The sequence below is a fragment of the Gambusia affinis genome, linkage group LG11, assembly GCF_019740435.1.
Source record: "Gambusia affinis linkage group LG11, SWU_Gaff_1.0, whole genome shotgun sequence".
Classification (NCBI taxonomy): domain Eukaryota; kingdom Metazoa; phylum Chordata; class Actinopteri; order Cyprinodontiformes; family Poeciliidae; genus Gambusia; species Gambusia affinis.
Window position 1 is genome coordinate 887961 of NC_057878.1, and position 257040 is coordinate 1145000.

At 38.0% G+C, this 257040-nt stretch overlaps 2 protein-coding genes across 4 annotated transcripts; one reads left to right on the forward strand and one right to left on the reverse strand.

Moving 5' to 3' along the window:
• Positions 1–28772: 28772 nt before the first annotated feature.
• LOC122840201 lies at positions 28773–31300 on the reverse strand. Of its 3 annotated transcripts, XM_044132440.1 has the most exons (3): positions 31132–31300; positions 30989–31054; positions 28773–30529 (listed from the first exon to the last, which is right to left on the reverse strand). In XM_044132440.1, exon 3 carries the CDS (start codon positions 30151–30153, stop codon positions 28786–28788), a length of 1368 nt encoding a protein of 455 aa, XP_043988375.1. In that variant the 5' UTR covers positions 30154–30529; positions 30989–31054; positions 31132–31300; the 3' UTR covers positions 28773–28785. The 3 variants fall into 3 exon arrangements, with proteins under 3 accessions (XP_043988375.1, XP_043988374.1, XP_043988373.1); XM_044132439.1 differs by having other exon boundaries at positions 28773–30581; positions 31041–31300; XM_044132438.1 differs by having other exon boundaries at positions 30989–31300.
• Positions 31301–65612: 34312 nt separating this feature from the next.
• LOC122840202 (contactin-associated protein-like 5) lies at positions 65613–243416 on the forward strand. The gene is made up of 24 exons (XM_044132441.1): positions 65613–65827; positions 103844–103954; positions 107554–107747; positions 131172–131319; positions 141775–141978; positions 143822–144006; positions 145395–145538; positions 155606–155873; positions 164789–164932; positions 165055–165214; positions 176335–176441; positions 179864–179983; positions 184638–184838; positions 194180–194336; positions 197845–197972; positions 200337–200507; positions 201209–201427; positions 210446–210685; positions 214852–215073; positions 222721–222854; positions 229525–229612; positions 229802–230002; positions 233981–234049; positions 239775–243416. Exons 1-24 carry the CDS (start codon positions 65755–65757, stop codon positions 239966–239968), a joined length of 3882 nt encoding a protein of 1293 aa, XP_043988376.1. The 5' UTR covers positions 65613–65754; the 3' UTR covers positions 239969–243416.
• The last annotated feature ends 13624 nt before the right edge of the window (positions 243417–257040 follow it).

The following is a 257040-nucleotide window of genomic DNA, read 5'->3' on the forward strand; positions in this document are numbered from 1 at the left end:
TGACAGAAAGCCTGTAATTATGAGGACTAAATCCAACAGGTTGGATAAGATTGGCCACAGTATCAGCTGTGCGGAAGATTACAGGGCAGATGACAAGTACCAGATGATTTAAAGGCTCCAGTTGAAGCATTTCATATTGATGAGGCTGAAAATAGACAATTTGACAACTCCACATTTGGCTGTGTATTATTTCCAATTTGGTATTCAGATTTAATTATATTAGCATAAGTGGCATGGAGCCAGAGAACAGCTTGTATTTGTATTCACAGCACAGTGGCCAAAATGCAAAACACAGTCTGTCAGGGTGAGTATGACAACTGGGTCGAACTTTCAAAAACATTTCCTGAAAATGTGACAGGAGTATTCAACAGAGTTCACGACAAAAGCATGGTAATACAATAAATTATAGATTACTCAAAGCTGACTCTTTAACTGGGCTAAGCATCTAAAGAATTCAGAGCAGAGACAATGCTGACAGCTTTGCATTATTCAGTCCTCTCTCTATCTCTCTCCAGAGCGCACATGGACACACACATTTACGCATTTCTTTGAATCATCAGCAACATAGTTGAAAGAGATGGATGAAAAGTTTTTTTGTTTTTTTTTAATCACTAAAGACCAGCTGATGAGCTTAAAGAATTATTTATTGAGATAAGAGCCACAGCATCACCTCCAAGTCAACCACACTTTTACTGCACTGTCTGGAAGGCTTTGAAGCACAAAACTCAGTATGAAATTAGAGAGACAATAATTAGTTTCTGTTTTTCACTCTGCTTTAGAAGGAAAAGCCATCTTCAGAGACAAAATGAAGTTTGCACATAATTTAAGAAATGACCACTTGTTATTGCACAATAGCCAGCCCCACCCTAAACCTCACAACTCCCATGGACTGACCAGCTCTCCATCTAACGGGTCTGGAAAATCTCTAAAACCCTTGAGTCTTACCCTGAGACAGGTCTAAGAGAGATAATCTGTCTAAGCTGGTGTCAAGAGAGACTCATCTAACCTTTAACTACCTACATTCCAAAAGTTTTGACCTTTTCCAGTTAAGAAGCAATCAGCTGAGTAGCCCTCGCAACTGCATAACTTCAATAATCACTCTTGTTAATGGTAGCTCTCTCCCTAACAACAACATACACTTGTTACAGACTAGATCATTTTTAGTGGCTCAACATAAGCTCCAAGGTCATTATTTTACCAACACTAAAGGAATTTCTGAAGCAACCACATTTCTACAAACAAGTTCCTAGATTTCACACTAATTAGAAGAACCAAAAAATAATAGATGACTCAATTAATTTCACTGTCCACAAGTCTCATTAGAATTTTAATACATCTTTATTAAGTAAGCTTTTTGCAGGGGTAAGTGACAGACAGGTTAATTATCAATGATAACAAAGAGAAACATGCAACAGATCACGGCCTATGAGGATATAGAGCTACCCGTATTCCAACACAGAAACTATCATCAGCAAGATATTGAAACTGACATTGATCCTGATAACAACTTCTATAATGTCAGCAATGATAGTTGTCACTATTACAGCGATGATCAGTTCAACAACAGCATTAAAATGGAACAAAAGCTGTCAATAATTCACTTTAATAGCAGAAGCCTTTATGCAAATTTTGACAGCATCAAACAATACCTCCAACAACTTTCACAGACATTCAATGTTATTGCCTTATCAGAAACTTGGCTCAATAGTGATAAGGGCATAGACTTTGAAATCAATGGTTATGAAATGGTTTGTAAGAACAGAGAAAACAAAAATGGAGGGGGAGTAGCTTTATATGTTGACAAGAAGATTAATTATAAGTTGATCGAAACAATGTCAACTGTGATGGACAACATGTTTGAATGTGTGACTATAGAAATACTCGTGGAAAAAAGGAAAAATGTCTTAGTGAGTTGCATTTATAGAGCCCCTGGATCAAACATTGAAGTATTCAACAACTGGATAGAAGAAAAATTTATAACAATTAATCAAAAAATAATATTTTTCTGTGGGGATTTCAATATTGACCTTCTCAATCCAAATAAACATAGAATGACTGAAGAATTTATTAACACCATGTTCAGTTTAAGCCTGTATCCTAAAATCACCAGGCCCAGTCGCATTACATTGCACTGCGCTACCTTAATTGATAATATTTTTACAAATGTGCTGGAAAATAATTTAACTAGTGGAATATTAATGAACGACATAACCGATCACTTACCAGTGTTCATAGTCTACGACTGTAAGTGCAAAACAGACGATCAAAAATAGAGACGCATTACAGACGGGTTACGTCTGAAGAGACACTAAAAGCTCTAGAAGCTGAGTTGTTGGCCTATGATTGGAGATTAATATATAAAATGAATGATGTGAATTCAGCATATGAAGAATTTCTAAAAATATTTAAAATATTATATAACAAGCACTGCCCAATCAAACAATATAACAGGAAAAGCAAGCAAAAAAATGAACAGTGGATCACAAAAGGAATACAAAAGGCATGTAAAAGAAAAACAAACTTTATAGAGAATTTCTAAAACATAGAACGTCTGAATCAGAAAACAAATATAAGAAATATAAAAATAAGTTAACTAATATTATAAAAACATGTAAAAAGGACTATTATCATAAATTACTGGATAGGAATAAAAACAACATTAAGGAAACATGGAATATTTTAAATAGAGTTATTAGAAAAGCTAACAATAACAAATATCCAGACTATTTTATAGATAATGAACAGAATATTACTGATTTGAAAAGTGTCGTCAATAAATTCAATAGATTTTTTGTTAATATAGGACCTCAATTAGCAGAAAAAATACCGACTACAAAAACTGCAACTCAGCAATATCTAATTGAGAATAATCCCAGCTCCTTATATCTCAACCCTGTACTAGAAGAAGAAATCATAAACATTGTGAATACCTGTAAAAATAAGACTTCCACTGACTGTGATGATCTGGACATGAAAACTATTAAAATAGTAATTAAAGGAATCTCTAAACCACTAACTTATATTTGCAATTTATCATTTCAAACAGGATCATTTCCCAACAAAATGAAAATAGCGAAGGTCAAACCAATGTATAAAACTGGCAACAAACACCTCTTCACTAACTACAGGCCTGTTTCTCTTCTCCCACAATTTTCTAAAATCCTGGAAAAACTCTTTAAGAAAAGACTGGAACAATTCATAGAAAAACATTCGCTACTTATCAGCAGTCAATATGGATTCAGAGCAAACCGGTCAACATCGCTGGCCGTAACTGACTTAATAGAAGAAATAACCAACGCAACAGATAGTAAGAAACTGGCAGTAGGGATATTTATAGATTTAAAGAAAGCTTTTGATACAATAAATCATGAAATCCTACTTAAAAAATTAGAAACGCTATGGAATTATGGGAGTAGTTTCTGACTGGATGAGGAGTTATTTAAAGAGCCGGAAACAATTTGTGAAATTGGGAGATGTGGAATCTGATTGGCAGGAGACTGTCTGTGGAGTACCACAAGGATCAGTATTGGGACCAGTTTTATTTAATCTTTATATAAATGATATCAGTAAAGTGTCCAATGTATTAAAATTTATCTTATTCGCTGATGACACAAATATTCTAGCCTCAGGAGACAATTTAGAGCATCTTCTCTCAACAGTCACTTCAGAGATTAGTAAGTTAAAGATATGGTTTGACCATAACAAATTATCCCTAAATTTGGACAAGACGAAATTCATGGTCTTTGGGAACTGTTATAAAAATACTGAAATCCAAGTTCAAATAGAGGACGGAACTCTAGAAAGGGTTTTGCTAATAAGTTCCTCGGTTTAATAATAGATGACAAAATCAGTTGGAAACCTCATATTCAACATTTACAGAGTAAACTCAGTAGAAGTATATCCATATTGGCTAGAGCTAGACATGTATTGAATGCTAAATCACTTTATATTCTATATAACTCTCTGATTTTACCATATCTATCATATTGCTGTGAAGTGTGGGGAGTTAATTACAAGAGCTCTTTACATCCGGTAACCGTCCCCACAGAAAACGAGCCATTAGAATCATCCATAATGTCGGTTATTATGAGCATACAAACCCGCTCTTCATAATATCCAGAATTCTCAAATTTGACGAGCTTGTAGAATTTAAAATGGCTCAATTTATGTTCAAGGTATCTAAAAAGTTGTTACCTGAGCACATACAGAGCACGTTTTCTGAAAGAGAAGGGGGGTATAACTTAAGGTCACTCAAACTTCAAGATCCGCAATTTTAGAACAACAAGAAAAAGCTTCTGTATTTCAATTAAAGGTGGAAAGTTATGGAATAAGTTACATGAAGATTTAAAACAAAGCAATAGTTTAACACAATTCAAAAGAAAGTACAAAGAGGTCATTTTCAATAGATACACACATGGGGACAGAAAGCAATAAGGTGTGTATTGAAGATAACAACTTGGTGTAAGGGTTTAGAAAGATAAACCAGCATAAAATGGGAAAATGTATAGGTAAATATTAGTAACTGTTACTTCTGACTGCCACTTTGATTTTGATTTTTTTAATGACAGTAGGACTCTAAAGTCTCAAGTGTTTAGGGGTAGGAGTTTATAAGTTCTCACTTCTTCCTACCCCATTTTGAGCATGATATGTTAACTGAAACAAAAAATCTGTATTTTCTCTTCTTTCTTATGCACTTCTTGTTACTGTGCACTATTTTATTTTTATATTTGTATCATGTTCGAATAAATTTCATTTCATTTCAAAAAAATTAAGAATAAAATATAAAAATGATAAAAATCCACTTCATCCTTCCCTAACCTTTTTCCCTACAATGTGTCACTAATTGACTGAGCAAGGCTTTTGGGTGCAGTTCAACTCATACCCAGATGATGGATGATCTCGGCAACAGAAGGCTACAATGTCCTTGGTTAGAGTCTTGCCTTTGTATGGCAAAATCCTCTTCTGAATAGGAGCAAAGCAGAACTGGTTGTTGTCTTCTAAACACTGAGATCTTCATCACTCAGTGACCTTTGTCCATTCACCAAGTCTATTGCAGCAGCCTTGAGATCTTTGGGTTGAGCGCAGAGCAGCGGTCGAATCAGGAACCAGGGTTGAGGGTTGATGGGTCTTGTCCCCTTCTAGCAGTGCAGAGTCTTCCCCTTGGTTCCAGGCTGCGGCCCTCTGCTGATCTTCTATCTCAGTCTTCTTGGCTTGACTTCAGCACCAGAGACTACCCTTACAAACAAATCCCATGAAAATCACATGTGACTTTCACATGTGATCACATGTGTTTTACATGTGAATGATGTGAATCACATGTGAAAGCACATGAATATGTGTGATTTTGGAACGTTTTGTGGTAAAATCACATGTGATCACATGTGATTTTCATGGGATTTGTTTGTAAGGGTAAGAACACTTGTTCCTCTTTTCATGGGTTTTTATACTTCTTCATCCCTTAGTTGTGTACGAGGTGATGGTTTACATGACTTCTTGAACATTCGATGGCTTTGCAGAAAGTACCAAATCTTTCCACATCGGTCAATGCCTTGTTCTCCTTTTTTGTTTGTTCACTGACAATCGAGATTCACTTCCTTAATCTGGTTCAGAGAAAACTTTCCAGTTCCTTTTTGGAGTTCTCCTGCCTTCCTGCTCAGCCCAGACCCTTTACTGGCCCTGACCTCTGCTCTAATTATAACACAGTCTGAGAAGTCAATATACTTCACCCAAAGTATGATTACTTCAATTACAATTGCTGTATGATCATTATAAATATTAAACACTATCATCTTTTTAATTTATTCTTCAAACATAACTTCTTTTAATAGTCATCTGAGTTTAATTCTACTCACCATTTTATTAATTTCTAGATCTGCTTTTTATTACATCAAACTCTTTGTATGATCATCAATAAATCAAAATACAAGATTACTTATATCTTTCGGGGTTTTATGATCTGTTTTCTGTGTTAACCTGGAAAGGTTTGACCACTTTATGCCAGTTTATACAACACACTTAATTACTAATGTAAACCTCTCAGTAGTAGTGTCCCAACAAAGTGACTACTGGGAAGAAATCTCTTATCTTGTGACAGTGAATTTATTTGTAATTGAAAATAAAAATGTTGTGGTTTGATTAATGAAAACATTTCACTGCATGTGCCTTAAACAATTCCAACATTATTAATAGTTGTTAATATACCGTGAGGGTGCTTCTTTTTTCTCTCTTTCTAAAAATGGAAAATGTGAAAATAACACACACGCACACACATATTTTTTTTTTTTTAATTACCGGTAAATGAACAATTTTATACATTATAGAACATTCTCAAAACATGAGAGAAATTATCAAGAGAGCATAAAAACCTCTAGAGCTATCTGTCCTTTTAAATACCAAAAAATTCCTGTTTGATGTGAAAATTTATTTAGCGTATTTTCTTTCACTTTTGGTGATTTTGCTCATTAATTTTTTGACGCTTCCTTTATTTTTGTTGGGCTTGGTTTTGATTTTTCTCCTCAACACTGCAATAGTCTGGCCTTTCTGTAAAATTAGAACAGCAGTCTTCAGAAACACAATCGAACAGTAACAGAGTCCACATGGATCATTGTAAAATTAATAATAGCATTTTCTACCATTATAGCTTTATAATAATACTTGTACTTGAGTGACAATCAAAATGAATTACTGTATTTTTAATGCAGGTTGATAAAACAGACAGAAACCGATAACAAAACGGAATCATGGATAAAACTCATTGTTTTCTGATCAGTGTGAGCGCTGACTGAACAGATGAGGCTGCAGGCTTAACTAAGCCTGGCTGCTAACCTTGTCTGGACCAAGTTAGTTTATTCCAGTCATTGTGGTGAATTGTGAGACAGCACACTTGTGCCCTCTATTGATTAGTTCCCATGTCCATGCAAGAGGAAGTCTTGGAATCTTCCCATAATTCACTCCAAAACCTTGGAGTGTGTGAGCTATCAGTGTTTCAGCTGGGGTGCCCACACTGTACTACATGCAAGACCGCATGACAGATGACAAAAGCAAAACTGCAAATTTAACATGTTTGAGCACTCCTGGACAGTTTACATATTGATATTATTGGGACATTCCTAGTGTTCAGCACTGGGAGCAAATACATTCTCGTTATTATTGATCAGTTCACAAAATTGGTTGGAGTTTTTCTGTCCCTGACCAAAGAGCCAAAATGACTGCAAAGAAGCAGGTCTATTCTATTGCCATGTTTGAAGCCCACCATGAACCTCTGCTCACAGTAACTTACTGGAGCTAATGGCACTGCAGTGACAGGGCTCACAATCAACAGGCTTATGCTTGGCATGGAAGTCTATCAGCCACAAGATTTTTCAGTCTGGTCCTTCAAAACTGAAGGATGATGCACTGGTTGCTGCAGATTTCCTCTACAATTTGGAAGATAGCCTAAAAGAAGTACATTACCTGGCAAGAGATTATACTCACACTGGACCAAAGTGTCAGAAAAAGGTGCATGACCTTCAGGGCAAAGAACACAACTACGATGTAGGAAACCTGGTGTTTGTGAAAGATGATGCAAAGAAGAAAAGGCTAAGACTTAAGTTTCAGATACAATGCAGAGGGTCTCTAAGCACTGCAGCACGCCAAGGTCCTATACTGTACAAACCTAGAGTCCAAGCACAGGACAGTGATGCACCATTACTGGCTTAAACCATTTGAAAGTGATGTGATACTAGCCTGAGTTTTACACCACAGAAGTAAACTCTTGCAGCAGTGTCAAGACCCAGAATTACAGTCAAATAAAGAGGACATTCTCCGGGATTTAAGTAATTTAGTGAAATAAATCATTTTCGTGTTGTGTGTCTTCCCACCTCCATTGCACTAGAAGGCAAAAGCATAGCAAAACTACAAAACAAAACATTTTTGGGAGTGAAGGCCTAACTATAAACTGTTAAACAGAAGAGACATTGCTTGTGACCGCATTCAGGTGACACTTTCCTTACTCCTTAACTAATATGTTTTTGAAACAAAGGTTTGTGCTCATGTGTTTCCTCATTGAGAGTTTTATAAGACAATCAATGGCACTCTTATATGTGCCAGATAAACAGCTTGTTAATTTAGCTTTGCTAATAGGTAATTGGGGAAACAGCTTGCCTGTGCAAAGAGAAGCCCGTCCGCCCACTGGCCCTCTGAAGCTCACTAATCACCATATTGCTTTCCTTCCTTCTATCCACACAAACCCAGAGCGTAAAACAACATCTTACCAGTTGATAGAGGTTATGTATCCAAAGATTTCTTACTCAGAACTAGTTGCTAGGCAACTAGTTCTATTGCTTTAATCAATGGTTGGGCATTGTTTACCATTCATAAAGTTTTGACTCACAGCATTGAGATCTGAACACCCACAGCTCAGCCAACCTGGAGCATGTCACTGGTGACTTCTCTGTCTGATGGCTCCTACCAAGATGGACTGAACAGGTTATTGGAAAAACTTTCTGCAGCCAATTTATTCTTCCAGGCATCTGCTCAGTGGAGCAGCAGTGCCAGTGTCTTCCAAGACATTTCGCACATGAGCAGAGCAGCTTGGATTCAGTCTGCCATCACTGGCATATGTGGGTCAGGAAGGACAGAGGAAAGTAGAGCGGTGCTGAGGACATGGGAAAGATAAGATGTATGAAATTAACCTTCTACACATTGTTCCTATGAAATAAAAAAATGGGGAAAAAAATCTTTATGACAGCCTCAGCAGTAAGATAAAGAAATTACCCCATTTCTTATAAATAATGTGAGTAAATGATGATTTAATTTATATAGAGTAAACACATTCCTAACCAACTTGGCCTTCAGTGATAGAGTAATTAGAAGAACTCTAAGCCTAAAAACTGGTTCTGCCAACCTGGATGGTATCAGCTGCCAATAAGAGTTTGAGGTAACTGGCAACTAGTGTTTTATGTTGCATTGTAAATTTTAGTCCTCTTTTTATCTGGAGAAATGTTTTAAATTGAGCCATATTAAAAGATCTCTGAGCATTATCTACTTGTTTAAGATAATTCCACACATCATTTCAATTGATTTTAAGTCCAGACTTTGACTAAGCCACAACAGTATCCTCATTGAGATGTCTTTATATTTTTTGTTGAGCCATTCACACATGAACTTGATGGTCTTGCTGTAGGAAGGTCCATAACGCTGCTGCTGGTGTTCTCACTAAAACCACTATTTGTCTTGTAAAAGTAATTCTTGCATCCAACTGTAGTCACCAAGTGGAAGGTTATTTTGTGTGGCCAGCATCCAGTGTCAGCTCAGGGGTCTCCGTTAGGGAAGCTTAGTGGTTACAGTAACTAGATGAATAAGAAGTATTTGGGAGGTGGCTGTCCTTTGCGTGTTCACATGCACTCAATATCATAGATGGTAAGATGAAGGTCTATTGACATACTGAAGCAAGTCGCCATGAGACACTTTCAGCTGATGTGAGCAGGGAGAGCTACACTTAACTGCTATAGCTCTACTTGAACAGTGGAGGTGCTGATCTATGCAACAAAGCCTCATTTTAACACATCATGGAATCAAACATTATTTTGATTCCATTTTATAATGTATTTGGAAAAATGTATATGTCTGTAAATTGAATTCTTCACTTTATTATACATGAGTGTGTCAGCAAATGATGCTTCCTCATTTTGAGAAGAGCCAACTGTTACTAACACTGATTCACACTAATCAAGTTTACAAGAAAAGCAATACTTTAGGAGCAGATTTATTAACATTACTGGAGCACTCTTAGTCAATTTAGAAATTTTTCTAGTAGAAGGTTAATAATTCCGGTAGATATCGAATTAAAACATTTACTTACACTTAGTTTCTGAGCCTTGACCTCTGCACAGTACTAATAAAACTAATTATGAGGAGAAATAAATTAAAAGTTGAAAATGTCATAACTAAAATGAAACATGTAGATTAAATGCATATACAATAGAAAAAAAATTACTCAAACAGATACTTATAAAGAGTAAAATCAGAGAAACTTAAATTTTTTCCAAAGGTGTATAAACTCAGTTTGAGACAGAATCTCAAGACCACATCATACCTCCCAACATCTGCTAACATTAATGAGACACAAGCAACTGTGGAGCGACACAGTCCTAGTGTGGTCTGCTCCCTGTCATGAGTTGGTGTGGTGTGAGGTGAGGTAGACGCGGCAGACCCAGAAAAGATGTAGAATAATGAATTTAATCCAGACAAAAAAACACAATAAGTCCAAAACTCCTGGCGGCACAGCTGAGCGGAATCCAAAGGCTCAACACTGGTAGCAAAACAGGATAAACGAATGGACAAACTGACACGTGCAGAACTGAAGCCAAAATGAGACGAGGACCCAACAAAGACACGGAGACACAGGTGACACTAAATACACATGAGGTAATCAGGGGACAAGACACACCTGGGAGTTCCCAGGTGATTAGTTAATCAAGGGGATAGACAGGACAACACAGAGACTCAGGCACACAGGAAACTAGAAATAAATACACAGAAAAACATGGAACCCAACAGTACCCCCCCCTTAAAGGGCGGCTCCAAGACGCCCAAAAACAGTCCAAAACTCAAAAACACAACAAGGGTGGGTGGAGGGGCTCTGGAAGGAGGGCCAGAGTCCAAAACAACAAAAAACACACCCAACCGAGTGGGCAGAGGCCAAGAGTCCAAAACACACATAAAAAAAAAAAACTACCCACAGGGTGGGTGGAGGCGCAGGAGGCGGAAACCACGGAGGAGGTCCGGGGGGCGTCCGCGGCGCAGGAGGCGGAAACCACGGAGGAGGTCCGGGGGGCGTCCGCGGCGCAGGAGGCGGAAACCACGGAGGAGGTCCGGGGGGCGTCCGCGGCGCAGGAGGCGGAAACCACGGAGGAGGTCCGGGGGGCGTCCGTGACGCAGGAGGCGGGAACCACGGAGGCGGTCCGGTTGCCGTCCGCAGAGCGGTGGCCGGACACCTGGAGGCGGGTCCGGCGGACGTCGATAACGCCAAGGGAGGCGGCGACGAGGAGTCTCTGGTGCCACCCGGAGGCGGCGACGAGGAGTCTCTGGTGCCACCCGGAGGCGGCGACGAGGAGTCTCTGGTGCCACCCGGAGGCGGCGACGAGGAGTCTCTGGTGCCACCCGGAGGCGGCGACGAGGAGTCTCTGGTGCCGCCCGGCGGCGAGTCTCTGGTACCGCCAGGCGGCGGAGTCTCTGGTGCCGCCCGGAGGCGGCGACGAGGAGTCTCTGGTGCCGCCCGGAGGCGGCGACGAGGAGTCTCTGGTGCCGCCCGGAGGCGGCGACGAGGAGTCTCTGGTGCCGCCCGGAGGCGGCGACGAGGAGTCTCTGGTGCCGCCCGGAGGTGGCGACGAAGGGACATGGGAGGAGCACTATGAGGCTGGGGCTCAAGAGGAACACAAAGAGCTGGAGTCTCGGGAGGAGCTCTAGGGAGGTTGGGTGGAACACAAGGGGGCGACAAGAGGTCACTAGAGGGCAACGGGGAGCCACTGGAAACACTAGGGACTGAGGAAGGAGCACATGGAAACTCAGAGTGGAAACTAGGAGACAATGAGAAAACACTAGGTAGACACTCGGAGGGGGCACTAGGGGGCGGAGACCCAGGACGAGCAATAAGGGGAGGAGACTCAGAAAGATCACTAGGGGGCAACGAGGGGACACCAGAAACACTAGGAGGCTCGGAGGGGACACTAGGAGGTGACGGAGGAACACTAGAACCCCTAAGGGAAGGAGACTCGGGATTACTAAGGGGTAGCATCGAGGAAACTACGGGAACTCCGAGATGCTGGGTCTTGGGAAGAATACTAAGAAGTTTGGAGGGAACACTAGAAGGCGGAGGTGACTCAGAGGGACAACTAGAGGGAGACAAAGAAACACAGGAACCACTAAGGGAAGGAAACTCAGATGAAACACTAGGGGGCAACAAAGGGACACTAGGGTTCTCGGAAGGAGCACTGGGGTTCTCGGAAGGAGCACTGGGGTTCTCGGAAGGAGCACTGGGGTTCTCGGAAGGAGCACTGGGGTTCTCGGAAGGAGCACTGGGGTTCTCGGAAGGAGCACTGGGGTTCTCGGAAGGAGCACTGGGGTTCTCGGAAGGAGCACTGGGGTTCTCGGAAGGAGCACTGGGGTTCAACGAGGGAACAAAAAATCCACTAACTGGGGCAGGATGCGCAGAGACTGCAGTGGCTGCGGGAGGCACAGAGACAGGAACAGAGGCTGCAGCAGCCGCTGCAGCGTGCTCTGAACGAGGAGGAGAAACTGCCGTCGGCTCTGGTCGCGGAAGTGCTGCAGCGGAGGCTGCGGCGGCGAGAGGCCGAGAGACGGCTGCGGCGGAGACTGAAGGCAGCGCCGGCCCGGAAAACGCAGGAACTGCAGGAGCAGCAGCAGTTCTTGGAGCAGGTGTGGCAGACACTGGAGATGACGGAACTGGGGCCGGAGGAGTGGCTGGGACGGATTGTCTTCTCCGAAGAAACTCGTCATAGAGGTCGAAAACTATCTCGACCTCTATGAGAAACCGGACACACGGAGTCTCTCTTAAACTGCTCAAAAAGGTAAGAAAAATCCTCCTCGGATTCTATTAGAGGAATGTTTGAAGGGAGTGTCGGGGAAGCATTGGAGGTGGCTATCGGGGTGCGAGTCTGGTTCTTCAGCAGGTCGTAGTCCGACTCTAAGCCCATCTCCTCCAGCAGCAGCGGAGAAGGCAGGATCTCTACGTCCTCGTAGAGATCCCTTTGTGCCAACTCCAACTGCTGCTGGATCCATCCCTCACGGTTATTCTGGGCCATGAAAGCAGCAACCTCACCTCGTTGTTCTTGGTTGGGTCCTTCTGTCATGAGTTGGTGTGGTGTGAGGTGAGGTAGACGCGGCAGACCCAGAAAAGATGTAGAATAATGAATTTAATCCAGACAAAAAAACACAATAAGTCCAAAACTCCTGGCGGCACAGCTGAGCGGAATCCAAAGGCTCAACACTGGTAGCAAAACAGGATAAACGAATGGACAAACTGATGCAGAACTGAAGCCAAAATGAGACGAGGACCCAACAAAGACATGGAGACACAGGTGACACTAAATACACATGAGGTAATCAGGGGACAAGACACACCTGGGAACTAATCAAGGGGATAGACAGGACAACACAGAGACTCAGACACACAGGAAACTAGAAATAAATACACAGAAAAACATGGAACCCAACACTCCCCTGGCAATTAAAATGAAATCTACTCAAAACTTTGCATTTCCAGTCATTTGAAGAACATTTTACTAAATGCATAGGATTAATAAACCTAAAACCAGTTTATTATCAAGGTAGACGTTCAGGTTAATGACTAGTGAAAACTAGTCTTTAACCTGAACTTTATTTGAAAATCCTACTTAGAAATTGCATTACCCTTATTTTTATTTGAACTTTATGCAGCTGTTGGCCTTTTTTAAATGAGAACGGATGTCCATCTATGGAACTATATAATTTTACTATATCAGTTCACAGTTCATGAAGTGGGCCTATCATAGTTTAAGTACCAAACACCTTTCTGTTCACACAGAAACAGCCTGACATTCTGCACTGTTCTTTAGTTTTACCTTATTTACGTGACTCCAGATATATTTGGGTAATTCATTACAAAACAACACAACATTCACTAATCAAACTTCAAAAAACACCATTAAGAGTAATTAACAAGGCTAAAGACCGGGATCAGACTAACCCATTATTTATCCAAATATTTTGCACATATACAACATTTTGTACAGAACTACAAAATGCTCTTCAAATAAATAAAGCCAATGAGATACACAATTTTATTGATAAATATAAAAATAATTCAAAATTAATTAAGAACTGCATTGCCCACTGCAAAAAATTACTAAGCATAATATTTTGCATTACAAATTGTCATCTGAATAAAGGGGCTGATGATACAAGTCTGGTCCTTTATAGCTGGTTAAAAAAATATATAATTGTTGTAACGCTTGGGTTGTGTTCAAGGGAGGAGAGGAGGCGGCAGACTCGTCAGGACGAGACTGCTATTGGGAATTCCACAGTATTGTCTTTAATAAACGCACTCTTCACCAACCTTGCAAAGCTTATAATGCACGTCTTTTCACTCACGTCAGTATTTTTAAAAGCGTTTTTGTTTCTAAGGACATGGAATCTGCCCAGCTTCCCCCCTTCTCCCCAGCCTTCATGTTCTGCGTTACGGACCCGCGTTTGGTGTCACAGCGCTGCGCACAGAGCTCCTCCTGCAGCTCCACAACTCAGATGGCTGCACAGATTTGTGACACTTATCTTAATATTAATAATTATAATGGCGTTAAGTTGCCATTATAATTATTGCAAACTACGGACACGTTTATTCGTGGCTGTTTTCACGTTTATTGCGCTGTTCAAATTAGTCTCGATGTTTCTGGAGCGCAACGCGAAACTTGACGTCATTCAGAGGTAATATATTAACTTGACATTAACAAAGACACAGTGGGATGGATTGTCCGGGAAATAATGGACAAGGAGAGACTGAGTAAGACTACCTTAATGACGGATAAATTCTGGGATTTATTATGAGTCTCTGCATATTTCCAAGCCTAAATGAGTAACTTCACGCCCGAAAACTAGCCGAAAAAGGCACAACCTGCCGCTCATTAAATTTGCAAGCGACTTAAGAAAAAAAGTCGGACATGGCGACAGAAACTCAAAATAGTTCCTGTTTTTCTACCAGCAAAATGCGCATCTCCCTCCATTGTTTACATGAGATACTTCGGTCACTTGACAAGACGCGTAGAGGAAACACGATTAAATAACAAAAGAAGATAGTAACGCACAGTAACGCAAAGTGATTTTGATAAGTAACTGTAGTCTGACTACTGGATTTGAAATAGCAAGGCGTTAGATTATTCGTTACTGAAAAAGGTTACTTTGTAACGCGTTACTGACAGCACTGCCTACCAGTTATGTGTACGTTTAGTATAGGACGCACATTTAACGGCCAAATATGGGACGACTCCGTATTTTACGGGAAGGGTGGCAACCTTATTCAGGGGTGCTGAGATACAGTTTTAGGGTTGCTAAACAGGCCTAGATAGGCCACTGTGTCCCTCTACTCTATTGTTGGAGACTGATCCTATTCCTATTAGCCAGCTCCTTTTAGCCCTCTGTAATGCACTTTCAATCACTTTTAAAGTCATGTGTGACCCTGACAGTTGGTTTAAAATGTATTCACTGAAAAGTTTAGAGGTTGTACACCAAAGTAATAAAACATTTTTGGAAATTTTGACATTTTTACTCACAAAACTAACATTACCTAAGTCCATGACTAAGGCACATTTTTATTACATTTTATCTGGAATTCTTGGTAATTACCAACAGGAGTTTAAAAACTTAACTTTATTTTAATCAGGACTTTGCCATTGTTTACCCAATTTTGTTGACCCAAAGGTGAAAAACTCTTTGAGAAGGAAAGTATTCAAATGACAAGGTTTAGTCTACAATTATGCATTTGACTGTGTGAAGGAGCCAAACATCTAATTAGAAGTCTGGGAAGAAAGCTTGGGACAGGAGAATTCAATTCAGTTCAACCCAATGCTACCTTATTAATCAATGAAGTAAATTAAATGTTGTAACTCATTTAGCTTTCTTCATAGTTATTGCAGATAGTGATGGCAGTTGGCAGGAAGAATCTCTTGTATCAGAATCAGACAAATTCAACTTTAATTGAAATTGCCATTAAAGAAGTTCACAGGCCAGGAATAAAATATGACTGTGAAAAAGAAAAAGAAATATATATATATATATATATATATATATATATATATATATATATATATATATATATATATATATGCACGTGCAGTGTAGCAGGTGGATAAAGAGGTTGTGTTATGCCAGAGTCAAATAACAATTGTTCATCAGTCTAATGGCTGACGGAAAGAAACTGCTCTGGTGGAGGAAAGTTCTTGTCCAGATGGATGATAGTGTGCCTGAGGGTCGAGCAAAAGTGTTTTTTTTTCCAGCCACATATACTGCCTCCTGTCTGTCAGGAAGTTGGTAATCCACCAATATCAGTCAATATGACAGCATATCTGAAGAAGCCTCTGATTGAAGACACTCAGTTTTTCTATAACAGTGCTAAGAAAAAGATGCTCATGATTGTCCATAATTTCTTGATTTTATGAACAATCCTTCTTTGCATCATTATCTCCAGAGGTTCCACAGTCGTTCCCAGAACAGAACCAGCCTTTTTTATCAGGTTATTGAACCTTTTTAAATCCCTTTCTCTAATGCTGATGAACCAGCAGATGACAGCAGAAAGAAAGTGCTATAGTGGAGGAAATCTTCCATAAGTTTCTCCTCTGCAGGGTCTTGCTTGCAAACTTTGAAGGATCTTAACTTCCTCAACAAGTCCAGTCTGTTCTGTTTCCTTGTTATAGATTTTTCACTGTTGCTTCTCTAGTCCAGTCTGTTGTCCAGATGAACACCGAGGTATTTATTTTCCTCAGCCACTTGCACTTCTTTTCCCATGATGAAAATGGTGTTTGAAATCTACAGTCATCTCCTTTGTTTTGTTCACATTCAAGATGACATGATTGTTCCCACACCATGACACAAAGCAGTCCACCAGTCCACCACTCTGTACTCAGCCTCTTACCCATCTCTGGTAAACCCAACAACTGGGAAGTCATCTGAGTATTTCTGTAAATGACAGAAGTCAGACTTGTGCTGGAAGTCTGAAGTGTAGAGAGTGAAAAGGAGTCGTTAGCGTACAGAGCTCTTTGGTGGTCAAGTGCTGCAGACAACCTGGTTAGACACATCACTCTTCAGTCTGAATTTCAAAATGTGTTAGGGAAAATAATGGCTTGTTCTCAGAAAGAAGTAAATGTTCAAAAATGCTGTTTAAAGTGAACAGATCCTGTAGATAGGGTTCTTTTCAGAGTCACAAAATTAGATTCTTATAGTGATCCGTCGCTCATAGAGCGACCATTATTTGGCAATTATTTTTAATGAGTCAGAACTCTCAAACTGCAGTCTTCAAGGCCTGGTCTTCTTCAGCTTTTAGTTTTTTCCCTGCTTCAGCACACCAGGAAGAGGAATGAGTCCAGAATGGATATGGAAAGGTCTGTTAATGAGCTAATACTAATTCATTAGCAGAACTCTGTATAGAACTACACTGCATGCTGGTGAGGTATTTTAGCCATTTAACTCAGGTGTGTAGGACAAGGGACATGTCGAAAAGTTGCTGGACTCTGCCCCTCGAGGAATGCAGTTTGACACTACAGATTTAGAACATGTATGATGATCAAGTAAATTGTTATTCTTCAGCGCAAAGTTATTTTCATCATTAATGAGGACCTTCAATCCTGAAGAATGCCAGTTGAACCTACCAGATCATGATAGAGTCTTCTTTACAGGGCAGTGTAGAAAATTCCTGCAGTGGAATTTCCTTTGTGATGTTGAGCCATCAGGACCATCAATTTTAAACTTTTGCATCCATCCATCCATTTTATGTACATCCTTGTCCTTAGTGCGGTCAGGAGGGGTGTTGGTGCCTATCTCCAGCAAACGTTTCGGGTGAGAGGCGGGGTCACCCTTTACAGGTCACCAGTTTGTCACAGGGCAACACAGAGACATACAGGACAAACAACCAAGCACACACTCACACCAAGGGAGAATTTAGAGAGACCAATTAACCTGACAGTAATGTTTCTTGGACTGTGGGAGGAAGCCGGAGAACCCAGAGAGAACCCACGCATGCACAGGGAGAACATGCAAACTCCATGCAGAAAGACCCCTGACCGGGAATCGAACAAATTACCTTCTTGCTGCAAGGCAACAGTGCTGCCTACAGCCTAAAGTCTAAAATCTCAGACTTTTCCTGCCTTTCTTATCTTATTTGATTAGACTAGTTTAACATTAAATAAGGGACATGTTGCTGCAACATGGTTTAATATTATTGGTAATTCAGCAGTTTTGACTGTCTTCCTTTTGATGGAAACATCTTTTTATGTGTGTCACCACAGAGAGATAAGATGATATAACCTGGCACAACCCACTGTCTGTGCCAAATTGTGTGTGTAATTTGAACACTTACGGTGGAGATTTTTCATTCATGTCAACTTTAATATTCACTTTAACCGTTCAGAGACATGCTCCAAATGGTTTATGATGCTTTTTGTAACAGAAAAAGATCTCAAGAAGCCAAAAGAAAAACTCCACTTGGTCCAATGCAAAAAATCAGTAACAAAAAAAGAAAATGTGCTGTGCTCAGGCCCTCTGCACAAATAACAGTGTGGGAGGCAGTCTGCGTGATAGAGCATCTAGCTGGGGAGAAGCTCCAACATGCTAATTTAATGAGCTTGTTGGGAGAGCAAGTTCTAAGGTCTTTTGGCTGCACTTCAAATATAAAATGTAATTGCCTTGCGGTCAAAGAGTCTTGGCATTTTGTTTAGCGATGATTAGTGAAAGGTCCACAACAAAACACAGTTTTGGAGACAAATTTATTCAAGTTGATGAGTCTTAGTAAATGTAACAGGAGTACCCCTCCTCCAAGCACACAAAGATGCACACACCTTCCCCACTGCAGTAATCTGGAGGCTAAATCTGTCTCCAAGGTTGACTCAAAGATGGACAAATCTGTGTGAGCCTTTTCTTCTTGGATTTTGAAGCAGCCTGGTTATGATCCATGAAATATGCCTGTGTCATTTCTTACTTGGACTTTAGATTTTGAACAACAAACTGTGCTCCATCTGCACTGTTACAATCAAATGAGTTGCAGTAATGGCAGGTTGATATTAGATTTAGCTTGTTAGCAGTAAAAAACAGTTTTAGGGAATAAAATTAACTACTGCTCATTTCTACAGATGATTACACTACTGTACCTTAGGTCACTAGGTTAGTGTTTTAATTTTCGAGGATAAAAATAAATATTTAGAAAAAAATGCTAAAACATTAATATGAGCTGAAGTGGTAAATGGCCTGCATTTTACACTACAGTCAGTGATTCACTTATTCATACATACATTCATACACAGATGGTGGTAAGCTACTGTACACCGTGGTCACATTTGCCTTGGGGCAGAATGACAAAAGCGAGGCTGCCACCGGCCCTTCTGACCAGGGGTGGTCCTAGCCTGTTTGGTGCCCTGGGTGAGCGTCCTCTCTCATCTCAAACCCCACCCACCTTTTCAAGGCTTTTCAACCAACCATACCACATAATTTAAATTTTCACCGAAAACTTTGAAAAATATGGAAGTTGTGATGTGGACAGATTTATGGGGTGTTAAACTGAAGCAGAAAATGAAGACCCTGTGGTTGCTTCTACACAGTGTTGAAAGTTTAAGGAAATATTTTAAATCTATGTGACATTGACGAATATCAGCTTTCGACCCAGAAACCACATTTTCATATCAGTGCATTCATATTTAACACTTTAATCCCTTAACTTCAAACCTCCGCCTGGATATTTTTGCTTATTTTTATTGTATGCAGTTCTTTAAGTGTCCTGTGAGTAAATATATTTGCCTATTTATCCATAACAACAGGAACTTTCAATATCTAGCTAGTTATTTTCATAATTTACTGTCTATCAAAAGTGCCCCTCAGATTAGTTTCACTTCCTGCTGCAGTGGGTTGAAATTACCGTAATAACCCCATATTTGCTGGAAAGCACGTCTCCCTTTCCCAAATCCTTGTAATTTTTCAGAAGTGTAAAATAAGGTACTGCAAATTTGGCTGGATTGGCCTTTTTCCTAGATATTTGTAACATTTCAAGTAATCTGCATCTTTAATTGACTTTATATAGCTATATAATTATAAGACACCTATACATGTCCACTTTCCTCAGATTGTTTCTGTTTCTGGGAGTGGTCACAAATAGGTTTTGCAGAAATTGCTTTTTTTTTGAATGACACTTTTTTTTTACATCAGTTTCTTGATGTGGTTCATCAGCACCTTCCTGATCACACCTGGCTCCTTGTTCCTGAGTTAACAAGTCTTAATGCAGAGTGTGTGCAAACTGAAATGTCTCAGAGTTTAGTGCAGCCATGCATGTTTAATTGTAGTTATACTGGTTTTGTCTACATGTGCCTGCATGGCCCGGTGTGCTCATACAGGGCAGCTAAGTTTCCCTCTGTGACGCAGCTCTGTAGCAACGACCCAGAGACCCACAGCTTCACATAGCTTTACACACTCCAGGAAGCAGCTTTCTTACTGACGCAGTGTCTCTCCATGTGTTTGGTTGTGTTACACAGAGATTAAATTTTTTATTGTTCAAAGAGAACTAGTATTGCCATCAGGGTTTCTGTCTCATCAGAGAAAGGTACAGTATCAAAGGGAAAAAATGCTTCTTACTTCTGGAGGACACCAGCAATGTCTCTTGGGCCACTTCGAGAAAATTTTCTTGATTTTGTTTTCACAGGTCTTGTGTGTGGTTGAGCTTATGTGTGTTTTTGGGTGGGTGTGGGCACATGCCTGGAGTTGTGTACTACAAAAATAACTGTACAAACAAATTACCAATTCCCATACAGAAGCTGTGATGGGATCAGTCTTTCAACAGAATTCTGTTGATTCCAGGAAACACCATTTTCTAGGTGTTTCTGGAATTATACTAAGGAAAAAAACAGCTGTGTTGGAGCAGGGACATCTAAAACATGATGGCCCATCACTAGCTACAGGGGACATGAGTTGGATACCTCTGTTCCACAGAAACAATTTTTTGCATTTAATTTCCAAGAAATCTCAGGTGTAGCTTTGCTAATTCCAATGACTGTAACCAAATGTTCAATGCAGCACCAGACCAAAGACTGATAATCATTTTCAGAAGCTTCTCATGAAGCATTCCATGAAAATGAACCACAATTTTCCACAAATCATGAGGTTTATAACTCTTTCTCTTACTGCAAAACATAATATCATTGAATTTATCAACTTTATTTTTACAACACATTTAAGCAACAAGACAGTTCAAAGTGCTTTACACTAGTGGTCCCCAACCACCGGGCCGTGGACCAGTACCGGTCCGTGGACCAATTGGTACCGGGCCATGCAAGAAATAATTAAATATGTCCGTTCTATGTATTGAGTCTGGAGGAGCTTTTGAAAATCCTAAACCGGATACTGTCAGTTACGTCTTGCACATGCAGCCAGTGATGGGATTTTCGGCTCCTTTTCGAGATGCGGCTCTAATGGCTCTTCTTACTGTGGAACCGGCTCCCAAAGGGCTCCCCATATATATTTTTGATATTATCTAATTAATAGCTTAAACGAAATTTTATAATAGCCTATTTTGTTTCATTATTGACATTGTTAAGCACTTATGATGAGTAAATATGCCGCATAACAATGCTTTATAAATAAACCTTTTATTATAACCAATTAAATTATCACAAAATAGCAAAGATAACTTAAAATAAATTAAACAGTTAAATATAAATACAAACACCCACCACAATACGAAAAAGTATCAAACAGCTTCATAACAGAAAAGGTGCCAAATTAAAGTATAAAACTATGAAAGATAAAAAAAAACATGTGAACAAAAGTTTTGAACCACTAGAGATGAAGAACTCACCGTATTAAATCACTTGACCGCTGAGTGAGTGTCTGTACATAAATACCTCCCGACGAACGCTATACAGCTTGGCCAATTGCCTGCCGTTTCCACAAAAAAAGTGTAGATAAACTTTTTTTTCAGTGTTTTCCCACCACATTATTAATTGAAACTATGTGTGATTGGTCAGATGTGTGGAGCACACGCTTGACATGAGAGCAGAAAAACTCTCCGCTCTAGCACTGGCAGAAGAGCAAAACACGCAAGGAGAAGGAGAAGGGGGAGGAGAAGGGGTGGGGGGCACAGCGAGGCACCGCAGGACAAAAAAAACTTGCAGAGCACAAGCACAACGACAGGGAGGCGGAGAGAAAGCGATATACTGTAGAAAAAAACCTGGCTCTCAAATAGGATCCTAAAACGGCTCCCATTGTGGAGCCAGTTCCAATCGTTCACTTCAAAGAGCCGGCTCTTAGAGCCGGATCGTTTGCGACCGACACATCACTACATGCAGCAGAATGAGTAAGACAACGGCATTGGTCTCAGTCCTGACAACACTGCAACAGTGTCTTCGCAGTAGACACTGTTGCAGTAGTCAATGCAACTAACAATAAACGCATGGAAGAGTTTCTCTAGATCTGGCTGAGACATTATTCCTAAAATCCTGGAAATGTTCTTCAGGTGATAGAACGTTCACTTTGTAACTTTCTTTATGTGGCTCTGAATGTTCAGAGCAGAGTTCAACCTGATCTGTAGTTTCCAGTTGTAATAACTGAAGCTGTGCATTGTTTCTTGATCTGTAACTCTAGATTTTTCCTTGTTAGGTCTAAAGATCACTTCAGTTTTGTTTCTATTCAGCTGGAGAAAGTTTTGGCACATCCACACATGGATCTGTTCTAAGCACGTGTTCTGTGCATGTATGTGTTCAGTCACCTGGTATTGCAATGTAGAGATGGCTATCATTATCATAGTTATGGTAATCAATCTTATTTTCTGAGCTAGTGGGAGGATATAGTTATTGAATAAGAGGGTTCCTAAAAGTTGCAAAGATATTATTTCTGATAAATCCTGCTTCTGAAGGATTAGGACATCTGGAAAACCATTTATGTTGAGGCAAAAGATGAGAGCCATGAGTCATGTATTATGAACAGTAAAGCTCCTGATACAATCGGTGTGTGGGATTGTTCCCAATCCAAAGAACTGGATGTATTCCCAATTATGTCCAAGAACACTGTTGTGAATAAAGAGTGAGATTAAAATGTCTTCTGTCTCTTCTTTTACAAACCAAGAGCATTTGATGATTAGCTGTGTTTTCCAGGATATTTGGGTCCCACGTCTCAGGACAAAAAGCACGAGGGTCAAGGATCACAATATTGAGAACCTGTGTAACAGCTTCCTTTTTACCGGTCCTGTCATACAGACTGTGGACAGTGGGTTGGATTGTAAGTGGTTTATTTTACAACCTGCAATGAGTGGTCGACAAAACATCCCGTCAGCCTCCCCTACTAGTCCACCTGTTCTCTGTGCACACATAAGAGTGCAAAACCGTCTGTGACAAATGATTATTACAATGAAGTTTATCAACATATTTTCTCTATAACATGCGATCGTATAGTGATTATACTTAATAATACATCTTTAATATAAATCCCATACAATTTCATCTTTCTTCTATAAACAAAACAATCTAGAAAAACAAACACAGATAGCAATCAAAATTAATCATTAAATTACTAAATAGCACCCTCTAGTGCTTAACAGAAAATAACGGCCATGTTGTCATGAAAACAGCTAATAAACAAACTAACAAATAGGCAAACATAACTGACAAACAGGCTAATACAACTGACAAACTGACAAACATAACTGACACATCAAATTATTTACACTTTTACCTGCAATGAGTGGTCGACAAAAACATCCCGTCAGCCTCCCCTACTAGTCCACCTGTTCTCTGTGCACTGCAACAACACTCCAATTTAGTCCCCGAACAAAATCACAAAAACAAGTCAGAGGAGAACCAGACCTGATGACTTACCACATAAGAGTGCAAAACCGTCTGTGTGGAATTTCCGGTTTCCCCTCTTATTTATAGGCAACCAGTAGGGGGCGCCAAACACCACTCATCCCAAGGCAGTTATAAAATATATACAAAGATGTTTACCAAACACATTTTAGCAAGAATTTCAACTTTTGTATCTAATATCCGTTACATACACCCCCCTGAAATTCTGCTAAATATGAAAAGTAATATTTCGGATCGAACAAAACAAAAACAAACAAACAAATTAAAAAATGTGTGTACCAAGGGGAAAGCAAAAAGAAAGTGTGCAACACTAGGAACAAAACTGTGTATACTTGTCAGTGTAAAAACTCTCCCAAAAAGGAGTATGTAAAGAAAGGAGGCGATCAAACTCCTAGCTAAACACAGACTCAAAGGTGCCCATTACGCCTCTGAAATGTAAACAATGTTCCTGTGATCCTAAAAGTACTACTCAAGCACTTCAATGCTTAATACTGTCCTAACTCTGTTACTTAAATTGAAAATGCATTTGAAAAAAACTGAATCAGGGAACTAACAGATACGGCAGATAAAGAAGTCTCATCTACTGTTTGATTGTTCATCTCACAAATAAGACGTCTGGGGGCCTAATGGAACCACGGTCCCTAAGAATACGGTCAAGCTGTGTGGAAACAGTCTGGGTTAAGGAGTCTGGAAGGGCAGTGTCTGAACAGTCACCGTCTGGAGCAGCTGTCACAGGGGTGTCAATGTCTATGAGGAGTTTATCAGGAGAGGGCACGTCTGGATGGACAGAGTTGGTAGGGGTTATTACCATGTCTGGGCAATGTTTTGGATCTTTTATATCATCGACTGTTGAGTGGCCAATATTGTGGACAGGAATCGGGTGACTGGTTGGACTGGATGTAACAACTGAGAGAGAGTCAGACTGGATGGCACAGGATTCCCGGTCAAGTGAGTCGTCATCATCTGAATGGGTTCCATCATCCGGACTGCATCAGCCAATTGACTGTGCGGACATCACTGTCCTCCATTACATCAGGTACATCTGGACATAGACCACTTCCATGCATAGCAGCAGTACTGTCAGATTCATGGTCTCCAGCACTCTCACATGGCAAGAAGCTAACAGAGAGTAGCAGATTTCTGTGGACAACTCTCTCTCTGCCCGTTAGGACATCCTTAACTTTGTAGACGTTGATATCAGGCTTGACTGATATGACCTCATAAGGGGTAGATTCCCACTTGTCTGCAATCTTGCGTTTTCCTGGCACTCCTCTGTTGGCGATCAGTACTCTGTCTCCAATGACGAGAGGTGATCCCTTGAACTTGCGGTTGTATAGATTGGCATGGCGAGTCTGTTCCTTGAGACTGTTTTTCTGCACAATCTGAGCAGCCTCATGTAGATCTTTCTTTAGGTGAGAAACAAAGTCTGAGTAGTTGACAACAATATCATTGTTGAGGGCATGTTGAAACATCACATCAACAGGTAGACGAGGATCCTTCCAAACACCAGGTAGAATGGTGCAACCCTGTAGTCTCATGCTCTGTGCAGTTATAGCAGAAGGTTAGTAGCTGCAGTATTTGTGGCCACTTTGCTTTTGGCTGAGGGGGAAGGGATCTGATCATGTCTCCCAGAGTCCTGTTGAATCTCTCTGCGATACCATTCCCCATGGGGTGATAAGGGGTTGTATGGGATTTCTGTATCCCAGCCATCTCTAGAAGCTCTTTGATTAGCTTGCTCTCAAAGTTGGCCCCTTGGTCAGAATGTATACGGCGAGGAAACCCATAAATGAGAAAGAAGTTGTTCCAGAGACGACGAGCAACTTCCTTGGCAGTCTGATTCTTGCAGGGAAAGGCGTGTGCCATCTTGGAGAAATGATCAGTCACAACTAGAACATCCACAGACTTGTTCCCTTGCTCAGCAGTCCAAAAGTCTATGCAGACTAATTCCATAGGCTCAGTAGTGACTATGTTTTGAAGTAGCGCACGGCTGTGTGGTTCCGGTGTCTTCCCTACAATGCAGCGCTGGCAGGACCGAACATAGTTCATTATATCATGGCCCATGCCACTCCAGAAAAATCTCTGCCTCGCCAGGGACAAGGTACGGTGCTGGCCTTGGTGACCCGCTGCATCATGGAGACCATGGAGAACTTTCTGCTTCATTGAGTCAGGTACTATGAACTGGAGGATTTTCTTATTCATGTGAGGATCTTTCCTTGCCTTGTACAGCATGCCATTCTGTATGGTGAGTCTGGTCCAGTGTTTCAGTAGCTTAATCACGCTTCGTGATTCATTAGCCCTTTCACGTTTGGTAGGTCTTCTATGTCTCTGTACATAGTACATGGCTCTGCTGATTGTGTTGTCAGACTCCTGCCAATTGATAAGCTGGCTCTGTGGGAATGAAGATGACTGGTTTTCATCCAGCAGAAAATTGGGGTCAACACCAGTTCCCATCATATGACTCACACCTCCGCTGGACTGAACATTGAGGATGGCAGCAACTTCATCTGCCTTTTTTGTTTGGTGGAACTGTATCTTGAACTGTCTCATTTGGCATCTCACTACTATCATCTACAACAGCTTGACAGTTGTTGGACACTCTGAAGACATCCTGTACGAGTCTGTCATTCACACTGTTGACCTGGTCCAACAGCGAGGTATATGGCTCATTTATGAGGCGATGACCCACACATGATTGGACAAATGGCTCACGGCTCAAGGCGTCTGCAACAATGTTCTTTGGGCCAGGGATGTATTTTAGGTCAAAATCATATGCAGCAAGCTTTGCCACCCACCGCTGTTCACACGCGTCAAGTCTGGGTTTGGTCAGAATATATGTCAATGGATTATTGTCAGTCCATATGGTGAAGTGTCTGCCCTTCAACCAATGGCTGAATTTGTCACATACTGCCCATTTCAAGGCAAGAAATTCAAGGCGGTGTGCAGGGTAGTTCAGTTGAGAGGATGAAAGAGTTTTACTTGCAAAGGCAACTGGCCTGGCCACTGTTCCACCAGGTGGTAGTTGTGACAGGACAGCTCCAATCCCATCAAAGGATGCGACAGCCAGAATGAATGGGGCCTTGAAATCTGGGTGTGCTAGAGTGACTCTTGTCATGAGGTCATGTTTCAGTGTTTCAAAAGCAGTCTGGCATGCATCTGTCCAATCAGCAGGTGTCAACTTCACATGACCTTTCCTTTTGACAGGTTTGCGACCTCTTTTGTGTTTGTTTTGAGCATCCAGTCCAGCTGTTAGTTTAAACAGTGGTTTTGCCTTTGCAGAACATGCCTCAATGAAGCTTTGATAATACATCACCATGCCTAGATAAGATCTGATTTTGCTAGGGCAAGGTGTTTTTCCATCAGGCTGCATGAGGTCAGTGACTTGGATGTCATTTATGGCCTTCACTTTCTCAGGGTCTGTTTGGACACCATTGTCACTGATGACATGCCCAAGAAACTTCACAGTCCGCCTTAGGAAGAAGCACTTCTTGGGTGCGAGTTTAAGATTGTGTTCTTTAAGGCGGGAGAAAACCATGTGTAGGCGATGGAGTGCGGTTTCCTCTGTAGGTGCAAAAACCATCAGATCATCGAGGTAGCACAATAGGCTTGTGAAGTTCTCATCACCGAATATGGACATCATCATCCTCATGAATGTAGCTGGACTATTGCACAGACCTTGAGGAAGGCGGTTATATTCATGTAATCCAAATGGGGATGAGAATGCTGTATATTTTTTGTCATCAGGGTGAAGAGGGATATTATAAAAGCCTGATGTCAGGTCCATCGTTGAGAAGAACGCCACCAAGGGCAGCCAAAGCATCAGCTTGATGTGGAAGTGGGTAAGCATCCTTCACAGTTCTCGCATTGAGCCATCTGAAGTCAGTGCAGACTCTGAGGTCACCATTTGGTTTCCATACCAGAACGAGTGCAGATGCATACTCACTGTTTGACTTCTGGATAATGCCTCTCTCTTCCATTTCATTCAGAGTCATTCTCAGTTTCTCATACTGGCTTGGTGGTATGCGTCTGTAAGGTAAACGGAATGGCTTGTCATCGACAAGATGGATGCGGTGAACGAACCCCTTAGCTTCTCCACAATCCATCTTGTGACGGGAGAAGATCGACTCATGCTGCACAATGAGGTCAAGGAGCTTGTCTTTCCACTGCAGTGGCACTTCACATGATTTCAGGTCAATGTCTTGCAGACCCAGAGTCTTCAGTGTATGCATCATGTCCTCCTCTGACCTTGGCTGCACAACTTCACTCTGTATATGCTGCATATTACACTCAATCTTGTCAGCTTTTGGTAGGTCTTCAACTGCAATACATGGAGACACATCTGCTAATTTGGCATTTCTTCTCAGTACTACAACTCTGTCTGTAGGATTGATGACTCTAACAGGCACCCATCGATCTCCCCAAAGAGGAGTGACAACTCTGCCAACAAGGATGTCTCTTGGCCTAGCTTTAGACCGTGTTGGTTCAACAATCACTGTACTGCCTGCCGACATCACTGCTGACTCAGGTAACTTGCTCCAGACAAGGTGTTCACTCCGTGGTTTCAGGGTCACACAACTCTTGACTTTCACTGTCCCTACTTTATCTGGAATGCAATCACCCCTCCAACGTTCTGTATTGGATAGTAGTGACAGAAATTGGCAGTGGTCAGGTGTCTGGCCATTGTTGGGTGCATAAACTAGTCTCCAGTAGCTGTCAGTGTTCTTTAGTTGGGTTAGAATGTGTTTTATGGCATTGCTGCCAAGAATCATCTGTTCTGTCTGGCCTGGAACAACCATTGTTGGAATTATCATCCTGCATCCATAAACCATGACATCAAGGTCATACATGTCTTTGGGGAAAACCTGTTGTCCACCACAGCCTATAATGACATAATCTTCAGCTGTGCTTTTCGTTATGTCAGGACACTGCTGTAAAAGGGACTGAACAGAGGACTCATTTATTGTACAAGCCATTGAACCACTGTCTAACAGTGCTTTGAGGGTGAGGCCATTCTGTACAGACACAGGTGTGTAGAACAGGCTGTTAGTTTCTGCTATTCTTTGGGATCCCTGGAATATCAGTTTCTTGGATGGGATTAATGTACTACTGTACAACTCATAGAGGGATGCATTATCTTGGATTTCTGGAGACTCATTACTGATGGGAGGCTTATTGAGTTCATCTGCACTGTCCCTTGTGTGCAGACCAGTCAGTTTTCCTGATGCTCTGGGGCAGCTCTTTTAGTTGGGCAGTTGTGGCGTGAATGGCCTGGAGCATAACACTTGAAACAGAGCCTGTTTTCTCGGCAATGTGACAAGGCACTGTGGTTGTCAGCTTTGCAAATAATGCATGGTTTAATTGTGAAACCATCAATTTTGTCTGTATTGTCTACAGGTCGCCTGGGTGGAGTTCGCCTTCTTACATGTGATTGATCAGAGGCTCCATGCAGCAGAACCTTCTCTAACATGAACATTACATCTGTCAGGGAGACACACTGAGGGCTGTGTGTCTGGGAGTACTCCTGACTGTTGTGTGTAGGGACCAAGCCATGGCCTACCTCTGCTTTGTGCACTTTAATGTCCACTGTCTTCTCGTGGTGCACTGGGGAAGTTTCTTTACAGCTCACCTCAGCATGGTACTCATTCAGCACCTCCAGGACTTCACACGCTGACCACTTATCAATAGTTTTGGACCTGAAAGTGAGAGTCAGGTCTTTACAGGGACAATTTCTAATAAACATACGTGTCACCTCCATCTCAGGGTTTTCAAATAATTTGCCCTGTTCTCTCAGGCAGTCAGAGGCGAAGTCAGCTGCTCTGTTTAGTCTCAGCCAGTAGTCATATGGGTCTTCGTGGTCTTTGGGAAGGGTCGAATAAAAGTCAGCTAAGGGGACAGCAGAGTACTTAGTAGAGCTGAAGTGTTTTCTGAGGAGACTAAAAATCATGTCAGGGTGAGCAGTAATGTTAATGTTACTATTTCTAATCCCAAACTTAACTACGTCCTTAGCCTTTCCCCTCAGATGCATAAGAATTTCATCAGCCTGCTCTTCAATCTTAACATTACTTTTCCTAATGAATGTTCTCATCTGATCTTCCCAGTCATGCACTGTAATGGAGTCTGAGCCATTACCTGCAAAACATGGAGGTTCTTTGACTTTTCTCTGCATGACAACCTGAACCTGCGATACATCAGATACACAACCGGACTGACCCATAATGCTCGCTACAGTTTGTGTGGCTGTAGAACTGGGAGCAACTGTGTTATGTGGCTGTATGCGTGAAATGATGCTGTCAGCAAGCTGATGTCCTATCTCTTGGATAACAGATTTCATCTGGGCAGTTACACACTCAGAACTGTCACTAGTAGGGTTCGGTGTTGGTGTGATATTAGGCATAGGTGTTCTGGTATAACAGTCAACAGGATTATGGACTCTAGCACTAGGAATTTCATCTAATGAGGCCATAAGACCACTAGGAGCAGGACTATCAACAGAAAAAGGAATGGGAGCAAGCACACCTCTTCCTCTACCAATACTAATGGGTGTGCTATACCAACAGTGGTTACTTTGATTAGACATTGTTCAGGAGTTTAACAAATGAAAAAAAATTTTCAGAATCTAAAACACAATAGGAAATAAAATCACCAACTTGGAATAAACGAATAATAAACAAAACAAATCAAAATATTACTCTAATGGCACATAAAGATTCTCAGTGTATAGAAATATCTTTACACTGCACTATAATGCTACTGTGTCAGCTGTGAACATGAACCCATACACAATGTGAACTGATGTCTTCAAAAACCGATGTAGCAGACAGGACGGTCACAGGTTCGATGAGCTTGATTGAAATCCGGGTCACGGCACCAATGTAACAGCTTCCTTTTTACCGGTCCTGTCATACAGACTCGCGTGGACAGTGGGTTGGATTGTAAGTGGTTTATTTTACAACCTGCAATGAGTGGTCGACAAAAACATCCCGTCAGCCTCCCCTACTAGTCCACCTGTTCTCTGTGCACACATAAGAGTGCAAAACCGTCTGTGACAAATGATTATTACAATGAAGTTTATCAACATATTTTCTCTATAACATGCGATCGTATAGTGATTATACTTAATAATACATCTTTAATATAAATCCCATACAATTTCATCTTTCTTCTATAAACAAAACAATCTAGAAAAACAAACACAGATAGCAATCAAAATTAATCATTAAATTACTAAATAGCACCCTCTAGTGCTTAACAGAAAATAACGGCCATGTTGTCATGAAAACAGCTAATAAACAAACTAACAAATAGGCAAACATAACTGACAAACAGGCTAATACAACTGACAAACATAACTGACAAACATAACTGACAAACTGACAAACATAACTGACACATCAAATTATTTACACTTTTACCTGCAATGAGTAGTCGACAAAAACATCCCGTCAGCCTCCCCTACTAGTCCACCTGTTCTCTGTGCACTGCAACAACACTCCAATTTAGTCCCCGAACAAAATCACAAAAACAAGTCAGAGGAGAACCAGACCTGATGACTTACCACATAAGAGTGCAAAACCGTCTGTGTGGAATTTCCGGTTTCCCCTCTTATTTATAGGCAACCAGTAGGGGGCGCCAAACACCACTCATCCCAAGGCAGTTATAAAATATATACAAAGATGTTTACCAAACACATTTTAGCAAGAATTTCAACTTTTGTATCTAATATCCGTTACACCTGGACTGACAAACTATAGTCAGTCGTCTAAAAGCAGATGTAGAAAAATGTTAGCAAACAATGATCAACTCTGAGCATCAAGAAAGAACTATGCATACCTGTTTGAGCCCAGATTAACAGCCTTATGACACTTATGACATTCAAAGCAAGTTTCTGCTGTCTTGCATCTTCTATGCCAACAACAAGCTACAGTAAAATTTGCCTGGTGCAGCACATCACATAGAATAAAACGGAGTCCAAAATGTTTTCACTATCCAACAACTTTGAGCAGTGTGAGAATGAGTCTGACAGCAGATCTTAGTTTTTAAGCAGATTAAAAAATGCACTGATCAGATCAATCAAAAAATCAATCACCTGCTTTGTGTGGCACCCGAGTGGAGTACCCAATATAAAACTAGCAGGGATTGTGAACAGAGTTCCAACGACCAATAAAAGTTCCAATAATTTATTTAAAAACAAGAAATCGAAAGAGGGAAGAGGCGCGGGCAGTCCTTGACAAATAAGTCAAAACGAGTCTATAAGATAGATGCTTAGCTCCAGTCTCTGATGAACCTCGGCCGCGCTCCAGTCACCACCGCTCCTCCAGCCGGCCACACGCTCCTTGACGGCGACCAGTCGGTGGACTCGCTGCCTCCAACAGCAACCAGACGGATGGCACTTCTCGGCAATCCGTCCTCTCGTCGCTAGTTCCTGAGCCTGCCCGTGCCGTCCTCCAAAAAAAACCAGCCCAAGTCCGTCTGCCTCTTCTCTCAGAATGTCTCACCGTCGATGATTTATCCCAGTCCAGTCTGCACGCTGCTTAATCAGAATGCGGAACACCTGTGCTGATGCAGTGGGGCGTCTCCGGGTGTGCGTGGCACGTGACCTCAAAAACATGCAACACAACAACCCAACTGAATCTAAGAAAGATAAATACTTCAAAATATAACAACAATCCTAAACAACAAATATAAGGAACATAACTTTAACTCAAAAGGAAAAACGAGGCCACATTACCACATTTGTGCATGAAATAGATTAAACATATGTATGTGAATTAAGCTCATTGGTTATTGTCATGACATAAAAAGCATTTCAACACCTGACAATTTCTTGCATCAGTTCTTTCAGTCCGAATTGTGACAAAGGTTTTTGCTCCTCTATAATAACAAATACAACCTGCTTTCCTATGAATGATCAATGTTTCTTTTTTTAAGTATTTGTATTTTTATTTAATTTCTTATTTTAAAACTAATGTAAACTATAGAAGCATCAAATGACATGTGAGACATCCTGTACCTTGATGTGAATGCAGAGCCTGGCTACACAGGAATGATACCTGCTGTGATATAGCTGTTATCTCCAGGTGGAGTTTGTGTTCTAGTAAGTCAGTCTATCCAAATAACCATTCTTTGCAATATATCACTCTGGAGAAACAAATCAAGGATGCTCGACTAGAACAGTATTTGCTCACCTTCATTCTCTTAATGTGCAAACAGCCACTGAATTCACCAAAAAGAAATAAAAGAACTAAAAGACAGAGTGTATTTAAGAGATTCCAGGCCCAAATCAAAAATGGGGCTTCTGCACAGGAGACACTTGGAAACTTTCACTATGAACAAAAACATCTATCCTAAGTGTCAAATTACTGTCGTTATGTGTAATAAGTTCACATGTGCCATTGTGCTTTATTACATATGACCTATTTTATGGACTGTGGTTTAATCTGTTTGCACATGTGGATTTCTTGGACCCTGTTTTCATCTGTTGCTGTTCTTTTCAATTTTAACTCCTCGGTGCATATGACTACAAACAAGTCCAGGTTTTTCTTCTTTGTTTATTTCTTTTTATGCCAGAGATGATCAAACCTGTTTGTGTAGTTCCCACACAGTTTCACACTTGCCTTTGATTTGTTTTGTGCTTTTGGTGTGTAGGGTTAAATTGTAGCTGACGGTCCTCTCTGTGAAGGTGTAAACACCAGAGAAAAGCAAACATGCTTGTGAATAAGAACAGTAGCATTAAGGCTGTATAAAGAAAAGTATCTGATTCAGACCTGCAGATAGATGTCAGAAATGCATCATGAGTGACAAAACAGAGATTTGATGCTCTGACATTTTTACCAACAGCCGTGTTAATCTGTGCTGCTCAAAGCAAACCGCTGGTGGTAAATTCAATTAAGCCTCATCTTGAGCAAAAGCTGCTTTGCAAAAAACCTGTGCTTGACTCATTGAATGTTTCATTGTCTTACTGCTGACTGTGTGATGATTTTCTATAGCAAAGGTGCATTAGCTGCAATGAAGACAGGCATCTATTTAGCCTGTCTTCATTGCTATAATTTTAACAATATTGAGATGCACCAGTGTGTAGGCATCACTGATGATTTGGTAGTAGATAATCACACTCAGGTTAAAGCCATTTGTCTGCACATAGCTTTTATTGGCAAAATCACACTTTCAGACATTTGCAGTCACAACCACGCCTTGTGGGAATAAGATTTTGCTTTCTGCAGCATTAACAGATTGTAGGTGGTGATATATCAGATTAGAGATGTCCTCAGGCAGCCAGAACACACATTAATCCTGTAATGACCCCGTGCTAAGCTGAACATCATTATTTTTCACATGACATGGAGCAAAAGTTGGCACGGTGTCAGATTTTTCTATCAGGTGTTCACATCTAAAGTGTTATGCCTCAGTATGGCGGCTTGGAACACTGAGATCTGAGGGGGGTTTTGTAGTTGCATAATGTCAAAGTCACGACTTTAAAAATATTTCACACAAAGTGGACAACAGGGCAGAGAAAAGAAGCCAGATTATAATTTTCACTTTTAAACATTAGAATTTAGAGTAAATCTTATGTTAAATAAAAAATCTAAACATATTGTTTAGATTTTTAATTATAATTACTGATGAACAGTAATTATATTCTTAAAAGTAAAGTCATTTAATTAGCAAGGGAAAGAATGATGAAAGCACAGCAAAAGGTTTTAACTGACATCACAAAATCTTGTGCCAGATAAATCCATCCATCTTCCATACCTACTTAATCTTTTCAGTGCCATAGAGGGGCTGCTATCAGTTTTCTGCAGTAAGAGGCTGAGGTGGAACACAGGGCCACTGCAAAAACACAGCCATGCATCCACACCAAGCATAAAATGCTTCAAATGTAAAAGAAAATCAAAGTCAATTCAATCTAATCACATACATGTCAACTGATCCCAGTTATCAAACAAAGAAGTCAAGTTCAGTTTATTGTTAAAAGTGATAAAGCAGCTTTCTATCCCAAGGGAAGGAAACAATTATAGTAAAATCTAGACTTATTTCATGTGACTGAGGTCAAACTGTTGTTTCACAGCTAAACAGACTTTAAAAAGAAATTGGAAGAAGAGTTAAAATGAAATAAACAATGCTGCAGCAATCTCTCATACCGAGCATGCATGTGGCAACAATGGGGAGAGAAATTTCCCTTTTAACAAGTAAAACCTCCAACAGAATCAGAACCTGGCTCAGAATAATCAACCATCTGTTACAACCGACTGAACGTTAGAGAAGACAGAAACAGAAACACTGATCCAGTACATAGTACTGTCTATGTTTGAGAAACGGAAGAAGTTAATGGCTGGAGTCGCTCCTTTAGTAGCAATGTCTGGGAGAAAAACACATCTTCAGAGATAAACTAGGATGTAGGATGAAAGAGAGCAAATACTGTACAATTAGTTAAAGAAAAGGCTCAGCTAATATGTATCTATGTGAGAGACAGGTTTAGCTCTGTAAGAAAACGCCAAGTGGATCACCTATAGACGGACAATATTAAGTCAATAGCACCAGTAGTTCAGCTGATACCTCTCCCCAGGAAGGTGTCACAGCTAGATAGAACACCAGAGCAGATAAAAATACATACTTCAAAGATGTGACACATAATTCTCATGCTTAGACCCACAGATTGTGTGTTTGTTTTTGAATGGCACCATTCAAGGCAACGTAGGCTTAAGATTTGAGTACTGCGGCCAAAATCAGAGAGGGCAGGAAGGAAGGCAGAAAGGAAAATAATAAGGTTTCAAATGTATATTTACTGACATCTCTTTTAATAAACAAATAAAAAAACTCATTCTGCAATTTTATTATTATATAAGTATAATTTCATTGTTCGGAATTCAACTTCTTTATGTAAGACATGCAACGCAGGTAAAGCATAGCTGACAACTATTTTTCTACCCCCCCCCACACCCCTATCCCCCCCAAAAAATAATAAAAAAATATTGCAATGTTATTACAGAAAGCTGATTATGTGACTTGGTTGTAAATATCATGTATGAAAATGCAGTAGATTTTTTTTTAATCAATCCTTGTAAAAAAGTCTTGGAGGATTATGCAACAAGAGAAAATCTATGAATTCTTCAAAGGTGGTTTGGAAATTGCATATTTTCATATTTCCATATGTTTACTTCTGCATAATGCCATCATATCAGTCAAGGAATCTGCAAGAATTTCAATGTGCAAAGAGCAAGAGAGGCAGACACACTCTCTAATCCTGACACAACTTCATGTCCCATTCAACAGTGTTTGATGTATTTGTAGGAAGAACTCATCAAAATAACATCTGGAACATTCTCATCCATAATCATAAGTTATGACGAGTGACTAAAACAATAAAATGCCATGATACCACAATAGGCTTCTCTGACTGGTGGCAAGAATATAAAACTATGAATGCAGAAAATAAATCTGAGAATCTTCAATTTCACAACATGTTGACACTATCTTGATTCTTGTCTGACTTGGGTTATAAAAACTACTTCCACACAGCCAGCAAATATTACAGAGCTGGTTTATTTATGCTGCTTCACTGCATTTTAATGAGAGTTCACTCCTCATCTTGTCTGCACAGTTTTACAGGCGTTGACATGTCTGATAGGTGGAGCTACTGACAGGAGCTTTTGCCAGGGGCAGCTGTACAGGATCATTACACTGAGTGAAGTCTCAAGAAATATCTTTCATGGTTGCTGGATTGTTGTAGAACTCTGAACACTGCCGATGCCTGTGGTAAATCTGCTCCCAAAAACCATAATGGGAAATGGTGAAGGTCACTCATAAACACTTTGCAAGCCTTTCTTGATGAAAGTGACAGACTTTGGATAAAAAAAAAAAAAAGATCTTTGTCAGGGGAAAATCTCAAGCTGTTGGAGGAGGAAAATGATGAAACAAGAGCATCTTGAGAGATGTGTGAAATGAAACTCCATGGCTACTTCCATGAATCATTTTTTAACAGTTGCCGATCCGACCTGTGTGCTTGAGGAACCACCACTTTCACAGCTTTCATTTCCCTGTTGAATCTATCTGTGGCATTTACAATAAGAAATTGTTTAATTTTAAGTTTAAATTAATTTGATTAAATGTTGTTATTCACAGTAAATTAAACAAATTAATAAATAAAGTCATGAAGGAATCATTTTCTAATTGATTTGTCTTTTTAATTTATTTATCTGCCTGCTAACATGGGAACCGCTGGCAGCTAGCAACAAGATTTTATTAATTTTATGTCCTGCGATGGACTGCTGACCTGTCCATGGTCTACCTCACTTCTCACCCAATCAATCCTTGACATAGGATAGGACATAGGATAGTTATGAGGGTCCTCCACGACCCTCATAACTAAATCTAAGAAACCTGGGAGACGAGGGATTGATGGATGAATCATTTTTTGATTTGAAAAAAAGAAATCAATAACAATATTTTCATAACAGATGTAGACTATGAAACTGACATGGACCCAAATGTTTGCTGAAACTAATCACCACAATCTATCAGTTCTGAGAGTTAGGCCTTGAGCATTAAGATTATATTGAGTTTAAGTTTAAGTTTAAAGTGAAGACATCTGGGGACAGATAGTTAATAATAGTGTCTGACAGCCTGAATTGTGCCAATGCACACCCACCCGAACAGTGCATTGAACAAGCTCTTGCCTTTAGTCAGAGTTACAACTGAGAGGTCCAAAACTGCTTTTTAATAGAGAAGTCCAAAAAGTAGAACATGAGGATTTTCAAGTCTCTTTATTATATGTTCAATCTTATTTACTATCTAACACCCCAGAATGCTGAAGATGAACAGCTCTAGTGGTTTGAAACAAGAACCAAGTGTAAATATTGTATATTGTATATAATAAATCAAAACTTATATAAGTATTTAAGGGGAAATGTTGTACATCTTTGCTGCAGAAGTGTCTTCAGTTCTTTTTCATCGTATAAATCAGAATTACTGTTTGAGTGCCAAGGACAAGTTGAAAGATTTGCATTAACAAGTGAACCAGAGTTAGCTTAAATGCACCACATGAGTTATTGTTAGTGTTTATCTCAAGTGCAATATAGAGGGACATGACCCTCCAGAGTCAGCCTTCTATTCTATGCTCCCTTTGTCCTGTTTTCAGTTCAGGTGGAGAGAAATGCTTACAAAGTTTATAGTTCTGCTCTTTTCATATTTATATGATGAATTGAAATGAATTTTGTGAGAAGTTCAAAAGTTTAAACATTGTTCCATAACCTATTTTTTTGTGTCTGTGTGTGGTTTGGGAGGGTGTGCATGTCTTCTCAAAAGGCTTATACAAAAGTTAGATAACACACAGTTCAGGTCTACATACAATGAAGCCTGTGGCTGAATTGGATTTTATTTAGGGGAAACAGAGTAAAAATAATATTCATGTATTAATCATGAGATTTTATTAGTAAATCATTTTAAATAGATTGCTTTATTTACTTCATCTCAACCTATCAAATACATTATTAATTAAATACACTGACACACTAGCGGAACAAGTGAGCTTTGGGCCGGGGGCCGGGCTAATGACAGGGCCCTTTATACCCAAATAATAAAGCTTATGGTAATATAACTTTACAACATAGACATGCCTGCAACAGCAGAGCTGACAAGCTTCACCACCACAGAGAGCGACTATGTCATTGTGAAGTCCATCAAACAGACATGAAGTATAACAAACCAAGACAGCAACAGAAACATCAGGCTACTCGTCACTAATCATGAAACAACACAAATTCAAAGCAGTTCAACACCATGGATAGTAATCGGATCATTTTGACACTTTCAATTAACTGATTGCTTTTTAGGTTGGTCAATTACCCTCTGTCAGATTTCACTAAATCTAATAGAGAAGCTGTTAGAGGTGCTGATGTTTTTAGCAGAAAGACGGGCCCCTAAGTCAAATTCTGTTCAAAGCATTTCATAAGGTTTGCTGCATCTTGTACCAGAAAAATAATACTAAAGAAATTATAAAATAATATAAAACCAGCGTGAAGCGTGACCACGAGGAGAGGCTGAAAGCTCCTCACCAGGCTGAACCTGCATTCTGAGTCGCAGTCAGCACTGGTTCGTTAACCACCAACGCACCGCACCGGCCAACATGTAACTTTACAGGGATGTCAGAGCCACACACTGGGCAGCGTGTTGACATGTAAACACCCCACATAATTCTTTGTTCACAAAGATAAATCATTCTCACTACTCCCTCAACACAACTCTGAAAGGGCGACTACAAGTTATTCCTGCGGTTCAGATAGAGCTGCGCAACCAGAGCTAATGTGGTAGGTTTTAAACGCTTACCTTGGTATCTCCAAAGAAACATAATTTCCCACAGGAAATTGATGTAAATATCTATACAGGTGAGCCTGTGTCCAGTTTAAGTGAAAGGAAGCGAGCGCGATTGTGAATACCTTTGCAATAAACTAAATGATTTAATTTGCAAGGAGGTTAAAAATCTAGGTGTTGCAGTATTTGACATGTTCTAAGGAGTTATGTAATTTTCACAATAAAGCATACAGACAGCTTCTTGATAATGAGACCACTGGGCATGTCAGCTCATGGAACTTTGAGATTGTGGCTCTGAGGACAGCCTGTATGCTGAGGAGATGCATGCTGAGGAACAGCTTTGTAAAACCACAACCTGACTTCTGCTTTAAAATAGATGGTAACTAAAATATAATAGTGTTCATATGAACCATTAAAACAGTTTAGTTAACTGATATAAAGGAAACAAAATAGCCCACTGTAGTATTCACATGTGACTCCATAGAAGAGCAGTTTGTAGGTTGAAGAAGTTTCTCATTCTGAGGCATTCAGTAGGGCATAATTACAGTGGGGATGATAGTTAGAATGTAATTGTAAGGAAAGAGCTTTTGTTTTGTCTCAGCAGAAAGAGAGCTTTGGTTATGAGGAGCATGTTTGATATGCCAGTGTCAGCTGGCTGTGGTGAAGAATCCCCAGTTGGGAGCTTAGCTCTCAATTAAATCCACAGCCGAGCACTTTGATGGTGGAGGGCTGCACTGTGAATTAGCCTCTGTGTGAAACTTATGTAGCTCTGCCACTGGCTAAGTGCACTTCCAATGACCTCCCTCCTGTCCTTAAACAGAGACGGAGAAAATTAGAATGAAAAGCAGCAGTGTCAGTATTTTAAACTATCATAGAAGTCTGCAAAAATACAGAAAATTATAGGATCCTTCGGCCCTTTATCAAGTCTTAATACCGTACATCTGAAAAATTGTTTCATTTTAAAAAAAAGAGGAGTCAGCCTGATGGACCATTTCCTGCTTTGATGAGACTGAGACTCTCTCCCTGTAAAGCCATGGCAACAGAACATAGCCTCCTCGTCACAGTCACACATTCTCTGTGTGTGTACTGTATTTTTACTTTCAGAGCCAATCCTTTACCTCTGTGGGAGTAAACATCGCCATACATGACCTTTGTAGTCCTTGATAGAAATATATTCTATCTCAGCCAAGCTTTTGAAAACAGCATAACACAATAATAGCTGCTATCGAAGCAATAAATGCTTTATTAAGACACTGCTATTGATTTGTGCAAGACTTTGATTGTGTGTTGGTTCTTAATTGTTGGCCTTTGCTGGGGATCTGAGTTGGTTTTCAAATTACTTTTCAGCAGGAAGAGCCCACCTCTCCTTCTCCCTCCTTATGAAAAGACATGCCAAATGTTTCCAGCCTTAAATTACACCTGTTTGAACCTGGTTTGAGGCAGACTAAAACACAAATACTTTTCACAATTCTTGTATTTGGTTGAGCTGCCTTTGTGTCAGGCCCAGTGTGACTTTCAAAACATAAATTTCTCAGCAGTCAATGTGCTGAATGAAAAATGATTCTTAACATTAAAAAGATATTGGGAAAGTATCTCTCATTGCTTTTCCTAATTAATATGTCTTCAAACTATGCAGAACAAAGTAGGCGAGAGTAAAATCTAAACTAGAGGAGTTTGTACCATTTGATTTTTTGCCATTAAAAGGTGGGTTGTCTTTGTAATGCTTTTGAACTTGTTTTGTAGCTTCATATTGTACATTACTGTACAATATCAACCTAACATTACTGTCATGTGAGGTTGTTGTTTGTTTTTTTTTTAACATAAAAAAACAGATAAATTGTTTCTGTAATCACATAAAAATAAACTTATAGGTTCTTAGATCTTGTTCATATAAAAATAAAATAAAGAATAAAAGTCATTTCTACCTTGACTTTTCTGGAACACTTCCAACAGTCTTCTTGAGAAACAGAACATTGTTTTTTGAAATATCTTGATTTATACAAAGAAAAGAACCCAAAACTATTATGTACCAATATCTGGTCTGTATGTCGTGGTATAAAGCAATCACTAAAATACATCAAAAACAACAAAGGAGTCATGAAGCTTGCCATTCAGAGTGAATTCACACCTACTAATACCACTCAACCATGAAGGCAAACCATGTTTGTTTCAATGTCCACTTTAGGGTTGATTTTCATTATGTTCTTGTTGTCGTAAGTCCAGAACTTTTGATTTTACAGACAAATAAATAGTTTCTTTTTTGTTAAAAAAAAAAAGAGGAATCTATGTAGGCCATAGACATAATATCACCATAGTTAAGTCAGAAAAACACCAGAACAATTCTTTTTTCCTTTTTTTAATCAAATATCAATATTTGACACATTATGCACAGTTAAAAAAAAACTCTGGATTAATTATAATATGAGCAAATGAGCATTATTGATTCAAATTCTAATGATGTACAGCAATTTCTGCCTTGACTTAGAGAGAATCAGAATGTTGGACTTTTAGATACCACAGAAGTGAAATATTAGTAAATATTAGTTGCTGTTGTTCCCAAACACTTCCATTGTCTTATAATAGCTCTAGTCATGAGATCATTTACTCTAAATGTAATACTACATAAGTTTTTTTTCTCCAAAATCTCTATTCTCTCAATATTACCTGCACATTTACTGAAATTTTAATCAGTAAACTTTTGGAATCTTTTAAAGTAAATTTCATGGTCACTATTGTGACCAGGGAGTGAAATGGAATGGATTTCACTTGATAATCTTCACAAAGCTGCGGATCTCCCAGTTGCTGGTGCACCTTTTCCTACCATACTTCTTTTCATTCAGTTTTCTGTTAATTTCCTTGGATGCAGAAGTCTGTGAACAACCACCATCTTCAGCAATGACCTTTTGTGGTTTCCCATCCTCGTGAAGGGTGACAATGATTGTCTTCGGATGGCAGTCTTTCCCTGATTGTGTAGCCGACTGACCCGGAGTCAGGACGGTTTAAAGGTGCAAAATACTTTGCAGCTGTTTTGAGTTCAATATCTGATGAGGGGGGGACTCCAAGAAGTTTCATTAATGACCTTTTTCACAGTATTAAAATTTTCCAAGGCTTAATTTGGGGGTTTGATTGTCTGTAATCAAAAGTACCTTTGCCTTTTGCGGCTGGATTTAGAGTAGAGATGAAGTCGAGGCAGAGTAAGGCGGAAACAGCAAACGTTTATTCTTCACACACAGCATGAAGAACAAAAAACCACAAGTGAAACTGCAGCCTTAAATTTTCCCAGCTGTGAAGGACCAAACCTCCTTTTAAATCACAGGGGATCTCAATTTACCAAATTCCAGATACATAGATAAATAAAAATACATAGAAATGTGTTTCTATTTACTTTTTATAAATATTTTATAAAACACCATAAGCACCATTATGAAACACCAGAAAAACCCACAAATAATTCCCCCCCACACTTTTCAGTGGTCCCCTACCTTTTTATTACCACGGACTGGTCAAGACTTGGCAATTTTACTGTGGCCTGGGGAAAATACAGGCCAATTTTTTTTTTCTTATTTCTAGCAACAAAAAATGAATAAATAACTAAATTATGAAAAAAATTTCCCCCCAACACGGCACTCCTACTTGCAATAATTGTAGCCAATCGTCCTGCAGTGTGTGGAGTGTTAAGTAGAACGTCGGACCGCTGCAATCTAAAATTGGGCATATTCAAGATGTTGGATTGTCTTGACCCTTTTATCGCAGCTTGTGGGGTTTTTCCTAACAACCTACTGAATTTACAGGTAGTCAATCAGACAGCGTGGTGATGTAAGCATGGAAGGGAATCCCAAACAGCTGACATCGCAATAAACAGAATAAACAGCATGAATGTTGCATCAGCATTTCTTACAAGGAATATCATTAGAAATGATAATGAGAGGAACTGGAGCGAAACTGATACCACAGTTCATAAACCCGGTAACTTTTCATCATCAAGGTGAGATAAATAGGTTATAAAGATGAGGCTATTTGTTCAGTCAGGGATTGATGCTGACACAAGCTTGCTTAAAATGAGTCCACAAACTGTCACTATTGCTTCTACATCATCATCTGAGTTTGTTTATTCTAAATTTATGTATGGTACGTTGGGAGTTTACAGGATTTTCTCCTGGAATCACAATGTTTGTGAATGAAATTAGTTCATGTCTGTGGTGTGTTGCTCTTGCCGTGTGGCTGGACACATGAACCGATCAAACCTGTTGTACTTTTATTGCCTCATGTCATATGTGGTTACAGTGGTTTGGAAAATCGGCCATCAATTCTAAAATTGTGCCGTGTGAACCAGACCTAAGACTCACAAGCTCTACTCCTCTTGACTCGACCACTGCTCTAATGCTCTCTGACTCTGGTCGCTATGGTAAAGTTTATACCTTCAAAATAAGATACAGATGCGCAACAAAAAAAAAACATTTTACTTTCATGAACATTTGAACTCACAATAATGACAAATTAATGGGAGCCCCAAGCTTGTTTCTCTTCAACGAGACAGTCCCATCTGGGAGTGATGGGAGGCAATGACACTCAAAGTGTTGCTTATGCACAATGTGTTTGGTCTCTACGTGGCGAAGCAGTTTGAAGCTTCATTGATTCATTATCAAGCCGGTCACTGAGCATCCTGCAGAGCGGGTCTGGAATATGGGATTAACCTACCAGGATAAGTCCATTCTCTTGACTCTTCTGTGGGCCTTTTCCCCTTCGCAAGGAAACCTTCCAAAGACATCTGATCCGTTTTTTAGTCAGTCTGCTACTTGTGGGCTCAATGTTGGCGTGCAAGACATAGTCAATAGAATCAGGTTAAAGGACGTTCAAAATAAAAGATCCTCCAGACTCAGATAATACATAACGGAAATATTTAATTATTTATTGTGCGGCCCACCGGTACCAGTCCGTAGCCCAGGGATTCGGGACAACTGCTATAAATGGTGTCTGGACCCCCATGGTAGCATTTGTCCTACACTGAAAAAATGAACTTAGGGGGTTATCACTTTAACAAAAGAATATCATGTACTTTTAACTAAATAATTTCATGTTTCAAACAAAATGTGATACAATTATGTTGGATAAACAAGAAATTCAAAAACTTCCCGTTTATGAAATTTAATCATGTTGATAACATGATTCATTATAGTCAGACTGATCTTGTGATGAAGACAACGAGTTATACAGGACACACAACCATTCACACACACAGTCACACCTAGGGAGAATTTGGAGAGACCAATTAACCTGACAGTCATGTTTTTGGACTGTGGGAGGAAGCCGGAGAGAATCCACACATGCACAGGGAGAACATGCAAACTCCAAGCAGAAAGACCCCGGGCCGGGAATCGAACCCAAGACCTTCTTGCTGCAAGGCAACAGCTCGACCAATTGCACCACTGTGCAGCCCTGATTTTTTTTATGTTCATACAAAGAGTTACTTTTTTCAGTGTAACACCCTGGAGAGGACACAAAAGACAGGCGAGTCACTTCATCTCAGCACTTAACATATTATACACAAGCATTTGCTCAAATTTTACAAACCAGTAGCTCATTGCTCTGAGTAATAATTCTCCTCCCTTTATAGGCAACCAACCTCATTTCTCAATGAGGAGCAGCTGTGCAGAGCCCAGAGCAAAAGGCTACATGATAATCACTAAAAATACTCAATAAATATAGTTAAAATTTCTTGTGTGCAAATTGTTATTGATGTGCAAATCTATGCTTAAAGTGCAGTGCTAAAAAAGTGCAAAAAAAGCAAAAGGTGCCCTTAACGTGCAATGCAGTTACTTAAGTAAAAGTAGTAATGAAGATGTTTTCATTACAGCACTACATATGATTCTATATAATACATGAGTTTCACTTTCTGAAATGACTGGAAAGAAATATTCCCCTTTCACAGAATATCATTTTTTATATAATGATAATGATGATAGTACATAAAATTTTAATAATGCTTATTAGGGCCCTCGAAGCCTTTTACTGTAGCATAGTGTAAATAAAACTGATTAAAAAAGCGACAATGGGCAGCTCAAACAAAAATATCACCATTTAATGCACTTTACCGCATTATAGAAAAAAATTATTTACAACTGCAGTCCCTTGACAAGTTACTAAAATTACTATACAATAATAAAATAATACAGAAAATGTGTTTTATGTTCCCTCCAATATATTCAATTTAGACTTGAAAATTTTCAGAGAGCTGCACATTAATAAATTACAGCAATATAGCAATATTATAAAGCACATTATATAATTTACTTTGTACTTGGATGCTTGGCAGTTGCCCACATAGGTTCTTGCTAAAGCCTTGATTCCATACATCAGCAACACAAATGTATCCAAGGAAAGAAACATTACTATTTTCTCTCAGTTTTGCATTTGTAAGGGGCTCTTTACACTTTCATTTTCCAAACTCATGCATTTTAGTGTAGTTACTGAATCAAACCTGGCTTTATGCTAGAATAGTTGTTTGTGTTAGCACTGCTCTACTGGCTATCTGTCCTGCTTGCACACCACCTCTCCCTCTGTGACTTCTGGGACATGCTCCCGTTCTCCTCTGATCATGAACAGAACAAAGTGGGTATGGAAAATGGATGGAAGGATGAATTACCTGACATAAAAGCTGACATTTTACAATATTGTGTTTTCTATTTTATTACTAGCTTTGAGAATCTCACACATGGCTGTTGTTTGATTCACTGCTGCCATACAGACTGCTTTTAAGCTGTGCTTTTTTCATCATGTTGAAAGCTCTCAACATTTTCCAGTAAAAAGCCCATTCACACAGTCTCACCTACATTTTTTTATGCCTTGAGTGCATTTTTTGTGGTACACACACTGATTCCAATTATCCTGTTCAGCATGTAGGCCAAGGTCACTTTTACATGTGAACTGAAAAGCTGAGAATTTAAACAGTAAGCTTCTGATAGGTGGATAGCTTTCATACCCTATAACCTCCAGCCGCTCATACAAAAATCCAATCTCTACATGACTGTAGACTCCTGACATGTAGGAGTAGGAATGTCTGTCCAGATGTGTCCTTAAAATTGTCCAATCTTAATTCAATAAATGTTTGTAACAGTCCTGATTGTTTGATTTTACTCCTGTGCAATTCTACAAATGTTTGTTCTCAGAGTTAGTTAAGGGACAGTTAGAAATTATTTACATATGATGCATTTTCTTCCTGATGGGAAGTAGATATGAGAAAAAATGTAAGTGGAAGGTCAAGTTCAAATGAGGAAGAAAATTTAAGCTTTTGTGAAAAAGTCTACTCCCAAGCTGGCACCTTTTTGAAAGTGTAATTGATCTCTTCCTCATTCCAAGGGCTGCAGAAAGTACTTTCAAATTCTCTGGTGCCTCTGAGATGAGAAATGTGTCCTTTGACCCCAAAACGCCAAACATTTCAGCAATCATAATAAAAAATGATTAGATAACTTGCTTGAAATGTCACATAATGAACCTTTTTCACCAATACTCGGCTTGTAAAAAAGACAAAATAATCCGTACTATATAGTAATCATTTCAGTTATGTCAAAAGTTTTTACTGATGAGATGCTACAAGACAAAAATATGTATCTGCTTTTAAAAAAACCTGCGCTTCTCTTAACAAAATATTGTTTTGTAAACACTACTAACTCAAATATTCTACCTTGACCTGGATACTGATTTAAAACCAGATATTTTCATCCACTTCTTAATAGGCTTTGTTTTTTCTGAGATGAAAAGTTTCCAGTCTTAGGTCAGTTAGGACAAACAGAATTATTTTTACTGCCAAAGAGACAGACATGTCTTAACGTTTCTTTTACTCATTTTTATTCAGAAGTTAACATACAATATTTTAGTATTTGGAAAATTCATTCCAAAACTTTTCAAATGTTTTGGGTTTCCTTTGATTTTTACCAAAACTTTACCAGGCTGAAAAGCTCTGTTCCTATTATTTTAGGGCTTCAGTTATTTCAAGTAGAAACTAGATATAACTACACAAAACTAGGTGTGGTGAGGGTTTTCTTTTTTTCTGTGAAGCAGTTAGTGTGGGAAACCCTTTGGCCAAACAACACAAGTATTAATAAAAATAAAGGAGGACATAATTTTCTAAATTTTCATAATTTTCAGACCTGAACCTTCAGAGCCACATAATGCCATAAGCCTGGATTAAGAACTAATGTTTCAGTTTATCTTTATCTTTAATCACATTGATTACTGCAGCAGTGTCTTTACAGGTCTTCCTAAAAAAAATCAATCGTCCAGCTGCAGCTGATCGAGAACGCTGCTGCTGGTGTTCTGACTAAAACCAGAAAGTTCTGAAGTCCGTCCACTGGCTCCCTGAAATTCAGAGAATATACTTTAAAATACTTATGTCATAAAAGGAAATACTTATCAATAAAGTTAATGTATCTTTGTTGATAATTATTCTTGATGATTTTGACAATATAATATGTATTGCATGTTTCGTAATTGATTGGTGTATTCTTTAAAGGCGTAAAGCACTTTGTTGTTATTAAGCCCATTTGCTGAAGTATCCTATGTAAATCAGCAACCCGACAAGCTTCTCAGAGCTGTTTGTGTTGAGCGCCTCTGCTATTACCCGCTAGTTCCTCCGCTCCGCCCTATGTCCTCAGAGAACGGAATGGATCTGAGCCTCCTCGATCCTCCCCTGCACACCTGTAAGCTGTTTCCGCTCATCAGCTGTAGCATAAGAAGAGCTGGCGTTACAACGTTAGAGTGTCCGCTTATGTGGTAACTCCTGCCTCTTGGAGTGCAGGTCTCGTCTGTAGCTCGTTCAGTTTTCTGCTTATTGATATTTGTGTCCTGCCTTCCTATGTATTCTCCAACGCCGGATTCCTGTCCGATCGTGTGGTCCGTTCTCTGGTTCGGAGCGTCCCCTGGCAGATCCCAGTCCCGCTGGCTCCGCTCTCTATGCTGTCGCTCCCTAGCCGACGGCTCCCCGGCTGCTGATTCCTATCGTCCCCTGGTGCCTTTCTCCTCCTACTGCGAGCATCCAGACTTTCGCAGAATTACACCCGTTGTAAATAAAAGAAAGCACTGCTTCTAACTCCTGATGGTGTTTCTGCATGGTTAGACGAATTCCAAAAACATGACAGTTTGGAGAAACTTCCTGGGGAACTGATTACATTTGGAGTTGGTTATTCTGGAAATGTAACTGGTTTCAATCACAACATTTAAAATATAAAACTATGACATGGTTACCATTTGACTTTGGAATATCTCTTTAATGACTTTATCAATGTAAAGCATTGCTAAACATATTTCTATACATATTCCTATATATACATATTTCTATATAATACATATTTCTATATAGTTATTCTTTTAAAATTTTTCCAGCAACGTGGCTCTTACAGAATTGTAGGACTTGTAGGCTAAGTGAATTAACAGGCAACAGGGTGGCATGGTCAAATGTTGTTGCAATGTGATTGGCAGATGACAGGTAGAGATGTGATTTTCAGGGCTTGTAAATTAATCTCAAAGGGTTGTTCAAAAGCCTAGCTTATATATTTGTTTTAAAGAAGTCAGCCTGCAGTAAATCATTTTATTTTTGAACATGTTTTTATTGCATTGTGAGTTTTCCAAACATCCATACAATTCAAGTTTAAAACAAAACAGTTATAGAACAAATTTACGAACCAAAAATAATACATATGACTCATCAAACTTGATACATCTTGCAAAGATAACAGCTAAGAACTATCTTAGAATTCCTTCCACAATAAAACCAAATATTTAGATGTTTAGAGAAACTGTTGTATTTTTGTTGATTATTACTTTCTGCTAATAGCAAATGGAAACACAACATTTAAGATTAGAATAGTATGTCAGACCAATAAAAACATTTTTAATACAGAAAGACTGGTTTAAGGGAAAGTGTGTTTAACACTTTCTTGTATAGAATATGACTACTCTGTGTGTTGAAATGATTTTAACGTGTATCACAATTTAAAATGTGTGAGGTCTAGGGCAATAAACAGAGCAGGGATATAATGCTTTCAAAGTATGAAATTATTAGTTCTTTTGTCTATATCTTACAGCTAGCCACTATTGTTTAGATAAATATTGAGACATGGTGGCAAACATGTCTCAATGTTGACATTGAGTGTTGTAGCTAGACAAATGTAATCATGCTGCAATAATGGACATTTTCTTTCAATACAGTGTATTGATCTTAATTTTTTACTTGTGTTGAGTGTGAATAAAGCTTTGAACTCAGCACTGTTCCACAGTCTTCATTATATTTGCTTTCTTTAGATTTCATTTTAAAAGAAGACTGTGGTTTTGTGTGAGCAAACACTGCCATCCGCTCAGCCACACACAGTTAATTGCAGCAGATGAACCTCAGCACTAGCTTGTTCAGCTTCGTGATTTTCAGCCAAGGTCGTTCCATTTCCTCTCTCTCTCTTAGTAATCTAAGATGGTGAGAGCCCAAGTATGACACACTGTGCATTTCTCTGTGTTTGACAGGATGACCCAGTGGGCAAGGAAAAGCTTCTATGACTGGGGGAAGGATGTGACCAACGTGATATTATGACAAATCTCCTTAAAAATCGGAGCATGCTTGCAATATATTACACTGCCAGGATGAAGCCTTGTGGCCCTAAATGGTTGCAGCACCTGCGTCCCCCTACCATCTCCATTATCTGCCTCAGGAGCTGACTTGTTCTTCAACAAATACTTGTGAATATGATACTTTATGAGTAACAAAACCGCTATCATTATCTTTAGTTTAAAGATGACAGACAGGGTAGAAACAGTTCAGATATTCTAATTATGAAATATTAACAAGAATTATTTTGTCCTACTTTATTTCAAATATTTATTTAGTCAATTTTCTCATAGTTGTTCTTTTCATCAGTTGCAAACTTCATATCAGTATTGCCTACAATTTACATAAAGCCAATCAGAAGTATGATATTAATTTAGAGATTAATTAATTACCAGGTTGGTAAAAAGATAATAAAAGGGGATATTTTACATCCATGTTGGTTAGTAGCGGGTAATCATATGAAGTGTATTCTTTTCAATATTAGGATATATTACAACCAGGTGACTCAGTCAAGGATTACCTTTTTCATTTTCGCTCTTTAATATTTCCAGTAACTGATTTCTTCTGTTCCAAATGAAAGTAGAGATGATGGTGGTTTCCAGAGAAATGACCAAATTATCTCCAGAGTCCTGCTAATGATCTGATTATTTGACTCAGATGTTCAAGCAGAGACACATCTGAAACTCGGCAGGACATCAGCCCTCAGGTCTGGATCTGAGAACCCCTGCTCTACAGCAAACATTCAGGTCTAGAGAAAGCATCATCAGGGTGACCATCCCTCCATTCAGGACATGCACAGAACTAGACTCAGGAAAGGAGTAGCTAACGTCTCTGCAGATCCCAAACATCCTGGACACAGCTTGTTGGGATTTTTAGTTTGAGGTTGGTGCCTCTGAGCACTATTTGCAAACACCAGCTGCAGTGGAGGAGGTTCCTTCCACCATGCCGTCTCTCTGATGAACACTTACAATAACAGTCAGAATGTCCACAGTCTCGTGTATGAAAGAGAGAGCAGCTCTAATGCTAAAAACTAATGCATGGACAAATTTAGAAAAGTGCAATGCACAAAAAAGTTCAAATGTATAAAACTATGCACATGTACGTACCTGCACACTTTTCCTTTATTTGTGGGAAATAGAGCACAGCAGCCGGTCTATGGGGGAACCCCCATACTGGTTGGCCCTGTCACCACCCAAATATACATCTTTATGTAAATTAATATAAATACTAAGAAGGCTGCCAATCACCATGAGAATGATCCTTGCTTGTTTCACCAGCTGCAGTGGAGGAGGTTTCATTCACCTTACAAAAAATAAAAATAATAAATTTTACCGAAAAAATCCAAATAGAAAAAAAAAAAAAGAAAATAAAGAGATCCAAGTGCAAATGCCTGTTTGAGCAGCCTTTGCAGTTGAAAATGCACGCTGTCTGTGTGCCTGAGAGTCCTTTGCAGAGAAGACTCTCACTGCAAAGTGAATAGTGTGCATAAGTTGCACATTTACAGAATGGCGATGCTTTCTATTCATGAAGGCGCAGTCACAAAGCTTGTCTTGACTGAAGGATAAATGTCTGATCTGTCAGCAGCTCCAGTTCAAATGGTAATGTATGATCATTTTTTGAGTTCCGCACAGAGCTAAGCGTTAATAAATCATCATCAACATGTGCCAGCAGATCAATATGGTCTCTGATCAAATGCTCCCTCAGAATCCTTCAATTGGTGATGTTCTCCATCAGTTCCAAAATGTTACACAGTTACACACCTTTGCTCAGCTATTTATATACATGTGTGATTGTCTGCACACCTTGACCATATTAACAATAATAAAACCTGACCTGTTCGGATTTAGTCTGCTGATATGACCCTGTTGTATTTCTTGCTCTTCAGTGCAATTACATTTTTGTTTGTGAAAAACTCAGGAAATGTACCACTTACATTTGTGTGACGTTTTTCCATCCATTTATTTTTGAGATTTGCCACTTTGTTGTAAGTTATTGTCCACAAAAAAGTTTGAGTGCCTGCCACACATTTTCATTGCAGGTAAAAAGTTTGCGTATATTTATGCAAACTTTCACGTCACATTTATTTAGACTGCAATTTTGCGCACATATTTTGTGCTCCCGCATGCTTTAGACATGAGTCCCCAGATATGAGCACCAATTTAAACTTAACTTCCTCTTTTGTAAAAACACCTTTAATTTATAAGGGGAAAAAAAACAACATAAAAAATAAAACTAAGTGAAATTGTTTATGAATGTGATAAATAAAGCTGACTGATAAAGCTGAGAAGAGTTGAATTACTAGTTCATAATAGGGTAAACACAAAAGCACACTAAACACACACACATCTGGTCACCAGTAATGCTCTGGACCAGAAAATTTCAGTCCATTTTTAAAACCCATGGAGGAACAGATATGAAGGTCAGCTAGGATAAACAAAAGACCGATTAAAACAAAGCCGCCCTCCCTCCTCACTGACTGGTGGGGAAGTCACATAAAAGTCCAATCACAACATAGAACATAAGTTTTCATTTCATAGTCCTCAGCAGAGGGAGCCAATCCTGTGTGAGAAGCTGAGCCTGCTAATCAGCAGCTTATGGTGGCCCAGTCCTCCACCTGCAGCTGACAGCAGCATGGAGCAAAAGCAAAAACCCTCAGAACGGCTTCACTCATCCCTTAAATGAACCAATGCTGCTGATTCTCACTGACAGGCCTGATACACATGTGGGCTTGCCATCACAATTTTAATAGTGCTATTTACTTTATAAATTAGATCCTGAGAATGTGTAAATATAAGGAAAATTATGGGGGTTTTTTTAAAAAAAGGAAAAAGGATAAAAAACCTTGTCTTTTGGGGCGTGCCGTGTTGGCGTGGGGGATGGCGCGACCCACATTTGGAGGCCTTGATTCCTCAACGCGGCCATCGCGGGTTCGATTCTCGGACCCGGCAGCATTTGCCGCATGTCCTCCTCCCTCTCCTTCTACTACAAAGAGATGGTAATCATTATAAGAATATCACAAAACACTATTAACCACTAATGGCTCTGCAGTTAAAATCTACTCTGAAGCTCCGTATTGGTACTAAAGGACTACTTCAGTTTATGAATTTGTACAGTGCTCAGAACTTCAAATAATTACATAAAATTTAAACTAGATAACTATGCTCCACGTGGGATGTATGTGACAGCGCAAAAAGAGCACTTTTTAGCGCAAAGTTACCTTTGCACAATATAAATGTGCTGATCAACCATGGAAAGGGAAGTTCTACACTGCCTACAAGTCTTCTGAAGCATGGTCAAATTTCAATTCACATTTGTGAAAAAAAAAAGTCTTATTAAAATATAATTTTATTCTCAAAATCACAATATCAGGTACTGCTTTAGTCCCCTTTAAATGTACTAAACCAATAAAGCTTAAAGCTAAGAATGAGTTTAGCTGTAGGTCCATTTAATAGCTGTTCTGTAAGTTAACTGCTGTTCTGTGCTTTAGACTGCACTCTATGAGACTCAAATAAGCTGATTCCATTTTTACTGAACATGACTTCTTTTAAAAGTTCTGTGTGAAAAGTGGAAGTCAATACAGAAAGAGATGAGGAATGAAACGGAAAGAATAACTGCAGTCAGTTCATCTATTATTAAATATGTCAAATGAAACTATGGGATTGTGATTAGGTTTGAGTGCACAGTGTGTTAGGAAAGCCCTCACACTTTGTGAGCCTGTGAGATGAAAGAGTAGAGCAGGCATCAAGTGGAGGTGTAATGGTTTTAATGTTTGTTTTATGGCACAGAAGAAAAGTGAGCTGACAGCTCCACACTGTGCTCTCAGCAGAGGAGGCCATGAAGATGCTGATCCACTCGCTCGTGTCTAATTCAGCTGCTCCAACCTGGAGAGCCCGATTGCTGTCGAGGAGCTGTGCAGATGTGACATAATTACTGAGATCTAAAAGAGCAAACAGTTGATGCTGCTGAAGAAAATTGTTGTTTTTTTTGTTTTGTCTTTGGAAATAATTGGATAGCTGGAGAGCGCTTTGTGCCTGCAACAATATTTAGACTCATGTAGGAAGTGAAAATCCACCCCAGGTTTAACATATGCAGCTTGTTATAAGGTGTTGCTGTGATTTATGAGGTCACAGTCCAGAGAAATGTAGAAACACTCACCCATTACAGGAATAGCTGACTGATGTAGTATTTTATTCTTGCCTATTTTCTTAAGTTGAACAGAACGACAGACCTCTGGATGTTTCCCTGCTGTGGGTTAAATTTTTGAAAGACAGTATCTTGCTTCCTTCTATGTGTTCAATTGTTTTATTAGTTGATTTTCCCTTGAGTTGATTTCACAACGGTAGAGCAAGTCTGAACTTTTCCAAAGGCTCTGTTGGAACCTAGTGGCCATTGTCTGCCAGAGAATGAAGTGAAAAGATTAATCAGGTCACAGCAGAAAAGGAGGAAACTTTTGTGAATACATGATCTTTATTTTTCTAAAGTAATGTCATCTTGGCTTTTGAGAGGATAAAAGAGTGTTCTGACTGCCTCGGTGGATTCCACTCTGTAATGACTACCACTTTCTTGTTCCCCATGAGGACATATTTCTTGAGCGAACTGAAATAGCCACATGATTAGAATAAAAGCATGAAAGAACTGAATTATATTTTCAGGAGAACAATAAAGCAGAGAAGAACAGGATCAGCAGAGAAAGAAGAAACATTGGCTTTGGAAATGATCTCATAATCCATGCAATTAAAATGAAGTGGCTAAAATGAATGTTTTCTTTTCCTATTGTGAGCTTTCTGGTGTGCAGCTTCTTGCAGTGTGAGCTGCTTTGATCCTTTCATGACTTTCAGCTCAAATGAAAAGAACATTTAGGAACACTTGTTCCAATGACGACAGCTGTAGATAATTTGAAAAGTCAATTTGCATATTATCTTAGTAGCATAAAAATATTAAAGCACATTTAAGCTAAATCAAATTTCTTTTGTGGCATTGGAATTCTGAGGCTGTTGCCCACCCCACACTTTTTAAACGTCCCATTGGACAAAGTCTGTGCTTCTGTTTTCAAATCACCTGAATCTGTGACAACTTCCTGATGACAGTTCTTCTGGAATCCTTTCTCTTCTATCAAACTACAGAGCGAATCGTCCTCTGATGCAGACACTGTGGAGAATTTAATTTGGGAAACACAGGCCCAGCTGAGAGTTTCTTTCTTGCAGATGATGGATGAGCAGGACTTTTCCAATGCAAAGATCTCTCACATTTAGGCCTGAGCACCTCTGCTGATAACGTCCTTGAGGGAAAAGTTCTCCTTCACAATCAGTGTCCAACTAGGCAGAAAGCAGATGGAAGTAAGTAAAAGTTCCATTTCCTGGCTGTAAAGAGATCTCACCCTGAATTCAAGCATGGATGCAGTCATTAGAAAGCTGTCTGAGGGACCATCTTGTTGCAAATATTTATGCAGCCTTCATTATTCTGGTTAAATCATGAAATATCTTTCTGCGAGAAACACAAGAGGCAAATTAAAACAACTTTTTGAAATCTCCAACCGGTATTATTGTGATGTCCTTCAGCAGACTGTTAATCTCTGTGCTACAGAGGACAAATGATGTTTTATTCCCTGCTTCATGTAAGAATATTAAACCAATTTAAAGGTGCAGTGTGTCAGAGGATGCTGCCTGACACTTCAAAGAAACAACACACAGGGAGATACTTTTTAAATCAGCTTATACAATACTTTCTATTTTTAAAATGTTTGCAGTGAATTGTTTTGCACCCTTTAATACTTGCAGTGTTGAACATCACACTTTTATATCAGCTTTCTTCATTTTTAAAGATTATAGCCACAAATCCCTGTCTTACTGCTAACCTGTGATAAAAGGAGCTCTGACTCCTGTATGATTCGGTTATTTTAATAGCTGTAATGTTTAGAAAATGAGATGAAAAAGCTTCTAGAGGTGGTTGTCTGGTGATTTTTTAAAATTCTTTTTGCAAAACAAATGGAACTCTGGGTGATTTCATTTTAATTCTTCTGATTAGATTAGTTCAAACATTTTAGCTTTTCTTTTTGAAAAGTGGTAAACTGCACACCATGCAGAGTCCTTCTGGCAGCACCGCAGGGGGTTCTCTAATGCTCACTTTGAGTGTAATGCTGTCTGAGTGCCAATCAGTGTCTCTAAATCTCAGCCTTTGCTTCTGGTGTGAACAGAATAAAGTGTTTCCTTCAGATCATAGAGGAGTGTTTTACATGTGGAAGAGTCTTGAACTGAAAGGTGCAGCTACTCTCTCAGACATTGGAAGAGAAGAAAAAACCTTTAGTGAATGTTCTGTGGCCCTTTGTTAAAGGGATCCAGGATTAGTTGAACATGTTGGCCTAAATATGTTGTATTTTCCAATTAACTAAAGAATTGCTGTTTGTGATACTCCAAAACCCATAATTACTCCAAAAATTTACATCTTTTGTTAGATTTTTCACCCATGGAGGTGACCATTTTCTCACCTGATGGGTTGATGATGCATAATGGTCCATTCTGTACTGGAATCTACAGATTAACACAGGAAGGCTACCTTGACTTGAGTTTTTGTTTATCGTATTGCATTTCATAGTGTAATTTTAGATAATGCCACATCGTGTCACTGTTGGCTGTAATAAAAAAAAAAAAAAAGAGGTTATCTTGGACATGAAAGAAAGAAGATCACAGTGCCAGAGCTGGAGCGGAAAACAACTTCCAAAGGACTTAATCTGTACATTTATCTCCATAATACTTTGAGTCATGTGTAACAGTAAAACAAAGTTGGCTCTAACAGGTGATCCTTACTTTAGTGAGCTAAAAATAAAAGCCATACAGCTGCTGAGACAGGCAGTGCTTCAAGCTCTTTGAAATGCTAACAGACCTATACTGCCTTCTGAACTAAATCTACAGATCCGACTGGACCAAGGCCAACCTGTCATGATTCTGGTCCATCTGACTGCTTTGTCTTCCTCCTCAGTTTTCATCTCTCCAATCAACTCATCTGGTTCACCTGGTTCACCTGGTGCACAATCCGGCTCATGTCATCCACCTGTTCACCAGCAGTTATACTACAGACAGTGCCAGATTTTGAAAGCCTTCGGTGTGAGTAGATATCCAGCGTTGCCTCCTTTGCCTGACCACGATCATGACCATGTTTCTTGTCTCCTGGATTCCCCTGTTTTGCCTAGCCCACATCGGATACTTCACTGGCTTCTAGTGATGGTGAGATGAAGCCTCATGAGGCATTGTACCACTTGAGCCAATTGGTTCGAGAAAGGGTTCATTTCTTGAGGCTTCATGTGCACACGACACCACCTACTGGCTAGGTGTACAATCACAGCCCGCTGTATCTTAACACATGTGATGCATTGAATTTTTGTCTATTATGGGTCTTGGGAATAACTTCACAAAAGGTGTACATATATGTACAATAAAATATTGTTTGAACAATAAAATATTGTTTGAATGTATTCTCTGTGTGTAATTATTCCCAAAATAGTAGTGTCATGTGATATGGCATGTTGTGTAATAATGCTTTTCTGTGACTCTAGAAAAATGGCATGAGCTTAATCAGGCAGGGGACAGTGAAAGTGCTTGTGGAACTAGGGAGGGGGTAGTGAATAGGCTAATGCTTGTGTAACTTGGATGATTTCATTCATTTTTTTTAAGAAACAACAATTTCTCCACAGTTTTAGGTTTCAAACGATTTCTCTTTTTTGACACTACTTCTCCAGCCTTTGAAAAGACACGCTCACATGGCACACATGATGCCGGGGTGCATAAATAAATAAGTGCAAGTTTGTACAGATTGGGGTACAGTGACCGATGATTATAGTATAGTATATAGTATAGTAATGAAATACCTTGGCTGGGTGAAGCTCCAGTTTCCTCCCTATTCTCATGCAAGGCACGGTAGTGTCTTAGCATGGATGAGGTGTTATTATTGTACCCCAACTCCTTGGTGCACAATAAACACCTAAACTTTACAGAAAATAAGAAACAGTGAAAAATACAGTTCCTCATAAGCAAACCTAATGCATCTGCAAATGTTCAGTTCACCTTACCTCTCGCTGGCTCCATCCTACTCCTATCCTGTCTTCGCGCTCCTAAATCTCCTATCTATCTCTCTCTCTCCTAAACTCTCCAAACACCAAACTAACTGTCTCAAACTAAATAACCACTATCCAAACTCTGCTATCCAAACTATCAAAACTCTATCCACTCTCTCAAATGACCGCAACTCGCCTACAACAACCCACATTTTGAATGGAGCCTGTGGGGTTTATAAAGCTGTCAAACCGGGCGACAAAATCTGAGCCATTTCCCGAAGCAGTCACGTGGTACAGCCGGGCAGCGAGGCTTCGGACGTCATCGTTTTCGGCTCCTCCCCTAAATGAAGCAAGCCTCGATACGCGCTTTACGGAAACGCCCCCTCCATTACTCGACACACGCCTCGAAGCCTCGGCTCATCACGTAACATCACTAACTGGCTTCTGATTTCTGGATACGACCCTGTTTCTGCCTCTCCACTGCTGCCTCCTGCTTCGTCCCTGGATTTGTCTGCCTGAGATTGTCTTCAAGTGCGTGAACTGTTTCTGTTAGTGATGGGCAGATTGAGGCGTCACTGGGTGTGTGGCACATTTCCCAAACTGTGTCGACACTGTGCTGAGACTGTGTTTCTTTGTCACTTACAGGGACATCTGCTGGATTTAGAAAGCCATTGCAAGCAAATTCAATAAAGACAGGATTGTTAAAAGGTTCCTCCCCCTCATGCCGGGAACATTGATGCCTCAGCATTGTGGAAGTGCTCCGGTTACAGTAAGACAAAACCTGGGAGCAAATCCTACATTTTTCACCTACAATATAAATAAAAGCTAATCCATGTAAACTAACTCAAATATCACATGGAAAGGAATTTGAGTAATCAGAAGAAATAATGATCAAAGGTGGAAATGAGAATGGAATAATTATTTTCCGTTATAAGACAAAAATGATCCCAGATGGGAGAAAACATCCTCTTCTTTGGTTGATCTATGCCGGTAGTCAAATGCGAGCCAAAAACCAACGCAAACCAAAATACATAAAGTATCTCCAACAAAACCCACAAATGTGTCAACACAGTTGCTCCCTCATCAATATAATTTGGCACGCTCACATCCAAATGAAACGGGAACAGTATCAGTCACGTGGTTTTCCTTAAAGTGACACGCACACCGACATGGGGTTTCATCTTGTTTGCTCGGCACATGTGCCAAGGTTTCGGTCTCACCTGGTCCATCAAAGCAATCCAGAAAAGCCACTTATCAAGCTTATCAAGCCTTTTGACCCCAGGAATACAAGCCACTAACTTGCTTCTCTGTTCTTGGTGGTTCCAGTTCCATTCCTGGTGGTCGGCTGTCCCATACACTCATTGTTAATACACCATTTGATTTTCTATTGTGTCTGGCTGAAATTCTGGGTCCTCTGTTCTGAGCATTACATAAACAGCTGTTTCTGGACCAACAATAGACCCTAAACAGCGCAGCTGTAGCTGAACCGGACACAGCTCAGAAGCTGGGAAAAACATCAAAAACAAGAAGCGCTAATGAAACTATTACAACTGGAAATGCTACAGACAACAGGATCCAGGTTTAATTTCTCCATGTTACACTGGGATGGAATGGGATGATGTGAGGAAGCTGTATGTGATCACAGGAGCGATCATGGATCTAATACATTGCACCCCAGTCATTTATAACACGTTTGAGTTACATTATGCTCAACTTTTAAATATTCTTGCACTATACAGTAAGTAGGTTAACATCTGTCAATTTCAGATGTTAACCTATTTGCTCCTATTAGCTTTTGCCTGTTCAATATTCTTATAGAAGACTATTCTAAGTCTTCTTTAAGACTTAGAATATTCTTATATACTATAAGAATATTGTCATAGTCTATAAGAAAGTTAAAGTCTTTACAAAGGTAAAGTCACTTTCAAATGAGCAGAATGAATGTGGAATGCTATGGCACTGTTATGTAGTTAAAGTTTAATGTTGCTATGCTCCTCTTGCAAAAGATCATCTACCAATGATCTAAGATGTTTTCAGGCAACAATTATACAGAGATCTTTACTACGCTTTTCCCACTGTACAGTAATTAGAGCTATGAGCATGTTTTTGATTTTTAGGACAGTAAGTCCAGTTGTATAAGCTGCTTTCCTCTATAGAACATGAAAGCCAGAGAGGGCCATTTCAGAGGTAGAGAGAAAAGACAATTTTTCTCTCCTATAAGAGACACAGAGGTTGATGTTAGCAGCAGCAGAGGAATGGTACTTAGTAGTACTATTGGATAAATAAACAAAGACAACAATCATAAGAAATAAAAAAAAAAATAAAATCATCAAATTACATTTATAAGAACTGGACAGTGGTTGTGATGCTGTCTGTGTCATCTAAATGCAAGAATGTCCAGGTTTTGGATCCTGACCTGGTCTTTTCCTGATGAATCTGGATCCTCCTAGAGAACCCCAGGGGTTATTTTCAGTTAACTTGCATGACTCAAACAGCTGCTTAAAAAAGAAATGATGTAAACTTTCTGAATGATCCAAACTTTTTGGTAGGATTGTTTATATAATAGAAAGTTATGAGATGCCTCACACTGGATACAGCATCAGCCCAAATCTAAATTCAGCAAGTGCAGAGGGAATAAAGTGACTGAAAGCAAAGGAACAATATGTGTCGCAGCCTGAGGGAAAAGCAACTCAACAACACATGGAATTCCACTGAGCTGCTTGGAAATCTGTCTTGTCTTCTTGCTCCTATTAGCTTTTGCCTGTTCATGACATAGTGTGAAATCTAATTTTAACTGACTATATGTTATGTATTTCTGTATTTGCCTTGCAGGGCGTGTTCTGCTGAAATGATGTTCCTCTATATAATGCTGTAATAGTTTTACAACATGTCTTAATGGCTCGTAGTGCAAACCTGTGCTGGCAAAGAAAATGTCTGCTGGAGTTCAGGAGGCTTAAAGGTCGTCCATCCATCCGTCTATCTGTCCATCCAATCAGCAAATGAGCCAAACAGAAATATTAAACCAATCAATAAGTCCAACTGACCAATAAACAAAAAGAACATTAACTCACCAACAAATCTAAAATTACAGTTGAAACCACAAATGTACACACAATGAATTAAAAGGGGAAAAAATATTGTCCAGTCCTATCTTAGTTATTCCTTGTTAGTCTTCTTTATTTATGTTTCTTAGCTCCAGTTATTCTTTAGTGTTATGTTCTTTTCCTAGTCTCTTGTGTTCTCTTCCTTACACCCTGTGGGCCATTTTCTCTCAGACAATTCATGAAACTTTTGATCATTATTGAATTGAACAAATGTAACTATTTGTAATAATTCTAACTGATGTAAAAAGAAAAGAATTGGGTGTGAACATGTAAGAAAAATGTACATGTTTCTCTTTATTCAGTGTATGTAAGCTTCTGTTTCCAATGTAATAAGAATTGACAAAAGGACAGACATTTATACTGATGTCAACAATTTTATAGAAAAAAAAGAAAAATCTATATTAAAAAAATGATTTTCTTCCTGAAAGATACCAAAAAAAGACCATGAGGCTCATGAATCATGAATGATTCAGGTCTTCAGGTCTTCAGGTCTGTTGCTGTGAAGTTTTTCAGAAAATGAAAAGAATTTTGAAACTGAGTGGTGAACAGAGAATGCAAATGAATTTTGGCATAATATCTTCAACTGTATGTGTACATGAGCTATAAAGCAGCAACGTGGGTGGGTGTACAGGTAGAATAAGTGATCATGTTTACATTGTAGTAAAGGGAGTGTGTTAGATGAGGTTACCCCTCTGGTCATAAAAAAAACGCAGTAAGCACACATATCAAATAATTATGGTAAAATAGTTTTACATCACCCACAATATTTTCACCAGGTGTTAAGTTGAAAAATCATCTTGTGGTTTTCATTTTGTAAGTATGAATAACTTATCATGATGTGAGTGGTTTATTTTAGACAAATGACTCTTGTTTGATGTTCCAAAGCTGCGTTTTATGGTCTTTAAAGTATCTGATTCTGTAGTTTTATCTAAACCTAAGCAGAAATGCTTTCAGTCTATGAATTTTGTGACCTGCTTCACCAATTCCTGGTAATTGTTCCTATAAATCCCTATTAATTTGTGTTTAGGTGTGAAGTTTTTTAGAAGAAGAGGATTAGATTTTCCAGGAGCACAAATCTGTTTAGTGCAAAGAGAGGAAGATGTTCAGAACTGAAGTTAAGCCAGCTGCTCAGTCAGGACACTTAGCCGATGGCCTCTGATCAACCGGTTTAGAGCTGACAAAAAAGGGAAGTGCATCAGTCATCTGTTAAACACAACACACAGAGCAGCACATTATTTGGGCAGTATGAGCAATCACAGACATCACTCCAAAAAGGACTGAGTGACCATAAATTGGCCATTGACACGGCTTGTCACAGCAAATCTTGGCAAGTCTGATAGAACAGACTGAGAGGAGTCTGCCAACACAGCCGGCATGCACAATGAAGGACTTTAGAAAAACAAAACTCCAAGAATACAACATACTGTCACAGCAAAAATAAAGTTGGTTGAAACTCTTGTTGCTATGGAAGCAAAAGATAAACCAACTTATCTATGCAAGGAGCAGTAATGACCAAGATTCTCAAATCTATCTGCTGAGTTAATTAATTCTGTGCTCCTCCACTATGCTCCTACCACACACACTTTGTATAAACACAGAGATCATTTAGCTCTCACCATCAAAGCTTTTTTGTTTCAGGTCAGAAAAAGTTTAGATTTACCTAGACTTTTTCTATTCTCTACATACCAGGAAAATGACAGAATTCAGCTTTTTAGATGCTGTATTATATAAAATCCACTTTTTTGAGCTATACATCATGTCGTAATATTATTTCCTCATCAAAGACACACCTGGAGTGTTAATGTGATTCTTTTATGCATGTTTGAGAAATCTTTTGATCATTCAGCTGTGCAAAATGCCTGCGTGGACCTAACACCATCTTTAAGGCCCAGCTCATCCTCAGTGCTGCAGATTCCAAGTGTCAGAGCTCCCACCTCACAGAGCAGCCCTCTGCCCCCACCGACTCCCCTACCCGGTTCCTTCAGACTACCCAGCAGCAATTAGCAAACACTTGGTGGAAATTAGAATCTGCTGAGCTCATTATAGGAGCTATTTCTCAGAGCAATGCTGGTAAAAATGTTGTTAAAGGGTTAAGGAGCTAAGGAGCTGCGATGACTTCCTGAAGGCAGAGTTTCAGAAAGAGCAGGAGGTTTTAAATAGACAGAGCTCCAATTTCAAGGCATTAAATTACAGTCATATTTGATATACATGGCACTTTTATAACAACTGATGGTAACATAGTTACTTAGCTATACTATAAAATTGCTCTATGTACCTGCTAAACACACAATATCACCTCTTGACAATGTATTCTTTCGGTTCACTTACAATCCAGAATTTCCCATAAAAATATCTGATTTAAATGGAAGCACACCTGTGAATGGAGTTTGAGACAATCTACCAAAAGCACTGCTTTCTTTAGTGACATCAAGAAAAAATAAATGTAAAAAAAAAAAAATCAGCTTGGATGGTAGGAAGACCTCCACAAGTGTAGTTCATTGTATGTGTCATTGAATGTGTTAAAGCAGCATGGGAAAGTCTAACGCCCACTGCCTTTAGTAAGGAGACAGGTTCTGTGTCCCAGAGATGGACGTGTATTGGTGCGTAACAACTCCCAGAAGCAAAAGACCTTGTAAAGAGGCTGGCTGAAGGGATTCTCAATATCCAGAGAAATGAATCCTGTTCGGAAGGGCAGCTAGAAAGGCATTCAACGAGAAAGACGCCATTTCCACAATGTTTTCCAATGACCTCACTGAACTTAATATTTGAAAACATATCCTAAACTAAAACTTGTCATTAGACCATCATTGGGTCTAGAGTAAAATGGGGGAAACTTGCAAATAATGGCTCATCACAACATTCCAAGACAGTATTGAAAAAGCCTGAGCTTGGAATCTGATGGGATGTCCAATCGGGCAATGTCCTTAAGTGTACTACCAAGTTAATTACAAACTAGCTTAAAAGAATAAGCTGAGTGGCCATCACAAAGCTCTGAACTCATTCCGTAGAAAATCTGTGAGCACAGGTTAAAAGGCGTGTGTGAGAGAGACGACCTACAAATCTGACTCCTGTCCACCTGATGTGACAGGAATGGGAAAAAATTCCAGCAAACTGTAATGAGGGTTGTTGAAGGAAACCTAAAATACATTATTTATATTATAAAAATTTCTGGTTTTACCTATATATTGTCTAGCTCTATATTGTTCTTTTTATTTCAACTACATGTCAAAAGGAGAGCATTTTTCAGAACATTTTACCTAGTTTGAACCACAGTTCAAACTAGGTTGTCAGAGAAAAGGATTTTGAAGTAAAGATTAAATAATCTACATATGTTTTGTTGTGTTCTTCCTCACTGAGTTATTGCAAAAGGAGATGATGTTGAAACTAAAGGTGACATGAAAATGGATGGATGCAACATCTAAAGCAAAAACATATTTAATTTAGAATTGTACAACTTCCCCAATAGAATCAGGTCACTATGTATAATTCACAAGTCATAACTGTGTTGTCAGATGGAGTCTCTGTTTTTTAATGATGCCAGTGGTGCTCCCAAACCCCCTGCCCCCCAGAGACAAAGACACATTTGTGTTTTGAATTTATTTGTATTTTGAGCCTTAAAGACAGACATAAAAAGAATAGTAGCTTTTTTTCTCAGCTCATATTGATATGCATTTATTGCTGTTGTATTGCTTATTACAATGTCTTTTATGCAGCATGGATGTTTCTGGCTAAAAACCCTTTTGCATAGTTATTATAACTTAGTCCTGACAGGACTAAGTTATAGTCAGGACTAAGTGGCTTTTTGCCAAAAATACCAATGGTCCTATCGCACATTTCGCTTCTGTTGTGATATGTTGCCATAGTTACAACCCATAATTAAGAACTGACAGTCACTGAAATGGTGAAAGTCAGCAATAGAAGTAAATGGTTTTACTTCAGTTTTTGTGGTAACAATGTCTTTGGTTGAAACCAGGAGAGCCTGTAGGGCTTGTTTTTCCAGCCTAAAACACAGTAAATAGGTTGCATTCATGTACTTCAAAACAAAATCACCAGGTACTTCACTGTCAAATAATAAAACAGATCTGTCAGATGGGCTACAGGATAGTCATATTCAAAAAACTAGAATATTTGCTATATCCAATATTAATACTGCTGTTATCCCAGTACTTACCAGTATTTTACTTGATCAAAACTTAAATTTGATTGCTCAATTAATTGTCAGAAAAATCAATAGATTATTTAATGATTAAAATTATTGTTTACGACTGCTCTACTTTGAATGAATCAGATGAACTCCATGTGACAGGTAACAGGATAAGAAGGAACAAGTCAGCAGAGGACTAACAGAGATAAAGAAGAAAAATCTTCACTTTCTGAAAAGTGAAAAAAAATGTTTGTGTTTACAGCAACATTTTCTTGTTGAAGATGAAGAAACCACGTCATGCTTTAAATGGCAGTTTTAAAATGGTAAACTCTGTATTGATGGAAGGGTATACAGGACAAACTATGTTTCATAAAATGTGTTGAAGTTTCAAAATCAATTTCTTCTTAACATTTTATCATGGGTGTGTGGAGAGCCATTTTACTGCAAAAACAGATCCACGTCTGAGCAGTTTAACTGACCTTTCCTCAGCCATTCAAATGTCAAACAAGAGACCAGAAACGGTTCGAATATGTTTGATCTTTAAATAAAGCCTGAAGAATTAAGAAAGAACCTGACTTTGAGGTGCTGCTTGTCAGGATGAACGAATTTATGTCCAGGCTGTTACACACAGTTTGTTTTGTCCTGATAGGTTTTCTTAATGCACAGCCTCAGGAGGAAGCGTTGCTGTTCTCTGTGGATCTTTGCCGTTGTTCTGTTTTTACAGCAGCAATGATTGGGCAGCCCGGTTCTCTCGTTCTGCCAATAAACCTTGAAACAGACACAGACGGGGGGAGGCAGTCAGGCAGGGAGGGAGGGGATAAGGAGAGGGAGGTGGGCTGTACCTCACAGGGAGGAGGGAGGGCGTGCCATCGTGGGAGAGGTCTGCTTCTCCACACTAGACTCCCACCATCCCTCCGAGCTGGAGGAACAACCAGGACCCTGTGTGCGGATTCTCGGATAGATAACAGCGCAACACAGCCGGGAAGATGGATGTTCTGTTTCCTGTGGTTCTTCTTTGCACTGCGAGTGTCCTCAGCGGAGCATCAGCCGCGTCTCACTGTGAGTATGGCACCTGTCAGCGCCGCGGCTACGCGACTGGAGCTGCCGATGCTGCCGCTGGCGGGGCTTCACGCCTGGCTGGAGGGGCGCCGTGACCGTGGCTGATGCTGCTGGTTGTCATCTCTAGTTTTTGTTGTACATGTGAAAAAGTTGATGAGTAGTAGTGAGTGGATGAAGGTCAAGCAAACAGGTTTCATTCTGTTCCGCTGCTTGGTGCTCTCTGGGCTGAACAAAGTGCCGAGTGGCCGCAGCTGGATGTTCTGCCGAGGTTCGGCTACATGAGAGCATCATCTCCAGACAGCCTGCAGCCCACTGAACACTCACCCAACACGGGCTGGTGGGCTGTTCAACTGCGCCAAGGCCTGTCTGCGCTGTGTTGTCCTGCTGAGGATGCAAATTTAACATGTTAAAAACAAACACTTTTTTTTTAGTAAGCTTCAGTCTCTGCTCTGGTTACTTGCATGTTCTAATTGGTATGTTTCTGTTGCTTGAAGTCTTAATTTGCAATTGTTGGAAATACATTTAGGATAATATTTCGATGAGTTCTTGTTGAAAAATAGGTCTGTATTTTAAATAAATAATTTTATTGAGCTGGTTTTATAGCTAACATACAGAGGAACACAAACCTTCAGAAACTTCAAGTCACACAAAGTAGTCATTTTTCAAAATGCCATTCCATTTTAAAACCAGACTCCTGAGGCTTTGTCAGCTTTTTTCTTTATTTTACTGTTAATTCAAAGACTGGCTTGATTTAACAGTAAGGGGTAAACTAAGCTCAAACTTTGAGTTTCACAGTAAGCCACACCTAAGACCCTTTTTCAAAGTAGTAAATGCAGCATCAACATCAGCTGGTTTGCAAAATCACACAATGTCATCCCGACAGATGTGATGTTGTTTATACATTTTTGAAGACAACAGTATATTGAACATGTTATAAAAATGTTGGGGTATGTGCTTCTGCAAGATGTTTCTAGGAGGATGTACTGAGAGTGAGTGTCTGCTTAAATATAAAATAAGACATTGTGTTGCCCGCAGCCATATCATCTGGAAATTACAACGTCCAGCTTTGGATCGTCAGGTCCAGAGAGACGGCTGAGTGGAAAACGGTCAACAGAGATGAGAATTATGTTTATATTATATTTTGGCTGTTGCTTTGGACAGTATCATAATGTCCAATGTTTCCAGACTTAAAATCAAGAGTAAATAAAATTATTTTTTGCCACCACAGGACCACTGCTCAAAGCAGCATGTTTACAAGTCCTGGTCAAATATGGTCAAGTATATAAGTTCCACTTCAGTTAGTGGAACAAATGTATTTTTAGTCCTGTGCTGAGTTATTTATTTAAACATAAATACCACTCTTTTGTCTGGAGTATTCTCAGATTTTGTCTTAAATTTCACGTTTTTAAAAAAATATGTATATTTTACTTGTATGTGATTTATTTAGTCTTGTCACAATAATTAATAAATCAATCATTCACATGATGAATTAAAACAAGCTGAATATTTTCCTCCCTTTCTGTCATAAACTGGGTGACTTCAGTATTCAGTCTGCTTTGATTTCATCCAGCCCATTTTTTGAAAGACAATTTTGTTTACAGAGACTCACTGTCCATTTCATCTGCTGGTTCTCTTGTTTTGTTTATTTATCTCTGATATTTAAAATGTCTTCCTGTTCCAGCGTTAAATGTTTACTAGAATTTAAAGTTTATTGATATTTGAGTATGTGTTCTTGCATTATTTTACCATTACTATTATATTACTTAAAACGGTCTTAAAATAACTGTTTGTCGTAATAACAAATTATCATCCAGCAAAATTTGTTATTGTGACAGGCCTAAGCTTATTACAACCACTCACAACAAATCCCGTAAGAACTTGTCCTTTCTCAGAAACCCAGTGTGCCTGTGATCTCACGTAATCTAGAACATCCAAGATATGCTTAAAGCACTGAAAAGAAAAATGCATTCAAATGCCAAACATGTAATTTAATTTTTGTCCCTGCTCTAAACTAGAATTTTATTGTTTCACCATCAATTCATTTGTTGTATTCCCTGTCTGAGTTCCTGATTAAAGTCATGTGTTTATAATTGAACAGACTATTTTCTATCAGCTGGATTATTGATGGAAGCTGTAGAGAAGTTTAAGGAGCAGCTCTAGAGATGGACTGGAAACAGTAAAGATCTCATGATGAGTTGTCGGTATGCAATGATAGGAAAAGAGTGTTGTATGAGGCATGGGAGATGGACATGTCATGATGTCCATGTTTTGGCTATCTAGAACCTGGCATGTCCTACGAATAGGGTAGTGCAACATGGTAGACAGCATAAAACAAACCTACAAAAATAAGCAGTTTTCAACTATTGACTAAATCTGAACTTGCAAGGAGTTTGATAAAAAAAATTTGGCAGTGGCAGTGTCATGCTGAAGGGATGCTCCCTGTTACTCTTGTAGAAACACAGTTGAAACCAGTAAGCAGTATATCTTCCAAGTAGCAGAAAAATGCTTATTCTATCTTCCTATTTGTATCAATAGTACAATAAATGCCTTAGATGGCATTATTAGAACTATAATAATCAGTGGATCCTTTTGGCAAAAGTGAATCTTATTCCAGTTTTTCAGTATTATTAGAGTTCTTTTTTGTCATAGGTTAGACTTTTTTTTTTTTAAATGTTGAATTTTATGGCTAAAAACTTTCTGTCAACCACTTTTCTCCATATGAACACTATTGGTATGATAACAAACATCAACATGGTCACATGCTTATAGGCATGTTTGTGAAACTAACATGTTGGGTTGTTGCTTTGTATTTTCAAGGCTGAAGTTGCAAATCTCAAACAATTGAAACAATTTGAATGCTTTGAATTACAGAGTATAAAATATTCTCTAGTCGTGACTGTCTTTATCCTTGACAGTCAACAGATGTTGGCTCAGCAGTGATCAGACCTGACGTGTACACAAATCAATGTAAAACACCACAGAAAAATTATTACCATATTAAATAAAATAAACTGGATTGAGTTGAAATTTTGAATATGTTTAGATAGATGAACTCTGTAAAGAATGATATGAAATATAATTATCAAAATATTCTCTGTTTCGCATGGTTTCATCAATACAAATAACAGACATTTGAAACATTGTTTGCATTTGTTTTGTATCACAATTGATACAATTGGCTTTTATCTTTCATTTAAATGTTATAATCATCTTTCTGATTATAATCCATGACAATTTAAACAGAATATTGGCTCATTGCATTATGTTTTTGTAAAAGGTTCTTACCTTCTGAAATAGCAGCTTGCAGGACAAATAATACATATGCACTGTGTGGTTAAATGTGATGGAACTGGAGAAAACATAATCAGCTTTGCTGTGACAAAGTCACTTTTTGGCTGAGTGTTTATGAGAATAAAGAAAACAAGTACATTATTACGTAACATTTTTAAGCAAAAGCTTTTTCTCTCCTTTGTTGGCCATTCTATATAATGCATATTGTGGTGTATGGCATTTGAGCATTGGCTTCCCTGATAACTAATATATTTATATTTGTAATACATCTTTTACCTCTAGCCCCATTAACAAGACCAACACGTTGAGCTGAGTTTTCTCAATGATAACAGTGAATGTTATCATTATGAATGAAGAAGAATTGTCTCAACTTACATGGCTGCCCTTTCATGTCATGTTAAAAAGTAAAAGGGGCTTGCAGCAGTAAATCCACGAGAGGCGTTGCCACCATTTGATCTGTTTGCCTCCCTGAACTATATGGTGGGTGTGACATCAGTGTTTAAACTGGTCATGTTCAGGTGAGGAGCAGAGCTGAGCTGACAGCTACATTCTTCATCCTTGACAGTCATGTGCTTCTCAAATGTTGGCAGTGATCAGGCTTGACGTACAGTGCTGCGATGAAACGCTGAGATACTCCTGGAGGTCAAAGTGCTGCTCTCATATTTACCGCTGGGAGAAAGAAGGAGGCGATAGAAGCGGTGTCTCCGCTGCTCTGTTGGGAGGCTCAGACAGTGGCAGCCATTTCCTCTCTGAGGACAGCCCTTTGACTTTTTTATGAGATGATGACAGGTCTGTCATTGGATTTTAGTGCTCAATGGGTCAGTCTGCAGCAGGAGTTAATTGGTGCTGTATTGGCACGGTTTCTCCAATTGCACGAAAAGAGTTATTTACAATTCAATCAGAATAACACTTTTCTTTGAATTATTGCATAATGATGACCATACAATCCAACCTTATTAGCCACTGCTGAAATGTATCTTGACAACAGCAAACCGTGAGGTGCTCTCCAGCAGCCACAACAATAAGAAGAAGTGATTATGTACTGCATGGGGTGAAAGTGCTTTTCTTTCAAATGTATTGAGTTCTGCACAGCTGCTTCCGAGGCCTTTAATGACCCTGCTGCTATTGTTTTATACTGAATATTACTGAGACTACTGGATGGAGAACTGTAATTTTCTCATCAGTTTCTAGACTAAAACCAGTGCAGGTTCTGTTTAAATCTACCCCATCACACTTTCCGGTTACAGGACCACAGAGAGTCCAGGACTGCTCGGAGGCAGAAAACATCTGCACTCAATGTCCCAGTGCCACTCAGTCCTTCCACTGGCCTGCAGTTCAGGCCTGAAAGGATCAGAGCTGTGTCTTTAATCTTCACCCATTCTTAAATTGTCTTTTTGTGGAATTATTTTTGAAAGAAGGTTTTGGTGTTTCTCTGAGAAGGGCGCTTATCGGGATGTATTACATCATCATAGAAATTCTGTCACGCTTGGGGTTTGTCGCAGTATTGTGTGAGCATTGATTAGTGTGTTTAATGAGATAGACTAAGCTTGCATGATGTTGATTTGCTCTTCACAGCCCAGGCTGCTTTTTATGATGCCAGCAGGAAGTGGGAGCAGCTATTAATGGGAGCCTTCTTTCAGAGTTTTAATTTTGATTTTATGTTCAAATAGTGGCTGCTGATTTTGTTAATCCCATTTGATGAACTGTTTGCTGATGAGCTTGAAAATCATGTTTGAATATAGATTAAAATACCGAGGCAGTGAAGCTTAGCAGACGGAGTGGCTGCAGAATGTACGGTGGCCGTGAGGCCTCTGTACAGCAGTCCTGAGTTTGATTCCCAGTCCAAAGCAATTACTGTATTTTTTGGACTATGCCGCTACTTATTTCCCATGTTTTTCAAATTAATAATTGGAAATCAAAATTGGAAATCAAAGACGAAAGTGCTGAATTTCATTTAGAACAACCACATGCTAGCAGCAGGCACGACGAGTAAATTTCTTCAAACTCATATGAAGCAGCTCTTAAGTTGAAGGCTATCAATCTGGCAGTACAGAAGGAATCCAGCAGGTTTATTAGGCCTTATGGAAAACCGAGAGTGGTGGAGATACCAGCGGCTTATAGCCCAGTGAGGCTTATATATGTACGTTTCCTGTTTTTTTCAAAAAAATTTGTAGCTGTAGCTTATAGTATGGTGCGCTTTATAGTCTGGAAAATACGGTAAAGCATACAGTGCTTCTACAGTGGTATTTTGGATAGACATTCAATGTACAATTTCTGTTATACAATTCAGCTGAAAAAACCCAGAACAAATCTGTCTAAGGTGGAATGTGAACAAATAAAAAGGTGCAAAGTTTTGTTGCATACATATGAGCCCCCTCTAATGAATACTTTGACGCATCTTCTCATTCATTTTAAGCGCCCGGTCTCTTCTGGTAAGATTATGTCATCTCCGAAAAATACAAAGTTATTATTTATTTATCATACGCTCAAATTTTTGAGATGGAAACCTGGGAACAGTGTGATCCACCATGATGTCTTTCTGTAGGATAAGTACCAGTAGTACTACAAGTTCTCCATAGAAAAAAAGGGCAGTTGATCCTTTGTCTATTATATTTTTGCTATAATATATTACAAAGCAGTACTCATGTTTGTACTATAGCATCACTTGTAGACAACAGACTTTGCTTGCCTGGCTAAGCATCTGTTGTTTATTTGTTTTTCATAGTTTTTGTATAAACGATACACGGTGACGGCGGCAGGAGTTCACCCTGTAATTGACCGGGAATCTAACCACTGATCCATCTGTCCTTGTCATTTGTGTTCCTGGGCAAAACCCTCCACCTTTTTTGCCTGCAGGTGTTGGTTAGAAGAGCTGATGCAAAACGGCAGCCAGACTTCTGTCTGCCTACCCAGAGCAGCTGTAGCGACAATCTAGTAGCTTTCTGTCATCAATGACCCCTTTGAGATTTCATAATTAAAGATGATTATTATTGTAGCAAAGATGGCTTTATATGCTTTGAACTGGATGCACCAATTGTGCTGTCCCCTGTCCCCAAGACTGTGCATTTGCCTCGCACGCTGGTCATGCATCTCAACAGCTTTCACTCAACAGGGTCTTCTAGCATTTAGATGCAAAACTGTGTTTTTGGAGAATACTTCATTAATGCTCACGTACGTTATAAAAGCCTCATCGCTTGCTCAACACAGACCTCTAAAATCACAATTATAGAGTAATAATTGGACATTTAGAGATTTATGTTGAGCTCATATATGTTTGTGAACAAAAAATAATGTGTGGCACAGTCATATACATTCAATACTCTTTTGCTAAACATGTCTTCTGACGGGCTGCACAGTGGCACAGTTGGTAGAGCTGTTGCCTTGCAGCAAGAAGGTCCTGGGTTCGAATCCCGGTCCGGGGTCTTTGTTGATGGAGTTTGCATGTTCTCCCTGTGCATGCATGGGTTCTCTCAGGACTATGGGTTTTTTCCGTGGGTTTCTCTGGCTTCCTTCCACAGTCCAAAAACATGACTGTCAGATTAATTGGTCTCTCTAAATTCTCCGTAGGTGTGAGTGTGTGTGTGAATGGTTGTGTGTCCTGTATGTCTCTGTGTTGCTCTGCAACAGTCTGGCGACCTGTCCAGGGTGTACCCCGCCTCTCACCTGGAATGTAGCTGGAGATAGACACCAGCAACCCTCCCGACCCCATTTGGGACAAAGGTGAACAGAAAATGGATGGATGGATGTCTTCTGACATGCATTTGGCCCTGTGTGTCCATCCTTTCAACTTGCCAAAGTGTATCTGAACAAACCACATCATCAGTCAATCACAGACAGCTCTTGTTTGTCCAATCAGAGTATTCCTCCTTCCAAATGGTGCATTTGCTTGGATAAATAATAACCAATCACAACCAGCAAATCAAAAAACTGCACCAAAGTAGACATTACTAAACAAATCTAGTTTTTAGGAAAACACAACAACAAAACTTAAAACAAAACTGGTGCAGTTTTGCACCCATGAATATTTAGTGAAGAATAGCAATATTAATTGTTTCCATTTTAGAAATGTTAATTTCAATTTATTCTACTCTTAAATGTGAGCAACATTATGCAGTTGATTGACATTTTAGAATTTAACTAAAAGTTAATCAGGATTTAACTAAAGTGAAAGTGAAAAATTGTTTTATTTCATTTATTTGTATGTGTTTACCATTTTTAAGATTTCTGGTGTTTAAGTATTCTCAATGTCTTCCAAAAACACAAAATTACCACGTCATATTTTTAAATTTCCTGTCAGCAGAAAACCACCACAGTGCCTTGCTAGTGAGCCAACAGTACACAGCCCACCGGCCGTGTACTGGCGACCCTACCAGCAGGCGAGTTATGTGGGGGAAACCTGCTGCAGTATATTTAACTGTTAGATGTGAGCATCTATAAGTGCTGCTTTAGATTTTACTATAGTTTGATGCATTTTCAGTTTACACTGTTTTATTAACTCTCTGCTTGGCAATAATTCAGACTCAGCAATATACGAAACTTTCATCTAGATTGTGTTGCATTTATGTGAAATCAAATGACAACATTTATATGTAAAAATACTATTTGAAACAACTCTGGCCTCGTAAGAGTGAGAACTTATGTACTCCCAGTGTTCGGGAGAGACATATCGAAGACTTTCTTTGTTTAATCCAGTATGTGAAGACTTCCTCTCATTACTGCCAAAATAAAGTCCCTTTAGTTTTGCAAATTTTGTAAAATGATTTTGGAGTTTTGTTTTTTGTAATCTTTTCAAAAAACAAAAAAAAATTTTCACATCTCTAGTTCATAACTCTCATGTCACTTCCTTGAAAAAATTTCTTGAGCTTTGCTATATTTCGTAATATTGCAATTTAAAACCTACAAGTATTTATTTTTTTTTAAAAAGTACCGGTAGTATATAATTTTAAAGAGAAAGGAAGATGCTTTTAATTTATTTTCTTCAAAGATATTAACCCCCCTTACTCTGATACCCCTCATCAACTTTAAAGAGAACCAATAGTTTCTAGAAGTCACCTGATTTGTAAGTAGATTCAGCCTTTAAACATCCAACAGATCAGTAAGGGCCTTGGGGTCAGATGCGGTCCTAGCCAGTTTGGCACCATGGGTAAATAATATTTAGGGGTCTGAACACGTTCTCTGCTTGTGCAACGCTGGTAGAGATGTAAGCCAACTTAGTTTCAGCTATGATTTAATGTACATGCATGCCACACTTTTTTGATGTTGATAATTTTTTTCTTTGTTTATCAATAGTATTAACCTAGTGATGGTCTTTCACACAAAATCTAAATCACTCTTTTTGTGGCAATAATTTGAAAGTTCAGGTGACATAAATTATTTACAGTAGAAATCAATGTGAAGTCCAGACCAATTTTTTTCCACAAATAGATATCAAATTATCCATAGATATCAAATTATCAAGTAGATAATTTGATAATTAGTAGTACTTAACAAATATAGCAGATTATCTATTTGAAGATAAGATAGCAAGTAAATAATTTGCTCTCTTTTCATAGAAGCTAAAATGTTTTCTATTGAACATAAATGTTTGGAGGAAACATCTAGAAACATTGAATACTACCATTCTGTTTTAAAAATACCAAAATATAATTTTCCTTGACCCCGAAAAATGACACAATCTCATCTCAGTAATAGAAGATGCTAAAGGATGTAAAACCCATTAACACTTTAACAAATGAATTCAGTAAACTACCAGCGACCCATGAAGTCACATTCATTTTTTGCAGCAGTTCGATGCAGGAAGGGAATTGAGAAGGTCAGTTTTATTCATGTCTTTTGTGAAAAGACACAGGAATTCTATTGGATTGTGTTCTGGGAAGTTTGGTGGCTGGTGGTGTCTGTTAAGAAGCGATGAGCTGCCTGTCGAGGTCAGAGGATCCATTCTGCCACAGCTCTGGATGCCTGTTTACCCACTGAATATCACTCAGTGTCTGCTGTTGGAGCAGAGCTGAAACTTCCCTAATTAATAATGTCAGTATGGATTTCTTTTTCATCTTGTGGACAGTTTTTTGTGTTAAATTTAAGATTATTTGGTCAAGAAAAGATGGCCAAAATATTATGACAAAAAGTTGAAGCAACAAACTGTGGAACAACTTAGGTTATTTATATTGCTGATTACATGTGATTTTAACATATTTATGAATTTGTAACCTGTTTATTGCACATTTATTGGCAACATTCCAAATCTCCTTCATTAATAAGGCCAGTGAAGGCACGGTGTTCAGCCCACTTGAGGCCTGATTCGGAAGAATAGAAAGAAAAAGGCTTTCATTAGTGGCTGATGTGACACTCTTCAGCGTGAGTCTGTGGGAGGAATTCTGCCTCGCTTCCAGTGATCTTCTCACTGGAGACCGCTTCACCAGCCATCTATTTTTTATGAGCTGGAATCGGTTTCCGGGGTGGCAACGCACCCCCCCACCACACACATACACACACACTTATTTAAATTTTTATGCTTCAAGTTAGCTCAGTGAGCATATACTTCACTACTAATTATTTTCCATCTGAAGCACCGGGAAGGTGTTGAAGCAGAGCATGCATGCAGCTTCATAGGCGCAGCGGTGAGGTGTGTGTGCATGTGTGTGTGAGATGGAGACGGTGCAGCTGCAGATTCACTCACAAATGAATGTGAAGCAGCCACTCAGTGAACTCCTGCAGCTGTACACTTTCAGGGCCTGATGAATTTATCAGATGGTAAATGAGGCAAAGCGGCATGGCGTGGCGCTGCCTCTCCTCACGCTCACCGTTCCTTTGAGAGACAAAACCAACCGGAAACAGCGTGCCATCGCAGGGAGACTGTGAATCCTGAAATGGGGAATGTTAAAATGCATGTTCACGTCACAGTAGGCTCATCAGATCATGGGGTGAGAGCTGTTTTGTTTCATGTGCTTGAAATGTGAATCTCTTGTTTAACTTTCTGCTCCTTAATCATTTAATGATTCTTCCCATTTCAACATTTCCTTAGATATAGAAGGCGGGGAAAAAAACACTGGAAACGACATTTTGCAGGATTTTGGTTAGAGCTACAGAGCCAGAGGGCGGAAATAAAGTTTGAAGTATAAAATATTGAACCAGTAAAAGCCTTGAATCCAGGGGGAAGGAAAGGTTGAAAAATAAACCCTCAGATGGGGACCTGTGGTGAATTGTACAGAAACAAATAGATAAACTGTGAGAGCAGAATGTAACGTAAGTCACAGCTGAAAAATGACGGGCTTTGCTGGAATCCTGATATATTTTCAGTAAAAAATAGCTCTGCTTTTAACTCCACAGCTTTGATTTGTATACAATTTAGATGAACAATACAAATAAGATTTTTTTTGTTTTTTGTTTAAATTTACTATAGACTGAAAAATTCTAGCATCAAATATAAGCAGCATATGTGATGTTTTGATGTTTCAAGTAAAATAGGTACATAAGAAACAAAATTAATTGGTCCTCTAGACTTTTCTATAAATTAGTTTTTTAATGCTAATCACATTTTATGGTCAAAATTGCTACATGTATGTATTTTCTGTTTTAAATGCTGGGTGTCATATGACGTAATATTGACGTCTCCCAAAGCAGATGGAGGGAAAGAAGTAAATGCAGCCCTTCTTTTGATAGAGCATCGAAATACCTGAAGTCTGAGACATGTACACTGAAAAAAATGAACTCACACTGAAAAAAATACCTCTTTGGATGAACATAAAAAAATCATGGAAAGGTTTGCCACCTGATTACTTTGCTTTATTTCAGCACCATGCAATTCTGTTGCTCCTATTTAAATCAAATGTGTTAGGTCAACTTAATTTATTAAGGTTGTACCTTAATAAGGGAATAACCTTTACTAAGGTTGTTCCTTAATAACCTTTATTATTAAGGTTATTAAGGCAATTGTATTGGCTCAACTTATGTTATTATGGTTCTTCTATGGTTGATTCTAAATCAAACGCGTAAATCAAATAAATTTAAGAACTGTTCCAGTGCAGTTCTTAAATGCCAATAGTGCCCTGCAGAGAAAAACAAATATCTATAGTTTAATGTGTAACTAAAACCACTCTGAAGTTTTCCCAGGCGCAAAACAGTTATGTCTCATAATCTCTCGTGATCCCCTGATCTCGCTAGACCGTCTTCGGAGGGAAATTAATCTGACTAAATTGAATGATGTTATCTCCACTTGAATACGTTATTCAAGTTGAGACAAAAAACGATTGTCTCGAGTGATATCCTGAGATTTCCCATGATCTTGCGTGAACTCGCGTGATTTCCCGTGATCTCATTCGGCTTCAGCACTATATCAGTCTGATTATATTGAATCGTGTTATCTCAACATGATTAAATTTCATAAACGTGAAGTTGTTGAATTTTTTGTTTATCCAACATGATTGTATCACGTTTTTGTTTGAAACATGAAATTATTTAGTTAAAAGTACATGATATTCTTTTGTTAATCTGATAACCCTCATGCACTTTTAACTAAATCATTTCTAGCCATACAGTCACAGTGACCTGTGACTATCCCCCACATGGTTAGTGTCTGGCCAGACACAGTCAGAATTGAGCCATCCAAGGGCACTCACCGCTTTGGCGTTAATCCACCTTCAAGCTACTTGATTTTTAAAACAAAAGGAAAATGAGAGGCAAGAATTAACATAACATGCAAATAAAGGTTAGCTCATACACAATTTTTAATTTTTCGTCAGAAGACAGAATTCAGCCAAAGAAAACATTTAAATTAAACAAAAACAAAAAAAAATCAAATGTTACCTTATAAAATTATTTTGTAATTTAGAAAAATTTAATGTTTTTATTTTTTCTTCTATTACGTGTTTGTAAATACTAGTGTAACGTGTGCCTCAAAACGTTATGTACATATATATGTGTAAGCTAAAAGACTGTAAACAGTGTCATTCACACTTTGACCAACTCTGTTCAAAGGTTCAGCTCTAGTCTGTAGAATCAGCGCAGCAATCAATCAATCAAGTTTTGATTGATTGATTAATATTGCTGAGTTGCATGAAATCAGTTAAGATGTAGGAGGATTACTTTGCTCTGACCACACATTTTATTTATGTTTTTCTTAATACAATAACAGCTTTCACAAATCAGTGAAATGTGTTTTAAAATGTAGGGTTGAATAATTCAGACTGGCTTTAGTCAGTTTGTTTGTTGTTTTAGGTTGAAAACTTAAGTTATCACATACAGTACAGAATCCTTAAATGGTCTTTCAATCAAGTGCTGTATCTGGTGGCAACCTTAGCATTATCTCATTCACTTTTCTGTTAGTGTTTAACATAGTTGAAATGATACTGGCTTAGCAACAGTCATTCAATAAGCCTTCGAATAAACTCTATGGTAAAACACATAGGCATTGTGTGAGGGTGTTATTGTTTGGTTACTGAGCATTGCTGCATGAAGTCCTGCCCACCATTTATTCTCAGCTTTCTAGAAGGATCTATCCATGGTGGAGGTCCATCAAGCTGTTCCTTTTCAGTTCACTTCAGCCTGATGTTTGAAGTGTGTTAGACTAGCACAGCAACCAACTGCTGTCCAAGGGTTTGACTAGAGCTCTGAAGTGCCTGGCTATAGGTGGCAGCTTGATGAAAACTTTTCAGAGGTATGGATAAGAAACCAGAGGTCAAAATAAAATTTTGACTGTGCTCTGGAATGTGAGGAAATGGGACTTGGAATGTTACAAATTAGGCTGGTGCTCATAAAAAAATCTGACTGATGTCAGTGATCTTAATTAATCCACAGCATGACAAAGGCATCCTTAAAAATACAATGGTGAAGTTTTCCAGCCGTGGTGTGGTGTTCACATGGCTGACTGCGGTCATCAGTGCTGCAGATCTCTGTGGTAAAACCCTGTTTGGCCTGCATGACATCCTCCTTCAGCTCTGCAGATAAAAACACACACAATTCTTTCTTTATTAACTTAAAATTGTTTTTAAAAGTTTCATTACAGTAAAATCCAGCATGTTTAAATCTTTAAATCTCCTTAACCTCTGTAAGCCTTTGCAACTGTTAATGCTCATGTTCCATGCTATAAAGGTGATTATCTCTGGTGATTCTGGTGATATTGAAATGCTGCTGCTTGTTTTAGTGTAGACAAAAAACATGGAGTCTTTTTCATAGCTGTTTAAGTGTTTTTTTCTTTTCATTATCTCTACTGGTGACCAAACATAAAACCAGGTCATGTCATATCAATAGTTTCATGTGGTACAAAACCAAAGTTTGAAGTAAAAAATGCTCAAACAGAAGTGGACATGATGATGTTTACTGGACAGATTCCACCAACCTCTCAGGTTCAGCGCATTCAGCACAGCTGAGTTGGCAACTTTCTAATACAGAAAGTATTAGTATGTCCTTTCTAAGGACATATTCTGATATGATCTTCCATGGTGTGATACACTTTGTAATAATCAGGTTATTAGATTAAGCAGATGATATTACCTCATTTTTTAGGTGTTACATCTGCCAAAACATCTGCCTTACAGATGTTTATAAACAATGTGAATCAATCACCCTGCAGTGTCTGCTACATTTGTATGCCTGCTAAATGTTTTACGTTTTAGAAAATTCTTTACTATCTTTGCACCTCTTTCTGCTTGATAATTTCTCAGAAGGTTTTTGTTATTCCACCTCTGCTTGTTTTTCCATCAGAGCCAGCTGATCTTCACAGCTGACTCTGCTGATGGTTGTGTGTTTCATGCGGTTTACTGGGTCAATATGCCAACTCACAGCTGCTTTTAGAGTAATGAGGAAAGTCCCACAGATCACTGATGCTTAGAGATGAAGTGTAAACATTCTTAGCATGGTTCTCTACCTTCAGCTAGATGTTGTGGATTTTTTTGATATTTGATCAAAAGCTATGAAACAGCAAGAAATTGAACTCTGATTTGGTTTGCCTTAAAAATGCTAAAAGATGAGAGAAATTGTAAAATTATGACTAAGAATTCATGTCTTATTGACAGTTCTTAAACACCAACTATTCAGTCTTCAAAAAATTAAACACAAAAATATAATTAAAGTAAATAATTATTTGCAATTCAATTTAATCTTTGTTAAGTAATTAGCCAGTGGATCATAAAATAAGTTCTGTAATAATCACATTTAAAAGTAAGAAGAATTAAAAGAAATCTGAACAAAAACAGATTGCCAATGATGAGTAAGTATTTGCGCTGCATGCTTAACTAATCATACAACTTTAAAGTATGGAGTTTTCTTGTGTTTCCAAAATTATGCTATGTTTTACTTCTGAAGCTTGGTGCAGTATTTTGATTTGCTGGTTGTGAATGGTTGTTATTTTTCCAATCAATTGTAGCATTTGCAAAACATCCTCTGATTGGATAAATAAAGACTTGAGTGCGATTTGCTGGTGGTGTGGCTCATCTAAGAGTGTGTGACATGTAAATGCACACAACATACATTGCTCTGTTCATGTGAATCACATCAGCCTACTGCCCTTAACGTAATGTAGTAAATGTCAGCTCTGTAGCAGACGCCCCCTGTGGTCAGACTCAACGTTTCACTCACCGCTCCTCAGACTTCAGAAAAAAATGTGTTCAACGTTTTTTAACCCTTTATTCATGACTTTTAACTTTATTGATGAATTTATTAGCATGTAGACAAGTAGAGACAAACAGTGATTTAAAAAAAGGTACCTGACCCCAGACTCATTGTGTTCATGTATAGACCATAGCATGTCGCCATTGCGCTTTCAACCGTTTTGCCAAAGATACTCTTAACCCATTTATATCATCACTGTTACTTGTGCATTTAAAGGAACCTTATTTAAAAAAGACTAACTAAGTTTAGCCTGTCAGGGGCAAATAAGCCCTGCTGGCCCGCCTAGCTTATTATACACTGGAGCAAACTGTGCATCATGCATTGGTCTTTACCGACATACATCTACATATATGGAAGTCAGTAGCTCTGGTCTGGGATGTCATCCAACATACATACATTTCCTTGTGCCTTATTCCAGGGATAAAGGCTATAGGCTTAGATATGTTATTGATACACTGAGATAGAACCAATTTCAGACACATCAATATAAAAAGTTCAAAAACTTCAGCATGGGGTGGTTAATCAGCAACCAAGCTAATATTTCAGGATGGTGAATATCTTCCATCATACCTCTCCTACATATTGTTTATATGTTTTTTTGTTTTTTTCAGAATGTATTATCTGACATTTCTTATTAATATTCATATTTGTATGTCTTTTAGTTTTTATACAAACTCTGAAATATCAGTAAGAGCCGGAGTATCCAGGAAGAAATGGATGGACAGACCATGCATACCCAAAGCAAGTACACCACAAGCTGGGATTTGAGCCCAGGACCTTCTTGCTGCCAAGCAGCAGTGCAATAAACTGCATGTTAATAACAAACCTTTCTTCTTATTTAATATTTTTTAACCAAAGTATCCCAAAGATACTTTTCCAGATTGTTGTTCTGACCTAGCTGTTAGTGAAAGGTGTTCGTCAGCAGCATATTGGTAAAGGAGTGTGTGTCTTTACACCTTTAGACCATATAGGTTGTATTATCGACGTTATGTAAAAGTAAAAAGTTAAAGTAAACCTAAAGGTTTAGAAAATAATTAGAAAAGGCTGATTTCTAAGACTCTTAACACTTGGAAAAAACACCCAGCTCATATTGTGATTGCTTAGATAGTCATTATATGTGTATGCGCATGTCTTCCCAGCAAAAACTGTTGTCAAGAAGATTCATCTTCTTACTCCTTTTCCTTTTCCTTCAGTCATTCATTTAATTGTGACTCTAATTGCTGAAAATCCAATTAATACAACTAATTAGCTTAAGTTGAATAAAAGTCTAAAGACATGAGCCCAGGATAAATTGAAGTCAATATGTAGATAAAATCAGATCTTGCAGTTCACCTTTATATAACCTCCCAGTTTGTGCCTGTTTTCACAGAGGGGAAGTTAAAAGGCAGCTTGCATGGTCCTCTGGAGATCAAGTATACAGAACAACATGCTTTTTGATTGGAATAAAGAAAATACTAAGCTACATGATATCAGACTATTTAGAGAAATAATTTCTGGCTCATCCCTTAGGAACTGAAAAAATCTATCATGATGAATGCGGCGCCAGTGGAGGCCTTTCCCTTTCCAGCTCCACTGGTCACACAGTGATGCTGCACCAGCTTCCAATCTATAGAACATGCTGCAAATAGCTGTATAACCTGTAAGTTTCCTCCTCTATTTATTTCACTGTTACTGGCAGAGGGTTTGAAAGGATTATAAACACCCACTTTGTATTGACTATGCCAATAAGATGCAGGCAAAAATGTGTGGGGGCTCATATAGTGACGGAAAAATTAGACCAAGAACTGGAAATGAGAAAATACTAATTGGGTGATAAATTTAGACCAAAAATTGTGGGAAAACTCTGTGATTGGCTGGACTTCACAGTTTATACATTTATATAATTAGAGGTTATGCTTAGAGCTGCATGTTGGCACTTCATGATTTGATATTGATTGGGATGCAATCAATGAATGAACACATTTCATGCACCTTCTCTCAAATCCCAGCCTGTTATCTGAACAATCTCGGTGTCTTTGTTGCCTAAAGATAACTGGCAGCATCTGTAAGCGGAGCTACTTAATGTGGCTCTTTACACTGTGTTATTAGGCTATAACCACCTGCTGCTGGGCTGATTGAGGGCGGCTGTAGCTGTGATTAAGAGTGGAGCCTGGACTGTGCTTTACTTGTTAGGATTATTGCTTTGACTGTGTGTTTAGCACGACATGGCTGTGTTGTCTGAGGGTTGTGACTGAGTTGTGCTTCCGAGCTCCTGCAGGGTTGTGCTTTAATGTGGTGTGTGTACAGCAGGTTAAACTATGTTTTTCCATGCAATTATGATGGTCAGAGTTATTATATAATCACATATATTTTACATATTCTGTCAAAAAATAAATAAAATCTGTAAAAGCAGCGAGAGGAAATGTCAGGCCTCAGTCTCCAACTGGCCTGACATGTAGCTGTTGTCAATAATATCTCTACTTGAAATGCTTTTTAAAAGCTTTTGTGTATCTTTACAGTCTAAGATTACACAACAATTGGAAAAATATATCTATTACATCTTTTAGTTAACAACTATTCCAATATCAATTTCATTCATAAGTATTTGCTGTTTACCTTAGCTCATATTGTTTACTTTACTTTGAACTCATATTGATGATGGCCGCTATCCAAATCTCAAAAGCTCACAATATGGTTAGAACATTTTTTTTTTCCTTTGTTAATTCAAAGAGAACATAAATAAATTTTGAATATGACTCAATCTTACATGTCTGGTTTACCTAAGTAACTAATGTGATAAGTATATAATTTAATTTTCAGAGAAACGGTTGTGTTGTTATTTAACATGTGCCCACCACACGTACACAGCCATATCCTGGGGTCATTTCTACAGAAAACAGAGAATAACTGTCTCAGAGAAAACATGGTGATGGCAATAATACAAGAGAGGGTTTTGGATCTTTGCACATTCTGAATGAACAAACAGCTGACCTTATTCATAGGTTAATAAGATCAAAATCTCTTCTACCTCACCTGAATCTAAAACTAAATTTTCATTACCTGCCAGTTCTCTGGTGCTTTTTATAAAACCTCTTTATATTTAGCTATGAGTGACTTTCTTTCATTGATTTTATTTGGTGCCACCAACACAATAATTGACACACATTATAAAATGTGCAGTTTAGATGAAAAGTGATTCTCTGGCCAAAAGCTGTTCATGTTCAAATTGGAATTATTTTGCATGCTCGTGATCCCATCACTGTGTTTTGGTGGCATTTCACTGTGATGATGAGGATGCAGTGTATCTGACCTTAAGTACAGCACCATAGAATATTCTGGTGCTGCACTTACACACATCCAAGTTCCAATTTTGCTTTTGTTCAAATCAGATGATAGTTGAACAAAAAAGTAATCAAATTTTGGCGTTTATTCCTAAGGTCTGAATCAACCATATCTGTATCTGAGCATAATTTTTTGTTCATCTTTAATGTGGACAGAGGACGACTTTAGGATGAAATCAAAGAAGCCTTCCAACTTCAAACTCCTTGAAGCTCATTAGAATACATTAGATGTTTGCAATTCCTTTAAAAATCTGGTCACAAAATATAAGAAGGGTTTAATTAGTATAATACCTGGAAATTTTTTTTAGCTGCAGAGAAGGCTTTGAATACTGCCATATACCACTGCACTGTAAAATATTTGAGCCATATTTATTTGTGTCTGCTAGCTTATGCTCTTTAAGTCAAATGATTTTAGATTTTGAACCTAAGTGTGTGAGTTTGTGAAAGATTACTTACAGTTAAATTGTGTAAGATTTTATAAAATTTTGCCAAGCCTCCAAGAGTTGAATAAGGTTAGCATGTTAAAAAACTGAAAAAAGAAAAAGACAACATTGGGAACTATTTCTCAGTGTGCTTAGTGGCATGTTTTTGTGTCCTGTTTTGCACCATGAGTGAGACAGAAGTGTGTTACACTGGTCTGACTCGTGTGCGTTTTTAAGGCAAACGTTCATTTTAATGCAACTATCAGTTTGCAAAGGTTCAGGATAATGTTCTGGCTGTACTAAGTATTTTGGAGCAGAATTCATTGTGATGTTTAATAAAATTCATGATAGCATCAGATATTGGTTGTGTAATTTAAAAGGAGAATTTAAGTGAGTAGTTATTATAACTTGATAATGTAAGTGAAAATAATAGAGAAATGTGTGCTGTTTTACTAGGTGAGGGAAGTTTTTTCTTGTGAAAAAATTATTTGGTTTAAATTGCAGCATTAAGTTGAAACTCTATTCAAGATTAATCAACAACTTCATGAACTTTAATTTCTGAGTTAAAACCAAAACAATTTTTTTAAATAGCATTTTCAAGGCAGCAGGTGAACTTTTATTTTCAAGCTAAATCACTGTCAAATGTTTTACAGTGTGTTTGTTAAAAATTGATGTTTCTTAAATGTTGTTTATCTATTGCTAGAGCTGAGATTTTGACTAAATGAAGATCAATTTTAATCCAAATCTCAGCGGTATTTGGACTTAAATGGTTAATAGAAAAAATGGTATTGGTCTTAGCATTATTGTTTCATCACTTTTATTGTTATCATAATAAATGCCACAAAATATTTAGATAAAAAAAATTTCCCGCCTTTATATTGAGGAACAGTTTTCTCAAGTTCTGATTCAGTGGAAGTCAGAAATCACACAGAGATCACATAATCACAGCATGACAGAGTGAAACAGAAGTGCATGAATGAACTTCACAGCTTTAACTGTGGACTAAAAGAGCATCTGCAGCCTCAGCTGTGCTAATAGCCTGTTTGTGCTCTTCTATAGTTTGGCCTTCTGAACAGAGAAGTGTGCACAGCGTCACTCTGTAGTATCTGTTCACTAATTCTGTTAGCTGTGTCATGTTTACTCAGGACAAATGGAACATTGTCTTACATCTTATTAAGAAGGTCTTCACCATCTTCAATCTCTTGAAGTTAATGAAGAGCATGTGCGAATCTCCTCCTTATATTTTGTTAGGTTTGGTTTTCTGGCACTTTATTAATACCAAGAAAATTATGAGTATAGTCTGTTGTTCATACATATAGATAACCATATATAAAAATACTAGATTAAAAAGCTTAAAACATTATGAAATGCGTAATAAAATAGTATAAAAATGACATCAATAATCAGAAAAATCCAGGTTTCTGTGATTAGCTAATCATCCTAAATTTTATGCTCCTTGTTAAAACCAAACCCTGCATTTAATCAAAAAAGTTGTTATGCGTAAACGTTAAGCCCAGTTCTGAAGCGCTTCAACACATAATTAAAACAACCAGATATTTGTAAAGCGAGCTTAAACCTCCACAGCAGTTCTTTATCCATGCTGTCTGAATGCAGTTCTGTTCAGGTTTCTTTGTGCTTCTAGCTGAGAGAATAATGTGCCTTTTAAAGAAACACTTTGGAATAGATTCTTCTTTCATATTTTAACAAAGCTCGTCCAGCCAGCTGATGCAGAGCTCTGATCGTGACAACCCACAGGCAGATGTAACATGAAGGTCACCTACACAAAAATTCACACATTCTTTACATCAACATAAATGCTGAAAATGGTTATGTATTTAATTGTTGGAACAGATGCTGAACGTACAGCAGGGGTCAAAGGATGCTGCCACTGACTGCAATGAGAAAGAGTTAGGACTTTTTGGAATAAGGGATGCAGAGGCATTGTAAAAATGGTAGTTAAATTATTCACTATCCTGTTTTGGTCTTTATTCGTAGCTTAGTATATTTTGGACTGGCAAATGTACCTTAAATAATTAGAAGAACCTCACTTACTAATTTTTATCATGTAGACTTCAGCAGTAAACAGTGAGTGTTTATTTGTGATTTAGATCATATTAAAATAAAGAGACCTGTTGGATTAATGTTTTTTCCTGGTTGGTTCTGAAGTTCAACTTCAAAACCAAATAGAGCAGATCAGGAAGATGCGATTCATGTTTTGGATTAGATCATTTCATAAATATCACAGATGTATAACCTTAAGATCAGCTCTCAAATTATCGAAGATTTTGACATCCATGCAATTACAACATTTTAATGCTCAACCTGTCCAGGGTGGACTCCGCTGAGCACCAGGACACCTGCAACTCTGCAAGGACTACCATGTATGTATGTATGTATGGATGGATGGTTTTTTCCCAGTTACAAACCATTAGACTTCAGTTTAGTGCTGAAATTTCTGACAGTGATCAGCATGATATTCTGACAAATAGTAAAACAGCTAAGTCTTGTGGGAAACCTCTTAAAACTCCACAACAGTTCTTAATCCTTACTCTGTATCTGAATGCAGTTCTGTCACAGATGTACAACTGTGACAGTTATACATTAAGAGAATACTATTGAGTACTTAAACAATTTTTTGTTTAAGTGAAACAAAAATTTCTTTGTGTTAGCTTTAAATATGATTAATTCCTGGGTAGCTGCACAAATGTTTTTACACCTGATAGTCTGGTAGACTTGGTTCCATTGGGGACTAAAATTACTACATTTGTTTCATTTCCAACTGGTATGGTTCTCTTTCTCACTGTCAAGCAAATCTGGTGTCCACTTCATACCAGATTTGTTTTGTTCTTCATCAGAGTTTGAAGATACTTTCACCCGGCCCCAACTTTGTTAAATAGCAAACTAAAATTCAATTAAAGCGAACTAGAATAGTGTGAATGCATCCTATCACTGGTTTGTGTAAAATTTGATTGAAAATAAGCTTGTGTGAGAATCTCACGGTATGATAAACGTGGACCACAGACTGATGAAATTCGTCCGACACGAAAAAGTTCAAACTACAGCTAAAAGATTATGTTTGATACATAATCTTATGTTTTAATCATGGCATGACTATTATGTTATTACTAACAGATGCTAAATTAAGCTGAGTAGTCCTGTTGTAAGAAATATTGTCTCTTTTTGGAGATATAATCTTTAAAGAGTGATAGCAGAAGTCTGCTGAGATGCTTACTATTCAGATTATCTGATTGGGTAAAATATTTTGTCTGCTGATTGTTCGCTGTTAGCTTGTCAAATGAACATTTGACCGGAACTTAAATATCATCTGGTTGGGGAAGCAAGAGAGAATTGTTGCATCTACTGGAAACATGCAGTAATATATAGGGCAGGGGGAAGATTGGGGTACTTCCTGTTTAAAAAGTAATAAATACCAACACTCCCCTTGTTATCTGTCATTGTGTTAAATGGTTAAAATGCCAGGAATGGATTGAAAATTGAGGGAGTTTTTTTAAAACCCAGCATACCTTTGTAGTGGTAACCAGCCCATTCGTTGGATGAGGCTATGAAATTTTGGACAAATTCTAAATTTTAGCCTTTTTTACAAAGACTAAACTATGATCATGGTTTAAATGTTTGAAATCTCTGGACCACAGAGACAGTACTGACTAGGCTTGGACAATTTTAGCTGATGTAGCTAATTAGATAATAATTAACTACATCCGCTAAAATTGTTAATGCAGTAAACAGTAGATCATCTTAAGATCACAATTACAATCATATGTGGACAACTATTGACAGACTGGACATATTAAGAAAGGGAACATGTTAAGTAAATCAGATTTTTTTCCATCTTTCAAGTTATTTTACTCTGTTTCACTGAAGTCAGAATATGTTGTCTGTATGTTATTCCCATTCACTTTCTACTGTGCTGCATAAATGTTAAAGGATTGTCTTGTATTGGGTAGAAAATCCCCATCTGTGTTTCTCACAGATGGGGATCACATACCAGTGATGACTATCTAGGTGACATCTTCAACATATCCTGAAAACGCATGTTAACTTAACTTGAATGTCTACAAAAAAAGTGTTAACTTTGATGAAAAATTAAAGAAATAAACAATATCCCAGTTTACATCATCCTGATTATGTTTATGAAACAAGAGAACCCAGGGAAGGGGTCTCTAACCATGAAAACTCGTTGGATGCACTTAAGAATATGTAACTGAATTTGCTATGCAGATTTGACCGAAGCACTATTTGTGATTCGTCTCAGTGTTTAACGCTGTGTCTAATTTCTGCAGCAGAGCTGTTCCCACAACTGCACACTTAATGACCACTCTGCAGTTTTATTCTTGCAGATCTTTCCACTCAGGTATTTACAAGCCATTTTATGTTCCCAAGTCAGCAGTGTGCTGCATCACACATAGCCGCTCCTACCAGTCTGCGATAAAGTTTGGTCTAACTGATTAAGGCTGACACCTTATGAAAGTGACGACAAATAAATAGCTTACAATTACATAAGATTATCATCTATTTGTTTTTACTGGGTTCATATTCATGACATCTCTCTTTAATAATCCTATTAAATAGAGTTGTCATATTAATATGAAATATTAATCATTTCATTTTGAGATAATTTGACAAGAAATTAGCTCTAATGAGCAGAATAGTGTCATGTTTTATGTGTTTGCCTGCTGATTTATTGAAAAACTAAATTCTGTTCTGCACTGTTTGTTACTGCGCAATAGCCAGCCCCGCCCTCTCCTCACAACTCCTCGGGCTGACTACTGAACCAGTTCTCTGTCTAACAGGTCCGGAGAATCTCTAAGACCTGGGTCTTACCCTGAACAAGATCTATAAGAGATAATCTATTTAAACTGGTGGCGAAAGGGATTCGTCTAGCTCTGACTACCTCCTTATCCAGAAGTTATGACCCTTCCCAGTTAAGGAACAATCAACCGAGTAGCCCTCACAGCCGCATAGTTCCAATAACCACTTCTGTTAACGGTAGTTCCCTTTCTAAAATTGTAACGTGCACTTGGTAACGGCTAGATAATTTTTAGTGACTAAGACTAAGATAATCACAGGGTCATTATTTTTCTCTCACCAAAGGAAAGTCTGAAGCCACCACATTACTAGAATCATGAATACTGATTTTACTATAAATAGAAGCACTTTAATTCAAATGACTCAATTAATTTCAATGTCCACAACCTAATCAGAATTTTTAAAATATATGAATTTATTAAGCAAGCTTTAGCAGGGAAAATGACAGGCATACAGAATTTACTTGAAACTACCATACAAAGAAAATCAATATAGTTTAGATCAATTCAACCTTTACCTAACAACCTCCCTACACTGTCATCTATCTATCAAATAAGGCTTTGGGGTGTGGCACAACTCATACCCATCGATGGTATCGGATCTTGGCAACAGGAGTCCTTGTAGTCCTTGGTCAGAGTCTTTGACTTTGAATCATAAATCCTCTTTGGAACCGAAACAAAATGAACTGTCTGCTTCATCCAGCCGAACAGCCCTTAGTCGATCCTGTGACTTTTGTTCAGTTCCCCAAGTCCGTTGCGATGTAATTTTGAAATCGCTGGGTAGAGTGCAGAGTTTGGAAATCAATGAGGAACCAAGGCAGTGGGTCGGTGGATCTCGCCCTTTGGTCCGGCGTGAGGAGCTCCGTTGTCCTCCTTGTGAGGCGCTTTTCTTGGTTCAGGCGTAGTCCTCTGCTGGTCTTCTTACCACACTTGTGTAGAGTCTCAGCGCCAACGAAGAACACCGTATCACCTCGGTCTCACATTTTTATCGTTTCTGCACTTGTGGGCATGTACCCCAGATAGAGAGAGAGCAGGGGTGCTGCTTGCGTTTGCCCGCCTCTACACTCAGGCCCCAACCGTTGTGGGAGATTGCACACCACTCTGGTGACATTCGTGACTTGGGTCATATTGACCCTGTTGCGAGATAACGTGCTTTTAACACCTGCGACTATTGGAAACTTTCTCAAGTGGCAGGCATACTTGTGACCTGGCAGTTGCACAACTAAACCCACTCTCATGTTCTGACATTTGCAGTTTGCACCCACCTCAGCCTTCCTTCTCTTTCTTTGATTCTATACTCTTATCCATATAATTAACTTTAATCAATAAAGTTTGTTTTATATAAAACATCAATTCATTACATTAGATTATTTGATTTTGGTTCATCGTTACAGAAAACATACTAAAATACAGAGATTACACATTAAGCAATCACTATTAATCAACACACAAAGCTGTAGCAGTCTCCTAGGCATTTTTATAGAAAAAGAACATCTGTAAGCACATCCTCATGACTGCGCAACCAGGCCCCAACTCTTAGCTCAGGCCTTCGCCCTGGTTACTGTTGAAGGTTGCGAAATAATGCACCTGTGACACTTGTGACCTGGGTCACTTTGACCCAGGCACGTAGGACACGACTCCTTTTCCGAGAAAAGAGCAACTGCAGCCTCCAACCTCACATCTTCGCACCGAGAGTTGCTAAAGTCGCACCCACACCCCACTTTTGCTCAACAACCTGTTTCCAAATAAGGTGTTGACCATCTCTGCTCTCCTGTTAGTTCCTCTTTCTCCCTTAACCTTTCACCTACTATCCACCTCCAACACATCAGTGATCTTTAATTGCAGTTACACCTTTGACACCATTTCAAGTTCAGAGTAAAAATCACATTTATAACATTTCAAGTTCAGAGTAAAAATCACATTTATAACTTCTTTTACTTCTCTGATTTATCATTCATTTATAATGTTATGATAACCATAATTTATCAGTTACTCTTATTATAATCTTAATGTGAGTTATTACAAATGTTTTCTGTAAAGAAACCAAGAATAATTCATGATTCTTATTATTTGATATCAAAGTTACAGTTACTTGTTTTACTTGTAAGAGTTCCCACTAATGTAAGTGTAAGTGTAAGTATTATTACAAGTAAACCAATATTAATATAAGTATTTTACTTTGAATCTTATCCAATTACTCACAATATTTAGATTTCTTTCTTTAAAACTTTCATGCTAAGTAATAGTCTGAACTATTTTTATAAATCTGCAGGCTGGAAACTTACTTCCTCTTTTTCCAGGAAACTGCTTTTCCTGTTTCATGACTCTCTCTGTCTTGACTATGATTTCTTATGATTAGATAGAAAAAAGTAGAATTAAAGCAAAGTTTGCAGGAGACAGAAACAACACACACAACCAAATTGATTTTATTGACATTTAAGTCTAATGTTGGGTCTAGATTTTACTTGAATAATTAATTTTAAAGATAACTTTATTTATTGTTACTGTTAAACCAAAATCTCCAGCATGGGGAAGTGGGATGATCTCGGATTTTCTTGACAGCACATATATTTTATAAGAGACATATGATGCACAATCCACTTTCTTAGCCCTTAGATACATTTTTTGTGTACTTTGAGTGTCTATGAATGAAAAAAAAAGTATTTCTTCCTGGTGCTGCAGATGTCTTTAGATTCTTTTTGGGTTGTATTTTTCAGTCTGTAAATTTTCCTGTATTAGCTGTAATGTTTTCATGTCTATTATGTCACTGTAATTGCTGTGGAACAGCTAAATAAGATCATGACTTCCAGACAAATCCACCACAAAACTAAGTTTTGTGAATCTGCCATTTTTTGCCTCACAAGAATAAGTTTGGAAACTCTCCCTTGTTTGTGTGAAGCTTTTAAGGGTGAATGCTTCAGCAACGTCCACCAGTATCGAGTGGGATTTTCTGAAAATCTATGTTTGATGGTCACTTCTCTCTACTGAAACTAGGTACACAGCAAACTGGTAAACTGCTAATAAAGCTAAAATGACAGCAAAGCGTATTTCAGACATGAATTTTGTGTCAATAACATCCTGGCCATTTGTTTGATAGCAGGATTGAGCCTTCTGCTTCTGTTAGCACTGTATGTTAGCGTTTAGCTGCTTCCTGGAGGATAGAACTATACTGCATGTTTTCAATATAATTATCTGGCTTTGTTTTTACATTTTTTTCTCTTTGGAAACATAAAGAAAAAATATGTTCAGTTATTACGAAGTTCCAAGCAGACAAGTCAAAATGTTCAGTTCTAGCATGTATTAATGCACAGAATTTTTCTTACATCGTCCCTCGGCATCAGAGCCTGTTTTTCTTGGTGATGCATCCACATCAGTGTGGAAACTCTCCCTTATTTAAGTGTAGCTTTCACTCAAACAAGGGAGCTTCTCTCCGATGCTGATAGTGAAATGCATTCAGTGATCTCCTTGACACTTTTACTGTAAATACAATAATAACACCGTTGAGATGTGTTCATTTGAAATGACGTTAATGTGTTAACTAGGGCTGAAACGATTCCTTGAATGATTCGAGTACCTCAATTATTAGAAAGATTTACTTGCCTCAAAGCTTAGTTAATTTATGGTTTATTATTTAGCGCACCGTGTTCTGCCCGGGTTATTACTTGTGTTGCTCTCACTCCCGCCTCTGAGTTGCTGACGAAAACTAAGTGTTAGCGGCATAACGTCCAATTTTTAAGTTCGGCCCGTGGAGATTTCATTGATTAATGATATTGCCTGGGTTGTCATCGTTTTGGGGGTACCAGTAAGCATCCTTAAAATGCTAACGCGATGCCTGGTGTACGGCAGCTTTTGTCCTTACAGAGCTGTTGGTTCAGAGCAAAATGCAGGAAGAGTGTTGCAGGAGTATTTATATAGGTGAGCAGATAGACTGAACACAGCGGGCAGCTGAGTAGTTGATGCCTACAGTGTAAGTGTAACTTTGCAGATGAACTGCACAATAAATTTCATATATACCGGTCTGAACAAACGGGTGGTGGAGTGCATCGTGGCAATACATAGGTGGTAGATGAGTTTCTGAGTGTGACGAACAAAGGTGCTGTAAATATCACATATTTCTCCCCCTTTTTCTTATGTTTGTTCCCTGGTCTACCGGTTGTGTTTCCTTGGTGACCCTGTAATAGGACCCCATCTTTCTGATGCTGATAATTGTTTGGAAATGTGAGTTGGACTTTGTGTTCTTTTGGGTCAGCAGTGGATCTCCCTTCAAAACTCCCATGGAAGCCTACTGCCGCGTCTGTTCTTGTTAAATCTTGAAGGCTAACGTTGAGGCCTGCTTTTCTTCAGATATAGATCTGGATTGTTTGTGAACTAATGGAATTGTCATCACAGTTCACCTGGAATGATTTTGATTGGCCTGCCGCTATTTGGAAGTTGCTCTTTTTTCAGTGGAGTCCCAAACTCTTAGAAAGGCCCCAATACATTTTCCATCTCAATGGATATCAGTTTCACCAATTTATTTACTTCCAATTTGAATTTAACCCTTTTCATCTATTCTTAACTTGCTTTCAGAACCAGGCATAATGTATTGCCTTTTGAAGATCTTCTTCATGTTGCCAGGCAGTTTCTATTGAAGCAATTTATTTTCTTATCATTCTTAACCCTGAAGTGAAACTGAACCAGAGATGTGGTTAATTGAAGTTAATTAATGAATTGTGATTTTTTTTTTTTTATCTGGGTATCTTTGTGTAATTTAAGAAGAAAATCATTATCTGAACCACTTAGAAAAATAAAATGAACCAGAAAGTGGCACATTTCCACAACACCAAAGAACTAGAATTTTGTAAGTGTTGGAAGACATTAACCTGACCTGCTTAGAATTTCAGTCAGATACCTTTGCGTATACAGATCATTACCTTGTCAAATAATGTTGATTGCACGACTAAATGCTAATTGAGACAGACTTAATCAAGACAGGGGAGAGAACAACAGAAAAATCAATTTAGTAATTATAAATTCTATCCGTGTATATTTAGATAAAAAAAAAAAAAAAAAAACTAACAAAATATGTAATTTATATTTATTCTGAATAGACTCTGATACCATGTCTACATGGTTTCTGTTGCTGCTTGTAAAATCCTTTAAGGGCTTTTACAGATCCCAGAGAGGTAGCTGAAGGATGGCTTAGAAGTTAATCAGCACAGACCCCAAAAGTCAATATGAAAGAGAACAGTGGCAGAGTTCCGCTAGTCTCAGAGGCAGCTGGCTGCTTAAACACAGAGTAGATGTAAAGACAGAAAGATTCAGCAGAACCTGAGACAGAAAAACCTAAAGTTATATGAAGTTTTATTGTAAAAGCTGTTGATGTTAAAAGTGACATCATGGACAGGATCTTACAGCATAAATTGCATAGTGTATTATTCTGGATCTAAAAGTCTGAAATTTGTGTAGTTAAATAGGAAGTGTGCGATACTAGGCATAAACAGAGTAAACATAGATTAAAATATTATAAAAGATTATATCTTACCAAGAAACATTTTAGGCATTTTTCTGTTCCACCTTTAGATATAGGTGGAGCAGATAGTCAAAGCATTTAAACTAATTTTGACTTTTGATCTTATTTCAAACCAAGGGTAACGGTTGTGAGCTCAATGTTCTTAAACTGTGGCAAAGCCCCACTAGGGGCTCTTGTTTCTGCTCAAGTTGATTGATCTTTGCTTCAGACAGAAGCTGCTAAAGTGAAGTACGTTAGAGAACATTTCAACAACTTCCACTATAAACTGAAGTAAACATCAATCATCAAAGAGAAGCTACATTTGGACCATTGGATTGGAAACGACATCAGTGCAAACTCACCCATGTTCCAGTTGCAAGTTGAAACAAGTGGGATACGCTAATTAATGTGACAAGCCAACTGGTACAAGATAAACAGTGTGCTTCTCTGCATTTTTATTTGTTCAAAAAAATAAAACAACTTTTCACAATAACAGATTTGATACGTATGTGTCATGAGGTTTTATTTAGATAAAAACTTTCAAAATAATTTATAACTTCAGCTATATGTGTTAAACATGCTGTGCATTTGTTCAACTTTGAAGTTGGAAATGTGGACTTCTTACTGCAAATGTAGAGATTAGAAGTTACATTGCTTCATTCAAAAATTCTGTGGCATTTTTCCTTATTTTCTGCCTTCATAGATAAATGGAACAAATTAATTGATCCTACTGGGTTATTGTTTTTAAATTGCAGTCAGTATGTCGGTACTTGTTGTAAAATGCTGGGAGCCACTGGCATATGTATTTCTTATTGGACAAACTTATCTTTTGATTGTTGTCACAACTATTCACATTCAAGCGCATCTGTTTGTCACAGAACAGTGCACATTAATCAACATCATATAACGTAAGTGTGCCAGAGTCGGCTAAAATAAGCTAATGTCCATTGGCAGTCCCTTTCACAGCTAAAACAAACAAAGTTAAAATGTATTATTTACACAGCTAAATTACAAGAACCAATGCATTTCATAAACAATAAAAATCTGAACCATTTTTAATATTCTGGGTTCTAACAGACATTACTTAGTTGATTTAAGGCTGTGCTTTATTTGATCACAAAGGTGTTAAACATGGAGCATTATTCTATAGCGAATGAACATTGTTCCAGATGTTACAACTCCCACCTGTACAAATTGCCCAAAGGTGGCACGTCTAAGCTTGTAATGCTGTTTCTTTAATCAGTCATTATTATTTAGTCTCTCTTTGTCTTTCTTGTCTGCACTGAGCTGTAACACTTTAAGAATCTTCCAGTGATTCAGTATTCCAGAGGAAAATAAACCTGTTTTCTATTTCAGCGGTTTCCTGAACGAGGGCTAAATAATTCCCATTTTTATCATCATTAGAGTCATTGATAAATTACGCTGCAGGCGGCCTGTAAATGCTGGCAGGTCCCTTCAGATTAGTTTCTAGCTTCAGAGAAATAAAGTGCTACAGTAAAGCGTCCCATGTTTCTCAATCATTTGTATTGATGTGCACTTCCTGAATTCCGCCGACGTTCAGAGCTAATTGTGAACTGATACCTCTGCTCCACTTGGACTATCGCTAAGCAGAGGTCACCAAGCTGCATAGCCTGTTAGACCAGGCAGGGTATCATATGAAGCTTTGTCAATACCACACAGAGGTCTGAGGCTACTCTGATACCAGATACTATCTCTGTACCCTTTGATATTATTGACTCTGTGGTCTCTGTGTTGATTAACTTCTGCACCCTCTTCCAGCAGACTGCCTCTCTAGGCTCTGTCGCAGCTCTCAAACAACAAGCATTTAAACTTTAAACCAAGTTCAAAGTGGCATGCCTCAGCTTTAATAGGTGTCTCCATACAGATACAGGTATGTTAGTGTTTCAGTTAGATCTTTCAGGTCAGCTGGGAATATGTTTTATTAAGAATATTACACAAAATATCAGATATGATGTTGACTTTGTGTTTTTTTTGTTTTTTTTTTAAAGGTAAGATTTGTCTTGTCTGTTTTATGTGGTTGGTAGTGTGATTTAGTTTCTGATACTTTATTTTTAATTTACTTATGCATTTACGGGTGGTAACGAGTAGTGGCACTTTAAGAGAGCTGTTCTTCACATGCCTGAAGACATATATATAGTTATTACTGCTACACAGGGTTTGACATGCTCTTAACATGTAGGGTGCACTTAATTTTTCACAGAATGCTGACTAGCCATGCATTTTTTAAAATTGAAAGTTGTGTTCAACTATTTTTTCACTTTCTGAATCTCAGTGTACTTCATGTTTTAAGATGCTCTGTATGGTTGACTGTTCTCTTTTACCACAGTTTGAGACTTTAACATAAACGTTTGTTGCTGTTTGTTTTGAGGGTCATTTTCAAACTCTGTCTTTAAGAGCTAAACTCAGTAAAAACAGAACTATGTTTTGACATGTGGATAGCAGTAATGGCAGCTCCCATCTTAATACAGGAATGGAGATAAAGGAAGATATAGATAAAAATCACCAGAAGAATCCACAACTTTTATTTTGAACAGTGAGGCAATAAGCATGGCAGCAAAGAGGGAAGCTCACATGAGAGACAATTCTAACAGCAATAAAATAGACAATATGCCTCATATTTTAAGCCTTCAAATGCTGAAGAAAATCATCCTTATCGCTTGCACAAATATAACATTTGAAGAAGACGCATGCAACTGAAGAGACCTACATTTAATGTAAAACTATGGCAACAGTATCAAAACAGAGAATAATAGGTGTGACTAAAAGTATCAAGGAATTACAAAAGCCTGTTTATCAGGAGCACACATGTCAACAAATTACAAGTACACAAAGATTAACCACCAGCTCCATTCTACATGAAATTAGAGCTTTTATAAACATCACATTTCATTAACATCACATAATGACATTAGACTTTTAAAGCGCTTTTCAGGGCACTTAAAGACATGAATGAAATCAGTCATTTCCATTCACACGCTGACGATGGCAAGCTACCAAAGCTATTAAATATCACATAAGTAATATTTATTTTTTTCTTGCTAATGTAATATAAATATTGTGTTTTCATTTTGGTAACAATTACCTTGCAGCAAAACAGAGCAACTAACAGCCCTTGCTCAGTTAACGACATATGATTTTATTAACTTTGTACTTTGAAACTGTATTCTTACTTTTTTCCGGGTTTGAGTCATGGGGGTAGCAGCTTCAGAAGGGAGGCCCAGACATCCATCTCCAGCCACTTATTCCAGCTCCTCAGAGGGAATCCCAAGGCGTTCCCAGGCCAGCTGAGGAACATAGTTCCTCCAGCGTGTCCTGGGTCTTCCCCAGGACCTCATCCTGGTGGGACGTGCCTGGAACACCTCACCAGGGAGGAGTCCAGAAGGCATCCTAACCAGATGCCCGAGCCACCTCAACTGGCTCCTCTTGACTTGAAGGAGCAGTGGCTCTACTCTGATTCCCTCCCGGATGACTGAGCTTCTCACCCTATCTCACACATACACAATCATACAGTTAATGCATACATACCCAAGCACTTTCTAGTTATGTTGTAACACAAGACATGAGTTTCAACAACTTGGGTTTAAGAAAAAATAAAATAACTTAACCCTTGCTGATTTGGTTTCTTGAGAAAATTTTAGAAAATGTGTATGTGTTGACAGAACATACAGAGCATTTGTCCTCTTGCAGATATATCTCTATTTCTTTTAGATGATCAGGGTTTTTTTTTAGACAAAAAACACTGCTGTAATAGATACAAATTGCAGTCAGCAAATTATTTCATTAATTTACAGAAAATGTAAATGAATGAATGGCCTTCTAATTACATAATAAATTAACTTAGTTTAAACACATTTATTAAAAAATTGATTTCAATTTCACCTGTCCCAATTTAAAAATTTATATATATAGTTTTTATGTGTCATTAATTCCCTCTGCATTTCCAGATACATCCCCCCTTTTTGCCACAGTAATACAGTAATCACTCACAATCGCACAGGAAATTATCTGTACTCATCTGTGGTCGTCATGTCGTAATAGTAATTTTAAATAAAACCTGTTCGACAACATGAAGTAGGCTTAATGATCTTAAAAAAGCAACATATCATGCTCCGGGTAATTCAAAAACAGATGAGAAACAAAGTTACGGATGTTTGTCAGTCAAGGAGGAGTTACAATGCCACTTTAAGGTTTTTGGATTCCACCAATCCAAATTGAGAACCATCATCCACAAAAAGAGAAAACATTGGACTATAGAGAACCTTCAGACCTCTAAGTGAGGTCTCCTGTCCTTTAGATATTATTTAGAGTGCTTTCAGACCAGTTGATGGAATCCTTTTTTTGTCCACTTTTCCAAAAATACTCCAGGAGTGAATCAGCAAATCATCCAGGAGGTCAGTGAAGGGCTGTAAAAAACATCTAGCACACACAGCTGGCCTCATCGTCCTCAATAACAGAGCTCCTGATTCAACAATAAGCAAGACACTAGAAAATATGGACTTCATGGGAGAGTACCAAGGTCAAACCACTGATGACACAAAAGTCTCACATTTCTCAAAATCATCTTCATGACTGTAAGAGTTTAATTTTGGGATTTTCTTAATTTCTTTGTGCTAGATCAGAATTGTTTCTGTTTTACTTTAGATCAGTTCTTCCTTAGTAATTCTAGTTTAATATGTTTATTTTTTGTGTTTATTAATTTTTGTTGCCTGTATTTAATTACGTTTCTAGGTCTAGTTATTGTTTAGTGTTAGATTTTTTTGCTGGTTCCTCCTGTTAAATCCTGTTACTTCTCTGTTTTCCTGAGTTCTTGTGATTTTCTTTTTGCTTTTTTCCTGCTCTGGCTCCCTGCATATTACACATCATGACAAATGCAAGTTCAAGCAAATGCATCTGGCCACTATAGTACAACCAGTTATTGAACAGAGTAATACATTTACATTTGACAAAATAACCAAGAATAAAAAATTGACTTTTTTATGGTCTACTTCTTTTTATGTGTTTTTTTTCCCTTTCAATCTGCTGGTTGATTTAAAAAAAAAAAATAAATAAAAAAAAACAAACAAACAAAAAAATATATATATATATATGTTTAAACCAAACACCACAAACTACCAGTGCTTAAAAGAACAGCCAATTTGAGACAATTTCTAAGTTAAATATATTAGAAACGGTTTTGAATGCAGCATTTTGGTCTTCATTAAATAAGTTTAATACTTTTTAGAAGGTCGAATTGCACTGATTGGTTAAATTAACAGGGAGTTTGTTGGCAGTGGAAGAGACATTGTTTGCATGATTAGAAGCTGTGATCTTTTGCTAACTAGCTGACTTGTAATCCACCCCAGCTGCTATCTGAGGAAACCCTTCCCCTGTTGGGCTTCCTCAAAGCTACCACTGAGAGCTCAACTCTAATTGGACAGCAATAACTTTAGACGGGTTTCATCCTTCCACTGAAGAGGATCAGGGCAGACTGCTCATTCTAACACTGCCTTTTGCCTACAACTATTATTTGCTCTAATTTTAGAACAATTCCTTTGGCATGTATTTTTTTCATTTTCAACTGTTTTGAAGTCCAAGTGAAAACTCAAACTTCATGAGTTTGTAGATGAACCTTCCTGACTATGGTGCCTAAAATATTAACCTATGTGTGCTACAAAAAATACTTTGTTGTGACATATTTGCTGCCTTTTTATGCAACAACATCACTTTGAATGTTGGGAGAAGGTCTATGTCTGGCAGATAAGAAACAGGATGCTTCTCTTCTTATTCCAACTTAAATTGAAACCTGTCACTGCAGGCTTTCCTCTCTCTCTTCAATGTGTCCTTGAAGATAAATTGTACAAAGTTAATTACAGATTTTCATTCCATGTGACTGGTATCGATTAAATGATAAAGAAGGACAGAATAAGGAGCCTGGATTCTCTCTGAATCTAAACATAATTGCAATCATTGATTTGGGAAATAATGCCAGAAACCTTGTTTCATTTCCAAAATGAAAGCAGTAAACGGTGAAAAGATTTTTACTGACATAAAAGTTAATCTTTGAAATGTTTCATGTTTTTCTATTGTCACAAAATCCAACAGTGAGCAGGAATTGATCCTATTATCAAGGATTGCGTGTGTAGCCGAGTCTGATGTTTCAAGCTTATTGCTCTGTGCCGTTGAGCTCTGGTGTTATCATGGCAGATAACCAAGAATATACCCACAGACACACCCGTATTCAAGCACACACACACTGCTCTATAAATATCAGAAGTGCAGAGGTACACAATTCATTTTTTTGCTGTGTCTTATATATTTGCTTTAAAATTATATAAAAGGATGATTTACTTAGAAAAATCTAGAATTAGTCTACTTAAATCTGATTTAAATCCTGCACTATTTTGAAAATAAAACACTGCTATAATCACATGGAATAATTTTATGGATAAAGCTTTCTCCTTTGGGCTGGAATATAGGTAGTTTTATCAAAATGTAAAGCACAGTGCTGGTTAACTGGATGAATCAGTTGAGGGTTTTCCATATCTGGACCTGTCAATCAGTTGGTTGAATTCTCTCCTCTCTGAGCCAAACCCTGAGTTGGGAAAGGGGACAAAATAAACATTTAGGCAATGGGTCAATGAGATTTCTCCAACTCTAGGAAAATATTCATTAGATTAAACTTTTTTTTTTTTTTTAATCAAACAATGTTTTTACACAATACATCTACCTGACATCATGATATTTGTATGGGCTGTGTATAATTATTCCACAGTTTGATCCATCTGATTGCAGCATTAACATTCGCTCTCACCAACTTAAGAACCATTCATACATTTTCAGAATTTTGAATCCCCTAAAAATAAATTCTAGCGAGTAGTCTTAGAAGAATTAGAAATCAAATTACAGTAGCTTGTACTAAATGTACATTTTCAATGGGAGACAATCGTAGCAAAAAGCAAAAGGACATAGATTGTTCTATTTGATTTAAAATTTCGTACAGCTGGATTCATCGTCTTCTGAGATGATAAATAACTCTGCCAAAGCTGAATAAATAAATTCCTGAATCCAGATTCCAATGAAATATATAATCAAAAGTTTGTCATTTGTAAATTTGTGACTTTAGCTGCTTTAAAAAAGAAGCAAGACAGAACGACACATTATGTTTTCTTTTTCCCCCTCATGGTCACATAATGTTCTTTTCCAACAAACCTCTTCTGTACAATGAATTAGACATAATATGTAAAAGAAAAAATGATAAATTCTTAGGAATAGTGTTAGTAATACTGAACTAATAAGGGATAACATTGCACTATACATAGTGAACTGCAGTGGATGAGTTTTGTCAGGCTTAATAAAATGAAGGTGTTTCTGTTTTTGTCTTTCATCATCTTTCATGAACCAAACATCTGAAACCTGGGTGCTACAAAATCAGCTAGTTTTAGATATACTGTGGTCATATCGAAACATTGCAAATGTGATTCCAGACTAGCTTCCCCAGTTTCTCCATTCCTTGGAAACATTGTTTTCCCTGAGCCAGAGGTGTGAGCAAACATCTTCAGCAAGAAAACCAATCAGTTGCCTGACTACAGCTGACACGTTTCAGATTTCAAGAGCAATGAATTGTTCTCTCTCCTCAACCTCTGTGCATGTATTATATCTGTCTTGTCTTCATTAAGCAAAAAAAAAAAAAAAAAAAAAAAAGAAAAAAAAAAAAAAAAAAAACAAAAGCAAAAAAAACAACAAAGCCCCCAAGATCAGAGCACTGATCTAGAGTCAGCTTCAGAGGATTTTAAGTCATCCCACAGGCTTTGGACCGCTCTGCAGACAAATCATCCTGCGTCCATAAGTCATCGTGAGTGTCACAAACTGGCCTTAGGCTTGGGAACAAATCTGTGATAGCAACAGAATCTGTTAACTTACTCCACTTACACACTGTTTTTAACCCATGAGAATGTTGTTGCTTGAGTTCTGCACCTTAAAGCTGTCAAAGCCCAACAAAATGTCTGATGTCTGACTGAAAGAAAGCTCACTTCAAAGGGAAGAGAAACTGAAAAAGATGGCTGCAGATTGAAAGATGGGAGAAATGAATGAGAGAGTGCGGGAAGCAAACATTGGATCAAAGAGAGTTTTTATAGATTAAGAGAGCCGTTCCTGAATAATAACCCCGTGCATGCTGTGGTTTGTTAAGGTGCCGTGCCAGCACTTTTATTTTCCACATGAACATGTGCAACTGCGTTTAAGCTGCAGTCGTAATTTGAGAAGAGGAAAAAACGGCATGATCCACTTTAGTCACACTTGAAATCAGGATTAGAAAAATCTCTTGGCAAAGGACGTGAGAGGAGTCAAGTCAGGTCGGCTGAGATTCAGCGAGACATTCTAAAAGCGCACCAGATCACGCTGTCACTTCTGCTGAGCTCTTGTTCGCCAGATGGATGTCCAATCGCAGCTCCAGATGTGCCCAGAATCCGTCTGAGCTCCAAGCAGAGTGACGCCCAAAAACAAAGGGCTGCCCCTCACTCAGCTACACGACTGATTGAGAAAGCTGAAGGATAATTGTAATCAGGCTGCTGCCAGTTTTCATTATGATCTCAGACCCGGGCTTTAATGCCGCTCAGACACACTGGAGAAGGTTGTTATAGGCTAGAAGGATCAGAATGCAATAAAAGTAACTGCTTTAGATCACAGTACTCCTAATCTGCTGCTGGTTGGATGTGATGTAATCTTACAATCTTGGATTAAGTACACACATGAACAGCAGAGGAGGAAGCATGTTTGCGCTGCAGTCTGTGAGGAACTGCATGGGTTAACAGACTGTTGCAGGCACCTGGGAACAGAGGAACTAAACAAAGCTGTTATTTTTCTTGTTTTCTGCATTTAAACTCCTCCACTGACAGGTAGAGGAACACTTTGAACTAATGTGTAACAACGCCTGGAACATTTTCCATAATTACTCTCCGCAGAGCAAATCCCGGTTTGGCAAGTTACATATGCAACAATATTCAAACCTCTCACATCTGACAATAACAGGTTCTGAAATGCAGTGTTTATGTTTTGTTTTCCAGATAATTGCAATGGTCCTCTCACATCAGCATTACCACACTCATCGTTTCAGAGCTCATCTCAGTCCTCGGCCAGTTATTCTGCCTTCTACGCCAAGCTCAACAGGAGAGATGGTGAGTGCACACTGCTTTATTTAGAAAAAAAATAGTACCCTGAGAAATATCTGCCTATACTAAATTTATTCTGGTGTCTTTTAGCAACATTGTTTGAGAACTTAGGAGGTCACCTTCTGTGCTCTATGACATTTCAGTTCATTTTTCCCTGATCCATTTGTTTGTTCTAAATGTTTTTTATAGAACAATGTGTCTGCAGGTAAAATGCCTTTGCACAGTATATTTTATACGTGTTCACTTGCAATCAAGCTGTTTGATGACCTGATTATTTTTGCCACCCAGTTAGGCTTGTTTTCATCAGAAAACATGGATAAATTTTATTTTTTTTATGGTCTGCACATGCTCAGTACTGCTCAGGGATTACAGGAACAGTAAGAGTCAGAGATCAGCATGGACAGACTGAAAGCACACACCCATATACACCCACGCCCATGCATGTTAAAACACCCACAAACCTTTTGTATTAAAGTATTAATAAATGGATAACAACAGGTGATTAATAGGATTGTATTGTTATTATTTTTGTTTTTGCAGAATTTGAACCAGGTGAAGCTAAAACTATTCCACTTAAGGAGAGTAAAAGATTTTTTTTCTTCATCTTAAGTGTAAAATGTATATGTTTGTGTACTGTTTTAGTTTTAATTACTGCCCTGACTCTGTTCTTTCAACAGAATGTCCTTTTTAAGTCTTCATACTCCAGTTAGTGAATCATTGATTATTAAAATACTTGTCAGGTAATTTAGTAATCTATACATCAAGATTGAATTGATTAATCAATTTAAGCAGTAATACCTTGCTATCTGTTAAAATATAGCTTTCATATATCAAACTAAGCCATCTCAAAATATCAGAATTTTAATATCCATTCCAATTCCAATATAATTCAAACATTTGTCATTATAACCAGAAGTAGACATGACGGTAATTTCATTTAGGTTTTGATCAGTAGTTCTATTCACCTTTTGTCCCTAATGGGGTCGGGAGGGTTGCTGCTGCATCCCCAGCTAACGTTCTGGGCGAGAGGCGGGGTTACCCTGGACAGGTCGCCAGTCTGTCGCACGGCAACACAGAAAACAGACAGGACACACAACCATTCACACACACACTCACTCCTAGGAAGAATTTAGAGAGACCAATTAACCTGACAGTCATGTTTTTGGACTGTGGGAGGAAGCCGGAGAACCCGGAGAGAACCCACCATGCACAGGGAGAACATGCAAACTCCATGCAGAAAGACCCCGGGCCGGGAATCGAACCCAGGACCTTCTTGCTGCAAGGCAACAGCTCTACCAACTGCGCAACTGTGCAGCCTTTGATCAGTAGTTCTGAAGGTTATTGAAGGTTTTATCTTTGGACAGTGCTCTACATGTGGCAGTCAGTGGTTGAAAGGCAAAACATAATTATAAATTATGCCAAATTCCACTCTTATTTATGGTAGTCCAGATAAGGTCAACGAAACACAAAAGCTACAACACAACAGCAAAAAGCTATGACAGAAGTTTTCCTAAAACAGAATTTATAATAAGTGGAAGTTATAGTACATTTACTTGCAGAGGTTTTAGCAGCAGTCTTGTGGCTTTATGCCATTGTGTTGTGTCTTTTGTCGTTTCATTGTAGTTTCTGAATTTGTTGATCCATCTGGGCCTCATTCATGAAAGGCAGATGTGTGATTTTGAATATTCAGAAAATGACATAAAGAATCATCTGTTCATTTTCTTTTGCAAATCCATTAGTATATGAAAAGCAATCATACATACGGCTTCATCAAAGTGAAACATCCTCTTTGTTTTCCTCACATCACGACTCCAGATGGAAATCTTACTGCTCTATGTAGGATTTAGTTGAGGGGCCCAGAACAGCTTCTGTGAGCGTCACATCAAATGATTTCATGGAAGTTGCCAAAAGTGACAAACTCTGTTAAATATTGTTCTACAACAGGGAAATGCTCCATGGTTCATAAAACCTTTCTTTATTTAGCATCCCTTTGGGCGCAGTTAATCAGTCATTTTATTAACTGAGTAAAATGGCAGAAAGGTGTCTCAGTGACAGACATTATAAGAGCTCATGGAATTCCTTCAAACACTGAGGAAGCGTTTCCTTTGACATAAAAGGAGGTCATGCTAGGCTGCCCTCTGTAAGAGGGAAACCGATTCTACATGACATGGAATGTTTGTGTGACTGGACTGAATTTACTATTTTTTTGTAAGGTGCCTTTGAATAATATGTGTTCTAAATTTGTGCATAAAAATAAATTGAACTGGAAACTGAATCATTATTTCTTAAGTAGTAAAAAATAAAGACCTTCCTGTCTAGTAAACGAGGGAGTTGTGGTTGTTTTCATTTTTGAAACTGCCACTGTCTGCTGTTGAAGGCTGCCATCACCAACCCTGCACACTTTTTTTTTTGTACCCAGATTTTGGGTGAGACATCACCTCAACAATCTAAGATATTGCTGCTGTATCGGCAGGCTATTTCATTTGCTTTATCTTATGCTAGAGTTTGTGTTTTTTGGGGTCTCTTAACCAAACCAGCACTGTTTTCTTCATTGTTTGGATGTGCAAAGTTATTCTCTGTCCAGCAGTTTTTGTGACCGGTAACTGCGTTAACTGGAGAGTTCAGGTAAAGGCAGGAGGCAGAAGTTTGTGATTCTCAAGTGCCTGAAATAAAGTTTGTTTACAAAGGTGTTCAGAGAAAAATACTGAGTTGAGCTGCGGTTATTAGTACTGTGTGCTTTTAGTGAAACTGTTCTTGGTATACTGTATATGTGCTGTGTGTACTTCTTGTATTTTCTTTTCTCCTCTAATCTATTTCTCTCTGTGTGTTAAAAGACCTCTTTGCCTTTCTTTTCTCTTTCCTTTCCATGTCCATTGTCATTGAAATAAACCAAATTAAATTGTTTTTTTTAAGATATATATTTTTCTAACCTGTTATGAACACCTGTTAAGTTTGTTTTGGTGGACAACAATAAAAATAATGTAATAATGTAAAAATGACAATAATGCAATAAAAATCTAACTGTATGATGAGTTGATCAGGAGTCTGAAAGAGAATGCTTAACTTTTTGCCTCCCTTGATTATCACGGGTAATGTTAAATCCTTAGATAACGTCCATGCAGCATACTCATTATTCCTGCATATAGCATATAGAAATAACTTTGGTAATTCTAAATCAACAACAGTGGAGCCCTTATTTATGAGGGTTAGGGACCACAGTTGCGTGCGAACAGCTAAAATCTGCAATAGTTTGAGAGATCCTCTATACACTCTTAGAACTAACTATTTTAATACATGTTAATATACGCAAGAATGCACAGTGGAGACGGTTTTAGTACTGCAGATGGGAGTAGGGCCACAGGGAGAAGGCAGAGGGGCTCAGCTTTTTCTGCCTCATAATATACTGTCAAGATACAGTGACAGTTTTAACAAAGATATAAAAAAAAACATTGTTTATAGAAGATACACACCACAGTTTTAATGAAAAAAAAAAACTGAATATAAGGTGGGATTTTCAAATTGTTTCACTGATATGCTGATTTCCCCACATTCCCTTAATTCAATCAGAACATAAAATGTTAACTGTGTGTTCTTTCTTACTCCAGAAGCAGGAGGTTGGTCTCCAATGGTAACAGACCAAGACCCCTGGCTCCAAGTGGACCTCCGGGAACAGATGGAGGTGACGGCTGTGGCTACACAGGGACGCTACGACAGCTCGGACTGGGTCAGCAGTTACCTACTGCTCTACAGCGACACAGGTCGCATCTGGAAGCAGTATAGGCATGAAGATGGCTTGGAGGTCAGTCCACACTCTGACATTCCAGTTGAGATGAGTTGCCAGTTTGGATATTCAAACTCAATATACCCAAAATAAATTGTGTTTTTTTCTTGGGACTGGTTAAACAGTTTGAGACTGATTCTGAGCTTTTTGCTGTTGATGGACGAGGTTAATGTTTTAGATAAAATGCCTTTGCTTCTTTGTCGAGTGTTAGTGAAAAAAGGTCAGTAGCACTTGTGCGTGTGTTCAGTACTTGTGGAGCTGCAGAGTTGATTAGAATAAATTAGCATAAACTCTGGGAGCAGGGAGCGAAGGGAGCTGGGCTCAAAAGGTCACTAACTGTTTGTATAATCTATAGAGGACTAGGAATGAGGAAATGTCAAGCTGGGGTTTGCAGGGAGCCAGTACTCAAACTACGCATGCCTTCACTACTGAGCTAATCTCAGCACACAGGTCCAATTCCTTCGAGAAGGTAAATAACATATTTCAAGCATGCCGGATTATTACTGTAGAAAAGGAGAAAAATAATATTCAACATTGGAGGTATTATAGAGTGCCTTGAAGAAGTATTCATACTGCTCAGACTTCACTTTGTTGTCAGGTAACCACAAATCTTTATGTATCTTATTAGGATTATATAGGTTAGCCCAACACAAACCAGTGAATAGTACATGCAAGTTAGGAACATTTTCAGGTAGTCCTGTCACGATAAACGATAAATCAATTAATGTGAACTAATTTTAAAACCAGGCATTAATCAATTCCTTACTACAATCTACCTTCGACGCATGTGACTCTAGTGTCAGCGTAATGTCCTGACTGAATGAAAATGAGTATAATGTCACGTTAACAAAGAACAGCTGAAAAGTTCCCGGGTTCATCAACTTCATAGCAATTTCGCTCCAATTCCTCCCCTTTCTATATTCTTTGCACAAAATGTTTTATAAACATTAATAATTCCACATATCATCTCCAATGTCCGTTGGACTTAGGTTGCAATGGGTAAGCTGTTTGGGATTCCCCTCTGTAATTTCCCATCAGAAAATTACAGAGGGGAATCAGAAAATTCCCCTCTGTACATTCAACTACCTGTCACATTCAACAGGCTGCGTTAACCCAGTCGGGGAAAACCCCTGATTTAGATCAGAGCAGCCACAACACACCACACACTACAGGATGATCGGTTACGAAATCACAAGCGACAATCTTAGAACACCAATGTTCTAAGATGGTCATAAGGGGAAAATGTAGGTGTGAACTAACATGTAGTGTGAACTATTACATCAGGTAGTCGATGTGTCCATCTGCTCTACTTAAATCTAGTGATTACTGAAGGGCAGTATAGTATACAGACTTCATAATCTGCACTCTTTTGGCTGAATGCAGTATTTATTTACACTTCAGGGTTTTTATTCAAGTACATTTTTGTTAATGGAGAATGAGAATCCATTTTATATTTGCCTTTGGTTGTTTTGTTTATTTTATCAGTTCCAGAGTTGAGTGTTCTTTTGAAAATAAAGTGTATTTATCTTTGGCAGGAAATCACATGCATTATTATGTCATTTCCATTAAATCATTGTACAAAGGTCTTCAAACCATATTATCGTTTATCGCAATCATTTTTGAGACAATTAATCGCTCAGCAAAATTTGCTATCGTGACAGGCCTATTTTCAGGTAACCCCACAAGAGACACATTTGTGTGTGAGGTTAAAGTGAAAATATTCATTAAAGTATCCTAAAAGCATAAGATTATAATACTAAAATAAGAAATAGAAGAAATAATTACCCAGGAAATCCAAAAAAAGTTTATTTTTATTAAATACCAAAACTATGAGGTAAGAGTGGAATCCCTGAGACTTTTATTATTTAGGTTAAGAAAACAACAAGCCTGTCGAACTATACATAAAATAAGAAACAATGTAACAAGGAAATAGAAACTAACCCGGAGAAAATCAGAAACTGCTTTCAAAAATACTAGAAAACACTACACCCAATCACAGACAAGCAGCTACAACCAGATCGATGCCTTTCTGGAAAAGATCAATTTTGGATATTAAGAAATTAATATCCAAAATTACAAAAGAGGAAATTCAATCAGCATCAAAAGATCTAAAAAGGGAAAATCTCCAGGGACAGATGGATTCACTACAGAATGGTACAAAATTATGCAAGACCAACTAATCTCAACATTAGAGAAAACAGTCAACTGGGTTATAGAAAATAAAAATATTCCCCCCTCATGGCGAGAGGCAGTGATTTCAGTCACATTGAAGGAAGGGAAAGACAAAGTGGAATGTGGGAGTTATCATCCTGTAAAAGTCTTCTAAAAAATGATTATAAACTTTTCACCTTCATATTGTCTAAAAGAATAGAAGTCATATTAACAGCTTTAATACATAAAGACCAGGCTGGCTTTGTCAGGCAAAGACAGACCCAAGACAACATTAGAAAAACATTACACATTATGTGAGAAGTCACTCAGCAAAAACTAGAGGCACTGATATTAAGTTTAGATGCAGAGAAAGCATTTGATTCAATGGGGTGGTTTTTGAAAGCACAACTATCTAAACAACGATAATTGACACATTTATATTGTTATATACTAAACTAAGGGCTGCACAGTGGCGCAGTTGGTAGAGCTGTTGCCTTGCAGCAAGAAGGTCCTGGGTTCGATTCCCGGCCGGGGATCTTTCTGCATGGAGTTTGCATGTTCTCCCTGTGCATGCGTGGGTTCTCTCCGGGTTCTCCGGCTTCCTCCCACAGTCCAAAAACATGACTGTCAGGTTAACTGGTCTCTCTAAATTCTCCCTAGGTGTGAGTGTGTGTGTGCATGGTTGTTTGTCTTGTATGTCTTTGTGTTGCCCTGCGACAGACTGGCGACCTGTCCAGGGTGTACCCCGCCTCTCACCCGGGACGCAGCTGGAGATAGGCACCAGCAACCCTCCTGACCCCATTTAGGGAAGAAGGGTGTAAAGAAAGAAATGGATACTAAACTAATGGCTATAATTAAAATGAATGGAGATTTGATCGATTTGTTCAATTTGGAAAGAGGAACGAGATGGGGGTGTTGTGCATCGCTGCTTCTCTTCGCCTTGTTTATTGAGCCCATGGGTCAACTGATCAGGCAGAGTCCGGATATAAAAGGGGTTACAATGACATCTGGGGAGCAAAAACTAACAAACCCTCTTGTTTGCTGACGATTTATTGATAATATTGATAGCTCACACAGACAATCCCAAAGCTGATGAAGTTGCTCAAAGACTTTAGTTTAATCTCTGGTTACAAAATTAATCTAAATAAAACTCAAGTATTAACATTTAACTATGATCCACCATCTTTAGTTAAAACTGTTTATAGCTGAAATTGGGAGGCTGAGTCTATCAAATATGTGAGTGTTTCACTACCGAGGAACTTCTAAAAACTGTTTGATATAAATTATGGCCCACTAAATTTGAAAATAAAATCAGATTTACATAGATGGAATGTGGGCTGCACAGTGGCGCAGTTGGTAGAGCTGTTGCCTTGCAGCAAGAAGGTCCTGGGTACCATTCCTGGCCCGGGGTCTTTCTGCATGGAGTTTGCATGTTCCCCCTGTGCATGGTGGGTTCTCTCCGGGTTCTCCGGCTTCCTCCCACAGTCCAAAAAGCATGACTGTCAGGTTAATCGGTCTCTCTAAATTCTCCCTAGGTGTTAGTGTGTGTGTGAATGGTCGTGTGTCCTGAGACAGACTGGCGACCTGTCCAGGGTGTACCCCGCCTCTCATCTGGAACATAGCTGGAGATAGGCACCAGCAACCCGCCCGACCCCTCTACGGGACAAGGGTGAACAGAAAATGGATGGATGGATGGATGGAAGGATGGATAGATGGAATGTTATTCTCTTTTTAAATTTAAGCTCTCGGTTAGAATCCAACAGGATGAATATTCTTCCACAGTTACTGTACTTATTTCAATGTCTACCAGTCAGAATCCCTCCTAAACAGTTCTTAGGATGGGATAGATTAATAGCGAGGTATTTGTGGCAGGCGTAAAAGGCCAGAATTAAGTTTAGAACTCTGCAATTAAAAAAAGAAAAGCGTGGGATGGGTCTTTCCTGTTTACAGGAATACTACCATGCAGCCCAGCTGAGACCTTTAGTCTACCTGTGTTCACCATCATACACAGCAGCATGGAAGGAAATAAAAGGCACAACAATAAAAGGAATCCCAATAACAGCCCTACTTAGTGATTATAAATTACAGGAAGAACAGCAGATCCTAGAAGACTCCATACTGTCAGCTTTCTCAAGTCCTGGCTGGAATAGACTAACATTTGCAGAATAGGAGATACATCTAAAATTATGAGGTGGTGTGCCAATGATTCTGATTTTGCACCAAATAGAATTGATAAAAGATTCAAATTATGGATTTCAAAAGGATTACGTATCTATTATTCATTTGTCCACAAAGGGATATTTCAGAGTTTTGAAACCTTACAGAAGGATCAGGTGAGTAATAGACATTTTAAAGTGGTGTTGAGAAAAAGTGATTCAAGTTTCATGGAGGTATTTCTATCACTAATTAAGTCCAGATCAGACAGCAAAATTATCTCTAAGTTATATAATTCCATACAACTATCTAAACATCAGAATACAGGATACATAAAGAGGAAATGGGAAAAGGAAATGAAGGTAATAATCTCACATGAAGGCTGGGAATGTCTACTGCAGTGGGTCTCAACTGGATCAAGCACATGGCAGACTTTTTGCTGGAAAAACATTGCATGATTTTTTTTGTTACACCCATTCAGAGACAATATCAAAGCAACAGGGACAATTGCTGGAGTCTTTGTGGGTCTAAGGGAGCCAACCACTTCCATGTATTTAGGACTGCCAAGTAATAAAACCATATTGGGAAGAGTTCCACAAGCATATTGAAAATATATTCAATGTAAACATTCCATTCAAATGTGAAACGTTGTACTTAGGCAACTTACATTTGGACACATGGACCAATGAAGACAAAAAACTGCTGGCTATACTACTGGCAGCCAGTAAGAAAGCCATCGCAAGGAAATGACTAAAACCAGATCCACGCACTATCGATGAATGGATTGGAATTGTTTACCAGATTTATGGTATGGAAAAGATTTCTTTTTCCCTCCAAGTAGAAAAAGGAAAATTTTATAAGATCTGGACCAAATGGACTGAGCGTGTAAAACCGATTAGATCTGACTTCACTAGATTGTTCTTGTGAATTATGTGCCCTGCTCTTTCATGTTCTTGTTTTTTATTGCTCGAAGTGGTGCAATCCCCATTATTGTTCAAAGGGTTGAAAGGGTAAAGCTGTAATTAACTAATGTGATGGAAATCTGTCTTTCTAAATGTAAAAAAAAAAACAATTACAAAAAAAAGTATCCTAAAAGCAACACAAGCGAAAGATTTAACGTTTGCAGGAGCCTGTGAAGAGAGGGTGGCATGTGAAGTTACCAGAGTGTATATCAATTGTCACAGAGGTCTTTCAAGGCATGATGCACCAAATGTAGAAGGACCTGAAAGTCATATTATAATTGTGCTGGAGGGAAAAGATACTGGATAATTGCTGCTTTAAGAATGTAAAATGCCGTGCATGTTGGAAAAACAGCAAATCATGTAGTTCTCAATCTGAGATGAGAAGCATTTTTCTCAGATAGAAAAGGTAGTTGTCGGCTTTGAAGTTGGTATAATGAAATTCCACAGGCATTTATATGGTCAGAAGTTCACCTTAATGGATCACAAACCTCATGTTAGTTCCCTAAATAGGAGCATCACCTGTAGCAGCTTCTAGGAAGCAAAGTTGGTGTTTGATTTTAGCTACGTTTGCAATTCAGTACAAACCATCTCTAAACATCAGCAAGGGAATGTTGATGCTTTATCCACACGTCCAGTTTTCAACAACAGTCTTTCTGACCCAGCACAAGGTTTCATAAAGATAAAAGTGTCCTCTAGAGGCCTGCTAGTCAGCCATGGACCAGGATATTGAGAGTGAGGTTATGTGATGTGGCACTTGTAAACACCAGCCTAACATACCTGCAGCCGCTGTTGCCCCTGTAGCTTCTTCTCTCAGTCCTTGGACAAGACACTTCACCCAACTTGGTTGCCTGGGTGTGTGAATGCGTGTGCTTTGGAGTCCTCTGGACTAGATAAAGGAATTTAATGTATAATGAAGAATGCATTAATGTATAGTGCATTCTTCTAAGCTTTATTATTGAGTTGGTAAGACTGTGTCACTTTTTGTATTTGTTTGGATCAGACAGCATTGATTCTGGATTTTCTCATGATTTTGCTAGTTGAGAAGAATGTCACCTCTCAGACAACTGGTAGAGGTGAGGAAACTCAGCATTTTTAATAATGGGATCTTGAACAAACAGGTTTGAGAACAGATAGCTCTGGTAACTCAAATGGCAGTAAACATTGACAAGGAACTCACAACTCAGGATAAGGAAACGAAAGACTAAATACGTACTGAACATTATCAGAGACTGAGGCAGAGCCGGTACCATCACGAAGACTACGGTGGAATCAATAAACCAATAAACAGGAAAACACAACACACAAGAAGAGTAAAAGTAACATACAAGCAACAGAAAATCCAAGTCTCCATAGATTTGCTGTTGTTATGCAGATAAAAACTCTATATTTTTATTTTCTCTGAATACATTTGCTAACCTATTGCAAGCAGAGTGGAATTGTGAGTGTTAATCTGTCAATTGTGGTATGGCGTGCTGGCTGATTCCATGGTCTCCAAGAAGAATACGCCAAAAATTACACTTGGTCTTGTGTTGCATGATATTGCATTTGTTTTTGTGCTCTTAGGGCCCCCTGCAGTATTGACAGCAGGGTAGGGCAGTGTCAGATAACATCCTCTCACTTTTTCCAACAAGGTGTGGGAAGTGTCTGCTGTCAACACAATTATTATGCTGCCTCTTTTTGTCCTCCATGTAAACTCTCAGCAGCCTGTTCATGGATGCAGAGGCTAAGAAAATAGCCTTATGTTGGCACATGTCATTAATTCTTTATTCTGTTTGCCCCAGTTATGTCAAAGGCTGCCAACAGGATGTTAAATTGTAATTCAGAGTGTTTTTCTACTTGGCAGTCCAATTAGCAGAATTGTAGTTGCCTACTGGCATGTCACTGCTGCACAGCAATTTTTTTTTGTCATTGTTCTGAAATTAAAAAAGCACAGAGAAGGAATGGGGAACAATATGTGTAGTTCTGGTCTGGTCTGAATTATTTATTTTCCTCACCTATTTAAAAATAGATTATCTGAAATGCATTAAAATGTAAGAATCAGAATGCATGAGGCTAAAATAAGAAAGTTTTCACTTGCACCCAGGCTGGAATTTTTTCCACAATCATAGTAAGATTAAAAACTGTGCTATGCTCAGCTATACCTTTAAGATTAAACATGTCTGCTTGGAAGACATAAAGCTGTCACAGGTCAAGGGTGAACCAAAGGTAAATATATAGCCTCCCTCCTTAAAATATTCAGGAAAAAGCTTTGGAGTTGACAACTGCAAGGTTTTTATAAGATGTAGCATAAGCCTGTCAGAATAGGCACTATATGTTTTTAAAGGATGCCAGTCCTGAAAACATTTTCATCATCCTTTCTTCACAGCATTTTTTAAATAATTTGTTAATTGTGTTCTTCAGCTGTAGCATTGTCTAAGAGAGCCACACAACACAAATCTGTGCAGCAATCTGGGCTCTATTTACAAGTGCGATGGTATCTCAGACAGAAAGTGACAGACTGTGTCACATCGGTCCACACTGCTCTGTGGCACCACAAGGGCAACACTGCAGGAGGTGTTGGTGCGTTTCTGCAGCTCTCTGTCAGAATAGGAGGAAACACAGAGAGGTGTTCCTGAATAAGGGGAAGGACATCACATGTGCGGGACAGTGACAGTAAGAAGTAGCTTGAGTTCTTCTGCTAAAATAGAATTGATGTGTGAGTTGTTATCACATCCTAAACTTAGAGATGAAGTTGCTCAGTAAGCAACAACTTTGTTCTTTTTTCTCTAATAATTACCTTCATGGAACAGATGTGGAAACATTTATTGGAAATCATGTCAGGCTATTGATGATGAATTTATATTTGACCACAAAACTTGAATTTAAACAAAACAAAACAAAAAATAGAAATCTGCATTGTCAAATCTACACTGCTTTAAAAATAAGTCTGTTATTATATTTAATTATGGTGCCGCTACTGGATTTGAGAATTTATTCCCACATTTCATTACTGGCTGTTATTATTGTATGTTAAACTACTTTCCTTCTGTAGCTGTAAAGATTAGTTTATGTTTTCATGTACTTTACAAATCCTTACCAGTTTATTACTACAGATCACATATTATAAAATCAATAATAATAAAACTGCCAAAAACCACACTACTACAGGAAAAAAAAAAAAAAAATATATATATATATATATATATATATATATATATATATATATATATATATATATATATATATATATATATATATATATATATATGGCATAAATTGGAAAATTATGCCAATTTTCCATTGATTGTGTTTTTTTATTTTTTTTGTTTGGACCAGTTGACCCATATATGAAATTAGAATCCATAATTTAACCATAACTTAAATGTAAGCAAAGAAATACATTGTGCAATGAAATATCAGTGAGTCATATGAAAACAGAGAGGAAGCAAACTAAAGTTAGCCTAGCCTATCAGCAAACATCTGTCTGAGCAAAGATCCTCAGAAACATTACATACTAATTTATTAAAGATTATTATTGGCTATATAAACTCCTGAGTCATCCCCCACAACTGTGGTTTTGTAGTTTCATATCCCAGCTCTATGCCTGGGGCATGACATGAGGAACATGTGACATAATTGAGCAGCATTTACAAGTTCAAAGATGTACAGAAATTAATCAAGTGATGAACTTAAAACAATTTAAATCAAATTCAAGTTCTGAATATGATTAATATGATTGCCACTTTTTTCAGCCTTTTTCTTCACATTGGCATCCGTCATGGCTCCTCAGATTCATAATGATGATCTGAAAAAATAAAGGTAACTATCCCACTGCCTCTGTCTGAGCTGTGGTTTGTCAATGCTGAGATATTTGTAACTTTAGCAAATTTGCATTGCTTGCTCCATTATTTATTTCTTCACATAAAATTTTTCTAAGAAACATGTTTTAGTGAAATCCTTTTGAATCTTTGTGTTTTATCAAATAATTGTATATTTTCTGAAAAGAAAATGCACTTCTGGCTATTTACTTTGATAATAAATACCTTTAATATTGAAACTGCAGAAACCAACTCTGAACGTTTCCCTTTGAGAAGACATTAGCAAGCTCATCTCATCTTTCAGTGTTCATCAAGTACACTGAAAGATTAACTACTTGAAAGAGTAATATGGAATATTTTATTATGAGATGATAGATCTTTTTAAATTTTGGTGAAATGTAAAGAACTCGTTGACATTTCTCATATTGTCTGAAAATGTATTAAAATTAATATGCAAAGACAAGATGAGGCAACCTGTTTACACATTAGTGGTGTGACCTGGAGCTGTTGCCCTTTGTAACTGACTTCATGAGAGAGACTTTCTGTCATTTACTCTGCACTCATCCCAGCCAAGTGGTTCAGCAACCAAATAAAGGCAAACATTTAAATCAGATCTGAGCAGCCTTCAGATTTCCTGTAGTAAGTCAATGTTTTTACCTTCACATGAGGGAAGGCTGGCAGTGATATAAGCCAGTTTGTGTGCAGCCCCTGACCCAGCCTGGCTGGCCTGATTTGGACTCACACTAAGACCTTTTGACAGATTCCACCTCACAGTCGACTAAAGCTCAAAGGTAACAGCTAACTGTCAGCAACCGAGCAGAAGGGAACTAATGAGATACCAGAAGCTGCTGACATTACTCTGAGATGTAAGGGTTCTGGAGCTGAGCCAAACAAGCCACATGATGTATTTGGAAAAATGATGCTTTCTAATTATAATGATTATGCTTTAAAGCACTAATTAAATTAGTGATTGCAATTCATTTCCAATATCTGTTCAGTGTCTTAGACAAGTTAAGTTTACATTGATTTGAGATTGTTCTTCATAATGACAGCAATAATACTGATACACTACTACTGCTAACAAAAATAACATTAATAATGTTAATAACAACATTAGCAATATTATTCTTAGTAATGATAATAATAGTGGCACAGTTCTACCTAGGGAGACCAGAATAAGGAGGCTTAGCACCACAATGGGTTCTGGTACTTTGCTGTTCATTGATTTATAAAGTAACAACAGTATTTTAAAGTCTATTCTTTGATCTTCAGGGAGCAAGTGGAAGGACTTTAGAACTGGGTTGATGTGCTCTTTCTTCCTGGCTTTAGTTTAGTTAAGAGAACACCAGCAACAGCGTCCTGGATCACCTGCAGTTGGAAGATTGATTTTTTAGGTAGACCTGTGAAGACACTGTTGCAGTAATCAATGCGACTAACGATAAACACGAGTTTTTCTACACTGAACAAAAATATAAACCCCTCATGTCAAATATATGTAAGAGTTTTATGAACATTTGGGTTACGCAATATATAGAGAAACTCAAAATGTATTTTCAGTAATTACTGGTCTTCATATCGGCATTGATAACATCTTGGTATGGCCATTTTAACGGATTGACAGTCCTTTGAACATGATAGGGGTCAGGTTGAGGAATTTGCTGAGCATGCAAGTTGACTTCTCATAGGCGGTTACGGACAGCCTGAGGTGTGATGCGTCTGTTGTGCAGAACAATCAGCTCATCAGCTGTGTGTGTTGCTGGTCTTAGCTGATCCTGGATGAGCTGGATGTGGCAATTCTGTGCTAGAGTGGTCACTGTGGCCGACGAGGATGAGGTCAATTTGCAGTAATGCCAGTCTGTTGGAAACAAACTCTTAAAAGGTCTATGGTCCGATAAGGGACATTGAGCCATGCAGTTACTGCCCTGGTGGACCTCCCTGCATCCAACATGCTAATGTCATGCTCATGCATAACTTGAGACAAATGAAGCATTATGAATTGTGACAAAATCTGACATTTTGAGGTGGCCTTTTATAGTCTCCAGACCGAGGATTGTCCAGTTGTTGCTCATTTTGTCTGATCACCCACTGGACTTGTCCCACCCATGCACTGGATAAAAGAAAACAACTCAGTGAGTAATGCTCAGTGACAGGAAATTGGATTAAAAACTATACACAAATCAAGAGAAATATTACTTTTACAACAAAATGTCAGCAAATGCTCATTTACAGTTGTTAACTCCACATGGCAACAATATTTAACATGATGTGTTTATATTTTTGTTAAGTATATCTTGTGGAGACAGTAGTCCTCTAATCCTGGAAATGTTCTCCAGGTGGTAGAAGGCCGATGCTGTAACTGTCTTTATGTGACATGTGATAACCCTAATCTAGAAGCTAAAAAGTTAAGGTCATGTAATGTCAGAAAGTAAAATAGCTAGCTCTATTTATATGTAAAAATCTGGTTCCAACTTTACTTGAAAAAAAATTTTTATGCAGGATAAAGTTTTGATTTGAGTTTGTTTTTACTCTCAGTTGTAGGTCTTGTTGCTGATAACTGTAACACCCACTGATCATGTGTTGTGCTATTAAAATTATTTTTTCACTAACAACTTACTTGCTTGTTTTGTCTGTTAAATCCGGAACAGTGTTAATATGATAATTCTTTTTCACCACAGGTCATTTTGAAAGGAATATCTTTACAAAACACAGCTGAATGTAGTTTCATCTGAATGGGAACATGTGTAGTGTGCACCAGGTTGCATGGGAAACTATATTTAACTATTTGATTTCTAATAATGCTGTACAACTTAAGTACATTTTTTGAAAATAGCAGTGCCCCAGTTTTAAACAATGCTTTAACCTAAAATCCTCTATAATATTTGCAATATCCTTCAGAGTTCATTAACTGTACGGTCTTTGCATATATTCATAGTTAGGAAGGGGGGGTTGTTTTAGCAGGGAGTCCATATTATCCTTCATTATCTTAACAAAGTCTTATTTAAAAATCTCTTTTTAATGCAGCGGTGAATAAATGTGTGAAACCTATTCTCCTTCTTGAGGGGAATATTTAAACATTAATTTGCCTGCATGTTAACGATTCAGGTAAATGAGGATCTAACAAGGATTAAAATGGTGCATGAGCACCAAAGAGTGATTTTATGCTGCTAATTTCCTTTATCCTTCTAACACAGTGGTAATGGTGCTCCTGACAGGACTAGAGCTGCACAGCTTACAGGAAATTTGAGCAACCTTTTGGCCACTATATCTGATAAACACCTGATGTTTGCAAAATGAAGGGTTTGCCTGTCATCAATAAGCAGCATTATTCCAAAAGTCTATTCTGACAGAATTAGCCATTATGAGTAGGATTGTTGGAACATGTTACTGGGGTTTTGAAGGATGAGTCACACCAATGTTTTTTATTCAGTGATTTTTGGCAAGATCCTCATCTGATTCAGGGCTGCTAAATTTGATCATGAAGACCATTATGTAGTCTTGTTTAACAAAACTGAATCCGCAAAACACATGCAGTTCTTAGAAAGTCTATGTTTTCAATGCTTAATTTTTTGCTTTTCATAAACATAACCTGTAGTTTTCAAATTCTGATTTCATTTATGAAGAACAACAAAAGCTAAAAAATTCAACCTGAATAAGTAACTGTCCCAGACAAACTGGTTCTTTAAAACTAAAGGTCCAGTTTCTCATCCAGAATTTAAGACTTAATTTCACATTACATTTAAGTTCATATCAGCTTTATCAGGCTTGAATTAAAAGATTCCCATACTTATCTTAGGCTGTATTCAAATGTCTTGAAGCAACGCTGACACTAATTCAGGTCGAAATTATAACAAAATTAAAATTGGCAAGAGGGAGAATTGTTTTATGTCAGCCACACTAGAGTGTTTTCTCATACATGCATAACAGATCATATTAATGCACTCATCGAAATCATCCAGCCAGACTGCACAAATGGACCATTTATTTTAGGGAGGAGACTAAAACAAATTATTCTTCTCTTCACCTCTCTCCCTGCTTTCCAATCCATTGGTAGCACAGAACAATGCTGTCAAACATTCCCTTCCAAAGTCAACCCTAAACAAAAAAATAAATAAATAAATATCCTTACAAAAATTACAACATAATAAACAAGTAGAGGAAATCGCCATCTGGTGGCCACAATGACATATAATACACTGGGACAAAGCTAAATAAACAAACAGCACTTAAAATAAAAACATGTACCTGGGGAGGAGATTAAAACAAATTAATCTGCTCTTCACCTCTCTCCCTGCACTCCAGTCCGAAACATGAAAACAAAAAACAGTGTTAAAACAACCTGCGCTGGACCGGCACAGACTGGGGACATGTTCGCGCCAAAAAGTAAGACAATGAAACTATCCATAAAACCCACAATACCAGTTAAAACTGCTTAAAACTGCTACACAACACACAAACAAACCATAAGGAACAACATGTGTCAGAGACCTCGACATGAACGACTACTTCCACACAGAAAACAAATATATATCGGAGCAGAGAACTTTCCCTTGACTTACCCTCAGTAGCGCAGAACAACACTGTGAGGGTAAGGCAAGAAAATCATTTGTTCCAAGCTCCCATCTACAACCCAGCACATCCACAGCACGATAGTCAATAATCACCTACTATAAAAATGTCAAAGCAATTTCCTGTGAAATAATAAAACAGTAACTAAAGACAACAAACATTCATTGGGATAACCACTTGATTGAGAGATGCTTGCTGGTACCTTGCTGTCCACTAAGACGGAGCTTATGTTGACAATGCTTCTTTAGTATCTTTACACAATCATGTGTTACCTATGACCGCATTTTGCATTTTCCCGCAATGCCTGGCATAAATCAAACAAATTTATTATCCAGCCTACCTTTAATACCTGAGCAAAGACTGCCGCATTTCAAGCTGTGAGTGGGATGCATTGACTAATGACAAGTGGTGCTGTATCATAATCAGCGTTATTACTGCAGAGGATAAATCATGTATGTATTTGGTGCTAATGAGGGGAATGTGGTGGAGAGACATTCTGATATCTTGTTGTGGTCATGGTGTCAGTAGCCACAAGGTCTGACACCAGTTCATGTCTTGGTGGTGACTACACAGACACACTATGCCAGTCACATGTCTTACTTCTCCTAGCCATCACTCTGGCACATTATGTTAACAAGAGAAGGCATGTCCATTAATGTGTGCCTGTGGATCACCTGGGTCACGGTGAGGTCCTGCCAGGTCTAGAATAGTGAACCGACTTTCCTCATCAGAAGATGCTTTGACTGTATGACTCCATTCTGGACCAAGTCAGTGAAAGGCAAAATACAAGACTAAATAACACTTTAATAGGCAGGATGGATGAATGAATGCATGAATGAAAAAAAATCATTTTTTTGTCATTTTGTTTTGGCAATATTTTTTAGAATACAGCCACAGTGTTTCCCCATTGTATTATAAGCTTTAACCAGGCTTTACTTGCAACTCTAACAGGCTAAGCATTGTTCGTTTATTTACTATAGCATTGCTTGTTTATTTATACACCAGTAACAGTGATAGTGAACACAGGTTAAAGAGTATCTTTGGTGAAATGGTTGGAAGCCGGTGACATAGTGTGGTCAGTATCTTCGCACACAGGGAGTCTAAGGTCAGGTGTCTTTTTTTATTCACTGGAACTCTGCTATGGAACATTATATCTTGGATAAACGTATTTGAAATTACCGGTAGATTACTTTCATTTCATAAAGGACTGGAACAGAATTCTGTGAATATCTTTGGTTATCATCCCTCAGACTGCCACTCTTGCAGGTTTGATCTCTTCAGTTGGCTTTGGTTGGTTTCTTAAATGCTGTAGTGTGTGAGCCCTCAGCAGGTTCAGTTGTCAAGTGTGTGAGCCCCAGTCATAAAAGAAAAAACTGTTGCTACAAATAAATCATTTAAAACCCTTAATAGTGCTGACTTGGTACTGTGACAGTTCTTAAAACTAGAACACCTCAAATATGGTGTTTCCATGTAAGAATGATTTCAATTGACAGGATTTAATTTTCTTCCAAGATTTTAGAAAAAAAGGGAGCTTATGGGTCGGCCTAAAATGATCAAGTATGAACAAGTGTAAATATTTATCCTGCAAGATTCCATCAAGATCTGGCCAAATTAAGGTGTATGCTCTGTTATTACTTCTCTGTTTACATACATATGTAATAACACAATATTATGCGTTAATGAGTTACTGGCCACATATCTCTTTTCCTGGAGTATGTTGACTCCCTCCTCCAAGTGTCATCATTTTGTCATCACATTTAAGAGTGATATCTTTTGCATCGATAAAGACTGCATAAATAAATTACAAATTTAATGTTGTGTTTTGATTGTTGATTCTATGCTGCTGAAATGTGCTATACACATAAAATTTGATTTGATTTGATTCGATCACTTGTTTTACAGAAAATTCCTTCCACTTCAGTAGTATGAGCTACTTTATGTTGCTTTGTTCCATCAAACTCCAAAGAAATATGTCAAAGTTTGTGTTCAACAGTCCCAAAAATTTGAAAAGTTCAAAGAATGTGAATAATTTTTCAAAGTGAAATAAAAGTAAAAACAAATAAAACAGCTTTAAGCTAAACCTTATGAGGAAAATAGAATAAGTTCCCTGCTATTTGCTTGGGTTGACAAAAAATATGAGACTGTCAATTGAGACGTTCGGCTGACTGACAAACAGGGATCACTCCAGAGTTTCCTCTCCCAGCATGGTTCTGCTTTTGTTACGTTCCCTTATCGTGGTGAAGCCTCAGGCTGTTTAACTTCCCTCTAACCTTCTAGAACATACTGTAGCATCTTCAGCGCCAGGAGCAAAATTTGTCCCCTAGTGAATTGATTAAAATAAACGTATGTGCTTGTTCTCTATGCAGAAAAAGAGGAAAACTGACACAAGGGAGCTCATCACGGGAGAGGAAGCATAAAGAGTCTTAATTAACAGGGAGGAACTGTTCCACAGTGACAGCAACATAAATAGAAATAATGAAGTCACCGTAGGGTGAGGCTGTTTTGGTGGATAGGGGCCGAACCTGCTGCTCTGGCCCTTTGGAACTGCTTTTGGACCCTCAGGCCCTTCTTCACAGACTAGACTTGATCTCCCACTTGGAACACATGGCATGCTCTCCGCTGCAAGATTTTCCACAAAGACGTCAGAGTGGCCTGAGCTGCTCCTGAGGTGGGATTTCTTTAGAATACGAATAACTCAAGATGACGTACATCTGAGTGTTGTTATTGAGTGAGTGAGAGCAGTCCAGAGTCAATTAGAGGGCATGTGGCTCAGATCCAGACACCGTGTGTTTAATAATGATGATCAAATAACAAGAATGTAGACCATGCAGAATGTAGTGAACTATGTAAAAAGTATTTTGGAACACTAATGCTTATCTTTAGTTTAATGTAATGTGAGTCTTGTTATGTCGACATCCATAAACTTTTTTCTTTGCAGAGTTTTGATTGTTTCAGAAGGAATTCTTGGCATCATGCCATAGCCTACTGTAAAAAAAAAAAAAACAGATAAAAAGAGAAATATCTTCCTGTTTCAAAAATAGCCCTGTATGACAGGAAATCTGCATTCCAACTGAACTGGCCCACAGAGGGTGGCTCATTTGGGTAATGATGACTGACTAACCAGACACACAAACTTCTGCACTGCCTGGATTCACAAGAATCACATATAGATCTTGGAGAGCTAGAAGCTGCATAATATTAACAGGACACATAGATCCTTGTCATGGCAAGCTGCATCAGATTGTGGAAGAGGTTTGGTGCCCAGCTGAAGCCAGTTGCCCAAGTTAAAATAAAGTGTGGCATATGCCAAGGTACTGCTTATTTCTGCAACTGTTCTGTCCAATTATCACAGATGATTATTGGCCCAGGAAACATGGGCCCTCTAATCAACCAATGTAGTGAACTCTACAGCTTGGCTTTCAAGTCAAATGTAAGAAATTTAAGCTTTTGCAATATCTCAGTAAAGGTTACCTATAACAACTTGTCCAAAACAAATTTAATCATTTGAAAAAATATTTTCTAACGAAAAGTGTTATCATGTAGTGGGAAGGTAACGACAAGTTTGGCTTTATTGAAGAGCCTCCCACCTGTTCTATTCACTTCATGTCACTCTTTGTCTTCCTGGTTACTTCTGTGGTTCCTATGTAACACTGATTCACTCCTGAAAATGCCTGAAGTGCTCCGAGTGTTAGTAGATCAAACCACAGGCTACTTCCTACCCAGCTCTAGTTCATCACCATTTTTGAATCTATCATGGGTGTATCTGCCCTTGTATCAGTGCATCTCACCACATTTCTGTCAAATGTTGGTGAGATGGCTTGTCTTGTTTCTATGTGCCCTAGTCTAGACCTTTCACATGTATCAACAAAGAAAAAAGACTTCCATTACTTTTAGATGGTCAAAAAACAAGAAGCAGAAAAATCCACATCACATCTGGTTTAATACTGTGAACCTGGTTATTTTGGAGTTCATTTTAAAAACCTGACTTTAAATTTCAGAGTCCTTCTTGCTCCAGTTCCAGAATTGTTGAAGCCACATTCTCTAACTTGATTTTCCACATCCGTCAACCAAAATCTACTTGTAGCCCCAATAAATTCGAGGAATTGTTGAACATCATCTATGGAACAAACTAGGGAACTTTTCAGACAGTTCTTGCAATAAGCAATTCACCCATGTCATATTCAAAAGCCAATTCTACTAAATACAATGTAAATGTGTGTAACTTCTGACTTTAAAGTAAACAGAACAAAAATTGTCATATTGACCACAAACGGGAAAATATTAGCCCTTTTTAACCTCTGACTTTGAGAAAAAGGTAAACATTTTATTATATATTTATACAATTAGCTTCAACTTATAGCTGAAAGGTTTCTGTATTAAGAATTGGTTTGTGGCCAATTCACTCCTTTACCTTACTGTACTTCAACATAAGATAGTCTGTTGTTACCTTAGAAATTCTTTTTGTGTCATTATTATGCAGTAAAATCAAATCAGTGAGCCATATTTCTGGTTCTCTTTGAGGACCATTCACACTACATGGATGCACATACAGACGGACGCACACAGATGGATGCACGCACACACAAGCACCAACTCCTGAAAAGAGTCTGTCTCTTAGCAAGAAAACAATCCCAAAGCATACTTTTTCCCAGTCTGTAATTGCCTATGTGTGGTGTCAAAATCCACATTTATCTTACTTCAACACTGAATTCAAAATTGTTGCCAAAAATGTGGAGTTTCATCATATCACAGCATTTTTTCTCAAGGCTATCTACCCCATACCTAGCAGCTATAATTGATGACAACATAAATTATTACCAGTGATTCTTGTGTTGTCACATGGATTATTTCAGAACTTTCTGGTGTAGTTGTTGGAGAATCGCTTACTTTTCACATAATCATCCTTACCCTAAATTAATAAACATTTCACATTTAATTCAGTTTCTCACCATCATTGGCCTTCTTAAACCCTGATATCCAAAAGAGAAAGGCGTAAAAAGAAAATGTCTCCCCCAGTATTTGCAGTTAAATACCAGCAGCGTTTGGTTAGTAGGCAGCAATCCAAGGCTGAGATCCTTTTTAAAGCTCTGCTCTGATGGAGCATCATCATTACTAAATTAAACCAAATGGTTGTCACTACCAGTTCAAGCTATCCTACTGGACTGCTCAGGCAGTTCTTCTGTTGTATTGTAATACCCTTACTGGTGCAAATATGGGCCTAACTGGGCAAATAAGAATGAATTTCTGAGATTGAAAAATAATATATTTATATCACTTTCAGTTCAAAAATACCTTATTGATCCCAGAGGAAAATTAAATTGGGGTGCACACATACATCAGCCAGCCCATTTCCTTAATTTCAGATCTCGGTGATTGGCCGATACTTACATGTGAAGCTGATATTATCCACTGATCTTATTTACCTCAGCAAAGGTCTAAAAATCTAAAAAACTGTGCTCTTCAGCTCGCCAGTGAGAGGTTTGACTGACCGACCCCCCACCAGTTCATGGTGAAAACTCAGCAACTTTCTTTGAAGTTGTCACTGTTGAAAACTCAGCAACTTTCTTAATATATTTAGCAACATTTCAGACAAAAAACTGATATTGGTCAAAATCGAAATCGACAGGTCAGGCTTTTTAAAGATCGGGAATCAGTGATTGGCCAGAAAACTGCAATCGGTGCATGCCTAATGTATATGAATCACAATATTCTGAATGAGGAAACTTACAAAGAGAACAGCTCTTCACTGACAGCACCAATAGTAAATTTGTAAATGAACACTCTTTATCATGTTATAACTCATGGTATCTTAATTTAATTTAAATGGGTTCATTTTTCTGAGGGATACACAGTGAGGTTATTGTCATTTTGGCAATACAGGTTTATAAGAGCAATATTCCATGAAGCATCCAGACGAACATTAAAATATTTTTCAATATAAGTTGCTTCTTTGACATGACTACAGAACTGCCAAAACATAAAAACCATCAATTGAACATAAAATATTTAAAAACCAGACACCCTTGACCAAACAAGTGAATCACAGCAAGGCCGCTGAACATGTTCAGTGTTCAGTGCTGAACACTGAACTGATTGTACAGTGAAGCAGGAACGCAGAGCTACGCCAAGAAGCTAAAAAGAACGCTGAAGACGCTACCATCGATACGTTTGCAGCCATGCATGTTTTAATGTTGCACATCTCAGATTTTTGTAAGTAGCTCAAAGTCTAAAAACTAGTATTGTTGTGCATATAAGGTGAAAAGTTTACTTTTGAGCCAGCGCCCCATGCCCGTTGAGAAACAATACTCTAGAGTTTCTTCTGTACATCTTAAGCCCCTGGTTTTTAAAGGCTTTGTTGGCTCTAGTGGCTTTATTTAGAAGGTGCCAGATAGCAAAGTGGGTAATTAGAGAGGGGGGAGACATGCAGCAAAGGTCGTCCAACCAGGAATCTAACTTGCGACAGGATTAAGGCCTTCATATTTACAGCCCACATTTCTGTGGTAAAATGTTTATTTCATTGGTCTGATCTAACATCCTAATTCTAAACATAGCTTGAAATGAATGAGCAGAAACAAATACTTGAATATTTGTCTGTGTGTAAAAAGTCTATACACTGTTTCGCTTAGTGACAGAGTAACTGGGTAAAATGGTTGGATGATTTTGAAAAGAATAATCTCGTGATGTGGGATTTATTTCCCCTCAATAAAGAAATGTGCCTAAATTGAGTTCTTTTTTTTCTTCTGTACTGTAGTAATTTTCAGCACTGTCATAGTATTTTTGTTTATTACATGGCTTTGTACACATCTTTAAAGTGATGTATGTAAAGAGTGCTGCGAACATATCCCAAGTACTGCTATAGCATTATACTTGCAAAACTGTGACTCTTCAACAACTCTTTTAGATGCTTTTGTGTTGGATATTTATTGATGGAAACAGAAGCAAAAGTGATCAATAGTAAAACATCGAGATACAAGGTTTTTAGTCTATTCAATTTTGTAAAAGGATATTTTTAAGGGAACATTGTGGGACAATTTCTTAGTTTTTAATGTTGGAGATGTTAACGATCCCCACTGCCACTCAATGACTATCAAGATAAATTGCATCACTATTTTCAGGTATATTCCCACATATGGGTACATCTTAATGTTTATGATTGTTTTCACTTGATTTCATCAGGAATACTCTTGTTGGAAATGTTCATTTTTCTCATTTTATTCTGTGAAAGTCAACAATAAAATCCTACACTTTGTTTTTCTTTCTCTTCTTCTGAAAGAGGATCTGAGTGATTTTAATGATGGAAAACTAGACCAAATCCATGATGACCTGACTGTTCTCTGTTCAGCTAAATGTTATGAAACAGATACATGCTCATTACTATTTTTATGTACGACATTGTATAAATATGGTTCTCAAATGACAAAATTTCATACTCAATACAGATGCTACAAAAAGTGTTGTTATTAATAGAACACCACAATTCCTGGAATTGTAATTATAAACAGAATACCAGTGTGTGTAATATCATAAAGCCTCAGTGCAATACTTATATGTATTTAGTAAGGTTCATACATTCCCAATCTGGGTGTTAGTATTATATTTTGCATTAGTGTGAGCACTCACTGGCTCTAATGCCCACACCCAGTCCCACCAGGAGAACATTTTGGTCTACCTTTATGGAACTAAATTGGGTCCCTAAAATCTTAAGCTTAAACAACAACAAAAAAAACAAGATTTGACACTGGAAAAAAAAATTATAATAATAAGATATTAAAACTGAAAAAACCCTACTCTTCAGATTGAAGGGTGATTTTCAGTTTCAAATGTTTTTTTTTCTTTTTTTAGTTTAGTTAAAATTTTTTGTTTCTTTTGAAAAAACTTTATAGCCCCAGTTTAGCTCCATCCACTTTTTCTTCCAGGACAAAATGACCACTAGAAAAGACTGAGAGACATGGTCCCTTAGTGCTTTGACAACGTTGAGAAAACCACCACCACTGTCCAACGTCTGGACTGAATTTTATCATCCTTGTCAACCTCCACTGGACAACACAGGAGGCTCATCCTGATAAATATAGTTATTAAGCGCTGGTGTCCTGCATGTCTGTGAGTCCTGATTAACTGGTTCATTAGAAGGTCTCTACAGAGGCAGGCAATTCAGCCATTTGAATCACCTGTGAAGGAGTAAGTATACATGTAAAACCTTCAGGTTTACTCTGTATTTCCTTCATCCTCATGCTGTATGGTCATAGCACACCCAGTGGTCCAGAGATGCCAAACTCCAGCCCTCTAGGGCCAGCGTCCAGCAAATTCTACACGTGTATCTGTTTCAACACAATGGAATCAAATAATTAAGTCATTAGCATTACTCTGTAGAATTTGACTACATGCTGAGGAGGCATTGCAGCCAATTGATTCAATGGGTTTGGATCTGCAGTAAGTCCTCACAAAGAAAATCAGCCTCATCCTTTTCCTTCCTCACAATATTTCACTCATGAATTATTCCTAAGAATACATCTTTTCCTTCAACTTTCCATTTTACTTATCCTTACGGATGAATATTTGATCTGAAAATACTTTGTTTTCACTTTTAGTGGTTTCATGCAAGCTTTTAAATACCTAACAGCAGTTAAATGAAATTAATGCTGGAACTGCAGCTGAGTGTAACATCCAGAGCAGACTGCTTTCATCAAAACACTGATGTGGAGTTTCCAACCTTCACACTGAACATCTTAACACGCTTTTTGGCCCGGTTCATTTCCTTCAGAAGCATTCCACAGCAGAGCTGAGGTAATGCACACACATTAACCACATAAGTAAAGCCCAGTGGCATTAGTTAATCCCTCCTGTGCTGATGTGACTTATAGCGCATGTTGTAATAATGCCAGCCCTTCCTGTTTTAAGACTCTGCGACCAGGCTCCACTCAGCCCATGGCTCAAAATGGTGAAAGCAGTGGCATAAATCAGCTACAGCACTCTGCTGCTGTGTTGATTATCCAGTAAGAAGCTGGGTCCTGCTTCATTTAATGATGCCTCTGTTCCACAGTGCTCCACAAGCGTCCCACGGTCATTCCAGTTCCTTCCTGTTGTGTTCTCTTGTTGCCAAAAGCAAGCTGAATGATTTTTCCTGTCTGACTGTGTTGAACTATTCTTAAAAGCCCAGAGCCTCTCTGTCAAAGATCTATCATCTTGGTTCTTTCTTGTGCTTATTGATTTGATATGTCACCTGCCCAGAAATCGGTTATGGTGGAGCTGGTAGTCAGTCATTTTAGGAGAGGCTGTTTGTCTCTGTTTTAGCCTCCATCTTTCACTGTGTTTCACTGTTTATGTCCTCTGGCGTTATCTGGTGAAGACTGGAAGTCAGCGAGGGGTGGAAAAAAGCAAAAGAAGAATGACATCTCATAGTTGTACTCAGAGGTCTTTGCTTTTAGCTCTGCAGGGAGAAAAACACAATATGAGAGCCCTTATTTTGCCTCAGGCTGCCTCAGTGGTCATTTCTCCTCCACCTCTCATGGTGCTGTTAGAACAAATGTTCTCACATTTCTCCAGCACACCATCATTTTTATCACTTTACATCAAATAGTTTATTCAAGAAGCAGAGTCAGACATTGGTCTTGCCTTGGTCCTGTCATAATTATGTTTTATTTTTTTGTTTTGGCTGGAGAAGGATTTAGATTTTCATGCTGCTTCTGTTTAGGATACTCAGGAGATATACATTTCTTCACCTTTCTGAGACTTTTACTGCACTCACCAGATCTAAGTAGACCATTGGTGGCTTGTTGTTTATTAATTCTGCTCTATCCTCTCTCTTCCTGCAGAGGTTTGATGGGAATGTGAATTCAGAGACGGTTGTCCAGAACAAGCTGTCCCACCCGGTGAAGACACGTTTCCTGCGTTTTGTCCCTATTGACTGGAACCCCAGCGGGTGGATGGGCCTGAGAGTGGAGGTGTTCGGATGTTCCTACAGTGAGTACCCAACACCCTGTGGCTGGGCCTGTTCTCTGAAAACATTCAGCACTGTGGAGCGTCCACTCCTGCTTAGATCGTTACCCAGTGATGGATTGTAATGAAGAACATTTTCTCACCTCTTGCTTTTACAAAGGCTTGATTCTGTAGAAAAGGAGATTTTTATTTTATTTCACTAAGGCTCACAACATCAACCTACGGCAAGCACTGGAACATTTTTAAGATGACTACCCAGATAGCACCACATGAGTGAAACAACATTGAAACAATATCAGGCATAAATATTGTATCTACACTGAACAAAATGAACTTAGGGGGTTATCACATTAACAAAAGAATATTATGTACTTTTAACTAAATAATTTCATGTTTCAAACAAAAACATGATACAGTCATGTTGGATAAACAAGAAATTCAACAACTTCATGGAACTTCAAATTTAATCATGTTGAGATAACATGATTCATTATAGTCAGACTGATCTTGGGCTGAAGACGACAAGTGAGATCAAGGGATATCACGCAAGTTCACGCAAGATCATGGGAAATCTCGGGATATCACTTGAGACAATTGTTTTTTGTCCCAACTTGAATAACATTTATTCAAGTTGAGATAACGTGATTCAATTTAGTCAGATTGATTTCCCTCCGTAGAGGGTCTAGCGAGATCAGGAGATCACGAGATCACGAGAGATTATGGAAGATCATGTGACATAACTGTTTTGTGCCTGGGAAAACTTCAAAGCAGTTTTAGTTACACATTAAACTATAGATATTTGTTTTTTCTATGCAGCTAACTATTGGCATTTAAGAACTACACTGTAATAAATAGCTGTAAAAGCTACAGCATGAAAATACAGTTAGGTGGCTGGGTTTTGAAAATACAGTTCTGTTGTACCTTTTCTAATTGTTGAGTGTTCTTTCTACCCTTTCACCCAGTCCTGTTTTAAAACACTTAATGTGATGTAACTTAAAAAAAAATGTCTTCAAATTCATCCATCTATCCATCCATCTTCTTCCGCTTATCCGGGGTCAGGTCACGGGGGTAGCAGCTTCAGAACGGAGGCCCAGACTTCCCTCTCCCCAGCCACTTCCACCAGCTCCTCCAGAGGAATCCCATGGCTTTCCGAGGCCAGCCGAGAGACATATTCCCTCCAGCGTGTCCTGGGTCTTCCCCGGGGCCTCCTCCCGGTGGGACGTGCCCGGAACACCTCACCGGGGAGGCGTCCAGGAGGCATCCTGACCAGATACCCGAGCCACCTCAACTGGCCCCTCTCGACGTGAAGGAGCAGCGGCTCTACTCTGAGTCCCTCCCGGATAACTGAGCTTCTCACCCTATCTCTAAGGGAGAGCCCACCCACCCTACGGAGAAAACCCATTTCGGCCGCTTGTATCCATGATCTCGTTCTTTCGGTCATGACCCAAAGCTCATGACCATAGATCGACCGGTAAATCGAGAGCTTCGCTTTTTGGCTCAGCCCTCTCTTCACCACGACGGATCGGTACAGCGCCCGCTTGACGACAGACGCTGCGCCAATCCGCCTGTCGATCTGCCGCTCCCTTCTTCCCCCATTCGTGAACAAGATCCCGAGATACATGAACTCCTCCACTTGGGGCAGGACACGCCCCCTGACCCGGAGAAGGCACTCTACCCTTTTCCGGCTTAAGACCATGGCCTCGGATTTGGAGGCACTGATCGCCATCCCAGCCGCTTCACACTCGGCTGCGAACCGCTCCAGCGAGAGCTGCAGAGCACGTCCCAATGAAGCCAAAAGGACCACATCATCCGCAAAAAGCAGAGATGGAATCCTAAGGCCACCAAAACGGATCCCCTCAACACCCTGGCTGCGCCTAGAAATTCTGTCCATAAAAGTAATGAACAGAATCGGTGACAAAGGGCAGCCCTGGCGGAGTCCAACTCTCACCGGAAACGAGCCCGACTTACTGCTGGCAATGCGGACCAGACTCTGACACCGGTCATACAGGGACCTGATAGCCCATATCAAGGAGCCCGGAACCCCATACTCCTGGAGAACCCCCCGCACGGCTCCCCGAGGGACAAGGTCAAACGCCTTCTCCAAGTCCACAAAACACATGTAGACTGGTTGGGCGAACTCCCTTGCACCCTCCAGGACCCTGCTGAGGGTGTATAGCTGGTCCAGTGTTCCACGACCAGGACGAAATCCACACTGCTCTTCCTGAATTCGAGGTTCGACAATCCGACGGACCCTTCTCTCCAGAACCTCCGAATAGACCTTTGCCAGGGAGGCTTAAGTGACGCCCCTGTAAATGGAGCACACCCTCCGGTCCCCCTTTTTGAACAAGGGGACCACCACCCCAGTCTGCCAATCCAGGGGAACTGCCCCCGATGTCCATGCGATATTGCAGAGTCGCGTTAGCCAACACAACCCTACAACATCCAGAGCCTTGAGGAACTCCGGGCGGACCTCATCCGCCCCCGGGGCCCTGCCACCGAGGAGCTTTTTGACCACCTCGGCGACCTCGACCCCAGAGATTGGAGAGCCCAACCCAGAGTCCCCAGGCTCAACTTCCAAAATAGAAGGCATGTCGGTGGGATTGAGGAGGTCTTCGAAGTATTCTGCCCACCGGCCCACAACATCCCGAGTTGAGGTCAGCAGCATACCATCCCCACTGTAGACAGTGTTGGTGCTGCACTGCTTACCCCTGTTGAGACGCAGGATGGTGGACCAGAATCGCCTCGAAGCCGTATGGAAGTCTTTCTCCATGGCCTCTCCAAACTCCTCCCACACCCGAATTTTTTCCTCAGCAACCACCCGAGCCGCATGCCACTTCACCTGCCGGTACTCATCAGCTGCTTCCGGAGTCCCACAGGCCAAAAAGGCCCGATAGGACTCCTTTTTCAGCCTGATGGCTTCCCTCACCAAAGGTGTTCACCAACAGGTTTGAGGGTTGCCGCCGCGACAGGCACCAACAACCTTGCAGCCACAGCTCAGATGAGCTGCCTCGACAATGCAGGCACGGAACACTGTCTTCAAATTAACGTAATTAAATCATGGAACGGATTTCCACACGATTAAATAGCTTTCCTTCAGCATGAAGCATGCTTGTTGAGCTAATTTAATTTTCACGAGTTGGATCAACTTAAATAGCTGCAAGTATCAGCTTAACAACTCTTTCAGGGTCATACCCTAAACAGTTGTTTTGCTTTGAAAAGAGAAATGCATGAACAATAATGGACACTTCCACTTATGGATTGAAAGATGCTGTATTTTCATTGACAATTATGTGACACCTTATAGACCTGATTAACTTAACTTATAGACCAGTGATAAGTTAAGTTATCACTGTAACAGTTGGTTTCTCCAGCGTGCTGTGGTGGCCCAGGGCTTTAGCACACTACACGTTTGGAGGTCTTAGTCCTCGACATGGATGTCGCTGGTTCGAGTCCTGGTGACCTTTGCCATATGTCCTCGCCCTCTTTCCTGTATGCCTACTCTCAAAAAAAATATGAGCCACTAGTGCCCCAAAAACTCTTCGGAGGAAAAAAAAAGTTGGTTTCAGCTAAATTTGCATTAATTTTGTAAAGTAAGTCATTTGGTCCAAAACATTGCAAATTAGTAGGGCTGGCTCTTTTAAATTTCATTGGGTAAATGAGTAACGTAGTAAAATAGGAATAGATAGGAGTAACAGAATTCCGTGGTGCTGAAATAAAGCAAAGTAATCAGGTGGAAATCATTTCCATGATTTTTTTTATGTTCATCCAAAGAGATATTTTTTTTCATTGTATGTTGAATCTATGTTGAAGCCTGAAATTGAAATGAAATTGAAAATGATTGGTAACTTACATGTTGAATCAACTTTAGGGTTAAAACCAAAGCTGATGGTTGAGTCAATGTTGATTCAACCATCATCTGATTGTGGATCTACATGCACATGTGGGTTGATTTATATTGAATGAAAGCTAATTAATCAATGTTGATTCATGTACATTTTTTGGTCTGAAAGGTACACATCATACAATACAATTAAAAGTTTCTTCACTGGTATTAAATACGCAATTTTATTGGCAGATGACAAGTATTATCTAGTTCATAATTAAATTAACACATTTTCAGAAAATATGTTAATTTAACATATAATGTTAAGAATGACAACATGGCATTATTATAACATTTTATATAAGAAAACAGGAATAGATCTGTAAACATATTAGACTGGTTTTTGACTGTCAAAGTCTATTGTATGTGGAAGAACAGCATCAGTGAGGTTAAGCCTTGTACTGTATGAACCAGGGAAACTGTATGTGTTGGGGTAACCCAAGTTTGACTCTAGTTGGCATCACTTTGGTTTCTTGTGTTGCCTTCCTCCCGTTCTGTAATGAAGCCACTTCTTGACAGTTTTGATGCAGTACTCTACAATCAACTTTGGGTCAAACTGCTAAGCAGCAGTTGAAAAACACAAAAATAAGAGAGAGGAAGGCGCTGGTTAGAAAGATGATAAACATTAGAAAAGTTCTGAAATATTAAACAGTGTACTGGTTATAGGTCTGAGAACAAACACAAACTGTACGGTTCCCCATTTACACTCATAGGTAAATTGATAAGGTTATTGATGAGTAAATTTATTCAAAAATGTCAATTTTTTGCTAAAGATACCACACAAATAGTAATAGTCCAGTTCACTTTAACTGATTACCAATCCAAAAATCAAAAGATTGAAGCAGGTTTAGATCAATATGTCTTCAATTCAGAAGCTGGTTGTGAGTTATAGATATTTTTATGTAAACACATTATGCACAGTCAGTACTAATATTTATAGACATCAGCTAGTCATACAGTAAATAAGTTAATTGCAGAAGTATATTTATTTTTTTCTCCTCTCTTCCGACATCATCCTGCATGACTCCATTTTTACCCTTAAATAGTTTTCTAAAGCAGATTTTCAATCAAAGCAGGATATAATACTAAAGGAAGACCAACATCAGAACTGAAAGATTTGCTTCAAACTACGAGACTGAAGGGTCTCCCTCTTCTCAAACTAAATGGTATACAAAAAAAGACAGGCTTTGTCGATGTCCAGCTAGAAACAGTCTTTTCTGCTTTCGTTGCCTCGTTTTCTCAGCTTTTGTCAAGGATAGTCTTGGTTTTACATGAACTGATATTTTTGTGGAGAATGAGGGTGCATCAACTTGGTTTCAAAATTGATAAGCAGTTTTTTCTACTAGTTTGTTGGGATCACTGTGCTGTTGGAACACCCACCAATAACCAAGTTTCAACCAACTTGGTGTTAACCTATGTGTCATGAGTTGTGGTGTTGTTGGTGGTCAGGATGGATGTGGCTGGACCAAGGTTATGGTGAAAATGGTGGTTTTAATCTAGAACACAGAAATCCAGACAGCACAGCTGACTGATGAGACAAGGAGACACAGAACTGGTATCAGTCGTTTGTCAGGATGTTAGATAAATGAACTAACACGACTTGCCTTATGATTACAAGGAACCAACAGGGAAACACAGTCACAGGTATAGGCTCATAGATATAGAGTCTATGAGCCTTGCCGATTCTTAGACTGTTAATGAACCTTCTGACCAGTTTTCAGAAGGCCATAGTTTTGGTTTGATGGTGAAAATCTGGATGTAGTTGTGTGTTCAACAAGGACCATGATTTAAAAAGATGTAAACAAATGAAAAGTGATCAAATATTCAGCCAAATGGTTCAAAAATATTTTTTTCTCCTCTCTTCCGACATCATCCTGGATGACTACATTTCTACCCTTAAATAGTTTTCTAAAGCAGATTTTCAATCAAAGCAGGAAATAATACTAAAGGAAGACCAACATCAGAACTGAAAGATTTGCTTCAAACTACAAGACTGAAGGATCTCCCTCTTCTCAAACTAAGTGGTATACAAAAAAAGAAAATGGTGGTTTTAATCTAGGACCATTTCTTAAATATCAGTGTGGGGTATGAAATTATTGAACCCTGGGTGTACTGGAAGCTGTTTGTTGTAGGATTTTATTTAACTACATTTATACCTGCTATGGCCATTTACTTGATGTTTTATGTTTATGCTAATCACCATGCGTAGGCATTTAATATTCTCACATCCTTCTTTCTAGTTCCTCACTTGCTTCTCCCTCATTTTGCAAGTTGATTTTATAAATATTCTCCTGTAACACTTGATATATATGTTCAAACTAAAACAGCAAATATGGGTTTTATGGGGTATTAAGTTCACTGCTAGTTTTTCAATATTTTTGAAAACTGAGAGCAGAACAGGAATAAATATACCATGCATTCTAAAAAAAATATTCATATAATAATAATAATAATAATATATCATTTCACCCTTGTAAAACACAACTGCTTAAGAGTAAAAATACAAATAACAGTGTCTTAGTATTAGTAAGACTGTGCATTTGTGATTCACTAATCCCTGATGTCGAATCAAAAATGAAATCTAACCTGCTGTACATTTAGAATTTTTTTCCTACCTCATTTATTTCAAAATTCAGGTTCAGGCTCTGCATCAGAATACAGTCATATTCATGCAGATGTTCTTTATTAACCAGTTGATCAACATTTATATTGCTGCCTGTTTTGTCCCTTAATGCAGTCAACACTCACTGCAGATCTGTGTTTAAACTGCAGATGTTGCTATGAAGAAAAACTGCCTTTGTTTAACAAGGAAGCACATTTCTGATAAATAATTTAACTACAACCCATGGCCTTAAAAAAGGGGTTGCCTTAACCCAATACTTCCTGTCTTTGACCATTTTTTTAAAGGTGATGGAGAAATCTGAAGACCATCTATCATTTTGAAGATTACAATTCACACTCTTTACCACTTGTAGACATGCAAACATTTTCAAATTTATGCCACTTCGGATGACAGACCAGTGCAGCTGAACCACTGGTTCACATTCAGCTGAATCTAGGATATAGCCTCTGCAGCAATCCCGGATGAGACATTTGACTATGTCTCATTTGATTATGTCCATGAAGGACCAGGAGGAAGTTGTGGGCCTGTGCTTTCAGGCCACAGCAGGTGAATCGTTCACAATGGGAGTTTAATCTCAGTCTTTGTGTGCTGTTACTGAGGCCACAGTCAATGTTTTTGTCACTGCAGAGAAAAATGTTTCATGTGTTCATTCTGTTGGATGTGTGATAGCCAAATGTGGACTTGTTTAAACTGAATAGTAATTAAACTGAACCAAATTTAAATATCACAGAATATGTCAGTTTTATTTTAAAATCTGATGGATAAAAATGGCCATATGACTGGATTTTTTTTTTACTCCTTCAGTCAAATTAGTAAACAATAAAGTCTAGCTTAACCTCTGCCTTATACATAAGTGTTACACTTCTGTCACACAGTTTTCTATCTTTTCATAGTGAAAATTTAAAAAGCATTTTTTCATAGGTGTAATCCAGGAAATTAGGGATTTTATTTAGCACATTGAGCCTTATACAGATACTTAAATATTTAAGTATGCATGCCTCTGTTGTATATGCATTCATATAGTTAGTCTGTGTACAATGAGAACAATTTGGTGAAAGTCACTGATATGCTGCATCATGACTAGCAGTAGGGATGATATTTCAATGCCTCTTAAATAGTCAGATAATTATTTATATTGTTTTGCTTTTTAATATTATTTATCTTGTGTGTGGTCAGATTATTATTATCAGAATTTATCAAGCAGTAAGGGAGGTCTTTATTTTCTCTTTCCTTTTTCAGCCTCTTGCCTCAAGTGGGTAAACCTTTTGGACAGTAAAGCTTGACATTATGTAACGTTATCATCGGGTCATTGCTGTGGTGCATCTGTAGCGATGGCGTGTGAGTGCTGCAGTGCTGATGTTGGCACATCTGGTGGTCAAAGACATCATATTTTCCCAAAGCACTGAAATTTAAAAGGTGTTGTGCAATCATGTGACAGAAGAATTACGTTTTGACTGATGTAACATTTTGCAAAAAATATTTAATTGATAACTATTTGAAATCATGCTATCACATTCTTTAATACTGCTCTTCCTGTCTGATGAACATCTCCATCAATCATTTCTTGGGCAAAATAACTCACTTTGTGACGTTCGGTTTGAACCTTTTCATGCATACACACAGTAAAACTGCTGCAGATGTAAACAGTAAGATCCCACTGTGATTTCTTTAATGTCTCTTTATCATATATTCACATGCTTTCACACTGTGTTGTGCATACCTGATGTGTTAAAGACATAAAAGCCACAAATGGAAGTTTCACACACTTGCAATCCTCGGTGAGTTGATGAATGTAATTTGAAACTGTTACACACTCCAGAGGTGCCACACAGGAAGAAGCAGCAACACAGTACAGTAGCAGCAGCGTGCTGCTCCTGGAAGCAAATATGCAAATTGCTGCTTTTCTTGTGCACCAGCCTGTCTCCTGATTCATGCCCCGACAGAACACTGAACTCTGAAAGCAATCTGTGCATGTGCTTATAAGTGCTTGGCATGCTGGTTCCATGTCTTGCCCTTTATACTTTGCTTTAAACAATTGCTTTTAAATGGAAAAAGTTACTGTAATTCTTTAAATATGAACAGGTAATACCCATTTGTAATAATGTTTGTTTTATGTTGGTAAAGAATTCACTGAGTTAACCCAACCCTCAGCCTCTGACTATAATGAAGCAAAAAGCGGTCTTCTGTGGCTGTGGACATTGATAAAGGGCAAGAGTACTTCCATTTATATTCTGAGCAGTCCTCAATAAGACATTTAATGGGGATTTACTGGCACACCTCTCCCACGCATTGTGAGGCGGCACTAACTAGATGAGCCAGAGAATTACTGCGCTGTGGAACAGTGTCAGAACACACCACAGTGAGCAGTTTTATGATAGCCAAGCGCCACATGGTACGAAACAGCATCGTTGAGGCAGACGGTTACTCTCTTGAGTGTAATTTTGTCTGCGTTTCTTTCAGCGCTGCTGTTCCAAGCTGAGTTTTTCTCTTCTTTAACCTTACTGTGAGAAAATGGCATGTCCTGTGGTTCATAAAGATAATAAACCAAGTTCAAGTTTGATAAGCTGCTGTCCTCTTGTTAGGCTTCACTTCAATAGATCTATCTGCTTCCACACTCAAACCTGTCACAATTTTCTCACTGTGTTTTTCTCCAAAACTATCACCTTGTGCATCACTCCTATTCAATGGAAAGGTGAAATAAAAACTTGGATTGTTCATATTTTTACAGTTGAGGGATTTTAAGTGGTAGAAAAATGTTTCATACAAAAACCACCAGCACAGTTATGTGTATGAGAAATGATAGACCTGTGCAGACTCTGCAAGTACTATGACTTATGCAAGCTGAAAAAATTTATAAACAATTAAATATAGTTTCTTTCCATGAGTAATATAAAAGCCCTGGAATTTAAATGGAGTCAGAGAACGTGCTGCAGAGACGAAGCTCATCAAATGCATTTTACAGTTAGGCCTGGTCTTGACTAACGTATTCATACCTTTTGAACTTTACATGAGAGTACATTGAAGTTGAGTGGAAGAAAAAAAAAAGATTTCTGTTGTTTTACAACTGAAAATGTATAGGTTGTGGTGTTCACATGTCTTCAACCCCTCCTACTCTGATGCTCCTAGGTGAAATCAGTGGAAACCAATTATTTTCTCGAATCCCTTGTTTAAGAAACAGAGACCACTCAACATATCTCAATGTGTCTTTATGTCACGATTTCAGAGAACAAACAGTTATGGTTACTGAGATAAAAAATAATATTCCTTATCAACTTAAAAGAAATAAAGGAACTATTTTTCAAAACAGCAATTAAACATCTTCAACTTTGTAAGACACACATTGAATTAATTGAGTTACACCTGAAATACTCTTAAATTTATAGTTTTGCCCCAAATGATTTGCCGTCAAATGATGCAAAACAAATTCACATACCTGTGTCAGAAAAAAAAAAAAAGTGAAACGTTGGTGTTGGTTTGCTCTTTCTTTGTTGTCAAGTAATGTCATAGGTAGCTAACTGCAGTATTAATGTGAGAGTGAATAAATATACTTTTTGTACCAATTTGTTCTTTAGTGAACATTGTTTAACATTGTGAAGACCAATGAAGGCAATGGAAAATGTTTATTAATATGGTAAATGAAACCAGAGTTCATATATTTGCATTATTCTGCTGTATTTGGCATATGAATTCTACGGTGGCCCTGAGGTGCAAAACATTACAACATTAACGAAGCACCATTACAAATTCAAAAACACATTAACGAAAACACTACAGCATTTACGAAAACGGAAAGGGTATGTCCCAGTTGGAGACCTGAGAAATCGCTGCAGCCAAAGCATTGTAACTCATAGACGTATAAACATTTCTGATTTGTAGTCCTGGTTGTAGAATGCTCCAGTTTTGTTCTAACCTTAACCCTTTGCTTCTAGTTAATAGAGCTCAACCCTTCATACTGGTTCTGATTTTTCCACAGAATCGTATGTGGCTGATTTTGATGGCAGAAGCTCTCTGCTGTATCGGTTCAACCAGAAGTCCATGTCAACAGTGAAGGATGTTATTTCTCTGCGCTTCAAGAGCCACCAGGCTGAGGGGGTCTTACTGCATGGAGAGGGGCAGAGAGGAGACTACATCACACTGGAGCTGCACCGAGGAAAACTGGATCTCTATCTCAACTTAGGTGAGCCACACCTTCCTGATATTGGCCCTGAAAATCACTTGTTTTCTTTCCTTTTTTGAGTTGTTGTGGTGATGGTGGGAATCATTCCCTGAGATTGAGAAAGCGATTAGAAGTTATGGAGAGGATGTGAGAACTTTATTTTCCAGGATGCCTCAGTGATTGAGTTGATGCTTTTTTTCAGCTTTTACTCAACAGATAGAAGACCCAAAATATTCATTCAAACTGTCTAATCTAAAGACAGGAATGCAGAGATGAATTGTATTTTATTTTTCTCGAAATCTTCCCAAGGATTAAAAAAATAAAACTGTATAACAGCAAACGTCTGCTGTGAGAACTTCTCACTAATTTCATAAATTGAAACTCATTTATATAGATTCACTACAAGTAGAGTCCAATTTTTCAGATAATAAAAACCTCAAATTCAGTGTCTCAGAAAATTTTAATTTTGCCAAAAAGCTATAGCCAAAGGCACCAATAGTTGGTTCAATGAACATGGTGTTACTATACTTGATTTGCAAGCAGCCTGGCCTGACCTTTAATCCCATAGAGAATATGTAAATTCTCAAGAGAAAGATGAGAGACATTGACGGCAGCCATCACAGCAATCTGGGCTTTATTACGCCTCAGCAGAACCACAGGCTGATCTCCTCCTCCATGCCACAACGCATTGCAGTAATTCATACAAAAGGAGCCCCAACCAGTATTGAGTGCAGAGAAATGAAGTGACTTTCCAGAAGTTTGACATTACAGCTTAAAATTTCATGTCTTTATTATCTTATGTGATAATGTGGATGAAATATAGCCTCTGAGCAAACCAAAAAGAACAAGAAAAATAATTATAGCTTTACCAGGTTCAGATTGAATTAAAAGTAACCATCATTTAGTATGAATTGGTTTATACAACATTGTTCAAGTCATATAGGTATGCAATAAGGCCCAAAATTATTCATACACCTGGCAAACAACAACCAAGCTTGTTTCTGCTGAGAAATAGGACTGGCATCTGTCCAAGATAATATAACAAAGATCTAATATTGTTATTCATTTGCATTCTATAAAATGTTTATTTACATCCTATTAGATGTAAATAAATGGTGCTGGCAGTTATTCAGTAAAAGTAAATGCCTTCATTTGCATTACAGCAGTTAGAAGCCTTGTTGTGTGAGCTGGGCAGCTTTTCACATGTTTCCATTGGAGTTTAAAATGTTCAGCTGGTAATGAACTCCTATTCTTTGAGGTTGGAATGCCTCCCTGCCATCACCATAATCTTTAGTTTATGGGGTGGATTTGTTGAACAGTGAGGAAGATATCCTAGTACAAAACTGATGAAAAATTCAGATTAAAAAATGAGTGACAGATTCTGTTGAGTACAATGTGGAGATTTGGATCGGATTCCCTTTAGGTAATTTGGCAGCCATACGGCAAGTTAAATATGATTTATTGTGTAGAATACATAAAATGCAGTGTACATACTTCACTACATTACATTTACTGTACATTTTATATTGAGTATAGCTGGTTAATAGTACATAGAACTAAGTGGACTGTGTATAACTTTAACTCCTTAAATTGTATTGAGTATGACATGCTGGGTAATCAGGATTTAAGAAGCATTCACTCCCTCCTACAGCTTTTGGATTGATCGCAGCGCATGATCTTAATTATGTAGATTGAATGACAGGGTTTCTTTATTGCACTAATAGAATGGTTTATGATATGTTTACTGATTTTTTCTCCTATGTTTAACAGCTGTTGCTTAACTTTGAGAGGAATTCTGCATAAGTTGAAGCTGCTTTCCCACCAGACCCACTGAGCTCCTGCTGTTGTCGTCCTTTTTGTGCAGATGATAGCAGGTCAAGGTTCAGCAGCCGCCGTGTTCCAGTTACTGTGGGCAGCCTGCTGGATGACCAGCACTGGCACTCTGCTCACATCGAGCGCTTCAACAGGCAGGTCAACCTCACTGTAGACGCCCACACACAGCACTTCCAAACCAAAGGGGAAGGACAGTCTCTGGAGGTGGACTACGAGGTGAGTTCTCAGCCAGATTGAATAACCTGACGAGAAGATGGAACAGCTGTGTAAATATTTCTCCACAGAGGCACAGACAACCTTATCGTGAACACAGACTGATGAGCAGCATTAGCGCGAGCCTTGCAGCATTGCAGCAAACAAAGTGTGCTTTGTGGAACTGCTGGAAGCACTCCTTTAAATATAAAATTAGAAAAAGACATTTTGCTGTTATCGAACAATACTGCAAGCCTCCAAAGACTTTCCCATTGTATTTCGACCTTGTAAACAGAAGCTCTTTTGTTTCAGAGCTTGAAGTCGCTGTCTGTCTCTGTCATCTCTGCACCCGTAGTCTGTCAGTACAAGCTGCACATCTGTGTTGGAAACAACAAACGCTAACCTTCAGACTATCGGTTACCGTCGCCATGTAGAGTGAGATCTGAAGACAAAAACAACAGCAAGAATTCAAAGTTTACCATGTCAAAGTAAAGAGTGTGAACAACAGCTTGATCAAAGAATAAACAGGAACATTAGTGCTGTCAAACCCACTGAAAAACTCCAGGCAACTATGGACAAAAAATTCATACAAAAGAAAAAAGGTGCAATAATTCTGCTGGGTAACACAATCACTTATTAATAACAAGCAAACTGTGAAGAATGACTTTGAAACAGGCCTTCTGCAACTTTCAGAAAATTACACATAATCCTCTTTGAGCTTTTTTTCCCCCAAGATCATTAAAATTGGAATGTAATTACTAACTAATAATAACAGATTACTTCCATAATTGACTTAACTGCTTAATAGTAGAAGAAAGATAAACATAGATTTGTGTAATTATTTTGGTGATTTTACAACTCTGAAAAATGATTAAAGTTCTTTGTTGAACACATTTCTTTTTTATAAACAAAAAAGTTCAGGTCAACCATTTTTCTGGCTGACCTGAACTGATCTGCTCCCAGTCTGCCGTTCACACAAATAAATTCCACTGCGGAAACAAGGGTGTGGCACTGGTGGGAGAAACAGAGGGGTTTCTTTCAGCGCTCTAGCTCAGAGATGTGGGATCATACCCAATGTGTGAAAGTATGTATTCTGTCTGTAGCTTCACTCAGCTGATGCACACTGAACCATGAAATCAGGTTCATAGCAGCACACCTTCAGATGCTGTGGTGAGAGGTGATGTTTTCTCACATCACCTCTCACTTGCTGAATAACTGGTTCAGTTGTTAAAGCACAATCTGTTAAGAACGTGTGTGTTCAGCATTCAGGTTACACCCATGTCACCTGAACATCACACACATTGTGGAGCAGAAAGAGTTTCTTTTCAGCTCATTTTTGTTCTAAAAGTGGCGCATGAGAGCAGCTTAGTTTGTTCTTGTGGTGTAATCAATCTGCTGTTCTCCGTCCTCAGCTGAGCTTTGGTGGCATTCCTCTGCCTGGGAAACCTGGCACCTTCCTCAGGAAGAACTTCCATGGCTGCATAGAAAACCTCTACTATAACGGAATCAACATCATAGACCTGGCTAAGAGACGCAAGCCACAGATACACAGTGTGGTGAGCTACACTTTAGTTTTCTTATGTGTTACACTATCAGAAATAATGATCAATTCCTCTCTTTGAAGAGTATCCCCGTTTTGAAGTCTTGTAGTAAAACTCAAGACCTGTAGCTAAAATCAGACCAATATATGGAGCTGTTTTTGACTTTGTTGATGATCAGATATACACTGAAAAAAATGAACTTAGGGGATTATCACATTAACAAAAGAATGTCATGTGCTTTTAAATAAATAATTTCATGTTTCAAACAAAAACTTGATACAATCATGTTGGATAAACAAGAAATTCAGCAACTTAACATTTATGATTTTTTTTTTCAATTTTTTTTCTCTGACGAGTCTTTGCAGCGCTAGTGGCTCATATTTTTTGCGATGGTAGGCAGACAGGATGGTAGGCAGGAGGGGGGAGGACATGTGGCAAGGGTCGCCGGGACCAGGAGGCCAGCCCGCGACTTCTGCGTCAAGGACTAGGGCCTCCAAACGAGGGGGGTGCTAAACTCCTGCACCACCACAGCACATCCCATGTTTATGAAATTTAATCATGTTAAGATAACATGATTCATTATAGGCAGACTGATCTTGTGCTGAAGACGACGAGTGAGATCACGGGATATCACGCGAGTTCACGCAAGATCATGGGAAATCTCGGGATATCACTTGAGACAATTGTTTTTTGTCTCAACTTGAATAACATTTATTCAAGTTGAGATAACGTGATTCAATTTAGTCAGATTGATCTCCCTCCGTAGAGGGTCTAGCGAGATCAAGAGATCACGCAAGATTATGGAAGATCATGCGACATAAGTATTTTGTGCCTGGGAAAACTTCAAAGCAGTTTTAGTTACACATTACACTATAGATATTTGTTCTTCTCTGCAGGGCACTATTGGCATTTAAGAACTGCGCTGTAATAAATAGCTTTAAAAACTACAGCATGAAAATACAGTAAGGTGGCTGGGTTTTGAAAATACAGTACTGTTGTACCTTTTCTAATTGTTGAGTGTTCTTTCTACCCGTTCACCCAGTCTGTCTTAAAACACTTAATGTGATGAAACTTAAAAAAATGTCTTTGAATTAACGTAATTAAATCATGGAGCGTATTTGCACACGATTAAATAGCTTTCCTTCAAAATGAAGCATGTTTGTTGAGCTGACTTAATTTTCATGAGTTGGATCAACTTAATAAATAGTGTGAAGGTATCACTGTAAAATAAGTTGGTTTCTCCAGCGTGCTGTGGTGGCGCAGGGGTTTAGCACACTACACGTTTGGAGATCTTAGTCCTCGACATGGACGTCGCTGGTTCGAGTCCCGGTGACCTTTGCCACATGTCCTCGCCTTCTTTCCTGTATGCCTATTGTCTCAAAAAAAAATATGAGCCAGTAGTGCCGCAAAAACTCTTCGGAGGAAAAAAAGGAGAAAAATAAGTTGGTTTCAACTAAATTTGCATTAATCATAGTAAAGTAAATTATTTGGTCCAAAACATTGCAAATTAGTTGGGCTGGCTCTTTTAAATTGCATTGGGTAAATGAGTAATATAGTAAAATAGGAGTAACATGGTGCTGAAATAAAGCAAAGTAATCAGGTGGAAATCATTTCCATGATTTTTTTATGTTCATCCAAAGAGTTATTTTTTTCAGTGTATTTGTCTCTAGGTAAGTTCTTTATAAATAATGTTTTTAAGCTCACTGTCAATTTTATCTTTGATTGTCGCTTCTCTTCAAAGAACTTATAAATGCCTTTAAAATATCAGAAATATCACTTTGCCATGTAAAGCTTATCTCACAGCGCAGTTTTCAAGGATGTAAAACTGATGGTATGATATGAGAGACAGAGAGAGAGAAAGATTGAGAGAGAGAGAGAGAAAAGACAAGAGAGAGAGAGAGAGAGAGAGAGAGCACGAATGTGTAGGCGAGAGGCAGAGTGGGCGATTTTACCGGAGGAAAAAAAAAATCTGTTAACGATTTATTTTGGTAATCATATATAGCTCTCCAGTATAATTCCACAGGATAATGTTTCACGGCCACAGACCGAAGTCAGTTCTGAAAGAACGTTTAGAGATCAACCCAAAGAGAAGTGGTGAATTTTTAGATGCACTGGCAAAAGATAATGATTATTATTTTAATTCTTACCCTGATTTGGGTAGGAGATATGAAAAGAAATATGAGGAAATGATCACTTCAAAACTGCATCCTGTGTTTGGAGTCAGAAAATTCAAATTAATGCACACTGTAATTTATTCAATTGAGTTCAATTTATATACCGTTGATTTACAATACATGTAATCTCAAGGCACCTTGTAATAACAAAAGTTAAATCCAGAGACTTACAGACGGATTCTAAGCCAGTTCCATACATTTCAGCTGATCCTAATTATCAAATAATGCAGTCAAGTTCAGCTTAATCATTTCAACATTTTCTATCTAAGGAAACCCAACAGGTTGACTTACCGCATGCAGTAACAGTGGAGAATTATTTGTTTATTGACTTTGCAGCAAATCCTCATGCTGAGCATGCATGCTTCAACAGCACAAAATAAACTTTGTTTTTAACAGGAAGAAACCCCAGCAGAACCAGTATCAGAACCTGGTTCAGTGTGAGCGGCTGTCTGTTTAACAAACCAGGGTATACACACAAAGAGAAACACAGAAGCACTGATCCCTAGAAATGTCCTCATCACAACATTCTTGCACATGCAGATTAAAGTCATTTTTACTCATAAAGCTTCAGAACATACAGAAGAATAAGAAAGACTCCTTTCTGTTTGCTTGAACTTGGTAGCCTATCAACACTTCCAATAACTTTTGTTTACTGTAGCAGGTTGCAACTCGTTGACTTGTCTGGCCTCAGTAGAGTCACATTAATGTTTCATGTTACCTTAACCAGATATTTGTAACGGATCTGAGAGCTGGAAAAAAATCAAGTTAATTGATCATCTAAAAAATTGAACTTTAGATTAAAAGGGGTGATGGTATGTGTGAAGAAAACTATAGACTATGGTAGGTGGGTCATGCTGTGGGCTCCAGTTGCAGCTTGTGACACAGGTAGCATTTAACTACATGAGATGATAGTAGACTTATGCCATTTAGGTTAGGAACAAACATGACAGAAACACAGCCTAAAATCTAGAGTAAGGCAAGTTGAGGCTTTTATTCAAAAGACAATCCAAAGTGATTTAGAGGCCAGTAGAAAATGTTATAAATGTAGCTGTTTTCTATTATGGAGCCAGTAAGTATTTAACTGGTTATCTGAACCATTTTTTCTGGTGCCAGAACTCTAGCAGCAGCACAGACTACAATGCTTCAGAAAAGTCCCTCAGTCAACCAACGGAAAAAATAAAAAATAAAAAAAGGAGAACCCTTAGAGGACTAGTAAAGAGAGAACTCAATAAACTCACAGATTTGCAAGCTGAAAAAAATCTAACTTTAATGACGTACATTTGAAACTGGAATGCCACTGAACATTTCCAAGCTCAGTACCCTTTTATTGAAGTTTTAAAAACACTCTTGCTCACACTCTGTTAACTCTACATTGCACCTCCAGAATGGTTTGTAAACAGATATTAAAATGAAGTCAGACAAAAAAATAAAAATATGAAACGCTTTTATATCTGTTGGACCTAAGAATCAACATGACATTTTAATGCCTCAAACATCAATAATCTTTAGACGGCATGAATCCTCCCACAGCTTCTGCTGCAGTAAATGTTCACAATTTATGATACTCATTCCTGAGTTTTTCTGAAGAACGCTGCCGGTGTGGAGTTTAATAGTCTCACTAAATTACAACTACCAGCACAAGCTACCGTCTTCTGATGAAGCACATTACCAACGCTGACTAAAGCAATGTCTGCATTGCTTTAGATGAAGGAACAAAAGTGAAATTCTTGTAGGTCATGCTGAAACAGCTGCATCAAAGCAAGTATGGATTTACAGCTTTTTTCAAGGCCATTACAGGGGACGGCATCAGTTGCTTAATATGACTCCTCCTTTCTTTTCTTCACGGTCTGCCTCTTTTGAGACTGGAAACTCCAGAAAATAAATTATGAGTCCATGAGCGAGTGTCAGGCTCTCCCAGTGTCATACATCAAACTAATTATTCAACCTTCAGTTTTAGTATCCAGGCCTACCATTGATCTGATCTGTGTTATGACCAGAGTCAGGTGGAATGATTTATGCAGATTTGAACATCTGACTAGTTAGCAAAGCTACAGTATAAAAATCCTCCAATCAGAAAATAGTGAATCACTGCTGATCTCTATTTTTTTGGAATGCTTTGACCTGGTGATGCTCATTTTGATAATTGATATTGGAGCAGCAGCTAAAACATTTGTTTCTAACCTTGCTACCATGAGCTTTTATTTTAATTATAAGAGGAAAGGTGAGTTTACACATTTTAAAGTAAACACAGAATAACTTAGTTGACATTTAAAAACTATTTGTATCTTGCTAGAATTATTTTAAAGAGCAGTCCCTGTGTGTACCTTGTAGAGTATCTAGTTGTCAAAACTTAGTCTGAAACTTCCAGAAGGCTGCCTACATTTCCAAACTAGCATGTTCCAGAACGGAAGTTTGAATCCATCCATCTACTCAAAACCTCTAACTCTCGGCATGTGGGTCCACTTCAACCACAACAAATCATGACAGTCTGAATAAAAAATTTTTTTTAAAAAGTATACTTTGAATTTGGTGTGGTAATGTAAGTACATTAATGTGCTGAGGAGAATAAAATGAACATTAACCAACTGATTATATCAGCTTACATCAAACTTCCACTGTGAGCAGGCACCATGTCTTAATTTTGAGGCATTGTCTTCATTTGTTTTAAATGATTTCTGTTCCTACCATTTAATTTTTAATTGGTAGTATTTTATGCTGATTTCCAAAATTCTAGAAATCTATAAAAGTTTGAATATATAATTTAAACTCCAAGCACACAGGGCTATCTAGGTATTGTGGAGTCTCTAACCATTCACATTATAACTGTAACTTCAGCGGTCCTGCTCTATTAGCTGGGGTCTGATCAGGTTGGCTACTGGACATAAACAACCAGGAATTCAAAAATGACAAAACTCATTCATTATACAGTTAGTGAACACACCAGACTGAGTGACTTTGGCTTAATAACACTGGTTTTTGTCAACAATGTTACTAGCTGAAGAAGACTACAGCTACTTTCATTATCAGTAAAGTCAGAAGAAACTTCAAAGGAAAATGTATAACATGTTCAGACATAAAACCCATAATCATCAATTCCACTATTATGCATACCTGCAGTCAGATGAAATGAAGCAAAATTGAAAGATTGCTTCTGACCTACAATGGCTATAAAAATATTTACACTTTGGATGTTTTACGATTTTATTGTACAACTTGGATTAAAATTGGGCTTCTCTGTAAAAAAAACAAAAAAACAAAACAAAAAAAAACCCCTCTTTTTAATAGAATATTAACAATTAAATGAAAATATGTTACATAATTAATTGACTGTATAAATATTCACTTCTTGCAGTCAGTATTTATTTGCCCCCTGGCTCTGTCCCAGCAGGGAGTCGCCATGGACCGGTCTCAGTCAAGTTGCACTTTTCCTCCATTTTTGCTGCTAAACTCTTGCAGCTCTGTCAGGTAGTCAGAACTGTTTAAGTCCTATCACTAATTCTATAATGGATTAAGGTCTGAGATTTGACAGAGCCATTCCAGAGCCTGCGCCTTACTGTCTTCAAACCATCTCTGTGTAGCTTTAACTGCCTGCTTCAGGTTGTTGTCTTGTTCTCTGAAGCTGTAGTTCTGTGGCTCTGGTGGTAAAGGCTCACCATAAGCGAGTTGCCGGTTCAATCAGAAAAATGGTGAATGACCCAAAGGGGTTGAAATTTACATTTGGGTTGTCTGTAATATGCTTTTGTGGGATGCAAACTTTGTAAGACATACTTAACCCTCCTGTTATGTTAGTTTCTGAGGTACAGCAATAATGTTCGTGGGCCAATTTGACCCGTGGAGTGTTTATTCATGCAATAGTGTCAGAAACCAAAAAATTCCTCCAAAACATTTTTGTATTTGATTATTAACTCCAATACTAACGGGCTGCACAGAGGCGCAGTTGGTAGAGCTGTTGCCTTGCAGCAAGAAGGTCCTGGGTTCGATTCCCGGCCGGGGATCTTTCTGCATGGAGTTTGCATGTTCTCCCTGTGCATGCGTGGGTTCTCTCCGGGTTCTCCGGCTTCCTCCCACAGTCCAAAAACATGACTGTCAGGTTAATTGGTTTCTCTAAAATTCTCCTTAGGTGTGAGTGTGTGTGTGCATGGTTGTTTGTCTTTGTGTTGCCCTGCGACAGACTGGCGACCTGTCCAGGGTGAACCCCGCCTCTCGCCCGGGAAGCAGCTGGAGATAGGCACCAGCAACCCTCCTGACCCCTTTAGGGAAGAAGGGTGTTCAGATACTGGATGGATGGAACTCCAATACTAACAATTTCAATCAATCTTTGTGCAATGATATATATTTTTTATTTCTCACAAATAAAGGATCAATGATGACAACTTACTCATTTAGTAATTTGGACATATATATAATTTACATTTTTTATGTAAATTCTCCACACAAAAAACAATAATTTACTTGAAATTGAATTTTTTTTTATATTACATTTAATAAAACTTTTCAATGTGTGATGTTTATAATTGAACTTGAGAGACATATTCTGTTCTGAGTCAAATTGACCCCCTGATTAAATAAAGACAAATTAGTCATGCAGGGAGTATTTATGTTTTCCTCCACTTCTGCTGAGTGTCCACTCAGTGTGGGTGGAGTTTGCCCATGGGAACAGAAAAAGTTACCATCAAAAGTTTTATGAACACCTTCTTTCTTGCAGTTTCCTAGTGAAATAAAGAGAATAGAAAGTGGGCTTGCGTGCGTAGGCTTGTGCATGTGTGCGTGCGTGATGGGGTGTGTGTGTGTCTTGAAATATGTTTCATAGCTGCAAGGAAAGTATACGCAGGGGGGTTGCAAATATGTAAAATGAATAAATGTTCAATTTATATGTAGAGTTCATCAATTTTCTGAACACATTTCGTCCCTAATGGGGCGGGAGGGTTGCTGGTGTCTATCTCCAGCTGTGTCCTGGGCGAGAGGCGGGGTTCACCCTGGACAGGTCGCCAGTCTGTCGCAGGGCAACACAGAGACATACAAGACAAACAACCATGCACACGCACACTCACACATAGGGAGAATTTAGAGAAACCAATTAACCTGACAGTCATGTTTTTGGACTGTGGGAGGAAGCCGGAGAACCCGGAGAGAACCCACGCATGCACAGGGAGAACATGCAAACTCCATGCAGAAAGACCCCGGGCCGGGAATCGAACCCAGGACCTTCTTGCTACAAGGCAACAGCTCTACCAACTGCGCCACTGTGCAGCCCTAGAGTTCACCTATTAAGAAAAATAGAAAAAGTTTCATGCAAAAAATACTTAAAAAACCCCGAAAAAAACAAAACTTTAAAACGGATCAATTTGACCCGCAACATAACAGGAAGGTTAAATAAATAAGTACATTTATCAAGTTATCCAAATGCATTTAAAGATTAAGCAAACCCAAAATTTAGACATTGATGTCTGTCAAAATGAGGAGTTAGTCAGTCAAACTTTAGACTGGTTAGAGAGCTGTAACAATTCCTCGAGTGATTTAAATACTTCCATTATAAAAAGTCCTTGAGGAAAATGTATCTGCTTTGAAGCTTTGCTAAATTATGTTTTATTATTTAGCGCACTTGTTCCGGCCGGGTCATTATTTGTGTTGGGCAGCACTCTCACTTCCACCTTTGAGTTGTTGCTAAGTGCTAGCAGTAAAATGTCCAATTTTCCAAGTTTTTATCATTTTTTGGGTACAAATAGATATTCTTATTTTTCTTTTTCTCCCCTTCACGGGGTCTTTTGTGGGCTCTAGTGTCCCTTATATGAAAGTAGGCTGACAGGAAAGGGGGAAGGCATGCGGCAAATGTCAATCAGGTCTGGGAATCGAACCTGCGACAGCGAGCAAGAGACAGAGAGAGAAAGAGAGAGAGAGATAGAGAAAAATGAGAGATATTTTTTTTCATATTACTTGAGTAATTGTAAATAATAAATAATTGATAGAGCACTCGATTACTGAAATAAAGTCCCCTCTGATCTCTGGACAGCATTCCTGTTTATACAGCTCTACCCAACACATTTTTCAGCATGAGCATATGATCACATTCACATGTTTCTCATTGACGCCTTATTTGGGTCATGGCTCTTATCGTCTCGTTGAGCCTCTGGACTCTTCCTTGTGCCTTCAGGAAGACTGTATCCATAGATGAACTTGTTTTTCAAACTCAATGTTTTAGGTGTGAGACCTGTTTTGCTGATCATTCCAAAATGTCCTTTTGTGTGTCCAGACACTACATCACTCATAGCACGGAGACCTCAGGTTGGGTGTGTTACAGAGACATACAGACATAACCTGTTTTCAGACATTACAAGATTTATATGCACTGTAAATCAGGAAGTGTGATTATTTTTTTAACAAGTATCTCTGCTGTTCATTCAAACTGAGACAAAAAAAAGCAGAGTAAGAATTATACAAGGAAGGCTCAACAGAAAGCAGAAAACATCCTGTTTCACTCTTATAGACTTTAATGACAAAAATCATGACAAACAAAACTTACAAGTAGCCAGGAACACTCAAATCGCAGGAAGGACCAGGTACCTTGTACGTATGGTCAAATTGGAGGAACAGTGAGGAATGAGAGGAGAAAAGGTGTATGAATACTGATAGAGTGAACGCTGGACATGGGCTAATTAGCTAACGGGCTGTGAGTGTGTGTGAGAGAGGGGATAGCACCACGGTGCGAGGGAGATCAAACAGGGGGAATAAAACTGGCAAGGAATAATGAGGGATAAACAAAAGGAAAAATGAATCAAATCTAATCAAAGAATAGACGCAATCATAGAAACAACAACCAAAACTACTCCCTGACACAAACAGTTAAAATGTTGGCCTGGTGACGGCACCATTTTCAAATTCTGACCGGTATTTGTTGTTGTTTTCACATTTTGCCTTCTTCTGATGATTTGTGATTATCCAGACATCGAGGCACAAATGGAGAATAAACAATCATTACAGCCATTGTGATCCCGGCTACTCTGTGATTAAGTTTGAGTGCATTTTGAGAGTCTCCTCCCACACCAATCAGACGGGTCGGTCGAAGAGCTACAAGCCACATCTCAAATGAGACACCCACAGCCTTTAACTGTTGCATTAAAGGCCTTTGCTGACTAGAGAGGCAGAGGTGGAGGAGACGGGAATGATGGAAGCTGTAATGGAATTTCAATGGGACCATTTCCCCGGGGCTGATGGGAGGGAATCACATTGAGAGTGAGAGTTGTGATTGCTGTGTGCTGCCCTGCGGGGTTGTGGGACTGATAGGAGTCTGACCTCAGCAGTCATGACTGGTTGGGTTTTGACTGCAGCCCGACACACAATTAAGATTATATGTATAGTGGGATTGGATGAAAAGCTGCAGCCCAGAGGGATGTTTTTGATTTCACAAGTGGACGATTCAGTATCCACGTCAGGATGGCACTGAATGAAAAGTATCAACCTCATCTGCATTCACATTTTGGCACTCTGTTGATGATTGACTAATATTGTTAGACATTAGGGTAATGTTATGCACAACTCTGAATGTTTTTATTAAAACAATGTTTTATTTATAGATTCATCCTTTGAAAATCTGGGTCAAAACAACTGCTGTCTGCATATTCATTCACATATTTTATTAGGAGGAACTTTGGTTTCAGTCTTGTCTAAAAATGTCAAATAATCCATATAATTATCCCAGTTCCCATTTGTTGTTATTTTCATTTCTGTATCTCATTTTGTGGTAGCCATTTTCTGTAATTATGTTAAACTGATCCCAAGTAATTGGACCTGGAAAAGATGTTGCCTATAATTAATAAAAGGTCATAGTTTTACAAGACATTTGCAGCCTTCGTCCTCGGCTGACATGTTGCTAAAGATGCATGTAAATCTCCTTTTCGTTTTTTTCTGCAGGGCAACGTGACCTTCTCATGTTCGCCGCCCCAGCTGGTGGCTTGCACCTTCCTGAGCTCCAGCAGCAGCTTCCTGTCGCTCCCGTCTGCTGCTCCCCCCACCGGGGAATTCACTGTTCGCTTTCAGTTCAGGACCTGGAACCCCGACGGGCTTCTGCTCTCGGTGCAGCTAAACCCCAGCCCACAGAAACTGGAGCTGCAGATCAGCAACAGCTGGCTTCATTTGACTCTCCACAGCACAGGGCGACAGAGATCAGAGGTTTCTGCTGGTGAGTCTGAACAACAAACCCTCTCTAAATATCACCTGGTCCTTTGTCCTACAGTTTTAGGAATGTGTTCATAATTACTGAGAAAAATTCTAATAAAATCCCCTTTAGAAGTGCAAGTTTGTAATTAGTTAGATTTATGAAACATGTCTCTCAGGACTTAAAGGAAAACCTCCCTGAACAACTAATAAATAGAACATATTAAAATTCAGTAATAGAAAGATGAAGTCATTCATATATTTTATTTGTTGAGATTTCTGTTGAAAAAGAAAAGATCCAGTGGGCTAATTGTTTAGAGTGAAATCATGCATTGATGACTCACTTTTATGATAACCAGTCTGTGATATAATGTCCTACTGAATTAGTTTTACACACAGTAACATGGATATATGGTTTTCTATATGAATTTATCACTGGGCAGGAATCTGGAAACATTCTGGGTGTTGCTTCACCCAGAATGTGAAGCAACATTCTTCACAGTATATTATACTATATACTATACTATACTATACTACATAGTATAGTATATAGTATAATATACCATCCTATATTAGATAGTATAGTATAGTATATACTATACTATCTAATATAGTAGATAGTTTTCTGAAACTATCTACTATATTTAGAGAGTGTAAATACACTAATAACACCATTATGATGCATTCATTGAATGTGTGGTTCTCCCGGTTGGTAGTCTTCAATCAGACTCTGGCTCAAACATGGACAAGTCCTCTGTTGTTGACGTGTTTAATAAACTTTGGAGTAAAAAGTTTCTCTGCTGGTAGATAATTGTATTGCTGCTATCAAACTACAAAAATGGGTGAACTGGATGTAGAGTGGAAAGTTCTGTTACCTGGACCTGTGACATGGAGTGAAATGTCTCATTACCATTTAAAAAAACAGCAGCAAAACAAGCCGCTGTAAAATACTTCAGAACAGATAAACAAGAGTCTGTGGAGCTACAATAACCAGGAATTCAAACTAAAGCTCTGCAGTTTTACTTTATACAGACCATTAGAGAATTATTTACATGTAAGGAAAGATTTAAAAGCATGATATGCCTATTTTAATTAAAAATGATTTATTTAGTATTAGTAGTGGTTGAAAGGACTGTTATGGGTTACATTTGTGGTCCCCAGTCTTGCTGAAATAAACAGTGAATCTACTAAAGGCAATTTAACAGAAGCACACATTGTTAATGAAAGTAATATGATGCAAATATTGATTCAATGATGTTTGCATCACCTTAAATTATCACTGAGTCTGATTTTTTTACAACTCCATGCAGAGTTAAATGGATTTCATTCATTAGTTTCATAAATATATGTATTTTTATTTTTTTTTCATGAAAAGTCTAACTTAGGTAAACAACTAAAATGAAGCTTCATAATGAATGCAATAAAACAACAGCTACTGCATGTATGAAGATCTGTTGTTGCTGTAGATTGAATCTTGTTTGCCTGCATGGGATGGTGAGAATATGCAAAGCAAAGTGTTTGTAGCTGCCAGATGAATGTGTGGCTGAGATGCTGGGGAAAGCTGGAGCGTGCTGTCTCTACTTTCCATGCTCATTATGAACAGAAGAGGTAACTATATCATAAAATGAAGAGGAACTAATGAGCCTTTCAGGTAGCCAAATGCTGGCTTTCACATTAACTGAGGCGTGTAGAAAAATAGTGCTGTTTTTTTTAACAGGTGCAGTTTTACAATGAGAGTGTTTGTTGTGGCTGCTGCAGCTTGACTCATGCATTCCAGTTCAACTATTTTCTTTTATATACAGCTTGTTGAAAATATTATTCAACCTGTAATATTCAATAAGATCCAACAATACTTTGTTAGTCTCAAGGGAAATTAAATTCTGTTGTAATTCATATTATCCAGCATGGTCCACCCTGGTCATCAGTCCATCACAGGGTATCATGGGCACACACAGGATAAAAGGCCAACAACCTAAAAGTCATGGTTTGGGATGTTATCGGAGTACCTAGAGAAAACCAGAGCAAGCAAACGGAGAGAATGAAACCCCATGCAGGAAGATCCCAGGCTGACATTAGGGCAGGACAGCCCTAAAATGATCATTAATCCACCCCTGGCTCCTACTGCAGAATTCTTGGTTACAACATCTGACTTAAAATCAGAATATGATACTATTGGCAACTGGCATCTTATATGAGTGGATCTGGTCTGGGAACACTTTAGGGACTCCCAGAATGAGCTGGAGAAAGAATATATGTGTTTCTCTCCAGGACCTGTTGCCCCATTTCATGGATGGGTGGTGGGTGGTGGGACTCACAATATATAATAAATTTATTGTTATCACACTGTGATAACAAAACGATTAGACTCTCTATATTACTAAAGTATTTGGAGTTGCTTTTTTTATTTTCAAAATACAGCCAAATACTGTTTTAACAATCCAGATGCTTAATTTGAAACCAACATCTTAAGAATGAAATGAATGGAAAGAAGAAAACTATTAGAGAAAATTCTTTTCCAAAATTAGGACAATGTTTTTAAAAAAAATATTAAGAAATATATATAAAGTATATGCAGTGACCTAGAGGAGGTTTTTAAGATGTACTGCAATCCGGCCATGTTTTGAAACATAGAAGGTATGGCATGAGGTGTGTCCAAACTGAAGGAGGAATAGCTAATGTGAACTCAGGTCCAGGTAAAATATATATCTTATAATGCTTGGAGAAAGTAATTTATTGTATACATCTGACTTGTTTATATAATGAATATATTGACATTCATTCTCAAAACTTGAGCTCAAAATGCAGCTTCAATTGGTTTCAATTCCAGCTTGAGGAGTGCATGCACATCCACATGAACATCTTATAGTCACAATAAGATCCGTTTTTTACTGGTGCTTGACTCTGAGCTTCATTTTACTGGAGCAGACAAGGAGAGACAGCCTGATTCACAATCTGGAGACAATACAGTGCATTAGGAAATTTCACCTGGGGTCCATTATCGTCTCTGCCCTCAAAGATTCAACAAAAGAAAATCTTTTCTTACAATTACAAGGAAAAACATACCATCCAATCTTCTGTCTGGGGCTTCATGGTGCAGATAACATAGATAAGTGGGATCGTTTCAGGTAGTCTGACTCTCCTCAGGTCCTGGGCTGCCGGGAAAACTAGATTGAGAGGACACGCAGAGGAGCGGCAGCTTTTTTCTATCATTTACCTGAAGCTGCATTAGATTAGCTTCTTGCACTGGGACACATCCACCTCCAAGCTTCAGCATGTCAGGACCCAGAACTTAATAATTAGTCAAAGTTTCACTGCAAATGAATTCAGAAAAGCTAAACTGCCTCGCTCGGAATTTGTCAATTTTTTTTTTTTTTTTATTGGAACTCCTTAGGTACATTCTTGGAGGTCACAGCTGAAATGATTATTGAGCCAAAGCTGTGATAGCATCTTGGTTACAAATTCATTATCATATCAAACACGCGTACAGAAACCCCCAGAATCAGAATCAGCCTGACTGAGTGAGAGTGTGCTGCACAAACTTGGGGGGTAAATTCCTTAATTACAGCAGGATATTGACGATATGCTGCTGTGAGAAACGTGCAGGACTTGCAGCAGCTGGAAGTCTTCTCTGCGTGATGAATGTCCTGAAACATAACCTAACTGAGCTTTGCAACAGCTAAAACTGGACTCACATCCAGAATCCTGCAGAGCATAAATGCTCAGTAAAAGTGAGCAGACTGTCTACTCAGTAACATTTTTTATTCTCCCTTGTTCCTAATGGGGTCGGGAGGGTTGCTGGTTCCTATCTCCAGCTACGTTCCGGGCGAGAGGTGGGGTACACCCTGGACAGGTCGCCAGTCTTTCACAGGGAAACACAGAGACATACAGGACACACAACCATTCACACACACACTCACACATAGGGAGAATTTAGACAGACCGATTAACCTGACAGTCATGTTTTTGGACTGTGGGAGGAAGCCGGAGACCTCGAAGAGAACCCACCATGCACAGGGAGAACATGCAAACTCCATGCGGAAAGATCCCCGGCCGGGAATCGAACCCAGGACCTTCTTGCTGCAAGGCAACAGCTTTACCAACTGCGCCACTGTGCAGCACTGTGCGCCCTACTCAGTAACATTCAAGGGTAAAATGTATAACAACTTCTATATATAGCTCAAAGCTTCTAAAATGAGTGAAACTCTAGTTCTATCTGGTCCATGAAGTTGTTATATTTAGTCCTGGAAAAGTGTTTTTTTTTTTTCTCCTTTCAGGTTCTGCTAGAGCTTAGAAGACAGAGAAGCGTAAAATGTAATTCTCACCCGTTTCCCCACCTTTCCTTTGGATTTATGACTAGAGCACAAACAGCAATATCTGTCGAGATCATTAAACTGAGCCCCAGGGCTCACAGCGATCTTACATTTCATGTATTTTCCTTTCTAAAATTAAACTCTGTCTTCCGTTTGATCGCACCGCTTTTTCTCCAGTTTGATGGTGGGAGAAATTGGCTCTTATGTGATATTTATGAAGGCACAAAGAAAAGAATTTGACCAAAAATAGTGTTTATGCAAGAAATAATTTTTGCAGAAGAAATTATCTTTCAGCTAAATCAGGAGAAGCATAGAAAGATGGCGTCCAAAGCAAGCTTTTGTTTTCTTCATTTTTTTCTGTCTTTTGTCAAGGACATCTTCCAGCTTCCTCTGCAGAGTCAACAATGAAAACTGGCATATAAAAATGTCTGGACAGAAGGAAAGCTCTGAGATTAGGAGCTGATAAAAAAAAACCCAAATGGTGGTTTCTTTTTTTAGTGGGGGAGTAGCAGTCTGATTAGATCTGTGTCTTACACTGACCCTGCAGGGCTAGCTAGCAGCAGATGAAATGTATATGACCTGAGAGTGTGACAGGAATCTCACCAGCAGTCCGTCATGGCTGCATGGCTTATTCACTGAAACATTGAATGGAGATAGGAGGAAACGCCTGTGGCGCTCACAGACTTCCAGGATAAAAGGCTGTGCCGTTAGCGACAGGCATCACTGGAAATTCTCAAGTTCCCCAAGAGCCTGGACAGATGTTATTTTAGAGTAACTGAAAACAACTCCCAGGATGCATTTCTTCTAATCGTCTGTCCCTGTTGAGCTTACAGGCTGGAGGGAAAGATAAATAAATAAATAAATAAATAAATAAATAAATAAATAAATAAATAAATAAATAAATAAATAAATAAATAAATAAATAAATAAATAAATAATAAAGTGATTGGACCAGAACAGAGTTTTATCTGTAGAACTCTGCTCCTCAAGGCTTCAGTAACATGGAGCTGAAACTCATGTTTATGAAACATTGGGGTACTAACATCATGCATGTGATAAAAATTCATATTTATGCAAAGCACTGCCCCATAGTTCTGTATCATTTCTTTAATGCTACGAAAACAATGAGATGTTAACATTGTTTAGACTTGGCAACAGCCTTAAATGTAAGTTTAGAACATGCTTTCCAAACGTCATTAACAAGTTTTCAGATTCAGTATGAGAAGAAGAAAATGTTTCAGTTCTTCTTGAATGCATATTGTATTTATTTATTGATATAACTGTGTAGTTAAGGATTGGACACTATGAAGACTAGGAACTAAATAAACAAAAAAATCTTTACAGTAATGTGGTAATGGATATGTCAACACTTTTTTCATTAGTTTTCATTGGTAGTTTATATTGGTGCAGTATACTAAACCAGAGCACAGAGTTGCCTACAGTCAGTGAAATATTAAATTATTAAAAATATCACATTTGTTGTCAGTCTTCATCAAAATGTTATTAACTAGTAAAATCTGTATTTCACTTTTTTTTTCATGGTGAAAACAATTGAAAGTCTCTAATGTAAACCAAAGCTTTTCTCCAGAGGATACAGCGACTGCCGAAAGACCCTGAAATCCTGATTTCAGGAAAACAGAGTCGATCAAACAGGAGGAGAAAACTCTCTGAGATAAGCCCTGTAGTTTTCCCTGGACAGAAAATAGTAAAGTACAGATCTGTGCTGTTCATTAGTTGCTACTCAGGAGTTGTTGTGTGGGAGTGGGGCTTTGGGGACGGAATGGATGCATCATTGTGCACATAGAATAATCTGACCAAAATGGTTTGAGAAACTGTAAATAGAACAATGTGACGCATGACTGTGGTCTAAAAACCAGTGGCTCTGAATCAGGTGTGATAAAAGCTGGGAACAATAAAATATCCAATTGCTGTCTGCATATGGATGAGCTGGAAGAATGGAAATGTTAGAAAGAGGAGAACAAGAATGTACCATCAACATGAAAATCAAAAGGCTTTCAAAGCAACATTAGATGAGAACAGACTTATGTTTGTCATCTCCGAATATTCAAGTTCAAATTTCTTTCATGTCAGTTAAATAGTTTTCACCTTCATGATTCTTCCTGATGTATTTGTTTTTGTATCCTAGATATTGCAAATTCTAGATTACTTTGGACATTTACCCCTTCAGATGAAATCTGAGCAGCATTGTCCAAAGCTTTTCATGCATTTGGTAGCCAACAAGTTCTGTATAAACAGAACATCAGTTTCCATTCTACATGAAAACTGTTTAATGAAAGACAAGACAGAACTACAAATTCATTTTCAGTTGTTTATGTGATGAGATTAGGAGTCTAAAAGATTTTATTTGCTTTGGATTTTCTTTGTCTATTTAAGTTTGATAGCTGGTTTAATTTGCCATAAAACATAGATAAAATGATTCATTTAGGTTATTGAGCAAAGTAGTGGATAAACATTTTACATTATACTGTTGAATTCACAAAACTGTGCTATTTGCTAAATTTTCTTACCAATATTTTATGCGTACTATCCACTTCATCTCCTCACCCAGCGTAGCAGCATCATTGCACAATAAGTCCAGGTCCTGCTTACAGTGTTAATTTATTTAAACTTAATTTAAGAATAATTAAATTTGCTCAATTTATTGTTTAACTTACAGAAACATTTTGCAGCTGTTTTGTGTATAAATTGTTAGTGAAGGTGAATTATAGCTCGTATTTGAAAGCAATAGGTTGCAATTTTACTGCTACCACCAGATTTCAGCAGAAAAAAAAATATTTTGTGCAACTTGCTTGTCATGAACAGAATTACTCATTTTAATTTATAGTAAATAGTTCTATACATAAGCAGATCTTCCTCTGTAACCACATTCGGTATCTGCGTGAGGATTAAACAAATAAAGCAGGTCTTAACACATACAAAATAGTTGTATTAATTTAGATCCCTCTCTTCATTTCCATCCACATGTCTAAGAACTGCTTATTAAAACAGTACTTTCTGGCTGTATGATCATTAGATTTTGTGGCGGTGTTTATCGGTGTAGATGTGTTTTAAACTGTAAAAGCTATTGAATAAAATTTGAGTCTAATTTGTGTCTCTGTTTAGTGCCTGAAGCTTCCTACTTCAGGCTAAAAGTCCTGATGACACAATCTGTAAATATACTTGATGGCAGAGTTGGTCAATGTTGTTTTTACAAGTAACAACAGAAAGTTTTTTATGCTTTTATGTCTGAGAAGAGTGTAAAAATAAATGCAGTCGAAGATGTGGAAAGTACTGTGCTAACAAAGTCTACATGTGGCGGTAGAGGCCCAGCACAATTTAGCTCTTGCTGTTCTACAGTTTGTTTATTGGTGAAAAATTGAGCCCAATAAAGAAAAGAGCAGCCAGCTTTCTGTTACCAACAGTGAAGGTACGAAATGCTGTGGGAATGCTTTGCTGCAGTGCTGGAGGCACTGTATGCATCAAAGAGGAAAGCCATGGGAGTACAAGACATTTCTGAGAAAATTGTGGTACAAAGAGTGGAGAAAAGGGGCACAGAAAAAAAGATGACTGTATTAAAGTGAAATCTTTTTGAGAAAAACAAAGCCAAGCTGCTTTAGAAGAAAAATTGTAGAGCTGCCATCAAACATGAAAGAGCAGGTTGGGAGGTAAGACTGCTCTTGCAGGTGCATCACAATTTTACACAGCTGTGGCAGATGTTTAGGAAATGTCACTTTATGCCCAGATTTTCACCAGACTTTAGAGACAAATATGTTACTGGGCTCTAAACTAATGTCTTCCAGTGGTTGCACTGGTGGGCTGTTCCGAGGTGCGCCAGCACAAAAGTTAGGTGAACCCAAATGTTTGATCACGACATAGCAATTTTACAGATTCTTGGTTTTAAATCCCCATCTTGTTAATGATTAATAAACAATCTAGTAAACAAAATTCTTTATTTGAATCAGAATTACTGAAAAAAATGTTTGAGATTCTATGAGCTGAAATTTAAACATCTTGATAAATTAACACTAGCAATGTTAGAAATGTAAGTGTTTTAATGGCTGAACATCTCTATCTAAACATACAGTATTTTTTTTTATTTTTTTTTATTGAATGACTTTGTGTCTAGATGTACAAGAGTTAAGAATAATATTGGTTTCCCTTTATTCGGTTTTCATTTTATTACATTTTGGGATATTTACCATGACTCATTCATGTGGTCTATCTAGATACAAAAATCACAGAAATACTTGGCAGACTTTTTCAACTCCTGCTCCTCTTGAAGTTTGATTGGTCACTCTGCCTGGCCACTTCCACCAAAGCTGTCGGTGACTTTGTTCATGGTGCACATATGAAGGTTAGCATTTCGAATTGGAAGCTTCAAACTGCAGACCAATTAACACAACACATTTTCCTCTTTTTTAACTTCAGATATTGATGGCAATTTAAGACTCATGGTAATTTAGATAAAACTGTAAATTCAGTGTGCCACCCTTGTACTATCTGAGACCCTGCCTGGCCCTGCAGGGAAAAAAATCCTGGACATAAGCTGGGATGTTTGTAGCTCTGTGTTGCTCATGACATAATTTGTAACTGATTAAACTCTTGAAACTGATTATACTCTGTTGTTTAGGTCGCAGAGTCAACGACGGACTGTGGCACACAGTGAGTCTTGCCAGCAGGAATCTGCAGATCACTCTGAGTGTGGATGGTGAGCCTTCATCCAACGTTGAGCTTTGGGAACCAGTGGAATCAAGAGGCAGCTTCTACTTTGGAGGTTAGTGAGTTTCCCTATGTGTCGTCTTTCTCTTGAAATTCCAACATTGTCACTTACAGTTTTCTGTGACTAAAGAGGAATAAGACTAAAGGCTGTTTCTTTCTTGTGTCACTTTCGTCAAGGCTGTCCACCCACAGAGTGTCACATCCAAGCTCCTGCCTTCCAGGGGTGCATGCAGCTTATATCCATCAACAATCACCTGGTGAATCTCAGTCATGTGCAGCAAGGATTGCTAGGAAATTATAATGAGCTCCAGTTTGACACATGCAATATGAAAGACAGGTAAAGTAGTCTGAGTTTCTTTTCTGTACTTTAATTAATTGTTAGGACAGTTCTCAGAGGGAGGAGACAAAAACTTCCTCTCAATTGATGGCTGAATGTCAAACATTATCCAAGTTGGCAGCGCAAAGTCATTCATGCCCCCAATGTTAATTTGTGGATGGCAGTGTGTTGTTTGCAGCAAAGCCTGAAAGTGGCTGACATTCTGTCCTGTAGAGACAAACAAGCTGACTGGATCTTCCAATTAAAGTGCAACAGAAACCCGGCTGCACCTTCTCTGGCAGAGGACTATGCTAACAAGCTGCTCCCCACTGTCCTGTGTGGCATGCTCTCCCTCATTATCCTGCACAGCTGTGGGCCCTGGCAGACCTACGAGCTCCGTAAACGTCTGCATGTGGAGGGGAACATTTATAGGAGCGAGGCAAACATGCAAACTGCCACTTTCCCGTGTGCATGCCCTGGGGAGAATTACCCCTTTGTCAAAATTCAGACTACCTACTTTTTAGACCAGATTGTTCGCAGTTGGAAGATATGCAAACATACCGGCGATGCCAGTCTGTCATGTCAGTACGTAAAGAGATGCACTGTAGGAAAAGACAGAATGATAGAGAGAGATGTTTTATTTTCCCAGGCTTAGACGGATGTTGTTTTTGGTCTTGTTTCTTCACACCTAATGTTCCATGGGATGAGAGAAAACAGAGTCAGGATTGGTGCTCCTACCTGAAACTTCAACTGTGACTCTGAGGGCATTTACCTCTCTGGGGGATCTGCACAGTTTTTCTCTGAGCTGGAATATTAGTGAATGACTGGCCCTTCAAATGACAGTACCTGCAGGAAAAGGTAGCAAACGTAAATACAGGAAAGAAATTGGAGGGAAAAATTCCACAATGGTTGTTTAGACATAAACTCAGTTATTACAGTCCATGTTAAAATGGAATTATACATGTAACAGATGTATTATATTGTAACTTATTTAAATAACAGATTCATCAAATGTATTTATTTAAGCCTTTAAATGACATGAATTATGTTACTGTACAATGTCCTATAAAATATTCTTTCTTATAGATGTTTTCAGATCAAACCAATTTTAACATCAGACAATACCATAAGTAAATAAAATAAAATCAGTTTTCAAATAGATATGTTAATTTAATGGGAACAGCTATTATGTAAATTAATGTGACCCTTCATAATCATGATATACCAGATTTCTGGAAAGCTGAGTTCAGTTTCTCCAGACACAACTGGTTCATACCAGTTCATCTGATCACTGCCTGACATCATCAAGTGAGCCATACATGTCTTTTCCTGATCTAAAGAAATGAATGAACTGGAAATTAATGGGCATCCGTGAGGGAAGGATTACTAAATCATTCCAGATGCCCTGGAATGATTTCCAGCAGTGACAGTGAGAACCAATATCCAAAAATGGATTAAATATGGAATCATGATGTATCTCCTAGTAATGGCCATTCTACCAGAATTACCCCAAGGGCGCCTCCACGATTATTCCAGGAGTTGGAAAAATATTAAGCAGAACTTTTTGGACATGTTCATCTTATTACATCTGGCAGGAAACTGACACAGCATCTAAAACATAACATCATGTTGACGGTAAAACATGGTGGTGGTGTGAAGGCTCTGGATTGCTTTGCTGTGAATTGCAGTAAGTATTGGAGCCAGGAATTATATTCTCTATAAAACAACCTTGCAGCAAAAATTCCAGACATCAGACATTTGATCAGAAGTTTTTTACCTTCTCATCAAAATCTCATTTCAGTACATTTGGGTTATGGAGAGGGACAATAAACCCAAAGCCCACTAGTGAAACCATCTCTGAATGAGTCAAAGGAAAACTATGCATATAGGTCTATTCAATGCTGAACTTAAATCTGGTTGAGATGCTGTGGCAAGACCTTATCATTGAACAGCCTGTTCAATGCTCAAAACTCCCCAATGTTGCTGAATTAAAACTATTCTGCAAAATTCCGAAATGATCCCAATTAGCCTACAGGCTTGACAACAGTTGCTGCCAGCAGTACTTGAACTTAGGAGCTTCTTTCTGTAAGGAAACAGATCTGACTCAAATTCAGCAAAAGCAAAAATATTTTTTCATCACTTTCATAGGTTATGTACCAAAATAGCTGCATTTCCATTAACAATAGAATTACACAAATTGAAATTTTGAAAATAAATTTGCTTGATGGAAACATGGTAATTTTCCATCAAGTCCCGTTTTTTTTTTTTTATAAAACTTTTTTGTGTTAGGATAAGGTGGTTTCTAAGATCAGTTTAACAAAATAATATATTTTGCAAAACTGCAATGGAAACACTTATTTTATATCACAAGTGAGGTGATCAATAGCTTTTTGGAAGTAGTGTCATCATGATGACAATATGAGGAAATATGAGGGTGATGGTTTGTTGTATTTTTTCAGACAATATGTAGTAGCTAGCTCCAGCACAGCTCAGAGTTTTATCATGATTCTTGGCAAGCTGAGAGTTTGTTCGTTTCAAAATGGAGTGTGCTAACATTTGATAACAATAATTAAAAATTCTCAGGTGAAATGTCTCCTATTAAAATCACTCCAGCACCGCTCCACATTCTCAGGCAAGAAAGACTCACTTAGTATAAATTAAAACGGTAGCTATTGGAATTACACCTATGAGAAATACATAATCAATGTCATAAATATGTGTGAATGTATTACATCTTAAGTAGAGGTGCACCAATTGCAGACTGACAGACCTGATGGGCTGCTTTATCAATCAAACCTCTTTCACTGGAGAGTAGAAGGGCACATCGGTTGATTTTTTTTTTAGAACCTTTCTGCGGTAGATAAGATCGGTGGAGAAGATCAGCTTCACATGAGAGTATTGGCCGACGACCCAAAATTAAGGAAATTAGCACCAATAAATTGGTGCACCCCTAATAGTGCATCAAAATAGTGCATACAATTTTTTTGTTGCTTTTACTAACACTAGATGATACATGCATATAGGATATAAACAGTACTGTCAGGTGTGTGAATGATCTAATCATCTGTCCGTTGATGGTAGCAATCCACATTACTAGCTGAAATAGAGGGCCTCAAAACCAAATTATGGCTGATAGCTTATAGATGATGGCTGATAGATGATTAGCTCAAGCATCACCATTATGAATATCTCATGTAACTGTTTACATCCATCACTGCCATAATTTTTAATGGGCTATCACATGAACCAGCCTGTTCACACGCGATTTTAATTTAATGTCTTATTTAATGGAAACACCTCAATTGCAAAATTTTGGTTTTTTCAACATTAGCAGAATGTAGACTAAGAATTCTGCACATTGTAATGGAAATACAGCAAATATTTTAGAAGCTGCAGTTTATGAGGAAGGTTGTTTGTCTAATAAAGCAACTAAATTGATCCTATGTTTTATCTGACAGTACACATGCTGTTTGCATTTAGTGCAGGCAAACTTTATTTTGGCATAATTTGACAAGACATGTCTCATTGATAACTGGGCCATGTTTCACTTTAGTTCTAGTCAATCAAGTGAGGAACAAAATTTGTGTTCCTCTGTTTCAGACCCTCAGTAGTTAGCTTGAAATGGTGAACAAAATGAAGGCCTTGTCTGAGCTCATGACACATAGACATCAGGCTGGAGCAGCCCTGACTCACTAGGAATGACCTTGTGAAGGGTAAAGAAGGCTGAGGATCTAAGCAGGAAACCCAGAATCAATTAACAAAAGAATGTGCATAAACTTTAATACAGTTTTGAAAGCTTTATAAATGAAATAGACTGCAATGTAAGATGTTGTTGGGATCAGATTGATAAGCATGGAATTATGGCATCCATATTTAAAAAATGAGTTTTTATTCAGAGTTAGGACTATAAATTTGAGAAAAAGCTTAACATCACCTGCTATACCAACCTAAAGATCATTAATGTATCTGCTTATTACAACAAAATGTATACCACAACAACTGTGTTGACGCCAAGCTGCACAATGTTGTTCTTTATTAGATTCAATAAAAATGTGAAATAAGGTTTCCTAATGGCTTACTTAGGTTGTGCTACAGCTTATTCCACAGCCTCATTAATGTCTAATACGATGTTATTTGTCGACAGAAACCTTAAGTTGTTCGCTCTCAAGGGATCCCAAGCCATGATGAGAAAAGACAAGGGAGAGTAGAGCCAGTAATTGTTTAAATCCACAGGGTAACCATTGTTAAACTGAAAACGAATGAGCTTCTGAACAAAGTAGATTTCTTGACAATAAAATGATTTAATATAATTTAATTGGTTATACAGAACTGTATGAAAACAAGAGCTGCTACAAAATATTTAGATTTTATATAAAGCTAAAATGTTAAATTTGGGATCACAAATCGCCTAATGTAAATACGGAGTGAGGGGAAAAGATTTACTTGACTTGAATTTACTGCATTCAAATAATGGGTTAGAATAATGGGTAAACTCTGACAGTGTTCAGATATAACATTTCTCAAACCAAACTCCAAGGTTATTACTTTCAGATCCTTACTTTTGAAAGGCTGATCATATTTACTTACTTGTTGGACTGAAACTGAACTTAAAACCTTTTATATTTCTATCTTAATCTGTAGAATCATACAAAGTAAGCTCAGCAGATATACATGTCTAACAGTTAGTCAAGTTAGGTCTAAATTTACCAAGATTTACATTATTTGACTGCTAAATCAATGCTCCAACAAAAAACTTATTTTTATTCAGCTTTAAGCCTTAGGCTTATACAAACGAACCACAAAAAACCTTCCACTCCTTCTTGATTTCTTGCTCTGTTTCTGTCTGTAGCTATCTAACAAACTGAACGATCTGTTATTAAAATGTTATTGTGGAAGAATAAGAAGAAGGAAGAAGAACCTTGCATGAAACACACTTCATTAGTGTCATTGCTATCACACTTTGAACATCTGCATTTGAAGTTTTCAAAATACATTTTTAGAAGCACAGCCATTTTAGGGGCAAATAGAAAAATTCTGCTACCTTAAAGCGATGGCTTCCTCACACACACCCTTACACACCACAAGTATACATCACTGCTACAACAATGCAACTACAAACCTTAACTCAATCAAAAACAATCTCAATCTATGCTATTCAAATAATTCATTCACCTTGGGAAACTGCATGGTCAAACTTAAAGCCTCCCTTTCTGTTTTCACTATTAATTATCTCCTAATCATCTCCTTAAAGCTGCAGTATGGAATGTTAATAAAAAAATGTGTTCTTCACATATTTGTAAAATATTAGTATGTTGTGACTGTAAGGTATGAGACAGATAATCTGTGAAATATTACTCAAAATATATATTATATCAATTCATGAAGAGAAACATATGATGTAGATCAGTTACTGGTTATTTTAAGCCTTTGCTGTTCTTCTTTAAGTGTGGAGATTTTCTGCTTACAGTTAATGAAAACGCTAACTTTAAGTATAGAATATTATATTGGACCAATTCAAAATATTTTTAATACAGAAATGTGGGCTTAATCAAAAGTAGACTTATTACCTGCTTGAAAGATGTTACTGTCCAACGGTTAGTTTTAAAAGGAAATCTGACAAATGAGTCTCATCAGAACCCATATTTTAATTTATTGAATATGACAAGATATAGTCAAATCGGTTGTAGCAGTTGATGCTTACACTGAGCCAGGATCTGGTTCTGATTCGAGTCCTGGTTCTGCTGGAGTCCATAGTCAGTACTAGTTCACTCCATGTAACAATGCAATGCATGTGAGTTCTTCTGGAAGGCGTCACAGAGACCTTATAAATGTATAAGTTTATATATATATATATATATATATATATATATATATATATATATATATATAGTAAATAGAACTGGAGAGCAGTAGAAGAAAGTAGCAGATAGAATCTTAAAAGAGGCAAATTGGGACTGATGTGCATAACAGAGATAACTTAGGATAGCTTAAGCCAGTCTAACTATCAGCTTTATTAAAAAGAAAGTTTTAACTCTAGTCAAAGTAGATAGGGAGTCTGCCTCACACACTGAAACTGGATGCTAGTTCCAATGGAGAGAAGCCTGAGAGCTAAAGGATCTGCCTCCCATTCTACTTTTAGAAATTCTAGGAACCAGCACTAAAGCTGCAGTGTGACAGCAAAGTGTTCCGTTAGGAACATCTGGAACAATCAAATCTGTGACATGGATGGAGCTGATTATCAAGGGCTTTATGTGAGGAGGAAAATGTTAAATTCTATTCTGGATTAAACAAGGAGCTAGTAAAGCGAAGCTAAAAAAGGAGGAAATATCAAATCTGTCATTTTAATTGTCATCACAACTCTAGCTGCAGCATTTTGGATAAGCACGTTAGGCAGGCCTCCACAATATATCACAAGTATATGGCTATTACAATAGGACTATGAGCAAAATTATCCCCACAAATTACTTTTTGGAATGCAGTAATTGTTGACTATACAACTCCAATTGCAGTTATAATAATTTATTCAGCTAGTTAGATATAATTTCAAGCTACTTTTACACAGCATGTGGAGGTGCTGAGTAATTCATGGAAACCAAGTATATTGTGTATTTATTGGAAGCCTTGTTCAGTCTGTCCTTATTGCAGCGCAAACAATCTGAAATAATAAGACAAACAAAATGTATGTCTGCACCGACAATGGAAAACTGAAGGTAGTTTTCTGAATTGAGTGTTCTGTGATTGGCTGAGGAGAAGTGGACATTGTTTATGACCAACAGTTGAGCAAACTAAAACTCTTGCAACTGGCCGATAGCATTGCTGCTTGTAAACAGTGAATGAATCTGAACTATTCATGGTCCTGGAAAGTTTTAGTTTAATATTATTTCTATGTAACTAAGAAGTCTGCTTCTAAAAGAAAATTAAACAAACATCTGTCAGGTGGGCATTCATTTTGGAAATAAAACCTTTTTATTTAGATTATTTTAAAAAATACTTGTCAAAAGTCATTTATACCATTCACAATAGTCTATGGGATTGTCTTCATATTTATTACAACAATCAAAACCTTCTTACAAAACCCCTCACTGTTTTCTCAATCCCCCAGTTGGTCTTGCACTGAGCCAGGTTCTGGTTCTGATTCTAGTTCTGGTTCTGCTGGAGGTTTCTTCCTGTTAGAGGAAGGCATCAATGCTGCAAGGCAATGACTCTGCTGAGTTTCCTTAGATACAAAACTTTTAATCTACTTTGACTAATTAATTGAGCATACTGTACTGTTTGATAACTAATATGGAATTGGAAAGTGTGACTGAATTGAAATAATGTTTTGTAAAATGCCTTGAGATGACATTTGTTGACACAATATAAATAACCTGAGCTGAACTGAATGTAACACTTAACTACACAGACATGTCCACTCTTTACAGGTAAAATGAATCATGTAATCTTGTGATTGCTGAAGCAGCCAAAAAATAAATTTAGCCAAACTGGAAACCAGTTGCTTCAAAACTGCAGATCATCACCTCTGATTTGAAACACACCATAAATTGGATTCTCTAATTACAGAGGATGGTTCAATATCACATCTAGCTCCCAAATCTACTCCCCCATTTTACATCATCCCTTGAACATTCAAAGATTTCAATCAATTAAACTTGGTGTACCTATGATTAAAGACCCTTTTACATGGCAAAAATTGTGATTTAAGAAAAGTGTAGATGTTGTCAGGAGATCACTAAGGAACCCAAAACACTGCTGGTAATCTAATTCATTTTACATTAAACAGGCGTCTGAGTCTGGTTTTGTTTCTCATTTATTTGTCTGCACATGGCTTGCACCCTGCTGCTTCTCTCAAATGGTGTGCAGCAGCAGCAGTGTGTACTCACTCTCATCAATCTGTCCTTCTTCAGGTAAAATGTAATTTTTAAAAATTCAGACCTTTTACTGATTTAGGACCGTGACCTTACTTTCATTTTTGCTTTGATTCATTTATGTATGTGTGTGAAAACCTTGAATCTCATGTGGCAAACATTCAGGGTTGCCCGTATTTGTTTTGACAGTATATCATGAGACATATAATCTGTGGAAAGATGAAGCTTTTCCACCTTCGCACTTCACCACTAATGCACTGTTCTGCGTCAGAAACAACCAATCAGAGACCGGAGGCGGGTCTTAGCGCTGTCAGTCACCATCGTTTGACATTTTTGACATTTTTGACAAATTTCTGACTTCACATGAGTATCACATTTTTTCATCAGGAATATATGGTTTTAATCATGCTTGTAGTCGTTGCTACTTTTGCAAATTTGTCAGATTCATTAGAAAATGTCCCATTGTTTCTTGCAAATGTGTGGAATTTTTTGAAGAGTTTTTTGACACTAATTTACTCCTCTTTGGTAACATTTTATTTTTTTTTTTTTCATTTATCTAACTACATCCCTAATGCTCTATTGGATTAGACTATTAGGAAGAGTTGAAAGGATTCTCACACTAACCAGGTGAAATGTTATTTTTTTCCCCTGTTTTAGTTCAGCAATATGTTTTCATAACAGTGATTTCTGTGAGTTCATATCTCTCTTTGATCTTTCAATACGAGGGACATAAGAATTCATGGTTTTTGGGCTGCAATATAAGCATATTGCAGCGCAAATATCCGCATATTGATATTATCCTGATAAAACTACCAGTTCACAAACTGTTAAAATATTAGATTTTCTATGTGTTTTATTAGTGCTTCTTAAAATGTAGCAATGTTTAACATCTTTTCGGATTGGTTTCTGCCACTGGTCCTATACAAATGAAAACTCAATTGATAAATGTTTAAGCACATAACTCTTATTTTAAAGTTGAATGAATGTGGCCCTGTAGTGTCCAGAGGGCCACATACATATTTATGGCGGACAGGATTTGGCCCACGTGCCTTGTGTTTGAAAGCTGTGCTCTAACAGAGATTAAATTAAGTTTTTTCTCTACCTCTCCAATGTCTCTTATTCTAAAATTAACTGTGATACAATGTAGAAAAGCCGGGCTTCATAAGTTGTCTATAATAAAATCTACTGAATGTTGCATGTATTCTTTCAGAATCTGATGATCCACCTGAGTCTGAGAACCATTCACTGAGCTCAGACAAAAGACTAACTACTGTGACTCATCTGCAGTCTGTGTTTGCACACTACAGGAACATGCTCATATAAAGTTATTGCAGAGTAACATATCAGTGACACATTTGATTGAAATGTCTAAAGAGTTGTTCAAATAAAGAGTTTCATTCTGCAGTCATTCATGTGGCAGCAGTCATGTTGAATTTTAAACTGATCCTGTAGAAGATCTGACTGATCAGGTCAGAATTCAGACCTCTGGGGGTTTTTCTGTTGAGTTCCTCCATTTACAAGTCAAAATGGAAGACACATATAACATATAATCTGCTATTGTGACACTATTGATTAAATAATATGACATGAAAAAAGGACTACCTTCTGCACACAAAGCAGAGAAGTAAAATATTCTAATGTTGGAATGTGCTTGTGTTGCTCACTCTGATGTCCTGATGCTTTTTGGGTTGCTTGACTTTTGGTTAGAGACATAAATCACACTAAATTTTGAATCTAGTTTTTAAAAATATGTTGAAAAATATTCCAGAAAAAAAATGGTTTTGCACTTTGGGCAAATCCACTGCACCAGAAATGTTGCATCCATTTTAATCTCAGCTGCACCAGGAGGCCTTTTCAGTGATTGTGCCATGCTCAGCAACATTCTCAAAATGGCAGCAGGTTGCATTTTAATAACAGATGCAGCCTGGTGGTCCCAGCACACAAGACCTTCAGGCTGACGAGGGATTAATCTTAAAAAATGTTAATAGTTTTTCAAACAAATGAGAGCACAAATACATTCCTGTGTGTGTGGGTGTGTGGGTGTGTGTGCGTGCAGGCGTGTGTGTGTGTGTGAGCAGAGAAGCAGGCTAAAGACAGGATAGCAGAGGCTGTTTTTTTCCAGTTGCCTTGTGTCTTTGCAACCTTCTGTGCCGCTGTGAGGACATGACAAGTGAGAGTGATTACTTCCCTGATATTAGCTGTCATTTCTCTTCTGTGGCCTACTTAATGACCCCTGAGTGTATGAGGAAAATTAACTTTTATCAGAGCTAATCTGCTCTTCTCTGAGTGTAATTACACCTCAGTTTACAGCTAGCATGTGCTTAAGTGTGCTGCCTACTGTAATTTTACATCCTGTAAGGGCAGCCACGGACATAACAACAGAAAATAGCTTGATGGTAATTAAAGCGATTGTTGCAACCCTATCCATGTTGCGGCTGGCCCACTGTGCTGCAGTTAATAGGTGAGAGATAAAGTGTATGAAATTATAGATGCATGCTTGAAAGGCTGGCAATTATGTGAAACTCAAGGAGGCTTGAGGAAGGGACTATTAATCAGAAGAGTGCGATGTAAATTTTTCTGCGGCAAAATCCCATTAACAGGCATTCTTTGAAGGTGACAGTGATGCTTTTGTGCTCAGAGAAATCGGCTTTTTCAAAATTCAAGGAGGCTGCGGGACCCGACACTCTTCACTCGTTTTTGATTTTTAATTTCAGCTCACAAAACATGAGTCATCAGCAAATTAACTTTTGGATATGTTCCAAGGTTCATATTCATAGCAACAAAGAAGACAATAAAGAGGAGAATGAAATGGATTTTTCTTACCTGTCAGGCATAGTGCTTCAATGGCCCGTGCTTCATTGTGTTGTCTGAAACAAACAGCTGACATAGTCACTTCCAGGTTAATCGTAATCAGTTAGAGCCGATCCCCCAAAGCATGAAAGCTGGGCAAACAAAGATCAAAGCAAATTAGGAGGAACCTGGAGATTTTTCAATTAGTCAGATATGTATAATTACAAACTAGTCTGATAATCAATTAATTACAAGCAATAAAGCCAGGCTTTCTGCTGCTGCAGTTTTAAATGTGATAATTGAAGCTTCTTTGGTTTCTATGGCGTGCTAATTAAGATTTCTCTTCATTTTCAGAACTAATTAGGCAAAAACAAGGTCTCATTAGGATTGTATTTTTTCTTGTGCTCTGAAAGTTAAAGAGCTGTGAAGTGAGTTGTGGAATTAGTTTTGGTGCATTAAGGTGTGGTGGTGCTCCTGTTTTCCCAGGTGCCTGCCCAACCTCTGCGAACACGGCGCCCGCTGCTCCCAGACGTGGAGCTCTTTCTCCTGCGACTGTTCGGGAACTGGATACTCCGGAGCCACGTGTCACAACTGTGAGCACTTTTATGTTTTCAGCACTGTCTCAAAGCTACCATTTCACCCCCCTCTCACTCCAGGTCTGCCAAGCCTTCTCACATTCAATTCAGTACACACATCCACCTGCCTCTCTCAGCTGGAGCTTTCCTCACTTTGTGTAGCTGAGAGGAGAAGCAGAAAGTTGTCCTGTTTCAGCTTGACATGACCTCACAATTCCTATCTGCACTTTTTTTTCCTGCTCCATCCTTAAATAGCTCCCCACTTCAGACTGGCTGTGATTGTAGGAGTTTTTCCTTCCAGGTGTCATTTTTGACTTTGCCTTGATATATACTGTGGAGTGTTGTTGGAGAGAGTGTGGATCCCCCCTCCCTGCACCTCCATCCCCTGCCCCAGAATGTTGATATCTTGTTTGTATGCAGACAGACAGTTATGGAGGAAACATGGCAGATAAGAGCATCTGCTGCAGTAAAAATAGTTCCTTTCATTAAATTCAGCTTTTCTATCTGCAAGTCAAAGGCGTAGCCTGGAAACCAGTGTACTTTAAACAGACCACCAGTTGGTTTTAGGGGAATGATTTATCAGCCTGTTATCAGTCTGTTGAGTCTGTTTTTTAATCCAACTGAAAGTTGAAGCAGCCATGGTGTTGTGTTTCCCCTTTGCTAAGAGGCAGACAGTTGAACTGCATTCAGAGTTTATCCTCTTTAATTTACACATGACACACATGTTTTCTGGCATTGTGGACATTTATGGACAAATTATTTTAACTGCTTTAGGAGGAATCAAATCTTGTCAGTTGAATGTTTCAGAATAAATTAAACAGCTAGGACTGGATGTATCCTTCACGAAATACAGATAATTTAAAGCAGTTTGTGAGCAATGACACATTTATGAAAATAAGGAAAAATTCAACCTAATTTTAGAGTTCACTAATCTAAGTAGTGGTAGTAGTGTGTAACATTATCTTTTTTTAGATTTTTTTAATAAATGCATAAAGCCGATAGGTCTAAAGACAAGACATAGCAAATCATACATAAATCGTGTGATTTTTAACAAAAATAAATGTAAAAGCATCTTTATTTATTCCATTTTTGTCATGTAAATGAAATAAAAAAGCTTATTTTTTTGGTTTTCCAAACTCACCCAGATCTGGATATCTTGTGCAGTTATACCACTAATTATTTTTCGATAATTGGACCAATGGAATGACTGGTCTTCAAGGTGCTAGCCTTCGCAGTCAGTAAAGTTTGTTTGATTTTCTCTCTTTCACTGATTACTTTCAAAAAATGACTCTGCTGAGCCACCATAGAACTGTTTTATGCTCTCAGATGCATCTCCCCCAATTACTAAACTGCAGAGTTCACTGGCAAAATCTAGTTAGTAATCACCACAACACCAAAGTGGGAATACAGGATTTATTAGTATTTATTAGTAGTACACTTCACACTTCAATCTACCTGGGTTGGGAAGGCAAAAAGAAGAATTTAGATTGTTCTTACCTCAGTGTAAGCAGTGTAAGCTCACTGCTACATTCTATCAACTTCCTTAAAACCAAATGACCAAAATGTGTTTTGTCTTTAAATGTATAAATGCCCTTTTTTAAGAGCTAAATATGCAGGAATAAATTGATTATTTCATTTGTTTTACTTTTGGCTTGTGTTTTTTTCTTATTTCATGTCAGCCTGTCTCTATATCAGCTCCATCTAGTAAAATATGACTCATTTTCACAATGATGCCATTTATCACTTTAACTTAATATGTAGTCGATTGCTTTGGAATTGTATGAAAATCTGAAACATACTCATTTCTGTATAAAATTTTTTATCAATGCTTATATAATGTTTGTGACTCTATTCACCATGAAGCTATGAAAAACTATATCTTGAAAAAAAAATGTAAACATAAAATTTGACACCTACCCACACCTTTCGAAAATAAAATACAGTGTAATCTATTTCATTTTAATTTCCATGACTATTTATAAATATATAAATATTTGAGTGCTAGAAGTGTCATAATTGGCTAAGATGAAAATATGTAAGCAATAAATGCATGTGTGTTTAAGTCTGTAATAAGCCAAGGGGTTAAATAAAGAAACCACAAATGAATTATTCTCAACATCAGCACAGTTTGAAAAGATTAGCTTCTGACTTTGTTCCTCATTGCTAAAATCAGAAAACATGATTATCTGGGAAAGCAGAAATGTCTTAAACCCATAGCAGACATCCCAGTATAGAGAAGCCGTATGAAATATGATTCTGATCTAGCGATTTTTCTTTCCCATGACCATGATAGAGGTTGTACCTAACTCTAATGTGAAACACAGAGCTATTTTTTCTGTGAGCCGTTCACTGCAGCATTGTCGGGGTCAACTGAAAACATGAATAACTCAACTGGAGGCCTAATTTTTCAGCTGGTCTGCCATACTTACTGGCCCCATGTCTCACTGTGAGGAGCCTCTGTGACTAAACTAAAAGGATCAGTCACACTACTTGTGTTTTACACCAAAGGTTTTTATTTGGCTTGTCCAGTTTATTCATCAGTATGGACAGTTGATTTTCCTGCATCCAGATTAAAGCTCCATGAGGAGTCACATTTTAATTCTCTTCCATTAGAGTATTGAATGACCACCAGTCTTCTCTTTTCATCCTTACTTCTGAATTATTGTCATTGTGTAATTCCCTCCTCATGTTTAGAGTTATTTGTTTGTTTTAAACATTTGTTCTTGTTTGCATCCACCTTAATGTCTCTAGATATTTTCAAAGTTCAAAGTTCCAAGCTTCAGAAGCCTTGTATTGTCAATGAGAGAAGATTCACAAAGATTCAAGATTCACAATGCATCGCAATACAAAAAGCATAAAAATATGCTAAAATTGAAAAGATATTTCTCTTTTATCAGACATCAGTCTAACTGAACACCAACTCAAATTAAAAGAAAACCAAGAATAGCATTAGCTGTATAAAAAAATTATGTCTTCAAAAAAGTTTAAGGAGTTTGAATACTTTTGAAAGTCATCAATCCATCTTGATTTCATTAAAAGATAATGTGTTGGTGCTCTCTTAATTGCTGATACTGCCTCCTAATTATTCATCATGTGTTGTGATAACTAGCAGTGGACAACAGCCTGTGTTCCATGGTTTGGCTAGCTTTGTTCGTTCAGCCCATAAATGTGACCTGATCCCTTCACTTAAAATACATTCCTGTTCTGCCTGTCAGTTCAAACATTTTAACTGATGTAGTTTGAAAGCAGTTTCAACTGAAGTTGACACTGGATCTTATAGATTGATCAGAAAGCTTCTTGAGAGCTCAGAACCCAATCAGTTGAGCGCATTGTATAAATACAGATAGAGTTTGTGTGTTTGTGACTCATACAGTTCAGACTGAGGAGAGAGTGGGCTGATTCTTGGAGAAATGACTATTTTTGTTCTACTGTTCTTCCAGCTATCCACGAGTCATCCTGCGAGGCCTACAAGCTGAGCGGCAGCTCCTCAGGCTTCTACTTCATCGATCCAGATGGGAGTGGTCCCCTGGGGCCCACACAGGTATACTGCAACATGACAGGTGAGATCATGGTAGCTCTTGTCTTGTTAAGTATGCACTGTTCACACGGAGAAAAGGTAATAAAAAAAATAAATAAATAAAAACTCAGAGAGGGCAGGAAAGATAAGAGCATCTCTTGGTAGAAATCTGCATTTGTCTTTTGTGGTTTTATCTTTTCCTGCCATCTAAACTCTTGAGATCATTGTGGCTTAAAGATTAATTAAACAATTTATCTTGCTCTGCATCCTGTAATGTAAACTTGCTTCTGCTAAAAGGGCATCTTGTACAGTCAAGTGTCACTAAGTGTAACCATGTAGAAAAAGGTTACAGTTGCTGAAGCTTACGGATGTAAACATTGCGGAGGCTGGGATCTGGAGTTGTTAAAGATGAAATATTTGACCTGCACAAAAGGATCAATTAGTTCTTGGAACTTCTTCTTCAGTATGATTATTTGTGCTCAAAACTACATTTTCAACTAATGATAACATAAAAAATATACTGATAACAATCCAAACTGCCTGCATATAAATTGTTATAGGTCTCATACATTTTCATGATGCAAGCTTTGAAAGTAACTTGGTGACAAGTGAAATAAAGTTTTCCTCATCAATATGAGGAATTGCTGTAAATTCATGACTCGTTGCAATCAGCTGGGTTTCCTTAGATAGAAAACTTATTAAGCTAATTTGAATAAGGAACTGAACTTAAAGCACATTTTGACGAGGATTTATTGACAGTGTTACTGAACTGACCTTAAAATGACGCGTTATGAATCAATGTCATATAAACCAACTGAACAGTATTAAATTGCAAAGTACTTCTCTTTGAAATCTTGCCTCCCAATATTGTTGCTCAGGGAAAAATAACCACCACATTAGTGACAGTGTAGGTCTCCTCTGGTTTTGGTCTAATGTGGAATTATTGGCAAGTCATTTGAGAAATAAACTAAGTTGTGGTAATGGGACTAAAACTTGTTTAAACCTTCTTTTACCCATGCTTGCTTTTGTTGCCTGGCTGCATTCAGTTTTCTGAACTTGTGGAACCACTTTTGTTTCTAGCACTTTTAGAAGTTTGAACATTTTACTTTGTGATCCCGTCAACCCAATTATGTAATCCCTTTTATGGTCTCTGCATATGTAGCATATTGTGCCTTTTTCCATGTCTTGTCTTGTTATGTCCAACAGAGTTCAGGATATTTAATTGTGATTTTTTTGTGAAGGACCATCACAAACCAGAACAAGTGGAAATAAAATCTAACACAGTTTTCTAAATTATTTAAAGTGTGAAAGCCATACCAATGAAGAAAGAAATAGTTGTTTTTATCTGCGTTTATCATAGCAAAGTCATGTAAAAGGATTTACACTGTCCTCAGGGGTTAGTTGAATTTTTTTTGTATTGATATAATAGCAATCAAACCATTTTTATAATGGATGTGCAGGAGTTTGCAGATGTCCTCTGGTATTTTGATATTTTGTCTTTATTGATGAGCTCCAAGTCTTTGAGGATGAAAGGATGCTGTTGCCATCAGTGTAACCTAATCTATACCGTCTCCACAGACTCACTTTGACTCTGGCGTTAATAAAAATACCAGTAAGAAGAAACATGTTGAAAACCTAAAAGACGAATAAGATTAATATAATCTAAAATTTTCAGTGTTATGAATAATTTGGGCCTTAACTGATGGTGCACATCTACAGGCAGATATTTTTTCCCATTGCTCTTTAACGAATGGCTGTCTCAGTCACAGTGAATGGAGAATGAACATTATCATCTCTGGCAAAGTCACTGATGATGAAGGAAGATAAAAGTGAACCTGGAGTCTTAAATCTTTGTATCAAAAACATAGTTTTACAGGAATGCCTTAACTGTAATGTGTGGGGTTTGCAGCTAATTGTGCTTATTCCCACCTGATTTGTGGTTCTTCAAAATAACCAAGAAACACCTGAGTGAAGTTGCACCCCCGCCCCTCTCCTCCATCTCCCCCTCCTACAAATCAAATAAAATTGTCAATTCACTACTTTTGTCCTGGTTTGAGCAGCAAAAGTTTTTGTTTGTGCCGCTATCATTTTGAAGATATAAAGAAATGTTTCTAGAGGTAATGAAAGGTCAATCAGCCCCCACTCATAAAAATTTGGTGTTCTGGTTGACCTTTTGACCTTCAACCTTTCATTAATATCTTCAAAGCAAAAGCGCAAACATACCACAAATATTTGACACCAATTTTGTGTGATTTGAAGACAGTCTGTGAAACTCTTGGCAGCTTCTGTTATTCTTGAGCAGTCTGTCAGTGTACGTAGATGGACGGTCATGGCTTCTCTTTGTTGAGAAGAGGTCTGTGAGATTGGCATGTTGAAAAATTTTGTTATAGCCTAAACCTGTTTTAAAATTCTCCCCAGCCCTCTCTCTGAGCTGTCTGCTGTCTTCCTTCATTATCATGATGCTGTCTCTTCTGATTAAAACATGAAATCCAGTTACTAAACTGGTTAGTTGTGAAGGCAGATTGTTTCACTGGGAGTAATTGAAGGAGATAAAATTAAAGAGGCATAAAATCCGAATAATTTTCTGAATTTTATCTGTGAAATTCTTGAAAACCATGTGTTGTTTCTTCCACCTCACAATTGTTTACTACATTATGTTAGCAAAACATAGCAGCAAGTTTATGCTACTACTGTCAAAAATTATGAGAAGTTTTAAGGGATATGAAAACTTTTCCACAGCATCAAACATCATCTGAGCTGTGACAGATGACAGACAGGGAAGCGCCGGTCTGTGGGACACATAGGACAGAATAGTGAGTCTAGTTCTGACACTGTGGTGACACTATTCATCACTTGACTGTCACAGCTTTCCCAGCTGCTTGTCCTTTGCAAGGTTAATGTACTGATGATGTCATCACAGAAAGAGCGTTATCATACATTTTGTGCTTTCAGTCTTCTCTTTATGAGTCAGAATCAACCGACAGCAGATATGCCTCAACTTGACCTCAATTAAGAAATCCATTATACATGTAAATAGCTATAAGCCATACAACCTGATGGGAATAATTGCGAGAGGAGAGGGATTTTCTCTAAAGCAGAGCAAACACTGAATCCAAATAATGAACTGATCTGTTGTGGGAACAGGACACAATCCTTATCACTTTTTATCAGAAAAACTTTCTATTTGCATCCAAATGTACAGAGTTTTAGTCACAGAGAGTCAAAGGGACTCTCTGTTCAGGTTCTATTGAAAAGGTTATTTTCAGGGGATTAGATGTTTGCAGATAGAGGACAAAGAAGGTGGTCTGATTGTTGCCTGGAAACGAGTATTCATTTGCTTTTTAGTGACGTAAAGCAACAGATTTGTGAAATGTCACCATCAACTCTAAAAGCTCAGCCACAACACTCCACAGACACCAAATTCTAAACTTTGCAGCAATTACAACACACTGAACCAAAGAAATGTGATAATACAATGATAAAGGTTAAAATGAAAACAGCTGCAATTTGCTAACAGTTTGGTACATGTTTATTCAGGTTTTTGTGTGTTTTACTGTTGCATAAAAAATGTGAATAAACATCACTAGAAAACAAATAAAATGAGATGTTTATATAACTTCTCATTGTGCAAAAGTGCACAAAACCTTCTATTCCTTACTCTCTGAAATTAAGTCAGGCTTAAATTTTTTTGCTCTAAGATTATGCTAAATGTCAGAACAATGAGTGGGAGAATCCTTTTAAACAATTTGGGAAAGTCCGGATGATGATATTATTGTGTTGTAATCTTCTGATAGATTAGTTCACAACATCTGAGTTAATTTCAGACATACCAGTAAGTGTGTTCTAAGATGTCATCACTGTGCTGTCTTGTGTGAAACAATCAAAGGAAATCAGAAAAGAAATCAGGAATTGGACCACTACTAGTCTGGTTCATCCTTTGGTGCACTCTGCAGATGACTGAAGGAACTATGTTTATTTTTCAAATAATTTTATGGAAATTTCAACAGCACGGGAATATTTAGTCATCATTGTGTTCAGACAGAAGGAGACAGATTCTGTGTTTTCAATTAAGTATTTAATTTAATTAAAAACTATGTGTGTGAGTAAGGTGGAGTATTTCACCAGTTGTGTCAGGAGGAATGGGCTCAAATTCCACTAAACTATTGTGAGAAGCTTGTGGGAAGATATCTAAAACAGTTGAACCAAATCATGCAGTTTTAAAACATATTCTAAAAATGAATTAAATTAAAGTACAACTGCTTTTGACTATGAAAAGAGTAGAAAGAATGTTGGTAATGACAGCTGATCTAAACCAGGAAATGGCTTAAGGAAAGCCAGTTATAAAATAAACTTCAACATGTAGGATGTATGGATAAGAAATCTGGTGAGTGAAAATAGCTGGGAGTATATGACACTGAATCAATGTACGCATGTGCATTACCATAAGGTAGGATGGATTGATGGGTAGCACAGATAGTCAGAACACACCGACTCACCACCGACCCATCCCTTGTAAAGTCCTGGGAGTGTATTGTGGATGCTCAGGTGGTGGTGCTAAATGTAGACTGGGGCCTAAGGGTTAAGAATGACTGGTCTAACAATGAGAAATACATTGTTATATTACATTTAAATGTTTGGTTTCAACTTTGAGAAGGGTGTGTTTACTTCAGGGTGAAAGATTCCTATGTTTCCTACAGAAAAGAAAGTATGGATGGTGTTGTCCCACAACAACTCAGCTCCAGTAAAAGTTCAGAACTCCTCTCCCCAGAAGCCTTACATCATGAAGTTCAGCTACAACGCATCTGCCGACCAACTTCGCGCCATCGTGACTGGAGCAGAGCAGTGCCAACAGGAAGTAGTTTACAACTGCAGGAAGTCACGTCTCTTCAATACAAAGGGTGAGTTAATTACTCACAAAATCAATGTGTTTACCTTTAAATCTTTGCATATTTACAGTATGTGATTATTTTAGAATTATATAAAATAATACAATTATAAAATAATAAATTATTTTAGAATTGTTAAAATATATTTTTTTAAATTACAGAATTATTAACTATATGTGGGAGATATATATGTATCTTCCACACATATCTTAAGACTTAAGTTAAACATAGAGGTCTTGCAATGAGCCAGCAGATGAGATGAGATGATGGGGAGACCCATATGGAGTATGATGGAAAATACACTTTAGCCAATTCAAATATTTAAACATTTCAATTGCCCCAAAACTAGGTAGCTGGCTTTAGCCTACAGTTAAGCTTCATTCAGAAGGTTAACTATTACTGAAGTCAGTTAAGAACAGTGTTTTTTCTTTGCATTTTATGTATCTAACACAAATACATCACTAACACACAGACTAGCTGTGAAGTTGAAACACCAGAACATTTTGCTACACAAACATTCAGCTAAATTAATATGGAAACATAAAAGTTTGGTTGCCATTTCAACTCTTTGCCATGTCTCTAGAGACTTTTCCTCAGCAGTTGTTTCAGCAGACAGGGTGTAATATTTCATGGAGGGAGGCCTGTTACATTATGTAGGAACATCAACATCCAGGGGGTGTGTGTAGGTGCTGAAATTGATTGAGCAAGTTCTGCTTGTGCTTTAGTGGAGCTGGAGAACGCCCATGCAAATTCAGAGGGCAAACAGACTCCTCACAGAAATATATTTACCATGTTGATACAGAAACATGTTGATCCCAGCTACTTCACTCTCTGTCCAAGTACCTCATCATTTTAGAAACAGAACTTACAAAATATTCTAAGTTCTATTATCACTTAGTTTGACAAGACTTGAACTTTATATTGTATGTATAATTAGTTAAAACCAAAAACAGGGGGACAGAGATTTATCTATTGTTACTGCCGCTTTGGTCAATTCATTGTTATTGATTGAATTCAGCAGTTAAAAATGCCAAGTCTCAAATGGGCAAAAAAGAGCCAACAGCAGTGACATCAATTTTGAAGGTCTGTGCTTTCCAACTAATCTAATTGACCTGTAATTACATTAAAATGTATTAATAGCTGCAGAAACTCTGTACCAAACAATATCTAAACAAAATTTTGTCCAGCGTTTGTTAGTGATGTACAATATTATATGTGCTTAGATACATGAAATGCAAAGTTCTTAACTGACTTCAGTAATAGTTCGCCTTCTAAATGAAGGATTAACTGAAGGCTAAAGCCAGCTACCCAGTTTTAGGGCAAAAGAAATTTGCAACTAGAACATGCATTCAATTCATTAAACATAATGCTAATGTCGGACAAAGATAACCCAAGGTGAGTAGAAGAGGAATTTTCCATCCAATTGTATTAAGGGAAAAGTGTGAACAGTTAATTGCCACCTTGAGTTAGGCTTTGGCCTCACTTGCCTCTGTTAAAGTCAATGTAAGAGAGTGGACAAAAATGACTTCTATGCATGAATTCCATGGTCAGAAACCACTGCCAACCAAATACAAGACAAAGACGAAAAACATATTGATGATCCAGAACAGTTTTGGAAAATATTTTGTGAATATTGTTAGAATTATTATGTTTTGATATCTTCCTTATATTAGTAGTTTTATATTACTAGTTGATTTTTATTTTAAGTTTTAGTGTTCTCACCCCAGAGAGAAGGAACTTGTTAGACAGTGTGTAAGAAATAACTAACTTTTTGACCTCAAGCATGTTTTTGCAGGTGCTTCTTTAGGAGAACCTCCTGAGATACTCCTTAGTTGCCTCTAATTGTCTGTGTGTAGAATTTAGTTTCTTTTTTCCCTTCCTTGTTATGAGGGTAGCCCCCTACCCCCTATTTGTTAAGATCACTCTCCCACATTCCATTCACTTCCTTTCCCTGCTAATAAAAAGACAAGTTCTGTGGCAGAATGGCAGAATACAAGGAGATCAGCTTGTAGGAACTGATCCTTTGTGCCTTCTCAATTCTTTCAAGAATTTGGTTGAAAACTAAGTAACATTGTCTGTGGTTGTTTTTATTTATAAGTTGAGAAAATACCTATCAAATATTCTGTGACAAAAGTTGATATTTTTGGAATATATACACCCCGTTACATCTGGTGTAAAACAACTGCCTGTTAGTTTGTAAAATTAATACTTGATGGTTGTTTTTTGCCTGGCCGCTCTTCTGTTTAGGGGGACAATTACTTTTTCTCATGGTGTTGATAGGTTTGGATAGCTTTCTTGTCCATGTGAATAAAATTGTAATTTAAAAACTGTATTTTATACAGTACTGTACTTTCTACAGTACAGTATTGTACTTTAGACAAAAGCTTAGGTTAGTTTTGTCTGACATTAAATTGTGTTTAATAATCAAAAGTAAAAGAAGAATACATCTGTAAGGGAATTTGCTTTGTCATGGCACTGGAGCATCTAAAAGTTGCAGGATAGCAGCTCTCAAGGACTGGTTTTAACTACTGCCTCCTGACCCCCTTCACATACGCACATGTGCACGCACACCCACATGCACATGCACAAGCCTGCACACAAACGCCAGTGATGGTAGAGCTTTATGGAGTAGCTGTTTTGGGTGCTGTTTATGGCCCTGCTATCCTATCTGTGGTTGTAAACTCAGAGCAGTTGAATTATAAGGCCCTTCATGTTTTCCTTGCAACTTTCAGTTACTTAAGGAGATTATTTACAAAAAATACTTACCTTATGAATATGTCTCAAAGAAAACGATCCTGCCATGGTTTAACCTAAACCAGAGAAGGAGCTTAACTAAAAGGCAAAGAAACAATGTAACAGATCAAGACCAACCAAAGACCCATTGTAAGTCTCTTCTGCATTTAGATCATTTTATGCTGATATACAACATAAAGAAAAAAGCTGCATTTTCATCTGCTAATAATATGACAAGCGATGCATTTCTTTTTCTGCTTTCACATTAGTGACTCTCATTTCTTACTTTGCAATGGTGAACCCAAGAATTTCATTCAGAGACAGAGGAGTGCCACATTTAGAGCCAAAGTCAGTATCGACATCACTTTGGAGTGAAAACTATGCCTTTTTTTCCAGCTATTGTTCATTTTGAGTTTTCAGACAGTCTGTAGTTCACCACTGCTGGGAGTTGTTGTCTTTTCAGAGGCCCTCCCACACGCTTGTTCTCTCCTCTCGTTACATTTCAATAATATATTGAGAGGCTAGCTGCAGTCTTTTTGTACTCATTCATCTGGAACAGCGCCGGCACCTTTGCTCCCAAACATCTAAACATTTTCTCTTAAATCATAAAACATTCATGAAGTCCCAGTTTATGCCGTCCCTGTGTGCCATTCGTATGCAAATAAACAAGTTCATTATCGCATCGAACATCAAAGAGAGATTTGAAACAGCCTATTTTACAGCTGCATGAACACTTTCAGACATAGCCTCAATTTTTAATGCTTCTCTTTGGTGGTGGAATATCCACTGTGGATAAAGTCAAGCGAACCTTTGTTCCTAACTTTTCTGAATGTCTGGATACAAGCAATCACCCTTTTGATGAGAAGCAGAATCTGCAATATGTTCTAATAATTTCTTGACAAAATGGCACCTTTCATGCAAATTCAAAGGAAAATGACAACAACAGCAGCTGTTCAAAAAAACCCTGTGGGATTGCAGATGTAGGCGTGTGCCAAGAACATCTGAAGTTCACCTCTGGTTGTGGAGTTTAGCGGTAGAGCATGTCTTTCCTGATTTCAGTCTTCTCTTAAACCTTCAGTGAAGTCATTCACATTCAAATCATTTATTTTAAGCTTATTGCTCTTTGTCCTTATGCAGGAGCTACAATAAGCTGTGTTTGCTTAGAAGTAACTGGCTTTCAACATGACAACATGAAAAAAGCCCACTTCCAACAGGGATAATTGCTTCTTGTCTTGGTGTCCTCTTCCTCTGATGCTTGTTGTTTTCACACGTTTCCAGGAATAGTTTTCTTATGGTGATACATTCCCTGATCACAGCTAGCGGCATAGCTTGGCAACTGGCACACTCTAAAAATGAATTAATTAAAAAATATATAAATTAATTTTTTAAAATACAGTAATTAATAATAATAAATTCATCAGTGAATTTGGGGGTATGAGGGAGTTTTCATTTGATTGCAAGGTCATCATTTAGTCTGCAAGAAGGGACACAACAGACTGCTTAGTGAACTGGAAGCAAAATGTGGAAGGTATTCTGTATTTCTGATGTTGAGTGTATCATCACTTCTGCTGGCCTCAGCTGAAAGGCAACTACATGAAGTACAGGGTTAAAGTCCCCCTACCCAGGGCCAGCCCAAACCTTCACGGGGCCCTAAGCAAAATTTGCCTTTGAGGCCTTCTATTTCAGCTAATAATGTGGATTGCTGCAATCAACAGTCAAACGATTAGATCAGTTGCAGGCCTGGTATGAACTCATTGCATCTCTGACAGTGTTGTTTACATTCTATTCTATATGCAGGTATCATCTATTGGTAGGGAAAGTAACAAAATACTATTATGCTCTGGACTTAAGATGTAATGCATATTCTTGACATACTTTGATTAAATTAATTTATCTATTTCAATAGCTTTACAATTACATTTATTCTAGGTTAGTCTTTCTTACCTGAGAATGTGAACCAGCACTGGGCTGATTCTGTGCCTTCAAATAATTTTAACAAGAGAAGTTTCAAATAACTTCTAAAGTAGAAGTTATGTAGCTTATAAGTTATGTCTTTGTTTTAGCCACATAAAGGATTATGCTCAGCAGCAAACAGCATACTGCCAGCTACAGTTTAGAGTAGTTCATTCATTTATTAATGCAACAGGCATGTGGCCTAATGTAAAAACATTTTTGCTACATAATGCCAAACATTGAGAAGTTTCAATTATTATCAAACGTTATCACACACCCTGTCTTGAAGCCAAAAAAACTCTCAGAAATATTTAAGGCTAACCACAAGAATCTACTTGTTTAAAGTTAAAACTCAATTTCACACAAAGACCCAAGCATACGTGTTTGGCTGTTGAACTGGACCGTTCAAGTTCACTATCGACCTACTTTTTTATTCAGCAACTCTACAAATCTTTTTGATAAACCTTAAAACAGCAAGAGACATGGAGACATACCTTTATCTTGGACTTTTTCTATACTTCCATCTTCTTTTCATTACTTTTTTGCTTTTTGTTTTAACCTGCTTCATGTTGTCACAAAGGTTTTATTTAAGAGATTTATTGAATTTACATGTCTGTCAAAAAACAGCCAGGGTAGAATTTGTGAAGCTGAAGTCAGTCTGTGATTTCTCTTGGAAGCAGATATCCAGAATTGTGTAATTCAGTGTAGTTATGATCTCTCCTAAAGGTTTTGAATAAATAATTTTAGCACATCATCTTAATAATTAGTTACAATTAAAATAATTTGGTTAAGTAAGTTCATTTGAAAAATTTGGTGAAATTGAATATTTTAAAATATCTCTTGACCTAAAAACTTAAAGAATCTTAAAATAAATCTTAAGATTCTTATTTTTTTTTTATTTTTTTATTTTTTTTTTACTAATTGAATTGACTGGATTGTGAAAATTTGTTTAGTTGGTGTGTTGTCCATTGTCTGGGGTGAATGAAGTAAGCGTGTTTAGAAAGCTGCTTGTAGTCACAGCATCTCTGCAGAAAATGGGGTCACGCAGCAGGAGGGTGACGTTAGTCTCACCATCCAGCAGTTCCTTTAGTACATATTTCTGAAATAAACTATTTCTTCTGCTGGTCTCTGAACATGCCTATGTTTGAGTGTATTGCCATTTTCAAGCAGCTAAGATTCTGGTCCAGGTAAAATGAAGAAGAAGGCAATGTTTGTTTGTCATTGGCTTTCCAGAATAAGAGCCTCTCTTGTGCTGTGTATTCTCACCTCGTTGGTGCTGTGGTTGTGCTGAATGTTGATGCTGCCTGTGAGGCATCATGCATCAGTGAAACAGGAAGAAGCATTTGCCTTCTTGATGAGAATAAGCTGTGTCAATATGAGCCAATTTGAGCAAGAGGTCGACCTGCCCTACAGGAACTATTGATTGTTGCCTTTTCTTATTTGCAGATCTGTCCGAGGTTTGAATTTTGTTTGGAATCAAACAGAAGAACATGTGTTTGCAAAGGCAGGGGTTGGGGGCTGGGGGCTTTGTGATGCAAATGCTGCTGATTAACCAGAGTTACTGCGGTAGCTCTAGATTTGAGTCTCTACTTTGCTTCTGATATAGACCTCAAAAAGCAACTCAGAGATAGAAAAATATTTGGAGCCTCTGACTCTTCCATGACGTGTGCACCCATACAAAAGCTTTGCCTAATGGAGCTGTAATATCTGCAGGAGGTGGGCACTGCAGCGGGTGACACCTGGTTATGTATTGTGACATGCAGCTTAATGGGCCTCTCGCTGCTGGCTGGCCTCTTTGCAATACAGGGTCACATTGTGTGAGGGATGATTGAAGCTGGACCCCCTAACACACAAGTAAGCGTGATACGTTATGATTTAATAGCACAGGTGAAGCTTTACTGTCAATTGGCTGGGAGTTGAGGGAAATGGCTCATTTGGTTAATAGATAAAATTATGGAAAGGTAGTTCAGTTTCACATATCTGCTGAGAAATGTTTGTGTTTTTATGTCGATTCATGCTGTGTGTGTGGTAACACTGTTGTATAGATAAAATAAAAAATTGTATTTAAGATCTTTTTGTCCCTAAATGAAATGCGACATGTCCAGGATGTAGATTCAGGATGCCTGTAGCTCAAAGAATAGACTTTAAAATACTGTTGTTAGTTTATAAATCACTGAATGGTTTAGCACCACAACACATTAAAGATCTGCTGCTGTTGTATCAACCTTCCAGACTTCTCAGGTCTTCTGGTTCTGGCTCTGCTCTGCGTCCCCAGAACCAGAACCAAATGAGGAGAAGCGGCATTTAGCGTCTATGCACCAAAAATCTGGAACAAACTTCCAGAAAACTGTAAAACAGCTGAAACACTGGCTTCCTTTAAATCTCAACTAAAAACCCACCTGTTTAGAGTTGTATTCGAAACGTAATCAACTGCAAATTTATTGACTGAATTTGACTTGATATTGTTTTTATTGTTGATTCTATGTTGCATTGTATTTTTTGTGTTTGATTTGATGTAAAGCACTTTGAAATGCCTTGCTGCTGAAATGTGCTATACAAATAAAGTTTGATTTGATTTGATTTACGAGATCACTGATGGAGACACTCATAAAACTAACAGATTATACTTAAGAAATCTTATATGTTTCTTATGGTAAACTAACATGTATCATAACGTTTGAGTCAAAACGTACATGTGGTTTGTGTTAGGCTGGATTTAAAAGTAACATCTCTATGTAGAAATTAGTTAAATTTTAACAATTATAGTAGAAGGCAGGGCTGAAGAAATTTTTGAAACTCATAAAAACATAAAAAATAAAGATTGTTCCAGTTTTATTAATTGTTTTAGAATTTATAAAAACACATCTATACAATCTATCAGACTTGATATGTTCTACTATCTAGTGGAACTTTTCTTTTCTAATGACATTTACAAAACTGCCACAAATAGTTTTGATATAAATTCACTTCAGTTGAGTTAATTTATTTAGTACCAATTCCCTATCAGTATTTTCTCCAGGCACTTTACAGAAAAGAGAATTTAATCCAATCATACATACATATTCACAATCAATGCTGACCATGCATATGGCAACCGTGGAGAGGAGAACTTTCCCTAAGAGGAAGAAACTTCCACAAGAACTGAACTGATTCAAGACAGAACACACACACACACATAAAAAAAAATAAAAATAAAAAAAAAACAGATTCACTGATCACAAGGTACTTTTGATGTCAGCGGGGGGAAAAAAGCATTAATAGCAGTTGTGGCTCGATGGGAGGGGGGAGGGGGTTAATCTAAGAGAGAAAAACTTAAGCATACAATTTGTAGAAAGACAAAGAGTACATATAGTAGGAATAACTCCTTCAATAGTTGTCTCTAGGAGAGACACCTGGTTCAAGTGTGTCGTCAAACTGAAGTAAACAGGAAGCTGTTGGCTGTAATAGCTCAGACTATGCCCACTATAGGAGAGTGTCACATTTAAGTAGAACACCAGGCCAAAAGGATTCTCTGTGGAAAGAAACAACAGGGAGAGCAAAGTTGATGTGAGCCATAATTGCAGATGATGCATAATTTAAGAGTAGAAGGAGAAAGTAGCAGGATGAGCATAAGTTTGTCCCCCAGCAGCATAAGCCTATGGCAGCATAACTACTGGAATAGCACAGAATAACCAGAACCGGTCTAACTAGCAGCTTTATTAAAATGGAAAGTTTTACCTCTTGTAAGATCTTAACATTCTGTTTACTGCCCTTGTCCTGTTGGTCAAAAATGACCCATCCCATAAAAGCCTCCAAAAAAGCAACATATTTGAATTTGAAATCCAAAATCTATTTTGCACTATGAAACAATCTGTTATTTATCAAAAGTGGGTGAATAATTATGCAGTTACTTGATTATGTTACATATTTTCTTTTAATTGTCATTTAATAGAAATCAGGTTTCACTCTGACATTAACTTTTTGGCAGTTTTTTGGTCAAAAAAGCCTAATTTTTTTACTCAAGATTAATTTGTAAAATTAATAAAAGGGTAAATCATCCAAGGGCGTGAATACCTTTTTTAGGTACTGTGTGTATTTCAATTAAATAATGTTGATTTTTAATTGAAACAACATGAAGCTGCCTCTTTTTGCAGATATATTAGCAAAGATGTATTGAGGTTAAAAAACAAAGACAGTTACATCATTTTAAAAGCCAAAGAAGAGGTTTTAGGATCATTGATGTTTTTAGTTAATGTTAAAAGTGGATAAATGTTGTGACCTATGTCACCAAATATGGAAGTTTTTTTATTATTTTGTTATTATTCCTCCAGAATGTTTGTTGTTCTCCTACTCAACTAGCATCTTGGACATTGATTCTGGTTCCTCTCTGGTGCTCATCTGCTTTAAAGTCAGAATTCTGAATTATAAGAAATGTCAGAATTATAAAATAAATAGTCAAAATTCTGAAATTAAAATGAGAATTCTTTTTTTTTTCTTCTGTGACCCTAGTCCTCTTTCATAGATTATTGCATGATAGTCATAGCATTAATTGCAGCAAAAGAAAGTATTAATGGTTTTCAGAACCAAACCAATATTGAACACTTTAATTAATCACACTATTTCCTTGGAAATGTGTGATATTTTTTGTGATAACCTCAAACATTCCTTTGGCTGTGTTTGTGCTGCAGATGGAAGCCCGCTGTCCTGGTGGCTGGATCGCCAGGGAGACAAAAGGAGTTACTGGGGGGGCTTCCTGCCTGGAGTGCAGCAGTGCTCCTGCAGCCTGGAGGAGAACTGCATGGACATGAATTACTTCTGCAACTGTGACGCTGACACAGACTCATGGTATGCACACTACATTTAATATTTGCAGAATAAAATCTCCTGTTGGTCTTTTCTAATAGATTTCCAATTAAATCTATTATTTTATTCTCTCATGTCAGACACAAAAAATATTTCCTAAATGCAGGTCTCACCCTCTCAGAAAGGAAACATGTGGTGACTTTCTTTTTTACAATCCATGGCTCCAGTCTTGTTTCTCTTGCAAATTATCCTAACTGAATAAAACAGTATGGCTGTGTGTAAATGGCCACTATGATCAAAGCTGGGAGAATTCACTAAGTGACAGGGAAAAAGCTGCAGTGTCTCTTTGTCATGTTTAACACAGTAACACTAGACTATTCTTTATGAAGGAACAGAACTGTGTCTCCCAGTGGCTTCTGGCTGCAGCACTGTTATGTTCATACAATTCTGATAACTGGGATTTATGTAAATAAATTGGAGCAGAGAAAGGAGGCTCTGTGAACAGCATCTTTCACTGATATGGTTCATTATCTATTTATCAGATTCTCAATGAATTTATTTATTAACTTCCATAATTACTAATATATAATTCTCATTCTAAACATGATAATCAACTCATATTTTATGTCATGGTCCATTATATTTAACACAGGAATTTGACAACAGCCTCTCTAAAACAACATCTTTGGTTTGAGTTTTCTTCTTGTTTAATTACTTTATGTTTTTTTTTTTTGTTTTGTTTTGTTTTTTAAGCTGACCGGTAAATTATCACAGTTTTTTGTTTGGAAATGTGTTTGTTTGGCTGTTTCTTTAGATCTACACATTTCCCTTAACATCATGACATTTTCAAACAGCTCAGAAAAAGTCTCTAAAAAGCAAAGAATGTCTTCCTTTCCTGTTCAGTGGTATCCCAGTTTGTTGACATTACCCTGAACCATATTTCAAATAAAGTATCATGATAGCTATTTGGCTGATCTAAAACTATGCCAGCCCTAGCACAATAGACTGGGACAAGATAAAAACAGAGTCGCAGACAGAACAAACTGAGCAGCTGCTACAGTGAAAACCAGTCTGGTGTTGCAGCATTGAAGGTTCACCATGCTGGCTCAGGAAAAGTTTGCTGTTAATGAATGGACGCAAACAGCTGGGCTACATTACACACATCCTCCCTTACATATTGGTTTATATGATCATCTCTGCTTGACTGTATTATATTGGAACTGCCTATGTGTACGATTGGAATATGTTTACAGATGTGCTAATAGTCATATTCTGGCAGAATTGTTTTCATTATTCTGATGCAAAACCTTTTCCTTTGCTCGTGGTTAGTTGTTGTGGGGAGTCATTTCTAATAAAATAATACTGTTTATAATCAAATAACAAGAATGAAACCTGATCAAACCAAGATGATCCTCGTCTAAAGTGTACACACCGTAAAGTTTAACATTCAGTAATGCCCACTCTAACTTCCATCCTAAAGTGTTGTGAGGTAGTTGTTGGAGAGTTTATTTTTGGGGATGGGAAAACTCTTCTTGGCAAAAAACGTCCTGTTCCTTATGGTCTCTCATGACCTGCAGGTCTGACAGGACAGTGAGAGGGTGGGAACCTTCACCCTCCCTGCTGTATCCAAGGTCAGGTTGGCTTGGTCTTCTGTTTTGTGACCAATTTCTAGCTGGACAGTCCAAGAAAATCCATGATAAGACAAGATCATTTATGTGTCTCCCTTGGGAGAAATGTGTCTTAGAAGAAGGGACATAGCTGCAGTACAACAAGACAAAACAGTACTTCAAAGTCAATAAATACAATAACAAGCACAAATGATTAAATAGACATATATTGACTTTACCTGAGAGAAGGTGGCATCCCCACCTTCTTCTAATCAGACAAAATTGGTATCACGTTTGTGCTGCTTTGTGCAGCTAATTTTTTTGTTTGTGCTGCTTTGGCTTTGAAGACATTAATGAAAGGTAAAAGGTCTAAAGGACTACAGTAATCAACTAGTTGACCTCTGACCTCTATCATCAGAGGTCAAGCAGAATCAGAGCAGTAGAGCACTTATTGGCTAGTTTAGTATTTACTATTGCTTACATGAAACCGCAGCATGAGAGAGTTGTGTGCTCATTTTCATGACCACCCTGCTTTGTGTTTGTTCTACTGAAAAGTGAACAAACTATCACTGCTTTCCATGTTTTCTGTCAAAGTTTAAGCAGTGAAACAAACAAAAAACAAGAGTCAGGAGCTATTTCAATAAAGTATTTTATTCGAGTAGTTTCTACTTTAAAAAAATGGCTTTGGTTGTTGATTAATAACATTTTACAGTGTATTTGCAAATTTCATTTAGTACATTAAAAAAGTCTAATAATTCATACAAAGTTCAGTTTTGCTTAATCTACTTGACAAAATTAAATTAATTTTACTTGAATTTTCTTTTTCATGTAATGAAATAAGTACCTTAAACAAAGAACAGTCTTGCTTGATAAACATGAATAAATTATGCAAATAGTTGCCTTAATTTTTTAATTAGATAGGGCAGAATATTTTTTATCATATTGTTCTTAGATTTACATGATTATATTATATATTTCTATATATATTCTATTTATATTCTATATCCAATTCATCGCGATATGAATTGGATCTGTTTGTCTTGTAAAGTGTGTTGAAACTACATATTTTGTATATCTTAAGTGAACGAGACTATACTGAATCACAGTACAGACTAGCAAAATAAAAAATATAAGCTTAATAATGACCTTCATATTGACTCTTTTGGATATGTGATGTTGTTCTAGTAATCAAAATCAACATCCAAATGAAGCGTTTTGTGATGTTCCACAGACTGAGCTTGGTAGCAGTTCTAAAAAGCACATTAGCAAACAGGAAACAGAAAAATGAAAGAGTGGAAAGATAAATCTCTCTCTCTTTCTGTATGTGGTGTGGTCATGAACTGCTGCCCAGAAAAAAAAAAAATGAATCAGTGAAACTTTCACCATTTGGCTAATTAGGCATTTAAGTGGTAACTAGCTCAACAAATATCACAGTAAAAGCAGCCATGTTTCCCCACACCCACTGAACATTTGCATTTTCTTTCTGGAAAGGTACCCATGGCATGCCACATTTGGGTCATCTCCTCTCATCACTTGTAGCAGCTCATTTAGTCTTTTGATATGAGAAAATTCATTAACATTTTCATTTGACAGCGTTTCCTTTAAAATAATTAATTACAGCACAAGTCAGATATAATGCATTATATTTATGAATTGCATTCATTATGTCATGAAGGAATGGAAGTGAATAATTATTTCTGTGTTGATTGGAGTGAAAGGTTAATTTAAGGCGCTGGGCAGTCGGAGCTGTTGTTTACAGCAGGGTAATCCTCTTCAAAGCTTCCCTGATCCCAACTGCTCATATTTTCACTGGCACTTGTTTACATTATGAAAAATTCATTTCTTTAACTATAGACTCTACATTCTATGAGTGTTGAAAACAGATGACAGTCCCTGAAGACATTGTTGAGCTAGTATTTCCTTTGTTTCCCTGTCTGTCTCAGGACTAATGACACAGGCATCCTCTCCTACAAAGACCACCTTCCAGTGAGTCAGATTGTGATCGGAGACACCAACAGGACTGGATCGCAGGCTGTCTACCATGTCGGCTCTCTGCGTTGTTATGGAGACAGTAGGTGATCACCTCGGCGCTGCAGCTGCCGTGCCAGATTTGGTTGCAGATGGAGGCAGATTTGAGACAAACAATGTTCAGACCACGTCTCTCAGACTCGTGCTTTTGTGTTTGTCAGTGGATAAAGAGTTAAGAGTCCTTCTGCCATTGCGCAAATCTAACAACAGACAGAGGAGTATACCATCTGAATGCCTTCTGATATATATATATATATATATATAATCACAATTTTATTGTGGCCTATCTTGACACTAAAGGAGGTTTTCTAAGTGTACTGTTATCCAACCACGTCCGCTCATGGGTTATGCAGTTCCATGAAGGGCTTAGTACACTCTTAATTCTGTGTCTCACTACTGCTTTAAAACCAAAGATTAAAAATCTCCTAGTTCAAGAACATAACGCTGGATAGTTTTCAGTGAACTCAGTTCACTGAACAGGAAGCTACGCTACAAAGTCAGGTCTGTGTGTGCTAATATGGAAGGATATATAAGTAGCATATGCAGCAAACCGGAGAATGTATAAAGTGTCTTCTTATGTCCAAAAGACAAACCACATTTTCCACGGATTACAACAGCATGGCTGTGTCTTAAAAACTGACCTGCCTGCATTCCACATCTGTCACTCAGGGAAAACATCTGGAGCATTATGTTAAAAATTAAAATCCCACAAACTGTTCAGCTGCTTAAATCCTGAAAATATTTTACTTGTAAACCTTCGACAGCTGGTCTTCTCATTTCTGAAACACTCTAAAAATGAGCTGATGGAAAACAGAGGTAAACATTATCCTGTCACAGATTTTATAAAACGCTGGTGTGGATTCTCAGTCATCCAGGACACAACAATGTTTACATAGAAGGCAACAAGAAAAGCAGTTGCCTTCTGCTGAAGCTCTTAGAATATATGCTGCTGGAATCAAAATTTAGGTTTGGAAAAATACTTGTCTTTGCAATAAAAATAAAAAAAATTCTCAATCTGTTGTTTTTATATATATATTTTCCATTAAGTATTATTTGAAAATAGAACATGTTGCATATAAATAATATGCACAGGATCACCTGAACATATTTAATGAGCTGATCAGGACTTGTTCTTTTAGAAGTTTGAGATGGAAGGTGGTTTGCTCAGTGAGCACTGATGGAACCAAATGATAAAGAAGTCTTTTCTTTGGCTGAGCACGGCTCAAGGGAGAAGTTTGTACTTTTTTACTGTGAAGTATTTTTGGATAACTACTTTTACTTTTTTCTGAGTAAAAATGTTAGTGCTGCTCTTCCTTGAGTAGTCATTGTGGATACTTTACCCACTTCTGCCACCAGGATGAATCGCAATCATTTAATCGCATTTAACTTGGTTTGTTTACAAGAGTAATAATACGGCACACAAATGGAGTGAATAAAAACAAGAACTGAACACATATTTAAATATATTGTAGATTATCTCTAAAGTTCAATTTTATCTATACACCAAATATACACACACAGAGACCTCTACTAGTAGGACTAACGTCTGTGAGAAAATTACAGTTAAATTATGCAATCTCTGTAACTGTCAGCATGCTTCTAACATAATCCTGGCTTCAGATTTATTAGCGCTTATCTCAGAGTGACAGTTTCCTGACATTTTAATGTACAGGCCACAAATCTAAAATAAGGAGCTACCTAGTAACTACTACAGCCATGAATTGGACCCTGCTGAAACATCTGTATCCACAGTTAAATATATTTTACATCTCAACGGACTAACACACTGCTGCTCCAAAATCTCCTTGGAATTAGTTTGAAATTTCAGCTGCCTGCATAAGCAGCAAAATAAGCAGACAAACATTTATTTATTTATTTTACTAGAAGGATAAGGAGGATGTTTGTTGGAACTAGGGTCAGTATGGTGTGCCTGCATCCCGCTGTGGACGTATTAAAATCATTTATCTGCCAGGCAGTTAGTAGTTCTGGTTAATTGCACAGCAGGCGAGTACATGTGCAGATGTTAATGTACAATATATGGTTTGTTTCTACATACTCATTTATTATTGTTTGACAAATATACTGTAAAACCCCTTCAGTAATTTCAAACTTTTATTCACCGTCCATGTTTTAAAGATTATTGACATAAAATTAAACCCACCGGAAATGTGATTTGACATACAGACAAGCTAATAAGTGACAGGAAGTTGACCTCGGCTAAGTGTGTGTACCAAAGTGTGAGTGTTGCAAAATGACTTACATATCATATGTTCATGAATGGATGAATTGATTGATTGATTGATTGATTGATTGATTGATTGATTGATTGATTGATTGATTCATTCATTCATTCATTCATTTGGACTCTCGTTTCATCTCATTGTTCCACTTCTCTTTCTTCTTCCAGAGTCTATATGGAACGCAGCGTCTTTCTACCAGGAGTCCTCCTACCTGTACTTCCCCACCCTGCAGGCGGAGTTAGCCTCAGATATCTCCTTTTACTTCAAGACCAGCTCTCCCTCAGGAGTGTTTCTGGAGAACCAGGGCCTGAAGGACTTCATCAGGGTGGAGCTGAGCTGTGAGTGAATGCTTACACCACAATGAGAGTGATGCAGTACATCATGAGACATCAGCCTGCATGCCAGAGTGTCCACATGTAAAGAATGGCCACAAAAGCCATCAGCAGTATACTTTGCTCTTCCTGGGGAGTACTGTAGTTGACAGTTCAATTTCCCAGAGACGCAGCCTGTCAGGTTTGCACAGCATGATGTAATCCCAGTGGCACAGTCAACAGCAATAGCTTGCTGTCATGCACATATAAAAGCTTAATGAATTCGTCTGACAGGGAAAGTGGAAATAAAATGAAAAAAACTCTTTCAGATTTATTGCAACAAAAAATTCAATGAAATTATATGCTTACACAAAAGGTTTGAGCTCAACGGTAGAAATGTGCAAACACAAGTTAGAAGACAGCAGATGTGTTGAGCTCAAAACCATAGACAGTGCACTGAGGTAACTATGGACCTCCTATTATTATCATCTGTTTTGTTCTCAAACCTGAGAGGGATGTTGTGTGGATATTTGGAGTCATTATGTATTGCTGCAGCATCAGACACATTGTAAAATATTGACAAGCTGTCAGCTAAGCCCCTTCGTAAATGTATGCGGGTCATCAAGTTTTCAGCAGCATTGTATCACGTTGCATCAGAAAGGCAGGATGGAAGAGAACATATAAAACCTCATATTACATTCAGTCTGATCTGACTGTGTGTCTCCCAGCTCCAACAGTGGTGACTTTCTCCTTTGATGTGGGCAACGGTCCGGCAGTCCTGTCCGTAAAGTCCCACCTCCCTCTGAATGACAGACAATGGCACTATGTGAGGGCAGAGCGGAATGTGAAGGAGGCCTCCCTGCAGGTTGACCAGCTGCCCCTTCGCCTCCTGCAGGCTCCAGCTGATGGACACCTCCGCCTCCGGCTCAGCAGCCAGCTGTTTGTGGGTAGGCTTTCCATCAAACTGATTTTTTTATTGCTACATTGGGGAAAAGCATTGTGTGAATGGCTAAAAGTATCAGCATTCTTATTTTGTAGGCTTCAGACATTCAGCTGAACATTTAGTTTTAGTCTAGCTGTGTTTTGTGACATGAAAATGTTCTCCTTTAGAACATTATCAGGAACTGATGCTAACAGCTAATTACGGTGTACTGGTTTAAAGTCACTTTTCAAGTTTTTTTTTGCATTACAAATGATGTTTATTGATTGAGATTGATGATTATTTTTTACTATGTATTTCAACTTTTCAGTATTTGTTTTTATGTTAAATTATATGGTGATCTTGAGTGTCAAGAAAGGCGCCTACAAATAAAATGTATTACTATTATTATTATTATTATTATTATTATTATTATTATTATTATTATTATTATTATTATTATTATTATTATTATTATTATTATTATTATTAGAGAAGATAAAAAAAACAGCCAGAAACAATTTATACACTCTCACTAAAGGTGGGTTAGCTTTTTTCAGAAAGAGTTGTACATCAGCTGATGTTTAGGGAAAATATTTGTCGATTGTCATGTGGTGCAGCAAGGGGACAAAATAGCTTGCTCCACAAAGTTGTAAAGTTCAGAGTAGTAGTCGTCATTTATTTTAGAAAATTTGACAATATCAGGAGCAATGATCACATGGTAAAGAATAATTAAACTCATGGAGGCGTTTCAGTCCCCCTGGCTTGTTGGCTGCAGTAAACTGAAAGTGAAACTGATGGCTACACGTACTGTCTGACTTAGAGCATTAAATCTCCATTCCTTAATGGTTAGACTTATTGCTAACACTCATTTGCCATTGCTACTGCATCTTTATATTGGTGGTTGGAAAAATGACACAATCATGCAAAAATTCTGGAAAAGAGATTGAATGTTTTCTACATATTGTCAACACTGAGACAAGTGCTGTGCAGTTTGGTGTGTTTCGATTCAGTTAGCACTAGAGTAAGGTGATCCACTCACCTACACTCTGACACACAATCAGAAGAGCCAGTGTTTACATGAGCTAATCAACCACTGCTGTGTTCAGACGATTACTAATGATCACAATATAAACATCAAGACTGAAAACATAATAATGTGATGGGCTGAATGTTCTGGTTAGGGGCTCTTACCTACTTTTTGTGTGGGAAATGTTTTTGTGTATTTTGGTGTTTTTTTCCTCTTAATACACTTGAACATAATCTCTGCTCTGTGGGTTTGTTGAGCTGTTATCTGTTGGCTGCCATGGCAATGGGACTGCTTATAGAGTAAAGCTGACACAGTGAGGAAAAGCGGAATGGAAGTAGTTTTGAGATGTTCTTCATTTGTTCTCGGTGTTACTTTACATTTTCAGTGGCACGCTGTAGCTGCTATAATATGGAGAACCAAACTGACATAATTAAAGAAAAAAGCAGAAATATATATATATTGTGGCGGACACAAATGTTACAGATTTTGCTTTCAAGTTATTACTGCATGTTGCTAGCCGCTACATTGATACCTTTTGCTACCTACCACTGTAAACTGGAAGTGTCTGACCTTCAACCTCTTGCCAACATGCTTGCCACAAATGCCCTTAAAACCAAGAGCTAGCACATTTTTTTCTTAAGTTGAAGTTATTTCAACTTATTTTTGTTATTGAGATGTACTGTCAGTAGTAAAAACAAATGAATAAATAATTCAGACATACGAGCATGCATGCATGCAATTAGTTATTGCACTGATTACTTCAGGAAGGTGACAAGATTGTTCCCAAAATTACCTAGATTTTCTGTCATCTAGACCCACATAACATCTATTTTTCAAATGACCATCCATTTGTCAACAACAATTTAAATATGTTATTTAAATTAATTAATAATTTTTCAAAAGCAGCCTAAATCTACAGAAGATTAAGAAAAATATTAAAATCATCCAGGTCATGTTACAGATGTGTCTATGCAACTAAAGGCTAACTACAGAGAATTACAGCAAATCTCCTTTTCACCTTTTTTTTTTTCCTAAAACTTACAGGTAAAACTTAGTTCAGGTAACCCTCAGCACGGCAGCAAAAACCGTATATATAATTTTGTTTTCCTGCAGGAATCCCCTCAGCCAGCCTCCCCTCCTCCGATTGTCTTAAGTAGAATACTCTGTGTGTTAAAAAGAGTCTTACAGACCACTAAAACAGACTTCAAGGGTGCTCTACATGCGTTAAGTGTCAGCATTTGAGAAGTTGGAAATGAGAAAATGTTGGCTTCCATTAACCTCTATGACCCTGGAACTGTGGTGTCTTTGTTACAAATTAACCTATTTCAATGCAATACATCAAGGTATGCATAAAGTATTTAAGCGCACAAAATAGCTCAGAGAGGTGAATGTAATAAGTATCAGGTGTGATGCTGGAGGTCAAACAGGATGTAGGAGAGAAGAAGAAAAAGTTCAGTTATTGCTCCAACCTGGAGAAAGAAACAATAAATCAGAGGTTTTAGAGTTTGAGACTCATCAGCAAAGTCTGCCACACTGAGGATGGACCGAAGAAACCCGATGAAGGCCGACCCAGTGTTTGGGTGAAGTTCCTGGTATTCTACTCAATCAGTGTCTCTGGCTATATAATTAATGATAAGTACAACAGAAAAAAGAAGCCATCCAACTGCCTTCCAGCATTTAGTAATACGCACTGCAGCTAGTCTCTGACTTTGTCCATCTGCTGTTTGTTGCTGCTGATGAACAGTGGACAGATTGTGTTTTACTAGCAACAGCTGCTGCAACTGAGAAAGATGAGCTTTTAGAAGAATGACAACAACAAATCTGTAAGTCAAAACCACAACAGTTAGGACAAACATTGCAAGTAAAATACAGACTATTAGTGAGATAAAGCTATTAGGATTTTTGAATTTGAATTTGAATAAGAACTTCAGAAAGATTATTTGGAAGTGAATTAAATTATTCTGGTTAGGCTGCTTTTCTTATCATTCAGAGAGAGAGACAGACAGAGAGAGAAAAGAAACAAAACTAGAGTTTATGATGCTTTTTAACCTCTAGAACCCGACAGACCCACCGGTGGGTCCAGCTGCCATGTGACCTCGGCTCGCTTAGGGTGTAAAAGGTTAAGAACTCTAGTTTTGGTTGAGAATCTGGGGGCCGGCGACGGAAGAGCAAGAACCCTGGATCTGTAGGTTGATTGTGAGGCTGAAGGGACCAAGGAAGGGGATTTGGAGGCCGAGTTTGGTGTCCACAGGGTTGAAACACCAGACATGGAGCTTGAGAGCACCAGGAGAGCTTAGCACTTGGTAGCTGGCCTTAAAATTTCCCCCTTAAGACTGAGGTATGTCTTGGACCCATGTAGAGGCTTGGCAGCTGAGGCGGGTCATGCTTGAGCCCCTCAGAGCTCTAGAGACTGGAGAGCACTGTGGAGCTCAGAGTGTAGCCTGGAACCCTAGAGCCTGTTCTACAGAAGCAGCCACTGGGGAAACCTAATAAAACTAAAGTAGCAAAAAATTGTGAATAAATAAACATAACTAGAAACACTAAGAACTGAACTAAAGAAAAAAGGAACAAAATCTAAAACCAAGTCAAACCTCAGATATGACACATAGGCCAACTACAGTTATGAAGGATCGCTGATGTTTTAAAAAGCTTCAGATTTTGATTAAAAGCAGTTAGATTATGTTACACATTTTCTCTTTAATTTGTTGTATAAATGCCTTAATATTGTGCAACATTTGTCAAGGACTAAGGCCTCCATACATTGGTTGTCCTTTATACCTGTGTCACCTCAGCACCCCAATCTTCCACTTCACAGAATTACCAATTATGTCACATATTCAAGATACATAATATATCCAAAAAATATTTCCTGATAAAATTAATAATACAATAAAGATAAATTCACTGTCAACCATCATTGTGGTCTGCAGGTGCTGCTTGTGCATCAGAGTCACAGGAATACCAGAAACACAATGGGACTTTTGCTTGTAGAACTAAATGCAATTAATTGTATTAATGCCCCCCCAAAAAAACAAACATTAAGTTAGTTAATTGTAGACTAGCTTAAGATAAAATGGAGACTTGTTCTGATGTTCTGCTGCTGTATGTGAATGTGGTCCTGTTCATAGAAATTATCTCTTTATTATGAGTCAGATGAGATAAATGAATGGTTCCAGCAAAGTAAAAGAATCCTCAAATAAACCATTTGTCCTTGCATGCAAGCGGTATTGAATCAAAGTATGTTCCAACACAGAAGGAAAAGCACAATTGTCAAAAACTTACTTTTTATAAATGAATTCAGAGTAAGTAGAGTGAGTTGTTGAGACTTTTCATCCACAAAGTCCAAGTAACTTAGTAAAAGTGAGTGTTGATAGCAATTAGATGATAAAACAATGTATTTAATTTATAATTAAAAACATGTTTGCTTGGGGCGTGCTGTGGTGGCGCGGCCCACATTTAGAGGCCTTGGGTTCTCGGTGCGACTGTCGTAGGTTCGATTCCTGACCCTTCGACGTTTGCCGCGTGTCTTCCCCCCTGTCCTCCCCCCTGTCCTGTCAGGGGACACTGGAGGGACGTTTGCATTTACAGTGTACTAGGAGAAAATAATTTTACATTATACATTCAAAAGCCTCCCAAAAATATACATTTAGAGACTAAAATACATTTAAAATTATAATAGCATGGAACTATAAATATGTAAATATCAAATTTGTTGGAAAATGCAATATTGGATTTTATTTAGATGAGTAATTAGATATTAAAGTTAGAGTAGGTGTAAGTCAATACACCTCGTGCTAGGTGTGTTTTGTTTTAGCTGTGAATTCTTCTGTACTATAAATGTTCAAGGTCACATCCACATCTGATTAGGTCCTGGCAATCCCTTCTGGTTTTATGTGGCCCCCAAACAGGCTGTATAATTCAGGTGTCCCCTCCCCCTTTATTAAAAGGATATAAAATTGATAATGATGTTCCATGGCTCTGATATTTGAGACATGATCTATGTAAGTAAGAGAGAAACAAAAAGCAAGGTGGCTGACTTTCTGTACTCCTCATGTGTCTCAGAAAGACGTAGCTCCTTTCATCTGTATGGGTGCGGTGGGAAACAAGAGGCTTGTAATAATATACCAATTTCACAAAATCTAATTTGTTTTATCGTTTCTTTTTATTTTTCATTACTCCACTAGTTAAAATGCATGGCTATTGTCATTGATTTGTCACATATCTGCTACAGTTGTCTCCTTTGACATTTAAATGTGTCCTATTTAAGTGACTCTCTTATAAGATGTCATAAAAATCATTTTCTTTCTTTTTAATAAAATCTCAATATAGGAAAGCTGCCCAAGCATCTCATAGCTCATTTACTTTTAAAATAATTTACTAAATAAGTGAAAGGACAGATACAGGTGACAGTCCTCTGTGAGTCTTAAAGATCATTTCCATAAAGCACAAAGAGGCCATTTCATTTTTATCTAAGAAAACAAAGTTATAGTGCACAGAGCCATTGATCTTGCAATATTTTTGCACTTGTATTTTGATATGTGTTTTTTGATATGGAAGATAGTGCAAACACAACCTGGAAGTAATGTAAAGCATCGGAGATTTATTTCATGGCTAATCAAACAAACTGAATGCTAGCTAAATAGCTACTTCATGTGTGTGGTGGTAAATATGAAAAGACTAAGGAGATATGTGGAACGCAAACCAGGAAGGCTGGTGGTGTAGCTCTACAGTCCCCTTGGGATGCCAGCTCAGACTGTCTCAGACATGGTTCAGAATACAGAAGTGATGGTGAATAAAACGAGTGGCGTCAAGGAAAATGAACAAACAAATAAACTGGCTTCATCAGTTTTTGCAAGAGCCCAAAAGAATCCCAGGCAGCAGGTCAATGCCCCGAGTTTTCTGTTAACAGAGCGTGGACTCAAATGTTCTACACTGCGAGTCGCCTTCCAGATCATTCCAGAGTCCCTGACAGCTGTGATGAACCTAGCACAAAGTTATTCATTTGGTGTGGAAAAGGTACAAAATTAATATTACAAACAAACCAGAATAAAGTGGGGATTCTATTATATGCAGTCATAATCATTAAATTCCATTCCTACTCAGCTTGATTGTCAGATTAAATGTAGGTGTTGAAAGTAAAAAGTTTGAGGCAGGAAGTAAACCTAATTATGATTGAGCCAACATGTCTGTATCAAAATTGCTAGTGTATTGGACTGATGTAATGTTCTGCCATGTGATGGACCTGTGCAGGGTTTACCCCACCTTTCACCTTGTGACTAATAGCAATAGGCACCGCCCTCCTCACTCACACATGACTCATAAGAATCAGCAGGTACACTAAAATGTGAATATTGTGTAAAAGTGCAGTCTTTCTTGCCAGTCATCTCTGAAAGTGAAGCTCAAATATTATATAGAGTCATCACACATAAGGTCACATATTCCAAGCCTTTGTTTATTGTATTTTGATGTTTATAGCTTATAGATTAAGAAAACCCAAAATGTAATGTTTCATAAAATTTAAATACTGTGAAAAAGGTTTGGGGTGCCATGTCATCTGCCGGTTCTGGTGCCATGTCATCTGCCGGTTCTGGTCCACCAGGTTTTCTGAAGTCTACCGTCAGTGCAGCCGTCTATCAGGACATGCTTGAGCACTCCATGCTTGTTTCTGCTGAGACCCTGGATGGAGATGTTGATTTTATTTTCCAGCAGGACTTGGCAGCTGAATATCTTAGAATATCTGTGGGTTGTTGTCAAGCCCATTCTCTCGAAGATGAGAGACACCAAACCCAACAAGGCAAATGACCTGAAGGCAGCTGTCAAAGCAGTCCGGGCTTCCATCATACCTCATCAGAACCACAGGCTGGTTGCCTCCATGCCATGATGCGTTATTGCAGTAATTCATCTAAGAGGAAGCCAACCAAGTACTGAGTGCATAGGGAGACAATTTTTCAGAAGTCTGACATTTGTGTATAAAACATCTCTCTTTGATAGGTCTAAAGAAGTGTTTCTCAAACTTTCTCAGGGCGAGGACCACCAAGCCCATTTAACAAACAGTCACGGACAACATAGCCAGAAATTGCACCACGATAACACATCTTAATATATGATGCAACCTGAAATTAAAATATTAGTGACAATACAATGCAAACACTTGTTGTTTTCTTTGTTCATCCTAATGAGAAGAGTGGTGCTGTTTGGTGAATGTGGCTGGCCACGACAAAGCCATCAACATGTCTACTTGAGCATTTTGAGTCATTAAAGTTGTTCTTATATTTCAAATGTCCATGCATTAATAACATTTAGGGCTATTTGTGATTTAGAAGCACAATTAAAGAAAATTAGACTGGAGTTGCTTTAAACAGAAACAAATAGACATAAAAGTGTGGGTATAATTTACGTAAGCCATAATCATAAAATTGCATAAAAAAGGTTGAAATATTTTACTCTGTCTATTTATTTCTAAACAAAATGGCTTTCATCTTTTGAGACAACTAGCAAGAAATATTGCATCTTAATGCGATCTTCTATTTTTTAGATGTACTAAAATAGATGGATGTAATATTTTAATCTTTAAAGGTTGTGTTTTCACTAATACAAGTCAAAGGCATATTTTTTTAAGGTTTTATTAGCTCTAGTGGCCTTTATTTCGACAGTGAATCGACAGGAAAGTGGGTAATGAGAGCAGGGGAAGACATGGAGTAAATGTCATCAGGCTGGGACTTGAACTTGTGACTCGTCAAAGACTAAGTTGTGCTTTACCCCTGTGTGGCACCCGAGTGGTGTGCCAAATAAATTACAGCAGGGATTGTGGACAGAGTTTCAAAACAGATCCATAAAATTTACAATAATTTATTTAAAAATGAATAATCAGAAAAGAAGGAGGTGCAGGCAGTCCTTGACATTAGGTCAGTAAGCAAGTCTATAATACGCTTTACCAGTCTTTACATGCAGCTGCTGACCCCAACAGCTGCTCCAAAACTTATTCATGAGAAGTGGCGCAGAAACCTGGGACATTTTTTCTTTGTTATGTTTCTTTTTTCTTTATTTGTTTTTGTGGGGCTTTAACTGTCAAGCTCACAAATTTTAGGTTGGGTCTGCACCCAACCTAAAATTCTATTCCCAAAATGGCATTATCCATATTTTTGGATAAACGCATATCTTGTTAACCATCACTGAATTTTTAACAAATTTATAATAGTCTATGAAAGTACATGTTATTTTTTAATGTGTTTCTACACTAAAAATGGTGATGAAGAGGACAAAAGGTTTATACAAGTCACTGAAACTGATGAGACTTAAACGTTCTAAAAATTCTCAACAGTTGCATCAAACACCGTAGATTTGATGCAAGAGAAATGAAACAAAACATCCATTTGTCTCTCAGTAGTATCAGAAGCCTTTTTATCCATTCAGCCTGTGAAAAATGACAACTGTGGGTCATGCAGTAATAAGAATCCTGCTACAGGGACCTAAGCGGCGAGAAGGGTTAATAGCACTAAAAACAGCACAGACACACTGCAACACAACCTGTAACACTGGTAGGTAGGACTCTACTTGAAAGAGTTTGAATTCAGATCAGGGAATGTATAATGAATGCATCCAGCAAATACAGGCAGAGCTTCTCTTCATCTGAAACAATACAGCATTTAACAAGCTTCATTTATCAGCCTTAAGGGATTGTGAAAGGAGATTATGCCTTTAGGTTTGTGATTTTTTTTTCCCTCTCTCAGATAAATTACTCTCACAACTGTATGATTTATTTTCCATCCAAAGTCATCAGTCTTCCATCTCTGGAAGGGAAAACCTGGATTGAAGAAGTACAGCTTGAGTTTCTCTCTAAAACTGATGAAGGCAAATAGTTTGTACCATTAGTCTAGATGAGGTTTTTATCCTTAAATACCTAAAACATTTCTCTAGATTCATACTGGTTGTTTATGGTATGGCAGCTTTATAAATAGCCAAAGCTGTAAAGTTACTGCAGAATTAGTTTTCATCTAAATTGTAATATGTTTTCAGGGGGAACAGCATCCCAGCAGAGAGGCTTCTTGGGCTGCATCAGGTCTCTTATGGTCAATGGCATGACCTTTGACCTGGAGGAGAGGGCTAAGATGACCCCTGGGGTGAGTTCTGGCTGTCCAGGGTACTGCAGTGGCTCCAGCAATCTTTGTCACAACCGAGGCCGCTGCATCGAGAAGAGCAACGGTTACATCTGCGACTGCTCACAGTCTGCATATGGAGGAGCCACCTGCAACCAAGGTGAGTCCCACTCTGTGAGTGTGTAAACAAAAGATACACAGTGTAATTCTTTTAATCAATTAAGGTTGATTGTAGCAAACAGAAAATCAATCACTGTCAAGGTTATTCCATTACAGAGAACCAATAGGAATACGAGCAATGCAAGAGACAATTAATACCTGTCCCTACTGCAGAGTGTGAAGGCATTTAAAATGCATTAGAACAAATTATCTCCTGCGGTATGGGCACTGCCTGCACAGACTGGAGAGGAGTAGGCTGAGCAACCTGCAATCTGACCAAGTGACAAAGAAACAAAGTGAACACTCTGTGAGAACACACATGAAAACTCCGCCTGAAGCTGTGGCGAACCACTCTGCACCGTTCCGCTGTTTGCTGCTGCTTGTGAACCGAGATCTGAAAACAGCAGGAGCTTCAGATTTGTTCAAAAACCTGCTTCTACCTCCATTTTTATGATACAGAGTCATAAAAAGAAGTAAATTAGAGCCTTATTCTCTCTCCTTTTGGAGGGAGCAGAAGATCAGGGCGATGGCATCAAAGAGAGTTTCAATTTTGTAAAAAAAACAAAAAACAAAACAAAAAACAGGCTTGGGGTATGAACAATTTTAGCCCAAAACTTTACATTTTCTTTAGGAAATACATGCCAAAACACTAAGATATGATGCTTTTAAATGTCTTTGTGAATATACTAAAGATCAGACATTCACACAAACCAGAAGAAGGAAGTTACAGATACAGAAATCTGATTAGTACACTTTGAAAACTTATTTTGATATGTAGAATATTGGATGGCTTTTTTTTCATATTTTCCAGAATTTCTTACTATTTTTTTTCTTTATTTAAATTAAAATTTCTAAACAAAATATAGTAAAGTTTAAAAATCTTAATTATAAATGACCAATGGTTTTCCTGTTGGGATGCATTGGGATGCATTGGGATGCATTGGGATGCATTGGGATGCATTGGGATGCATTGGGATGCATTGGGATGCATTGGGATGCATTGGGAGCCCTCCTGGTAATCTAGAGAGTCGCATTGGGGAGAGAGTTGTTTGAGTCTTTCTGTTACCTCACTATTGTATCACACCATTGTGTTGCATTGGGAATAATACATCCATCTTTGATCAAATTTCAGTTTTTCCTTCCTTTCTGTCCTTACAGCAATCATCTGAAATGCTGGTGAAATACTGTGATAGCTGGTTACAGGAAGCCAGATATGAATGACTGCTAGACTAATACTTTTCTGCATCTGTAAAATAATTACTAAACTACACAGATATTTTTAGATTACAGATATTTTAAACTAGGGTTGTCAGTGTTAACACTTTAGGCATGCTATTCAATCTGTTAATATTACTATTATTAATAAAAAGTTAATTTTACATTACATGTTTGGTTTGTGACCATGAAACATTTTTAGAAAATGTTCATACAGTGGTGGATTTTGATATGGCCTTCATAAGCAATCTGATTCAGGGGCTGAAAATCACCCAGGATGACATCATAAAGGGGTGGGGTAACAAGAACTAGAAAATGAGCTGTGTTTCATCTATCAGTTGGCCTCTTAACAAGTTTGGTATTACTTGTTTGTATGTGTAGTGGAGTAAATTTACCTTAGTTGCTGTAGCGTACATGGAGACTACATTACCTGATTTCTGCTACAAAATAAAAATTGATAATTGTTTGAATTTGAATTGGTTGGAATGAAGGAGGAGGGGCTTGCACAGCTGTGTGCTTACTTGTATTTCAAGCTTGCAAAGTTAGGCACAGCAATTAACTGTGATTAATCACAGCACCAGTGTGGTTAATCTGATTACATTTTTTAATGGATTGACAGTACTAATTTAAACGTGAAATTAAATTATATCAGAATTATGTAGTGCTTTTGAAGACACTCCAAGATGATTTATACTGAAATAAATATTATCATCATGATAATGGCAAGCTACTGGATTGTAGCCACAGTTGCCCTTGGGTTTATGAAAATATTGTTGTTGTTTTTTTAATAATCCATGACAGTACTACTGTGTCATAACTGAACTATTTTTTATTTACTTTACATCGAACTAACTAATATTTAATTAGTTATATAGTATATTAACTAATATACTTCCTCCAGCTGAACAAAAACAAAACTGAAGTTATTATTTTTGGGCCTAAAGAGGAACGATCTAGAGTGCACAGCTTCAGTTATTACAACTAAAAACCAGTGATCAGGCCAGAAACCTGGGAGTAGTGATGGACTCTGACCTGAACATTCAGAGCCACGTAAAGACAGTCACAAAGACGGCCTTCTATCACCTGAAGAACATTTCCAGGATTAAAGGACTAATGTCTCAGCCAGATCTAGAGAAACTCATCCATGCGTTTATCTTCAGTCGTATTGATTATTGTAACGGCGTCTTCACAGGTCTGTCCAACAAATCAATCAAACAGCTACAGCTGATCCAGAATGCTGCTGCTCGTGTTCTCACTAAAACCAGGAAGATAGAGCACATAACACCAGTTTTAAAGTCTCTCCACTGGCTCCCTTTAGCTCAAAGAATAGACTTTAATGTATTGTGGTGCTAAACCATTCAGTGATTTATAAACTAACAACAGTATTTTAAAGATTTGCTGCTGTTGTATCAACCTTCCAGAACTCTCAGGTCTTCTGGTTCTGGTCTGCTCTGCATCCCCAGAACCAGAACCAAACGAGGAGAAGCAGCATTTAGCATCTATGCACCACAAATCTGGAACAAACTTCCAGAAAACTGTAAAACAGCTGAAACACTGACTTCCTTTAAATCTCAACTAAAAACCCACTTGTTTAGAGTTGTATTCGAAACGTAATCAATTGCAAATTTATTGACGGAATCTGACTATGTTGTGTTTTTATTGTTGATTCTATGTTGCATTGTATTTTGTGTTTGATTTGATGTAAAGCACTTTGAAATGCCTTGCTGCTGAAATGTGCTATACAAATAAAATTTGATTTGATTTGATTTGATTTAATATTGAAAGAAGACATTCAAAAGGGTAATGCACTTTAAAATGTGATTCTTAAATGTGATCTCAAGTCACTGTATGCTTTTATTTTGCTGAGCTTTTCTTATTATTTTGCACACGCACACACACCCGCACACACACCTACATCAGACATTAGAGGTGCGGTTGTGGTAAAATCACTCTTTCTTCATTTTGTTTCAATAGTTATGTGTGTATGTAAAGGTAGTGGTGTGTGTACAGTTGTGGCAGCCATCAGTGCTGTGCAATGGGGATGCAGTCACCTCGTCTTGATCCATTATTCCGCTGTGTGCTGGCAGCAGGGACTATGGCACTACTCAGCCACTCTCAATGCAAATATGTTGTTGCAGCAATGTAAAGACAGCTGTGAGTACAGTGTACCACCATACTCTCACTCCTACTCACCCCCATCATCCTTTATTCTGGAGAAAAAACTTGGATTTGAAGACGGTATTTGATCTTATCCTTGAAAAACAAAAGAAATCAGTCACTCTGCAGCAGTACCTGCTTATATTAGTGCAGCACAATGGCTCTGTGGTGAAGTCCTCATTATCATCTGTTTGAAGAAACTGTCTTGTATGTCTGGAATCATAAAGTTTTAGGAGAACTTTGGGTTTCCTCTGTTTTCCAAGCCTCCATCACAGTGGTTATATAACATCAACACAAGGAAGGCTGATCCTGCATGCTCTACTTTCAAGGCTTGTTTTAACGTGCCATGCTTGTCTGGGAGGACAGGCTCGAGAACTGTGCCAATTTTACACATCAAAGTTGTTTGTAGGTCTCGGAAAGTAGCACTGGATGAGGGAGAAAGAAGCTGTGTAAAGGCTTCTGGGCCCGCAGAGAGATCCGTCTGATAAATTGCCCCAAGTGATGAGACATGAAACACGGCAACTCTTTTGGATGTAACCAGGCTCTGCATGATGGACACTAATGTTGGTTATTTTAAGATTGTTAAATTCCCTCCGGTCATTGTGTGCTTTGTTTTTATAGCACTATGTCTTTCCAGAAATTTGTTGTTTTGGGTCTGTTGATTTATCCTTTGATGTAATGTAAATGCCCTGTTGTCTCAACAGTACACCTCAACTGTAGGTGCAAATGAACCTAGACTTTTGAACTCTGTGCTGATAACATTGCACTGAGGTTTTTCTCCTTGTGTCCCTGCAGAGGTGTCTGTGTCCTTTGACAGAGATTCTTCAGTGACCTACACCTTCCAGGAGCCCTTTTCAGTGATGCAGAACAGAAGCTCTCAAGCTTCCAGTGCATTCACTGAGAGCAGGGCCAGAGAGGACATGGCCTTCAGCTTCGTTACCTCCCAGAGGCCGGCCATGCTGCTGACCGTCAGCACCTTCACTCAGCAGTACATTACCACCATCCTGGCCAGAAATGGTAAGAATGGATATAAAGAAACAAATATACATCTGAGATAAACAATAGCAAGGAACTATGGCATGTGAAAAAGTGAAAATTACAGTTTGGCAGTGCTATATCTTACAGATTTAAAGTCTGGACAATGTCTATATTTGTGTTTATCTGTCTGTGTTTCATTTTTTCTTCATAATCCAAAATGATACAGACACGTCTCAATAATCTCTTTGAAAACACAAAAAAGTTCCCAGAAGGGATTGTTGGATTTGGATGTTTAATGCAGAACTTCAGCTGGTCTGAGTCTCACAGAACCTGCTGGGTTTTTACCCACAGCAGGAACAGGAAGAGGAAATATTTAGTGAGCGCTCTGCACCAGAGCACTGTGTTTTTTTTTTATTATTTGCCCAACTTTTTAATCATTCTGGAGAGTGAGGTTACTCCTGACTGAGTTTTTAGGGTGGTAACCAGCAATCTGCAGTAACTGTTGCTGGGAACACATTGTGTTTGTAGCCCTAATATCAATGGAATAAAAGCCTTCTGTTTTTAGGTAAAACCCCATTACTTTTCCAGGTGGCAAGATGTTAAGCAATCTGTGGAAGGGATGTCTCAGAATGTAGAGGGTTTTCTTTCAGCATTTTCTTCAAAAATAATTTAGTATGTCCTTACTGTGTGATGTAGGTGCTTAGGATGCTGTCAGTAGTACTTCTTGTATTTACTAATCTGGCCCTGTTCAGAGATGGTAGTAACATGTTTCCTGATTCTGATAAAACTCTTGATCTCAGTTCAGTTCCCCACTTTATATACACATAAATACACCTGGCAGAGTGAGCTATCAGCTCAGATGTCATATGGGGGAAGGAGAATTAAAACTGTGTGACTTCTCAGAGCGCATTGCCAGTGCATAGACACAACAGATTGTAACCCAATAAGCGTCACCACAGTGAAATAATTTGACAGCTTGTTGACACAGATCAGCTGCTCTACACACCTGAATCTTGAACAGAGGGCTGTTTAATTGAGTAAACATTCATCACTGCTCAAGAGTTTCTATTGATACAGGAAAGACTTTAAATTTTGGTTACCAAACTTGGTAACTTCCACTCAGAACTTGACCTGACTTTGCAGAGAAAGTTACCTGTGTCCTGTTAGTTAGTGATAAAGCTAGTCCCAAATTGTACTTCCTCATCTTTTTCCATTGAATTCCAATTCCAACAAGTTTATAATAACTTCCTACATGACACTGAAAAAACAAATGTGTTGAATATTTTCTCAGAGAAGATTGACTTTTTTTTTTACCAAGCGGAAGAATACGATTTTAGAAATGGTATATACAGATTTTATATTTTCTTAACTGGTAGACATTGGGTAGTAAATCTGCTCATGTTAAACGGACTGAACTAACTTGGTGCTTCTCTAGTCAATATCTAAGGTCTAACAGAGACTGCAGGAGGCAAAGCAGTTACACTAACACATCTGAGCAAGTGGAAGTGGAGCTGAAACATTGAGTTCAGTGGTTGCCATGTTGCTGTACTTACAGTAGATGTCTAATGAGTTCAGGATAAGTGGAAGGTATCAGCTGTCACGTCTTCCATTAATCAATTGAAAAATGATGCCAAAGGCGGCTACAGATTTCTTAATTTCAACAAAGATCCAAAGAATACCGGATCTGGCCAGGGTGGTGTGGGTCAGACAAACATTAGACCACAGCCAGAAAAGTCCATATAGGGGATCAAAATCACAGATCAATAACTGTTGTTTTCCTCCTAATCCTTCCCTTCTAAGTCCTGTCATTTTTTTCTCTTTATCCATCCATACTTTACACTAATAACACATAATCAACACAGATCACGTCTATTTATTGAAACTAGGATGCAGTATGAGCTGATGCAATATTGTCAGGAAATGACAGAATCACTGTCATGTTAACAGGTTGTTATGTTGTGACTGAAATAAGCTGCATCTACATGGATAGTGATTAATCTACACTCCTCTTAATTACTGAAGTGAGTACTGTCTGTGTTTATATAAGTTCAGCGGTCTGCTCCTGTGTGCACTGTTTCACTGCAGCCTCTTACAGATGAGAAAACAAGTTGACAGATGCAAAGCTGCCCACCATTTATTTCCTGCTGTCATATAAAAACCATCAGCTCTCTGACCACAAACATTTTAAATCAAGTCAAGTGAAATAAAATAGTATAATCACAGGGCACAAAAGATAAATAGGTTGTTTGACATTTAAAAAGCTTCATGTAGTTGGTACACTGCATGAAGTTGGTACACTTCATGCAGTTGAAGGGTTAGTGGTAAAGACAGTGAAGTCCTCCTTATATGATGTGCAGCAGGATTTAGCTCCTCACATTTCTCTAATGTGAGGAGCTATGTTGTTTTAACATGTTTAGCATTAATCATTAAACATGATCTGAGTACAAAAATATATTTTCAAAAAATGACTTCATTTATTTAAAAAATTCTAGACCTGTGTAAAAATGTAACTCTCCTGCTCCATTTGTTAAAGGGAAAGTATTATATAAAATGGACTTTTTTTTAGCTTTACATGATAATGTTATTTGTTTATCAAAAACATACCTGGAGTGTTGCCTTGATTCTGTCCTGTACGTTTGAGAAATCCTTGAATCTTTATTGGCAAACAGTCAGGGCTGCAAAACCAAGTATTTCCCTCTTGCATGCATGTCCCTCATGGAGCTCAATTGGGACCATAAAGTGTGTTTTAAAAATGTTTGAAACTGAAAAAAAGGTTTTGAAACTACAAAAGAAGTATTGCAACTGAAAATAGAAACTTGAAACCAAAAAGAAAAGATGAAACTGAAAAGAATTTCAAAACTTCTTTTCAGATTCAAAGTTTTCTTTTTTACTTTCAAACTTTGGCCCTGGTTCTGCCATAAGACAGGATCTCGAATGACAGGGGAGTTTAATCATGGCATAGAGTTCACTACAACAGATAGACAGCAGCAGTTGCATTCAGGGACCACGGGAACTGGAAATGTCTTTCAAACATCTTCCACTTTCTACTCTAAAAAAAATAACTCTTTGGATGAACATTAAACAGTTGTTGAATTTCTTGTTTATCCAACATGATTGTATCATGTTTTTGTTTGAAACATGAAATTATTTAGTTAAAAGTACATGATATTCTTTTGTTAATGTGATAACCCCCTAAGTTCATTTTTTTTCAGTGTATGTAGACTAGGGGTGCTCTGATCAGGTTGTTCCTGGCGATTCCGATACCAATGGCCCATGAGGGCCAATCACTGCCGTTCATTGATACCGATCACATGGTTAAGTTTTCACTTTAGTAATAAATGCTACTACATAATCTGGAAAAATGGAACCATAACATCACCTAATTTACAAAGACATAGAAATACCTGCAGGCACAATGCAGCAAGTTTTCAGTCAAAAAAACAATTGAAAAACCTGTAACCAGTAATACAATATTTAACAGCAGCCTAAAATTATAGATGAATTCAAATAAATATTACAATACTGCCTACATTATAAATCTGAAAGGGAGAAAATCCTATTTTTCCTATAGAACCTTTTTCCTTTAAAAGCGAAAGTATACATTCATGGATCCTTTGATCAGGAGGATATCTGGAAGTGTGTGTGAAACTAAACAATTTCCTCACAGAGATTATTCCAAGTCAGTATGTAAAGCTGTATACACTGCACTGCTGGGATTTCTAATCACCCTCGTTGTTCCCTGTTCTCTGATTCTGTGTTCCAGGTTGCACATAATTCAGGATGCTGGTTTGGCTTCTTGATCCACAAGGAAAGCTGTTTAATCAAACATGCTTATGTCCATGGTTCATTAATTTTTAAAAGCATGCTTTAAATTTATCACAAACAGTTTTGATAAGACAGAGTGGCAAATATTCAGAAAGAAGTTACAAGAAGTTTGTTACTGGCTCCAGATAATGTTTATCTCTGATGTGAGTTACAATCATCATGATGAAACTCTATTTTCTCTAGTCCAGCACAGCACAGCCAACCATGATGATCTGAGAGGTAAAAATGAAGCTCAATTACAGCGACTGGAATAGGTTGATGCTTTGGTCGAACAGAACAACTGCAGAGCTTTTGTGTTTGATGCCATTAAACTGTGCAGGTGTTTTTGATAGAAATGACAAAGAGTTCAGCCCTGCTGTGACAGCTGGACTAGCATCCAGTCAGTCATTACGCTCGCCCTAACCAACCCACAGCTTGTTGGTGCGCCCTTTGGAAAGGTGTACTTTAATTATGTTGCATTGATAGAACTATTAAAAATAATACAGCTGTATCTGGAAATGCCTGTGTTGTGCAGGGCGTGTCTCATGCTGCTTAGAGCACACAGCTTTTCTTTGATTTTATACCCCTGATTTTGAATTTTTTCTCGTTGCTTATCACAAAAAATACCTTCACTCTCAAACTGAGACAAATGTGTTGTCATGGTAACCAAATGATCTTGCAAAATACATTAGAGATAGCTTCTTTGACTGTGAATTGGTCCACTTAACACTCAGAGAGTTCACTTGGAGGCGGCTGGAGATAGTGGGGAAAATAGAATCCACTCAGTGTGGAAGGATCCAGCTGTAATCCTCCTGAATTCCAGTTAACACAATGGATAATCAACAAACAGAAGCCCATTCAAGGACACATGCAGACACCCAGAACCCATTCTAATCTTTTTATAATAAGTCAATACTGGAAGAAAAACATTTCTATGCTGTAATAAAATGGAGGTGGTTTACATGCGCCATAAAGATGTTTGATGAGAAAACAGAGCTATGGGGGAGAAGGAAGGTTGGCAGATTAAAAAGCCTCTCTGGATTCATTTATGCCGCATTTTGTAGCGTTGATACGTGAACAATCCCACCATGTTCAAAGACACAAAGAACTTTTTAATTTTCCATGAAGGGTTCTGTCATGACTGACAGAAAATAACAGAAGACCCAGATTGTTGGGTCTATTTTAGTTCCTAACCTGCAAGGAATCAACCAAAAACACAAATTGCTTTTCTGCAGAAGAGGGAAGCTGAGCCAGGCGTGGAGAACCGTCGTCAAAAACTGTCTGGTCAACTCCGTCGGCTCTCAGTCCCCAACTGCCTTTTATTATGATTACAAGAAAGGATGTTGGGCTTCTTCACACAGTCACACAAAGAATGGATCAAAGACCTTTACTAAAGGATGATCTGGAACCTTCTGTGGACATGCCCTTACAAGGCCACGAGGCTGACCATTACCAATCAGTTTCATCAGGAAGCTGTTAACACAAGCAGTTAATGACCAAAGCAGCTGCGGACACAGGAATGTGTAAATATTTCTAGCCTCCAGGCAAACATCCTAAAAACAGTTAATGATGTACCACAAAAGAAAGAAGTCAAGCAAACAACACACAAAATAATTATATGAAAACATTACCTTTCGAATAAACTCATAAGTAAATGAACTAAGATAATTGTTATAACACAGATGATTATAAAATGACCAGCTGTACAGCCTGTTTGTGTTTAAATACAGTTTTTAAATCATGTGTCTTCAGTTCTCTATATGTCCCTTCCCCTGTATCTTCATTTGAAATTTGAAATTTATCTGATGCTTACAACCTGGTTATGGCCCATCAGATAAATAAATATGAATAATGAAATCAACTCTAATATGACAAATGTGAAATACAACTTTTCAACACGCACATGCATACACGCCCACCAACACACACACACATATGTGTGTATATATATATATATATATATATATATATATATATATATATATATATATATATATATATATATATATATATATATATATATATATATATATATACACGTGTTCATGTTCATCTCGTAAAAAACCTACACAGAAAGGTGAAGCAATGTAAAATAAAGGCCGATGACAGATGAGACACAGGTGCTCCAGCAGCAAAGTGCAGGAAGCTGATCTTCCATCTGCTGCAGTCTCCCCTGCAGGTTTGTGTTTATAGGCAAATGAAAATATTTGACCTCTATGCTTTCGCTCCTCCTCTGCCTCTCTTCCTTCATTGGATTTCTCATGGCTTTCAAATTCTTCAGCAAAAATAAAAAATAAATAAATTTAAAAAAAAAAAGGAAGAAAAGAGTGGGAAAAACCACTTCACCATGCTTCACCAGAGCTATGACACTGTGCAGCACTTTTCAGAGGTTGGCTGTTGTATTTGTGATGCTAGTTACTTGCTGTCAGCCTAGTATCATAGCATTTTCTGTTTCTGACACATGACAGCCCTCGCAGCATTAAGCCGCCACTGTTTAAGCTGTATCCACATTCGACAGCATGATATTGAGTGACATATGTAGCACCTTTGTGCCGTTTTTAGCCATCCTCCTAATCCACTCTTGTGTGTTAAAGCAGAATACCCGTGTCCCTCAGGCCTCCGTAAACAGTGAAGGGCAAGAAGACACTTTATCCACGGTGACCTTCATCTGGTGGAGCACTCTCAGTATCTGAAATGAATCACAACACAAAGCCCTTCACTTACACTCTGGGAATTGTAATATTGACCCAGCTCCACTTGACAATGCATAGCTTTCTGACTCTTTGATCTGGCAGCAGCTGTCTGAATGTGTGTGTGTTAAAACCAGAAACACTGAGCACATATCGACTTGTTCAGTTTTGAAGTGAAAAGCTATGAGAAAAATATTTGTTGACTTCAAAATAGGTGGAAAGTATCTGATGTTTTGCTTGAGGGAACAAACTTATTCTGAACTCTATAAGTAGACAGTTCATAATAACGCAGTAGATGCTAAGGAGTTTTGGACACAAGTCACTACTTTCTGTTGACATGTAGTCTATAAGTTTAAAAAGCTAATAAGTACATTATTAAATCACCCTTTATAAACAAAACAAATCAAAAGACTTTGCTAATGTACATAAGACCAAAGGTCATATCAATATGGGTCCATATTTCTTCCTGCAAGTTGTCTACTTTGATGCCAAAGGAAACCCTGATATAACAAAATCAATCTCACAAATAGAATGCCACTCCCATATAACATTTCTGTAAGAAATTAAAAGCTAAGCTTAAAAGAAATGAGTGTTTATATGCAAAAGTCTCACGCTGAAACCCTTAAAATGTGTTTCTGGTACACCCATAAATCTGATGCGATAGTTGTAAAAGCTGCTTCTCTAGGCCCACTGCAGAAAAATCTTAGGGTTAGGGTTGGGTTGGGTTAATTTTCTGCTGCTCACTAACCTCCTATTCTTTAAATGCCATTTTAGAATGGTGAATCCTCAATTCCAAAGCCACCAAGAATCTCCTTATTAGATATTGTTGAAATGGCTCTTTCTGACTTCTGACAGATTTAAATTGAGACTCTAGCTTAGTGTGCCCATTTGTCCTTCAAAGGGTTAAGAATACTTAGAACTTCAGAGAGGAAGTTTGGTACCTTTCATAAGTATCTGTTAACGAACAGCAGATGCCTGTCTGCTGCATCTCAAAGGGTTTGATTTTGGTGACAAATGAGGAACAAACTTGTTTGAAAGAAGTGTTTGAGAATCTAATTCTCTGAAGTTCAAAATAACACATTGCAGTTAGCACACTGAGCAAGATGATAAGTCAATTATGACAAGGTGCTAATGATTTCTGCAAAGACGTGCTACATGTTCATGCATGTTTTTTTTGTTGTTTTCTGTCTAGGAAGCCTTCAGATCTGGTATCATCTTCAGACAGACAGAAGTCCAGATGTGTTCAATCCTACCCCCAAAAATCTGGCAGATGGGCGTCTCCATCGAATCAGAATCCACAGAGTTGGCAAAAACCTTTATGTGCAGGTGAGTAGTTAAACTGCAGAGCTGAGCCTGTATATGACCCCCAGACAAGACCTGCAGCAAGAAAAGCAGCAAAGCATTTTTTATGAATGAAGAAGGATGAAATGAAAGAGACAAAGGGTAAGGGAGGGCAGGGTTGATGAAACATAACAGACTGAAATGAGAGGGTGAGCAGAGTATAAATAGGCTGCCTGGAAAATTAGAGGTGCAGTTTGGGCATGGCCCAGCTCCTGAACTTTAGTTAACACATTATCTCTATTTGTCACATTTAAATGTTTCAGATCATCAAACCCATTTAATATCACACAAAGATAGCATGACTAAAAAAATAGTTTCAAATTCTGATGTCACAAATTATTGAAAAAAAAAAAAACTGATTGCATTGCCAATGAGAACTGTTATCTTCAATTTTGAGATAGTCAGAACTGAATCTCTTATGTGTTGGTGTGCAGAAATGTAATAAAACTTTGGGGAATTAGCCAAAGAAGACTGTCAGCCAGACTGTCACACTGCCCTCAACATGTTTGACTTCAGTTTTGGTGTTCTTTTTTTGAAATGCTGTGTTAGGTATGTAAGGTGTTAGGGGATACACACTCTCCAAAACTTTCCACTTTTATCTTTATAGTGTTTTGGGAAACTATTCTTTGCAGAAATTCTCCCAAAACTATAGGGGGTCATCAAGCTGTATTTTATTTATTTGTATTTTTTTTTGGGGGGGGGATACAACATGGACCTTGGTGCCGTATTATAGAATTTTCCCATTGGTGGCATTTTCTTCATTAAATAAAATAAAATAGCTTTTAAATACGTTATATTTTCCAGAAAAATTAAAATTAATTAATATTCTGATGATCTGATATGTTAAGGTAAATAAGTGGGAAAACACTAGTGGCCTTTATTTAACAACAGTTTGACATGAAGAAATGTGAAGAAAAAGGGGACGCAAATGGCCTTTGATACTGAGTTTTGAGAATGTAGCCTCAGTTTGTGGTGCTGCTGCTCCACCACTAACTCATGTGGCGCCTGGAAAATACTGTCTTAAAAGAGCAGTATTATGTCAAATTGACTTTGTTGAGAGTTCCACTATCTTTTATTGTCATTCTCTCATCAAAAACTTACCGGCAGTGTTCCCTTGATTCTTTTATGCATGTTCGAGAATTCTTCAACCCTCCATGGCAACCATTCAGACGTGTCTTAACATTTGCTTTTACCGTGTGTTGCCTATTTATCCAAAGCCTCACCTAAGCTGCAGTCTCCAGTCAAGCTTCTTCCCCACAGAGCACCACTACCCCACGACTCTCCCATTCAGCTCCTCCAGACTAGTGGCAGCAGCAATTACCAAACACCTGGTGGAACTGCGAGTCTGCTGAGCTTGTCATGTTAACTATTTCTCAGTCCAATGCTCCTAAGAACAGTTATAAACAGAATAATGTTGGAACATTGTTATGATTATGTGTTATAGAAGGAGTGTGTAAAGCCCCTTAAAGAGACAGAGACCCAGTTTCAAGGTGTTTAATTGCAAAGTCTAATTTCTCTTAAATCTTGTTTGATTTAAAGGAAATCAAACAAGATTTGAAGCTAACATGGTTACGTGGTTCTGCTAAAAAATGGCACCTTGTGCCTGGAAAATACATAATACCGTCCTTTTAAAGTAGATGGAGTGTTGCAAAAATCACTTGGGACCATAATCACACAATACAGGAAGAAAAATCCAAAATTCTGTTTCAAGGCAGAATATTCTTTAAAAAGTGCTTCACCAAACTATTGTAACTTTACAAAGAAAACACAAATGGGGGTTTAAGTCATGTGGCTTTTAAATCTTTATGTGTTTCATTACAGTCATTCTTCCACTCCAGGACACTCAAGAAAGTTTCACATTTGATTTTGCTCCTACGCCACAGGTTGCCCACTCGATGAATGGTCGTAGATTGGCTTTACAGGATGAATAGTCTGGTTGTCTTGTTCCTCACAGCTGGTGTCCTCTAGTAGGGTGTGTTGGATAAATAACTCCACATTTGCGGATGTTATTGTAAATGTATTCTCCAAGGAGATGTAACTCCTCATTCTGTCCCTGAATGTTCGGTCTCAGTCACCTGTTGCTTAAAAATCACCTCTTCACAATAACTCATAGAATCTGTAAAAAGCACAAATATGAATGAGATGCCACCGCTTAAAGAAAAACCTTTAAAGACGGTCAGAAAGCTTGCAGAAATTTTGATTTGTACAAGAATGTGAGAAATTTCAAGAAATTCACAAACATTAGACATATCTTTATAAATGTCCATTTAAATAGCAGCAGTGTCTGTTGTAGTTTTGTTCTGGTTTGTTCAATTAAAACTGATTCCCACAACACCGAATAGGATAAAGGTGGTAAATGAATGGCTAGAGTCCTTTCAACAGAATCTAATTTATTGCTGTTGTTGAGAATAAATAATTCTGTGTTTTCCTTTATCTCTTTTAGCTATGTGCATGCTCATATATACATACATGCACTCACATAGCAGACACACAGAAACCTGGAAATGACACATAAGGGAACGCCCTCTTTATGGTGTAGCTTAGATAGAGGCTAACAAAGGGAATTACAAACTGCTGTTTGATGCCATTTTGCTCTGCTAGCCCATAAGGATAGCATGAAAAATGGATCAGGTGACTTTTGGAATTAATAAATGGAATTCATAAATTCAACTCACTGACTTTTCTTCAATCTCATACATCAAGGACCTAATGGAGAAAGAATAATTGTCCACACCATGTTGTTTAAAAGATTTCCTGATGATATCCAGGAGTAACTGGACTTTGAGACTCACTAAGAATGTTTTCAGTTACTGTCTGCTGAATGAGAAGCAAGACAGAGTCCAAAAATCATTCTGCATAGACCTACAAGATCAAAGTTGCACAGTAGCTTACAGTAAAATATAAAATAAAATAAGTACAGTATGTGGGCTGAAGCAATTTAAACAGAGTGTTCAGTTTGAGTTTATTCTGGTGTTGTTGGTAGTTCTGTCATGATAGCAACTTTTGCTGTGAAATAAATTGACCCAGAAGTTATTACAATAAATAATAATCTTTTCGAGTAATATAATGGTAATGGCATAATAGTGCAAGAACACATTCTCAAAAGATCAATAACCTTTAAATCTTAATGAACATTTAACACTGGAACAGGGAGATATTTTAAGTAGCCAAAATAAATAAACAAACCAAACAGCAGAAACAACAAATAAAAAAATGTATAATGTTTCTGTAAACAAAATTGTCCTTCAAAAATTGGCTGGTTAAGACCAATATTTGCTGGTTTGATTCCCCACTCTGTTCACCTTTGTTGTGTCCTTGGGCAACACATTTCACTCTCCTCTTCTGCTGGTGGTCAGAGAGCCCAACAGGTGGCACTGGTACATGGCAGCCTTGCCTCTGTCAGACTGCCCCAGGGCAGCTGTAGCTACTATCCAGTAGCTGTAGGTGTGTGTGATTGGTGAGTTACTGAATGTAGTGTGAAGTGCTTTATAGTCCTTTGGACTTGATAAAGTGCATTACAATGCAGGCAATTTACATTTTTATTTTATTATGCGATTAATTGATTTATTGCTTACTGCAACAGACTTATTTGTTGCTTTGTTTTTATGGGACGATCCATTTTAATGATCATTACCTTGTTTAACCAGAGATTATAGCCAGTTGGATGCGTCACCAATATACAAAGACACTACAAATAGAATAATATCAATAATATAGTTATAATATATAATTAAAAATAATCAATTTAGATTTTCCAGAAACAATTTTTGGAGATGTTTGCTAAAAGAAATGAAAGTTTGGAGTATGTAGGTTTTTTTCTTGGAATTAAATTCCTGGTCTGTGAACCTAAAAACAAGACAGTTTGACCCAAAACACCTTTCCTAAATGGTCTGACTGTCCACTGTAGTGTAAGCAGTGTTTCATTCACTGGTCTTAGTTCACTTAAAGATGACGTGCAGCCCAACAACGAAATGTTTTCAAACCAATAAACATAATGTCAATAATATCATCTAAATTTATTCATTCATCTTTTTAACATTGTTTTACACAAGCTGAGTTTCAACATGTTTTTATAATATGTCATATATAATTTAATGATTGGATCTAAATATAACCTGGCTGACTACAGAATCAAATTGCTCCTAATAAATCTGAACTTGGACAATTTCTGTGTGTTTTTAAATCTAAGTTTGTTCTGGACTCATTTATAGATTGATTTCATTTTCATTTTTTACATATTTATTTTATATTTAGGTCATATTTAAATTACTTACAATATTACACTTATCTATATAAAGAAAATTTTAAAAAATGTCAAATACATTTTACATCACTTATGATTATATTTGTATTTACTAATATTTATCATTTTGGAATTTCTCCTTGGAGCTTACTATTTAGGTAGAATAGTAAATTATATTCTTTTTAAACTTTAGTCTTTTTTAATCCTTTTCACATGTTCTGAAAGTGTGTACCTAATATTAGCTTTGCACAAGGGAAACAAAAACAAGCTCGTTGGGACTGAAGTTCACTCATTAGCTTACCTGAACACACACAGTCCTGTAGCTCTGTGTGATATAAATGTATCTCTCATCAGACACTCTTTGCAAAGATAGACAGAATGAGTCCAAGTTGGATTTAAACTCACCACAAGCTCTTGTCATCTGCCTGAGGATAATGCTTTATCACGAGTTTTCTTTAAGCGTGTTTTCACCGTGTTTAGCTATAACCTTGCTGACCCTGCCTGATCAACAGACGCCTCTCAACATGACTGACCCAGACAGTGAAGATGCATTTGTCCTAAATTATTCATTCATCAGCTTATCATCGATTGTTGAAGGAATTTTCTTCATAGCAATTATCAAGATTGTTTTACCACCAACCCCAAGACAAGTACTCTGCAGCCGGATGACAAGATAAGCCACTGAAGGTCAGCTAAAGGTTTCCAGTGGGTGTCATGTTGCTTTGTAACCACATTTTCCTGTGACCTTTGCTAAGTGGTTTTAGTGGCCTGATGCCCAGATGTTGTAAGAATACCAAATGTAGAAACACTGTCTGACATTTTTTATCAGCAAAGCAAAAAGCACAACTTTTTGCTTTGCTTTATTGAATTAAAAAACAGAACAAATATATATTTTGGACCACCCAAACAAAGAGAGCTACAATTAAATTATTTTAGATTCTAACATCTTCCAACATCGTATTTAGTTTAAACCAGATAAAATGGCTTTAAAACGTTTAATTGTTTCCATGCTAATGCATTCATACCCATAAACATTTTTTTTAGATTTTTGGGGAAGTTTAAACCGGGGGTAGATTTTTAAGGTCAAGCTTTTTTAAGGTCACATTCTGAGATCATGTATTACACTGAAGATTTGTTCAGGTGTTAAAACGGACCAGTCAAAATCCAAATCTAAATCCAGTTGAGAATATGAGGCAAAATGTGACAACTGATGTTTGCAGATGCCCTTTCCAAGGTTCCTGGAATCAATCATTGGGGGAGAGGTGAGAGTACACTCTGAACATGTAACTAAGGCAGAAGGTCAAATCTGCCTCCAACACTGAAACCTTCACACTTTCACCCCTTAACTGTCATGATGACACTGGTGTCCTCATGGACCACTGAACAACATAAAAGTGTTTTGGAGGTGAATGTTAAGGGGTTACAATAAAAGGCTCACAGAATGATCTGAACAAGACCAAATCTTGCTAAAAGGCATTATGTGTACCATTCTGACCAGCAGGTCTTCAGAGTGTCTATCATAGCTGGCTGGTAGATGGACTGCTAATTTTAACATTCCTAGAGTCCTCTGCTATTGTAGTGTTGTGTCTGTAAACTTTAATATTATTCTTATTAATTTCCCCAAATATAGAAGTTTACACTTTAAAACAAAACCTGACGGAATTTAGACAGGATATCAGGAGAATAATGAACCTTCACAGGCTTAGTTGAACAATTTTTAGATCATATCAAGCATAGAACTCCAAAACATTTGAATACAATTATTAATAAATCATTGCTGATAGATTTGACTTAGTTTTCAGACAGCTATGTAGTTCTTTAGCTTATCCAATGACTGTCTAATGTCATGCAGATGAAGCCTCCACAAACATTGGTGAATTCCACTCTTACAGTCTAAAGCTCTGTTGAGTTCCTATCTGATTTATTTACTTTACAGAGCCTAATTGCTGCTTACTGTCTAATTCCTATAATATGGGGTGGGGGAGGTGATCTATACTTTCCTCCTACATTTTGGATCAGAAGGATAAATAAGTGATACTTTATCATTTACACATAATTATTAGAAGTGACTAAGCTTGCAGTCCTCCAACAACTTTATCAGCTGCAGTGAAAATGTGTCAAAACCTGTTTTCTTTGTATAGAACGCTGGTGTGTTGATAGCAGTGGGTAGAAAATCCTGCAGTGTTTCAATCCACGTCATTCTGTTAAGTATTGCATCTGAGTCAGCATGGCAGAGCAGAGAAGAGAGGTCAAAATCACTCAGCCGTGGGCAGGGAAGGTTTTATGTGAAGCTGCAGAGAACACAAATATCAATCTATAAAATATTATAGTGAGCTGCTGATTCTGCAGCCGTTAGCTCGGTTTACATTTCGTGTAATTGCCTTGTTATTTGATTTCTCTCCACTCAACCAGATCGACCAGGACATCCACAGAAAGTACACACTGTCATCTGATGCAGAGCTGATCTTAATCAGATCCTTGACGCTGGGCAAAGTCATCAGTAAGTTGTCCAATCTAAGGAGAAGTGCTGAGAAACCGCACACCGTGCTACTTGTGTTGCAACCCTTCATCATTTCCTGTCACCATTCCTTTGTCATCGCTGATGGTATTTTAATCAGAAATTAATGTGATTCACAGAAAAGAATCATACAGCAGCTTGTCTTTTCTCCTCTAACCCGTCTCTCTGCAGGGATGGACAGCTTTGGTGAAGAGGTGACGAAAGCTGCTTCCAAAGGTTTCGTCGGCTGTCTCTCCTCAGTGCAGTTCAACCATGTTGCTCCACTCAAGGCAGCACTGACCAATCGGGGAAGCTCCCTCATCACTATTCGTGGCCCTTTGGTCCAATCAAATTGTGGAGCTTTGGCTGAATCCACCTCACATGTTCTGCAAGGTAAAACTCTAACACAAACAAGTGTGGTCTGCACACAGTTTAAATTGTGTCGACAAATTGAAGTTAAGCTTGTGCACCCAAAGCCAGGCCTATGTACGTTATAGCAAACAGAGTAAGGTTGTTTCAGTGCTAAGCAGTCCATAAATGACGGCAGAAAGTCTGTGAAACAGTTGAATATGATGCCTTCTAGGCTGCCCATCAGCCAGCAGGTGTTTGCTGATGTTTTTTTTCCTCTGGTGCACATTTATCTTGTCATCAATTAATGACACAATAAACCTCCACGGCTCAGACGGATCGTCCTTGTTTTAAGGTGACATCGTCTCCTGCTGACAACATTTTGTTTCCCTCTATTCAAGAGATAAACTTGCGGGTCATCTCCTCTGGAAGGCTTGTGTGTTGACAGAAAATGTGGTGGGCCCTTTATATATTAGCTCTTTATGCTACTGAGAAATTTCAAGCAATAAAATTCCATCCAAAGCAATTGAACAACAGGCATGAGCATGTATCTGTACAGAATGTGGACAGCTTGGCTTTTAATCACCTTTTTATACTCCTTTAATTTTTATAAAAATTACAGGGAAATCTTTCAGGAAACAAAAGCATCTAAATATTTCTGACATTTCAGATACATCATCATTGGAATGATTTCAATTAAGTCTATTTATTAAGCCCCTATACACAACTTTACAAAAATCCTGTTCATAGACATAATACTGTATTCCCAATAATATTGCACATCTGGCATCTGACCCACATTAACAGTGACATCACATTTTTAATAGGGTTTAATATAATATCAGCTCACCTTTTCACTCTCACTGTTCTGGCAAGGATTTCTGCAAGGTTTAGGAGTGTGTGTAGGAAATTTCTTAGCGGTTCACCAAAGGAGCTTGTTGAGGTCAGATAGTGATGTTTGACAAAAAAGCCTGTCTCAAAGTCTTCACCCCAAAGATGCCTTCAGGTTGAGGTCAGGACTCTGTGCAAGCCAGTCCAATTCTTCCGCTCCTACCTCGACCATTTTTCTCTTTATAGAACTTGCTTTGTGCTCTAGTTTGCAGTCATGTTAGAACAGAATGGGAGAATTTCTAAACTATTCCAAGGTGGGATCATAATATTGCCCAAAATGTTCTGGTATGCTGAAGCATTAAGAGTTCATTGCCCTGGAACTAAAAGAGTCAAAAACATCTCCTGAAAAACATCCACACATCATAATCCCCCAAGCACCAAACTATACTATTAAAATTGTGCAGCCAGGCAAGTGCTGTTGTCCTGGTAACTGTCAAAGCCAGACTTGTTAACTTGCTGGTTCCTGTGTCCAGCAGCTACTGGGCAAGAGGAAGGATACACCCTCAACAGGAAGCCAGGTCATCACAAAGCAACACAGAGACACACATATTCACACACACACACACACACACACTCATACCTATTAGAGAAGTCCATTTAAACACATTTCTTTGGCATTTAAAAAGGCTAATTACAAAAGACTAACCTTTGTGAGAGCTCATCATGATGCTACCTTAGTGTTGTAATCTGACTAAATATTTTTGGTCCCTGAAGTGTCCTTTGGTGGACACTTTGCTGGACAAGTCTGGACCAACGGGGAGGTTCAGAACTCTAGATCTGACATAAATACAAGAAATCTTTTCTCATGTTTAGCAGTTCGTACTTCATGTATCAGTGAGAGAGTGTAATCTGTGCATTTACCCATAAAATCCATGAAACTCCATTGCTTTGTGAATGGTTTGAGAGATTAGAATAGAATAGACTAGAATATACTTTATTGGTATATTCTAGTCTATACCAATACACACATTTTTCTATGCAAATGCTTTTATAAAAGCTTTCACACTAAAAATTGGCTTTGGGACGAATTTAGGAAAGTGAAAAAAATTCAGGTGTATAAAATGGTGTGCATGCACATACCTGCACAGCTTTCCTTTATAGAACCCAATTTGCAGGAAATAGAGCGCAGTTGCTGGTCGGCCCAGTTAACACCCATAAATTCATATGTAAATTAGTACAAATATCTGTAAGTCTGCCACCACATGTCCTTGTAACCTTGGCAATGATCCTTGTTTGTGGTAGGTTACGTATTTATAATACTAATAATTAGATACTTCATTAGATAGCTTCATTTGTGACGTTGGAAAACAGTAATACCTACATTGTACATTAGAATAATGTTTTTGTTGTTGTTTTTGTCCACCATTTTAGATGTCAAAGTTGCATTGCCGGGGTGTAGCTACTTTCCCTATTCTCTAGTTCTTGCACGCTTTAACCTGGTCACTCAAACCCTTATGTTCATTTGACTGAGTCCACACTTCATAGAGGGGCATAGGATGTAGTGTGTTGGGACCGGACCATTATATCTATGGTGGGCTTGGCAGATGTTTGTCAATAGGGACCAAAAGGGGTGGGGCTTAAAATGGATTTGGAAAATTGGGACACACTAAGTCATGCTCTACACACTCAAACCCTTCAACATGAACATGCATTCCCTTACAAAAAAATCCCATGAAAATCACATGTGACTTTCACATGTGATCACATGTGGTTCACACAAATTTTACATGTGAATGATGTGAATCACATGTGAAAGCACATGAATACATGTGATTCTGGAATGTTTTGTGGTAAAATCACATGTGATTCACCTGTGAATCACACATTTCCACATGTGATTTTCATGGGATTTTTTTGTAAGGGTTTGAAGGACACACGGTTGGAACAAGGATAGAAGTGGGTGTATTAGGACTTTGCATGATGTAAGCCACTTATCACAATACATTTAAACATCTTTTATCCAGCGTTGACAAGTCTGCGAGTTATAAGTGACTTTGGGCTCTTTTTTTTTTCTACTGTCACTTGCAAATTGAATGAGTCATGGGTTGCGGGGTTTTTTTGGACTTGTTTTAGAGCATGGAGTTGCTTATTTGGGCTTGACTTTCTTTTCAGCACTCGATAATAAAGCAAAACTCTATAGGTAGGTAGTTTTCTGGGGAGTAGTATCATATGCAAGTATACACTGTAAAACTACACCATTTGGACTTTTTTGGTTGAGCTGGTTGCTTGTTTCTCTCGCAAGACCTGGAAGCACTGCTTCCACTCTATTTCAAAGATTAGTCACAATAATACTTGTATTATATCCTTCTGTTTGTTTTGTTTACAGCACAGGTCATCATCAGTACAAAAGAAACTGCCTAACATCCACAAACTAAGAATAAAATACTTCAAGCAGTTTAGACTTGTAATTATATCATTTAAAATATTCAACCAGCATTTTATGTGAACCAGGAAAAACGGAAAGTTTAATTGCATCATACTTCATCTGCTTTATTAAAACCAACCAATGGAAAATAGTAGTGATGGATCCTCTAGCCCCCTCTGTTGGAGGGTAAGAGACTTTTATACATGTTTTTTGGGACTTCCTGGTTTTCAAGCCTTTCTGGCAGAAAATAAAACGGTGTATAATGGCAATATCAAAGTTGAAAACTTCATTTGAACATTAGTTTGATGCCCTAGTATTAGAGAAAATGTGATTGTATATGCTATGATGCTGTGAAAGCACCCTCAACCACCAGCTTCTGGCTTCAAAAAATCCAGGGTGTGAAAGGATGGAAAACATAAATACAAGCCTACAAGTTAGCCTGGATATTTAGCTAGAAAATGACATTTATTTGGGAAAGCAAACAGATTGTAAAACCTTTGTATGTGCTGCAGATAATTTATTCTATAGTGGCTTAGAATGTGTATGCCTATAGGCAGTGATGGGTCTAATATCAAGGCAAATGTTCTGAAAAATATTCGAGACAGCTTTACTCACTCTAAACCTAAAACAATGTCTTTGTGAAACATGACTAAACAGAAATTAGGACAATAAATGGAACTCTTTACTAGGTTTCCTGACATCTTCACTCTCTCATCTGTCTTTATGGCAATAATTAATGAATCTGTTCCTCATTCGTGCTTCTTCAGATCAAGCTGCAAATGAAGATAAGGAGCAGCACGACAGCAACGCCCAGAAGGATTTGGCTGTAATAGCAGGTCTGTTTCCCCTCCTTTCTGCAGCTTTTCTTCTTGTGGTTAATTGAAAATGAGCCCCAGCTGTTTGTTTGTTATTTTCCCCATTTTTTCACAGTCTTAATGTTTCTGTCTCGTCTCCTGATAACTCCACTCCAGCTCATTTTCAATCCGGCTGCTTAGCGTGTTTTGTTTCATGGTGTAATGTCTGCTTTGTGATTAGGAAATAAAAAGAGCTCTCCTTAGATTTTAACAATAGAATGCAATCAGAAAAACAAGTTAGATATAAATGTAACCACAGTCTCTGAGGTAATGAACAGGAGCCTAAAAAAAGCCTCATTGGCAAATGCTATCATCACTGAAGTATTCAAAACAAACACAAGTTGAACTTTATCTTGGCATCTGCCACCCTGAGACGAAACTTGTTTGGTTTAGATAAAAGCCACAGTTTATCATCTGCCAGAAGTTCAACAGGAAGATTGAATTCACTTTAATATTAGAGAACAGTCAGTTAGGCTGAACAGAAAGACAAGCAGCAGGAAAATAGTAATTCCTTCATACTTCTCTACAACTCTACTAATTTACACATAACACAGCATGCACAAACTTTACTCTTCAGATCTAATTTTACTATTTAGATAATCCAGCTCTCGAAATCAAACCAAAATGTTAGAGCATTAAGACCTGCAAGAAAACAAAAGTGACACATTGCCAGAAAAACCACAAGCATAGAGGTGTGATGATGATTTAAGCAGTACGAGGACTCGGCAACAAAAGCATGTGTTCTATAGCTTACTGACATATTCACTTAGTAATGACTTGGCAGTCTACTGCACAGTGCAAATATAATAGGACGGTATAGCTGAGTAATGGCAATAAAGTTTTTATGTGAATGTATTCATTGGGGACCTCTTGGTATTCACAGGAACACTAAGAGGTATTCCAGGCATCACTGAATGGCTGAATCCTACTAATACTTGAGATGTCCCTCAAAAAAAATCTTATTGTGTATTTTATTAGTTCAAACATCAAATATATCTTCACATTCATTAGGACACACAGTGGAAGCCATATTGGCACCACGACAGAACCTAACATCCACAGCCTGCCTTATCCTTGCTGTTTAGAGTACATCAAATCAGCAGCAAGGAAAATGAATGGCCAATCCTAAATTGGCTGCTTTGCAAATGGCAACCAATAGTGTGTCAAATAGCATTGCTCTAAGATATTTCTGCTTTCTATTGCATTTTTTTCAAATATATTTCATAGGCTATACCTAAGATACTTAATAATAATAATTTAGAGTTATGCTCCACAGAAAAATCCACCTCAGTGGTTTTGGTTCAGATAGATCTACAACATAATGACTGCAACAAGTCAAAGTGAAAATATCAGCGTGGTGAATGTAAGCATTCATCTCAAAGGCAAGAAGTTTACAGCTGCTTTCTTTGGTGAACATCCTTAAAAACACAGTGGTATACTAACACACCTATCAAACTCAGATCAATAGTTGCTGTTTGACCCAGATCACTGGCAGCCATATTGGTGGCCATGAGAGGTCTATGCCATTGCCTTGAAAATAAATGCAAACACACACAAGCAAAAGGAGACAGCTCAAACTTGTTGACATCCTAACCTCATCAACTCAGGAGGGAGATCTGGAAAAACATGGCTGATGACTGAGGTCACTGAGGTCACAAACACAACAACAGAACAGCCACAAAAAAACTGAGATGTGTGTGTGTGGTGTGTCTGCCGCCCAGTGCAGCAAGGACAGCTCTGACTTTTCAGAGTCACAGTGCAGCACATCAGTGACACAGTTGACCTTTACTACAATGACCTCAGTCTGGACAAAAAAAAAAAAAAAAAATAAAAAAAACCTAACTGAACAGAGACAGTGACATCAACCATCTAACAGGTGAAGATAGTTTCAAGCACTTTCTTTACATATCTAACTTTTAGAAAACTAATAAAACATTGGCATCCTGATTGAAGATCTGTGGTTTATAAACAGCAGGTTTAACTGTGATACTGAGTTTAACTTCAAAACCCACAGATGTACCGTAGATTGAGTTCTGGGGTGGAGGCCGACTGGACTGCTCCATGGCCTGTCCTCTTTGACCACTCTGTTGTTGTCAACAGTGTAAGGTGCGTTAGCCTTGCTTCTGCCAGCTGACAGGCACATTGTCTATTAGGGTGAATAGACAATTGGAAAAGTCTACTAGTCCTCCTGAATCTTTATCTGTCTTCTCCTTAAACCATAGAAACAGTATGATGAATCACTTTTGTAGTTTTTACTTTGCAGTTTAAAACTGGTATGGAAACTGAAATAATCATAATTTTTTAATTTTCTGATGCGCAAAATCTCATAAGTTGCATGAGTTACAGCAAATTTTCAAACAAGAGGTACTGGAATCTGTTGCCAGAAGGGGATTTATGTGCAACACACTTTCCTAACCGATGGAACTGATGAAACAGAAGCAGTCAGTGAAAGGAGTTGTCTGATTCTTCAACGGACAAAAGTCAAGTGCTTCAAAGATTCCTTTTTCAAAGAAAGAAGATGATTATTTAAGGTAGTCCCTTCCATATATCAAACAGCAACACTTACTTGCACTAATTAGAAAACATTTTAATAAATATGGCATAAGATCAATGATGTGAGAGCCTAAGATGATCAAAACTATACAGTAGGTGTTTAAAATTTGCAATTAGTAGTCATAATAGCTGAGAAATATTCTGCATAAAATCTTTTTTTTAATTAGTTGGTGTAAAAAATACAAGCTCAGTTAATCACTGTAATAACCATAGATTAACTGAGGAGCTTACTGTGATGGAATTCTTGTTGCTCTGCAGAGAGCTTAAGGATGCCTCTCTCATCTCTCCTTGGCCTTATAACCTTTTCAGACAAGCACATTGAAAATTGCTTTGGCGAAGACAAAGGAAGCTTTTCTCCCCTGTTCATCAATGCCCTTTGTAAGGATTCCTGCATATCAGTTTTTCACTTCTCAGCACACGGTGAGCTGCTTTACAGCTCCATTTTACTGCTCTGCCTCCAGCAGCACTAACCAACTTCACATGGAGCATCATTTTAAGAATCTCGTCTTACATTAAAGATGGAGAAGGCAGAAATGGACAACCGGGATGATCACCTGACTCTGAAATTTTGGCTTCATTTTTTTATTTTCTATTAGTTCTTCTGGTCTTTATTTCCACTTATTTTTCTTCACAAGGGCACCATTTATTCCTTTTGAAGAGATTTTGTTCAATTTCACAAAACAAGAGTGTGAGGTCACAGTGTTTGTTTGCTTATTAAATGGAAACTGATTTCACAATTTTCAGGTGAAAAAGGTTAAAACAAGCAGTCAGTTCTTCCTGTTTAAGTTAGGAATATACATAAAGCTGATAAGAGACAGAATGCTTATATATTTAATGAGTGTATAGACATTGAATGTTTTTCTTTTTTACTTCAAATAGAGCTGAGAAAATGATCATTTCCTCTTTCACACAGTGTTTCTTGAGCCTGGTTTCCAGGCAACAAACCGTGAGTCCATGTTACAGATCTGCCTCATGTTTATCAAAAAGACATGAAAGTGTGACTAACCTGCTCAGTGAACTTGCCCAGAAAGACAAAACAATGTTTCTCACTCATTTCTAAAGTTCTCTTTAAACAGAGGATAAGATAAAGGCAAGATTAATTTAAGTAAGTTTAGCATGAGGGTTTTTTTCAGGCGCCTGCTGAGTCTGATGCTTTAATGTCTCAACCTGCTAAGAGCTGGTATTCCTGAATGTGTGACATGTTAACATTAAGTAGCTCTTTTTCCCTTAGTTCAAAAAGAAGCACATTCCCAATGTATCTTGAATTTTATCAGTCCTCTGAGTTATTTACATGTTTAGAATGAAGCGAAATAGAAACTGAAAAACTTGTTCAGACCTACTGTGTGGCCAGGTTTGGATTGCCTGTCCCCTGATTTGGTTAAATAATCTTCAGAGCTCCATGCAGCAACAAACTTCAGGGAGGAACAAAGTTTCGCCTGCTGACCTCTAAAATCCAGTCCTGGTCTGTTTGTTTCTCTCAATCTAAAGTGAAATCACAGCAAAAACAAAAAGCACAGTATTTAAAGGATGTGAATACTTTCAGAATTTGATCAGCGATGCATGAAAAACGTGACAGTCCATATCTGACCAGCATTCCTTGTAAAAAGGAAAAAGAACTGGACATTTTCATTTCTGGTGAATAATGCTGTTTGTCGTGTGGAGAGTATAAAACACAGCAGGCTGGGAACGGTTGATTCCTTTTGTTCAAACTGAACCACAGTGAAGAAAATCATCCTCACAAAAACATAGAAGAAATAGAAATAGCTATTTTTTAATCCAAACTCTATTGTTTACATCAAAAAGTAAATAGAATGAAAATATGCTGTATTCATTCAATCATTCACTATTTATTCTGAATGCGTTCTTTGGGATGTAGTGTTTGACCTACATTGTCACTGTAGATTAATGTTGTGTCACATTAGTGTAGTCCAATAACAACTTCAGACCTGTTATTAATTTGTAAGTTATGATAATTTTGATAGCTCTGGATTATGCAGAGATTAAGCACCATGTAGAACATTTGTACTCTGGTTCACCCTCTACAGAGAAATCAATAATTGATGTTTATGTTGTTTCTTTAAATCTGTGGGCTTAAAGCTGCTGCCCTGTATTTCTATGGTGTAGACCCAAACCTATACATTTAAAAATACACATTTATTTTGCCAACTGGCCTAAGTGACCATGTGAAGCTTCAGCACATTGGAAATATTAACTTTTACAGAACTAGTTCCCATTGAAAACACACTCCACATCAGTCACTTTTTAGCCTGAAATGCCAATAGAAAATGCATAAGGATGCTAATGTTGCTACCATAGAAAGGCTGCATTGGCTGCATTCTGAATAAAAGCAAACTTTTCCAAATAAAACCATGGTGTTCTGGTTTACATGTAGAAGTGATACTTGGTTCATTATGCAGGACATCTAAAGAGCCAGATGTGACCCAGATCTGATCTAGAACAGTTCAAGCCTTTCAGGTAAAATATCTGAAATATGACACTTCCTGGAATCAAGTCAATTGAAAGGCTTGTTCTGTTTATCCTAAAATACAGACTATCTGTAGTTTATATAACTTAGCTATTTACATCAATTTCAAAAAGATGAAATGCTACTATTCATCTATTGGTAGATCTGTTCTGAGAGTTTTCTTTGGCTCAGGATCAGACTGCTGCAGGTCACAGACTACATGGCTCTTAATCCATATCTCCACAACTAAAAAGACCAAAATTCCCTTTGATATATGGAGTCTGGTTTGTTTTGTTTAAACAGCCTTTGAGTTTCAAAGAGAAAAATGTCCAAGCATTTCCAGTAGAGCAAAACCCTGATCATCAAACTTGCCTTCATTGGCATTTCATCTAAAACAGAGCCTAAACACAGAACAGCACATATCTGAGTCTCTTTTATAGGATCTGGAAAGAGATGAAATAGAAAACAAAGGTACTGATAAGCAACCACAGCATTAGGGATCCAGGTGGTTCCTTTATGAATGATTTACTGTGTTCAGTGGTGAACATGGGAATGTGGGAATGCTGCTACTGTCTGTGTTCTGATTGCTGGATGTTTTTGTTCTGGAAGCTGAAAGTCTTCCTGCCTCTAGGCATGACTTTCAACCTCCTGTCATCATCCTCTAATGTTCCCTCCCTGCTGTGTTCTCAGGTGTGGTCACAGCGGTCGTCTTCATTGCTGTGTGTGCTCTGGCTGTGATAAGCCGCCTCCTCTATCAGCAGCGGCGAGCGAAGAGGAGCAGCAGCATGAAAGAGGAGCACAGACACAGCACGTACACAGACTACAGGACTGAGCTGCACCTCCACAACTCTGTCAGGGACAACGTGAAGGAGTACTACATCTGAGCGGAGTGTGCAGCCTGTACCACAAACGTACCTCTCTCTGACAAAGGACTTCATAGGTGGACACACTGCTGCAGGATTGACCCATCCCAGTGCCCTGGAAGCTCCCAGGAACACTGCAAACACCTGCAGCCTGCCGTCCGCCCTCTCAATGCTCCTCTACAAGCTAGTGGCTGAATCTTTGCAGCAGTTAGTGTATTTGATGTTGGTGAAATTGTCAGAATCAAGCTGCTGTGATTTCTGTCATTGAAACTGTGTAAAGCATAAGATGAATGTCCTTCAGGACTTGACAGAAGGATGGTGTGAACACAGGGAGCAGAAGCTGCTGTCCATCCTAAACGAACACAACTCGACCTGTTCTGTGTGAAATTCTGGCTTACTCCCAGGACAGGCGACGCACTGAGCTGGACATGCAGATGAGAAGCTGGAGATCAGGCCTGTAAGATATGCGTGCATTCGCTGCTGTAATTGTTTTTCTTTTTTTTCCCAGTGGTGGTGAATGTTGTAGAAAAAACAGGGACAAAACTGCCTAAACAGTATGAGTGCCTAATTTGCATATACCTTTTTGTTTTCAACATTTTAGAGATTTTCTTTTCATAGATATGCACCAATGCAGTCACATTTGCATTTAATAGGAGTCTATTGTCATTTAGGTGTGTGACCAACACAGTAAACGCTGAGTCTCCCAGCCATAAGCATCCTCTGTTTCCTGAACCCAAGCCGGGGGAGACTGTTTCTCTTACTGAGGGGTTTTCCATTCCTCCAGAGAAACGACACAGGAGCTAACAAACCAGAAAATTTCTAAATCTGTAACTGGATGGAGACCCGATGCCTCATTTATCAAACTCAGAAAGGGCTAATTATATGCAGAGATGTGGGAGCAAGCATGGCTTTGTGAAACTTTCTTTTATTGAATATTAAATGGATAGACATCACTCTCCAATTTTATTTATTTTTAAAGAAACAAAATTAATCTCATTGCACCTTATGTTAGAAAAGCCCACATCCAATCCTTCCACAGACAGAGAAGTTATTTTGCTCACACCTGGGTTACAAGTCAAACTGCATCCATTTATTAGTTTTATTAGAGCTAAGTTTTCAATCATTAAATTTTAAAGACACATAACACAGCTTTATGTGACTTTCTGAGTTAAATAAAGGTAAAACACACTGATCCAGGTACTGGACTTTGTGGTACTCCACAATTGACTGGTGTATGAGAAATGATTCACATAATCAAACTGTTATGCATATTTAACCATTCTAGTTCTGATAAATGACCAAGTCTGGTTGAAACACTTTGATTTTAGAAATAACTTAAAGGAAATAACAAAACCTGGTTGTTTCAGTCAGATTCTGATTGGGTTGGGATGCAAACTTCCACATGAGAAGCTGCAGACTTAATGTTCTGACAGTGTGAGCTGCAGCATATAGAGAGTGCCATCCCTGTCCGGAATGTTCCGGCGCTCCTGTCAGGAGCCCCCTGCACCATGAAGCTGCACTCTCTGACCTTCAGGTGGCGTGCTGAGCTGTCACACTGCACACTAAAGCTGGGGTTTGTAATTAGCCCTGCACTGGACAGGTAGTCAGAATAACGATGAAACCTTTTCACAGGTTCATGTAGCAGTCAGGAGTCTGGAGGCAGCACTGCCAGTTGAAAGCAATCCTTCACCATGGCATGGAATGGATGTTGTAATTCAGTCCAGGAGCAATAAACATGTTAGAGGTCTTCTGACGATTATTACCAGGAACAAAAGTGATGACCTTTACTTTCAGGTTACACACAGTCACCAGGTGCTCAAGAGGGACATGGATTGACTGTGGGGGGAAGACAAGCCAGTGGCCAGAGGAGGATGTTCTGTGAACTGTTCCACAAAGAAACCTGCAATTCAGGAAGATGTTTTTTTGGCAGGACCTACCAGAACATAGTATCATCATTAATGGAGAAGCCATTTCCTAAAATCAATAACTTCTTTCTGCAGAATGTAATAAAAATCCTGAGTCAGAAGCACAGTAGTGCAAGAATTTAAAAACAGCCAAAAAAGGCTTGAAAAAACTTCTTCCTTCATACATCTTATTGTAATTAGCAGCCTACCTGTTGTCAGGAGCCCGGGAGCAAACCTCCATGCAGATTGGAACACATGAATCCTGATCTGTGTCTAGAAACATGGGACAGTTTCCACGCTGTGCACAGGGATGTTTGATAAATGAGGCTTCATTATTCTCTGCAAGTTCTAAGGCTCGTCTGTAGGAGCTGTAGCACAAGCATTCTAAAACTAACTGTTTAAAGTTGCAGAAATAAGACGTGAATGTAAAGTGGCATTGTATTAATAATAAGTATAGTTGTGATGTGCACAGAAAAAGTAGTAAGCTCTGCAGGAAACCAGGAGCCGCTCACAGCCTCTAAGCGTGAAGGATGTGGTGTCGGATGCTTTGGGTGACGCAAATGAATAGAATTTAAAATAACCAGCAGCAAAAATAACAACATCCAACTTTTGTAATGACTTGCATTAGAGGGAGATGACACACTGCAGTTTATCCGGGAGTTTCTGGCTATGCACAGGTTTAATTTGTCTCTTACTTCACAATGCAAATCATCAAAGCCAGAGCTTTCTGCAACCTGCAAAACAGCCAATCTGCTCTGAGTGACCGACACCAAGTGGTGGAATGTTTCTAGTTTTCCAGTGTGTCTCAAGTATATTCAATCTTTTTCCCTAAATGATACACTGGTAGAATATGTGCACACAATCTAAAAAAAAAAGCCCATCTGCACCAGGACATGTGATGCACAGGGCACATTTAAAGCAACATTAAAGCTTGGATGGCAACTGCATTACTTTTTATAGACGTATGCTTTGGGAGGGCAGGAAAAAGTTCTGATGCCAGAGGAAAAGGATGTTACCCAAATTTTAAAACTCAGCTTGTCTGGTTCCTCTCATTACCGCACTGCTCTTTGGGAGTATGACAGTCTTTGTCAGCATCAGCTATGCTTTCAGCTCACCAGGCTAAATAAAGGTTAATCCCAAAGAAAAGCTAAATTTACATGCTGACACGAATGCAACAACCTCTGTTATTTTAGCATCTTTAAGACATTTTAAATCATCTTCTGGGGATTCTAAATGTTGGTACAAACACTTGGGGAGGATGGGTTTAAGTTTTTGGACCAATGCACTGGTGGACTGGAGCTCCATAATGGCTTAGGTTGAAGTAAATGGGGTTGAGAAAAACAAGACAAGCATGATGAGTCTGCAGCCACTGGATCTCCCTGTGCATGTCCCACAAGTATCCCTCAAAGATGTGATAGTGTGCAGATTTCCTGTAACAGTGAATGAACACATACCTCTGAGTGTTTAGGTTATATTGCAATGGGTAATACATGTGGTCACTTCTTAATGATTTGTATAGCTGCAGTTTTATTAAGGATCTACTGTATAGATGTATAATTTAATAATAAAAATGAGTATATTACTAAACATTTCTGCTTGGGTTCTTGCAAACATATTTCTGTTGCTGCAGTCTTGATAGATTTCAAATTGTTTAGACTTAACATTACAACCCTCCCCACTCTGATGGGGAGCTAGATTTTCTTCATTGCTGATGTCTTTCCTGCTTGGCATTGTGCTAACTAAGCTTTGAGAAGAGCAGCAAGCTGTTAAGACATCTGCTTTTATAACTACCCTCATTCTTGCTGCTGATCAGGTAATCAGGTAACGTTGGCTGCTCTTTGCCTTTTTCATATTTCAGTAGCAGCACAAGGGAAAACAAAACCTCTGCAATTAGGCTTCAACTTGCCTGGTTGTTATTCTCGTGTATCTCTGTGTTGGTCAATTCCTCCGGGTCTACCTCGTTTAGTGTCGGCTGACAACAGCCTTGAAAAGTACACAGTGGAACATTATTAGATGAATAGAGCTCAACCATCTTGATTAACAGTCTTCCTGTCATGTCAGTAAAAATATTACTGTGCTGTGAGACCCAGCTATTGTTGCCACAGTTGTTAAAGTCATAACAGTCACATATTTTCTGCTGCATCCACTTTAGCAGTTATAATGAATGGCATGTAGTGAAGTTAAGATGCATGAAATTATAGTCATATTCATAGATGAATTAAATTTAATGTGATAATTATATTTTCTTTTGAGGCAGCTGTCTTGATCGCATGAGGAATCAGCATGTTGCTCAGGATTCAATATTTAATGGAAAATCCTCTCAAAGATTAGCACTTTAATCACTGAATATCAAAAAGCTAATTAATTATCAATTAAAATTGCAGTATGTAACCTATAAACAATATGCATTATTTATAAAATAAATATTTGCTAAAACAGTGATTTTGTGAGACAAATAATCTGTGGGACAAAATGAGCCTCCTCTCCCTTCTCCCCTTAAGTCCTACTGTTATCTACAATACATCACTTTGCCACAAACAACCAACCAGAGTGACGAGGAGGGTTCTAGTGCTGGGAGTCACCGTTCTCTTGCTCAATGCTACGCTACAACTTGTTCACTACAAGAAGTCCGCCATGAATGGTAGGCTACTTAACATGGCCAGATATTAAGTAGGCTTTAAAGGTTAAGTTGTTTTCCTTTAAAGGTTAAGTTGTTTCTGTGTACTTAGCACATTTAGTAGCAAATACACAAGCTTGATTGATAATGCTAAGACCCTCTCCCTGGCTGTGATTGGTTGTTTCTGATCAGGAACGAGATATTTCCACGAATGGCAGTAGGACCACAGGGAGGAAGCTGACAACCTCAATTCTTCACAGATTTTCAGAGTAATTTTTTTTATGGTACAGTGGTAGTTTTAAAGGAACATATCACTTTTTAGGTTTATTTTGTGTACTTTGGAAAAAAAATTTAAAAAAAATTCTATCCTGGTGCTCCATAGATATCTTTGTATTAATTTTGGTTCATGTTTTTCAATTTGTTATTTTTTCTCTGTTCGCTGTAACGTTTCTCTTGTTTATGATGTCACGCTGGATTTGCTGTGAAACTGCTAAACAAGGTCATGACTTCCAGCTAATCAGTTTTATCACGTTTTTTTTCTGGCAGCGACTTTGTAGTACAAGTTCAGTTACGTCTCTATTAGAAGCAGACAAGTCAAAATGTTTGGTAAGTGCGTGTAATAATCCACACAAATCAGAGCCTCTTCAAATTGTCTGGTAAAATTTTATTTTTTTCAGGAATATAAAAATACATTCCTAAAAAATTTATTTATCAGAAATGTATTTCTGAAAAATACATTCATGACTTATAGATGAATGTCTATAAGTGACATTCATCACTTATGGACCTGCACCAGTATTAAGAGGGATTTTCTGAAAAACCTCATCTGAGGGTCAGTTCATTCTCTATACTAGTAAACTAGTAAACAGCTAATAAAGCAAGAATGACACCAAACTTTACTTTAGACATGAATGTTGTGTGTTGATAATGACATCCTGGCCATTGGTTTGATAGTAGCATTGAGCCTTCTGCTTCTGTTAGCGCTGTATGCTAGCTTTTAGCTGCTTCTTTGTACTGTGCTGCATGTTTAGAATATAATTATTTGGCTTTGTTTTTGTCTTGGGGAACACATGATCCAAATTCATTCACTGATGTTCTTGACACTTGTGTTATCTGACTGCATAATTATATCAAGGCTTTGTTTGCGTCTTAAATATTGTAGTAGCATTAATATTTTAATATAAAAAGACAGCAGCAAAACGAGTTGCTGTACAATGCCTCAGAACAGATAAACAAGGGTCTGTGGAACTGCAATAATCAGGAATTTAAACCAAAGTGCTGCAGTTCTACTTCATTAAATAATGATTTACAAGTGAAAAGGAAAGATTTTAAAACATATGTCCACTCTAAAAAAAATTGTTAAAAAAAAAAAAAGAAATAAGAATAAAACTGTTTTTCCAAAAGTTACTGCAACTTGACTTAACAGGCATGAACTCACTAATAGAAACAACACACAAACAAGCAACTGACACAAAGTTATTAACTCTGATTCAAACTGGTAAAGCAAATAAAACACAATTTTTATGTAACACTTTTAAAAACATCTCTTGACCAAAGAGTTGTAGTTCTCTGAACTCCTTTTGAAGAAAAAAAGGGTGCATCAATTGTTAAAGATAGATTTCAGGTTTTTTAGAGTGAAGATTTTCTGAAGCCTTTTAAAAGAGTAGAATTGCTTGAAAACAAATAACTGTATGAGTTGAAGATGGAGGGAAGAGCTTCGTCTCTGCTGCAGTTAATATGCAGCTGGCACTCTGGTGGTGTTGGGTGAACAAACAGTGCTCTGGTCGATTTTAAGCAAATGATGCAGGAGAAGAATCGATGGAAGTCATTCTGCTGATGAGGAAACCTGAAAGCTGCAGAACCACCAAGTGAGCTGAGATCGTTTTCTCGTTTGCCAGCCCTGTCGGCTGGACACCATCAATCGCTGGTGCCTCTCGAAATCTCACAAATCAGCACTGACAAATAAATCTGTAACTCACCACAGAGTGTGGCATGACTGAGTTCAAATACACAGCGTTTAGGGGATCAGCTTGGGCCCAGCATTGTGTGGGCAACAGCTTTCTGTAATATCATCATGCACCGGTAAGACACTGCATACTTTGACATGCAGTGCCGAGGCAGTGCATGGAAAATATTTGTCGACCCGTTGGTCTGAATCACATTGCACAGATGTTACTTTTGTTCGCTGAAGGCTGCAGGTTGTTTGGGTTAAAGAAAACTGCAGTGGTTTAATTCCTGAAAGAATACAACAGAACACTGCTAAACAAAAACCTTCGACTGTTTATCTGTTCCCATGTCATTAAGGCTAAGCCTCATTATGACCTTAATATGTTGATTTGTGAGAGTAATATATTTCGACCAACATTGCTACAGACTTTTTCTGATACACAGCTAAGCAACAGTTACTAACTCAGCTCTCTAGTAGAACAGGGAACAGATCCTACAGGAGCTCCTGACCTGACAGCTAGAAGAGAAAAGTTCAGTTTCTTTATGTGGTAAAGTCATGACATTTTGTCAGGAGGTAGACTGGCAATTGCCTTCCTGTGCAATTCTTCTAAAAAAAATTGTTTGCAGCAGTTTGGGCTTTCTCCCATTAACTTGGAACCTCCGGCGGTGGGAGGTAACGAAGTACTAGTACTTCATTACAAGTACTTCATTACAAGTACTTCATTACAAGTACTTCATTACAAGTACTTTGTTACCATACTTAAGTACAATTTTCTTGTATCTGTACTTAAGTAGATTTAATGTTGGATACGTTTGACTTTTACTCCACTGCATTTTACAGTAAGTACCTGTACTTTCTACTTCACTACATTTTTAAAAAAGCGTCCTTACATCCAAGTGGCATTGCGCTTTTTATTTGTTCGTGAAAATGAGAAGTTCAGGGACTTAACATGGTGCTGTAAAATCCAAGCAATAACGTTGTTGGGTGCTGGAGTCTGGTCTTGTGGGGAGCTGTTTTTTTTTCCACCAGGAGGAGCCATGCGGTTGGGGTCTGTTGGAGGGTGTTCCTGCGGACCTGTGACCTCGTCATCATCATCGTCAGCATAAGAGGAGCAGGAGGCTGGTTCTCCAGTGCTTGAGTGTTAAACTCTAATGGTACTCAGAGCTCCCCTGAGCTTAGTCCTCTGTGTTTACGTCTGTGTTTCTAGCAACCTGAACCTATTTTGATAACCTTGTTGCAGGTTTACCTCTTGTGGTGCCGTGGAGACCCCTTGTCTTCCCACGTTCAGATCCACACCCAAGAACCTCTGCTGAAGATACTTCTGGAATACCATCTATAACTGGCAAAGGCTCGGTCCTCAACCAACAGATTGCCTGGCTACCTGCGGGCCCTCTAACGACTCTCCCATCTGTGACCTCTAGAATCCTACAGCCATCGGAGCCCAGACCGGACTCCTCCTCCTCCCGTCGGCTTTCCAGGATCCAGTACCCCCTACCTTAGTTTTCCCCGGCGGATGCACCTCCCCTCAGGCAGTAAGCTCATCCCTGAATTAGATTCCGTTTCAGTTCTTCATTTCCCTTACCTCTCCTCTTCCCTGCCTTCAGCAGTCGAAGACGACACTGATCCAGTGGCTCCAATATCACAAACTACACCAAATATTTATCTGTCTGAAAAAAAAAAACTTAATTTAACTGATATATTTTACATCTCCTACTTGTGTTTCTGCATGTGGGTCAACTGGATATGAGGCCAGCCCTATAGGCCATGATCCATTTCTTACATTATTCCAGACTTCTTTTTGGTTTTGGAAATGTAATAAATTGTATTCCGCCCGCTAAATGTTCGGGATAACAGCTGTGAGGATGGCACATTCCTCACTGACAGTTTGGATTATGATTATTTATTCTTTTCCTCAGAATCTCTCAGACTTCAGCTGGTTTACTTTGATAAACACTCTCAATATTGTGAGCACAGTTCATCTGGAGATCAGCAATGTACTTTCAGACCAATTACAATCGCCAATTGGTCAGTTGCTGACAAATGCCCTGAAATGATTGGAGGAGGATGACGCTACATCTGCATGGAGGCGGAGCCGGCATTATGTCAATTGTTTTTCGGAAGTGATAATAGCAAAGTTCAAATCCTGTTGCATGATGGGTTTTTTTTAACTCGATATATAACAATTGTTTTTTTTTTAAATGTGTGTATTTTATTGAAAATGCCACAACAACTACAAATGAGAAATACTAAATTAGATGGAAACTAAATGTACTATGTAAAAATCTAATATGTTCTGGGGGTTAGAAAGGGGGTACTATGACCTTTGCAGGGGGTGCTACAGCGCCCCCTGGCACCGCTACTGCGAGCGAATGAAAGGGGGAGATGATGGCTGAACACAGAAGCACATAGTTAGTAAGTCACGTTTTTTCTTGGATTTTACAGTACCACGTAAAATCCATAATTCCTAGCTGCGGTATTCAGGCGACGGGGGCCTGCTTTGAACACTCTAATTTTTTCAAAGTAAACGCTTCGTATGTAAAGTGTACTTTACACTGTAAAAATGTAAAGTAAACTTTACATTTTAAAAACAAGTCAAAAAAGCGTAATGGGACTTGGATGTAACGAGTAACGCAACACTTTTATAGAAATGTAGTTAAGTAGAAAGTACAGATACTTACTGTAAAATGTAGTGGAGTAAAAAATATAAATTATCCACCATTAAATCTATTTGAGTAAAGTACAGATACATGAAAATTGTACTTAAGTACAACGAAGTAATGAACAAGTAACGAAGTATCATGTTTCCATGTTTTTGTGGTTATCATGTAATTACATCTGAGTTCCAGCTACACCTTGGCTACAGGGTGACTACAGAACATCAGGCCCAATAAAAAATTGTGTTGGGGCCCACACTCAGTTCAGCCCACCAGGAACCACATCAAAACCACATCTATTTTTTTGCATTCTTTATCAGATGCCATTTGCTTCGTGATACACAAGTAAGCAATTATTCTTTAATTGCTAAGCTATTGGTGATTTATTCCACATGATACATCAATGTTTTCCTTGGTATGTAAAAGCAAGTTAACAATATCTCCTTTCAGATTTTACTTGAGACCTCCAGGGCCAACAGAGGGTCCAAGCTGCAAAGGGTTCATTCATACTTGAGCCGTGCCCTGACTGTAGCTACTTAAAATAAAGCTGACTGAAAAAGCTTGATGAAATTGAGACTGCCTCAAGGCGTCAACAAACCTAGGGTCCCCAAAGTTTGACAATTTCAGCACAGATACACTGAACAGAAATATACAGAAACTGTTTTTACTCCCATTTTTCATGAGCTGAACTCAAAGATCTAAAACATTTTCTACAAACAAAAAATAAACATTTCTCTCAAATATTGCTCACAAATTTGTCAAAATTTGTGATAGTGAGCACTTATCTTTTACATAGTACATAATTTAGCAAAAAGTATTTAGTCAGGATCAGAGTAGCTCACATAGAGAGCTCAGTAGAAGCATAGTTAAATCTAACCCTATAATCTGATTGAAAAAAGTGTGGATCTATCGTAAGTCATTCATTCATTGATGTGTTCCATAGATTATTGTCAAAATTTGTAGCATCTTTTGACTTTGAAATGTTTATAGCCTTCATTGGCAGCTATAATAACTAAATAGAAAGAGTCTATCTGAGGAGTGATTTTCTCTACATTTCTGTAAACTGTGGGTTTACAGCAGAAAGTAAGCCACATTTCTGTCCTCGTTATAGAAATCATCTATTCATATAGAGTTGGATGATTGAATATAATTCACCCATTACCTTGGTAGAGGATTTTTTTTTTTATACAAAAAACCATTTGTTAATTTTTTCACTGTTGACCGTGAGAAATATATTGGCTTGACCTGAAAACCTTGAAATGTTTTGAAAGATGAAAAATTCAAAAGCTTTAGAGCATTGGAGAGCATCATGACTTCTTTGTCATCATCAAGAACGTGTTTTAAATCAGACAAGATAGGTTGTGCAGGATTCTTCACTTCTTTGAGTCGGAGGATAACCTGAAGAAGATAAGACGGCGACGCAGTGCGGCGTGTCACAAGATCACAAGCAGATGCCTGCAGGTGCTGAGATCTGTCACTAAGAAGTTTGTCCAACAATCCCACAGAACATACAAAGACATTGCTTAGTCTCTGAATCAGGATTGCTTAATGTGCTGCATCACAATGCTCAGACCTATAGAGCTGCATATCTGTGAAGTCATTGAACAAATGAAGAGTTTTTATAGCTCAAGTTTGAACATTTGAAAAGATATTAAAAGACAGAAATTTCCATTTGTTCTCTTCTGAGGGACACATAAATGCAGATGACTATTAATGATTCTGTTCTGTTGGATGAACTTCTTAATGAAGGGACGATGTGAAAATCCCCATTTCCATTTTGAGGGAATTCTCCTTGGAAATAAGGAAATTATGCATGCATCACTCCTGGGTAATAGCTTTAAAAATAAAGTCCAATAAATCAGAAATTGAAATAAAACTGATACATTTGTGTTTGTCTTTTTGTTTTAAAATCTATTAATTTCTTGTTCTTCGTTTCCTACAAATGATTGAGCTGCTCAGTCTCCATCATTGTTTTCCAGATTTATTTGTTTCCAGGGCACTTAATATCATTTCATAACTTCTTATCTCCAAAAAATAGAATGTGTTTCCAGCTTCATAAGCCAGAGTTTGCCTCCGGCATCAAATATCACAACAGCCACAGCGTCGTGGCTCCAATACCAATTGGCAGCTTTGTGCATATCTCTGAAAAACTGCTGCTCCCTGACAGAAAAATGGTATCTCATACTCTGGAAATAAGAACTGACTTGCTGGTCAAAACACAGAGGAAGTGCATCGGTTTTACATTTCAGAGTACACGGAAAATCGGGAAATGCACCTAAAATTAGATTTCTCCACAGCTAAAGGTTCCACCTGTCAACAAAGCAGCCTCGTAACAATTCATTTTATACCCTAATCCATTCCCTAAAAATCAGGGTAAAATTTTAAATTCTTTCCAGCTGTACAAAAGAAGAACTTTGCATGTGCTGTAGTCTTCTTGAGAATTGTGGTAATCTTAAACAGTTCTGCAGTGCTTCTGTCTTGAGGGATTACAGGAGTGAGGAGTGATTCAAAGTCTCTTTTTTTCTGCACTTCCCATCAATCAATTCTTTTCAAGTACGCCTGCACTAGCTTAATAGCAAATCTGCACTTGGCTGCAATTTTACACTGCTAAATTTACAGGCTGCTCTTATCAGATGGTGCAGTCATTTTCTTTGAGTATGTACTGTCTGCAAACTTGTCTGCAACATGAAAGGCACTTTGTAACTCAGCAGGGGGAGCAGCAGAGCATAGGTGGCTGTAGAAATTACACTCCACAACTTACTGTGATCACTCAAGTAGGACTGACGGCTGGTCTTATGGTCACTTTGGAAGCACTGATGAAGGCAAAACTTGAGAGCGGATTAAAGCAAGCAAACCTTAGACTGCAATTTCTCTGGATTCCAAATGGATTTTCTAAATGTGAGCTATGTAAAAGTAAAGACCCAAATCAATGAGCGAGGCTTAATATGCCTCCCATCACAGCAGGAGAAGAAAGGTCTGGACATGGGAGCCTAAAGCGGAAGTAGGAGGACCATAATCCTAAATGCTTAAACAGAAGCCGTTCGCCTCTCTTTGCTTTAAACTTGGTTGTGAGTCAAGAAAGTCAACCTCGCATGTGGCTCAGAAAAGTAAACAGCTTATGGGTAATAACCCAAACTACTCCTATTTGAAAGTACTAGTCTAACTTATGGGAAATGTTTTTTGAACCAAAGAAGAACATTAAGCTGGTGACTGACATGAGTAAAGACTTCTCTACAGAGACATAAAGTAGAGTCATTTACCTATGAAAAATTACTAAACACACACAAGTGAAATCCAATTAGTCTAATTTATTTGATTTGATCCAGCTCATTTCAAACACAAATCTTTTCAGTTGTGTCATTCTCATTCACTCCTGTATGAAGTTCAATTTAATATATTTATTATTTAAATTACAAATGATATTTAAATTATAAATTGTCCCAGATACGATCATGGAAGCCACAGCTCCATAGGGAAAGTCCCAATCAGCAGCTCATGTGGGGACCAAGCAACTCTCCCAAACAGATCTCTCTTGTATTAATAATCAGTTTTAGTTTTAAAGCCTTTTATATCTCCAATTGAAATCTAAAAGGGCTCATTCACATGCTAATGATGGTAAGTTACTGGATCATAGATACAGCTGCCCAAGGCAGGCTGACAAATGTTGCACCATCAGCCCTTCTGACCAACACCAGCAGGCAGGGTGGGTGAAGTGTCTTGCCCAGGGACACAAACAACGAGGGCGGGAAGACCAGGAATGGAGTCGGCAATCAACCAATTGCAGGGCAAACGCACTGCCGTCGCCATGACTAACGCAAATGTAAATGAGATTTTGGATCTTAAAGAGGTAAGATAAACATAAAGATAAACTTTTTAAAAAAGGACACAATTCCAAAAGACATGTGAAACTGAATTTACATCACAGGCCCTTAAAAGAGATGGATGAATTCAAGTTTGGCTTTATCAGCAACTTACCATTAGAGTAAATTAATTAATCAACAAAAGAAAATAGTGTGAACAGCCAATGACAAATAGGGATTTAAATACCAACTGATCAGACCAATTTTGCACAACAGTTAGAAATTTCTTACCAAAATAAACCAAAGAATAGCTTTAATTTATAATCAATAAAGTGTCTAGTAGTCCTGATGATAAGTATAATGAACAACTCAAAGATCAAAGAAAACATAATAGGCAGTAGGCCATTCTCTCCTCCCATTAATAGAACTGCACTCAGCATTGACCAGTAAGAAAAACCTGTCTGTGGGAATTCTGCTATTCATGAGGCGCTTTTACACTAGAGCACCTCTAACCAGTTCGGTCCTGGTCCGCCTCGACCAGATCCATTTTCCATTAGCAGATCCAGCATGGCTCTGCCTGTTCTCAGATCTTCATACCTACTTCAGGGACATTACCAGCAGCACCAAGCCAGATACGACACCGAAGTGATTTGATTTTCAGTTGACCGCATTCACTGATTGGCTCATGATTTACGGCACTGAAAGCTCCAATGATATTCAAGTCAAGAATAAAATAGTGGAAATTAAAGGTGTACAATTGCATCAGGTCTGTAAGCAGTTTAACCGGCATGGTCCAGCTCTAAGGATCACAGTAGACTGTAGACAACTGATGTATGTGTTGATTTTGAATTTCTTCCTGCATGCAAGGAAAAGTCTGACGGATTTGCAGATCTTATGGTAAACAAAATGAAATTCTGACAGTTTAGTCAAATTCAGACAATTACTTTTTGAAATACAGAATACAAAGCTCATGGTTATGGGATGCATCACATGCAGGTATGAAGAAACAGAACGTAAATAAAGTAGCTCTCCAATATATAGTCATGCACTCCAATATATATTGGAGTGCAATATATGATATTAATTAATTAATTTATAAATATTAATATTTATATTAATATTAATATTACATACCCTGAACATGTTGACCTGAAACAGGCCAGAAGGACCAATGGGGAAATTGAGGGACAGATATTGGTATAGGGTATTCAAGCAGTTGCAGTAGTTGGTTGAGGTTTATTGAAGATTTTGGAACTGCTTTTACAGCCAGTGGCCAGACATATTTTTCTTCCTAATAAATGCCAAACAAGTAAAAGATACACTTTGAAAGATGAAGTAATGTTTGCTGCTTTAGCCTGCTGCTAGACTGAATAAAGATAAGGTATGGTCAGCAAAGGCAGAGCTCTGCAGCTCGTAGCTGGGTATCAGACTGTTAGTGGAGGGTTTTATAAAAGGTGTAAAGTTGATAGATAAAAATGCTTATTGCCAGAGTACTTGCGAATAGCGATACCTAAAGGGTATATTCAAATGATGGAAAGGATGGTGAAGAAAAAGGACCAATTATGGAATTTTACATAACATCTTTAACTTGGAGAGAAGGGGAGCAGTTTGTTTATCTAAAACAGATTGAAGGGTGAGACACAGCAAGCAGTCTGAGAGGAAAAGAGGAACTGAGTTGGAAGGATCCGTCCTGCCTGATATGATGATGTGAAGTCAGGGAGGCAGGTGAGGCACTGCCTCCACTGTCATCATGACAAGTAAAATAGGTAAGAAAAAATCAGTGTATTCACCTGACTGTCCTGCAAATTCATTTCATGTATGTTATCAACATTTCTATGTTCAAAATTGCACAATTTTACAATTCAGCAATTGTAAATATTCAATTGAAAGTATTGAGTTTAAGCACCTGCCTGTTGAAACAATTGGGAAAAGTCTGAGATGAGGCAGTGCTGTGCCTCACTGCTGGTGCCGCTGTTATACACTCTGACTGAAGCAGGCAATTGCCACCTGCCCATTGCTCACTCTCTATACATAGTCAACACACATGTCCAATGTTGACATTCAACAGTGTATCTGATACATTTAATGAATGTGTGTTATATACTTGAAACGTGCAGGGTGAGGACTGTGCTGAACCTCATCCACACAAAGAGCAACAGGTGCTTTTCTTCTACAGACTACAAAGAATCTGGAAGAAGCACAAAAGTACAGTGGGAATAGAACTGCTTCAGGATGACTCTCCTCCTTGTTGAACATATTTTTTAAAAGACCTGGACTTTCAAAACTGAAAGAAAAACGAGACAAACCAGAACAAATTTTGTAACAGTGACAGAAATATTTGTCATCTGGGAAAAGGCAGGCGCATGGACTGCATATACAAATGAGGTTAAAACCATCCATGATTTTCAGTGTTATTAAAAAAGAAATAACTTAAAAAGACAAAAATTAATTTTTATAAAATGTGTTAAAATATTTTATCTTTTTATTGGATTTAATGAGAGCATAACTGAAAACATTTAAAACAACTAAATGCTTTAATCAAGGTCACAATTAAACTACATGAGCTTCTAGTTTGGACTTTGTACATCCAACTTCAGAGCAGTTATGAACCCCGCCACACATCACTGGTTTGATGGATGCTGAGAGTCTCTGGAGGATTCAAGACGTTATGCTGGAATAAACAGCTAGTGATGTTAGGCCTGGTCTTTATCCAATAAACTATAATAATTTAGCAATTTCAAGAAAACTAAAATTTGGTCAAAATGTATCCCATATTATCGGCTGGATGAGGGTGTTTGAATTTGCTTTAAGTGTAATCTGCTTTGTGAATCTGGTGCAGAGATAAAGCAGTTTTGCAAAGCAAGCAGCTTATGCAAAACGTGCAGAAAATGGAGGAGGGACTCCCTCATCTGTATTAGTCAGGAGAACGGACTGTGTAAAGGGTCAAAAAGTCAAAACTATGCCATGAAACAAATGAGAGCACAGCAGTTAAGTAGTTTATGTGCATTGTACCATTCACTAAAGGGTCACAGAATAAATTACAGGGTTGTGATACTTAATCACTATCCTCTCAGCCAGTCTATTAATCAGTGTAATAATCTCTGTGTATGGGTGATATACTCATTCTAATGGTCAATGAGAAGAAGAACTAAAAAACGAGGGTTAGCTTGAGCCACAAGTGCTCATTTATTTATTGTCACGTTGCTCCATTGATCAACTTACATTCACATTAGGTGTACATGATTGATTCTAACACAGATGTTTTTGCTCTTGATCAGGGTTATAATGTTTTTTTTTCTTCTCAAATGTACAATTGGAGGCTCAGCCATGTCTCAGTACAGAGTTTTAATTTCTTCATGATGGTCACATCGTATTATTTTATTGGCAAAACATGTCCTAACTAAGAACAAGCAGCATGGCATGTTTCAACATCCATGGAGGATGTCTTATCTGAAAAACTGCACTGAAAGTGAATAAAAATACCCATCCAAAACTTTAAAAGACCTTCAGAAAGCTGAAAGACTCAAACATCAATCTAATGATTGATGGTCTCATGTCTGAGGATATGAGAGTATCATTAGTGACTTTCACCAGTGCTGTTTCTCTGCAGCAATGAGTTCGGAAACCTGACTGAAACTCTTCAAACATGTTATTAAAGTGGACGTGTACAAAAATGATTTTCAGTTCCTATTTCAAGAACTGAAAGATTATTTTGTTACTCAAATCTAATTTCTTTGGTCCTGCAATAGTAGATCCATCCATCCTGCTCTGACATGCCTAAAGCTCCTAACCAGTCATTATATTTTTACATGACCTTGATTATAAAAGTCACTACGAAAGCATATCACTATTTTCACAACATCTTTGTTTAGTTGTGGTTAAGCTTGTAGCCCACATTAGTTGTATATTTATTTCAAGAAATGACTTCAAATATTAGGCTGCACAGTTGGTAGCACTGTTGCCTGTCAGCAAGAAGGTCTTGGGTTCAATTCCCTGCCCAGGTTCTGTTTGCATGCAGTTTCCATGTTCTCCCTGTACATTTGTGGGTTCTCGCTGGGTACTCTGGCTTCCTCCCACAGTTCAAAGACATGACTGTCAGGTTAATTGGTCTCTCTAAATTCTCCTTAAGGGTGTTTGCTGTGTTGCCTTATGATGGACTGGTGACCTGTC

Coding starts and splice junctions, on each gene's coding strand:
- LOC122840201 (XM_044132440.1), bottom strand. CDS start 30,153: ATGTCTAATCAAAGTAACCACTGTTGGTATAGCACACCCATTAGTATT.
- LOC122840202 (XM_044132441.1), top strand. CDS start 65,755: ATGGATGTTCTGTTTCCTGTGGTTCTTCTTTGCACTGCGAGTGTCCTC. Junction 141,979..143,821: donor GGATCTCTATCTCAACTTAG/GTGAGCCACACC, acceptor CTTTTTGTGCAG/ATGATAGCAGGTCAAGGTTC. Junction 176,442..179,863: donor CGGAGCCACGTGTCACAACT/GTGAGCACTTTT, acceptor CTGTTCTTCCAG/CTATCCACGAGTCATCCTGC.